At 38.3% G+C, this 288,358-nt stretch overlaps 3 protein-coding genes across 5 annotated transcripts; 2 read left to right on the plus strand and 1 right to left on the minus strand.

Annotated features, from left to right (window-relative positions):
- Nucleotides 1-13,644: 13,644 nt before the first annotated feature.
- Nucleotides 13,645-239,771, minus strand: LOC121633726 (MAM domain-containing glycosylphosphatidylinositol anchor protein 2-like). Of its 2 annotated transcripts, none has more exons than XM_041975923.1 (18): nt 238,891-239,771; nt 172,558-172,697; nt 161,953-162,127; nt 136,205-136,401; nt 129,511-129,643; nt 129,062-129,331; nt 91,800-91,891; nt 91,474-91,711; nt 79,009-79,302; nt 66,916-67,188; nt 53,658-53,806; nt 43,266-43,443; nt 34,553-34,573; nt 31,690-31,845; nt 28,235-28,396; nt 22,238-22,368; nt 21,667-21,763; nt 13,645-20,297 (listed from the first exon to the last, which is right to left on the minus strand). In XM_041975923.1, the coding sequence occupies exons 1-18, from the start codon at nt 238,961-238,963 to the stop codon at nt 20,209-20,211; spliced, it is 2,868 nt and encodes a 955-aa protein (XP_041831857.1). In that variant the 5' UTR covers nt 238,964-239,771; the 3' UTR covers nt 13,645-20,208. The 2 variants fall into 2 exon arrangements, with proteins under 2 accessions (XP_041831857.1, XP_041831855.1); XM_041975921.1 differs by having other exon boundaries at nt 129,511-129,646.
- On the plus strand, nt 106,551-121,375 carry LOC121633727. 2 transcript variants are annotated; one of them, XM_041975924.1, is made up of 7 exons: nt 106,559-106,894; nt 109,636-109,853; nt 109,984-110,999; nt 111,490-111,559; nt 115,032-115,209; nt 117,422-117,587; nt 119,921-121,375. In XM_041975924.1, the coding sequence occupies exons 2-6, from the start codon at nt 109,658-109,660 to the stop codon at nt 117,579-117,581; spliced, it is 1,620 nt and encodes a 539-aa protein (XP_041831858.1). In that variant the 5' UTR covers nt 106,559-106,894; nt 109,636-109,657; the 3' UTR covers nt 117,582-117,587; nt 119,921-121,375. The 2 variants fall into 2 exon arrangements, 1 of the variants encoding a protein (XP_041831858.1); XR_006009118.1 differs by lacking the exons at nt 117,422-117,587; nt 119,921-121,375 and adding an exon at nt 114,859-114,998 and having other exon boundaries at nt 106,551-106,894; nt 115,113-115,181.
- Nucleotides 192,063-194,585, plus strand: LOC121633728 (low choriolytic enzyme-like). The gene is given in 7 exon segments (XM_041975925.1): nt 192,063-192,185; nt 192,462-192,495; nt 192,672-192,818; nt 192,903-193,020; nt 194,018-194,196; nt 194,279-194,360; nt 194,459-194,585. Coding segments are annotated over 7 exon segments (810 nt in total).
- Nucleotides 239,772-288,358: the final 48,587 nt, after the last annotated feature.

Below are 288,358 nucleotides of genomic sequence, written 5' to 3' on the forward strand. Positions count from 1 at the left end.
CTATTTACAGTTCTTTCTTGATCAATAGATGCTCCAGGCAGTGAAAACTTCACTGAACCAGATCTACAACTCCACCTCTTACCCCCAGAGACCTAGAGATGGCTCTCAGCACACAATTAAAATTTCACACTTGATTGCATTTCACAGACTGTCAATATTAGGAAAATGAATAATACCAGAGTTTAAAAGTGATCATAAAGTCGGAGATAGCTAATATGCTATAAAAAGTGAGACAGTGCTTTCTTCTGGTTTTGCTTTCTGCATTTTCTAACAGGCTCGTATGTTTATAACTCTTTAAAATCCAGTGTTTACCATCTGTTCATGTGTGCAAGATATTAAAATTCATTACAAGGTAGTACACGCTTGAGATAACAAAGCAAACTGAGAATTCAGAAACAAAACTTTAATCCAAGGAGTATATAACATAAGTAAAGATATTGTGGAAAAAGAATGACAAAAGTCATCTTCCTTTAAGTAGAAATGCTGCAAATGGGTAGATTAAAATTAGTTGATATGATTCTTTTTACCCTGAAACACTACACTAACAACCATTTACCTCTGCAGTGGGGAAGTGTGTTGTTGACATTCAGTTCTGGATTAAATGACTGCATAGGAATGACTTCTGAACTTCTGCACTCCGATCAATAATTATAAACTCCTCTAACTTAGAAAGTGTTTATTATCAGAAATTGCATTCAAACCTATCCTGCAGCATACTGTACAATAGCTCCCTTAATTTTGTTTCTGGCTGTTTCTTAGTGAATAGATTGCTCATCCTTTAGTCAGAAGGTTACTAATTCAATCCTCAACTTCCCACACAATATTGAAGTACCCTCAGTTAAAATACAGAACCGCACAGTGAAATTCACCTCACCAACTGAATGAAGTAAAGTTTATTCCTAAGTAATACTGCACTTGTTAAAACACATTTCATTAATAGATCTGTGTTAGATCAGTGTTCTTCAATTCCCATCTTTGGGGGCCACTTTCCTGCGTGTTTTAGATGTTTCCTTGCTTCAACTTACCAGGCTCAAATTCACGGCTCATTCATGGACTTCTGCAGAACTTGAGGAGAGCCATTTAATTTTAATCAGGTATGCTGGAACAGAGAAACATGTAAAAACCTTGTGGAGAGTTAAAGGATTCTCTAAAATGTTGTAAGTTTAGCAGAGAGGCAAACCAAGAGATACATAATTCATTTTGTTTGAATTCAGTTTGATTATGAACTTCTCTGTGATGACAATATTAAAATATTATAAATTTCTTAGGCCAAAAATAAAACTGGGCAAAAAAATTAGGAGATAGCTCAGAGACAGTTTATTTGCATTTAAATTGCCAATTAACATAATTAGTAATAATATAATAAATATTATAAATAATTGAGCATGCTGTCTTTAGTCAGGTCTCACAGTTCCTTCACAGCAACAACCTGTGAGATCCATATCAGTCTGGCTTTAGACAGTGCCACCCTACTGAAACTGCTCTCCTGTCAGTTACTAATTCCCTACAGCTTGCCAGATCCGCTGGTCAATCCTCAAAATTTATACTGGTGGACCTGTCTGCTGCCTTTGACACTGTCAACCACCAGACCCTCTTCTCCACAGTCTCAGAGCTTGGCCTCTCAGGACCTGTCCTCTTTATGTTCTACCTCACAGGAGATCTTTCAGAGTATCTTGGTGAGGGGGAGTGTCCAGATCACATGAGCTAACAACAGGGGTGCCTCAGGGCTCGGTGCTTGGGCCTCTTCTTTTTTCACTTTACACCTCCTTACTCAGTGCAGTCATTAGCTCTCATGGCTTCTTCTACCGCTGCTATGCAGATGACACTCAGCTATTCCTTTCCTTTCCACATGATGACACAACCATCTCAAAACGAATGTCAGCCTTCAGCTAAATCTGTCCAAGACCAAGCTTATTGTCTGTCCAGCCAATTCTTCTATACTCCCACAGGTAAGGTTGCAGTTAGATTCTGCCACACTTGTGCCTACATCTTTTGCCAGGAATCTTGGTGTCATGGTAGACAGCCAGCTAAGGTCCATGTTGCCTCGGTTGCCCATGTAGCCAATTTGCTCTCTACAACATCAGGAGGATTAGGCCCTACCTGACAGAACACATAGCACAGCTCTTGGTTTAGGCTCTGGGGCCTTATTTATAAAACTGTGCGTAGCAAAGCAAACTACAGGTGGCATCTGCTGCGCAAAAAGCAAATCCTGCACACTTCTACTTTCAGATTTATAAAAGCGTGCACACGCACATTCTACACCTGCTCCCGTTCATAAATCAGAATCAACTCTAAAGCAGGCGCACGTGAGGGAACGCCTTCCCACGCCCACATGGTGGCTATAAATGGTGAGGTGGATGCCTGGAATAAATATTCATCACATTGTTTGCATAATTGCTCGGGAGGGAAAGAAGTTAAGAAGTCTAATTTTTTGGGGTGTGAGACAGAGATCCTGATGGACCACGTTGACAAACATAAAAATGTTTTATTGGTGGGCATTATTTGTGTCAGAATAGCAGAATAGTGGTAGTGGGTTGCAGATCCTGTCAACGCAGTGTCAGAACAAAAGACATTCCAGAGGAGTCAGAACACACAGCTGGGTATCTCGGTCGGGAGAGCATCCATCTCCCCACGCGGGAGGCCAAAGTTCGATTCCCAGACAGGTGAAAAGCGTCTGCTGAATTACAGCAATGATACCGGTGATTTGTTTTAATTTATAAAATAAATATATACAGACACATCTGAGATTGGTAGCAGTTTATTTAGTGTTAAATAATATATCGCTCTCGCTGGGCGCTCCAGCTGGGTGTGCAGAGGGTCACAATCACCGCTATTAACCAGGTGGACAAGGAGTTGCAGGAAAAAAAGACTGTCTGGACAGAAATTGGGATAACAATTTTAAAAAGCAATGTGTAAGAATAAAAAAATAAAAGCTGTCAGTGTAGCCTGAAGCTACTTTTCACACTGACTGCTACATGCTGGCAGCAGACTGTCCACCATATTTAGCTGGATGGATTTTATAACGTAAGTTTTGTTTCACAATGACAGAACATATTTTAGTGGTTTAGATTCTTATTAATATCATCTCCCTTTTTCCTGAACATCCTGTTTTTCCCCCCCGAGCGTGCGCTATTAGGAGAATTAATATCCAATGTGCGTCTTTATTCATTTCAGCGGCAAAAGCTTTAATATCTAATGTGGTGTGAAAGGTAATCGTGGATTGTGCACAAATGTCTCACATTTCACAGCATTTCCTCAATTTTATTCTGTACTGTTGGTGTTGCAGTTTCCCCTTTTCCCAGATTATGTGCGTACGCCTGGGTCAGAGTTGCCGTGGAGGTAGGAACATTTTCCCGGCAAGTTTAGTTTTTATAATTCGCAAAAGTTGACTATATTTGGCGCACGCCGGTTTTTGTTCCTATGCAAGCTTGATAAATAAGGCCCCTGGTCTTCAACCAGTCTAAAGGAGCTCATGTCACTCCGCTGCTAATCGCTCTTCACTAGCTTCCAGTTGCAGCACTCATCAAATTCAAAGCTCTGCTTCTGGCTTACAAAGCAATAACCCAAACTCCTTAATCCAGAGCTACACTCCCTCTTGACAGTTCGCTCTGCCCTTAAAAGATGCCTAGTGTTCCCACCACAACGTTGTGCGAAATCAGTAGCTAGATTTTTTTTCTCTCTGTCCAATCCACAGTGTCCTTATCTGCTTTTAAGGTCAAGCTAAAAACTCACCTGTTTAAGGAGCATTTCCGCACTTAGCTTAACTTTTCTACTTGTCGGAATGAGTTAGAAAGATTTGTCCAGCTCTTTGGCACAACTCAGCACTGAATAAGCTGCGTGCACTTACACTCAATGATATTATGTGATGAAATTGTGATCTTGTAATTAAGGAAAGGACTATTGTAGGGAAGGGAAGGAAAATAAAATACACTGCCTCTAGCACCTTTGTCCAACTGGACTAATAGCAGTCTGACCACTTAATTATGATGTCCCCTCCTTTTTGATTTCTTGCTTGTATTGTTCTCACTCTCAGATGTAAGTTGCTTTGGAGAAAAGCATCTGCTAAATGACTGTATAGAATAGAAATAGAAAAGAATACAAAATAACACCTCCTTTATTTCTTAAAAAAGCAAACTTTTGTGACTCAGGGGACAATTACTAGCATGCAAACATGTTACAACATGCTCAAATTCAAAGAATTATATTTACTACACTCTATTTGGCCAAGTTCTGCAGTAAATGTGATATCACACTTAGGTTCTGTTATTGGCTGGCATAAAATGCATCTGGATGGAAAACAGAATATACACCCTGCTCAGTCATGCAGTAATGAGTAAGCTCAGTCACAAAAGCTCAAGTCAGTTTTAGCAAAAAGCAAATTTACTAACTACATGATATGTATATGATGATTTTAACATGATAAAATACACTTTGAACACGAGTTCATGGCTTTCACTATACCAGTGGTTGTCAAACTTTTTCTACTCTGTCCCCGTTTGGAGGAGTAAACATTCCCAGACGGGTCTCATTTTCTTTTAAAGCAATTATATTTAGGGTGTGTCACATCACTCGGCATGCACAAATAATACTAGGGCAACTCTTTGTATTGGAGGATTAATTCATCTTCAGTATGGTTAATTTGAGCTAGCTTAAGAGCTTAGACTGGTGGCCTCAGCATTTCTAATTTCATATGCTTGCCAGTTGTTATAATCGCCCATGTTTGGGGGTGTCATTAATAACTTTTTTTTTTTTCAGAATAGCACACATTTATTTAAAGTTTTTAATAAATTTAATGTGATGGATGGACAGAACAGTGGGCAGACAGACAATATCCACCGTAGAGTCACATTGGCTTGGCAGAAAGAAAAAGAAAATTACATGAATACGGATACTGAGTATCAACTCTAGGTATGTCTTGGTACCAAAGAAATGTGACAGGCAGAGGTATGACAATGACAACCCACATGAATTCTGGGCACTTTATTCCTTGTTGTTTTCTTCCCGCCGTAAAAGGTTTTGTCCTCTGGGAAAAGGGCTGACACTAGGTAGCTTCTTTGTTCCTCACAGGCCATGACAAGATGAAAGCAGTTGAAGAGTACTAATCTGTGCCTTCCTGAATCCCCCCACCCCATAAGTAAAAGAAGGAAAAAAAAAACTGAGAGCTATCCTATACAATAAAAGGAATTTGACTGAATTCCTATAGTTCATAGTCTTAGGGTAAAAATTTGTTTACCTAAGGTACATTTTGTAGAAGCATCTAAGAATCAAAACTTGCAAAGCTGAAACTTGAATTTGCCAAACAAACTTGCCAAAGTCTTGGTACATTTTTCAAATGATTTCCAGCCAGATAGAAGGGGTTCAGACAAACAGTAGAAATATGTTAGCACTGCAAAGCTGTGATAGATGAAGGATTTCCATATCTACAGTATGTGTTTGTCTGACTGCTCTGGTAAAAACAGAAAGAAACAACTGCATGGTGTGAAGTTGTCATCTTAATGGTAGGAGGTGCTTTTTATTTCTTTATTTTTTTAGGGTCAATGCATATTAATAGACATTAGCTATCTATAAACTACTACACTCAAATAGAAGCTTTGGTTTCTATACCACTTATTCTGGATTTGAACTTGATGAATACGTTTAAGGATAGTGGAAAGAGTCTATGCAAAATCTTATAAATTGAACATGTCAGTTTAAATCTTTTTTAAATATTGTATTTCTGAGGTATTAAGCAATGATGAAAGGAAAACCTTTTCCTATCAAATATGTTTAATCTATTGCTCTATTTGAGTTTATTGGTTTTAAATTAGCTGTTTGTCAGTGACTAGTTAGTAATACAATATTCAATATGTAAAAAAAATCTTACAATGAAGAAACATTTTAGCAGCGTTTACTGGCAGTGATGATCTCATTTGTTTCAAATTACAGAGATCAAAATGGACTTTTTTACATGATTTTTAAAAGGTAATTTGTCGAGTCCAATGTAATACCAAGATATTTAAATTAATCTACGGTCTGTAGCTCCTCTCCTTTTAAAAATACATGTGGGCTTGACCTTTTTGTTGGACATTTTAAAAATATCCCCAACAGAAAGTTAAAAAGAAATGACTTACTGAGCCACTTACCAATACAGATCATTGCTGAAGTCAGTTTTTCTGAAACTTTCACATCAGAATTTGCCTTAGTAAAAATGACACCATCATCTGCATAAAGCTGGGTATTGATGTGTTGGCAAACATTTCATAATTTGTTCATATAAAATTAGAATAACATGGCTCCAAGTATGGAGCCTTGAGGAACTCCAACCTGGCAGCCTATGGTTTGACAAGTAGGATTTCATCCAGAAAAGTGCTTATCCTGAAAAATCTTATTAGGTTACCCTGGACAATAGAATTTGGTCGTCAACCATATCAATTGCCCTCTTTAAATCAAAAGGCCCCGACAACAGCACAGCTATTCAAATCATGTTTAACTTTTTTAAAAAACTAGGTTTATTGCAGTTTCTGATGAATGTTGGGCATGAAAACCAAACTGCATGGGATGCAGGGGCGTATGAGCCTTGCTTAAATGAGTTGTCAGTTGTTTAGAAAACCATTTTTTCAATCATTTTTAAAACAGTGGGCAATACACTGATTGGCCACTGTAAGTGCTGTGCCACTATTTTCTGTTCTTCACAGGAAACTTATATGAAACCAAAACTTTTGTTTCACATTAATTTCCACATAAGCAAGCAGATGAAACTCATCAACTGGAGTTTTAAGTACTTGTCCAGTTTGATCAATTAACTTTTTTTCTGTCTTGGAGTGAAATCATAATGGAAACAGAACAAACAAACTTAATTTTTTTGCTGTACATTTATCTTACAAACAAAATTTTGAATTTTGAGCTGTAGTTAGGATGATATTAACATAATATGGTCAACAAATAAAAAGAATAACTTTACAAGCAAATTTTATGTCAAGGGCATGCAGTTTTATCCTGCAAAATCAGTCAGTACTTTTTCAGCCTCTTCGCTTCCCATCTGGAAAAGACAGGGTACAACTAAAGGAGAAAAGAAATCCCAAATGTTTATCAGATCAAATCTGAGACAACTCGATGTGACTTTCCATGTAGGGCGCTTGAAGTAAATGTAAATAATAATTCTTGGTCTCATATTTATGGTACTGAGATGAGGCAGTGCTGGAGGAGGATCCTCATGGCACTGTGTAATCAGGACACGGTGATGAGAAAAGGTCATTTGTGCTAATGCAACATTTTTTATTCTGTGAGAAAGACGTCAGTGCTGATAGATGATCCAAAGGTCACCTGTGTCATCACGCCCAATCTGTCCTGTTGGGTGATGCAGAACAGATCTGATGAGTGCCCTCCACAGTTTGCGCTCCATCAGGGAACACGTTAGCAAACAGCTCATCTGGTGGGCGGGCCCGGGTGGAGCTCGCTCTTTCACATGATGAACAACCTTCGGGCAACCTTGCTCACAAGCTCAAACTGAGATGACAGCACAGCAGAGTTGAGGGAATCCTATGCATTTAACATTAATTTATTTCCTTACTGACATGGTAAACATATGGGAGTAGATTCATGTTCTTTTGATCTGTATCAGCAACTTTAACAGTAATGAAAAGCCTGTGCCCTCATCACTGAGACGCTGCTCAGATAAACACACAACTCACACTGAGCAAATGAATCACCTACTTGATATGCACAGGAGCAGTAATCATTATCTTGCAAGCTCATAAGCATTATACTCGAAGCATTCCAGTAAACAAAGCTTATGAAATCACTTTTTGTCAATTAGCTCTGTGAGAAATGATCTAGAGAAAAAAATACGAACACTACAGATGTGATTTGGGAAATAAAGAGCAGCATTGTCTTTATTTTTGCGCTTTGCTATGCCTGAATTAATCTGTAAATCGTTATACAGTTAGAGCTGATGAAATGACAAACAGAAGGCTCTGCCAATGAATGCTAAAGGGAATATTTACTCTGTGAAATCAGACTTAGATGTTTGATTTAAACACTCAACTGATTTTTCTAGTCTTCTCTGAAGAAGAGTGTTCAGAAACTCAGAGAAACTTTCTGTTCTTCAGAAACGGGTCACGCTGTCCCCATGAGGGAACTACATGAAAAACCACACCAGGAGGTAATCTATCTTATATGCGAGACAGTATTATACTACAACAAAACCCCCATAATTTGCTATACATGGTGGTGCTCATTGTCAACAAAGCTGAAACAGAAAAAAAAAAAAATCAGCTAAGATTAACTGTTTTTTCTTCTTCTGTAAAATCACCTGGCAGGATTAAAATGAAACAGTAAATCAGCTTGCGATGCTGAAGTACTCAGCACTGTCTTGTATTTAGCAAACTAGAATTCATTACTGTATCACAACAGCTGGAACCTCTTAGAGAAGAGATGTGGGATATGGTGACCACTGTTCTTTTTAGACTGTATTTAGTTTCCTTTCTATTTCTATCTAATGGCCACAATTCAAAATAAGATCTGATGACTTCCTCCTGTGACGTGCACTCTTATCACACAACGCAGATGTCTGAGTGGATGCCAGCAGGCTCAGGTCTGTGACGAGAACTTCAAGTTATGAGTGGTGGCACCCAGTGCGAGTGCTGGCTTCCGAAGGGCAGAGAGATAAATTATTCAGCCTGAAGTTTTGCATCATCACGGCTCAGATGGCAGCACATGAGAGGGATTCATTTATGCAACATCCATGAGGGCACACAGAGAGATGTCTTAAAGCCATGAGCTGAGGCAGAAGGGCTCATAATGTCTGTATGTGGAGAGTCAAATCACTGCTCATAATGGATGACTTACTAATGCAAAATGCAGTGTGATATCTCTGTATTAAAATTAATCAAAAAACAAAACAAAACAACACATCAAAGCCTACTGGAGTTTTTACTCTCTTTCACTTAATTTTGTTGCCAAAATGCATTGTCTTTAAGCCATTTTGGTCTTTTGTGAAATCATGTGTATCCTTATTTTAAAATCAATAACGTGCTTATTAAGATGGAAACAGATGCTTTGGAGTTCCAGTGAGTATCCCAGCAAATAAATTATATGCAATCCCAGTGGTGTGGCGCTTATAGGTCTGACGTTTTTTTTTTTTCTTTTGCAAATTGCCAACTTTGATTATCTCAGCTGAATATAAATTAGTTTTAAAGAAACACTTTTTGATGGTGAATAAGTAAGGTTTGTGAGTTTTCATTGATAATATACTAACACTGCACAGGCCTCAGATGTGGCTATCTCATGTGTGCCTGAATGACTTTGAGTGAATGGATATTGTTTGACTGACATGGGGAGCCATGTCAGAGGAGAATTAGTAGCTCATTAGCATTCCATGACATTTTCCCATCCGTCCAGAAACCAGTGGCAGCCTGTAAACAAAGGGCTGTTGTGCTGCATGGCAAGGAGAAAAGGGAATAGAATTTAATGTAAAATGGCATTGTTCAGTGGCTAAGATACCAGGTGCACATTTTAATGCGGCTCTACAGGGCAACCTCTGGCTGGCTGAAACAGAACAGAGAGATGATAAGGAAGTGAACGAATGGAACATGTAGTAAGGTAATTGAAAGTGCTTGGGAATTTAAAGGCCAAATGCTACCAGGGGTTATCAGTAGCAGAAACAATTTGATTTTTTATGGGACTAACTTATTATCCACACAGAAAAAGGGTTTTGTCACACTTTACAGAGAGTACCCGAGAAAGAAACAAGATCATAAAGGTTGCGATCAAACTTTAGTCTGCCTTTAAAATGCTGTTGAAAATGACTCTTAGCACAGTTTTTACAGGAACAATGTGTGGATTGCGTACTTGACAACCTTTTGAATAAATGTGCGCCACTTACCACCAGCCCTTCCCTGTATGGTAATTGTCTGTGTCCTGGCAAAAACTCTGTAATGTGGTGTTGATCTTATTTTCTGCATTATTCTGCACACATGGTGAGACTTCACTTAAATGTCAGTAAAAAGCCTTACATCATCACTTATGTTACCATTCAGGGCAGATCAAACCTGAAAATAAAGATAGGCGGTGGAAAGTGTGACATGCGTTTTCCTGATTTTATATCAGTCGCCAATTCCCACAACAACACCATTGAGGAAATGTACAAAAATTTCAATAGTTTTGCCATGTTAGAACAATGCACACACTCACACAAATGTATGCCTGCACATCCTAGACAAATACACACAGCCATAGCATTGTCTGCATCAGTGGGCAGCCTTAGGAAAGCCCTGTGGCAAAAAGGACACAGATGACAAAATCTGCATCTCATAAAACTCTTCCAGTGTCACACTGTTTCCCCAGGGTAGGATGCAGGCAAACATCACAACTGGCAGACGCCTCTACTTTGGCAAACGGAAAAGTTACCTTTCAGATGTACAGTATAGACACAGCTCAGCTTTGGGGAAAAGCTGCTATATTGGGGAGGTTGGGGAGTGGCAGTGCTGGTGGAAAAAGGCAAAAGACTGTAAAAAGATTATTCTGACCCAGATCTCTGAATTTTCAGCAATACATGCACTGCAGTATGCAGTATGTAAGTCAATATAGCTGAAATCACTGCATGGACACTCTCTTTAATTGGTGTTTACACATTCGAGGTTTTACTAAAACAGCCTTGAAAAGGTTTCGATAGTAACTGTGGGTTAACACATAGTCTGTGCACCTCTTCAGTTACACTGCAGACTCCTTTTGCCGTCTGACAAAAAAAAAAAAAACACAAAAGAAAAGGAATGAGAGAGCTGTAACAGGAATTTGGCTATTTTAATATACAGTACATTGGAGCAAAAGCAAACAAATGAAAAAAGTGGCACACTGGAAAAACTTGGCTCTGTGAGAGAATTTTAAAGAAAAATCAGTGCAGTAAAGAAAAATCTAGATTTTACTGGAGTTGAGCAGCAGCCTACTTTAAAAGTGGTTGTGGGCTAACTTGTAGCCTCAATGGCAAATTTTAGTCTGTTTTTTGTCCTTAGACAACAATAACAAAAAGGTAGACTTTGTGAATTAGCATAGCCTTACGTGGAATAAGAATTTATTAAATTATAGAGAAACAACCAGTTTTAAAAAGCTAATAGAGCAGAGTCCTGATTAGACATGACCTCGCTGATATGCTAATAACAACATTTAATTTTTCTGAACTTGCAGTTATTAAAAAAAAATAGTTTTTTGGTTTCCTGATATGATAAACATGTTAGGGAGTTAAACTGATCTGGAGACGAGACTAAAGTCACTTCCTGCCAGTGTACAGAAGCTTCTGTTCACGTTGACACTCCATAAGCTTCCCTCACTTGTCAGTCTCCTGCTGACTAACCTTTGGATGACTTTCAAGTCCCTCCACATGCATTGTTATTCCTCTGTCTTTCCTTCAGATGTGTTTTTCTCTCCACAATCAACTCTCATGCTCTCAACTCTGAGAGAAAAAGAGGCACTCCTCAGACGGACCGCAAACCGGGAAGTACTGTCAAAGGAACAATTTGCACAACACAAAAGCTTTTGTTTCCAGTCCTTCAAGAGGAAGACAGGTGGTCACTGTGGGAATAACTTGGCCTTCTGTCTAAAAACTACAGGGACAGAGTGTGTACAAGGCACAAAAATAAGAAAGGATTGGTATTTGTATTTTGCGTTTATGTCTTCAGCACTTTGGCTGTTTGTGTTGTTTTAAATGTGCTTTAATAATTTCACATTGATTTCTTTAAATACAAAGTACATTGGGTCTGCTAGTAAAGTTGACTTTACTCCTAATGCATTCAAAGACAAGTTGTTCCTCACTTTTTACAGTGCTATAAATAATAACTTAACATCTGTTTGCTAGTAACAGTAACAGTTGATATTTGCTGACAAATAACTTGAAAAGGTTATTTATGACTGTCTCTGACCAGCTGATTTCTGTTTTAAAAGTCAAATTCATAAAAACAAATCTAAGAAACTGAAATACTTTGTTTTCTTGCAGCTTTTAAAGCATTAACTTTAAAACACGTCCCACATCCAAACACAAAATGGAAAGAAAACAGACTAGATGCTACACCTCTGTCCTTTTCCTGCTTCATTAGTTTTCTCCAGAGACAAACACAATTCATCACATGAGCCACACAAGATACAGCTTTTGCTGACTTCAGCTTGATTTATGCTTCTATTTTAGTTTCTTCTTCTTTCCAGCTGTTCCCTTCAGCAGTCGCCACAGCAAATCACTCACCTACATCTAACCCTATCCTCTGCATTCTCTTCTCTTACACCAACTTCATGTCCTCTTTCTCTACATTCATAGACCTCCTCTTTGGTCTAAATAAGTCTCCTGCCTGGTAGTCCTAACCACAGCATCCTTCTACCATTATATTCACTCTCTCGCCTCTGTACATGCTTAACACCTTAGTCTAGCTTCTCTGACTTTGTCTCCAAAACATCTAACATGTGTTGTCCTTTTAATGGCCTTTTTTCCAATCCTACCTAGCAATATTTAATGGAATTTATTCCTCTGCATTGTTTTGGTCTGTAACAGTAGTGCTTCTGGGTTCACGACTTTCTTCAGAAAAAGCCACATGAGTTAATTTTTATTATTTTAACTCTGATCCTTTGAGTGCAGAGGGATTTTTAATACATTTAAAGTAAAAATTACTTCAGATGAAATGGAAGGACTACAGAGGAGATGGCATGCATGAGTGTATACATAGACTAGCAGACTCCTGAAAAAGACAAGATGGCATAGCTACAAAGGCAGAAAACAAGTTATTTTGTTAGCATTATGAGTCTGTCACAGCCTGTATTATTTCACATTTTTTTCTTCTATTGGGTTATTATATTAGAACAAAACAATTCTGTTAGCACCTTTCTAATGTGGTAGCATATGAGTGCTTTCAGATAGGAAAGAGCTCCACTTTACATCCACCACCCTGGTGGAACAAATACACATCCCCTGAGACTACAGGAAGCCTTTCAGGATCTTCAGTGAAGACACCATGTTCCATATTTCTAATCATATATTTCACAACACAGTATGTTAAATTGCTGGAATTTTAAATAAGAGGTTAGAAAAAAGCTCAACAAAACAAAAACTTATATATTTTGCCTCAGTTTGAAAGGCTGCCCAAGCAGCAAGTCTCTTGGGACTGAACCCATCCACTGTACCGGAACCCAACTTGCCCACCCAGCACCCCTGTCTGCCTGCTTCTCATTGAAAATGAGTTAAATGCTAGAAGGTGTCGCCTCCCATGAGTCACGCTTCACTGCCCACACCCCAGGACACACTTCATGTGCCACGCAATATAACAGACTCAGAATCTGTATGTTTTAACCTGATTTCATTTCTAATAGTCACTGTATAAACTGTTACAGTTTCATATAGTACAATGTACAACTGAACTGAGAAAAACACATAAAATATTCCTTTTCTTTATTTTTTTTTTTCATTAGTTGCAGGTATGGCACAAAAAATGAATGATAAATCCAAAGAAATGAAATGAAAAAAAAAGCCTGATCATTCAAACATAGATATAGAGCACAAAACAGAGAAGAGTGACAGGTCATCATTACAGGGTGTCTGCACAGAACAAGATAAATAACATCACTGAAACACAGCGTTTAACAGCCTTGATTTTACAGCATTAAATTTAATTATTTTAACTGTTTTTTTTCTTTTTAATTCAAATGGCAGGGGGTTGGGGGTGGGGGTGTTTCATCACTGACTACTTCTGTCACCCTGCATGGAGTCAACTGCACTGATGGGAAAGAACTGGAGTCTGTGAGAGCAAACATTTAGCTGCTGAAATGGCCTGTGGTTACTGACCAGAGCAGGTGAAAGATAAAGAGAGGACAGAGAGAAGGTGGAAATCCAAGGACAATGAGAAAGTTGTAACGCCAGAGAGAGACTGCACCAAGAGGTGGCAGGTTTGTCTCTTGTAAAGTTGTCACACTGAGCAGTCATGCCATCAAATAGTGACATCTTCATTCTTCTCTGACAGTGTAAAAAGAGATTTTTTTATTTTAGTGAGATGCAGCAACTTCTCAATGCTGTGTGGAAGTGAAACTCCCATTAAGGGTGCTATTTTGGTCTTGTGAAACTGCAACAATAGCTAGAGTTCTAGTTTAATATCAGAGAGGTTTTGACTCCTGACTGTGAGAAATTCACAGTTTTTCGTGGTTCACTGCAACGCTCTCCCACTTTGGCACTAGCTCTCTTAATGAATAAATATCAAGGAGGAAGGACAATAACAGGGCTGCTGTTTGATCACTTCAGTGGAACTAAATGTTCCTTTTTTTGTGGGGGATGCAAAAATAGCGTAATGAATGGCACAATGTGACAAAGCCCTTTTTAGGTTCAACAGAACATGAGAACATTTCCATTCAGAAAGGCATGTTCAGACTCTTCCTTTTAGAGACCCTTTAAGAATGAGATTTTAAGCTAACCCTAACACAAGGTATGGATAATATATCTCCAGTTAATTGTATTTATAACTATTTATAACAAATATGCAGAAAATTAAGTAGAATTTCTTTAAAAAATACATCTCTTGCTAAATCACAATGGAAACTTCTTGTGTTTAGCCTAATAACTGGGCACCATTCCACTCATTAAGTTTTTTTTTCAATGTATACTTTATAACATTTTCGAGGTATGCACTTTTGGGAATTAAGGCAAAACTTTCTTCTAAATTACATTTTGTCCGAGAGCAGTTGGTCATGGTTCTACTCACATGGATAAATTTAATCAAATTTACCAAAGAACTGGGAAATTGTTTCAAGATATTTCATGTTGCTGTAATTATTTTCAATCTATGGCCTGCAAAAACTCAGACAAACCTCATCCTTGAAACGCTACAGTACTTCTAATTTAATGGCATTAAGGTAAGCACTGGGTACATTCATGCACAACTGCATTATTCGTTCATGTATTCATCAAAGTCAAAATGAAGTAACTGAGTTTTTTTTAAATACATTTTTTATTCATTTTTTTTAGCTGAACCAACATTAAAGCTATGTATTTTTTTTATAGTCCAGGACATTATTATATCACGCAAGACATTTTCTTTCTTTTCCCAGAACCAGTGTGAAACTGCTGGAATCTGCTTCATTCCCATTATGAATCAAATGTTTGCTACCTTTTGAATGCAAAAAGATTAAAGATAGACATTTTATAGTTTGTGCTGTGGCCAATATGATGTAATGCAGTGCAATAGCTGACTTAAACACCTTATTTGTTTTAACGAGCAGTATTTGCAATGACTGCAAGCTTTATTTTTTTTGTTTTTTACTGTTTTAAATATTGCTTAAAGTCTTAGGTACATACTGCTGTACTTTCGAGTGATTTCATTTAATTTCTGCATATTTGGAGCCCTTATTATATTATATTATATGAGAGTGGGTGCAGGGCAAAACAACAGCATAATTAACAGTTTAATAAAGATTCCTAAATTTAAGCAAAAATTATAACAAATGTAATTGTACATCAGTAAAACACACAAATGGGGAAATATTTTGAATCCTGAATGCACATAATTTAAGAGGTGAGACGATCGTTGTTGTTGCAGCAAGGAATGATATGCTGCTTTCTAAACCACCTGCTTCACCAGCTGGATCGATCTGAACAAAATGTACCACAAAGAGACTAGTTAGCAGAAGAAAAGAAAAAAAACAAAACAAAACAAAACAAAACCACAAAAACTTAAACTAAAAATATCCAGATGCGGGACTCATTTTGGAAGACATCACCAGTATGCATCAGATCTGTCTGTATCTCAAACTGTGTCCTATAAATGGATGCATATGTAGTCATCTTAGGAAAATTTAAAGCTGAGTGAATTTGCATGCTACAAAAGAAGTAGTTTAAACTTTTTTTTTATAATAAATTGTACCTACTAGATATCACATTGTTTGCTAGGATGAACTACTTTAAGCAGAAAGCACATATAAGAAATTAAATAGAGTGCTGAGAAGATGTACAACGAAGAAAAGAAAGAAATTAGAGCCATTTTAGTCTTGTAATTGCAAAAGATTATATGTACCACTGCTGTAATGGTGAAAAAAAGAATCCCAATGTTGAGGCCCACTGATTAAAATTTAGCATTTAGGTCCCGCATCTACAATAATCGTAAATTAATTTTCTGGTTTTTGTTGCATGTTCCACAACTGCACAGGCCTGTCGTCATTAATGGTTTACATATTCAGTGACTGTTAATCTTCACAACTGCACTTTGAAGGAGGACTTCGGTCAAAAACAGAACAAGCTGAGAGTGTGAGCTACTCTTAAGGTTCACATTGCTCATATTGTTGACATTGAGGGAGTGAAATGCACATAATTGAAAAATCAGGGACATAAGAACTGCAGAAAATAAACAATTATCTTTTTTGTAGTTCAGTTTTAGCCCAAAAACATTTCTTAACCTCAATGTAAACTTCAAACTTGCACAAATTTACCAAGTATTTTATAATATAAATGATAAACCTGGGATAAATGGGAGGTCTGCTGTAGAGTTTGCAGGCTAATACTGATGTCTTTCCAATATACGCATAGTAGCTAAACAACAGCCCTATGTACCCTGGAAATCTGTTGTTTTAGGAAATATAATAACTTAAGTGTTAGACAAAAGCTTTTATTATCATATCGTTCAAAGAAGAATGATACCATTTTTGTTTATGTTTATTTATCATGAATATAACACCAACCAGTTAGCTTAGCATAGCAAAATGACTGGATGGACAGGGGGGACAGCTAGCATGGTACCAATCAAAGTTGCAAAATCAGGCTGTGAGCACTTGTAAAGCCTATAAATAAACAAATATTTCATGTGTTATCTATAGAATAATAATAGTAATAATAATAACAGAACAGCAGTTTGTGGTTTTTAGATGATTAATCAGGAGCGGTAACTTTATTTCTCTATATTGCAATTCCCCCTGAAAAGAGCAGCAACTCATTGTTTTAACTCTTTTTTTCCCCTCATTTATTAGGGATGAAACAGACAAGGTATAATGAGTTATTTAATGAGTTTTTGGAGTTGCTGGCAAACTTTGTAACTGCTGGACAAAGACAGCTAGCCTAGCTGTTCCCCTCTTCCTTTGAGTTTTAAACTATGCTAGGTGACTCCTGGCTGTAGCATCACAGTAATAATACATAAACATACACTTCAAGCAAGTTCCCCATAATGTTAAGTGCTTTGACAACAATACCAAATGTATCCTTTTATTTAAACTTTGCAGTAATTTAGATATTCGTGTACTAAAGAGCTATTGTCAGTAAGATGTGCAGATCTTTTGCTCTCAATCAAGTGATTTGATCAGGTGCTCAGGGATTTAAAAGAAACTGTTGCCAACAAATCTAGATGAATTCATGTTTGTACTTTGTTACAGTGATAACTGAAGGGTCACTTTGGCACTTTTTGTTACCCACTATACCACAGAAGGGTATAGCAGCTAGCTAATGGTGGAGCTAGCTAATGGATTTTATCTGAGCCTCTATTTTTGGAAAGTCTGCATCAAAATTTTCTTGATGTGTTTCAAACGACCCACGAAAGTCTGAAAGTCCTCATCAAACGCACACAGAGAAACATATGATTTAGTAAAACATTACATCTTTTAAGACTGTAAGATCAAGAACGCCCAAGAAGTCCACTTACATTCAGTGTGATCTAAAACTTGAAATGAAAATGACCAAAATTTGATAAAAAAAAAAAGAGGAGAAAAAAATAAAAAATAAAAAATAGAGAAGCTCATAACAGATTTTATCTGTAATGATTATATCTCAGTAACAAAATTATATAGACCAAAATATTATTGAAAGGATGCCCTGAAAATGCTCTTCATTCTGCTCTGTTTTGCGTAGCATATTTATCTTCTTTACATTGTATCAGTTTCTTTTCACTACTATTGTACACAGCTTTATGCATGCACAAATGTACAACCCACTCAGACTAATCCAGGCTTTAACTGAAGAGGCTACATATGCTGAACCACAACACCCAGTCTGCATTCATGGGATTTTTTTAATACCTCCCTTGCATCTGACTACAGATTCTCTTAATATTCCTTAGTGTTGTGGTTGCACTATAAATAACACTATAAGTAAAAAAAAGGGCAATTTGCTGTTAAATATAGATTTGAGTATTGAAAAAGCCTGAACTTGTGAGAGTAGGTCACACATGTGCAGAGAAATAATAAAAAAAGGACTTTAAATGTTGAGACCTTAAACTGTATGTTGTGCTTCCTGTACTCCAACATAAAACATTTATCATAAACCTTTGAATAGAGCTTCTTTAACATTTACAAGTTATACATTTACCAGATTGGCTTACTTCTTATGCTTCCATCAGCTTTGATATTTTAGCAATGCAAAGGGAGACAACAAGAAGAGAAAGTAAGTTAAGTCATCTTCAAAAAACAAAGAAACAAACAAAAAAATAAAATAAAAAAAAAAGAGAAACAAGACAAGTCCTCAAAACATTTCTCATAACCAACAATGAACGGAATTCTTCATTATCTTATTTTCTCTTTTTTACAATACATATATTTTTTTAAAAACCCCGCTGGTTAAGGTTATGGTCTCAGGTAGATCTTCCACAGTCAATCTTCACAGTTTGTGTAAAAGCAGAGAAACATTCTCGCTAGAGTAATAAAATATCATGACTATTATTGTGGTCATTATCATGTTTTATTTTCATATTGTTCCATATAAATGTTGGAGGATACGGATGAAGAGATTCATCCTAATAAAGAGCTTGCAGTCCCAAAGTTCCTGCTCTCCTCCCTGTACAACACAATGTTTTATTCCACAGTTGTTCTTCTCGCTTGTTAAAAAATGCTCTCCCACAGCGAGGGAGAATTATGAGAAGAGAGAGAGGGGTATTCATTTCATGAAATGTCTTTATCCCTCTGATTTGAAAAAAAAAAAGATCCTCAGCCTCACTTTCACCATTTCCGCTCACTGTTTTTATCCACGCTGATTCCAAACCTGTGCTCAGGGTCTGCCAGTGCTGCCTGGTTGGCTGCCTTTACGTGAAACTCGTGCGTAGGCCTAGGCGCATGCGCACACACAAACACTCACCCTTGCATGCGCACAAACACACGCAGTCACAGGCAGCCGCCCCTATGAGGAATGTAATCTGGGTTTAGCTAAGCCCCATACTCCCTCTGAACATGCATGCCTTCCTTTCAGCACTTGTGGGGCGAAAGAAACGTAGAAAATAGCCCATCAGAGGAAACATGAACAGAGACTTGTTCGATGTTGATTAACACATAGGCTCACGATTCGGTTTGTAATCTGAAGGCACTTTGTTTCATGGCAGAAAGTAAAGTGGCTTCTGTTCCACAGCCAGACTGACTGAATATTTGAGTCAGACTACAGTAATTGGACCTTTCGCTACAGTCTGCTTTTTCCGTCTTTTCCTCCACTCTTTTCTTCATTTCAACCTCTCTATATTATAGCTCCTAAACTTCAACTTCTTTCTTCCATCCATTCCAGCTGTCTACAACTGCGCTGACTTTTATGCATTTATTATTCTGCCATCATACCGTCGGTTGGCCACTTGGACTCGTGAGCACAGTGTTAAAAGATACATAGGCAGCTACAGGGGAGTAAGCAGACAGAACAAAATGTTGCCCGAGTCCGTGTTTTTCTACAGAACAGCACCAAGCAGATAAAGAAATGCCAGGGTGTGACGTGAGGCTGGGCTAGAGTGAAAAACAAGTGGCGGTGATTGGCATCTGGTGGAAGAAAATGAAGATAAAGATACACAGAGAAAGGTCGAATTCCATTTGTTTGTAAGCAGGGAAATGTTATTTAATATTCAAAAAGTCAGCAGTATCTGTTTTCGGCCACCGTCCAAAGATATTTCCATAGCTTCATAAAATTAGTCTTGTGCTTTACAAACTGCCCTCCCTCAAGGCTTGCAAACTCCTCTGCCAAAGTCCAGGCTCATTCATCGCCCACCTGTCTTTGTGCTCATAAAGACATCCCAAATCCTGTACCGGGGGGGATGTTTTCCATTAAAGAGCTCTTCTCAAAAGAAAAAATTAGTGTATCTTCTTTATTACTTTCTATTTTGTCTTTTGTTCTTTCAAAAAAGTTGCTCCTCCCCCCGCGGTCTGTGGTCCGTCTGGGGACCTTGCTGCTTTCAGGATGCATGAATCTTTGGTGATCGGATGCCGAGGGTATAGCTCACAGACGGCGGGTCTGAACATTCGCCTCTGAGATGACGGGGAGAAGGGTCACCTCTGACCCTCCAGGAGGGTCAGCACCAAGATAACACATAGCAGCCATATATGGGAGTATGTGGTCAGGCCCTTGGCGTTGTCATCTAAGTTGGAAAAGAAAAAAAAATGGTAGTAACAATCGATTTTCTGCACTTTTGAAGAAAGACACAATGATCATGTCCAGATACAAAACCATAATAGTACAAGTGATCAGCATTTGTGAAAGGATCACTTGGAAACTTAAACATGCTGAGTTTCTTGTAATTCAATTTCTTATTTGTCCATCAAATGTGAAGCGTTTGCAAAGGTTTTGCTGCATTGCATGTGTGCAGGATTGAGTGCTGTGTCAGAATGTGTTCAGATGGGAAGTGTGTTCAGTCTACTGCTGGCTAAAGCTTGAACAAGTAATGTTACAATATTACTAGCTCAAAACTGAATTTTGTATGACTCAATTCCTCATCGTCATGATTATGTCTTTCACTCCTTATAGTAAGCATTTAACAAGTAAACAATCTTTTAATCAATGAGGAGCTCCACCGCAAAAAGCTACTCAGTTACCAAAAAAACCCAGACTTAACAGTTACTTTGAGAAAAGCCTCCAATAAATGATTCCCCATAATGCTGTGCTATTCCCTTAATGCACAACTAACCTATGTGAGAAATCCCAAAATAGTCACAATGAACCATTCTCCGGTAAAATGAGCACCTTTGTAAGTAAGAAGTCACCTCTGATAGGTCTTCATGAGAGATTTCTCAATTTTCCATCTTACATCACCAAAAGCCATGCAAGATTCATCATGCAAGATTGAATTGCATTATTCATACTACTCTGTCCTCAGCCTGGGCAACTAGTCCTTTTTACTCCAAATTAATTTATGTAGTCGCTTTATACCGCAATGGCTCCAAATGTAAAATAACATGTAGAACAATAGTATTGAGGTAATAAAAAGAATACATCTTCCAGACCAGTTTACTGCTTCTGATTTTCCTTTGGAGTCATGGTTATAATCTGCTACTGACATAAATAATTAAAACAGATAGCCCTGATTTGTTTATGGTAGCTAATCGAGACGTCCAAGTTTGAGTGGCTTCTGGCTATGATTTTCTTTCCAATCATAAATAACATGAATTAAATCAAAGGAACAGGGTCTGTCTGGCTAACAGTATGACCTTGTCAACTGCAGGCCATTTTATGTGGCCCATTTTCTCCTTTTACCTTCTGTTTGTTCCTCTGGCACAATTACACTTCTCCACTCAGCCAGCAGCACGGCTATCTTTCATGTAATTACAACCTAGTTGCTATGACAACCATGTTTTCACCATGAGAGGGTTTTTCAGTGCTGCTGCCAACTGTCTGAGATTAGATCCCCTCCTGTAAATCTCAGCTTTGTCTGGCGATGCAAAGAGAACCTAGAGTTTAGATAAGAGGGACAGAAGAAGTAAAGGAGTAGGTGGATGTGTGGGGCCACTCACTGGGTGGTGGGTCTCGACACTCCCCTTCCTCCAGCGTGATATCATCGATGGCAATGTCCCCTTCAATTCCTGGACCCCGGATACCTTCAAGAACAACCTGCGGAGAATAAAACAGCTTATTGTATATCCAGCCCAGATAAACCACAAAAACAAGGAAATGAGCTTAATAAGATAAAATCTAAGTTGGTGCACAGCACAATTTAGCTTAATTGCCCTTTTGAAATTATTCCAACAGGTGGTTTTGAACAGTTAACCACAGGAGTAGGGAAAAAAGCCTCAGGAGTGCTGCGGAAACTAAAAAAAAATTATATGACTGAAAGAGCAACACCAATAAAAATGAACTCTACAGCCCTATATTTAATTATGAAGTTAAGGCTTCCTGGTAGCAAAGCATGAGGAATATTGTTTTCTCAGAAAAAATGGCCGAGTATGTTGTCCACTTGTGATGTGCTTCATCTGTGCGCAGCCCCAAAAGAAACAAATACCTCACAAACACAAAGGAGGAAAAAAAGATGGCAGGAAGGAGAGCTCCACTGCTCACTGGGTTGATTAATTATTTTTTTGGTCTCACCTGGAAGGACGATGTTGGATGGATGCTTACTTTGGCCTGCTTCCACCGTTCACCTTGGTTACCACTTTGCGACCACACAGGACTCTCTGAGGTCGTTTGGCCCTTCTGCTTCAGGAAGGCGTTAAGTGTTCCTGTGTGAAGAAAAGAGACTGTGACTTACACACTTCAGTGCACACATACCAGTGTGATTTCATTAAATATCTACATATTTTTGCAACACTGAACTCCATTTAACTCAGTGGTTCTCAACCGCAGGGTTGAGATCAGTCCAAGACACATGACATTATCTTAAGTCTTGGAGCTCAGTAAGGAAAAATACTGGAAATCAGTTTAAGTGGGCATCAACACTCACTCAAGGTAACCAAATCATCTTAACTACATTAATCCTTTAACTTTGCATGAAATCCATGTGAGGCCACTATCAGTCAGCCTGAAAAGTAGATTGAACTTCACATGTTGGTGGAGGAAGATTTGTGATGAAAACAAACAACCAAGAAATGGCAGATAATTCTTGACTAATTGAATAGTTTAGAAATTGGTCTGTTACCCGTGGCTTCAGAGGTGCCATGCACGATTTCCATCAAGCAGTTGGGAGCAATTAGTGTCTTTCCAAAGCACACGTCAACATGTGGCCACCCTGACTTTGCTTTCTTTGGAGTAGGATGGCCAACCAGGTTTAAGGAGCAGGTTGGAGAATGTGAATGGTTACCAAGTAATGCTCCGCTTGCCATCAGATAGCTCTGTCTGACAGATACCTGAAGCTTTTCTATGGCTCCTTTCAAAACTACCAGACATCTAGAAGGAAAACAGTAATTTTCCCAACAGAGTACAAAAGTTGCTGCCTCGACGTGTGTTTTAATGGGTTAGTTAATGTAAAAAGGTGAAAACCTAAGGGGTCTTCCTCTTCCTCCCTGTTACCCTCAACAGGTTTATTTTTGTGCTTCATACTCAGTTTCATCCACCTCTACTGCACATTGCTAAGAAAGAATGAGTTGTGTATCAAGGGACCCACAAATCACACTGCATGACATGTTAAAATCAAACCATGATCATGAGAAAATCTCTGTAGACCTAAAATATGACATTCTGGTGAAGCATGGAGTATAAAACTTTTTCTAATGGTTTGAGAGTTCCCAGAGGTCCACTGGCTTCAAACATTGTAAAAAGAAGGACCTTCGGACCTACCAGCTGTCTACCTGGAGCTGATTACCCAGCCACATTAAATTACAGAGTAAAAACCTGCTGTAAAAACAGAGCTACTTTAACAAAGCTTCAGATGTCCTCTGAAGATATGAGCGAACCTGTCAGAAGGATTACTTTTTCAGCAGCAACTCATCAGTCATCATGTCAAGGCTGGGACCACTGGGTTTTACAAACAGCGACCATGAGTGTGAAGATTCTCTAACAAAACAAAACTCTACAATTTGTTGCATCAGGTGTATAGTCTTCAGTGTAGCATCCATAGAGTGAAGCACGGTAGTGGCTGCATTATGTTGTGGGTTTGCTTAGCTTGTATTTGATCAGTGGTAAGATGGGAAAGTCAGGGAACAGTGACACTGTTGGGAGATTACAATTACAAAGAGATGCTAGGATTCACACGTAAAATTAAAGGGTCAAAATCATAACAACAATTAAAGTATCTGCTTTTTTTTTTTTTTTTTTTTTCAAGTAATTCTTCTCCTTAATACCACCCACAATGAAAGAGTCCATTATGAATTCAAGTCCCACTCCAAGATAAATTGGACTATAAGGTTAATATTCACGTCGTTTCCTGTATTTCAAATTTATATATTCTTCCACATGTGAATCACAGCCAAGCAGAGCCAAAGGTTAAACTTGAGTCATATGAATTGATACATTTATTAAGCCAAGGCTCCGCAAGCGATCATAAATTATTCTGTAGCTAAAGGTAACTGAAGTTAAGTATTACTAATGGGAAATGTGTGATGAGAATTTTTGTTGAATGTAAATAAGTTCCCTGTGGAAGACAGTTCTTAATTCATCATTAGTATACGATTCTTTTCACGCAGTTCACTTTCCTTTTCATCTCTGCTGGATTCACACTGATGCTACTCAGGACAAACTACTGAATGTCGCTAGTGAGGGCAAGGCCGCATCTAAGAATACTGCATGACAGATTCACTTGCAACTGAATTCACATTTAACCCCTAAAAAAATGCAAAAATGCTGTCTCTTATTGATATAGGATAGACTATGAGGTTTTAACTGAAAACTCCCCTCAGTGAGACCTCCTGTCAGGCCTTGGGCTTTGATATAAAACTGTAGGCTGATGACACTGAGTGCAATCATTTTATCTTCCCTACATCAATTGTGTTTTTTATTTATTTAATTTTTTATGTTCCAAGCAGAAAGCATGTGTGTGAGAGAGTGTAGTATTCTTTTGCAGGGGATCAGCAGGAGCAGTACCCAAAGACCCAAATCAGGTTCGCAATTTATTAACACAATTGCGAAGCTCAGCAAGACCGCTGCACTGAAGTCAAGTGAATTTCCCAACTATGCAAAGCAGCATCTCTGCGTTGACACAAATGCATGAAACAACTGGGACTGCAGCTTTGCTCTTGATACATCTTTGCCTCAGCGAGGTGTCTCATTACAGCTCAACCCCCTCAAACAAAACATCCGTGTGACCAGGGAAAGCTCCACTGTATGTCCCTGTTCATATTCTCTCATCAGCATAGCATACACTTTCCCCCATGACAGCACAATCTCCTATGAGAGATGAGCTCTTACACAGAACATGACCTGCGGTTTCATCTCCTGTTGAAGTGTTTAGACTGTAGGAAGATTCCTGCTGAGCTAGCTGGCTCACATTTTCTTTGAACTTATTGCAATGTAGGTGGTTGTGTCAGTGTCATCACATCCTGAGCAAAGGCATATGCTGTATATTCTTTGGAGAACCTGTGTTTAAATGAATACCTTTGGCAGACACTTGTGAGATTTAAAAAGGGATCTGAGAAGAGAAAGATGTGAGTGTGATGAAAAGTGAGAAATAGCTTGAGGAAATGTTCAATTATGTAGTAAGGATGAAAGAGGGGCATTGAGGTACAGTACCACCTTCCCTGCTAATAAAAAAATGACTATTGCTACTAAGAGGGTCAGATTTAAAAAGAAAAGACTTGGGTGGGACTTGGGGTGCTTGCCTGGAGATTTAATCCAATAAACAAATCCAAAGCGGGCTCCAAAGGCAAACTTTGATGTGTATACTATACTATAGAGGAGTTTCTTTGAGGGTGAGCCACTGTTTTCATCAGGGTGTAGGCGATACTCCTTATTGACTAATTCTGGCCTTCAGCGCTGCCACGTCAAAGCTTGACTCTGACTCACCTCAACAGCACAGTCCCAAAGAGTGTTAAACACCCAGAATATCAAGATGGAGCCACCTCTGATGGTTATGTGAGTCACATCTTGAAATACAAAAAAATCCTTCAGCTATTTAAAACAAAGTTGTTTATAAGAAAAAATATAACATTCACATTGGTAGAAGCTCAGGGTGAATTTCTCCCATGGCAGCAGAAGCAGCATACTAAATGGAGTGTAGCTATGGAGGATCTGAGCTAGGATTCAAGTCACTGACATTTAGTCCATTCATCATAACACACCACAGCCTGGGCTGGGTTTCACCATGGATGGGGAGGGGAGCAAAGACAGGGTCTGGCTGACGATCAATTTGAGCAAATTGGAAATGTCACAGCCTACTCAACCTCAGCAGTGAGCCAGAGGAGCTTTCATCTCCCTGCTGAGTCGCCCTCCAACACCTCTTCCCTTATATTGTCCTGACTGCCCTCGCTTCCGCTTCTCCAGATGTTTGGTCCAGCCCACCTGCCTGGACACTTCTTCTGAGGAAATTCCAAAAGAGGTGTGACTAAATTTCAAGCTTTAGGCAGTCAGACAAGCTAGTGTGCTGCTGGAAGGTTTAATTCTATTCTATTAATTTCATTGCAGATGATCTGAATTAATCATATTTATTGTTTTGTCCCATCACTTGTCAGTGCATACATGTTTTACATTTCAGGGTCTACAACAATTTCATAAAACAGCAGAGTAATAATAATAATAATAATAATAATAATAATAGCTTTACAAAGCAGCAGATGTTACATTTGAGTATAACCTGAACCAAAAATATTACAACAATATAAAACAGAAGTCTATAAACCAACCAAAAACCTAATAGACTGTGTGGGCTGCATGGTTCAACACACACACAGATAACCAACAAAGCTCTTCATTTTGATGGAAGTCAGATTATGCATATGCGCCTCTCTGTAAATTTAAAGGGCTCAAAAATATTCAGGGAAAGGCTGAATATTTTTGACTCCACTGAAATTAGCCTGCAGAACCTTAATACCATCTACGAAATTTATGGTCTCTCATAATAGTTCAGAAAAACTACCTTCAATAACATCTGCAAAGATCACTGTAGAGGTATGTAAATATTGATGTTGCATGAAAAGAGTCACTGATTTGATTGTGATACTCCATAAAAATAGACAAATCTGCAGTTTACCTTTAAAAAATATCTAATATTCAGAGCAATTTTCAAGGCTGTTTATACCAATAATGCAATTCATAAAAAAAAACTTCAAAGGGAGCAAAAAGGTTAGGTTAAGATCTATCATGCACAAAAGAGTGTGTTTAGGGTGAGGAAGAGAGTAGATAAGTGGTTGGGGGCTGTAGCAGCAGGTCCAGCAGAAGCTCAGGAATGCAAAGCAGGTGGATGGTGGAGATTGCTATGATCCAACGTCTCATCAGAATACTGCAAATGAAGCCAAATGTTCACTGTAAATGTCTTTCTAGAGGAGGGAGAAGCTGCCAACATCAACTTTATTTGTCACCACTGCTCTCTTCATTCTTTATCTTAATGCATTTTTTAAGTAAAATAAACATTTTAGCAAATATTCTGCTGCATATATGGTGTCACTGTATTTTCATTTTTAAAGGCCCACAAGACAAAGAGTACAGAGGGCTTTGTGCATGTTCTTATAAATTGATGTAAAGCACTCTACATGTATGTAAGGCTGCAGTGGTTTGGAAGACATTTCAGTGGTGCCCTTCACCTGCTTTATAAACCTGTGCAGCAGCTTATAATAGGAGGTAAACTTCAGACAAGATTTTACCACAACAGACCTTCAGCAAAGTGTAAGTGGCTGTTTTTGTGCTGCAGATCCATTTGTGCTCACAACTCCCAAATGCACAAACACTACAAACAGCATACACTCAGAGCAGGAGTGCTTGTGCCCGGCTGATTGGGTCCCTGGTGAAGACAGTCTGTCGTAAGCCACAGAGTGCTCCTTCAGTCGCTGCATTATCTTCAAATGGACCATACGAGGTTGTTATCTCCATTCAGAGATGAATGTAGGAGCTAATGCCCAGGATGTGCGTGCACACCTTTGAAAGGGTTTGTTCAAAAATAAGATATCTTTTGCTGGAAACATCTGTCAGCTGCCTTTGCAAAATTTTAGCATGAAAGCACCAAACTCCAAGGCTTAGCCACTGTGGGGACAAGCTCTGTGGAAATGATGGAAAATCTCTTCCTTAGAGGGAAAAGGTGCTGCAGCTCTTTCTTTTCTCTGAAACATGGCTGCTGTGCTTTCTCTCTCACAAAACAAGTAGTCTTTCATGTTATACACTAAACAAAAAGATAAAACCCCCACTGTAAGATGCAAAAATTAGTGGACCGAAACTAAGAAATTTCATCTACCAATCTACGTTTCAAAGGCAGAGTGGTTTCCCAAAGATTCTTGATGATGTGCTTCCTTTTGTAAATAAAATTGCTTGTAATGTTTCCTCGACTATGTTTAGTTCCACACACAGTGTGCAGAGCATAGCGACCAACGGCACAGAGCAGTGGCGCCGCTTTCTTTAATGTTTGGTAATGATTGAATCTTACCCACAGTCGATACATTCAGTTATTTTTCTGATAGGATCACAGATGTGTGTTGTACAGATAAAGTGCATATGAGGAATGCTTCTTACCTATGTGTTTTCCAAACATGTGGTAGAAGAAGCCAAAGCAGTAGGCAGGTGGGTTTGTGATGCCGTAAGGGTTTTTAGGTGCAATGTTGAAAAATGGACTTATAAGCCGTGCCTGGTCCCCTTCTTTGCGTGGTCTCGATGTTTCAATGTACATGTAGAAACCTTAAAATAGATAAATACACAATTATAATGAGGGAAACTTCAAGCAAATTATATTTATCAAAGCATATTATATGCATCAGCATCATGAATTTCCCTTTACAAGACATAAAACTGTACTGTAATCAGACAGTAAAGCAACAATTATAGAAAATACATGTATTATAAGTGCACCAAGGCTGAGTGCTGCGATAGTTGGTTTGGTTTATTTATTGCAGTGTCATGCAGAGAAAGTGCCCAGCCCGTTGGGCTTACAAGACACTATACATTATAAATCAAAACAATTCCAAGACGGCTAAACACAAAAGAAGAAAAAATAAACATAAAGCCAAAATCAAAGTACATATAACAATCCACTGAAACATCAATAACAACATGGATCAGGACACATAAGGGACAGTGGAGCCCAGGGGGAATTACCACATGATTTTTTCCCAGTTTTCCCAGCCATCTAGCTGTTAAAGCATGACAATGCAGAATCTAACCACCTGGACCAGTTTAATGCATGACTTTCAATGAGGACTCACCTAAAAGAGGGAAAGGTACAGATTTTTAGTGACCACACTACAGATGATGGAATTGGAAGTATTTGAAAAAAACTTTTTGAGCCAGTTTGCTGTGTGGGCTAGTGTTAACTCTTAGACCAGTGGTTTTCAAACTTTTTGTTCGAGACCCCCAGCCTCATGCGTTGACTTAGTGATTAATTGTGTAATTGTGTCAAATGGATCATCTTGTAGCCATCCTCTAAATGTAAGGCTGGAATACTGTCAGAATCTTCATAAATAAGGAGGATAAAGTGGTTTTTGGTGAATCACTCCTGTGACCTACATGCCCAAAATCTACTTATTTCGTAGAGATAATGTCAAATTCAGATTTTTAATTTGGCATGTTGTTAACGTTAACTTTGGCATGCACCAAGCAGACAAAGAAGATTTGTTTAAAAATAATATTAAAAACTGGAAGGATAGTGGGAAAAAAAATCCTGAATGATGGTGATATTTTGGTGAAATCAAAACAAAGAAAACCACCAGTAGGGTGGTAGGGGTAGTCTATGATCTGAGGTTGCTGCAGTTGGTTAGGTCTATATTCAGCAACATTATGTTCTCAAAGAATGAGGTCAGCTGATTACCTGAATATACTGAATGAGCAGGTTACTCCATCAATGGATTTTTTTCCCCCCTTGATGGCACTGGTATATTCCAAGATGACAAATTGTAAAAAGGTGGTTCAGGGTGCATGAGACATCATTTTTACACATGGATTGTCCACCACAGAGTCTAGACCCAAACCCCATTCAGAATCTTTAGGATTTTCTGGAGAAAGCTTTGTGCAAAGGTCAGACTATCCCATCATCAATGCAAGATTTTGGTAAAAAACGGCTCAAGTTTACACTGCTACACTGTTTTAAGAATAAACAGCACATTATCTCAACATGCTTTGTGGTTGGCACAGCACACAGGAGAAAGTCACCATGCATGGGTGGGACTCTTCTGAAAACAGTGAATGTTCTTCATATAAGGTTTAACACCACCATTTTTTTTCTGTTGATACTGCAACAGCCTGACAGAAATGAAACCTTCCATATCAGAGATAAGGCGCAAGTCTTTCTCTGAAGTTCCTCTTCCACTAGTCACAATAGCCTGGGGCCAATTGGGGTGATAAAAACAGGGTTAAATCTATGCTCCCTCAGTCTGACAGTCATGCTCAGCAGACAGTCCTCTGGTTGTGACTAAGGCAAATAATCTGAAGCTAATCTGTGCCCTGCCACAGGAAAAGGGACGGTAGCCGGTGTGCAGCTTTACACCCCTTCAGCCAAAAACCAAATGGAAAATCTCCCTCTGTTGAATCTCATATTGGATAATTATAGGCTAAGAGGAATGGGGCTGATAATGAAATGCTGGACATTCTGAAACCATTAGATGATTAAAGCCAATGTATTATTTACTGCTTCAGCTGCTCTTGGTGCCACAGCAGCATAATGGACATTTATATTCCATCACAGATAACTTCCATCAGAGCATCCATACAGAACCCTCTGATGGATTCATACATATCTGATTTTATTAATTCGTTATTTTTAAGCTACAGCTTTTGGGATGACTGTACATATGACCACTCTACTAAATACTAAAAATGTGTACTAACGAGGTTCATAACTTTGAAGGATATATGATAAAGACTGCTCACTGTTAGACTGTGTTGTGTTAAGCAATTGGTGACACAATGAGCACAGCAGTAACCATCTATTATGCAGATGGGAACAGAATCATTCAAACTTCTTTTAGCATTTGAGTAAATGCCAGTTTTAATGGCATGTTTACAAATGAGGGCACAACATAATCAAATTGCTATGTTACTGTATTTTTTATCTTACCACAGCATTTACCAATAACGAGGTAATCACAGTGTTTTCCTGTGTGCTGCGGAGATTTATGAATTCATGCATGGATTACATCAGAAATAAGAGTGGTGTCCATGTAAATGTTTGCCCACAACTAACTTCTTTCCAATCTAACAACCAGATAGAAGGTTTGCAGAGCCACAAAGATGGCATGAAAATAAACAAAGCAACAACAAAAAAAAAGACTAAGCCCTTTTTCATCTGTGTTTTTGTTTGATTTTATATTCTGTCGGTGGTGCTTTTAAGATATGACAGATACAGATAAACACAAAGCTGAGAAATGTTATTATGTTACTTGTGCATTATTTAGTTCGTGCAGAGATTATTGGTAATGTGTCTCCATAGTATTTTACTATTCTTTTTGATGTGCGTTATGGTCCAAATCTATTTCAAGCCTGCTTATAGTGCAGGGAAACACTATGAAGAGGACAAACACAGAGGTAAACATTTATATTTGTGTGAATTTCCAATTCAGTGCAGCCTGATTTAGCATAAACTATTAATCACCATGCTGTTATAAATGTAGAGCTAAGTAAAGGAATGATTTGAAATCGTTTCTGTTTCAGTGTTTAACACTGAAAACAGTGTGACACTGAATATTACAGGTGTATGTTGTGGTTTTCAAACACATGACTTTTAAGGCCATTCTGAGCTGTGTGGTCAATGTTGTTGTGAGAGGTTGTGATTTATTGATCAGGCTCATGGATAATTCATTTGCATTACTAAATATTATCCTGTGGTAAAATAATGACATAAAACTGATGTTGCTATGCTTGGCAAATTAGTGCACTTTTTGCTTTTGTGCTATTTTTGCAGATATAAAAAACAATGGTGACACACTCCAAATGCTTTGGAGAGTCAGTTTCTCAATGTTTAAACATTTGGATCTACTTACCCTGCTTTGAACCAGTGCGGTCAGCACTAGGACCAGTGTTGGGGGTGTACTTGGTGTCACGGGTGGCAGCGCTGTGCCTTGTCCAATCAAAATCATCGTTCTTGTCCTGGGTGAACATGCAGATAGGCTCTTCCTCAAAGCTGCAGTGGAACTCCCCTGATGAGCGGCAGAGCAGAAACAAGATCTTACATCTCCATCATCACAAAACAGTGAGAAGTTACTAACTGCCTGGAAGCTACTGCATGTGTGCAGCGTGACACCTACTATATATTTATACTGCTGCGTGTGTGTGTCTCAGGGGTCTATACAACAGCCTAATTCATAATTACATCATGCAATCTGGTGCACAGAATTTCTAAATTAAGATATGATCTCTCTCTGACTATGGTGGGGGTGTTATTGAATGATTTTAGATTTCCCGAACAAAAACATGTGGTTTAATTCATTTTATCGGCACTTAACAGATGTGTGTGTGTGTGTGTAATGGTATGTGTGTGTACAGCCCAGTGCTGAAACATTAAACATTCAGCCTTGGGAGAGAATATTAATACAAATCTCATGTGAGAACTTTTTAAAAAATATATACAAAGGTTTTGTTTGACATATTAGAAAATGATTTTGTGAATCTTTTGAGCTTTAATTTTGAATGATTCTCCTTGAACAAAAATGAGGGTAAAACTTGGACGATTGTCCTTGGGTGTTTTGTAAAGCCTCACTTGCAGCACTCAGTGTAATCAGCTTGTAAAACTGACACCATGTCCCTCCTTCTCTATCGAATTCCATCTTCTAGGTGGTGAGCAGATAGAAACAATGAGTGCCCCTGCTCTACCTTCTCGAGACTCGGTTCCTCTCCTCTGACTGCATTTTTTTTAAACAGTGGAGAGTGCAGCAAGAATGAAAATGTGTTTTAAAAAGCACTGAAACTGGGATTGTAAGCCTCACATGAGGTTATGATGGGTCACATTGAGGGGAATGTCTAACAGTGAATATGCTAATGAAGACTCAGATATCTCACACACGAGGATCTAACACATTCAGTTTAATGAGGGCGTAGCGGTAGGATCAGCAGTGTCAAAACCCCCATTTAATCTGTGTAACAAACAAAGCTAAACACATAACCAGAGGACGTAGTGCCGCTGAGCAATGTCCTTAAAGAGATAGCAAAAGAGGAGCATTTAGATTCACGATGTAGGCATCTAATAAATATTCATTGATTTATTAAAACGTAGCTAGGAGCAGTTTGGAGTGGTGACCTTGAGAGGAGGAGGATCTGCAGCTTTTACTCAGGTAATAGAGGTAACACAGGTTGAGGTAGCGTGTGGGTGGATGGACCGAAGGATGGAAGTGGGCAGTGAGATGGTGGCCGAATTATAGAAATTGAGGAAGGGGCTACGTTTCCAGGCACTCATGACGCTTCTCCTCATAGGCATACAAATTAAATGAAGGGCTTGTGCGAGACTTTAACGCCCCCATCCAATGTGAACTAAACTAAATGTTTTTGCCTTCTGCGCCTGGGAGAAATACAAGGATTTGGAGGATAGGTAGGGGAAGGAGGGAGGAAGAGGAGGCATTTAGGTAAGATAGTTTCCTGCAGGGATTTGGATAATGATGCTGGTGATTAGGATGTTTGTTATTATGTTGGCAATGTTTGTGTGAACACCCACCAAAATATTAATATATATAAATATATAAACTGCAGTACACAACAGCACACCGTAGCACAGTTAACAATGATTAAGTGTGGTTTCTTAAGGCATGAATAATGTGGACTTTGTAAAGTTTTAACAGTAAAATCCACAATAAATAAGACTAAACATTAAAGAATAATAAAAAAAAACATGGTGCAGGTGCATGCATGAACAGTGCTCACAGGTACAGAATCTGCAAATGTTCTGTAATTTCTTTAGTAGTCTTCAGAAATGGTTCTCCAGGCTTTTTGAAGGATTTTCCAGAGTAGATTGATGAATCTCTTAGGTCCTGTGTCCAGTTGTGTTCATTTGTTTTTCCCTTTTTCTTCTGCTGGAGACATATTTTTTTCTATTTTTTATGCCTGCTACTTCTTTTGTCCTCCTTTTGTCCAGTTTCCTTAAATGTTTTAAAGACACACTGTGCACGGTGCTGAGATATGTTTTCAGCTAATAGTGCTCTGGGAACCACTTTGTTGGTGGAAAAATACTATTCCACTCCTTTCACACTGTGCTATCTTTTTTGATATCTATTTTTATTTTATTTTTTTTTTTGTAGATACAGCTAAAGAAATAGTTCTTTGCTAAGTTGTCTTTTATGTGCAGATACACATAAAAGACAACTTAGGGAACAAATTGACTTAGTCTTTCCATCAGGCTGCTACTAACACAGCACTAAAAGATACTATTTCAAAATGGTTCTTTACTGTACTGTCTTTGAAAGACCTTTATGAAGTCTGGAGAACTATTGCTCGAGACCACTTTAAAAGATTGGAAAAAAGTTTGTCTGCTTGGAAGCAGAATATGAAGAAATGAGGGGTAGCTTTTTGCATAGTACTGCACCACTACACAAACAAACAAAATCTAGCAACGCTTTACTCTACCCTGCAGTAGAGGGCGGCATGCAGAACAGAGCAATAGGCCTGAATGGGCAATGGGAAGAAAGTAGGATGGGACCTTAAAGAGCCCAACATGTCAAAAAGCTAGATGCAGTTTTATTCTTAGCTATTAAGGGAAGGCCTTGCTATTCATAGTTTGCTCTACTTAACAATAATATAACATGCTGAGTGTCAGCTCTCAGTGGAAAGTAGTCCCCCCCTACACACACACCTCCGTTTTCACAGATTGTGTTAGAACAGAAGGGACAAGTTACGTAAAGTGAGGTGCAAGTTACTTACTCAGGTGAGGGTTGATGGGAGCTGTGAAGGAGAATTGCCAGAAACAGTTGTTAGTGCAGAATATCATTGCTGTCATTACATGACACACTTATGAAATAGAAATGTGCACAGAGGCACACACAGATGCAAAAGCACTCAAACTGACTTGTGTTATAAAAATAAATAATGAATAAATAAATAAATAAATAAAACTGACTGTTTTGTCTGCTCTATAGGCTACACAGAATGGTACACAAGCAAATACATCGTAGCTGATGCACTTTCATCCAGTCTTTCATCTCGTGGCATGTTGCAGAGCGAATAAAAACCTGCATATGTAAAACATTGCTCTGAGGAGGCTACAAAAGGAAGTGTGTAAGTGCTGCAGCAATCATCTGCCACACAATACAACAATTACTGAGCAGAGCAAAGGGGTGGCGTCTGGAATTTGAAGAGGGAAAGGTGACAGCAGCCATTCTCAGCCTGCTATCTGAAGTAAAAGACGGGATTAGGAAGACCTGCCTGATCACATTAATAACTTATAGCTGCTTATCATTATTGCCATTTACCATCAGCGCTGATGTTCTTGCCCAAGGTGACTTCCATTTAAAGCACTAAGCCTATTTTATACTTCCACTTAGAAGCCAACAAATCTTAGAAAATGAGTAATAATCGCAAGTGTCTGCCAATCACCTCTCTGCAGCCACATATTTGTGTTTTCACAACCATTGCTATGATAACTTAAAAAATTCCCCTCTTAAAACACTATTAAACACTATTAAAACACACACGAGACTTGTTTTACATTCAGTCCACCCGATTCATGGTTCAATGCCTCCCTCATTGACAATTTAAGAGGCTACAGCCACAGCAAACACATAAAGGTCAAGGGTACCGCGCCGAGTTGCAACAAGCCAGTTAGTTGGCACTTCACTTTTTGCAGAGTAAATACCATTTAACCTGTCAAGAAGATTCATGAGGGTTTTCATGATCGATTTCCAAACAGATGAGATACATCAGCTCTACTCCAAAACTACGTTGCTGCATGATTTATGAAACTTTCCTCTTCGTGGGGCGAATTGATTCTAATCCAGCCAATTAAAGTGAGTAATAACAAATCATTCCTACAAAGGAAAACATGTTCTGAAGAGGGGGAAGTACTGTGGCTCTGATGGAAAAGTGGGGGGAAGAGGGGGAAGTTCTCTGATGGAAAAGTGATTCCTGTTTATTGTTGTGCTGCTCATGAAAATGTGTGTCCACTGGCGGAGAAAAGAGAAATGACTACAACAGTGAACTCAAATACAGCAAGCAAAATTGCATTTCCAGTGTGTGCCCTCCTCCTAGTAATCTTTTATGTTAAGGACACCTGCATCCCAACAATGACAGCTTCTTACCAAGACCACAGTGGACTGAACAGAGGAGTACAATTTACAGAGGCAGAAAAATCATCCAGGCTGTTGCAGAGAAAACGTTTTAAATGACATCTTACAGCCTCAGGCTTGAAAAAAGGATGCTGAGTTTTCCGACAAAACTCTCAGCCTCCCTCCTGCTCGCTCGCTTCTTCCCTCTCAACCTCGTTTTTCCTTCAGCTCTCCTCACCCCCTCTCAAATCCTTCCTGTCCCCCATCCCCACCACTGCCTTCTTCCTTCCAACACTGCAGCTATGAAAGTGTATTTGTTTGTCATATTTCTTACCTGCAGCTTCTCCTGGCTGACTTACTGTATGTGTGATTATGTGTGTGTGTGCACTGGAGAAACGTCTCTAACCCCACCGAGGAAGTCAAGCTGAGCACTGAGCAGACCTGGAGGCTACTTTACTACTGTTGTGTATGCACACACACTCTTAAAAAAACACACATGCACTAACAGATAATTAAATTTGCAATATGAATAGCTGTGTTGAATATAAAAAGAAACAGGGAGCGTAATAAATCCAGACAAAGATCTACTCTAAACTCTAGAGTCAAGGATTCTTTTAAGAAAAAGTACTCCTGAAACAGGAGGGGGAACTTTGTTGCTCTACTCAAAATGCTCTGTGTTATTGAAGTATTGGTGTGAACAGCCCCCAAGCAAACTAAAAATGCTTTAACACTATTCCTGCCATTCAAAATAAGAAGAAAAAAAAACGAAATCAAAAACCAAAAGACAACACAAATAAAGAGCAAGGCTAAAATACTCCAAATACTCCCTGTCAATGTGGTATGGAGTGATGTAAGGATTTATTGTTACAAAACCTGAAGCTGCTAGTCTATCTGACCCATGGTTTTGTACCATCTGATGCAGAACTGACTTCCATCCAAAGTGCCTAATTTTGATATATACACAAAGCGAGCTCAGTGACCGCCAAAGGACATTGGTCCATTGAGGCTGTTCTGGATACAAGCGCTGACTTCATCTTGGCAGGAATCCCTGCCCACTGGCCTCCGGCTGTATAACAAAGCAGCAGACAATTCTACAGCTGCAGCCAACTGTCCACATAGACAACAACAGCCTTCTTCTCTTTTTACTAGACTCATATAATCCACACTTTGGAAAAATCACATCTATCATGTTCAGGGGGTCGGGTGGGTGCTCTGTGATGGTTTCACAGCTCAAACCATGAGTTGGTATAATTACAGTGTGGGTAAATGTAATCCCGTAATCTTGCTTTCCGATCTCCGTGACTGAAATAACAAGAACAACATCACTCTTTTGTGTCCTTCAACTAAAATCTTGCTCTGATGTAGAGCTCTGCACAAACCCTGCAGTTTCTCATAAATAGCTATGGACACACCCATACACAGCCAACCCAACAGTCTAATAACTGCCTGTGTGTTATTCTGCTCTTGCATCAGTGCTCGTGCCTAAAACACATTGATGCAAGCAAGAAAGTTCCTAATGGACTCCCACATGGATCAACTTTGTGCTGACTTCAAGTAGAAACTGAAGCCAAAAAGGGTGCACAAATCAAATACACAAAAAAAAGACAAAATCAAATCATATATGTCGCCTGACTTTGCACAGCAGCAATGAAAACAGCTCAAATGCTGGTGCCTGCTCCACAGGAGCTGATTTCAAAGGAATGTCAAACAGAGCACAACACAATTCACAATTCACACAAGAGTACCTGATACGAGGGCTGAACAGGCAAACAGGAAAAAATAAAACACTCTGTTGCAGCCTCGCACAGCTGGTAAGCTTAGATTAGCATTGAGAAACTAGAAAACGAGGAGTCTGTTACCTTAAATCCTTCAGGAGGTAACAAAGTCCAGCAAACCTCAGACGCTCACTAATGAATATATCTAATTTAATTTGAGAAAAAAAAGCATAAAAACAACTATAGCTCTGAGATGTTTCATGCTTCTGAGCAATTGCCAAGCAATAAGAAACTCCAGGGAGTTGCTGTTTCATTCTGTTTTCAGTCTTTGTTCAAATCTGGGCTAACTGTCTGAATGAAGAGCTTATATTTAATGGATACATATGAAGGCAGTACTGATCTTCTCATATAGGGCTTGTTAGAAAATTTTGATTGCATTTCTTTAAATAGAGCATTTCATGACAGTATTCATTTTAATATTTCAAAAGTATCAGCTGCACTACACTATATATTGCAGAAAACTAAGCCCTCAGAAGTGGTTTTTCATTTATAGTACAGTGTATTATCATATTTACATTATGAGCTCTAAGTCTTTGCAGTAGCTTTTGTTTTTTGTTTTCAGGCTTTTTCTTTGTATTCTTGAGATTTTCTGCTGAGAGGTTTTCTTTCCACTGGGTTCCAAGAGCTTTTTATGGCAAATTTTATTGTCTGTTACAATTGGCTGGCCAGGCCAGCAAGAGTTATTTAGATCTGGAAGCAGCTGATTGAGCTTTTCAAAGACCCTATATCCATCCCTGCTGAGGAGGAGATGTCTAAAATATCAGGCAGGAGCAAAATGGAGAGCAAGAAGAAGGAAGTTTAAATTGTGTCTTCTCTTGATCATCATGACTGGGACATGACTGACAACTAAAATGGACGAGATTAGACCAGGGATGTCCATTGTTGATCCTTGAGGGCCATTTTCCCTGGTAGACTGTGTGTGAGGACACAGACAGGAGATTTGACACTATCACAGGCAAATGCCACCACTGTTCATATAACAACATCTCAGAGAAAAGCATGTTACTGTAAATGCAACTTTCAGATGCATAAAAATAGAATATTAAGAAACAGCAGCATATTGTGCTGCTGCTGAGGCCGACAGGAAGCTTAAACATGAAATCCTGCATTGTGGACGAAAAACCAGCCAGAGAGAGGAAAAGAGAAGCAAGATGAGGGACACCAAACAGATGCTGAGTTTGTCACTGCAGCAGAATTTAAGAGAGCATCTTCAGTGCTTGGTGACACAACCATTCGTCATCTTACAGCTGGGGACAGCGTAACCGCTTTTGCATTTTCCTGCCAAGTCACAGAAAAGCTGCTGCCACTGGCTTCAAGTGCATCACAATACAGTAATTGCCCAGCCTACTGGGCAATGATGAGAAAAATTGCTCTTACAAACATTTTAGAGTCCTTAAAATAGGACAGCAGTGTTTAACAGAACATACATCAAACTGGCTAAGAGTCTATTTTTTCTGTAATTTTTAGAATCAGAGGGAGAGACTATTCCACTGTTTTGCATAAAAGGCGAACCATGCAACTCCAAACCTACAAACAGGTATATAAGAATACAAAAAGATAATCACACCTAAAGGAGACATTTAAATCTACACGTCTTTTTCATCACTGGCCAGAGGGTTTGTGTATTATAATAAAAAAGCAGAATAGTTTTTTCTTTCCTCTATAGAAATATAACTTCATATTTGAATAACCATTCATAGGATATAGAGACATATACAGATTAATTATAATTAGGCTGTAGCTGTAGCTCAGGAGGAAGAGCAGTTGTCTTTTGACCGGAAGGTAGGTAGGCGGATCGATTCCAGGCTTTCACTGACTACATGCCGAAGTGTCCTTGGGCAAGACACTTAACCCCACGTTGCCTCCCGATGTACCTATCGGGGTGTGAATGTGTGTGTGTGAATAGGTGAATGTGATAAGTAGTGTAAAGCGCTTTGAGTGGTCAATCTGACTGGAAAAGCGCCATTTTACCATTTACATTTTAAAAACTCTTTGAATTAATTTCAGTACAGCAAAACTTTTAAATGTGTTTAAATATTGTGCTACTTTGTCTAAATTGATACCCCACAGGTCCATCTTCTCCTATGAGAAGGTAGCAGAGGCCATAACAGACTACATTTCAGACGTCAGTTGGGACACTGAATGTGACACATTCTCAGATCGGAGTGGATTTGGCTGCGTCTCACATTAACCTGACATGGTGCATGGAAGAACAAAGCAGCCCTAGAGTCATAATTACTCCAGCGTCTCACTGGGCAGGCGATTTAAACACCAAACTTACTTTGTTTCTCTTTCTCTCCCTTTTCTCCTCAGTCCCGACTTGGCTGCCTTCATATCTCCTTCTTTGCGTCTCATTCTTAATTAGCCACAATTGTCATTAGTTCACTCTGCTGGAATCAATTTGATTCACTTTATCTGAATTATGTCCAAAGTTTAGCACAGACCATGTGACAGAACAAACCTCTACAGAAAAAATAACAGCAGGGGGAGTTTATCTGTCTCGCTGTCTTCTCTTTCTCTCCAATTCTCTTTACAGCAGCTATGATGAGCTGCAGTGAAACTGAATTATTCACAACTGCAGCAACACTATTCAGGAAGAACTCAGCAGTCAGTCATACACAAAAAACAGTTTATGAGAATAAACATCTCAAACACCTGTACATCTGTTCACTGGCACTGCTGGGCCAACTGTGGATACTTCAGTAAAACTTTCTTTGCGTTTCAGCCAGAATGCCATTCAACAGGCTGAAGAGTCTAACTTAATCTGCAATCCATTGTTCTATACTGTAGAGAATACAGTGCGTTTTACTGGTGTGATGTATCTTACAGAGCACGTATGATATTCTCCTGACTGCTGGTTTTGGCTGCTTCAGGCTATTCTTTTCTAACAGACGTTATTTGAGTTTAGCCTCACTTGTATCTTCTTTCTTTGAGCTTTTCTCCTACTATTTTCTCTCTTTAACCCCTTTTCACAGTGGATACACAAAAAAAAAAAAAAGAAAAAAAATACAGAGAAACGTCTTCCAACATCTAGCTTTTGTTTTCAGTTAGAAGAGGTGCAATCCTGTACCTCTTGTCAATCAGTGGTTCCAGTGCTGGTTAAGAGTTGGTTTAAAGTTGGCTTTGTAAAACACCAGCTAAGAATTGCTTTGGCTTTCTACAGCCAGAAAGCAATGGCAGAACCCCTTTGTTGTTTTAAATGTTTCTTACAATACACAACCTTTTATTATTCATAGGGTATTGTTGATAGTTTTATGAATTTCTGCAGAGATCCAGTTCAGAGACAGTTTATCTTCCCAGATCAGTGTTAGTCTGGATCTTCCTGTAAACTGATGTCTTTATATCACCAATCTAGTTTACATTTACCGTTTTAAACAACAGATGGTGTTTGTGAACACTTTTTGCAAAGCCAATTAGTGTTTTCAAATGCTGACAGATATTTATGAATGGTGCAGCAAGCAGGATTTATTCAGTTTTTTGGGGGTCAGGATGCATAAACACCAGCTGGTGATTTTAATACATCCAACATTTGTTAAAGTAACTGAGGTTTATTTATTCATTTCAAAAAAAGTGATTGTGAAAGACTTCAGATGCGTGTTTCAGCTCAGTTCGTTTTTCTTCTTTCTTAGTTTAAGCAGGCTAGATACCATGCTGGTCTAGTGGGTCTCCATAACCTCACCTCCATCCATGTTAACTTTTCTTTGCTCAGCAAAGAGCTTTTCAGTGCTTTTATAGATTAAACAGAAAGAAATGGTTTTAAGTTAGGCTCAAGTTCTGATCAGCAGTGATGGAAACACGAAAGAAAACCATGTAGACAGTAATTTGGCACTTTTCAGGCACACTCTTCAACAACATCATGAGGGCAATGAAGGCCTCTCATCACCATCTGTATCTACTTGTAACTACTTGTATATTTGTCCCAGTTTGGACAGCATCTTGGCTCTTTGCTTAGTCTGTGATTAATTGGAAAAAAAAATGTTGATAAAAATATCTAAAATAGCAACTTCACTAATAATATTATGTAGATTTCAAAGCATTCGTGATGTTGTATGCGACGAATGAAAGAGAGAAAATAAAGGCACAAAAGAAACTTTAACATAAGAATAAAAACCAAACACATGAATAAATGTACAAATTCTGGTTTAAAAGGGTATTTTTGTCCCTATTTGCAGGCACTTCTGGCTCCATGTTTCTCAGCTGTGGTTCCTGACCCCAACCTGCCTGGTGTCCTCTCCTCAGTCCACTTTCCTCTCCCCACAACCCTGAGATGCATTACATTTTCTCTGGGTCTCATTCTATTGCATATTTCTTTATATTAAAAGGTTAACTGGCCTGCAATTCCCTGCATCTGTTACTGTGTGAAAACGCCTTGGTTTGAATGGACTGATATTTTGTATACCCAAATAAGGACCCTGACACAATCAAATATCATAGAACTGAATTTTTCTACTTTGCTGTTTAAAGATTTTTGGTTTTTTAAATGCTAATGTTTAGTGTTTAGGTTGTTTTATTTTTCAAATGTTTCTTTTTTTCTTTTGCACTTGGGTCTAGACGATTCATGTTTTGAGCTCCTAAATAAGTGAAATCAGCTTTATTATTGAAATTACACAAGGGCAGCCATAAAAAGGGCTTCAAGGCTCTCTTTGATTTTACATTAGAATAGAAAATACTGGACTATACTTGAAAAAAAACTAAACAAAACATCAAAAAACCCACAATATTTTGTAGCATTGAAAGCACAACATATTTTAGTTTTGTAGCTGCTTCTTTTCTTTTTCAAATTACCAAACTTAATAAGAACTTCATTATATAATAGCCTCTGTGAAAGAACGTGACAAGAATACGATATGCAAACCTACAACTTAAAGTGAGTTTGGTCGGATTCTTGTTGAGTTTTTTTCTTTTTAGTTTCTTTTCCTACTTATAAATTATTCCAACCATGTTTCCTTAACATTGTTACCAAGCAAGAACAAAGAAATTTGTTTGCTTTCTTGAGGTGGCAAGAACAGTTCTGGCCAGACCATATCCTCTTGCAGGAAAGAAGAGATGGAATCACATCCAAAGATTATACATATTGTTTAGGGGCAAAACATGACTCATGTCTAACCAGTTCGACTAGGTCTTATGACCCAAATGGCATGTTCGAGTCATGCAATGCCTTAATGCCATAATGAACTCTTAAGAAAGCAAGCAAAAAGTCAGCCTTTACCCCAGTCCAGGATAGGTCTGACTCAAGTAATAAAGGTCACAGCAAGAGATTAGTCAGTTGATCAGCATTCATTTGGCTCAAACTGAAGGAGCAATGCATGCTGATTTTAGGCTATCCTCTGATGCCTGGATGTGTCCAATGAATTTCAAATCCTCATACACATCATTCACAATAAATAATCACCATGATCATCAAAATAGCTGCTGATACCACAGTGAACTTTTGATATTCATCCATGTATTGATGAACATGTTTTGTTAGACATCATCACAACTGGAGCTTAATTGAAGAGGATTACCAGCTGTAGCTGCACTTCTTCAACCAACAGCACCACATTTGTAAACAGAGCAGCAAACAGAAAGCAAAGTAACGCCATATGTAGAACTTACCACTGTAGGTGATAATTCGGATTTCAGAGTCCCCCTCTCCAAAACGGGTGATGGGGGTGAGGCGCACCTCGTAGGATTCGGGTTTTATCAGCTCAGTCAGGTTATGTGTCATGAGCTCTCCTTTGTTGATTGGTTCATCCATGGGGATCTCGTGCTCCCACCAGCGCTGCTGCCCCATCTGGAAGGAAGGATGAGCCACAAATGCGTTCGATTTTTAAAACTCATCATGATCTGTTTACACACACAAACATTTTATATATTATTGACCTGTAAAACAGACCTTAAGTTGTTACCAATTTGTGGTTGTGATAGTCAATATCAACAAAAAACTCAAACCTCCAAATCTTGGTTGTTTACATCATTTGAATTCTGGAATGCAACGTGCACAAATATACACTCTGATTACAGAAACCATCTTTTTCTCTACTTGCTTGGGTAAGTAGCAAAACAAAAGAGAGAAGTCTATTTTTTTTAATCTTAAGAAAAAATGTTTTTTTTGTATATTTACCGTTTATTACTGTGTGATTAATCAAAATGATTGAAGAGCATAATTTTATTATTATTGTATCCACTAGGGGGCAGCAGATGAGTATCAGGTTGCGTACAACAGGGTTTTATGCAAAGTTTTTACCATAAAATGACGCAAAAGTCTCAGAAACACGTACAACATTATAGGGTTAAAATCTTCAAGCTTTTAAAGAGTCAAACAAACAAAATGTTTTGCATGATCCTTTTCTCGCCTCAGTTTTTCAAAAGATCACTTTTGATTTGATGTATTCTGTGTATTCTTGCAAATAGAAACCACACAAAAAATACAAGAAAACCATTTTCCACAATCAAATCATCCCCCTTTCTGAAATTATTTAGAAAGGCGGTTATTTAAAAATATTATTTTCCTATATTATATTTTTCTTTTTCTTCAGTTTCCTTCTGGGATAAATAAAGTATTTTAATCTAATTATATATTCAGTCCAGCTTTATTTATAAAGCACTTCAAAACAAGCACATCGGACCAAAGTGCTGCAAAAAATTGAAATAAATAAATAAAATCGACTTGGAAGCACAGATTGTTGATTTATTTTATGCCATTTTAGACAATGACATAATCCAACGTCAACAGAGATAATTGCGAAAATATAAAAAAAAATTGTCAGTCGCTTTGGTGCATTTCTCACATCAGAATTAACATTCTCATAAATATTATTTTAAACTCCACAACAATTAGTCATGTGTGCACATCAGAGCAGCTTTTCTAATTGCATTGATCAAATTACAAATGCTTCTGGTCATCTACAGTCGCTTTCATACAATTCTCTGCTATTTCATGACATTATCATTTGTTGAGGTCATGTAAGTTAAAATTATAGTTATTTATATTTAATCATCCTCATTTAATTGCTTGAGTCATTACACACAAAATAGTTAAACTACTTATCAAAATCGGTCAAGCAGATTTTAAACATTTCTTTATAATATTTTCCTGGAAAGTCTCCTAAATTGAACAACTGCTCTGAACTCTAGAGGTGTTTTTCTCTGACTGGAGGTGGGATGTGTACAACCACCATCAGCATCCTCAGAGTGTTCTATGCTCTACAGTCACTTTTCTCCAATGCAACTTACAGCTGAAGGTGGTCAGCGTTAAGGTTAAGGGTCTTGCTTAAGACCCAACTGGATTAGAACTCAGGTCTCCCAGATGGAAGACGGACGCCCTACCATCTGAGCTATCCAGCCGCTAGGGTGTCCTAGCAACCATGGATGCAGGATGCAATGAGATCACAGCAGAGTCCTGCACAGAGTAGATTCGCCACACGTGGAGATACTTTCCCTGCTGCATCGCAAGGAATAATATCCGATGTGATGTCAATGAAAACATGTGGCCAGACGGACAGGAACGTCTTGATGCACAGAAGTGATTTAGTATGTTCAGTTATATGTATGTACTGTTAGAGTAGTAAATTGTTTACAGTTGTATGTTTGTTGTATATAAGTGACTGATAATGCTGTGAACAAATTGCTGTAAGATGGCAAAGAGTGTATAACAAGAAACAAATGTATTCTGTGTCATGTATTCAGTTATTCTACTAACAACAGTAACGTGTAACTTTATTGTAGTTTTCTAATGGCTGTACATCTAGTACTTAAAGCTTCTTGGGCATTTTTCAGGTAGCATCTCCGAGATCTGACTTTTTTGTATTTAGATACACGCACAGATTAGACTGTCATCATGAAAACTGTTGTGCAAATGTGAGAAATACACCAAAGCTACTGAGAAAAACTGTAAATTGGTTTTTACAACAGCACTTTTGGGTGCCATATCCAAAATTATCTTAATTTTTGTGGGATTTTGGGACTCAGTTATGAAGTTTGATTTTTCTACATTTTGCTGCACATATAGAAGCAGAAAAAAAAAAAAGATGAAAAGGGAGGATGGCCAGAACTATAAAAGATGCAACAGAGTTCCTTCTGCTTCACTGGTTACATTCCTAAAAAGTCATCTCAGATATATTTTGTATGGTATCTATTCAGTTTGATTTGTTTGTAGAATAGAACCGTGAAACTACTCAACTTGTCATTGCACAACAATGAAAAAAAAAAAAAAGAAAAAAAAAAAGAAAAGAAATCCTGAGGTTTGTTGCTGGGAAGATTTTACAGGTTGTAAAGTACATGTATGCATTCCTTCTCAAGCAGCCATTTGCATGATGCATCTTCATCAACAGCAATTCAAGAACAAATTTCTCTGCATAAGCTGCTGACAGCAAGTTGCTTGTTAGTATAATTATCTTCCAAAGCATCTCTAAGCCACTCAAATAAAGACTATCAATACCTTTTGTATCTGGGTTACACATGTTTTTACATATACAGTGTCTGATTGATTCCCTTTTTCCACAATGTTTTGCTGTTGCCTTTAAATGTAGACCTTGAAGTGGTCATACTTTTATTTTTAATATTTAAATATTTGCAGCAGATGAGTAAACCTGCTTTAGATCACTAAGCTCAGGTGAGATGCAAAAAATTTAACTGCTTTCCATGTGTTGTGATATAATACAACCCGGTCAAATCTCAAAAAGACAAAATAAAGGTTTGCTGTGGGCAAAAAATTAGAAGAGAAATAGGATATATTATCCTTAAGAATCGGTTTAAGAGAGAGACCTGCACAGAGATATGTTACTGCATGTGCATCACAATTAGTGGCTATAGAGCTCTTCTTAGCGCAGGGAAAATAAGAAGTGAGCTGCTAGCACAGAGAGACAGAGATGAAGTGAATGAAGGTGCGATAGCAGTGAGGCAGTCAGTGCATACGTGTGAGAACAATACCAATTAAGTAATTACTCAGAGTCTGCATGATCTGCAATTATACGGTGCAAGTTTTCATCACTATTAGCTTGCAGGTAAATAGATTGTTTTGTTTGTCACAGGTAATTACAGATGTTGCACAGATGTTGTCCCTACCTAACCTCTATTTTAGTTTTTGCCTTGATCTTAAGTACACAAAAACATGGCTGTTAATTACTATAAATTACACAGTACTGGTCTGATTGTGTGTCTCTGTGTCTGTTTGGACTTTGTGTTTTTTTTTTACAGATTTTTATCAGTAGGAATGGAAACAACGTTACTATACAAATGTTAAAAAGTAAACTGCATGTGTTTTCTCTGTAGAGATTAATCATTCTGACATATAGGTTTTGCTCTGTCTGCGAATACAGAAAGAAAAAGGGTGTCTGCGTCTTTATCTACTTACATTATCTATAACATATTGTCTATACTATATGGTATGCTGTGTGTTTACCATTTGTTGTAATGAAAATTCACATGTGCCAGGATAATGTTTTGCACTTGTGTCAATGTGTGATGCATTTTAATTCAAACATACGAATCAATGTTTGTAAAAAAAAGCTATATGTTGCTGCACAATTTCCAAAACATTAACTTTCATGGACCAAGAGAAAGAACTTAATGTGTTTTTAAAGTGTCTCTACATCTAACACACACAAGTTTTTATGGACATATTTTACTATCAAATCTTCCAGGCTGATAACAATTCAAGAATATCAAGAATGGGGATGCAGGTGATTTACAAAACTGTAAAAAGAAAAAAAAAGGAAAAAGGATAATAAAATATAGTTGGTCTGCTTTGTTTTAAAAGCTTTAGATGAGACCAATTTTATCATAATAAAATATTCACTCAGCAACTTCCATCTCCTCTGAAGCTGTTACTCCCAAAGTCCATGGAGACATCTTTATTCAATAAGATGGGGAAAAAAATACAACAGTTTTGGAATTAAATGTAAAAATGGAATTTTATTTTCATACATTTCATTGGGAAGCCAATCTGTATTCTACAGTATCAGCTATGTAACATTTTAAGCTTTTTCTCCTTATGCTGCCTGACTGCCTTGAATTTTCCTCTTGTTTGCAGCCATCCTGGCTCCTGACATGTTTTCCACTGTGATTTGAGAAGAAAAAGAATTACTTTTTGTTCACCAAGCAAAGGCACACAAACTTTAGACTTACTTTGAAGCCAGGGAGGAAGTTTGTAGCAGATTTTGAGGGTGTAGTTGCCCTTCAAGTCCCATTCACTGTGCACAGCATTAGTTAAGGCAGAACATTGCTGTTTAAATCTGCCTTTACAATGACTGGCTTTTCATCAGCTGTTTGTCTACCAGCTTGAATGACATAAGTAAGTGTGCTCATGTCATGCAAGCATAAATTGTGCCTCAAATACAGTAAAAAACTCCCTATATACTTTGGATTAATGCTTCAAGGATTTCTTGTAGAATTCAGATGTTTTCAGAACCCTCTTGTCAGTTTATATTAAATATAACAGCAAATGCTTTAAGAGTTTCATTATTAGGGAGTGCAGAGAAAGACCAAAATGAAGGCTCTGTAGGCAGCCAGGACAAATAAACCAATGTAACTTTAATAAAAATGGAAAATGAACAAAGGCTGACAGGTAAGGCAAACAAATGAAGAAAAAAAACTTTTCAGACAAGAGAATAACCCAACAAAAGAAACAAAGGGTAAAAGCATGCAAAAGCAAAGCAAAAAATGTGAACTACTAAGAAAGGTAAGGCAGACAAATGGATAAAAGGAAAAAATGGGGCTAAAACACATGAAGTTCTGCTGTATTTGACAGCTCCTGGTACCTTGAAACTTCTGAGCTCGAATCAAATAAATTGTCACAAGACATCAAATTTCCTAGTTGGAGAAATGGCTAAGGTTTCTCATCCCCAACATGTACACTATACATTGTTTTAGCAAACTATAGTAACATCGTTGAAGTATGATGGAAAACAAAGGAGAAAAAATCAATCTAGCACGAATAAGATCTGATGCTGATCAGAAGGATTTCATTAACTGATTTAAAGCTTTGATAAAGATTTGTGGGGCTATGTGTACTTTAAAGCAACACTACACAAGTTTCCAACCTTAACACTGAGGTTTCTGACTCATTTCGATGGCACACAGACATTTATGATGTATACTCTAGAGTTGTCAGAGCTGCACAGCATCCTTGGGGTGAGCAACCACTTGAGAACTGTTTGTTTTCTAGCTGGGAGCATCGTGTGACAGCTGTGCTTTGCTTTATGGCATTGTACCACATGCCAGCAACTGGATATCAAAACACTGGCCGTTTTGAATCCTCACCATGGCTGATTATTGAAGGAAGCAAGGGGGAAAAAAAATGAATAGAGAATGTCAGAGCATCAGCATTGGACTGACTTTTACTGATTGGAGAGCTGTAATGCTCATTAGCCCCTGGCCTCCCTCCTTCTACAGTCTTGGTGTGCTAGATTTCGGGTGAAACCTTTATTCATTACATTTCTTGTCTTGATATTAGTCACTTCTATCAACTCCTTTTTCCACATTATTATTACAGTGTGTTATCTGATAACTGTGGGCTGTTCGTGCTGTTAGCCTAAATTTTGCCTTACCTGTAAGCTGACTCATTAGCATCTGCTTTAGTCTTTGAAGGTACTTTGTTGTGGCAGATGTCCTTGCAGCCGGCAACCAAGCAAATTTGTAGTTGTAAATACCTGCTTTGCCATCAACTGGCAGTTCAGCCCCTCTAGTCACCTTGCCTCCAGTTAAAACCAGTCAACCAAACTTCTCACAACCAAATGAAATTCTGGTAACGTTGCTGTGTGTGTGTGTGTGTGTGTGTATTTGTGTTTGTTTCACAGCTCGTGGCAGATGAACGCCTTAAATCTTGGCAAAAGCTGCCTCAAACTCCAAACTCCAACTGAACAAATGGAGGCAAATTAGAAATTTTGTTAATTGTTATTATTATTATTTTTACATTTTTTTAAAGGGCAAAAATAAAAACTTCAGATTAAAGAAAATTATACTTTTCTTCCCATTTTTTCTTTGGTTGGACTTTAAAGAGTTAATTATGGTTTCTTTTTCCATCCCATAAGCTTTCATTCTTCATGTGTTTTACACAGAAGAAAAATGGCACGTGAATTTAATGTCGTTTGATCATGGCAGCATTTCTTGCGGGTTTTATGGCAACTTCAGCAAACAGTAAGATTGATCATAGTGACAGAAATCGCCAAAAGGAACACAGAATAATCAAACAGTGTAATATTAGACAAGACCTGGTCTACTGCTGGTTGCCTGCAGGTAATTAGCATGGCTCCTATTGATCTGCTTGCTCACCGTTTCTTATCAGTTCAACGGAAGATAGCAAAACAAAGGCTGAAGCAGTAGAAGCAGGAAGAGTAAAAAGAAGCTGTTTAAAAACTGCAACATGGTGGCATGAGACCACATACCAAACACATTTTTGGTCTAATTTGTTGATATTGTAGATGGTTGGATGAAGAGAAGATGGTCTGATTTCTAACAGACACAAAGTTAAAGATGAAACATTCTTTTCAACATTTTTAGCAAGATGATTAAATTACTGTGTCTGTTTTTTTCAATCTTATAGAAAAAAGAGGAGAAGATAGCAACATGAAAAAGTGTAGGCACTCATAGATTTAAGCCCTGAGATAAATTTTTCCAGGGCTTGTTAAAATATTGACTTGTACACAGTCAGGGGTAACATTTACATTATGACATTAATCTGATTAAGACCTTACTCTGCGATGTACAAAGCTATTTTTATCAACTATATCCAAACAAGATCATATTCAGAGTAAGCAATAATCAAATTAAGCTATGTGGAGAATGCATTTAGATTGCCAAGATGGCTGCTGGTAAAAAAGAAAGACACACTTTTGCAGAGTAGCAACCCAATTTAGGTTTGGTATTTTGAATGATGCAGATTGGTGCAAATATTGCAGTGGTGTCTTAGCAGTCTGATTTTTTTTTGTCTTAGCAGTTTTAAAGGGAAATTATTCTTAAATAAGGTGCTCCTTTTAGATCCAATAAAATAACGGACCTGTTGCAGATTAACCAAAACAGTTAAACATGTTCATCCATGTTAGAGTTGTGTTTGTATTTCCGATTTCTCAGTCCTTGCACACCTATCAGGACAGCCTAGCACTCACAAAAAGATTGCCTGATGCCACTAAAGCAGCAGGGGCTGTAAGTGGATAGTTTTGTGACTTCAAACAGCACTTTCCTTGGTTTGAAATGATGTAGAGAAATTGCAGTTGACAGGACCTGTAGAAGTGAAGCTCAGATCTGGAAAACCAAGAAAGCATTTGGCGAGAACTTCTTGCTAAATTACTACAAAGACTAATCAAAACCTTTTAACTGAAAAAAAAAAAAAACAACCTCAGAAAGATTTGTTTTTAAACTCTGGATTGGTGGTGCACTATTTTACAATAGAGATTACAACACAGGCAGACATCATGACAGCAAAAAACGAAAGAAAGCCCAAAGATCAAGTAGCCCTTTGCAGTAACAATAAGAGATAATTCCCCATACAAGAACTTAAAAGAGATTATTGTATTTGTTGTGGTTCTTATCAATAGGTGTTAAGCACTGATTATACAGGGTGTCCAAACATTTGTTTGACCATATCAGTGTATATGGGCTATAAAAACTAGACTGTTCTGTACAGAGTAGAGACAGACAATCAAGCTCCAGGAAATAGAAGAAGGTTTTGAAGGCTGGTTACAGTTTTAAAACAAGGGCAGATGTCACAGCTTTCAACTGCATCCTCAGGTGCAGTGATTTGTGTTTTGTGCTTCTCACTGCCTTTCAGCTACAGCTTCACTCCCATTTCGCCTTCAGTCAGATTGTCTCTCATGAGGGCACTGGACGAAAACATAAAGCAATCCATAACAAAGGCAAAAGGTCTACCAGTTCTGAGTATTTATTCAGAAGCAGTGGGAGAAAATGATAATAATTTTCAGAGAACAGCAGGGGAGCTGCTGCTGGATCTATAAATAGATTGAAGTGGTGAAGTCTGCATGTCAGAGCGTTTTTTTTCCCTGCACCACTCTCACTGTTTGTCTGCAGTTATCTACATTCTTTATTTTAAAATGATGCCTTCACTCCTACTCATTTATTCTTCTTTTCTCTTATTTCATCTTGCTTGCAGCCTTGCCACTATCTGGCCCAAAGTCTTTTTCACCAAAACACATTTAAAAAATCTTATTATCAATCTAAATCAATACTAAACACTGACAGATTCAATAACAGAGGGTATCATGATTGGTAAATATTGCAACTCTTCCTTGCAGAAAAGAATCCCTTTCATCTAAGACAGCAGAAGATTGGCTGTTATGCCTCAAAGTAGGGAAATAATGGTCATGCGCTGTAACCTCTTGAGCGTTTTAGTCAAGAAAACAAAGAAATGCATTTGCTCAAGCACTGCTAAAATGTACCACAACATTGATGGTGAAGAAAAAAAGGTTTGTTAGGATGCTTTCTGAACTTCAGTCTGTCTGATTTAGTACAGATGCAGACATAACAGAGATGGTACCAGTTGAAAATAGGACAAACAAATGCATATTTTTCTTCTGTTTTCAGATAAAGAGCACAAATTGGTGCTCAGGAAGTACACAAAACAGTTCCGACCAAGAGCAACTGAGATAGAAAATAAAAAGTCACTGCAGTGCATAACATCACAGGGTAAGACTGAGTTTTCAAGCTTGGACTTCTTAAGGGTGCAGTTCAAAACAAATAAGAAATTATACTATCATTAAAAACAAATCTCTCTCTAACAGTAATAGTAAACTATATGTGCTTTCATTTCAGTCCAATAACACAAGAAAAAGTTGCTAAATTTGTGGCTAGTCGTTTATTTGAAATGGAGTTGCTGAAGGGGTCTGAAAAATTGCTAAATATAGCACCAAAGGTGTTAGCCGAGCTCTGGCATGTGCACCAGTTGATTTGGTGTACCAGGAACTTGTGCACTGACAAAAGTTCCACGTATATATATATATATATATATATATATATACATATAGTTGCTAGTCAAGGTGCAGGTCTATCACAAGGCTAACGCAGAGGGACAAACTACTGCTTACAATCACTCTTAGGCAGAATTTAGAGGGAACAATTAACCTAACATGCATGTTTACCCAGAGAGAACCCACGCATACACAATAGAACATGTAAGCTCCACACAGAAAGGCCCCCCGCTCAGAGACTGGACAAAAATTCTATTCAAATTCAACGATGTCTTAATTTCTAATCAGCCTAGATAGAACTATGCTTATTTTCATATAATCAACACAATATTGATTTTCATTCTTTTGATATGGCATCTATCACCAATTTCAAGCCACCAGTAAAATGGAGCTAGTTCAGTTTCTCAATGCAGTGCCGTACTTGCTCCTGCAAATAAAAGCAGATTATGAAAAACAAGTTTGCTTTACGTTGGCACCGGAGAGAGAAAGAGAGAGAAAGAAGAGAGGAAAGGACACACTGATTGCTACAACAAAAAATACAACCATTCCATCCATCAATGCTGCCTGCCTGTCATCTGTGGAGTTTACTGGAGAAGCAGGGAAAACCAGAGATATGCTTGCTTATTCTTGCCACGGGGTTCCACCCTCTGATCGAAAGCAAAAATAGGAGCAGTTTGAAGAAAACCACAGGACATGTTCAACCAACAGCCCATAACAGGTCTTTAGAAATACTGCCTGACCCACAAAGCATCATTTACAGCCTAAAAAACTGCACTCTGAAAGCAACAATATTAAAATTGATTTAAAACAAAGTAGCTCTGCCAGTGAAATACAACAACTAAGCACAAGTAAACACTTAAAATCATGATTTTTACTTATATAGTGCAGAAAATAACCCTCACCTTTGAGGAATTTAAAAGAAACCAACCAATGGATGTGATTCGGTAATCAATGCGCCTTTGAAGCCAACATTTCAAGCTATAAAAACCCATGATAAAAGTCCCGGAGAGCAGGTGAGAATGAGTAAGAGCTTTAAAAGAGAGCAAATAAGGAGGCTAGGGGTTCTGTCAGCTCTTTGCTGTCCTACCTGTCTGATGCCTAATCTGTAGGCAACAATACGGTCCACGGCGTTGGGGTTCTTCTGGGTCCATTGCAGCTTGAATCCGTAGACTCTGGGCCTGTTCTGCCACAGAGGGCTGTAGGTATCATAGTAGAACTCAGGGGCATAGGCTTTACCTAAAGAGAACATATAATGAGATTAATCTGAGTCAAGCTTTATTCAAATATGACATGGTGGCATTGAAGAAGTTCAGGAGAAGTGTTTTCTGGGAGAAGGAAGGACTTCCTTCAGTGTGGGCTTTTGGCTTTTTACCTTTGCAAGCACAAAAAGGCATGTTTAAATTAAATTATTTTTCTTTTCTTTACCCAAGAAAGTCCCGTTGAGATTACAGAATTCTTGTGAGAGCGTCCTATAACATATAATGTAAGGGAAAATCCAAATAGTCTCTTTTAGGTCCCCATGAAAAAGGCCACTAACTGCAGTATGCTTCTTCGTATTTGCTTTTGTCCTGTAAAACAGAAGCTAGATGCTTTCTTCCCAGAAGGAAGTGTCCAGTGTGCTCTGGATGATTAGCTCTAGTGTCCTGATCAGACACCATCCAAAATTTTGCATCAGCTTTGTTGAAATTCAAATTTATACTGAGGCATTTAATTGGATGCAAACTAAATAGCCCTCAGACGGCCCCCAGGCAAAGTGAATAACCATAAAGAAATCTACTTTTCTGTCATTCAATACATTTATGGCTCTTTCCCACTAGTACCTACTTAGCCCAGCCTGACACCACCCCGATTTGTAGGTGTTCCCAACAGAATTTTCCCGGGGCGAGTACATACATTATTAGCACCTACTCCATTGAGGTTCTAAAGGTGCGGAGTTGGGCTGAAAATCATGACATGTCGAAATAGTAGGTCAGAATTTGACTTCATGGCATGAATCATGAGAGTGACTCCCAACCCTGCCATCTATAAAACCCCAAATCCACGACTGTAGATAAAAACATTGGCAGCAGTGGCAGCAGAAAAGGCGTTTAAAAAACAATCACCATGGTCCAATGCAGAGGTGAAGACCTTTTTGTGCTTGTTGGTTGATGAAAAAAATTGTGAATTGGGAATTGTACTGATTTATTGACAGAAGTGTGTCCCAGTCTGCTAGGATAGGTGGAAATATGCTCCATTTTAGCATTACTACTGAGCTATTTCCAGTTGACATCTACATCGCTGACCAAAACTGACACACAGTTCAGCTGGCTGCAATCTGCTACAATGCTGAGTCATGATTTGGACACCAAATCTTTACATGACTAAGTGTCAGACATCATGACTAGAACCGTATAGCTTATGCTGAGTTCCTTAGTCAAGTATATATACAAGTAATTTCAATTCAATTTTATTTATATCCATCTTAAAAGTCTCATTTCAGTTAAACTAAGACAATAATCCATTTTTTTCTAATGTCATTTAAATTTTTTGTGGGCCATTTCCTGGTATTTAGGTCACGTAAAGAGCAAGAATATTTAATATAAAATCACTCAAGCACCTAATTTGATTTAATAGCGATTTTAAGGATGCAAGAAAATAATGTCTGACTTCAAAGTCTGTACTAAAAGTGATTTCCCAGCAGGATGGTTTTGTGCCTACATGAAATTGGGCTTCTTAGACAGACAGGAGGCAAAAAGCAAAAACAGCTGATTTTTGCAAGGTTAACAGCCACATCTTTCAAACTCCATCTACCAAACAAAATGACATTTCTTTTAAAGTTTCCAAAGTCACTATTAGAGCTGTAGACTGTATGGCTTATACAGGCGTAGTAGCATTGAATGTAATGTTTTATATTAGTGGCGTTTCTATAAAAACTTAAATCACTAGAAGAATTTATCATGGCCTTCTGGGTTTTACCCTTCAGCTCTTTGTGGCAATAAATCAGTATGAACAAACCTATTATGTTTTATAATATTAATGTAATTAGGTCTGCATTGAGATAGCTGTAATATAATTCAATAGTTATGAGCTAAATTTAAGAATGCTGTTTTTTTTACTGAATCACTTATTTTAAAAATTGCTTCAGTGCCTCCTTATTTCTTTCAGCAGAAAGTAAAATTAAGAATGTGTAAATGTTCCTTTTTTTTGTAATATGAAATTACTTCTTTCAAGCCAAAGAGCCTGTTTAGTATGACAAAGATGTACAGAATCTTTTATCTTGTGTTTGTTCTGTTTCCATCATCTCCTTATCATTACTCCTTTTTGTTGCAGCACTGACCCACATTCTCCTCAATGGATCATTAAAACCTCAGCTTATGTTAAATTAAATAAACTGCCTTCATGATATTAAATCAAAGTCTGTACCATAAACGTACGTATATCCTAAGGGTCGGCGTCATGCAGGGGCAGATTTCATCTGTGCCCCACGTCCCTGTGCTCATGCTGCCTACCAGTGAAAATTAATTCATACAGCTAGATCTGGGGGTCCCGCACAAGCCTTTTCTTTTCACTGACATTGTTTACTTTGTTGGGATCTGTGAGGATTTATTTTCTACAGAATTGTGGCTTGAACTGAATAAATCCTTCACGTTTTTTGGCTTTCCAGTCACACTGTGAGAGCTGATTTCAGACAGCTGACGAAGGCGCTGCATTTTAATCAAGATCCAGAAACAAGCTTTACAGGATGACCTTCCGGGGAAAGAATGGTAATTCACCTCAATGACATTTTCTTGTGTTTGTCCCTCTGCTGTTTAGGCTTGTTTATTGAAGGATGACAATACCCAAAGCAGATGATTTTTAATGGCCATGGAAAGGACAGTAGAGAAGCCATTGTTAGCACAAACAAAAGCAGCGTTGGGACATGGCACACTATTAGATGAGTATTATCTGTGTTTTACACCGCTAACAAAATGACTATGATTTATGTCACTAATTATTTACCACATTTTTCCTGAAATTGCTAGCATAGTGCTCTTAACACAAGTTCCTTAACAGATATTTAAGGTGTATCCTAATCGACTCCTATATGTGTTGGAAATCCTTCCTTTCCTTCGATAGTGCACAAATAAATAAAGAAAATAAAATCAAAGTGTGTGTCAGGTTTGAATTTTTTATGTCCCTGCATACAGTAGACTACTAAAAATCAAGTTTTATTCTTCTGTGCCACAAACCAGTTTTATTGGGCCTATTAAAAGCTCCTAATGAGTCACACTTCTTGTGTTGTGTGGCATATTTACACCACCCACTTCTACACCACAGTGATCTGGTAGAATATTACTCTGAATATTTAAAATAATTAATAGCTGTTGAGTTGGAGATTGTTATAAGAGGATAGCAAATACTTTTAGGCAGCTTTTCCCTTAATGTGTAAGGCACATAAATAAAAATGAAATTCTGGATAATTTCTCATACTCTGCAGTGGTGGTAATGTTCTGCTGTACAGGCAGCTGCACAAATATGACCTTCATGGAAGAGTCATGAGACGAAATCCTTTCCTCCATTCTCACATTAATATTTATTTTCAGCAAATTGAAGTCATATGTTTTAAATCAAACCTTTTGTCTTGCAATATACGAAGACATGTAAAAACAATATTGCAGAATATAATGAAAAAAGGAGAAAAATAGCTTTATATCATGTTTACATTGCATTGGGGGTCACTACAGGGAAATGTGTCTTCAATTATTAACAGCAAATTCACAAAATAAATATTGTAATGTTGATTTAAAACATAAATAAATAAGAAAGCTTCAGGAGAATGAAGAGGGTGGTGAATATATTTACCTCAAAATCCACAAGATCAGAAAGTTTTGTCATAAGTTTCATAGTCCCTCACCTCAAATAAAACCAGCTGACTGACCTGCACTACAAGCACTACATGCAAGACAGACCAAAACTATACAGAAAAACAAGCTTTCTGAAAGAAGATTTAACAAGAATATGTCTGATATAAGAACTAATTGACTGTCACCTGAGTACTGATACGGGAAACCAACGTTTGTGAGCTTGGGGGCTTTTAATTTCTTAGAATTTTAAAACCTTAAACAATTGCTTTGAATGTAAAAGTATGTTTAATGTGTTAGTCAGTTATTACATTTACTGTTTATGTTTAGGGAACGTTAAACGCTGTTCTGTCTGTAGTTTCTTTCCTAAAGTAGAGTTTTTTCTGCACACTGTCTGTTTTTTATTTTTATTTTTATTTTCTTAAATTTATTTTAAAATGGGAAAATGCACATTAATGGGCATAAGTACAAATACACAAAGTAGATATGCCACAGAGTTAGCCTCGCAGCTAATTTGCATTGGACTGTCCCTTGGCAAGTCACAACAATAATGCAATGCACATAATGTCTGTGGTGCATGTCTGCTAACGGCAACACAAATAAACCTTTAAACCTAGCCTAGCTAAATGCAGGGAAAAAAGAAAATAATGGCACTATGAGATACATAATGTTCCAGAAAAAGTACGCATCATATGGAAACCCATTTTGTAAAAAGAAAGAAATAAAAAGTCATTTTCCAAGTCATTATTCTAACATTGTAAGTGAGAAAAATGAGATATTACATCAGAATTTTAAGATACTAATTAAGAAATTTGATACTAAATCAGAAAGGGTTTGAATTCTCTGATTTTAATTCAACTGTTTGTATGTTTTCTGGTATTTTGGTACATGCTATTCCAGTTTATTCAACTTGGTTTTTCCTGTCAGCCTTAAATCTTTATTGTTTTTAACAGTTTAATTATTATTTTTTTTAATTGTTTTGTGCTTTTATGTTATTTTTTTCCTCTTTTAAAGCATTTTGGGTTGCTTTAATGATTATAAGATGCTTTGTTGGAATTTTTAGATTTCTAAATCTTGTCTTAAAAATTCTGAGATAACATTTTTTTTTATTAAAAAATAAAAATAAATAAATAAAATAACTTAAAGATACAAAGTCAGAATTGAGACATATTCAGTTACAAGAAAATCTTGTATTTTGTTTTTCATCTAATTTGCTGTAATTAGCTTCCCTAATATATAATTCTTGAAAATACATTTTAAAATTAAAGGTTTCACACAGAGTTTGACGGGCCTGATTAATCCTCATAATTGTCCACAATAAGTCAAAATCAATCCTGCACAAACAATGTTTTGTTCTGCATTTAGATCATAAATCAGCTTAATGATGCTTCGGGCTTCTAACTGCAGATCACTTGGCCTTTATGTGGATAAATCTATTTAAAATACGATATTGTGGTGTGGTGGAAAAGAACTCCCATTCATCACCCTGATAAAAAATCATCCTGAGAGAAAAACAAACAAGTACTGGCAAGAAAAAAAAGTGCTGATGATTAAACTATGTAAATGATTTGAAAATGTTTCATCATTGGGTTGATGTTAGCAATGAATTCCAGGAGAATGTCAGCGGTCTATTGCTAGGTGAACAGTTCTGATATTAACTGATGGTGCTGTCACACAAGCTGTCTTACTGACGTGAACCAAAAAGAAAGAAAGAAAAAAAAAAAAAAAAAAAGGAGAAGAAAAACCATACAGGGATAATTACTGTCTGCACCTCGCTTGGCACTTCCTTGCTGTATAGAGCCAGCTGTGTTTACAGCCCACCGTACAGCTGGTGTTACATAAGCCTGCCTAGGAGATAGTGACAGATTTGCGCATGCAGTTTAAACAATGCAGAAAAAGAAAAGAAGATGCTGCAGTTTGCAGCAGAGCAAAGTCTGGAAAGGCTAATTAAGCAGACTCATACGTTCCTACACAGACTCAGGTTTAGGAGCATGGGTTATGATTCACTGTGTATTGCTTCTGAAATATCTTTTAACTAAAAACTAAAAAATATCCACCTGTTCTATCAAGGTGTCACATTTAAGGCAGAATATCTCTTGGAATGCACTCAGGCAAATTTCTTTGAAATTAATTTTAACTTCACAACCAAATCAGTGAAATAGTATTTCCTAATAATACGTTATGTGTGGTGAAAGACATTTTAACCCACTTATTCTGCTTGAAATGGATAACTCTGGGTGGGAGACATCAAACATAAAGCACAGAGGGCTTAATTGATTTCTTTAAAATCCTGTTTAAAATGGCATAACCAATGTCATGATTCATAAGAGCTCAGAAAAAGGTTGCAGGCAAGAAGATGACCTTATTTGCAGACTTTCTTTTTCTTTTTAAGGGTTTACAAACATATTTTCATCTTCAGGAAAACACTCGATCGAATGCAGAGCATTTTGTTTATGTAAGGCTAAACTGACAGAAGCTTTTGTGGCAGAAATTATGGCTACATGTGGACATACAGCTGGACAAGACAAACCCACAATGTCACAGCACAACAGGAAGACAATAAACAAACAAAAAAACATAATCTGCTCCTTTCCAGGTCTTAAAATGATGTAATTACAACTTGAGATGAATGAATAACAACACATTACATGTTACACCATGTTGTTATTTTACAACAACGAAGCCAAAATGCAGAAGTACAGCCCATGATTCATTAGGTAGAACCGGGTTTAACAGCAAGGTGCACATACTTTCAGGCAGTTTGTTTCTTTTCATTTGAAATGAAAAATAAAAAAAAATTAAATCAACCACCAGATCTTTTGTATTCAGTTCCTAAACCAAAACAAAATACAGGGAATCTTCATTGAATAAGGGTCAATTCAAATTTTCCCCCCCATTGCTGTGCAAGTACTTGTATATAGATTTGATATCTTTAGAAAAACCAGAACGAAATTCTAGTGTTCAGCTCTGACTTTAACAGAAATAACACCATCACAATTATGGATGACCCACACCCGGTCACTCATACAGGTGTGCGGGATTTGAGTTCCTGTACATGTTATTCACACTTATGGTGCCAATTTGAACACTATGTTCAGTTACGACAAGACTTTCAAACAACGCTTTCTAAAACAAAGATTTTTGCGTTGCTGTAAGTAACCATGGTAATGGCAGATCATGCCCACCAGGGGGCTACAGCGCTTTAGTCATGAGCTGTTGAAATGCATCAAGCAGACCCATCAGGATGTAATGTAATACCGTGTTATGAGATAAAGACACTTTCCAAGAAGAACAATTATCTCTGTCTGATAACTGATATCTCCAGGATAATAATATAATTATTGAGTTACTATTAAAACAGTTTTGTATGTATGGTCAGCATAGTGGAGCAGAAAGAACGTGGGCGATCAGGCCACTGCCTCAAAGTAAAAATCCAAATTCGGATCTGAGGGCTTGTTATTCAATTTTTCGTTTTGTGCACAAAATCAGAAAACAGATAACAGTTCATTAAATTTTTTATTTTGAATTAGGATTTGAAAATAGGAAAGACAAGTGGTATTTCGATTTTTCACTTTTTGTTTCAAATGAAGAAACAAACTGCCTAAATGTACATTAACCACCCAGTAATAGCATAAATAAATCCTTTTCTTTATGACTATTAGGCAGATGTAATTCCTTGAAGTTTGTTTGCAGACTTTTATTTATCCAAAGCCATTTTAAGGTCCCAGCACAAAATTTCAGTGAAGCAGAGATCTGGACTAGGAACACACCGACTCTTTTTTACATATTCTGTTTAAGATTTGTAGCTCTTCTTGGTGTCTTTGTCCTGTTGCCTGTCCAATTTTTCGTCAAGACGGTCGGCCACAAACTTGCCTCTGTACTTTGGCATACAGAGGAGTTAATGGTCTACTTAAATGACTTCAAGGTGTCCAGGTCATGTGGCCACAAAACAAGCCCAGATCTCCATAGCTGTGCTTGACATTTGGTGAAAGGACATGCTGTCATAAGGTCATAAGTGGTGGTGTACATTATGACCAAACATTGCCCCTTTGGTTTCATCTGTCAAAAGCCTTGTAGTTTGTTCAGATGCAACTTTGCTATGCTCTTCTAGAGAGAAAAGACTTCCCATCCAAACAAGTTGTACATTCATCCATCAATCCATTCTCCATTCCTGCTTAATCTAATTGAAGGGCTGCCGTCTATGGAGCCAGCTGGTATCAGGCGACAGGCCAACACAAGGATAAATGAGACAAACAACCACTCACACAACACCAATTAATCACTTATTCACCTAATCACTAATTCGACTAGCATGCGTGTTTTTGGATACTGGGAGAAAGCCAAAGTATCCAGTGAGATCTGGGGTTGAATATATTCTGACATCCAGTCGTGAAAATTTTCCAATTGTGAATAATATTTGTAGAATGATGGTCTTACAACCCCAAAACTTCTCATGTTGCTAGGCAGCAACAACTGCCTGCTGATGTCTTTCCTTCTTGGCATCATGTTAAAATACAGTATATCTTAATGCTGCAAACCAGTAAACTTCTTAAAGATGCTCACACTGCTGTTGATGAATTAATGATGTGATTAGACCTGTCTAACAACTGGCGCTGACTTACCTTATTGATACCTATGAAGGCACTGGGTTTACACCAGTGGCGGCTGATGACAATTTTTTTTAGGGGGGCGCAAATTTTCTTGGAAAGTTGACACTTAAAACTTAGCCACTTTAATTTCAATACAGTTACAGAGTTAGGAAGAAAAGAAAAACGAAGTCTGTGTATGGCTTGTCCACAACGTTTCGGTGGTGCCGACACTTTCAAACAGCAGACAAGGGAAGCAGAAAAAGGCGTTACTCACGGCGCAACCGGCAAGCCAACTCCGTTTTTCATAGTAAGAGCGGGAAAAAGCCCGGGTATAAGCTCTTCCGCGGTCGCCGCTTTGTTGCTGTGCTTGCAGATCAGGCTGGTCAGCCCCGAGCTCCTTTATCCTCTTTTTCTCCTCGAGAGAACATCTTGAAAATGGGTGCTCTTGTAAATATTTTACAGAATTAATTCGCTCGGGAATTCCGGTTCCACTTTCACATGCCATCTTTCTAATCGTACGCTACTACAGACTCGTCTCCAACTCACTCTGCTTGCTACTACGGATGTACGTCACACTGGCTTAAAATACAGGAGTGTATAATTGACCATGACATTGTCCAAACACACTGAAGCAACATAATTCAACTATTCTAATTGGCTGACGATGAAAAGTGGGCGTATCCGGGGTGCACCGAGCTGCGCCACAAGCAGATTTTTAACGAACCAATCAAAACGCAGCCTCCAGTGACGTTTTAGTCAAAAGTTTGAGGCTGACAATAGGGATTCATTTGACCGGCGCCCCCACAACCAGGAAGTGTTGTTCAATGAAAAATCATTAAAAAGAAACACTGTGTAATGCGCTTAACATGCACAAAAAGCTAAAAAAAAATACATTATTTTACACATATCTTCATCCGAAATTATTCCTAACAGTTTGTTTTTTTTAATTGTGTCGTAACCAGGAATATGGACTCTTTGTAGGTTTGGGCGGCGCCCCAGCGCCCCCTGCTGGCCAGCCGCCACTGGTTTACACTCTGCATTTAGTCTTACTTTTAGTTAAATAAATGATGACACAGTATAATATGTCATGTGTTGTTGTTGATCTGAGGTTTATTTACCACATTTTAAGACCTGGAACCACAACCAGATGAGTTTTTTTCAATTTTGACTGTATGAACAACTCAACACTCAATCCCACGTTGTGACATGAAGCTCATAATGATTCACTTTTACCTTTTTTGTAAAACTTCTTTCTTCCTCAAATAATTAATTAAAATACAAATATTAGATTTAAGAAATTTAAAGACTATCTTTAAAACCTTACAGTCTAGTCACAGGCAGCATTATTCATATGCTACCTTTTCACTTAGACCACAAAACATTATGTATGATAATGAGCTGGATCTCTCAATGTCAGAGTGTCTCTTTGAGGCACAAGTCTTCAGACTAAGCATGGTGAGGTTTATAAAAAGGGAAGGGAGGACATTAAAATCCATTCAGTTTTTGCTTTTATTAAAATAGCAAAATGCTATAGAAAAAAAAAATCATACAAAAAGGCCACAGAGGCTTATTTAGAATACCCCAAACCCAAAAGAGCTAACAATCACAATATGAATGCACTGAAATTTCATCTAAAGAGAGGACACAAAATATTTCTCTAAAAAGTGGAATTAAACCGGAAAGGTGAAGGAAAATGAGGAAAATTGTTTGCCATTTACTTTTAAATTTCTACACAAAAACAATACTTTGACATGGAAATGTGCACCGATTAAGGAATAAAATCAGAAATGAAACCTTTGAAATTACTACCACTTTCTGTAGCACTAAAAGCAGCTTTCAAGAGTCTAAAGAAAAACCAACTGGGGAAGACTCACACTTTGGGGTGAATATGAGAATATCTCCCCACGTTTGACTATTGTTCTGGGTTTTTTACTCCCTCGGTCATATCAAAATGTGATATAAATTGGTGGAATAAATCAAACTTTAAGTCTGTGTGCCACAAACTATGTCTCACGTAATCATCGCTTCATCAGAAAACATTTACAGTCCACTGACAGGGAGATGGGGGACTCGTGGGTATAAATCAATGGCTGAGTGGTAGAAACAAGAGATAATTCCAAGAAGGAGAGGCAGTTCTTTCTCCCCCATCTCGTCTCCACTGAGGAGAGAATTTGCTGAAAACTCAGGGTTTCAATGGCAGAGAGCCTTAGCCAAAGCTCAGTGGTATACATTACATCCCTGCAAGGGGTCTCTCTCATGGCATGATTTAATGGCCAACTTGGACATTATAGCCAACTCGCAGATGTCCCAATAGCTTGGCACACGAACTTTCATGCACATGCACACACTCTCCTATGGCAAAACGTACTTTTATAGCTGACAGCATTTATACAGGCCTGAGAATGGCTTTCTGCCCAATTTTGTTGAGTGTGCATGCATCTCTTGGCATGGAAAAATATTTTGGGCATACTATGTTGCCTTGATCTATGTGTTTAGTGGCTGCAGGCCAACCCCTGACTGATATGTTTATTACACACCGACACAGCCCAATAAGACATCATGGACAGAGGTTAATGGGATAGTCTCTAAAGCCAGTAAACCAAAACTCTACCAAACTACATGAGCCATAGGAAACATTTCAGAGTTAAAGCACCGGGCTCATGCACTTTCTCTCTCTCTCTCAAAGGCATATTAATCATTTCAGCCACACAGATTCGAAATTGTGCCTTTTGAGTTTTAGGATAAATTGAAAAATCTTGAAGACTATGAACTGGGGTTAAGGGAGCGGGGCATGGCAGATTTCATAGATGATGGAAGGAACCAAAGTAGATTTTCTGCACTATGCTCTTGGACTCAGGGGGTTACTAAAAGAGCCTCCATACCTTTGGCAACCACTGAGTCCAGATGGTTGGAATCTGGAGCATTGGGCGGGAGGAATGAAGCGGTGAGGGAAAGGGTGGGTGGGGGAGTGAGAGGGAAGGAGGAATGGAAGATTAAAGAGGAAAAAACAGAGTGGAAATGGAAAGAGGCATGGAGCAAGAGAAATTGCAGGCAGGACCCTAAGCCCTTCTGAGAAAAACAAATGGTTGGAGGGGACTATCTGCTCCTGTCTTTCTGCTCTACCTGGTTTACCAGGAAGGTCTGATTTATGACACACACACTGACTGATTGTCCACTCGCCTTTCAATAAGCAAGCTGGATGAGAGATTCTTTTCAAAAGGATGAAAAATGAGGACAAAAAACAGAGACAAAAAGACAGGGAAAGGAAGGACAAAATATCAAGAGCTGGCAAGGTAGGATTGTAGAGGAGATGAAGATATACCAATAGAGAATTAAAGAGGAAAGCAACCTGAGTGGCAAAAGATCAAAGTGACAAATACTCCTCCTGTGACCCTGCGGCTTGTGTCTCTAATGGGAGGTCTGGAAGATTGAAACCTTTGCCAAAGTTCCTGGGGTCACTTGATGTGGCCAAACTCATTTGGTCTTGTCATAACAACCAACAAGGAGATGGACATGTGGTGTAAAAAAAAAAAAAAAAAAAAAGATAAAACACTGTAGCTTTAGAACTGTCTTGTGGGTTGACCATTTATCACTTGTGGCATGTGAAAAGGAGCTATAAATTCTAGATGCCTTAGTTTCATCTTAAAGATCAAAACTCGCCACAGGTTAAATATGGACAGCCATGATTAGTGTGACCAACTTAGCATCCAAGCAAATGTAATATTTGGTCATTGCCGCTTGTTCAGGTCTCTGGATATGATGTCATATAATGACATTCAACATTTTGCAGAACATCTAAATGTCACCGTTCAGCAGACCTTTTGACCTTTTTGATATTAATATTAATAGTATTAGTGCTTTATATTTAAGTGGAAAAAAAATCCTGGTCACTAAATGAAAGTTGAACTGAATACTGTCAGAGTATTTTAAAGTTAGCAGCTTAGTCTATTTCTAGCAACACCAGTCAATTTTCTTTATTCTTTTTTTTCTTTCTTTTTATTCCATCCTTTTCTGGTATGTTCTTCTTTTGTTTAATCTTATCACAGACACAATGCACTGCAAATATTGTCACAAACTGCAATTAAAAAAAAGAAAAAACATCAGTCAAACCAGTCATCTAACCATTCTTGATTATACAAAGGTTTTCAGTTTGATGTGTAGCTGTCAAATGTTTTTATTAAGGACCTTTTATGGGTGTTGTGAGTCATCTTCATTGTCCTTTTCAGTCCAAGCACCTGAACCAGTGGGATAAAACTTGATTGTCCTCTGTGGTAGAGGAAAAAAGCAACATCATGGAGTAAACATAGCTTTTGCAAGAGTAGCCTGGCCTGTGGGTACAACAACTGGATGCACAATCAAGTCCTTCAAATGACAACTTGCACCAGTACTGGGGGAGAAGATTAATAACAATACCCAGTGTCCTTTAAACCCTGACTTGACAACGGTCCTCTCTGCAGAGACTTTGAGGTCATGTCAACTCCCAAGCTCCTGAGAGAGATGGGAGTCCGATGACAAGCCCTCCTGTGCTTTCAAGTTTTTTGGCAGAGCTGCTGAGCAGGGCAGCAACAGGTTTTGACTGAGAGGAAAAGATAAGAACTGGAAGGTGAGGTGAGCTTCAGCCAGCAAGGGGGAGTGCAACTAGAACATGAGGTTACACAGTTTAGCCCTCCAGAGAATTTAGCTCCAATCAACAAAAAACAAGAGAAGGAAGGTCCCTCCTGATGTACCTACTAAAGAATTTACCACAACCCAACACAAAAACTGCAGATTAGAACACAGAATTCCATGAACACATGCATTTTAGGACATTGTGGAGCCATATGTACCACTATAGATTCCAAGAAGCAAGAGCACAACATACTGAAAAGTCAATTCCTAGAAGCATATATATATTAAAAAAAAAAGTCTAAACACTTTCATAACAAGTATTCTTTACCTGTAACCTGGAAGGTGCATTTGCCAGCTCCAGCCTCATTGATGACGTTACAGGTGTACTCTCCCCAGCCTTCTCGATTCAGGCTGCGGATGGTGTACTCCGTCTCATCTCTTTGGGCATCAAAGGCTCCAGCATGGAGTAGCCGGTTTGAGAGTAGCCACTCGAATCGCAACACACGGGAGGGGTGGGCTCGAAGCACCCTGCAGGTCATCACCACCGGCCTCCCAAGGCCCTGACGCATCTCTCTGTAAACAGGCTCCACTGTCGGAGGGTCTGAATGGGAGACAGGAAGCCTCAGACAAACTCAGCTGACATTTGATATTGTAGTGACGATGTCAGTGCAGAGGAGATATCAAAAGATACAAAATACGTTATCTAAATTAAAAAAAAGAAAAGAGAATGTGGGAAGATGGCGTCTATTCATGATGGATGTTATTCAGGCGAAGGTTCTCTTGGACAAATAGGTAGTCTGACCTTAAAAGATATTTACAGAGGAAGAAACATTTAGCCAACATAAAAGGTGGTCAGAATCCGTCTGAGACTTACATGTGAGATGAATAACTAAATACATAAAAAATCTAAACAAGGACACCAAATGTTCTGGGCAATGTACTTGATGAGGCAGGAGATCTAAGGAGGACAGAATGTGAAGGAAACTCATTGTTTAATAAAAAAAACAGGAAATATTTAGTTCATTCACACACAGCGATAAACATTAAAAAGGGCAGAGTGACAATGCAACAAAGAGAGAACCTGGAAAAATAGAGGATTAAGCTTTAATGTAAGTAAACTAAAAATCAGTGCTGCAAAGTTAAAACATTTCAGACATAGATGAAGAATGAAAACAACTGTGAGGAGACAAGCAATGGCGTCAAGATCGATTTTCCCAAAAAAACCAGAACAATGACTTGAATAAAAATCAGTCATGCTTCACAGAAAATTGGTAACATAATGATGAAGTGCACCTCAAGTTTTCAAAATGGAAAATTAATAACTTATTTGAGTATCTGACAGCCTTCACTTCTTCCCACATAGGCAACCTGCTGGTGAATTATTCAACCAGTTGAATGGCCTTGATAGAACCCAGACTCTGCATTGCCAAAGTTTAAAACGTGTGAAGCTTATAATTTAGCACATGTTTAATGTTTGCCAGACTGTATGGTGATGCATGTGTGTAGATTTAATCATGTGTAAGTGCTTGTGTGGTGCTTGTGTGTGCAAGAAGTGGAACATTTATGCATAATTTCCCCATTTTAAGCATCTTTGCTCTTTGCATGCAAATGTAGATGCTGGCAAAAGTTGAGGAAATCTACATAAGAAACAATAGTGAACACAGAGGAGAAGAGAGGGAATGACACAGAGCCCCTTAATTGCTCTGAAATCTGCATAATTCTTAGTGAAGGAGAGCTAGTAGCTTTAACCAGGGCTTGAGATGCTATTTTTCAAAATGTAATCGGTTACAGATCATTGATTACCTGATTGAAATAGTTATCTTCAACATAATCTTCTACACTATTTCCACTCAGTAATATAATTTAATTACTGAGCCTTCAAAACGTGATATGATATGCAATTAAATGAGCAGTCTATTAAAATTTACAGCATATAATTTGTTTACACTTTGTAAATAGGTATATCACTTTCAAACATGTCACATGTCACTGCCTACATACTTAAGGCCCATTTATACTCGATACAGAAGATGGACAGTTTTGTCCATCTTCTGTGTCAGTTACAAATGTAATTTGGTCCGTTTTCGGGAGCTTAGCTTTCCATTGCTTGATGCAGAAGACGGAGCAATACCACTGGAAATCATGAGGGCGGTGTAAAGCTAACATGCAACCAGTGAAAAGAAAAAAACAGAGAAGAAGAAGAGGAACTGGAAGAAGATGACCCAGAAGAGCCAAATAAAAAGCACCCGAAGAAGAAGACGTAGAAGGTGAAGAAGTTGAAGAAAAACTGCTGCTTCTTCATAATTTTCTACTTCTATTTTTTTGGGGTTTTTGGACAGTTGTAAACAACTTTATAGCAGTGTATTATCACCACCAATAGCGGTCAAAATGCGGAAGTGAACTCTGAACTCGGCACTCCCCACTTGTGGATGGACAACCATTCCAGGTCTATTGTAAGAAGTGTGAATACACAAAAATACTTTCCAGCCTTTCATGTTTTGTTCTGTGCTTTATTTATGTTAGTTATCTCTTAACAAATCCACCATACATTTTGTTGGCAAATGCAAAGTAATTCACATAAAACAGTCAAAAATGGAATTTTGCATGTTTAGCCCTCAATTCTCATTATCACTTAACTCACAATATCCTGTAGCTCACTCAGGGACTACTATGCTTAATGACACACCATTAGGGGTTGGATAATAACTGTTAGAAATGTGAAAAATAATAAATCATTCTACCAGGGGTGAAAGAAAGAGTAAACAAAAAATCCTCTAAAAAGTTAGTTAGAAAAAAGTTTGCCTCCTTCACCTGATGCTTCTAAGGCTGAAAGCGGAGTGATTTTCATCCTCACTGAGTGAAACAGCAATCAGTTCCTCCTTCATCTAATAATTCTTTCCTTGGCTTTTACCATAACCCAAAGGCTTATCTTGGACTCTAAACGAGGGGTCTGAAACTCTACTTATCATATTAAAATTGTAGGTTTTTGAGCAGCAATGAGCCAGCTCCACAACCTCCCTGAGTGGCACTGCATCAAATTGCTGTAAGTGCAGCTGCATTTACACACAAAGACAAATGAAAAAAAAAGGGGGAGAAAAAATTCTCTTATATAACCAAAACATCCTTTAAACAAGGACGCATGCCTCATCTCCCTCCTGTGCATTTCCTGTGAAACAGCTGCCCAGCGAACGCGAACAGAAAGGAGCAGAAAGGTTCTGTGTGATATTCCCTGAGCACTGCTCGCCATGGTTAGTGTAGCAGCTAGGGCGATGAGTGCCCAGAGTTGTTGTAAGTCACCAAGGCTGGGGGGAAAAGAAAAAACTGATGTGTAATCCATCATCACTCACCAGTGGATAGCTTGACAGTAATATGGAGAAAAACATAATTTAGGGAGCACAGAAGCCTTTCCCCAATGGTTTGTATGTATTGACATCTGCAGTAAAAAGGCCTGGACGAAGACGTGGCAGCACATCTGGGAAATATACATGTGTTTTTGCATATGTGTAGGAAGCTGAGCTAAATTTCTCCTGCACTTCCAGAATGCAGCTAGACAACTTAAAAATAAACTTCAATCTCTCTCAAAATGGGTCTCATTTTACTTTTGTGGGCTTCAGCTAAGTGCGTAAGGAGAAGGACAAACAACTCCTGTGGCCAAGCCTGCGGGAGCAGATTGTGGTGTACAGTGTGCACACCTAAAGTGTGTACGAGTGCCAGCAATTCTTCTTTATGACTGAAGAAGTGTCAAGCATTTATTTGGTCCTTCTGGTTTGTCTTTAATCCTTATTGGTCTAAAAGTTTTCCTTTAGGGATCAGTATATGACAGCGGTGGATGGAGTCAATAAAAATACTCCATTATGAGTAAAAGTCCATTTAAAGTCCTTAATCAAAGCAACATGAGCTTTTAGTGGCAATATGTAGTCTAAAGAATGAAAGATAAAGGCACTTAGTGTGGTACACTGAGTGCTGCTGACATGGCTCTAATGGGCCTTTTCATGTTTTTACTCTAAATTTCCACATAAAGCCTGTATTTATAAAGTGACTCAAATAATACCAGGCCAGTACAAACAAATAAATGGCCGGTTGCTAAGACAAGCTGGTTAAAAAGAGCACTAAATTTCAACCTGGGACGAGTATAAGCTTCAACTCACAGTACTTACAATAGCTTTCAGAAGCCTTTGGACTGTTTGGGCATCAAGAAAACTATTGTTGCACAAACCCAAGACACTGCCACTACTGTGAAGCACAGTAGTGGCAGTATCATGTTGTGCAGCTTTTCATCAGTATTGAGAGAATGATGGATGATGTTAAATACAGGGACATTTTTAGTGAGATTCTTATAGAGATTTGAGACTGGGTCAGAGATTCACCTTCCAGTACATAAGCATACTGCTAAAGCAAAACTAAGTTTTAAGGGAAAACATTTACATGTGTTAGAATGGTTTAGTCTAAATCTAGAGTTATATCTAACTGAGAGTCTTGCTGCTGTTGTATACCAGCAGAATCCATTCAAGTTGAAGGAGTTAAAGCAGTTGTACCTTTAAGATTTTGGCAAAAAATCCTAGTGGGCAGATGTGCCAAGCTTAGAAAGAAGAGACCAGCAGCTGTAACTGCTGCAAAAGGAGCCTCTACTGGCCTGTTGGACCTATTGTGTTTTGTTGAGCGTTAATGGTTTTATCATTTGTTTGCCTCTATCAATGTATTTATGTCTCTCTTTAGACCCACCATCCACTCAAACTGGAATAATATTATTCTTGGTGTGAGCAGCCTTATATAAGTGGCATATAACTTACTCTCCTTCTGTATTTAAAATGAACATTTTTATGGTCTAATTTATTCTTTTATGATGTTAAATCTACCATCACTGAAACTCTTTTTTTTTCTTCCCACTGAGAAAAAATTAAATAACTCTTGATTTCATTTACGGTAGCTAAGCAACACTCAGGGAAAAACACCAAAGTGGACCACCTAATGTGACTCTTGTACTGATTGAATTTGTGTACTGGTGATGTATATTATCAAGACAGTATGTGGAAACAGTCTTGTGGAAGATGAAACTTGGGTTTGAGTAGGGACTGATGATGAAAGATGCAGGAATGCAAGCTTGGTGTTCTTTCACCTTGAGTTCAATAAACACACAAAGATAGCATATAATCATTAACACTGACATAAAATTGTGTCAAGTTAGGGTTGTAGTTGATCAGTTTGCAGCTAAATTTAATAATATCACCATGCATACTATATGTTAGTCCACCCAAAAGACCCTCTAATAAGAATAAATAATTAAATAAACTATGAAAATCATTTCACCGTACAGGAGGATCTGTGTGACATAGCAGTTGCTCACCTATTTGTCTTCCTATCTATTGTGGTTTAGATTATTATGCGCCATACCCAAGTATCATTTACAAAAATGTCAAATCTGTCTATGTAACATTTCCTTAGACATCTTTAATGTATGTGGGAGGATAAAACAAAAAACAAAGGCTGTGTATTTGAATGGAAGCTACAGCATTCTTGTGGGAGATTAACCTTTGTGGCATAACATGCTTCAACATCGATTCTTGATAGAGGAAAAAAAAAAAACATTCATCAGGAAGCAGAGCAGATATACACAGAATATGAAATGATAACCCTGATTCATGTGTTTTATAATGAGACTCTGTATTGAATAATGTAGGGAGATGCTGCTGCGCACCATCGCACCCTCCCTCATTCCGCAGTCGCTGCAATCAAACAGCAAACTTATGCACCATCTGCATTACCATATTGTTATTAACATGTAGGGATAATTTATGAAGCTAAATCTACAATTAATGATAATCAATGTGGATTCTCCGGTGCAAGGAGAAGCCCGGTGATCCGCTAATAGTTTTAGCTTGGTCATTGACCATGTTATGAATTATCCTGTCTCAGCCGTGTGCAGGCTTATGTCTATGCGCTACTTGCAGAATTCCCTGACCTTTTCTACTCTCGATGCGATGCTGATGATCAATTTAATATTGTTCCACAAAATAAAGGTTATTAAAATTTCATACTGAGATGCTGTGTGTAAGCCTTGCTGTAATGCTAAAGATTAATTTGCTGACATTAGGTTAAGCTAATGGGAATCACCATTATATAACAGTAAGCCTCAGGGACCGGCATTGCAGGCCCTCTTGATGTAAAATGGTAAAATGAATTAAAAACAATAATCGTGTAATTTTGCTCATTACATTTGCCCTGACAGTAGCTCTTTATCCTGTCTGTTTGATGTATGTCAGAAAGCGAGGCAGTTGCTTAAGGGGACAGCTGATTGGTTGCATTAAGCAGGTGTCATGGAGGTTGTGGAGAGGAACAGAAGGGGAAATCTGGTTAAAGATTCCTATGCATCTGAAGTAGAACTTCATAACTCCTCACTCTGATAGACAGTTTCTAGGATACAAGACCATTCTGTACCTCTTCTCTATCGCTCCCTATGTGTCTTCACTCCCTCTTTCAAGCCTCTGGACCATGCCAAGTCAGTTTGACTAAGAACATTAGGGTGTCACAGCTTGGGATTTGGCTTTTGCAATTCTATTAGAGCGACGACTCTAAAGGCAGGCGGCTTCCTCTCCCTCTACCTCTCCTCCTGGCGTTGCCTCTGCCAGCCAACAGATGCAGGTTTTTACATATCAAAGCTGTTGACTTGCCAGAGTCGCTCCTTCACGCCTCTAATGCTCTTTTCTTCAGAGGACTGTACCTCGGTCCCTTGATCAAGTTACTAAACGCGGCTTTGCACATGGCTCACCACCAAAGGCGGGTGTCTCACGCTGGGACCTGGAAATGCAGGCGAGAAAAGCACCTCAGAGGGATTGGCTTGTGCTTACACACCGTAAGACAGGCCAAGAGAGGGATTGGGGAGGGGGCATACTGATAGGCGTTTGGAGCAAACAACAAAAGAAGGGCCAGCTTGTGTTAATAAAGTAAATTCTCAAGCTGAGGAAAATGAACAAAGGTCTAGGTGTTTGGCAAACGTCGACAGCAGCATGTGCCGATGCAAGCATGTGGTGGATGCGTTTACTCAATATGCCCCAAGTGTGTTAAAGCGATCTAACGGCTCAAGTGCTTTTTAAACTCAGGCTTTGATGCCAGCTATTAATAAAAAAACAAGATTCTGACAAAGAAAACTGGCTCCAAAGCAAAGAACATGGCAGAATGATTGATTTATCAAAACCAAAGCCCTAATAAATCTCTTCATTATGTGTTCTGCTTTGAAGACGTTGAGCAGATGAAAATGTTGTATGATATGAAGAACCACAGCACGATAGAGGTGCTTTATTAAAATAATACTATATAATCCAAAATAATTGCATTTTGAGAACAAGTATGGTTGAAAGGAAGAGACAGAATTATTTGAGAAAATTGACGTGCATCACAGTGGGCCTCATACAGTGCCTGTGTCATCCTATGATGCAACTACATGCCAATGTAAACTGAAGAAAAAGAATAGATTAAATGTATGAATATTTCTCAGCTCAAGCCTTGAGCACTAAGACTCCTGCTTCTATTTTTTTGTGAGGCATGCTTTCTCTGTCTGGGTGTCACTAAAAAACAGACTTTTCCTTATACATGTTGCATGTTTGCTGCTGGCGACAGGGTGGTGGTTTTTCATGCCTCAATTTCAGAGAAGAGAGAACTCACCTGAAAGTAGTGTTAGCGTCAGCTCTGAGATGGGTCACACAAAGTTATAAAAAAATCTTCCGAATATTGATAAAGATTTGTTTTTCAACTTTTACTGTTTCATTGTTGATTCAGCTGAGCATAAAAGTTTGTAACTAAGCTAAAATCCATAGATTTTGGGGTTTTAGCATTCATTTTAAGTTTAATGGCTACTTTAATTTATTGTTTTTAAAGAACCTCTTCACTTCATCTGTTCCTTAGAGATCACCTGTCATGCTAAACTTCATCTTGCTTGCTCTCTCATCTTTATTAGTCTATATCAAGCCTGACATTTTAACCAGACTGAGGTGTAACTCTAGAAACGTTGTTTCACTCATTGTATGTATTTCACCATGACTTGTATACTGGATGCAAACACAATGTTTCCTGTAGATCATTTGCTTCCAAGCAGCCAGACTTTCTAATAATCATTAAAACTGGTCTTGAGCAGAGCTTAAGAATAGAACTTTATTGTCACTGCAACAAATGCAACAAAAATTATAACATTTAAAGTGACAGCTATTTTGATTTAACAAATTTGCTCTCACATTTCAGTATCTAATATCACTGAAATACAGCCAGATGATGCTTATTTTGAAGTTTTCGCTCATTTCTTCAATTTTTTCCAACGTATTTGGATTTATATTCGTCTCCCTTATCTCTCTCTCCGTTCCTTCTTTTATTTAATGTATGAGCCTAGTCTTTCAAGCTTGTGATTGGCCACACTGTGTGCTCATCAAACTAAAGTCCTGCCAGTGCGAGTCTGCTAATTAGCTGAAGACTTGGCATATCTCAGCATGCTGTGCAGTATATCCTTAAAAAAACCAAGTAAAACTGGATAAGTGGAGGACAAAAATCTTTTTTTTAAGCAATCTCTTTTAAGGTAAGAAATAACTATTTATCTTTTTAACCATGACTAAATGGCTTGATGTCAAAATCCAGTGAAGTTGTGTAAAAGCCAATCACAAGAAAGTGAAGGTGGACTGAAAGTTAAACCAAATAACTGTAATAAAGTTTTAAAAGGACTGATGCGAGGTGAACTGAGTGAAGGTTGTGGTAATTCCTATGAAGTTTTTCTTTTTACTTAACAGCCTTTCATGTAATTTGTATCCATGTACAGAAAAAAAAATGAAACGCGTTTCTAATTTTAAGCAGGTCGTTTTTAAATGTATAATGTGTGTTGTTGCTTTTTCAATATTACTGATAAACAGATGTGATGTGCAACATGTGTTTTGGCAGAAGGGGCTGAAAATAAAATCAGATTTTCATAATTGCTGTGTAATTACCTCTGTTGACCAAAAAGCTTCTGGATAGTGGTTATTTGTTTTTTCTTTTTCCTCTGCTGTAATTGTACTGAGACAAATGTTAGCCAGAATGCAGCGTATGTTCCCACTGCTCTCCAAATGGAAGTCGGGTTGTTGTGACCTACTGCTGCATGTGGCAGTAAACTGGTCTCTAGTGAAAGGAAGCAGGGGTGGAAACCACGTCATCCATTTTTCAGCTGTTATAGAAACATGGAATAAGAGGAAATGCTTTGCACCAGTAAAGTATGAAATCTGAATGTGCAGCAGCTGTTTGTTGAATCTACTGTGGGTATTGCTAAAAAAAAAAAAAAAAAGATATGTTTACTGAATTTTGCATTCAGCACTTTGTTCAATCCCACAACATCCACCTTGCATGACGCAGCACATCCACTGAGATCTGCTAATTAATGAAGAGCATCTTGGAGTCTAAATCCGCTGTTTACTTTTTGGGGTCAGCACTGGTGCACAGCAATGCCACTAACCTTTGATATTGGCTGTCATCACAGCATAATCACTATTAATTTAGCCAAAAATCCAACACAGTCTTCTTCAAAGCACATTGAAACTTCATTAATTCCCTCAGTATCACGATAGGGGTAACAGCAAAAGCTGAAAACGTGAGTGCCATAGCAAAGAGTACTTTAAAACTCTTGAAAAAAACAAGGGGGGAATTACGTGCTAATCCTTGTCAGTGAAAACAGAACAGGGGCTGCTCTTGTTCCTCATAATCAAAATATTTGTAGTGGCTGTGTCAAGTTTATCTCAAAACAAAACATTGATTAAGCTGTAGCCTTAAATTTGTTATATATTTTAGTCTCCAGAAACTCTTTTTCTCCAGTTCTGTTTGTTAAGTCCAATGACGAAAGCACAAAGCTATGGAGGACCTTGAGGGTCTTTGGAATGGCAATACAGCATTTTGATGATGATTAAATAATTGTGAAATAATCATTTAGGTAGGAAAAATCATTCTAAATTCAACTGGTAATTCATTCAAAGGGAAATTAAATTGTAAAGTGTTTATCACACATTTTGAAATTGAAATATTAAAAAAGACTTGCTTATTTAAAAAGTAATTCTTGATTAAATACGTGATTTGTGAATGTATTTTCAAATGCTTTTTCTATAATTTTCTAAAAAAAAAAAAAAAAAAAAAAAAACTAATGCTATTTCTAAAATGAGAAATAAATGACACAGTTCATAAATTTGGTTATGGTTGGTTGGATTTCCTTAACAGCTTACCCTCTCCATTTAGCTTATGTGTGACACTTTAGGGCCTTGTGCAGTTAAAACAATCACAGCTGCTCCTCAAATGTCACCAGCCCTCTCATTGGTTAGACAGCCACACTTGCATCATAACATGATGCAATTTTGTCTCTGGCGCATCTGTTCTTGGGTTGATTGGTTGTCACGTTTTATCTTATGTACGGACTATTTAAACTGTCCCAATTCAGGGTCTGCATACTTTGGAGAGTACAGTGTAACATTTCTAAGTGTAGTTAAAAAAAACTAACTTTTTTTTTATTTTTATCAAAACTTTATTGAAACCTAAAACGTACTCTCCTGAGCTCAGTTGCTCATTCACCACCGTCTTGTGTGCAATGAATTCAGGGAGAAAAGAGCCCGTGAAAGATGAATCACCAGCAGCCTTCGTGTTAGGCTAAACAAAGTGCAGATTTGTAGGGTGGATTCGGAGGCTCCTTCAAATTCTCCAAGTTGGGACAGTGCTTGGCGCACCACAATGACGTACGCAGCCGACGAATCCGCACTTCGAAGTGTGTAGACCCTGAATTGGGACACACCTTTAGTGTAAAGGAGATGAGTCCTAGATTCTAAAACTAAAAAATGTAGGACGAACGCAGCTGGCAACATCTGGAGCTGTACAAAAAATTACTTACCACTTTGGCTAACTACGCAGACACTACAGATGCCGATAATGCAAATTTAATGAAACTGCTGCAGATAAGGCGAAACTTCAAGCATTCAGAATATGAGTCTTTACTCAAATTCCAAAATGCAAGACAGAGGCACAGAGATGAAAGTGTGGCTGTCTAACCAGGAGCAGCTGTGATTGGTTTAACTTGGTTTTTAACTGCTAAAGGCCCCAAAGTATCATGCGAAAGCTAAATGAAGAGGGTAAACCATTATGGAAATTCGACTGCAAAAAGGATGTATGAAATGGAAAGGTATTGATAACCAAATTTCTGAATTGTGTCATTTGTTTCTCCTTTGAGAAATATAATTTGAAAATACATTTACAGATCACAGTATTTAATATCAAATTAATATTTTAATTTGCAATTCCTTTTCAATTATCAATATAAAATGTGCAATTACAAAACACTTTTAAATTTGTTTTTTTTTTTAAATAATTAATAGTTGAATTTGAAATTCTATTTTACAATCTATATGCTAAATGCTGTATTGCTATTACAAAGACCCTCAGGAGTTTCTATACAAAACACAGAGCATACTAATCCTCATATATTTTTTACAGTGTTTCATGACTGACATGCTGTTGCACAGGTTCTTTGCAGATTAGGAAGTAACTTTGAAACTGGAAATGAAAGAATGTATGGATTAACTACTTTAACTAGGCCAAGCAGAAACAATGCAAGCTATGAGATTCAGTTTTTCAAGTTCCTATAATCGCTTGCCAGAGAATGGTAAGCACCCTACATGAATCACTTTCATTTCCTTCCTCGCCATCTTCCGTTCTGTCTTTGGTGGAGAAAAAACATCCCTAGTGCTGTGAGAGAGTGACACCGCTTTGAATCCCTGGTGCTCATTCAAAATATTCCTTTCAAATGTCCACAAATGAACACAAAATGAATACCAGTGGGAATAAATTAGCAGCGCTCTAATTAGCCGTCAAGCCATCTTTGAATGTCAACGATTAAAGGAGAGGAAGGAGTTTCTCAATGAGTGGCAGAGGTGGGGGGTCTGAGGCCTGGGGATGTGGCATGCAGTCTTTGGGTCTTCCCACACAGAAGAACACATACACACACACTCACTAACAAATACACAAAGAAATCTTAACAAGTGTGGACATGAGTATCTCAAGCTTTGTGACTCTGTTAATATTAGTTCTGCTCCTTTCACACTCAGCAGATAAAGTCCTCCCCTTAGTGTAAGAGGTGGAGTTAGAGCTGTTTCCTTTCAGACCTGACTGGCAGTACCCGGGGAGTGGGCTCATTTCACAGCCTTCAGAATGAAATTGGATGTGTGTGAATAGAAAGACATGGTTGAATGTTCAATTTTAGTCACAGTGGACTATAATCCGTGAAGATTAATTATACTGCACACAAAGAAAATACATCACAGTAACAAATGATGCAACATCTGTACAAGTACACTTCATATCACTTTAACAAGTAGCAATAAAATGCATTCATACCTCAGTTTAGATACTTATAGAATATACCTACGGTCTGTCTACTCACATTGTACGATCAGCTCCACTATGGCCTCCCGAGGCTTCACGTTGAAACCGTTATATTGGCTGGTCTGGCACCGGTATGAACCCGTCATCTCCCTGGATACATTAATAATCCGCAGCACGCCATCATAGCTCTCCATCTGCATGCTGCCATCCGGCATGGGGGCTTCCTTATCTGCACGCGACCACAGTATGATGGGCTTGGGCTTCCCTGAAACAAGGCACTCCAGCTCCACTGTGTCACCCTCACGGGCCACCAGGGGGGACTTGCCCCGAGGGACTGTCAGGTTGGGGGGAACTAAGAAAGAGAAAAACAAAGGAGGGACTGATATGGGGCTCTAGAAAGTCTGCAGGCGGGATAAGAGGAAATGGTCAACGTAGGAGAGATGTGGCGGAAAATGTATGGGAGGGGAAGCGAATGAGCATCCAAGTTTTAATGGCAATGAAGCAGAGTCTCAGCAACATACACAGCTTGTATGAAAGAACCATGCGATTATTAGCAGCAGCAATGGCTAATAAATGTAAAAGCCAGGACCAAACAGTCTAAAAAAAAACATGTGTACGATGTTAAACCATCATGAAGGGTAGCAGTGAGTTAAATGTTATCAAGCAATGGCACACAGTGAACTATGCAATGGAGAGCTGACAAGCAAATGCAAATAATCAATAATCCCAACAAGCCTAATCTGAAAAAACAAGTTCAGATACTGGACAGCTAAAGGTATTCAACTCATACACTAAACTTGAGACTTAAAGTTCTATTTGCACATCTGAGCTTACATTTCCATCATATCTGAAGAAGCATGAAGATTAGGCAAATTAGTCCAACAGGGGATTACACCGAGTCTGGAACACAGTGTTCACAAACAAGGAGTCAGTTCAGTCATTGTACTTAAACAACTGTACTCATCCGTGACTGATGTTCAAGTGGATTTAATAACCAGATTAAAGCCAAACAAGCAGAGGTGAATAAGAAGACTAAAACCAGAAAGTCTCCAAAGTAGCAATCTGCTGCTTGTTCTGTTGCTACTCAGTTCAGCGTTGTGTAGCAGCAATAAATGTAAAAGCTTACATAGAAACCACAGGAATAGTTAAGAATTTTAGCGTATAACCGAGACCTCTGTTTTTGCCAGGTGTTAGATGACAAGGTAGATACCATAATCAAATTTAAACACTTAACTTCAAGCAACAATCAGGAAGGGCTATAAGTTTAGCTTGCCGGAGGGAAGGAACAAGCTGTGTCACAGGGAGACGACAATCTCATCTCATTTTACATTGACCTATTTAAAGGTTTACCATATAACAATGAAACAATGGAAGCCAGCATTACAAAAATAAACTGTACATTGTGAAAAAGTAGCTCCAACAAGCAGCAGGTCTTAATGGTAACTTCTAAATATGTCAGCATTTGTGTCTGTGGTCAGGTGCTTTATCAACCTGAACAGGTTCAACATATTTGTAACAAGACTGTGCCCAAAAGATTTCTACCGACAACTGCAAGTAGAGAAAATGAGAAAAAAAAAAAAAAAAAAGTCAGGTAAGGTAAGGTAGCCTGAGCATAAACTGTGTGAGCCTTATGCACATGTGGTTAGAACAAGCTTCAAGAGTTATCAGGCATAATTTGTGTTCGCACGATAGTTAAAAGTTGTAGGACAGATTTGCTTAAAAAGAGGCGTAGAAGGAAGCTGAGTGGGTCACTCCACACACTTGCAATGAAAAGAGCTGTAAAGTCATGGTGTAAAGGGGACCTGTTGTTCTGCCACAGACACTGGTATGTCTTGTATACCCACAAGCATTTCCTTAAAACACCTTAGCACCTAATGTATTTAATCAAGATCACTTACAATGTCACATTACCTGCACAGAAGCTTCTTCTCTGGAACTGTCAAGAACTCTCTGATTGAACCTGTATTATATGAAAGTAAAACTCCCAGAAAAGGAACATTTTTGTCACCAGATATTTCTAGCAAAGATCAACCCTCATTCTTGTAATTTACCATCAGCAGCAGCCATTACAATCAACAGCAAAACAGTTTTGTTATTTTCGTTGTCACATTTTCATCTTAACGCTCCTATTGATACTGCACTCTTATCACAAAACTACCTCTCAAGATGTTTTTTGCCATTTTTATCATTTCAACATTCATTGTTGCATTTTTACGATCACTTACCACTACATTTTACTTCCATCTCCCTGCCATCCTCCTTTCACCCTGCTCTCCATCCATTACCAGATAAATCAGTATTTTCATAACAGAAACCTCCAAACATGATAAAACATCAATGTAGACTTAGATAATGTGCAATTCATCTTGTGTGATAGACATTTTAGACCCAGATTGACCAACAGTCTTATTAAAAACAATAGTATCAAAAAAAAAAAAAAAAGATAAGAAAAAGAAGGACTAGAGTCTGATGTAGCACTTAAAGTTTTAAGTAATGGACACATTTGCTGATTTCCTTGTGTGTCCAGAGGTGTGTGCACATTCATCTATTCAGAGTTGGGGAGCAGGAAATCTACCAGGTTGGACCAGGCAGTCTGATTTCTCATCAAGCATGCTGGCCAAGTAAATTTGTTTAATTAGTGAACTTGGCAAATTGCACCGGCTCCTAGAGTGCCGTGTGCATGTATTTGTGTGTTCATGTGTTTTTGTGCAAGTCCAAACCATCAGCACACTCCAAGACTATTTTGTAGCTCTGCTCCCAAAAATAGTTTACAGCCAGCAATTCACGGTCTGATAATCTCCTCAGCAATGATGAAACCCTGGTGTGCTTCCCTGATGATTTTTGAATCACTGTCATTCTGTCCAAACAATGCTGCAGCTGGAATGGAATCAAGCCATATTGAACTTTCATGGTGATGAAATCACAAGCAATCTGAAGAAACAAGAGTCCAGCTATAATTCTTTTGAGCCAATTTTTGGTTTGGGGTGAAACAAAGAAAACCTGCCACCATCTTTTAGTGGTTCATCTGTTCTTATTCTTTTGTCAGAGAGGAGCTGAACATGCACTTGTGCTTCTATATTCTAAGATTATGCTAAATCACCAAACCATCATCACCAAAAAAGAAATACTAATACAACAGTAAAACGAGGTCACAGCAGTTCCTGCAAAAAGCTGTAAAATGAAACAAGAAATGCTAAAGAAGTAGGTCTGAAATCTGAGTGTAGTCCAAACTCCGCCCCAACTCATTCATAAGAGCAGTTGTCAAAGCTCAACACAAACATATCTGCAATGTTTGATGTTTTTAGCCACTTGGGGGTAGCAGCAGCAACATTCACTTGGAATTGTATCAAAGTTGCAAAACCAAAACACTGAGATGCTAAAATGCTGTTGAGTTATGCAAATTCATAGTCAGGTAATATTTATATATATATGTGTGTGTGTGTGTGTGCGTGTGTATAATACACTTTAAAGCACTGTAATGCAACATATAAAAGGTTACTAGTAGGACATCAAAAGAGCAGCAGTAATCATCTTCATTAAAGCTAATAGAGGATGCTCATTTGATTTTATTGCATTTGTCTGTTTTTACTCACACATAGTTTTAGCAACCAAGTATCAAGTACTGACATTTTTATTTCCACTGCAAATTTCCCCCACAATTCTTCCATACTTCCTCAGATCCAAACAGCAACATGACAGCAGGAGGGGAAGCAGCAAGCGGAGCAAGCATCCGTTAGCGTGTGGAGGAGAGGTGTATTCACTGACTTTCCATCATTACACCTGGCCTCACCACTGCCCAGATTAGACAGGCAATAACAGTTGTCTGCCTACTGGGTTTGGCAACACAAATGATGGTTATCAGCTGCCACTGTCTCTCACCTCACCATCATGGAAGAGCATACAGGCAGACATGCAGACTGACACTCATCCCACTCTGTTCCTAACTCTATATTTTATCCATCTTTTTGATTCTCTTTCCTAGTGATCACCCCGTCTTTTTATGTGAGACTGACCACTGAGATGCTTAGTGTGGCAGAGAGCCTACTGCTGGTCTTCACTGTGCTCTCATTGTGCCAAAGCTCTCCAAATGCCAGCGATGCCTGCAGGGCACGCCTGTTATGTGCGTACGCTTGTGCACTGTGCATTTGATTTTATGCCTCTGCATGTGCATGTGTATTTGCATTTGCATGTGCGTATTTGTGAGGGTTTCTCATCTTGCCCACGGGTGACACCACACTGTGATCCTGCCTCAGTTCCTCAATGGGCTGGATGTTGATGTTGTTGACTAAAACTACTGCATGTACTTGTCTGTGACTGTCTGTACTTGTGTATTTTGTTGGCCTAATTCAAGACAGGACCTCCTAGTCTGGCCTCAGTACTGCCACAGACCTCTAAGGTCTCAGCTGGATTAATCCTCCAAGTGTAGAGGCGGATAGCTGAAGGCTTTCAGCAGAAAATTGAAAAACAAGGACATATTTGGCAATTTGCATTTTCTGACAGTGAAAAGATCCAGTATGGTGTTTATAAATGTCTTTGAGAATAAGCATTCCCACTGCCCCCTTTTCTAGTAAGTAATATGACATCACTCCCTATCACCATGGCAACATAGCATTCTCAACTACTGCAAACCCTGCAGTGTGTGCCTGTATGTGTGAGACTATGTGCTCAGACAGCCTGAAAGCCAACGAGTTGGTCACAATGTGACAGGACTCTATGTTCCTCTGAGCTGTGGACCTCTGGGGACAGTCCCATGGGCCCCACTGTGGGCATGTTTATAAAAGTGTTTGTTTATGTGTGTGATGTGGGCTGCACCTGTAACCTGAGGTGCTGAAGTGTAATAAATATCCACAGATGTGTTAAAATTGGCTTTGTGCACCAATACACTGATGACCACAATAACAAACTACTGTTTGTCTGTGTGTGTTTTTAGTTCTGTTTCATTCTCCTGAGTTTTTTTTTTTTCTTTTTAGGTTTTCTTACAATCATTCTTTCAAACTCGTCATGATTTCATGAGGCTCAGAATGTAGAGCAGCAGGCTTTCAATACCAGTGCTCCCATGGATTTCAAGATTGATTTGTTGCTATAATGCTCACTGTAATGTTGCTTCTCTGTTTTTGAAAACATCCATCCAGCCAAGCAGAGTAAGAAATGTTCTGTTTAAAATGCATAAAAACACACCTCTGGTAATATAACCCTTTTCTTGTGTGAAGCAATGTGCAGCTCCCCTCAAAGGAACAGAGTTTATGTGCCTGACTCATGGGAGCTTGACAGTAGTTAATGAGGGAGGGGAGTCATTTCTTATTCAGGGTTCTCTCCCAGTTCTTCTCAGCTGGACACTGTGGTAATTTCCCAGATGGCCTCCTCCATAAAGTATAACTGCAGGTGGTGCAGTTGAGGCTATAGTGCCGTACAGAGGGCAAATGTGCAAACTTACCTCATCTGATTTAAATATGGATAAATGGGAACACACAGTACATATGCATAAACCCTAGGACTGCATTTCTCTGATTTCCCCAAAATGGCACAAATAACAGACTATAGTTATACTTTACATGGACAGTTTCAGAATGTGAAGTCTGCTTCACAAAAACATCACAGGTGCTGTGGTGACATATGCTGCCAGGCCGTTGTATACATCATCCTGAAAGTGGAATGACTGTCATCTACTGTTGCCATATGACCGATTTCTCAGGACAGCATCCCAGCTGTGGGACAGCTGTTAAGCCCCTTCATCCCAGTTCACAGCTCACTGGGCTTGTTTCCGGACCTTCACTGGCTTATTGCAGACATCTGTTCTTTGGGAGACACTCACAACTTCACTTTCAGTGATAGTTCATTTTGTGCTTTGTGTGTAATTACACACATACATTGTGTGTTGAAAGCCATACTTTTCTACTGTTTTTGTAATTATTGATGGAACTGATCATCATTTAAATATAGATGGATTTTGTGACTCTACAACAGACACAAGCACAGCTTAATACACAATTCACTAAGCCCCTCAACTAAAGATTAATAACAACTGGCCAATCTGACCACATATTGAAGGAGATTATGTGGTGCAGTTGAAGAATGAAGGGTGGTGGTTTGTTTACAAAATCAACTGCAAAAGTCTTCTTGTAAAATCGATAAGATTATTGCTGTTATTTCATCACTATTTTCTCAACTGAAGAACAACAGTGTTGTTGTGGTATTGAATAATGGCTGTCCAATCTTTCCACTGATCAGTGCATTTGGCTGATGTGAACTAATATACACAAATAAATAAATAAATAAATAAATAAATAAATAAAATTGTTGGAAAGCCCAATTTAAAAAAGCCCCTGCAATTTCCTATGTTGATATTCACTTTTGTTTTCAGTTTCTTGTTGGATTGGATGATTGCAATCTCCCACAGTAATAAGGAAAAAACAACACATATTTAATTTAATTTAATTTATTAATTTATTTTATTTATTTATTTAAATTTATTTTACAATGAATGGGGTACTCACTCATCAGTGACCACAGTTGTGTGAGGAAGATCCATATATAGCTACAACATCCTGGCACTTTCTGCCACATATTGCTATGGGATGTCATCCCATTCCTATTGACGATCAACTGGTGTGGTTGTGTTGGTCACTGTAGCACACACATCATCCCCAGCTGATCTCATAAGTGTTCAGTTGGGTTGACATCTGGATTCATTGCAGGGTATTCCACCCTCTCCACACCCAAATTCTGTGGGTATTCCATGATGATCCTGGCTCTGTGGGGCAAAGCCAGAATCATCATGGAGGTCTGTCCCAGATTCTGGAGATACGGGATCACGACTAGCTCCAGAATCTTATTCTAATAAATCATAAATCTGTCTATCAAATAAGTGCCAAACAGGTATCAGTCACACATCCATACCTGGCACACACCTGGCAGCTCTTGAATCTCACAACAAGAGTGAATTCATACAGGACATGTTTGGGAAATGTTTTGGAACACTACAAACCTACATGTCCACCTGTGTTGATCATTCCACAAACAATTCATTCAAGTTATACCTCATTGTAAGGTGACTAATCAGGCAATGTATAAAACAACACTAACTGGTACTACTGAAGGAGATAAACAACCAAACACAAATTCCCTTACTTTTTTTTGCTAAGTTTATCTTCTGACACTAAATTAGGTAAAGGTGTAGTTACATTTAAACCATTTAAAGGCATTAGGTGTTTTTTTCTAGACATAAAAGAACCAAAACAAACCACAGTATACACAGCGTTGTCTTAATCAGTTAGAACTTTACAGTTGGAAACTTCACTGTTACAAAATGATTCATTTCAAGGGAGATATTAATTATCATCACATGAAACTCAAGCAAAACTAAGCAAAACAAAAACAAAACACGCTTCAGTAATAAAATGCATCTGGTGCAGCACTGTGGTTTCACATAGCAATGAAAGAGAACCAACTTGACGCTAGCATGTTCATTCTGCTCCATGAAAAATCCACAAGGATGAAAAAAAGCAGCACATAACAAATTTTTCTTCACAGTGACCAAACTGCAGTTGAACCATTGCGTACTGTGGGTGAGTCAGGATGAAGACCAGGTTTCCTTCCTATTAGGGTCAGTGATTTTCTTGTTGTAACAAGTAAAATACTGGTTAAACACCAGTGGTCAAGCTGCCCCTGTTATAGTCACATGTATATTCACCTAAACGATGGCTGCTCATGATGAATCAGAGCCAAACAGACAGCAGAGCGGCTGAAAGGAGGCTAGACAGATGAGCAGGCCCGCCACGAGCTTCTGATGACTCACAGTCACGTCAGAGAAAAGGGCTGTGCATTGTTTATCAAAACAGCTTGTATTTTAATCAGCTGAGCAGTTAATTGATTTGCCTAATTAATTAACAGCACTTATTCTTAAGAGTGACAGAAGCGCTGGTGGTGCCAGGATTTCAGGTGTGAGCTGGATGCTAAAAGGGTTCATCAGAGGAATTTATCCATCACAAAAGGGAGGTGACTTTCAATTTTAACATTATGTGGTCATCTATCACACTGAGGATGAGCTACTGTCATCTACTGAAGCTTAAATCTATCAGAGACTTATCGCACCACAACGGTTTATAGGACTAATTTGGTTTAGACTCCAATGTTACAGCAATTATGATAAAGCCAGTGCAATAAGCAGCTATCAACTTATCAGCCATCAGCAAAGTCCATTTTGAAAACTAGTTTTAAATGTCAACTATATATCTGTAATAACTCAAACTTTATCTCTAAAATGTCCCCCAGTAAGATCCAATTTGAATCCAAATAACATTTCAGTCACAGCCGTTAAGTCCCAATAATAACATTCTAACAATAATTCAAGACAAACCCACTCAATGCACATTTAACGCACGTTAGAGATCATACTAATTGGCTGACTCTTATTAGAAGCTTATTGGCTGTTTTACTTTAATGCTTGCAACATATTTTTAAAATTTTTTTCATTTTTAAATCTTGTCAATCTCTAAGCCTCGCTCATAAAGAAGCTGTGATCTCTGTGACCCCGTCAAGTAAAGACGTGTGCACTCAGGAAACCACATTGTTCAATATTTGTGCTTTATTGTGAAAAACAGAAAAAAAGAGAAACCAGAGCTCCTTAAAATGAAAGAAATGGGTGATAATACATTTTTTTGATAGCGACCTGCTGTGGGCGGGGCTGGGCCTAAGCCCTGGTTTGGAATCTGGAACTTTAACCAATGCTGGAAGAGCCAGTGGGCTCCATGGTTTTCAGACGAGAGCCTCAAATGCCTTTCAGCCACTTCCCCAGCATGAAACCCTGGCAGACCTGCAATGTAATCTCCTCTAAACACTTTTATTAAGACTTCTAATTGCAGCTCGGGCTTTCTCCCTTCAGGAGAACAGGCAGAGGAACAAAAACAGGGCTTATTCACCCCATAACAAGCTGCAGGCGTATGGCAAGGCAGAGGAGCTCCAGTGCTGCTCAGCAGAGTCACTTCACTGATTCATGGCATCACTCTGACTGACAGAACACTGCACATAACAAGCATTTACCAGCAAACAGCCCACTCACAACCAGGTAAAGCATCAGGAATTGTAAAAAAAGACTAAACAAAATCCACTATATTATCCCTGATGACAGAAACATCACCATGCCAACACAACCCCCTTTCACACAATTTCATACCCCACATCCATCTGGTACAGTGAAAGCTTAAGAAGCAATCAAATCTAAGCCGTAAGGAAACCTTTCATTTCATATGCTCACAATAGAGTCAGTCATTTTCTTGGTTATTTCTTCAGTCAGACAGCAGCTTTTTATTTTTATTTCTTTTATTTTTTGCACATTTAAGGATGTGCGCTAATGCATTGGCATCGCTCAGGCACTCCAACAGAAGAGACTGCACTACTTAAAAGATAATGAGGAAACAATCTTGGCAGATGCGATTGATCCCACTGTTTTATAGCACAGGGATTATCAAAGGATTATCTAATGGTAATTATGCACCGAAGGTCGACACACTGCTTTCATGTTCACGCTGTGAGTGGCAGCAAAGGTGTGTGTATGCATGGTAGAAAGACAAGACAGCGAAAAAAGGTAAGAGTGCTTGAATGTGTATCAATGTGTTTGCATACTTCTACTCAGTGTGTGTGGAAGGGAAATAAAGCTCGCTAGGAAGCCTATCACTGCTTAGCTGCAAAGAATCATACAACCAAGAATTCACTTATCTGCCCCAAACAGGCACAAGTAAACTAAAGAAAAAGCAGATATCTACTTTGCCAGTGGCAACACTAACTCTGGGAATTCCCCAAATGGATAATCTGGAAATCTAGGAGGAGTTAGAAACAGGAGGCTCCCAGTCTTAGTGGATATGGAGCTTGAATTTGATCAAGAGACATCCCTCAGTGGAGTGAAGTGCATTGAAACACACATATGCTGCTCATTGGTTGACCTCACACTCGATGTTACAGATAAAGACTGCCATACCTGTCCCATTACATGTGTAATTGCTTTTCTCTATAACTGCTGCATTTCATTGCTGGTTTAAAGCCTGTTTTCAGTAAGTTAGCTTTAAATGTGCTAAATTGCAATCTTCCACAAGGTCCATCTGTTTGGTTGCCTGTCAAGCAGCTTTAGACTCATAAAATCTGACAGGAAGGCTTTTGATGGTTGTTAAAATCTAACAAGAGAAAAATAGATGTTTGACAGCAGTTTCTCCTTTAATCACTGTCTTTGAGATTGAATACTTGTTCTGTCATCTAGGCACCTACGCTTTGCCCTCTTTTGAAACGACTGATGTACAATAGCGCAGCAGAAAATTTAACAGGCAGCCAATGGCTGCTGGAAGACTCTCTTTGCGATTAGCAACAGCTCAACATGCCATGAAACTACAGTGATGTGGAGCAGAGGACGAGGTGGACTGGTTTGGTGTATAATTAACATGCTGTATACAAGTATAGAGATGTCAGTTGGAACGGTGGTGAAAGCAGCCATCTTGATGGAAGGACAATGGATGTTAAGAGTCTGATTAGTCGGACTGATGAAGTCAGTTCTGGTTCAAACATGCCCAACTTCACAGTCACTGTAAGACAGTGAAGACTGTTCAGCTGTTAAAACAATAGTAAGTCAGCAAAAGACAGTATTCATTACCCTTTTCCCAAATTACACTCAAAACTCTGCAGGCAGTTTTGTTTAATCTCTTGAGGATTTTGAGATATCTGCAATGCACAACCCAAATACAACAGCAGTGTATCTTTGCAGTGTTAAGTTCTTCATCAGAGAGGACAAGCTAAAGCACAAAAAGAGTAAGAACTGATTTAGCTTCTGTATCATTGTTCAATCACCATTTAAGGGATTTTAACTTATGCTTTACATTTAAAAAATGTGCAATTACTCACCAGTTTATTATTCTCCATTATTCTTTAGGAAGGTGCATTGTGGGCAATGTGGTTGTGAATTTTTCTTTGGAAGTTGGATGCAGATGATTAATCTGTCTAGATAGGATTGATTAAAGTGCTAATTTATTTAGTGCCCAATTGTCTCCAAGTTCCAGAAGTTGGCATATATATCTTCACAGTGTCTCAGAAGTGGAAATAAAAAAGTAGGATGATGCAAAATTACGACATCATCTCTGCGTTCTGCTCTCTGCTGGGGTGGAAATAAGTTGGAAGCTTCACATTGATTGGAACACATGCTGATTTGTTGGAGACTAACACATTTTTATTTTTAACCATGTAGTGCCAGTCATGTTTAACATTTTAACAGTTGCTGGTTCAAAGCGGCAATTGTCATAATGCACTACTGTTTTTGTGATGGCAATTAGGGGAACTTGTATTGATTGGTAAATAAATGCATACACTGTAGTCAGCTTCACATGTGTCTTTTCAAGCCAGGACTGATGCATCAGGACCCAGCAATAGTGGAGGTAAGAGACACAAAATGAGCTCCAACAGTGCTGCGTTTCCTCTTTATCATATGCATGAATTACCAGAGGATTAGCTGGTTAGCAGTGACGTAAAGGCTTTCAGCAGGACTCATTTCAACACATTTTAATCATATTGCAAAAATTTCACAATATATTGTTTATGTAGCAAAGAGGACTGACATGGGCAGCAAAGTTTTAGCTTGGTCTTTAGCACACTTGATATTTTTCATATGGGGTCTAAAGTATTTAAATTTCTTTCCCGTGCTTCTTTTGCTCATAAAAAATTTAGAACTGTTTTAAAACATAAATTTCTCTTAAACCTAATTGGTTTGTAGATCATTTATATTTTATCAAAGTATTGCATTACACTGTCAACAATTAAAAAACATTAAGCTGCAAAAATAACATGATTATGTCAGGCAGTGCTCCCATCGCTGGGTCATGGTGCACTTTACAGCAGTTATGTGAAAACCTCCGCAGATAAAACCAAAACTGTCTGCATTGTTAGAACCCACTAAAGGTGGAAGGGAAAATATATGTATTTGGAATTTGAGTTAATAGTTCCATAAATGGAACTAGAGCCTTTTCCAAAACTGTTCTTACTGTATCATTACAATCTCCACACCATTTCTGTCACAAGCCAACTTGGCTGATGGCAAAATGCTGCCAGGAACAGCTTTATGAGCAGCAACACTTGTCATCATGAAACATTGCCCTGGTTTAATTATACTCTGTGTTTATTACATATCAAGGCAAACTTTCCAGGCATTTTGAGCCTGCTTATTAGCAAATAAATTAGTATTTTCTCGTTTAATTTTGACCTAGTGGACTGAACATGCCTGTAACGACATGGGGTTTAATATGCAACCAAAGATTACTGTATATATCGCTGTGAAATTTCCAGTGTGTTATCTGCTATTATTACGACCAAAGAGAGAGTTGGGTCAGATAGAACTGATAGCAAAACTAAACAGCAAGAGATCTTTATTTTTTTATCAAAGCCTCTGGATGTGACTAAAGCTATGAGAGGTCTGCATTTGTATGTGTTAAATGAAATTGGGGGCGGGGGAGCGTGAAGATGCGACATTGACACAACGGGGTGTGAGGCTCACCAGTTGTGGAGGAGATGTTGACGTCAATGCTGATCTCTGGGATACCTCCTCCCTTCAGTGCTGCCACGCAGGTGTACGTGCCAAAGTCTGTAAACTTGAGGTCTATGATGTCCAGGTTGGTGGTTCCAGGTGAGATGTCAGGGTCCGTCTGGGTGATGACCATACGCTCTGAGCTCCGCAGGGCGCGGCCGTTCTTCAACCAGCTAAATGTCAGCTCCTCTGGAGGTGTTGCCTCCACCTAAACCATGCAACTCTTGGTTATTTCTGCTTTAAAGACAAGCAGTGCTGTTCAAAACATGCATGTGTGTGTTGTTCTGCAATCACACCTGACAAGAAATCTTGACTTCACGGCCAATCTGGATGTTGTCATCGTTGTGGTAGGGGTCAGGGGTGATCCAGAATCGTCCCTTTTTCAAGGCTGTAAAGGTAAAATAAATTAGTTAAGAACTCGTTTTATGTTTAAACACCAAACGTGTTGACTTTAAACATCTGCAGCTGAATAGACTAAGATATTTACAGCAGGTTATATTCGTTATATCGATGTGGTTTTTGTATGCAATGTAATCCAAGTTTTTTTCCAGCATTTTACACACACTTGCACTGTAGATTAGTGTGATGCATCTCCATCAAAAGTACAGTAAACTGTTCCCACGCAGCCTCTGCATATTTCACTATTAGCTTCAGTTTTATGTTCCTCGCAAAGAACAAACTCCTAGACAACTAAGTAGTTTCAAGTCAAGGTTAGAAACTTTTCTGTTTGCCATCTTTTATCAAAACAACTGTTGATTTCTCACACTAACATCCTTTAAATCTTATTTTGTTGTACTTTTTCTGTTTTTATTTCTTGCTTCCTCTGCACTCCGCTGTAATTCTTTTGATGTTTTATGTATTTTTTTTTTAATTGTCTTGTACATGAAATGTTTTATACAAATAAAGTTGCCTTGCCTATTAGACTCAGTGAAAGGCTGCATTGAGCTGAAGCTGTTAATTGCTCATGTAGATATTTCTTGTCAGTATCAGGGTCACAAAATCTTAAAAGGCCTTATCTATCAGATTATCTATAAAAATCTATAATAATCTATATATCTATAAAAAAAAATTTGCACAATCTGGTGTTATTTTTTTGCACAATCTTTAATCTTTTTTTTTAAAGATTAAAGCTTTGAACCAGCTTTAATATTGATAGCTGCAGACTAACGAAACAGTACTGAAGCTGTACACACACAGTGTGAAGTCAGAGAGGCACCTAACATAATATCCACCATTTATAATCCAATTTGGTTTGCAAACTCCTTTTTCAAAACATAGCTTCTGTGAACGGAAAATAGAAGATGATTTCATTATAATGCATGCTGTATTGGCTCCAAAACTCGCATCTACCATTCAATTCATCTCTCTCTCTCTCAAAAAAAAAAAAAAAAAAAGCTGACGGCACCATGGAAATCTTTTCATCTACCAATCGTCAAGTGACATTATCATATTCAGTTTGGTAAAGGCAAAGCAAAAACAAAACCTGCATGTCAGATTTAAACACAGGAAATTGAATGTGCAAAACAAATTGTGATGCCTGCCAAGCAGCATGCTGAAAGAGAGACGGATGACACACGCCTCCTTGACATGATCTTCCTCCTCACGTCTGAAATCAGTGTCGGCAGGCAGAGAAATCTATTCCTGACGCGTGTCAGATACAAAAACTACAATCATCTCAATGTTCTCCAAACACCCCTTTGCATTTGGATTCATTCTTGCATCACATATGCATTTATACTCCAAGGCAACGCCTATCAGACATGATGGCTATAATTTCATATGAGTCATTTGCTGGATTAGAATGTGGCACATATCTGGGACCTTTATTGATACAGAAATATAATCTATTATCAGCTACCTGTGTTGCATTTTCTTTAAAGGCATCAGACACAGCCTGAGGTTAATGAGACAAAACAAAGTTCATTGTGGAAACAGGTAAGCATGTCTGTAATCTGCAGATTTTTTGTTTTTCGCCATTGTGAACGTCAGGCAGTAAAAAAAAAAAAACCTGAGGCAGAGTTGCATGTCATGTTTTAAGGCAGAGTTCTCCATCTTGACAGTTTGAAAAGGCTTTTGTGCCCCAGTGACAACTTAAGAAGAGTTAGTAGCCACTTTATAAGGACACATTATGTTCACACACATATTTCTGCACATCTTTTTGAGTCACTGTGCTGTCACAGGTGACAGAGGATAAATATTTGGATTAAACTTCTTTTATAGATTCCTCCAGCTCTGACGTGTTCTCCCAGCTTTAAGAGACTGTGACACAGCTGGGCTTTAAACAATCACACATCCAGTTCTTAGCTGTATGACCAGACGTAGTCGCACTCATGGAGATGTCAGTCAGAAAAAGCAAACACAGCTCTTTCTCCTCACCTGATCAGATTATTTCTTTTTACTATACAGAATGATGAGTGAAACCACACCAGGAGCAAAACAAACAACTCTCTCTGCTCTTAAAAAGAAAAAAAGAAAAAAAAAGTTGACACTTCTTTTTTCCTTGACAGCTCTTAGACTTTTTATGTCTGTGATTGGACTATGCAATCATCTTATTACAGAATCATCATTAACACAATGCTTGGTTATGCTGGCTCCGTGTGTGCCGCTGGACACGTGACAACTCGGGACCCAATCAATTTCAAATAAAGCCATGAAGCTTTTTAAATGGTAATAAGTCCAGCAAGTGATGTCAAGGTGACATTAAACCAAGTCAGCAAACCTAACAAACTCTCTTACTGGCAGTTTTAGTTCTTTAAAATATGTGTTAGCCTAAACTTAGTCTGAACAACATAACATCTTTATTATCAAACCATTCTCCATAACAGGTACAGATAATTTAACCACCCTCATGCCTGACACGCCTGCTCATTAAATTTCAGGGTTTAAGATAGCTGCTTGCTATTTATATAACATTAAAATACGAATACCTGCAGACAATATAAAGCTAGGCTGGTGTATGCCATAACTTGATCTTTTGTGGAAACATATGTAAAAATTTATATTATTTCTTGTGCTCTTTGGATAGACTTAGCAAACAATATGGATTATCTAAGCCACTGATGGTTTGACTATATGACACATGACATACTCCATCAGACAGCAATACAATAAATAACTACATCCTGTGCATAATATCCAGCTTTGAATATCCAGGGTTGAACAACAGACAATCCAAAGGCTCTTTAGAGGGTTTGAGGTGCCATCTTGATAACATTCAAGAAGATGATTAACGAGTCTGCATGAGCTCTGCTGTCACCTGTATGAGCCAAGCTGAGGGCCATTTTCATTTTAACAGATTACCTGAGCTTTTTCCCCATCACATTATTAATATTATCACAAGCAATACTTAGGCAATGTCTAGCATATCTACCCCCCCTGGTTCTGAGCCAAAGCCAAACTCAGAACCAGTTCTTTCTACTCCAATCACAATCAATAGCTATGACTATTTTCTGGACCAGAACAAAGACCTGCTTGCATTGGGGTCTTATGAAGGCCAACTGTACCAGCTAACATATTCTGACCATTATCTTTAAAAATCCAGAGTTTTAATCTGAATAATTTGTGAAATCAAAAAGGAAGAACATGAGGTAAATGTTCCTCTCAATTTCCTGCTGTACATATGTTTTTAGGTAATTACTGTCAGTATGTTCTGACAGTACAATAAAGAGAGGTGTCATCAGTAGTTTTGCTACCTGATGGTTCATCTGATTCAGATGAGGGAAACAGTGAATAATTGTGTTATATTTTAGTTTGTATTGGTAATTGGGGGGGTGCTTTTAATTGACCACATCCTTGTAGTGAAGGGTTGAAGCAGGATTCATTAGACTGGACAGACCTCCGTAATGTGTCAGAAGTATAAAGTAAAGCTTTGCATTGTCACTGTTCAAAATCCTCACAACTTTCCCAAGTTTCCCCTGCCAATATTATAACACTGATGTAGCTACAGTGAGAAGATGTTTGCTTAAATACAGGAGTAAGATGTTTTATTTACATTACATTTAATATGTATGAACAACTGGTATTCAGTTTTCTCTGCACTTTTTTAAACTTTTAAACACCAAAATGGTAGCTGATATACTTACTTATATGTTTTAAAAGCTAAATGGATAACGTATCCTCACACACACACACACACACACACACACACACACACACACACACATATATATATATATATATATATATATATATATATATATATATATATATATATATTAAGTTGTGTTATTTTAGCCTAGAAACAAGGGTCAAGCATGGGAGAGATGCTTAAAGCAACCCTGACTGGTTCTTAGTTGGAACAAACTGAGAACTAACTCTAGCACCAGCCTTGTACTTATTATTTTTCATGTTTGGTTGTAACAGAGTTATTTTTCTTTTAGTCAAATCTGAAAAAAATATCAGCTTATTAACGTGTACATGGTTCATCTATCACATACGTGTGGCTTTACAATGCATTGATCCAGTATTTTCACTTGTGAATGTAACATCTGAGATAATATGGGGCTTTGCACCTTTGTTTTCTTTTTTCATTTTATTGGTAATGTGTGGCAACCACATTATTTCTCCTAAATTAATCAGTTGTCTATATTTCTACCACAGTAGAAAAGGTGCAGTAATTGGCTTCTTGCTGCATTTAAAATATACTGTGTGGTTCAGAGTTTTAAAACTTAATGGGGAAGGGAAAAGCTTTAATTTTTTCCACATTAATGGGCAATTTTGCATAGTCAAACATAACAGAATAAATACACTGACAGTTGAAATATAGGCAAGGCTACAGTGAATGGGTGTGAAGCTTAGTGGGCTGAAAGCTCAAGGTGATTTAACGGACCTTGCTGCTAGCTTCAGTTGGCTTTATTAAAATGGCCCTGCTGTTCACACATCTGAACTCAACATAATAATAAAAATACGATATAAAATAAACAACACCAAAGCTAAACATTGCAAAATGCATAGTTCCTATTTGTATTTGATTGAGCCGAAAAGGCATTAGCATGAATGCAAAACAGCTCATGTAGCCCTTTCTCTGCAACAAGTCCATTATCATATATATAGTGTTCTCCATCTTGATTAAGAAAGCCTTGACTGATCAGGCAGTGCAGACAGGTCCACTCTAACCTGTGTGTCATACTCCAATTTTTAATATCTATGATAATACCAGCAAAACAAGAGGAATTGCTATGTTATCATACAGATCAGAACATGTAAATAAATTTTATTTTAATTTAAAAACCTTTATTATTTAAATATCTGCAAGTACTTTTAGGTGAAAGACTGAGTGCATATTTTTCTTAAAGTAAAGGTGGTCCAGAAGTCCATTTTAAATTTGAGAATCCATTGTCTCGCATTGCATGCACAGAGGTTTGGATACATGTAGCTAAATTTGAAGCAGAAATGTCTGATTGTGTCCTTGTACTTGATATTTCATCCCCTACTTTTCACAGAATTTCCTGGTAGTGTCAGCCTTCCCTCATTTCTGCACGGTGTACTCATGCATTTTTCAGAAAAGGTTCCCTCCTCGCCCCCTTCACATTCAGAAATCCTTTCCTAACATTTTATCTAACCATAAATAATGAATAGCAAGTAGGCATTCCTGTAAATCGACTACATTTGTGTAGAAGACAGATAAGTGGACATTACTTCCCCCATGGTTGTTGTAAATATTGCTGGCCAGCTGCAGTGACTAAAATGGTGTCTGCTCCTTTATGCATGGAGGAGAACCTAAAACCTGAGATTTGTGTGTGTGTGAGAGAGAAGTGGGAAGTGCAGAATTGGGAGACTTAATCGGATGACGCTGCATTATCACCCCTCCACAATACAGCAAAAGTTGCATGAATAATTAAAGAGGGCTTCACTTGGAAACAGAACTTTCCCATTTGCTCTGAAGGCCAACTGTGTCTACTGTGACTACAGACACAATTTTCACAACATCATAAATAATATCTCATAAGAACACTATGTTGTGTTTATACAGTATAAATTTGTGAGTGCACTGATGTACACCTGTAATCAAGAACAGTCATGAAATATAAAAAGAAAATGATCTTGACTATTTCAAAATGTCAGAAGTGTGGTACTCTCTCCATCATCACAACTCAAGTAATCTTCTTATATGTTTATTGTGTTGTGCCACAGGTGGATTGTATTTTTCAACTGTGGCTTTCAAGGAATTGTAAATTTAGTATTGAGATCTTAGACAGCAGTGTAAAATAAGTTGATTATGTTTTATGGACATGGAGGGGATTGGCTGGACAGAGACACGTTGAATGAGGGACTTAGTGGGCCTAGCGCACACAGCCTAGCGCTTTAGATGTGGATCTCATTAGTTGTCCTATAAAAACTTTAACATCTTTAGCCTATGATGTGAACGTATGATAGGATTTCTTATCTGTGCCGTTACCAAGGTAATGACGGAGCTTCCATCCAATTTCTTTGAATCTGCCATAAATGTATCAAGACATCTACAGTAGATATTGGATTAGGGAGGTGGTTAAACAAAACTTTCACAAACTACTTTCTTTTGAATTATAACCCATTTCAGCATCCAATATCTTTTTCTTTCATGCAAAGTTGTAAACCTTAAAAAGCTCTTCTACGTCAAACCGATGTGAAGAACAGGTGGTCACACAAGGCCACCTGCTGTGTCTCTTCACACCACTGTAGCCTGGAAAAATTTGAGTACTTGAATGCATCGTAAAGATGATGCCCAGCTGCTGGTTAGGGCATACAGTCTATACCAGTGCCTAGAAGACATAACACACCAGTGTAGAAGAGGGCAGTTCATCATACATGAAAGAAAATGGGTAGACCTTACAAATTAAAAATGAATAAATATACAAACAAATGCTTGTTTTGCCATACCATAATAATGTTCTGCAGAGCAGCTCTCTCTTGAATCATAATTATTATTTGGTGTTTAGTTTCTTTATTTCATATGGAGGTTGTAATATGAATAGTCTTGCTTGTTTTCTAGAAATGAAGATGCCAATTAAAAGGTTTGTGTGATTTGTTAAGCTGGTCGTTCTGTTTTTTACCATCACTGCGGCTTTCCATTTGCTGACACACAACAAACACTGCAATGTCTCATCTTAAATTCAGGCATTTATTCTTGCTTTTGTCTACGTTATCATTAAGAACATGGGTATAACATCTATCTAGAATCTAATCTTGCACAAATTAGACATATCCAGTTGCAACGATTACACTATTTCTGACCAATCAGAGCAGATTTTTTTCAGAGATGTGACAAGACAAGATGCCAAGTTGGAGAAGAAAGAATGTGTTTATTTTAAATTTATAAGCTTCTATATCTCCTTTAGTACATTCCCAGCACATAACTAAGAAAGATAACTCTTTTGATTCAGCAAAAATGTGACCAAGTGAGACATCTAAAGACCAGAAAGTAAAGCTGGTTTTAACTATGTGGAATTTGCTTATTACTGAAGAAATAAAACAGCAAATAAAACTAGTTTGGGAAACATCTGGTGCAAGTACTTCATCACTGATTCTGAGACCTAAAACATAAGTCAACACATGCACAAACAAAATTTTCTTGCATTATTGATGACTTTTGGAAGCATCCCTTTTATCACCATGCAAGCTTCCTGTCATTGAACCCTGAGGGTGGCAGTATGCCAAAATGTGACATCCACCAAAACATCCACCACAGGAACTCCTGTCTTCACTGTAACATCAAGAGGCGAAATGGGGGTTCTGTTTGTTCTCAGATTTTCCTGCATGTCTCCTCTTTCCTCTTTTGCTTGTGAGGTTGCATACAGTTCAACTGTGACACAGTGAATGTTCAAGATATTCTTGTTGATCATTTATGTACACAAATATATATTCCCTTTATTGCTGCAAACTGAAATGTTTTTGCCTGTAGCATGCCTGTTTTTTGAATAATGGGTGGCCCTTACATGAAAAGCACAGATAACATAAAGAGAAAAAACCCTAGTTGAGGTCTTTTTCTATACGGCGCTTGTGTCACATGCAGGGCAGGATCACAATAGCCCCTCAGGGGAAGTTTTTAGCAGAGCATGTTCACAGCTCCGACACACTGGCTATTATGGGCACATGCTCATACACCAACAAATTTATTCAACAACACAGCAAGAAAAATAATTTTTAAACATGTTTTTTTTTTCACTTTTAGTTTCATTTATACTCTGGCTTTGTCTGATAGAGTGTCTCTGAATCATCATTCTCATGTCTACCCATCAACCCATCCCATATTTTCAATCAGGCATGTCAGCAAGCGTCATACTCTCCATTCAGCATCGTGTAGGGGTATTTCTCTGGGGTCTAATGGCTATGTCTCGATAAAAGAAAATGCTCCTCTCCTCTTCAGCTTATCTCAAGGTTGCAAAAAGGAACAGAACAACAGGCAGCAGAATGGTTCAAAACATGAGCTGTGCTGCCGTCCAAATACCTTTAATTTTCTCCTCAAGTGTCACTCCACACTCCTTACATTTGCACCCACGCCTTCCTCATGCATCAGCAGCTATGCAATATTCCAACTGCTCACACATGCTCAAAGCTCGGTGGAGGGGAGAAACTGAGTCCTACATGCTGCTATCAACCTTCATTCTGACCTCCACCTTTAAGTTGTGCTAAGAACCCAGAGGAAAGGAAAATCTGTGTAAAACCATAAATAAATCAATGGCTTGTTTCTCCACTTTTTTTTTTATCTTTTTCTTCAAAAGTGAAAGATGCTGAAATGATCAAATTAGTCTTGTTTAAGTTTCAAAAGAGCTGTCAGATAATTCTCAGATTTCCTTACACTGTAAGAAATCGCTGTGAAATACACAGTAATCTACTGTGTTCTTGCAAGGTAAGTTACTGTGAATGTTTTTAAGGTAAAATACTTTACAAAAAGCAGCAACTCTCTAATTACTTTAAAAATCACAGCAATTAAAACGATATTGTGAAAATCACAGTAAATCAAGTTCTATTGTGATAAGTCACAGTAAAATTGTCACTACTGTAAAAAGTATCTACAGTAATATATAACTGTGAAATATACAGTTATTTATTGTGTTTTTATAATGTTAGATACTGTGAATGATTTCAAAGTAAAATACTGTATAAAAAGCAGTAATTGGCAAAATGTTGTATGAATTATGGTACTAAAAACAATACTGTAAAAATCCACAGTAGACCAAGTTCTACTGTGGTAAGTCACAGTAATGTCATCATTACTGTAAAAAGCATTTACAGTGACATGTAACTGTGAAGTACACAGTGATTTACTGTGTTTATATGCAATTAGTTACTGTGATTGTTTAAAAAGTAAAATGCTGTATAAAAGGCAGTAATTTGTGAACTACTGTATAAATCACAGTACTAAACACAATACTGTATCCATTCACAGTAGACAAAATTCAACTGTGGTAAGTCACAGTAATATCATCACTACTGTTAAAAAATAAACAAACATTACAGTAGTGTGCAATTTCACAGTAACATCATGAGCACTGTAGGAAATCACAGCAACCCCAACAGTACTGTAGAAAATCACAATATGTTCCAAGTTGCAGTAACATATTTTTTACCATCAGAAATGGCAGTAGCCTGTATAGTACTGTAAATTTTCACAGTAACAGTTATAGTACTGTAGAAATTCACAATTATATATTTAACATTTACATAAATTTCACAGAAACTTACTGTGTAAATTTACAGCAACCAAAAAAAATGTTAGTGTAATATTGTGCACTTTGTAAAATCATAGTAACCAGCATGGTATTGTAGAAATTAACAGTGATATATCATAATTTACAATGACATGTACTTTTAAGAAATTACAGTAACCAGGATTGTACAGTAAAAATTCACAGTAACCTATTGTGTAGCCCACAGAGCAAGGAATTGCAGTAGCCTTTCCTGTACTGTAGAAATTCAAAATAATACAATAGAAATTTACAGTGACATACTTTAGGAAATTACAGCAATGGTCAGAAATGGCTTCCTCTGTGTCAGCCAAACATCAAGGAGACATGGATAAACAGTTTTTTTTTATACTGCTTAAAGGCTTTGAGCTATTGGGTTAAATTTTGAGTATGGTTATGGTGGGACAGGGCCATCCCCTGTGCTGTTTTTTGGGGTCAGTGGGGCGGTTGCAGCGTGGCAGCTGAAAAGGGTATTTTTATAATTTCAAATTACAAAATGGAGGGAAAATTAATAACTCCCAAACACTTTGACTTAGAAGGCTGAAATGTTAATGTCTTCATCGTGGGGATCAGCTATGCACTGTGCAAAATTTCAGAGCCACAGCAACTTGAGAAGTGTCAGGGTTAACGATCAGAGTGAATTTTGGACTTTTGACCTGCTTTTATCAAACAGCTCACACACTCTTTGAGCTATAAACATGAAATCTCCAGTATGTTGCTTATCAGAGAGTCCTCTACCTGAATATTTTGATCCTGTTGTGCTAGGACCCCCCGCGGGGCTACATCGCCTCTCAAAGATCCTTCAAAGTTGGGTCTTGGGTGATCGACAGGGGCCTCCTCACAAGTTCATGGGCACAGTTTTGAATGATTTGGTCTGGTTCCATGGAAACAGCTGCCACCCAGAGTCTGAGGAATGCAGCCGTTTGAAGCCCTGCCTCTCAAAAAGTAGGGGTCCAATCAGAGTCAAACACATGTCAAAATACTCATCCCCGACCCCTGAACAACATCAGAATGTGCGACTTTTGTTCATACAGGTTCTCCGACTGTAGGGATCTGAAGGGCCATAAGTCTGACAGCTTTAGGTTTTTGGATTTCAAATGGCCAATTACTGGAATTTGGGTTATGATTCCATGTGGTGTACCTACCATGGCGATGACGTCACTACCATGCGCCATGGCAAATGGGCAAATTCACTCCGTACTGTAGGACAGTAAACACACTGCACTGGGGTGTGTACCAATACCAATAATACAGCCAGAAGGATGAGAATGAGGCTCTGACTTAGGCCTTGTCCACACGTAGGCGGGTTTTTTTAAAGCCGAATATTCTCCCCCCCTCCCTGCAGAAAAAAACTGCGTCCACACAGCCTCGTTTTTGGAAAAAACTCCATCCACACGTAACCGCATAAATGCGTTGTGAAGCACGTACATTAGCATGCCAAACCTGTAGGTGGCAGTAATTCACCAAATCCTATCCAATCAGAAAGGTTCCGTCTCTCTGCGTCACTTCCACAACACATGAAACATGGCGCCAGGCCCGTTCGTATGGACCGAGAAGGAGACGGAACTCCTCTTGAGTGTGGTTTTAGAATACAAAGCAAACAAGACTCAAGATGATGTTGAAGCAAAAAGTGCCTGGACAATGGACAACGCTAGGAGAGTTTTTAGAGGATCCATACTGTTTCAAAATGTAAACACAGGTCGCACATGTGACGTCAGGGCATTTTGTCGTGGACAGTGACGTTTCGGAACATAAAACTCCGGTTATTAATGTCCACACGCAAACGCTTAAAACGGAGAATTCGCAAATCTTCACTTTGGCCGGAGTTTTTTCAAATCATCGTTTTTGAATCGCAAATCTGCGTTTACGTGTGGATGAGGCCAAACCGTAGGAAAATATCTTCGTTTTTACAGATACCCGGCTACGTGTGGACAAGGCCTAAGAGACGTGTAGCTCAAAATCTACAAGTCTCAGCTTCTTGATGACAACCATTGGTGAAAGCTGGAGTGATGCCGAGATCCTTTTGTGGTTGTGGCTGCAGCCATTCTTTGAAAGTGGTCACGTCCACTCCGGGACTGGTCGCTGTGGCTGTTATTACACTAATCTGATGACCCATAGTGGGCTAAAATAAATTTTTCATTTCTGTATACCTTTACGCTTGTTTCCTCTTGTACGGAATACATATTAACAGGCTGCACCCTCCATGTCTCTGCTCCAATCACTGTGTGGACGTCCTCAAACTCGCCTCCCCTGAGAGTATCCATGACAGATATACAAATTATATGTTCAGATTCCTCGTCAGAAGGGTCTGAAGGATGCATAGATGTGTCTTTTATTGCTGTAGTGTTACAGAAATTTAAACGGGAGCCATTTAAACACACTGCACTGGGGTGTGTACCAATACCAATAATACAGCCAGAAGGCTGAGAATGAGGCCCTGACTTGGAGACGTGTCGCTCAAAATCTACAAGTCTCCGCTTCTTGATGACAAAAATTGGTGAAAGCTGGAGTGATGCTGAGATCCTTTTGTGGTTGTGGCTGCAGCCATTCTTTGAAAGTGGTCGCGTCCACTCCGGGACTGGTCGCGTCCACTCCAGGTCTGGTCGCGTCCACTCTTGAAAGTGGTCGCAACCAGTCCCGGAGTGCTTGAGCCTTTGCTACCACATCTGGAGAGGCTTCAACCACCTTCAGACCATTTAATAAATACTTCCACTGCTTTGCTAATGATGAACACACATCGTTGAATGCTTTATAAAATAAACTACTCTGGGACTGCAGGTCTTCTTCACTCTGGCAGTGGTCGCGTCCACTACAGGACTGGTCTTGGCCACTCTCGGAGTGGTCGCGAACAATCTCGGACTGGTCTCGCCTTTGTGAACAGGACTTCCGAGAGGCTTCAACCACCTTCGGAACATTTAATAAATGTTTCCAAACAACAGAGTACGCTATAGTACTTGAGCAGCAGGATCTATACAGGGCTTCCACGTCTGCATAAAGACAGTGGGTGCGTTCCGATCGCACTGCAGTTCCCTTCTAAGTGGACTGCAAAGGGTGCACAGCCATCTTAACTGAGGTTCCAAACCGTAGGGAGAACGGATGTTCAGTTCGAAGGGAACTTAGTAGGGTGTAGGGAACAACTGAACAACTGATGTACACTTTGCCGGAAGTTGACAAGCAATGTTACCCATGATGCATTGCGCTCCCTCACTAGTGGACTTTACAGATTCGGCAAGCAGAGGAAGATGATGAAGTCCGAGTTCATATATGTTTCTAAGTTACATAACCTGCACAACAATGCCACAATAAGTTATAAACTATATTTAAAAAAACAAAGGTGGTACACCAGCAAGCTAAACTCGTGATGTTTTGCTAGTAGCCTGTTGTGTGACTTTGCTAAACTGAAGACTAATGTTAGCTGCACAAGTGAAGTCTGTGTTACGTTATTTTGTGATGCTATTAATATCTTCTTTTGGTGAAGACCAGGAAGTAAGGAATGCGCAGATGACGTGGCAGGGTGTTCCGAACGGAGGAACTTAAGCGTCGTAGGGTATTCCCTGTGTAGGGAGTAGGGAACAGGGAGTAGGGAGGTTGAAGTACACTGTGGATCGGAACGTAGCTAGTGACATACTACCAACACTTCCTGTTCTTCTGGCAATGCATTTCAGAATAAAAGTATTGCGCAAGTACCACTGCATAGTGGTTGTTCTCCCTTCCAATTTGGAAAAATTTGCTATCACAATTTTACGTTCCTGTCAAAGCATATGCTCCACATTGACAACAGTTACTACTGAACAGAATTGACTTGTACGAGCTGTTGATGTGTCAAACTGCGGCTGTGCTATAATGATTCACCAGTAAGAAGATGCCAAAGGCTGACGTATTGTCATTTTCTTTCATTCTTTCATCGATTTTTTAAGTAAAAAATAAACCAGTTGTTTATTTTATAATGCATTTGGCAAAGCAGCAAAGCAGTGGAAGCATATATTAAACGGTCTGAAGGTGGTTGAAGCCTCTGCAGACGTGGTATAAGGCGCGATCACTCCAGGACTGGTTGCGACCACTTTCGAGAGTGGACGCGAAAACTCCGAAGGTGGACGTGACCACTCTGAGTGGACGCGACCTGACCTGGACTGGACGCGACCATTGCCAGAGTGGACGTGACCTGCAGTCCCAAAGTAGTTTATTTTATAAAGCATTCAGCGATGTGTGTTCATCATTAGCAAAGCAGTGAAAGTATTTATTAAATGGTCTGAAGGTGGTTGAAGCCTCTGCAGACGTGGTAGCAAAGACGCGAGCACTCCAGGACTGGTTGCGACCACTTTCGAGAGTGGACGCGACCACTTTCAAAGAATGGCTGCAGTCACAACCACAAATAGATCTCGGCGCTGCTGGAAAGTTGAGGCACACAGCTACACTTTGGTGTATAATTTTTATCTGAAAACTAAAAGGTGTGTGTGTGTGTGTAATGAAGTTGTTTTGTGTCACAGTGACTGTCTGAAAACCGAGTATTTCATATGGAAATGTGCTGAGAAACAGCAGAGGAACAGACAGACACAGGATATGTGGCCTTGATTCATTAGGAGGACGAGACCTGGAGACAGGAGACAGCAAAGGGAGACAGGGACATAGCTTTGAGACAGGCCCAGAGGACAGGGACACACTCTTGCATTCATGATAAAAGGAAAACGTACAGAAGAAGTAACAGTGAAGAGATAATAAAGAGAAAGAGCCTTGTAGGGCATTCACACAATAAAAAGAAGAAGAAAAAGAAAGAACAGTATAACTATACTACAATTAAAACTACAATTAAAACAGCTTTTGGCTGCTTTACAGCTACTCAGAGGTGGAAAGAGTACTGAAAATTTGTACTCAAGTACAGGTACTGTTACATTGCTTAAATTGTTCTCAATTACAAGTAAAAGTACTGGTTTAAAAAAAAATACTTCAGTAAAAGTACAAAGTACACTTCTGAAAACCTAATCAAACCTACTTACATTTTTCCCAATAAACTGAACGGGCAAGTAAGTGTCATACTAGCCTACACACACTCGCTTTTCTGTCACACTTTACTTTCTGAACCTTTAGTTGAGATTCAGCAAGAACTGGTTTTAAGTTTACCAAATCTATCCTGTATTATTCTATATTCATTACGGTTAAGGTGTGGAAGGTGGAAATTATGGGTGTACACAGTATTATTTATTTTTATTTATTTTATTTTTTTTTTAGCTAATTTTAATTTATTCTATGGTTAGTGTTTATGTGGGGTAAAAAAAAAGGCTTAGGTTCCATTATCAAACTTGCGTACAGGCAAAAGAAAGCTTGCTGTTTAAATTGTAGTCATATTATTAGAGGAACTACGTGATCAGAGCGCGGATGCAGACAACTGCTGGTGCAGCTGCTCATGAACGGATCACGTGATCACTATCCATTCGCGATTCAGAAGCCGCTGTAGCTCACAGGTGCGCGGCACGAAAACCAGAGAGAGACGACTGGCACAAAACTGATTTTCAAGCGTTTTTTTTTTAAAGAAGAAAAAATAAGAAAAGATGCTTTGATTGTGGCTTTTCTTCTGTGCCAAACTCCATCGGACTACACAAGGACTTTGCAACCTTCTCCAGTTTGCTTCAGGAGGAGGTGAACTGTTTTCACAACTTGGTGGAAAAAACGCGACGGTTAAGGGAAACGCCCGGAGCAGCACACGGTGCATCATATTCCATATATTCCACGTAAGTGTCTTTTCTCTTGACTCTTTAGTCAAACTTCGTTTGGTCATTTATTCAAGACATTTTTGAAAAAGACAGTTGAACGTTCAGTTTGATTTAACGGCAGTTCTCGTTCAAAATGTCTTACACTTGTTCTGTTTGTAATTTCAAAGCCGTGTCAATTCCCGCTTTCATTAGGCATGTTAGAATTCACAGAAACCTTGCTAACATTAGATTTCAGTGTGGATATGCAGAGTGTCCCACAGCCTTTGTAACTGTAATTGCACTTCAAAAGCATATGTATAGAGTCCACACGTCCACAGCTAAACCAGGAGCGCAAACCCAAGGACAGACTTTAGCATGCAAATTTGAGGGATGTAGCTTTGTGTCCGAACGTGTAGCAGCTCTATGGGAGCATCTCCAGCTGCATTTTACAAGTGGGACGAAAGTACCTTGCCCTTTTGAAAACTGTTCAAAAAGTTTCTCTGTACGCTCCTCTTTCACGTCACACATCAGTCGGCAACATAAAAACAGAACTTGCATCTCTAGTGCTGAAGTTGCTGCCTGCACAACTTGCTCATTGGACACTGAAATTCCCAATACAGCTCTGACAGATTTAGGTGAAAATCTTGCAGCAGAAGTATTGGATGCTGGAAATGAAGTAGACGAGAAAGAGTTCATGAACAGTCTGGCCTTGTTTTACCTCCAGATGCAGGCTAAAATGCTGCTACCTGCCACTGTAATTCAAAAAATAATTGAAGAGTTCCAGCAGGTGCACAATTCGAGCATAGCCCATCTTTTGTCTAAATTGAATCAAGATTTAACACAGTTAAATGTGCCTGAAAATGAAATCAGGGATCTTATTGATAATCTGTCAAAAAATGACCTGATGAAAAGGTACAATGAAGGAATATTTAGAAGTGATCAGACACGGAGAACACTTTTCAAGAGTGAATTCAACTATGTTGAGCCAACAGATATTTACCTGGGGATTGATAGAAATGGAAAAGAGAGATTTTGCCAGTATGTGTCCGTTAAAGAAACAGTGAAGGCATTACTTAGCCAGGTATCAGTTCAAGAGCAATACCTCCAAGCAAAATCTTACACATCGACATGTCCTGATGTCCTTGAAGATCTGAGAGATGGTAAAGTCATTAAAAACAATACATTGTTAAATGAATCACCATCATCAGTTGGCATTATCTTATATCAAGATTCATTTGAGGTTGCTAACCCCCTTGGCTCTGGCAGAAAGAAGCATAAGATCTTAGCTGTTTATATGACACTAGCAGAGATCACTGCACACAACAGGTCTTCCATTGACCAAATGCAGCTAGTTCTGTTGTGCAGGGAAGAGGATTTCAAATTCTTTGGCCAAGAAAAGGTATTTTCTGCTGCAGTTAATGACCTGAAAGAAATCGAAGAGCATGGAATTCATGGTCCTGGAGGGAATATTGTGAGAGGTACTGTTTTGGCCATAACTGGAGATAATCTAGGGTCTCATGGCATTGGAGGTTTTACTGAAAACTTCAGTAAAAGCAGATACATCTGCAGGTATTGCCTCATAGACAGGGAAACCTGGGAGCAAACTCCCACAAAACCAGGTCCTGCTAGATCAGTAGAGACCTACAACAATTGTGTAGCAAATGAGGAAATGACATACGGGGTAAAGTTTGACTCTGTGTTCAATCAGCTGAGGTATTTTCATGTTTGTCAGCCAGGCCTCCCTCCATGTCTGGGTCATGACCTGTTCGAAGGGATTGTTTCTGTTGATCTCGCTTTGTATATAAAGCACTTGGTGAAGACTCAGAAACAGTTCACTTATAATCACCTAAACAGGATAATATCACACTTTCCATACAAAGGCAGTGACACTAATAACAAACCTTGCGAGGTAAAAGCTGATGGGGAAAAACTTGGTGGCCATGCTGCTCAGAACTGGTGCCTCTTACGTCTACTTCCACTAATGATTGGGGACAGAATAAAAAATCCCCTTGAAAATGATGTTTGGCAGTTGTGTCTCAAGTTGAGGGAAGTTGTTGAGTTAGTATGTGCACCAAAGATCCACAAAAACCAAGTTGCATATCTTCAGATGCTTATTGAGGAGTACCTTGAGATGAGAAGAAAAGAATTCCCTGGAAATTCACTGCAACCCAAACACCATTACCTTGTTCATTACCCTGAGCTCATCCTTCATTTTGGTCCTCTTATCCGATTATGGACATTGCGGTTTGAAAGCAAACACAGTTATTTCAAACAATGTGCAAGGAAACTTCATAATTTTAAAAATCTTTGCAGCACTTTAGCTGAAAGACACCAGTTGCTGCAAGCTTACTTGCATGCAGGCAGCTTATTTCCTCCATTGCTTCAAGTAGGGGAATCCACAAAGTTCCATGACCAACTTTACCAGATAGCCATACAGAGAGCTGCTAGTCTCAAGGGCCTTCGTCCAGAGGACACTTTTGAAACACCCTCTGTTACATTTAAAGGGACACTGTACCAAAGAGGCATGGCTATTGTTGTTAACAAAAATGACATGGGCTACCAATTTGGGAAAATTGTGCTTATACTGATTAATCAAGCATGTGTGCATTTTGTTGTTGAGATGTATCAGTCAGTACAAGTTTTGGACCTTGGTGTACACTGTCTACAAAACAGTCATAATGCTCATTATGAGTGTGTGTCTGTGGACAGTGTAGCAGACTACTATCCATTGGCCATATATAATCAGTTTGGCCTCAGCTTGATTGCCTTGCACCATTCAGTGTGTTACAGGTAAAGGACTTAATGGCCATCATTGAGAATGCTATACAGAGTGTGCTACCACAGCTACAGAGGGAGAAGGTGGAAGCAGTGGTTCACGAGTTGGAAACCACCTTGGGTGTGGAAGGGCCAGATGACCTTCAGTTTGTTAAAGAGGCAGACATCAGCCATCTGCTGTCGCCCGTTCAGTGCAGAAGATTGATTAATTCGTTCAGAAGTGGTAAGCTGTCTCATTTACCTGTTTATATTAATTGCAGTTGTATCCTGATAATAGCTCTATTAAGATGAGTAATGTATAAATGAGACATTAACTATTGTTTTTTTTGTGCTTATGTCAATTTGTTATGCAGAGCCAAGAAGTCCCCAGTCGGCCACTTCTTCACTTCTTTCTTCCCCAAGTACCATGTCTACTTCCTCTAGGTCACTCTCAGATGAGCCTTCCACCAGTCAATTAGCCACTACACGTGGACAGAGCAATTGGGTGGACAGATTTCAGGTGCAGTGGGACAAAATGAGGCCCTCTCTGAAAAGAGCTATTGATGCTGGTAATCGTCCAGAGCCAGGGGATCGCCGACACATGGTGAAAGTCATTGTCGATTCCATGAGAGAACACTGCTTAAACCCGACACGCAAAGACTGCACAACAGTAGCAAAAGCTATAACTCAGATGTATCCTGGCAGCTTTTTAGATAACACTGAGGAGGGGGAAACAATTGGATGTGGATACTTCACTTTACTGCAGCAGCTGAAGACCAGAGTTGAATATGTCAATAGAGACAACACTCTATCCCGCCTGAGGAGACCAAGAAGGTCACAGACCAGTGATGATGACCAGCCACCACCACCTGCCAAATGTGCTAGAATCGACAGTTATGGTTGTATTAATTGGCAGCCACAGGAGTACCCAGACGGGGAAACCCCTAATTCACTTGAAGAAAAGAGGAAAGAAATGGTAGATATATTTACTCAAGAGGGGCTAAGGGCAGCTGAGAGAGGAAGGGTAAAGGACCTTATGACAGTCACATATCTAAAACAACGAGAGGACATCAATGCAGACCCATCCCCCAGCATTCTTGACATAAGTCAACAGTGGCCGTTTCTCCTGTCTTGGAAGTTCTTACTTTCCCACTTCACCACCCTCACTGGTGTTGACCTGCACACCAGACTGAAAGATGACATGGATAAAAAAGGGAAGAGGCTCCTGGAATATTTCAGATCTCAGATGATGAGTTGGACCAAGGAAGTTAAAGTTCTTCTGAAAGATGCTTTGAAGGAAGACCGTGAGGGCACAGATGGTCTTGCAGCACTCCTGGTGATGATGACACATTTCAAAGAAGCAGAGGATGCCCTTCTCATCCTTGCTGATGTAAGTTATCATATTGGCCTTCAATAACTCTTATTGTAAATAGTTTTTTTTTTATTGTGAACACTTTGCTCTTGCAGTATTTCAACTCACATTTGATCTACATTTAATCTCGTTTTTCTTTACCATGTTGGTGCCTTGTTGGAGACATCAGATGAATGTACATTGGAATGCTAATTAATGTTTTAATGATTTATTTGCTCTATTGCAACTTTAAGTACATTTTGGATCTTTTCTGCAATATGAGGCAGTTAAAGTAGTTTAGTCTGCAGAGTTCCCACATCATCTTTTGGTATCACTTCCGTTGTCGCTGAACCTCAAAAACAGGTTATACCAGAAAGATACTAGGTACTAGCTACTGCTTTTGTCCATTATACAACTAAAAAGGCAAGATGGTTTGAGCTGATACTAGACAGTGAAAAGCACCCTGTTTACTGTGTACTGTAATAATTGTATAAAGTGGTTTTGTTTATCTAAATTTTAATACTCATAGGTGACAACAACTCCTGCCGACGCAGAGGAACACTTGGTCCTTCCCAGCACCCCAAGGCTCATTGCACTAGGTAAAACTGTTATTCATTAAAAGCAGAATTGGAGAAGAGTACAACTAAGTGGAAATACACTCTTGTCAACTCTTGTGGCAGTCAACTTAACAGTTGCTATTTCAGATGGCACAAGTTGAAAGAACTAGGGGCAGGATGAAGAAAGGAGACTCATTAGTAGGGTTGTCACGATACCAGAAATTCAGTAGTCTGTACCAATACCAGTGAATTTACACGATACTCGACACCTAAATCGATACCACGGCAAAAAGGTCCTTATTTCTTCCAGATATCCCCACCTTCATTAAAATATTGAACCCTTTACAATGTAAAAACTTAAACAGATAAATGAATAAAATGTATGCACTGGCACTTTGCCTTCAAGTATTTAAACAAACATTGTGCTTTTTTACTGTGATTAACATTTACTATAATCATAAATCATAAATAAGCATAAATAAAATAATAGGAATAGTTCTGTAATGTCATGTCCCTAAGTATTCTACAGAAATTAACAATATTGTCCTTAATTCTTCCATTCCATCAGCATTATAAATCCCAGCAGCCAGAGATGTAAACATGAACAAATTAACGTATAAATATAATAATAAAATAAGTCTGTAATGGTTTTAGACTATATGTTATTGATTCACGGACATATTGGATCAGCCTCCAAGAATATTATTACTTTTAAGTCACGTTATGCTTTGAGAACTCAGATATGTTGATACTGACGGTGCCGCGGAGAGACTACAGAAGCCGCGACAGAGCGGGGGGAACGCGTTCCCCGCATATTCTGCCTACTGGTTTGTCCGTTTACTGGTTTGTCTGTCCACTGTTTTGTCTGGCTACTGGTTTATCTGCGCACTGGTTTGTCTGGCTACTGGTTTGTCTGCCGCGGCTTCCTTAACGTCGTTGACGCGCATCAGGGAAATGCCATGTGCTATTGTTTAGGCTATAAACAATGTACTAAATGACGTGGTTTATAGTAGATTATAGATGCAGCACATTTGGATTACATTGGACGAGCAGTATGGATGAATATTACGTTTTTTCTGACTTTTATGGGCCTTACACGAGCTGAGGCGCTGCTCCCGCTTCACTCGATGGAGCATCTTCACCGAAATGTTTTGCTAGCAGGTGGCGGATGTACACATCTCGCGTCTGGTTTCTTCGGTACCATCGGTACTACCAGTATCATGAAAATACAGGTACCGACAGTAGCACTGGTACCGACTTGGTACCGAAGTACCGAGTACCGTGACAACCCTACTCATTAGTGACGCCATGAACTGTGTGGGTAACAGCAGCCACCAGCCACGCCGGTGTTATAGCAAAAACAGTGACCCATCAGAACGGCAGCACACACAAATGCTTCCCAGGCGGTCCATTTTTCCAAGCTCTGGACTGTTAATCCTGTAACGCTGTTACTACTTGACGGTTTACTGCAAGATCACTGTGCATATTTTGAGAAAGCAAGCTGCATGTGGAGCGAACTAACAATGGTCCATCTATAAACATTCAGCTGGTTAATTTATTTTTCCCCTTAGTGTCGCTTTTTATTAGCTTTCTGTGGTGCTAGGTTGTTTGCTAGCTGCAGAAGTATCCAGTAAATAGTAGTTGAATGAGTTTTTTGTTTGTTTTTTTAACCGCAAGTGTCTTCAGAGCTTTTGAGGATGCGAATGCAGCATCGATTGATATCCGATCCGTAGGACTGCAGTGCATTATGCAGCACACAGGCTGTTAGAGGCAATGGAGAGGTTCTTGGTGGGGGGGGCTTGTTTTTTTTTTTTTTTTTTTTTACTGTAACGCTTTATCACCCATTAGCATTAAAAAGCTGTATGTGCATGTTTTTTCTTTTCTAAATCCTGCCCCTAGTCCCAGTATATATCTCAATATCAATTTTTTGGGTCAAGTAAACAAGAGATGTTTTAAATTTATGGTTTACAGTGCTAACTGTACTTTTATTAAGGATTATAAGCACATGTGCATTAAAATAATTGACTGAAATTAAAGTAGATGTGTATTGAAATAAAAAAAATACTTTTCAATAATCAGAACAAAATATTCAATTGTTTAAAATGCAAAGATATATGTTTTTAGCTCAAAACAAGCAAACCTGATATAAACAATATTCTGTTATGCTGTATCTTGTGTGAAAAAGTCTTGATATATCTGAAAATCTTGATATATTGCTTAGCTTTATGCCCCTTTAGTTTGGTAAGTGTTTGTCATCAGGGCTTGACATTAACTTTTTTGCTCACCAGCCACTGTGGCTAGTGGTTTTCAAAACTTACTAGCCACTCAGCATTTTCACTAGCCACAACTTCGGTGTTGGAAAATTAGGTTCAATAAATATTTAGCTAACTATGGTGTGCTTTAGTTTACTAGAACTAGATTTACAACCTTTTTGAATCAGTGCTTCAAACGGAAAAAAAAAATAAGTGTCAGTACTCAGTCAAAGTCAATCTCACTGTTTTGTACATTTAAGTTTCATTCCCACATTTGTGGAAAAAATGCACAAACTTTTTGGGAAAATCTGTGACTAAACCATCATATCCTGATTATTTAAATCAGGAACTGAATCAGAGGCATAACTGGTTAGCAGGCCTCTGCAGAGCTGCATTTTAAGAGTATGTATGCTTTTTACTAAGATCTTTACAAATGTGCATGAGCACATTTAGCCATTAGATCCAGGTGTGATGGGGAAGGGATCATCAGAAGCTGCAGGATAGAAGCTCTGCAGGACTAGACTTGGGCTCCCCTAAATTATATTCTTACCTGGTTCTTCCTGACCTCCCTCTCTCTCCTCTCCTCATTTTTCCCTCTCTCCCTCTCTGGACTGATAATTATACACAAATAAATTGTATTCAACAAGATGAAAAATTACATAAATATGAAAAAAAAAACAATGAAAAATTATTATTACTAATAAAGTCATCTAATTTTATTGTCAACCAAAAAGGCAAATTACCAAAAACTGTGTTTTCTAATAAGATTACTGAGAGGAGCAGCTGCAGACACAGAGAAAGAAACGGAGCGACGCGGCTCACAAATGGACCGATAAGCAAACAGCAGCGCTCATGCCATTTGATAAAACTACAATTAAAATGTATAACCCGCCAAAGTGGCTAGTTGGAGTGGCTGTGTTACCCGCCACGTCCTAAATTCACCCGCATTTGGTGGGTTGGCGGGTGTTAATGTCAAGCCCTGTTTGTCATTGTACATTGTGCCCATAGTGTACATGTTGTATTTGACATTTGTCTTCTGTATTAACTATGCTAAGACTAGTCAGAAGGTGTCATTACTGCCGTCCCCAGGGAGAACATTCCAACAACATTGACTTGGTGGGCCAGGGATGAGCCAATGACTCTCTGATCACCAGACGAACTCCTGCCCACTCAAGCACTGCAGCACTGAGCCAGGGAAGAGGATCTGCATAGTCGTACATAACTTACTTGTAATTCAATTGTTGTTTGTCTGATTATTGCAGGAGACACTGTCTGGTCTGCCAACAAGTGGATGCTGTCCATAGAGGGCCATGTTGTAATCCCACATTCTCCTCCTATGCCAGATTTCACAACTGCCTTGGCTGTCTACTTTGCCAGTTTCTATGTATTCAACATTGAATATCAGGTGGAAGCAGTCACAACGCTGGAATTTGTCCAGAGGTATTAGCAATAACATTCTAACTTTCTAAATTTGAACTATAAATATTTCGAACCACAACATTTCATACTGGTTATGAATATTAATTTGTATTCCGAGATTAAAACAAAGAATCAGATCAAATCTAAAAGGATTTGTATGTACAATTCTGTTCATTCAGGGCAACACATCAAGGTTCACGTGTCGACTTTTTGTCGAATTGTCGGCTTTTTTTTTTTTTTTTTTTTTTTAAGGACAGCACCAATGCCGCGGGTGGAAAATATTCTATACTGTTGTAACCTACTAGTTCATTTTGGTCTCAAAACATGGTTGTAATGTCAGATATTGACCATTAAAACCATGCTTAATAAAACGAGAGAGAGAGCACTTTCAAATGTTTATTCAACATCCTTGTAAAAAAATAGCATGGGCTTCTTGCGACTTCAGTACTCTGTGAAATAGTCCTCTCTGAAAACTGAAACCATTGCATCCACCTGTTTCGCCCTTTTTCCGGGCCTGGACTTGTCATAAACGCGTGCACCATCACCTGAGACTGCATGGAGTCCTGACAGCAGATCTCTAACCTTTTCGTGCACAGCTTCCATAACTTTGTCGTTAACTTAAGGTGTTTGTGGCATGGATCCAAAAAGGATGTGACAAAGGCTACCCTATGCGCGGTGCCTTTATGTTCATGTTCCATTCAGCGGTGAGATATGACCCACCATCGCGAGTGAAGTTGAATGAGGGTCAGGTGGATACGGATAGGAAATGTGCTTTTGTTTTAATTAAAATATTTTAAAAATAGAATATTTTGTTTCCTCGACATGTCAACACATATTTTTTTCTCGAGTGGAGCATGTGTCGAATGTCGGTCGTTTTGTCGACATAAAGTCCCATCTAGAGATGTCCCGATAAGGTTTTTTTCCCCCGAGTCGAGTCCGAGTCATTTGATTTTGAGTCTAGATTTTGACCACTTCAGTGGTCCATCAATTATGAGGAAAAAAAAATAGAAAAATGGGACGTATCCAATCTGTTTTAATTATTGTTATAACTGTATCGAATAAGATACATTTTTATATGGAGAATGTTTGAAATTACTTATTATCCTCCTGGAGTGCGTCAGTGACGCTACACTGAGAAGGGAGACCCTCGTGCACGACTAGTTGAAGTGTGTGTGCTACACAGCCCGCTGATCTGAGTATTGGGCAAGGTGTTTGTTTTTCAAATGGCGTATATTTGTGGTTTTGAACGCAGCTTTGCTCTTTCCACCACGTGAAATGCCCAATATACACACATTACAGATGGCTAATGCACTGCCCTCGCTATCCAGTTTAGAGGGGGAAAAGGCGATTTTGACGGCGATTGAGACCAAAACAAACATGCGCCATGATTAACAGTTTCTTCTACCTATCCTCACCTACAGCTCCGAAGTAAAAAGCAGAACTATATCTGAATGCAAGCAGTATAAAGGCAAAGAGCAACAACTTTATCATTTTCCAAAGCAAGTCTGAAAGCAGCTTTCATTGCAGTAAGACTAGATCTAAATAATGACGGTTCCTACCTGCCCAGGAGAAGGAAGGAAAGCGAGCTCAGAGTCGAATCATAACTTCTCTCGTTCTCAGTGCTCTCCATCTTGAAAATGCAAGACCAATGTTTATCTTCGTTTTGTCCCGCTTTACCCAGTTTGTTACCTTTCCCTTCAGCGCGGTGAGGATGGCTGGCTGCGTGCCCCGTGTTAGCATTAACATGCTAACTACCAGCTGAGTCCCCCGCCTGCTGTAAATTGTGACGTGAAAGTGTTGTTTCCATCTGCTCAACATTAATACTGATGTAGTGGAGTGTATTAAACTTAAAAATAAACCATAATAGAATTTTACTATCACTTTGTACTCAGGGATGAATTTAAAGTGTGATTCATGTTCATAGCCTTGGTATTATGTGATATTAATCCGATCACTTCCACCCGATACCGATCCTTTGAAAACCACGTGATCTGCACCGATTTCCGATCACCTGATCGGATCGGGACATCCCTAGTCCCATCCCTAGTTCTCAATACTCAAATTAGCATCAAAGAAATTTGTTTGTTTTAACTGTTAGGGGGCACCTTGACAAAGGTATTTGACTCTTAAAGTTCATATCCCATGAGGTTCATTTTGTATAAACGTCTTGATTTGTTCTGTTAGACTTCTGTTTATGTTCCATTTCAAAATGTTCCATTTTTATTTCTGTTAGGTTCCTTGCCAGGATCAACCCAGATTCGACAAAGTGTACAGCCAAGGTCCAGACCAGCAAGAAATCTGGCAAAACCGTGAAGCGAAAGACATCGGATATAAATCCACGCGTTGTCTCCTTTATGAATGCCTTCTGTGCATTTGATTGGCAAACTGGCTAGATTAAGGTGAGGTTATGATCCTAGCAATTATATATATATATATATGATGATGGGTTTGGTATTATATTTGTCAAAGCAGTCTAAGATATTTAACTACTTTCCACTGAAGAGAGAGTCATTACACTTTTTCATTTTCTCTAATAATTTCAAACTGGAAATAGTGATCTTTGTAACATTTAGTCAAATCTTTTTTGTTTTTTTACTATTTCTCAAATTTCAAACACAAATCATACTATGCAACTTATCATTCTGTAGCTAATACACCCCTTAATTTCTGAAAAGGGTTATTTTTATTCCCTTCTAAAAAAAAAGCCTTAAAGGAAACGTGTCATGCTTTTAAATCCTTCCTTTTCACATGTAAATCATTAATTTATGGTTTATATAAAGTAAAACTGCAATACTTTTTACTTAAATCGTTGTTAGTATAGCTCCACACACCCCTTCTTAACCCCTGTTCTGAGGTGTTTCTTTACAGTCAGTGAGAGCAACTCATATAGACACTGTCTCTTTAAATTTTAGCAGACATTTCACCCTTCCTGGTTACAGCGTGGTTTTTTCTCGGTTCGACTCCGCCCCCTTAGCCTCTTAGCCGCTAACGATCGGCAGAGAATGTTTTTCAAAAATAACATGGCCATATTTAGTGGAACCACAGCAAATACAGCGACGTAATAGATAGGAAAACGTAATAAATAGCGAAGAAAACTAAACAGACTGAAAAATATGACCCAAAAAGAATAATAAGATTTATATGCTGCACCGGAAGTGAATAAATTACATTTTTCTGCACTCCGGAACGCTCGGAAAAGACAAAAACAGGTATTTAAGGGCTTAAAAAAGTGGATTTTGCATGATATGTTCCCTTAAACGTTTCATGAATTTTTTTTTCACCACTGTAGTTCTGATCATGACCTACACATTTTCAATTATAAAAAAAGAAAAATCATTTAGATTAACCAGTGTTTGAACCAGTGTATGTCTAGGTCCATGTATCATTTGTTCTGTAATATTTATTTCAAAATTCAATCTATAGATAACCAGATTACTTTTCATTATTCTATTATAACCCCCCCCTCAAAAAAAAAAAATTAAGGGACTAGGGGCAGAATGAATGAATGAGACTCGTGAGTGACACCAGCGGCGGTTTGGTTATCTGCAGCCATCAGCCAAGCTTGTGTTGCAGCAAAACCTGTGCACAAACACTTCCCAGACTGTCCTTATTCCCATCACTGCACTGGTGATGCTGGGACGCTGGTTACTACGTGATAGTTTACTGCAGACCCCTGCACATGTTTTATGAAAGCCAGCAGCATGTGGAGCAGCAACGTAAGAAACTAACAGTGGGCCGTCTGTAAACATTTAGCTACGCAGCAGCTGCTCATTGCAGCTGACGCTGCTGCACGTTTAGTCTGTCAAACTCCTCACTGATCTCATGTCATTTTCTCATAAAGCGGTAAACACATGTTCTCTCTTACCAGCTCACTAGGAAACTAAGAGCTTCCGTTTTCAGTCCCCAATAATGTTGACGCTGGCTCCATGAGCCAAAAACATAGCTGATGTATATTAAAGGCAAGGCAAGTTTATTTGTGTAGCAAATTTCATGTACATGACAATTCAAGGTGCTTTACATAAAAACATTAGAAAAAAAAGTGCAGAAAGCAATAAAGATAATTAAAAAGAAAAGTAAAATCACAAAATAGAGATCAAAGTAGAAAGCGTCCACACGGCAGGAAAACAGGAAGTCAGCATTGAAGTTCCAACCACCTCCTCAAAGGCTAATATAAAAGAAAGTGATCTTCAATTCAAAATAAAGAGATGATCACATCTTAAACTCTATCAATGATCTTTATTATGCCATTCTATTTTTTCTCTCTGGAAAATGACTGCTTAATGTTTTCTCCCCTGTTGCCCTAATGAATCACAATATTTGAGCCCCATTTGTGATACTTTTCTACTAGTTGGCACAAGCTCAACTCAGTCAACATATAGTCGACTTACCTAGCACAGATCAGCTGTTGTCTTGAATTGAAACTGTCTGAAGTGAGCAGTCTTGAACTGAAAACAGAGTTTCACTTTAGAGTAAGTCAGGTTCATGGGGAAATGCAGCGTTTGTTGAACTGCCTTTCTGGAATTTCTTTCTTGTGGGAATGAGAGGGCAACACCACTTCACTGTGCTTTAGCATCCAGTGTGAATCCTGGTGTTAAGTTCACAGCGCTATGATTCAAGATTTTTTCAAAGAAAATACTGCTGTAAAGCTACAGTACTGCTTTTTTTCTTTTACATTGTTGCAAAAATAAGGGTTGTTTCAAGACTTTTTATTCACAGATTATTTAATTTTCAGGATGTTGCTGTGGAACCGCGCTATGGAACGGTTGGACTGAGTGGCAAGGAGGCAAGGAGTCTGTACTTGTAGTACAAAGCATGTTCTATGCAATTGTGTTTTATGGAAATGTTATTGCCAATATTTTGGCAAGTTACTGTTTTTACTCTTTTTTTATGGATACTATGGTTAGTAATATTGTTATATCTTCTGGAAACGTCATGCGATTATGTTCTGTTGATGCTATCTGTGTATATGTGTCCATTGATTTATTGATTCTTAATATACTTGGAGTACACACATTTTCACAGCACGTCCTATACAAAAACAAAATTTGGTTGACAAGTTATTGGCACTCTTTTTATGGATGTTTTGGCTAATAATAATGTACTGTGGTTTACATGTTCTAAAAGCTTGATGGTGATTATATTTTGAGCCAATGTTATGTATGGATATTAATATCCATTATTTTGTGATTAAACACAAGAAATAAACAGCTAGGAAAATTTATTTTTTGTTGTCCCAATTTAATCATTAAGTTACATCATAGAAAGATTCATGGAAGAGTTAAGATATTTAACATTGTAACTTCCCAAGTTTGCAAGTTTGCAAATTTTAGTATATGTTTAGTTAAAATACTATTTCTGTTGCCTGAACTGCATTTTTAAGTTATGGTTATTTACACTTAAAACAGCTGATGTATTTACGTATGCAGCAATTGAAAAATCATTTTATTTAAAAGTGAAATTGTACAGTAATGCGAAATACATTTTGTATCATTTTTTGTTTAAAGCCAATAACAACTGATATATAAAAGTGCAGAAAATATTCAGTACTTTTGATTCACAACATTCCTACTGTAAAAAAGACTATATTGTTTTGATTTACAGTTACAATAACAGTATTGGTACATATAAGGTACTGTGCATAGTTACTGTATTTAGTTTAGCAGTTAAGGCAATATTACTGTAATAGAAAATCCAGTACCTAAAATTTACTGTTATATTTTACAGTACTACTATTTTAAATACAATAATAAAATACAGTACATTTTAATTACGGTTTGATTTTACAGCTACAAAACCTATTTTACAGTAACTAACTTCTGAATTGCTGCCAGTTAATTACTGTAAAAAAATTTTTTACAGTATCTTACTTGTCAATTGCTGCAAGTTAATTACTGTAAAAAATTCACAGTATCTTACCAGTTGATTACTGTAAAAAATTTCACAGTAACTTACTTATCAATTACTGCCAGTTAATTACTGTAAATTTTTTTACAGTAACTTACTTGTCAATTGCTGCCAGTTAATTACTGTAAAAAGAATTTACAGTAACTTACTTGTCAATTGCTGCCAGTTATTTACTGTAAAATCTTTTTACAGTAACTTACTTGTCAATTGCTGCCAGTTATTTACTGTAAATATTTTTACAGTAACTTACTTGTCAATTGCTGCCAGTTAATTACTGTGAATTTCACAGTTGGTTCGTTACAGTGTACCTTTTCCAGCTTTTTTTATCTCATGCATAGAAATCAAAGAGTTCTCCATATCAAAGTATTCTATTCTCCTTTCCACCTCTGTTTAAACTTAATTCACAAATCTCATGCTGAGCTCAGGCAGAGCAAATGAAAAGTTCTCCACAAATACTTACTTTTTTCCCACAAGATTGTTTTTTACCTAATTTTATTTTTACTTCAACAGATATTTATTTCTAATAATCCTGCATTGTAAATTGAAATTAAATGATTTAATGATGAATGCAGCATAAAAAAAGTTACTATTTCACTTACATATGAAACTAAATTTCTAAATTGTGCTACCAGCTTCACTGTACACTGTATTTCTGATTTGTGGCTCTTTAATTGCTCATTTTGTTCTCCAAGGGATATACATATATAAATATATATATATATATATATATATATATATATATATATATATATATATATATATATATATAAGAAATATATAAGAAGTATATGAGAAAATACTGAAACTAAAATAAGTTTGGAGTGACTCTTTTGACTGTTGCATGCACCAGTGAACAAGAATGTGCACACCTGCACACCTACAGGCCTCACATACACAAACAATTGGGACTTATGGACAATGGGTAAGGCTGCAGTACAAGAGATGGTTCTGCTTGCGCCAATCCTGGCCGTCCAGCCACTCAATTTGGCATTCATAAATGGAAATATATTCAGCTTTTGCCCTGAATTAAATCCAAAGCAAATGTGATAAGAGTCATTCATGTGTTGATTTACATGCTGACAGAAAGGTTTTTACCAGGCACTTCATGATTGTTTTCTCCCCAGCGAACTGTTTAAATATAAACAACAGGGAGCCCTCAACGCAAAAAAGATTGCATTTTTTTTGTTTTTCTATAAACAACAGCAAGCTTCCAATCAGAGCAACAAGCATGGATGGCAGCTGTTTGCCTGTGTCTGCCATGACACTCAAATGTGTGTACGCATGTGGGCGTGCGCAATTAGTCGTGTCTGCATTAGCAGACGAAAATGATGGCTGTGTTGGATGTTGAAGCAGCGTACCTGGATTTGTCAGCAAATCCTGGAGGAATTGTCGTGAAAATCTGATGACAACACTCCGCCGTTTGATTTAGCATCTTTGATAGCGACACGGCTGCTCATTTCTCTTCATCACACAGAGGGAAAATGCACTGCTTTGCAAAAAAAAAAAAGAAAAAAAAAAGAAAAAAAAAAAAACATGCATACAAAGTCGGCTTTGTGGGTGTGTGTGGGGGCACATGAAAACAAAATGCCAGGCCAGCTGCCCATTTCAACACCATCTACAGACAGTTCTGTCTCAATTTACCAATTCCCCATTTTTAAAGCTGTATATTTATGTCTAATATGCAACCCACACACACAAAACGAAAGAAACAGACAGTATTTTTGCAATTCTACACCAAATATTTTACAAACTAGTGTCTGTGCTACTGATAGAATAGAGTGACAAGGAGAAGCAGGGCATTGACCTGCATTTGAAGTCGTTTTACAGACTCTTAATCCATAAAAAGGATCTTGTCAGCAGGGCAATGTATTTGCCAGTGGCCTGCTGGGCTGGCTATAGAGATGGCCAAGCCCTGGAAGGCAGTCTGGCTGGTGGGACAGTATGGCCAGAGTAACTACCATCTGCTGGGGAGAGATGTGTGTTTTCACACACGCAGCCCCCTTTGGCCACAGCAGTTTGTTGGGGTTTCTGCACAACTAGACAGAAGGATGAACAAGCTGAGATAAGCAGTAGGGAGGCCACAGGATGACCCTGAGAAACATGTAAATTAAACTCTGTGGGGCACATCTGAATGATCACATATATCAAGTACAGATAAGGCTTGAACACATGAATTTTAATGCATGCACAAACACACACAAGAGGATGGCCTTTCATTCAAAAATCCATAGTAATACACTTACAACTTATATATTTGTAGATTTTCCATATTCTAAGCGAGCACTGGCATTCCTTCCTTCTTTGCCTTATAACATACACACACACACACTTACAAACAGCAACTCAAAGACTGACTGTCCCCTAACTCCTCTGAACTGGCAGCACTAAGAGCTGCTGCTCAGACTGAGACTACGTTTTCTGTTTTGTTCGAGGGGTGACGACTGGAGCTGGTGAGCATAGTGAAAGCAGAAAGAGGCAAATAGCTCTACAAAGAAGCATGGGTCTTGTAAATGAGTGCAAAAGCATTTAGTGGCAACAAAGCCAGTCAAGAAAGCTCACCAGAATGTGGGTTGACATGTTTCCTTGCCAACAAGGCAAAAGAAGACTTCAGGATGAAAACGTCAAGATTCACTAAAAGACTGAAACCCAGAGGAGCAAACATGTATGTATTAGAGTAATAGCTCATTGTTTGTTTAGGATTCTGCCCACAAGAAATTACCAAGTTCTAAAAAAAATATGCTTTTGACTTTTAATTGTAGATCTTTAAGAAATCTTCAATATCTGTGTTGGACTTGCAGATATTAATTTAAAAGAATCATAGGCTAAATCCACCATATGTAAACAGATGCACAATAAGAAGAACCCAAGTCAAATCAAATGCAAATCACTCATGCAGCTTTGCAAATGTCAATTTGTGTTGACAAAATTTAAAAAGAATGGGGTGAAAGGTCTTCTCTCGCTTGTGATAACATGCTAATCCCACCTCTCCACACCCCCACTCCTGCACATAACTCATCAACCTGTCGCATAAACAGAACAAAAGCAGCATCGTCTTTGTCATCAGTTCACAGAGCCAAGCCTAAATTCACTTCGACTTCTCCGACTTTGTGTAAAACAGTTTGATCATGTGACGCTCACACTACCTCCTTACATTAAGTGGCCATGTGTGATTATTAATCTTCTGACAAGAGTGACTATTCATTGATCTGATGAGAAAGTTCCAGATTTATTTCCTGTTTTTATCGATCCTTAATTTCCTTAGCCACATATTGATTTGTTGTGTCATTTGAGTATCCCCTCTCCTCCTGTCATCACTTTAGTTGGTTTCCCTTCTAATTTCTTCTAAGAGGCGGGTTGGCTCATTGATTGGATATTCTTTATTAGAATTGGTTAATTTATTTATCGACCTAGCCTCTGTGGGGGTGTTTTGTTTGACATTCTGTGGTAAGTCACTAAGTAAAAGTTGTGTCACTGTGGCTTTTAAGCTTGAAAGGAAAAATATAAACAATGATGGTCATTTAATATCTGTTGCAAGAAGGATCTGCTAGAAGTTATATAATTCAGTCAGATTTCAGCATCATCTTTATTTATTTCTTTTTTTAATGGATGATATTCAACAGGATCTCATAGGAGAGCTATTGTGAGCTCCAGGTGTATGACACATCAATGAGTGTGATATTTATAGAAGCAATCGCCTGCACTGAGCGTGCTCTGACTTATTTGCTCCCATGGGACACCTGACATCGTCTCTTTGATGTAAGCCTCTCAGTTCTTAAGTCCTCAGCTGTATGGGCATTTTCACAATACAGAAGATGGGTTTATCTGTCAAGGGGGCCATTAGAAATGATTTGTTGGTGATTTGATTTTCATCCCACAGAGTATAAGGCCGCTTAAATAAAAACTTCCAAACAGGCTGAATGGAGTATGGAGGCAACCTGATGATGGAGCTGTGGCATAATATCTGAGATGAAAGGAGAAAACTGTGGGGGATCTTGCATTTGTGAACTCTTCCGCTAAGTCGGATTTGAATATGCTCATTTGTGTGTGTGTGTGTGTGTGTGTGTGTGTGTGCGTGATGTTCTCTGGAAAGTTAAAATGCAAAGCAAAACATGTTTTCTGCATTAGGATTGTTGCTTGAATGCTGTTTTCTTTGTAGGGCTTTCACTAATTAATGAATCTTTTTTGGACACCTGCAAGAGGTTCCTGCAGCTTCACATTTAGGGCACTGGGATCTTTTATATCTCACACACATCAGTTGGTTTTCTCTTGTCTTATGCTGCATCTGCATAGGTTTACAATAAAACAGCAATTCTTTTTGGATGGTAAAGGCTTTAGGATCTCAGCATTTGAGTACATATAAAGAACCATATTCGTATCTAAAAGTGCTCATCCTCCACAAGGCATCTGCCGACAAACTGTCATTATGGCAAGCATGCTAAAAGTAGCGCTGAGAAAATGGTTGTTTCCTTAATGAGCTACAGCTAGATCAGATGCTCCTCTGCCTCCTGTGCCACTCAGGTGAACAGCAGCTTGGAAAATAATGTTCTCCTGATAATACCCAAGCAGCCACCAATGACCCTTGTCCTGCTGTTCTCGTTAAACTGCTGTTAACCACTCATGAAATCGGTGCATTTTAATTAAGGATCTCACACTCGTTTGCCTCTTGCACCATCTTTAATTGTCTATAAGTTATCACAGCTGGAATAGAAGTCTAACATCTTGTCGTTTTGAGGCGAGAACACATTTCACATAATATAAGGACATGTAAAAAAAAATGGAAGAAAAATTATATCATTGAAAAATAAATTATGTACAGACTTTAAAGAAAATCACATAATGCACAAATGCTGTTTCATATGTGAAGAAAAATAAATAAAACAGGACTTAAAGAGGTCATGTTATGCTTTGGGCTTTTTTTTTTTTTTTTTTTTTTTTTTTTCCTTCAGTGAGCTATTTTTGTGCATTTAAATGTCTATGAAGTTTCAATGCCCAAAGTCCACACCAAAAGGAGTTTTTCTCTACCACAGAAAATACACATCCTGAGGCCACATGCATAAAATTCTGTGTAGTTTCATGACTAAAACTGTCTGTATGCACAAAAGCAAAAGTAGGGATGAGATTTCTTTTTGCTACATTTATGAAGTTGGGTTTTATGGTTCTCCTTTAATAAAACATTCAGCCTTTTAATCAATGCATATACTTTCTAAATGAGTAACTTGCATTTAAAAGCACTGTTTGCACCACAACTAAACAGGCATGTCAGTGTAAGGAGCAACAAATAAGAGTTGCAGTTTTACGAAGACACAATCTGTTTCTGGTGGTGTTTGTAATGTGATGATGTTAACATTTGCCAAACCCCCAACCATCAAGTGATCTCTCGAGCAGCAGATTACAGGTTTATACATGGCTATTGTTACAATTCATGTAAATAAATGACATGTTTATATTGATTTTAGCTCAGCTTTTGACTCACACACCCTTCTTAAAAAAATTATTCAGCTGGATGTCAATGCATTTTTAATCAAGTGGTACCACTCCTTGTTCAACAGGCCACAGCAGGTGATATTCAACTCTGTTTTATCTAACATTACAATAATATACTTATATTGTACACAAATGACTGTGTCAGCTCCCTGTCGGGTCAATATGTGGTGAAGTTTTCAGACGACACTCTCAGTCTGTTAAAAATTTGTGGCAACTTATGCAGCCAGAGATCTGGTGTGGATAAGCTTGTGGATTGCTGTGATGCCCACCAGCTTCAAATAAACACAGAGAAGAGAGTGGAGATGCTAGTGGACAACAGGGCAGTGGGAGATCACAGTCCTGTGGCCATACGTGGACATAACATTGAGCATATCAACTCATACGGATACCTGGGGGTTTACACTGATAATAGCTTAAGCTGGCACTCACGGGTGGAGAAGGGCTGTGCACTAATCCATCAGTCTTCAGTATGTGTAAAAATATTATCTTATATTTTAACAGACAGTCTGTTTTAAAGTATGACATCGCCAGCTGGTTTGGGGACTTGACAACAGAGATGGGGACTAGAGTCTGGGACTTGGAGTCACACTTAAGTCACATTTCCAGTGGCTTGAGACATTAATTACTTTTAATGTATTTATTTATTTATTTTTAATGTTTTTTTTTAAATACATGGTCAGAAAACCCCATCAGAAAAGAATATTGCACAAGAAATTAAGGTTTTTCTTTAGTTAAGCTAACCTCAGTATGTTCATTTAAATGACAAGAAAATGACATTACTGCTTCTAGTCTTCATGAAGACAAACTCAATCTTGGTTTTGTTCCAAGTCATCAAAATTCTCTTTGTTCTTACGATGCATCAATCCAAGCCTTTCAGGTGGAAAAGACAATTTTACATCTTCACAGAGTGTTTCATAAATTTCGATGTTGCATAGATAAACACACAACTCCCCCTCCCACTTAACACCTGCTTCCTTTTGCCAGATTATTTGGCTTTACCTGAATTTCTTTTCTCTCCTGACATTTGTCAAATGTCAGCTGTTCTACTGTTCACAACATACACACATATTCAATCTTTTTTGGGGGTTTCACATTAGTTTTGGTAAATATTTACTCATTTCTGGGTTCCAGGTCACTTTGACTTGTTTGCAACAGAACCTTTGCTCAGTTATAACTCCCTATCTCTAAAGAAAGGACGCATCTGGTGTTAATGTTATTCCTCATGCAGAGGAGCAGTTTTGCAAGAGCCCTGGATTGCAAGACTTCACTGAGCCATTTTAGATTATATCAAATATGTATACATGCTTTAACATTTAAATGCAACCACATGCTCATTTTGTTGAGCCATACGGCACCGCACTGAATTGTCGATCATCATAAAGAGACAATAATATGAAATTAGAACATGATATGTTCTCTCTTCTTTCTTTTTAAACTACCCTTGAAATACTTAAGCACCAACTGTGGTCTAATGCCAGAAAAGTCAGAACAATATGTAAGTATTTGTTCTCTACTTTAAGTTGCACTAACAAGACTTTTTAACAACGCCAGCTCAGTCTGTTCCACACACTGTGCCAGTTTAAAGTACCTATAACCAGAGCCTAACAGGCTTTAAATTTAAAAATAAAATGGGCTCTTTAACATAGTCAAACCAGATGTGACTACGCTTCAGTACTCTTATTACAAAAACATAAGACCTTAACTGTTTAACCAGCTACACATCAACTTTGTGTTTGGGATAGGAATTTGGACTCTATTTTCCCAAGCTTTATTATTTAGTCCTATAAAGATTATATGGTTGAAAACATCAATTCGGTGAAGTTAACAGAGATGACCATGTAAAGAAGGGAAGTGAACCCAAAATCTTCGGTTTCTACCTCACTTTTTTTAAGATCACAGAAGTCAGCGCCTCACTAAAAGCAAGTTTTTTGGAAGTGCGTGTTACTTTCAAGCCCTTTTTATGTTCTCTCATTAGCTCTGTTGTTGTTCATAGACATTTAATTCTTCCTTTTAGGTGATTTGCGCTGCCTCTGGGACTGGAAGACCTGATGAGGAAGTCTGTCATCTTGATGTCATCATCTTTTTGGACAGTTCTTTGACTTTTATACCTTTTTGTTCAGCTCTTTCTTTTAGGTCAAGCTGACACAAAACTTTAAACACTGAAGATAAAATCATCTCATCTTTCCTTTTAGAAAGCCTTATGCAACTACAATTATAAATGATTGTGATTAAATCACAAGTCAGAAGGATGAAAAGCTAATTATTTTCCTAAATGATCTAAAGAAGTTTAAAGAGAAAACCTCTTTGCTGTGTTGCTAGCAGCAGGCATTCCCAGTCATAGATAATCTCCTGTTTAATCTTAAGCATACAGAATTACGTTATCTGATTTGTGTTAAGAACACATTCAGTTTTAATTGCTTAAACACTTGTAATCCTGAGAAATGTAGGATTTTGTGTATTTGTAAATGCAGTCATGCCTTCTCACCTCGCACCACAATGGTGGTGGACTTCTTGGCTGGGTTCCCCACATTGTTACTTGCCACGCAACTGTAGATTCCCGCCTCATCCGAGGAGATGGCTGGTAGCGTGAGAGTTCCCCCTTTTACCACGCTTCTCTGTGGCAGGCTTTCATTGGTGCTGACCCATGTGAGGATTGGGGGTGGTTCCCCCCCAGTGGTGATGCACACTAGGGATACCGTCTGACCTGGATTTACCACGATAGGATCCTCCACCAGCAGTTTGATGGATGGAGAGGCTGTGGAGAAAGACAGTGCAGGCGTCAAGATGCAAAACCATCTTCACACTGTTTAATTTGTTCTGCTGCACATTACGGGATTATGTAAATTACTATCTACTTTAAATATCATTTAAAAAAATGTGATTTTGGATGTAATGAACTGATTATGCTGGAAAATCAATATTCCTCTTGAGTACCTGTCTTATTTGTGAGCCTGAAGATAACACTCCGATCAGGAATCCCACACACATTTCTGACTGAGGAGATGCAGCTGTAGTTGGCATAGTCCTGAGGACGCAGGTTCTTCAGCTTCAGTATCTTTGTTTCCCCCTGCAGCTCAGACCAAACCAACAGTGGTATGCAAATATGTGCAGAAATATCAACATAATCAAGTAAAAGACATGCCAAAAACTAGATCCTGGGAAGGCGATGACAAAGGCCAAACAGCTCCCAAGAAAGGTCAAAGACATGAATATGTATACAGTTTTACCAAAGACAAAAGGGAGAGAAGAGGAGAATTGAATATATATATATATATATATATATATATATATATATATATATATATATAAACAAAATACAAATGATACTTTTATTTTTCTAAAAAAAAAAAAAAAGACAACTAGCTCAACACTGATGGGTGGATTACTCCACAGAAAAGGCCTGCAGTATTTTCGGTGCTGAGCTCCAGAAATATGGATGAGCTCAGTAGGGGATCTCTCCACAGAAATGGCTATCTCATGGAGAATTTGTGTTTGATTCCAACTGGGCCTGTCAGCCACAAGCCTCACCCAAAAGGTTATGATGAGGATGTAACCCTTTGATCTGGCTGACTCCGGGGTGTGGGCGTAGGGATGAGGAGGCGAGAAGGGAGGCAGATTAAAACATGAGTCAGACACATGCTGCAGCCGTCCAAAAAAAACATGGCAGCCACTGATGTCTTTCAAACCCTTTCATACCCACGGAGGCGCAAGGATAACTTAATTGTATCACATTAGCCACGGAACCCACATTCCACCTTCTTTATTTTCTGTCACCTCCTTTGCTTTGAAGCAGATACCAGGGGATATGGTTTGTAGTAATCTGAGTACAAACTTAAGTCAGCGCAGGGGGAAGGCAGCAAGTGGAAAGGAAATCCATTGGGAAAATCAAAAAGCCATGAAAGGAAAAAGAAAAGTCAAAATGCATTAAACCAGCCAGACTGAGGGGAATGGTGATCATACTAATGAGAATATTGACCACTAAAGTATACAAAAGCTTCAAGAAAACTCTGTCCAGCTTCATTTTCATGTTTTAATGTCATTTTTGGGAACAAAGAACCTAAACCTGAACTTGAAATCTTTGGCTGTTAAGACCAAATGAAAGCTACACTAATCTGTGACTTCAGAGAAAGTGACATAGGTATGTGAGGATAAAATAGATAGAATTTTTTCTATTAAATTCTGAAAAGAACCATTTTAGAAAATGATTTAAAGCTGTTATTATTTAATTAAGTAATACTTCATAGATTAGTGCTATTGATACATAGAACATTGAGTACTGTGAAATACTGTGAAAACAAAGATCCACTAACATGACATATTAGGTTTAAGTTATATTAGATGTTTTTTTTTAGCTTCTTTGGTTTATTATAGACCTTCCAGTACACAATTGGACTGTCCATGTGCAGGGATAGGCATTCACATCAGTTAACACCCTTCTTGTTACCATTTTCAACTTATTTAATTGCTTATAAATCTCTTTACAGAAAAAATAGCTAACTTCCTAATGGCTCATGGGACACAGGTAAATCAAGGCAGTGCAACACTATTATACCAACTTAATGGACATCAACTGCATTCAATAATATTGTTAAATTTAGAATATAAAGACCCAATTATGAGATTTTCTTGAAACATGGGACCAGTTAAGTTTTCAGACAAATTCAGACAAATCCTCTAAGAAAAAGTCACATCATCAAGAGAATGAAATAGACCTTACACAGTCGTGCTATTCTCTAGCACGTTGTGGGAAAATAAGGGCACGAGATGTGAGAGCAGCAGAAATGACAAGGTTTCTACATTAAAACTGCAGCTCTGAGCAGCGGTTTTATTGTCCAAACCAGTTCTCTGTACTGAGTTTGAAATGCTACCACTGCATTTTTGCAGCATCACTGGGAATATAAAACATTTGCAAGGCTGAAAAAAGGTGTAGAGGGTAGGAGGAAATGAAGAATAATGGAGGTAAGAAGGTATAAAGCTGAACCTAAAACAAATCTCTTCCACCAAAGCAGAAATCAGAGGAGAAAAAAGTGGACTCTCAGCTGTTGCTTTTATTGGGTCCTCTACGAATGAGCCCCTCTATTGACTGAGGAGGTTTTGGGCAAGTTTAGACATATTGTACAAAATAATAATGACATTTGCTATTTCTATAGGCAGGATTGTTTTAGGATTGTTAGAATCATGCAATCCTAATCTCTGGGAGTGGAGGAAGCCTGGTTTGCAACTCCATTCTCATTCACTCATGTCATTAGTAAATTATCTCTACCATGTTCTAGATCATAACTCAGAATTCATATATCATCATCTCAACAACCATCTCCATGGCGATAATTTCTGTCCTAAAACCAGCAGATGTGATGACTGAAGTTAAACAGTCAACATTGATGAAGAAACTGATAAAACTGATCTGGATAAAAACAGCTTTTTCCTTTTATCATTGAAGTGTGAGTGTTTGTGCCGCAGTGATAAAAGTCCTGCAGCAGCATCACCCAAAGTAAACACCTGCTGATAAAATACATCATTGGCTGTTTGTTTTACATATATATCTATTATATATATATATATATATATATATATATATATCTATATCTAAATCTTATTTCTATTTTTGACCTGGATATCTGTGAAGTGTGTTCTGTATATAATACATTTGCATCTTGTATTTTATTCCTAACATGGAAACTTGACATGTTTTGTTTCTTTCTGAGCCCTTCTGTACTTTTCTGATGTGATTGTGAACTTTACAGGTCTGTCTCCTAATGGGGGACTTATGCTGAAAGGCTGATGTGGTTAATGCTGAGTTGGGCTGTGCTGCACATCACTAGTGATGGGGGTTAAAGGTATTTTTCTTGTTATTGTGACAGGTCTTTGTTCAGCAGCATTATTTTCTGTGAACAATCTCATTTCGTGTCCAGTTACTTCTAGTGATCTTGAACTGAGAGGCGGGTGTAACTGCACATTATCTGTGATGGGCGGTAGACCTAAGATCTTTGTTGTGATCTTGGGTCTGTTTCTGCCTCAGCTTTTTTCTTTAAACAAACTAGTTTCTGGTCTAGGTTCAGCTGGGGGATGTGGCCTTAGAGGCGAATGTGGTGTAAGTTCATCTGGTGTGAGCGGCACATTATCTGTGATGGGCGGTAAAAGTTGATTCATTGTTGTGATTTTGGGTCTTGTTTCAGCACTAACTGGACCTGCACTACTTTTAGGTCCAACAGAGTCTTTGGCGTGACAGGCTAGGGGTTTATCTGCTTTGAATACTTTCTCTGATTATCTCTTTGACTAAACAACATCTAGATTCATTAAAACACAGTTTCTGATTTGTGAAACCTTTCTTCTATTTGTGAAAATGCAAATTAGGTTCATTTTATGACGTTTTTGGCATCTGGACTCCTTTAGACCAGGTCCTGTGAAAAAACTACAACTCTTAGACTCTTCAAACCTGCACTTGAAAAGTCCTAAACAACATCTATATTCATTAAAACACAGTTTCTGATTTGTGAAACCATTTATGATGCATATTTATAGCTCATTCATTCAAGGTTAGTGTCAAGTTATATTGTGACTTCATTGTTCAATCCCTGCTCTAAATTACTGATTCAAATTAAATGTGGTTTAAAATAAATTATTAAAGGTCCCATACTTTCTAAATGTTTTCTAAAAGTCATTTGACTCCCCGTAGCCAAAAAACAAGTCCCCAAACTGAAAAAATCCTGCTTCCTCTCTCACTTGCTTGCTCCACTTTATGGTGAATATACGTTTGAATGGGTGAGTCTGAAATCTCTCCCCGTGTGACGTCAAGACGGGAAATGAACACTCTCCTTAGTTGTGGATACCGCCATTTACCCGTCCCCAGCTGACTGAGCCTGCCCTCTAAAAAATCCCCGAGTGGGCGCCATTGTTTTTCCTGCTAATGCGAAAGAGCAGCGAAGCAGGCAATTGCTCTGTTGATGGCTGCATCAGAGAAAAACAGTTTTTTTTTTTTACTCCCTTCATCTGAGCTAGTGTTAGTTTTGTTAACAAAAACTAAATGAAAATATTCTTGTCAACGCACATTTTTCACTGGATGAAAACTAGACTAGATGAGACCAAAACCCATTAATAAACAATAACTGAGACTAAATCAGATGCATTTTAGTGGACTAATAAAGACAAGATGAAAATGTAATTCACTAAATAAAAACTGGACTAAAATCTATCGACATTTTAGTTCACGAACAAAGACGAGACGAAAATTATATTATATTATTATCGCCAAAATTCGTGATTTATTATTTTTTTTTCTTCATAAATCTGTACTACTGGTCACCCTTTATGTCTGTCTGTAGCTTTACAAATATTTAACCAAAGATATAAGATGTAAAACACCATACCAAGTTTGATGACGTTATGTCCAATTATACAAAAACCATGGAGTTATTCATTTCTTGAAAAATGCTGTTAAAATGTTTGTCTTCAGGCTACCATCACAAGAACATTTGATTTGAATTGGCATCAATATTAATATAAATAAATGCATGTAAACATAAAAATGCCTGCAATTATTTCTGCAGAAAATAGGATAGCTATGTTTTAAGTATGAGTTTTAAATGGATTGTTAATTAAGTTTAACAATGTTAACACTACTCGGCAGCCATCTTTCTCCATTTGGCCAAACGTCAATTTCTCTCTTTCTTTATTTCCTAAGCCTCTTTTCCACTCTCATGTCCCTCATTTCTCATATACTTTCATTCCCTCTGATGCCAAAGCTCCATGTACAAATAACATTCAACTCAATCAATTCAAAAACTACAATTCCTTCACAAGTGACTAAACAATCTCAATCAGTTCTTTGTTGAAGGCAAGAAATCCCTTTTAGGACAAAGCTTCTCAATTTTTAGACAGTAAAGAAAATCCACTTGCTAGACGGACTTACTTTCTACATCTGCAGTTTCTCAATATGCATGTAAACCGTGAAACTGGGTTAGAGAAATCTAGTTTAGCTATTCATTGGGTTAATGAGTACACGTTTCATTGTTCTACTGTCTCATTGTTGGGGAGAGTCAGCCTTGATGTAGGTTTGAACACAAACAGAACTCTTTTTTCTGGCATAGAAAGGTGAATGAAACTTATAATATTTTCTATAGCACAATGTTGTCTTTGAATGAAAATTTAGATTTTTTAATAAGAAGCTGAAGGGTTACTTAAATCTGTGGAGAAAATACACTTTGTTGATAACACTTCATGCTCTTTACTCATTGCCAAACAAAAAGGCTGAAAAAGGTTGTCATTTGCATATTTGCAGGATGAGATATACATTCTCAGTATATTCCATCAAAAGTGTATTTAATATTATTATGATTGATGCATACTCTCATAAATTTGTAACCACATTTGTTGGGGCACAAATAAAAAAGAAATACACAAAAAATTAACTCCTCAGCTATAATCATCCTCCCCCTATATACACCACTATGTCATAAGATTCTGAGCTGATCCAAACTGAGATGATTTACAAAATACTACTGGAACTATAATGAAAATGTTTGCTAGATTTCCCTTTATTCACTACTTTATTTTGCTTACGCAGCCTCAGCTGCAAGTTTTAGAGGATCCAACACTGGCTTCTGAATAGTAATGAGTTCTCTTTGAAAATGTTTTTCATGTTGTAAATATGTAAATTATTCCTGCATCTCTGGATTTTCTTTAACAATTATTCCTCTGTGCATTTTTTAACACTTATATTTAAAATATACTTATGATTTTGCTTGTTTTGTGTTTTTCTCTTTGTTTGTTTTCCAAGGTGGTCACAATTATAGGTAAACCTATGTACTAAGCACAGAGTCTTGAATATATTTAGAAAGAAATGCAAATAAATAGGTTTCATTAATTACAATTTAACAACCAATGTCATTGCTGTATGCTGACCTGGAGACTGAGTGTTAAAAAAAAACACCCCATTAAGTGAATACATGTTATCTTTAAAAAATGTTCCTAGATAGGATACTGTCTTTATGGGAAAATATAGACAGAGAAGAGACAAAGTAAAGCTTTTTAGTTGGGCAGTAAAAGATTTTGTTCTTTGCAACGCCCATAAGCTAAAGAACACTCTTCCAACCTACTGGCAAACATAGTGGAGGCTTCATCATAATGTGGGCCCCCTCTGTACTCCTCCTAGCATTGGAGGCATTTAATTTATTAAACGGAGATCAAGGCATTTTAGCCAAATAGTTTCTAATATTAGAAAACAATTTTTGAATCAATGGTCCAAAAAAAAAAAAAAAAAAAAAAACATTGCTCAAAAGATCTTAATTGTGTTTAAAGCTATTTTCTTTGTATATTTTTTATTAAAATATCTGAATAATAATAATATTTTGCCATTGTTCAATAACTGATACAACTATTTTGCAAATAGGAAAAAGGTATAAAATTCTTTATTCATAATTAAAAATTTCAATAACTGAACCAAACTCTGCTGTAACAGCAGTTTCTTGCAAAAAAAAAAAACACAAAAAAAACCAACTTTTTTTCTAGTTGTATGGCACACATCATGACCGCAGATTACATATCAAATAGTAATATTTTAAGGCATTTAGCTGTTCCTTTAGTTACCTAAGTTAAGACGCACATCAACATCACGTTGGCTCTGTCTTACCTGTGTGAAAAATGGTTCATAGATTTCAACGCCTTTGTCTGAGCCCTGCGTCAAGACCTCTCTCCCACGATGCCAGCTGTAGCGTACAGGCGGATTGGAATTGGCCACACAGCGAAGGAATACAGTCCTCTCATAGTAGAACTGCTCTTTAGCCTCTCCTATACTCTGGTGCACTGTAACCACCGGGTCATCTAGGTCTGTGGAAAGATCACAGAAGAAAACTTTCAGTAAAGACATTTTCCAAAAGTTGAGAAAGAGCAAGTCTGGACTCAGTCAATGACATTCTATAATAATTATTTGTATGGCAGAAATATATAGAATCTTAGTGCTTATCAGTTAACAGAAATGCAATCTCACAAAATCTGTGCTGTTTGCTTGAAGTTAAAGCTCTGGCTGAAAGGATCAGAATTCTCATTGCATTAGAAGAGCTGGTTATCGGCATGCACTTTGGGGTCGATATGATAAAGGAGGTGAGATGCCCACTACTTTAACTACTTAAGTCAATAGGATGCAGCCCAAGGGCACATTGACTTCCCAGTCAAATCGAGTTGCTGCGTATGCTCCAACCTGCACTCCATTGTGAGCTTTAAACAAGAGAAAAGATGACAACAGCTGCACACAAAATGATGTTTGATGTCCATCACTTCAAAGGATTCTGTTTAGCTGGCCTCTGCTCTGATTTAGACACTCTGTGATTTGACACATCTATCCATTTCCCAGCAGATTTGAGGGAAGTTTTACCCGAACGCTAGACAGCTGGTTATTTGAGAAAGCGCTTGTGGTTGATTAAATGGATTCAAAGTTAATCATCTTACTCGGCTATCGCATTAAGCCCTTGCAAATGGTGTTCATCATAGTGGTGGTGTCTTTTAGCATGCTAATACTCGCCTTTTAGATTATGTCCATTTGCACGCTCAAAGAACATGGGGAGCTAGCTGTTTCCCTTTCATCTCTGACCAAGATGCAATCAGTTTTTAACACAAGCAAAAAGGCAATTTAAGGAACAGGATAAGAGAAACTAATGCAAGTTATCCCTCCTGCTAAAATTCAAACCAATAAAGGCTGACCTTTCCTATATGAAGGGGAATGTGATTGAGTGTATTAATGAGCAAGTTAGTGTACCAGCAAGGGAGCAAAAAGGTGGATGACTGTGCTGGTGGGTAAATATGTGTGTGAAGCTTACAGTAAATGAATGCCCAAATCTTTAATGATTATAGGCCTCCAGAGAAAAACTACACACACACCTCAGGTTTTATTAATGGATGGATTTGTTGCTTTTAATTTGGGAGCTTTGGCCCACTGTGGATTTGCTGAGGATCAGGTCCTAATCAAGGTGCCTGCAGGCCACAGTGCACGGCATCCAGCTTGGACGCACCAGCTAGAGAATGCTGATTCCTCAGTTTCATTAAAGACGTGTTCTGCCCTACAGCCCCTTAATCAAAATCTAGCAGCGGTCAATACTTCATCCAGGATCCATTACAGTGTCTCAGGTAAGAGCAATTACCTTTGAGGAGGGGGTGGGGGAGACAAAACAGGGGTGGGTAGGGGGGGTGACAATGCTGCAGAGGAGACAGAGCAATTGCGGGGCCGTTTCAGAGGGGCAGATTGGTCTAAGTAAATACACTGATTCATTATGGAGAAGAGGGAGAGAGTATGAAACCTACATCTTATCTGTGACTCGGCCCAGTCTCATCTGTTTCCTGCTTCAAATAGTCAATTTACCAACTCTGGCAAAACGATGTGATTCATTGACAGCGCTATCTACCTTGGGATACACATGTCTTCGAATGCCAGTACCTGTTAAGACGCCATGGTGACAAAAATGAGATTGTGCTTGTGAATGTGTGCGTTAGGTGTGGACTGGTTTTAGCTATTAATAGGGCCAAAATGACATGCAGAGAGGAAGTGGATGCTAGAAGCGTAGAGATAAATATGGAAATATGGAAATGTACGCACTGGATTAAAATTTGATGAATTTCAAACAAAATTCCACCTCCACCATCACTCTTTCTCCCGTAAGGATGTTGTGTGTGTGTGTCACTCTTGTGCAATTAGCTTCTTAAGTCACGCTTGACTGATTGTGAAGCTTAAATCCTTGAGCCCAGAGGAAAACTGTGCTGTACAGGCAGCCTGCGCCAGAGTTGTTAGGGTTTGTAATTGTAGGTTTATGGCTTCACAGGCCGGTAAATCTTCCCATGTACAGCTAAACGCTCCAGTGCATTAACCATAGCATCACTACTGCTCACCTCTACCAACCAAGACAAGTCTCAAATCTCTGGGTTTCTCTGATATAAAAAACATTGGAGGGAGGGGGTGTAGCATGACATACAAATGTGCAAATGCTCCATGCAATGCCTGCGTGACTCAGAGGAGGTCTCACAAGTGCGGCATTATAAAAACAAAAAAAAAAAAACCTCTGACATCCAGTTTATCTGCAACCATTTCATTCTCTAAAGTCAGAAAACCTCAAACAAAACCTGAAGATGATGATATTCCCATGTAAATACCAGAAAGTTGACTACTACTTTAGAGGCCTACCAAAACATTTGTTGGACAAATAGGTGCAGCTGAGTGGTTTGAATAAAAGAAAAGATGAAAACTAAAGAAGACGCTTCATTATCACATCAAACCTTGGCTCATCCCTTTCATGTCCCATCAGTCTCTCTCTAAAAAAGCAAGAACCTGCATGAAAATATGTGCATTACTCCACTCCACTTATCCACACACACACACACACACACAAATATACCCACATTCAGACCTTTGGGGCTGTCCTTTAGCTGTTAATTCAATGCAAGTTGACTTTTTTTTTCTTGGCTTTGATCTATTTCAGCCAAAACACCTGATTTTCTGAAGTCACCGGAGAACGGTGTACCAGCCATCAGCCATGAGCGACACAGTATGCAAATAATTTCACCTAATGACTGTCCCAGCGGGAGCTGCTGACCCGAATGACGTTTGTGCCTGTCATGAGCAGGAAGAAGCCTCTTATGTCACAGACAAGCAATTTGCTTTATTTTGTCTCAAGACAGCAAGAGAGGCAGAGTAAGGTATGAAAAAAAACCAAAAAAAAAAACGGGATCTGAGAGCATGTGAAAACATTTTAAGTACTTCTCTCCAAATGATTGCAGCAAAACTCTATGTTCCTGCAAACCTCAATGAGCTTAAGCCTCGATTCCTCCATCACTTTCAAGCCTTCCTAAAGAAAGTTCTACAAGCTTTTTAATCATGGGGGCTAATTAGTTTTTCATTCACTGTTATTGCACTTTGCTTAGTTTTTGTTAAGACAATATGACATGGTGTGATATGTTGTGTCTAACTTTAAGATCTAGGAACAACAATATGATTTTATTAACAGTAGATCTGAAATACTTGCAGAACAAATGCCATCTGATACCAACAAGAAGCTTCCATGTGAAAAGAGCTGTAATTTTTTTTACATAGTGGAAATAAGGAATTACACTTACTGCTGTAATATGCATGCCGAAGTACGTAGTGGTTACATTTAACCTGGAGTAATAATGATTGCCCTAGCTCTTTTAAAGAAACTTATATAAATCTAAAGTGTCTTCTGTAGTACAACAAATAACTGCTTAGCTCCAAGACCAGCTGCAAGTTCATTATTTCAACATTACCGGCTTTGACCTCAGCTCATACCACAATCTCTCTTACTCCACCTCTCTAATTCTTGCTTGTGTACATAATTTTTGGTCCTTAATCAACAAAGGAATAATGTGCAAATATTCGAGTCTGTTGAACACTGGGCTGCACACGGTCTCGATCAGTCAGTAGCTGCACTCTCCATTTTCATGCATGTTCTGTATTTTAAATGCTCATTGAACATTCTTTCTTATTCTTCAAAGTTGATCTTCTCTTCAAAGTTTCTTCAAATGATGAAAGCCAGAATATCACTGAAGTGTCATTTACCTTGAAGAAAAACATGGTGCAACTTGGAGTGGGTAAATTTATATACAGTCAAAGAGTGGGTGTGACATGAAGAAGGATGCAGAAAGAAATCTTTGAAAGAACCTTACTTTCAGGCTTCTAATATGAAATCTGAAAACAAGTCCATATTTACATAATCAGGGAACAACAAGGAATTATTCTTGCTAGCTGTTGAAAATGTTTTTGTGTGAATACCTGAGTTTGTATATATAAAGAATCTCTAACTGGAAACTCCAGTTAAATAATACAGTGTAAAAACGCCATAAATAGCTTACAGCATCACAGTGTTATGTTCAACACACCACACTGAATAAGGCAGCACAATAAAACATGATGTATTGTTGATGGTGTGTAATTTCCATGAGCCAAACATTGCACTTTATGCATTTCTATTGTGCAGATCAAAAGGTTAATAAGCTACATTAGCGATATATGACATCTATCTCAGGCAGAGGCTTCTGATTGAACATGTGGATCCAACATGTAATTTACTGTCAGAACATTCGCTTTCCCTCCATCTCGCAGCTCTTTGGTAACAGTGACCTCCACCTCATGGATACACTGCATGATAACTGCCTCCTGCTAGCTGGATCTATTTAGTGTCAGCTGTTGCTTCATTCTAAAGTGTGATTGTGGTGGCGGATGGATGTGTTTGGAAGCTGGGTGAGGGCATGATGCATCTATTTCTGCAATAAGTCCACTCTGACGGTGGTGCCTGTGTAGCAGAGATATCTCAGTGAAGTGAATATCATTCTCAGAGCCATGAAATATGAGCGGCATCAGCTTTATGTGCAGCACTGCTCTTTCTCTCGCCCAAAAAGAAGGAGAAGAGAGAGAAACCAGAGAGCTTCATCACATTCATTGTGTGACATCCCAATGTGACAATGGAAATGATAAACAATGATCAGCCACAACATTAAAATCACTGACGTGTAACGTGAGTAACACTGCTTAACTTGTTAGCAGGTTCTGCTCGGAAAATCTGCATCCTAGCAGTACAGTTAATGTTACCCTAACACTTGATTTATTTTGCCAACCAATTATAATTCCCACATGGCAACAACACTTCCCTAGAATACTGGTCTTCCCTAGCAGGACACCAGTGGGCCCAAAATTAACCTGTTTGGACCACATAGAGTCCAAAGTGTTAACTGGCCTCAAAACTCCCAAGACACCAATCTCATGGGATCAGAACAACAGAACCAACAGGATGCAGTGCTATAGCCCTGACACGACAGACTCCGGGACTTTGTAAATACCACAGAGCTTTTTAGGTGGCATGAAAAAAACCTAATCATACATGGTAAAGCACAGCATCATAAAGTAAAATGCTTGTCCCTAATAAACATGCTCATTTATTATTGATAAGTCATGCACACAATATGCAATCTGTGTGCACAAATAAGTTATCTGTGTTTTATGATGTAAATTATTTGTTGGGCTTTCAAATAACTTTACAGAACAAGGAAGGTGATGATTCTCTTACTAATTGGTGCTCATCACCATATGGTATCTGCTTGGCTAGCTTCTCTTATCCTATCATTTAAACTGTACTAATCAACACATAAATAAATAAATAACAGGCTGTTATTTACTGAATAATACCATGTAGGTGCGATGGGTATAAGTGAAATTGGAGAAATTGGGAAACAATAGCATACCTTACTGGTTATTTGGAAAATACACATGGCAAAGAGCAATAGCTTATGATAATTTATGCCTATAAAACAGTCACCACCTATAAGATGGCCTATAAGAGTCCTCCTAAATCTAATCTATGTGCATGCAGGCAGTATGTTCACACATACTATAACCATGATCAAGGTATTAACCTCTATTCACAGCTGTTAGCTGTTTACATTGATCTATTTTCAATCTAAAATAGATTTTTTTTTTCACTTGTTAGATTTTTTTGGGTAAAATTTCCTTTACATCTGTGCCTTAGTTGACTACTCCTCCCTGTGTAAGCTCTATGTATTATACTTCTCTGTTGCTTGTTGAATTATATTCTGAGGCCAAATTTTACAGTGTTTTTTGTTATATTTTCCCAGGGATACAATACAAGTGGATTGCATGGTTCTGCAGAATAGCACCTTGTCCAAGTTGAATGAAATAACAATGATCTGTCTTTCCAAAATGGCTGCTGAGTAGTTAGACTTTCCTTAAAGAAATAACATTGTGACTGTTCACATGTTCAGTTGGTGTCCAGTCACATGTGATTCATGTATAACAAATCACAGCCAAAGAAAACCACATAGGGAGGAATCATATGTTAACACCATTATGTGAGTTAGCTGCTTGAAGATGACGTTTAACTAATAAGATGGAAGCTCTGGCTTAAAAAAGAGACTGAAAATCAAATCCCAAGGCTGTAATTCAAGTTTTATGTTTTCTGTACAGACATTAATACTTTTTTTCCCCTGTGGTTGCATGAATGTCCACATTGAAATAGTTTTTTTAATAAAGCTGTCCACTAATTAGGTTTGGTGGCTTCATGTGAGCAAATCCATTCTACTTATTACCCATGAACACTTTAATATCTGTAGCTTTGAACTGAATTCTAAGTATTGGATCATTTTCAGGGGGTCAAAATTACTATTTTCCAAACTGGAAACGGATAGACCTTTGCAATTTGAGCCTCATGATGATTACTCTTTTTTATTGAGACTCTACCAAGAATATTAACCCGATTGGGCAAGTTGGGTTAAGCCCTCTACAGACACTGCCATGGGTGCTGAATTATTCATTTCATATTTCCACATTCATGTATTTACTTGCTGTTATATCCCTACAGGGCGAGGGAGAAAAATATGTCTGTCTTTTACTAGAAGATCTTCTTTATTTGACTGCCTCTGTCTGACATTGGCACCCTCTTTTCTTCTAACTCTATCTGGAGCCATCATTGGATATGACGTTGATATAAGTATGAAGGAAATGGTTAATAACTCTCTCTGATGCCACAGTCATCAGACCTGGTTAGGTATAATTACTGCCAATTAAGTAGCTATGCAAAATGGATTCAATGGGGTGAAAGTGAAAGACAAAACCCTCCAGCTGCTGTGAAGCGGAATAACCTAAATGGACATAGAGGAGAATAGCCTTGTTAGTATTGTAAGAAGACACTCTAATGTCTGTAAATGAATGTATGATGGTTTCCTCTAACAGAATAGAGTCATCCTGTGCTTAAACTGTGCTATTGCTTTAAGAGCTGGAGCTGTGTTTAGGTTGTTAAAACACCTGCACCTTCATCTTCTTCAGGTTTTCCAATTATCCTGACTTTGGAGATACGAGGCATGTCTGTAGGTGTGTGTAAAACTGGACACCACCGTGTGTGTGCGTGCATGTACACACAGACATTACGTGTGATAAATGGAAGGGCAGACGTCAGCAGCATCACTTCTAAGGCTGCAACCCCTCACTTCCTCCTGGTGATGGAAATGGGGAAATAATGAGGCCCAGTTCGGCTCTGTGTGTGTTTTGTTTGTGTCTGTATGTGTGCTAGAGGTGACGAGTAATGAATCTCCTCTTCATCCTCTCCCTTAGACAGTTTTGTCTGCCTCTGCCCATCTCTTCTCTAATTCATCTCCCTAGAAAACAAGCAGGCCACAGAGCACTGGTCTAAACAACACCTAGAAACTCACCATTAGGGCTGGAGGAAAAGCACCAGTGACAAGATGGAGTTCTTTTCTGGATTCAGCCTAATGACCTTCTGCTTCACTTTGTCTGGACAAAATACACCCATGGATGTGAACTCATTCTTAACTATGGTATTTTAATCATAAATAACAGGTGATTCATTATGCTGATGTCGCAGGCTATTTTTTTCTTCCATTTTATGTCAGTAATTATGAGGAACCTTCAATATGCAATCAGCTTTTTAGGGAATTACTGGTATTTTTTCTCTTAAAAAAAGAAAACAATTTAAGCAAAAAGAAAGAAATTTAGAGGACCAGGATGGCTGTATTAAATGCAGTAGGCATATCTGTGAGGTATCATAGAAACAGTACAGAACAGAGATGCAAAAATCCATTTATTGTATAACAGTGTGAGAAAAAAAAAAGCCTCTGATGAACTGCCTTGTTATAAACAGCATGTTTGCCTCTACTTAGCCGATGGCAGTTTGACCACAGATTTAATATCAGATAAAACACTTTTTAAAGTCCTTTCAATTGTCATTGAAATACCATGCCAAACAGTGACTGTATCAGCAGGTATGCCCATCAAATATGAATGATAAAAGGTCTTTTTTTAAAATGGCACATACTGTCCATGGCATCAACTTGTTTCAACATTAAATTTCTGTAACTTAAGGATAGTATTTTATGTCATAATGAATGGCTCTAGGGTTAAATAACACATTTCATACTTATTAAAATAACATTCCTCAACAGGTTGTTGCCTTTGAACATCTGTCCTTGTCAGATTTTTTCATACAACCTAATATAATTCACAGAGAGACAGCAAATGATGTTTCGCTTAAAAATTCTCATTTTTAAGGGCATATTATGAAATGAGAAACTTTTTTTCAAAGCACATATTTGAGTGTCCTTTGTCATTACCAGCTCCTGATCCAGCATAAAAACCCAAACTCGGCACTTAGAGATATGTTAAGACTTAAGAAACACTGTCATAGATTTATACTTCACACTTCCAGGTCAGAGACAATTTTGATTAATGAAAAAAAAAAGTAATGCATCCATCTGCAAATTTCTTAACTCAATATTTGATTCAGAGGAGATGCAACGCAGTATCTATGACCTTGTCTCAATAATTTGAAGATGTTTTACTGCTATTGAATTAAAGAAGAACTAATATTTTTTGAGAACTTGTAAAATGTCTCATTGTCACTGCCTGTCCTGCTAAATCTCCGTCAGCACTCCCCTGATCCTCCACACCTGTTCCTAATCCTCACACTCCAATCAAGTCAACCTGCCACACCTGTTTCCCATTGACTCACCAGCCCTTATATTCCCCAGCACCACATTCACTCCCTGTCGGACCTTGATGGATCCCGCTCCTTTTCTGTACTTACTCCGTGAACCTCCATTCAGCCCTTCCATTGCCTGAGTAAGAGATTCCTTTCTGTTCTCCTGAATAATGAAGTTATGTTAACCTTTTCCCTGTCTCCGTGAGGTCCATGCTCAACACTCACGTTCAACATTTTACTGATTTTTCTGTGTCCTGTTGTAAATTAAATATTGGCTTATGTCTTCTGCAAATTATTGCATTCTGATTGTATTTACATTTTCCAGAACATCTTATCTTTTGTAAGAATATTGGTATTATTTTTTTATATCAGCTTGGTGCGTGGTAGTCATAGCTCAGTTTTGCTGTGTGTGCTGTTGGAGTTTTTACTGTATGCTCTTTTTAATTAGGACAGAACTTTGTGAAGAGAAATGGCATCGACTTGCTTGCTTTTGCACCTATAAGCTGTGGCTATGAGGAGCTTTAAATTCATGAATTCAAATGTAGCTGTTGTAGTGTTCTGTGGAAGGAATTTTTGTAATTACCAAGTATAGCCTTTGTGAATGAGTCCCAAGTCAAACAAAGTATCTCTCTGGGTTTTATTATAAAACTGATCAATCAGATCAGGGAGTGTATATACCGGAAGGAAGTGCAGCATTTCTGCTATACAGGTTCAAAGAATCTTCTCTCACATTATTTATAGCCCAAAGAAGCGAAGGTCTCATCATACACACAGACTGTTATCAGTAACCACGTCATCAGCTGTCCGTGCATTGTTCTTCTTCTATCTGGTACACACTGGCCTGGTTGTTATCCTGAGTCAGGGTGAGATAACTTTGCAATGATGACAACAGCACTATCTAAATGCATGTCTTATGTACAGAGTAGAAAGTATTGTTCAAAACAAATCTAAGCAATACTCAGAGTATGAACCAAGAAAAAAATCCACATCAACAGCCCTATTGTGTATTCTGACCAAAGCAGGTATGTCATGAAGACCTCAGTAGGATGTGTCAAAAGAGTATTACATCTTTCTTATAAGGTAAGTAGAATTCTAGAGAAATATCCTTTATTGTTTTTGCCCATATCCAGATACTGGCAACAAGATAAATAATAGTTTGCTGTCGATGTTGCCTTTCACACCTGGTGAAAAGGTGCTGGATTATAAAAAAACAGATTCAAATAGAAAATCTAGCACAAATTATCACATTAGCATACACAGCACAAACAGACTGCAGTATCTTTAAAGCTATTAATGGGGAGAAAAACAAGGCAAGAGGTTGACTCCACTCTGATTAAGAGGCCACTCCCTGGAGAAAGTCCTTGAAAGAGTAATGGGCAGTCATGAACTGGCTTTACTTCCATTAACCACACCGGCAAACATTTACATAATGTACACATAATGTGCTGATTCATTCTGGCCTGATTCAAACAAGGCTCAGATAACTGACCGTGGCTGTATCACACCATTTATCACACCCGGTCATTTACATCAAAAAGCACTTAACAGGAGGCAAACATATATCTATGTCTACATGTATTATGGGATCTTTTTAGGAAGTTCAACATCATATTAGAGGATCTCAGACCACATCATACAGAAATACAGAGATGGAGTCTGCGGTAAATAACTAGGAAATTCCAATAACAATGTAATGACATTTTGCATTGTATTTATTCACTGTACTATAAATAAATAAATGGAACCTGGGCAATAATATAGTTTCTGAATAACTGCCCAACACACTACATATCAAAGATGTAAAAACATGTGCTTGGTTGATCCCTCACCTAAGAACAAAAATCTATTTTATTTTATTATTTTCGTATATGTTGCAACAGTTGCAACAATGATGCATCTTCTGGTTACTCCTCATCCATTACTTTTGCAATAGACAGAGAAAAAAAAAGAAAAGAAAACTACAGGAGAAGATTAACTGAGACAGCGCTGCCAAATTTCACTTTCCAGCGTGAGCGAGATTGGCATATGTGTGCGTGTCTGACGAGGTTGGGGCTTCACATTTGTGCCAAGAGAGGATGAATTTTAAATGCTTCATTAAAATATGAGCATCCACATATGACTTTCAATTCAACTAAAAACCTACTAAATCTGGACACACATACACACACACAGAAGCTGTGCAGCAGACAAGGACAAAAAAGCCACAGAAAACGACAATTATTATTGTCCTCTCAATGATATTTGGGTGAACTGACACTTTTTCTTGTTACAGTACAGAAGGAAAAGAGATCTGGTTTCTTTCAGGATACATAAAATATACAAATGATTAATTCAAATCACCCAAATCTTTTCTGCTTTGCAGGCCAAGTTCTTGGAAAAAAAATCCAATGCCTCATGATAATTTTAGTGCATTAACTTACAGAAGAAGAAAATGCAGACAAAACTGTTTTAGTGTGTGAGACTTAATCAACAATTTGGAAAAACATACTCAAACATTTAAGATTTTACAGGGTAAAATCTGATTTTTACTTACAGAACTAAAAACTAAAACTGACAGCTCTAATAAAGTTTTAATAGAAGGTATCTGGACTTCATTACTTGGTTGTTTAAAATCTTTGACCTCTCTTCTTCAGTTCTAACTGGTTGCTTGTGAGTTTCAGACTTATACTCTGCTGCAGTATAAAAATGATGACAAGTCTGCATAACGACTTGTGGTGTAGCATCTCACAGCGTGATGTAAGGACAACTACCTGGTCCTAAACACCTCCAAGACCAAGAAGATTGTCAACATCAGAAAAGTCAAAAAGACAGAACATCTTTCTCTGTGTATTGGGACACAGTAGAGTGTGCGGACACAATAACCCTTCTTGGAGTCAACATGTCCAGCAATCTCATCTGGGCCACCAACACCTCGAGCCTGGTCAAAAAGGCCCAGCGAAGACTCTTCTTCCTCAGAAAGCTGTGAAAGGCCCACCTCCCACGTACTCTCATGGTGAACTTTACAGGTGCACCACAGAGAGCATCCTGTGCAGCTGCATTACATTCTGGTATGCTAGTTGTACAGCAGCTGCACAGAAGGGCTTGCAATGAGTGGTGAAAGCAGTCGAGCGGATCATAGGGACAAAGCTCCCAGATCTGGAATTGGTCTACATCAGTCGACTGAGAAATAGGGCCACCAGCATCACCAAAGACCCCGCCTACCCTGGTTTTTTCCTTTTCCAGCAACTGCCATCGGGAAGGAGCTTCAGAGCTCCAGCACCTCTCAAGTGAGGAACAGTTTTTTCCCCAGAGCTGTGCTCCTTTTTCATTGATGGGCAAAGTTCACAGAAATGTAGAAAAAACTTCTGGATTTCTCTTTCATATAATAAAAAACTGTACATTTGACTGGACCAAGAGTGATGCTCAGAAATTTAAGAGGTTGAAGGTTTAAGTTATAGTCTTACTGTCTGCAGCAACTAAATATGAATTCCAACACCAAGAGGCAAATCATATGCTGCATATTAAAATGTGCAATAGCTGCATTGTGGCAGTGTAATGGCTCTGGAACAGTTCCATTTCTCATATTATAAACCCCATTTCTGGAAAAGTTGGTCATTTTCTAAAAAGCAATACTGCATTATTTTCTGACCTTCCAACACAATGCTTCTGACTTGTTTTGATGGCACACTGACATTCATTATGGACATTCATGGAGATGTCATTATCCTGCAAGATCCCGAGGATGACAAACTGCATTTTACAACATTTTGTTTTTCTTTTTCCAGCCAGGGGCTTCATGACGTTTGAGTCACTCTAGCATCTGGATATCAACCAAGCGGCAACCTTGGCCGGTAAAATGTGAAGCCTATGCGGAAGTGCAAAAAATTGTAGTTCACCCCTCATCTGCTAGGGGCTGGCTCCAAAACAGAGCAAATCCCCACAGACTCCCATGTTGAAAAGGCCAACTTTACAGCAGAAATAAACATGTTTAAAGCCTGGTACAAAAAAACATTTTAGGATTAATAGGTCAAGTTTACCTTCATGACAACTGTGAGGGGGGTGAACTTTTATCTAACGCATCCGTTTGGATGTTTTTCAATCTTAAAAGTCGGCATAATTAGGGGTGTCTCCTTTTGATTGACATGTATCCAATATCCGCGGCAAGAAGGGAGAGTGTAGCACAACCACGGTTTTTAGCCAGTTAACATTGCGCCTTAGCTTTAGCACACCTACCTTCATTAGCCGGTTAGCTCACATTAGATCCAAGTTGGCTCAGTTAGCTCTTAGCTACAGGCAGGCCGGAGTTTGACAGACACCAATCATCCACCCCCACGCTCACAGCCCCCCTCTCAGCTCCTTTGCCCATTTTTGTATTTTCTGGGAGCGACGCAAGCGTGACACTGCTAAGATGATGACGGTAGGAACTGTCCAACGAGTTTCACTTTTGCTCTTCAGAAACCTAAGGGGGACGTCACAGAGGCTCCGTCCATCTTTTATATAGAGTCTATGATATCAACACAGTGACCACTCTTTGCGTGTACCATGGCAGATTCAGCAAAGAAACCCAAGGGGCCATTATCATAGGAAGCTAGGGAAAGAACAAGGGACAAAGCAAGAGAAAAGATGAGTCAACACTGGACTGACTTTTACTTGCTGGAGAGCACTCACAGAAGAGACAGAATGCAAGACAAATGCTGAATTACCTTTATTAGGCACAACCAAAATGCAAAAATCTGCCAAATCTTGCCGTTTTAAATATAATGAAGTTGGTCAGTAAAGACACTGAAATCATTTCTGAGGACTTGTGGTTATTGAGTGAAGATTCTGCCAAGTATATCAATTACAGATTTAATTTCTCATTACATTGTAGAAATGAGGTTTGTATCTTTGGGCCTACTTTCATTTCTGTCTTAAACTGTTTCATTTTCAGCCAGTGTTTGCTAAGGTTTAGGAAAAGATTATGGTTAAGGATTAACAACATAATACAAACATAAGTAAGCTCTATTTTCACTATTTATACGTTTTCCAGATCAAAAATATATTCAAAAACATGTAAGTATTTCAAAGTTTTATCATTTTATGTTATTTTTAGGAACTTTACCTATTTTAGCTGAATTTCGACTAAATGCATCAGTTAGCACTTCCCTGGAATCTCCTCTCCAGAGAAAGATGTAATTTAAAATATAAAAAGAAAAGTATAATTTATATTATATCGTTTGCTATGACAGTAATCAAAGCTGAGAATGTGCAGTACAATCAGGAAGTCTTTTTTCTCAACACTGTGGCTCATGATGGGGTGATGATGCTGACATTTTTCATGTGACATGCAGATAATCAGCAAGAAATGTTAATAATCTACTCTGGAAAAAGGGGGAAATAGGTAATCCATTCATCCATGTAAGAGTTAAAATAAATCCTTCACATGATTAGAAGAAGGTCCGCCGGTTAATAGGTGTATAGTCCTCCAATCTAAGCTATAACTCAACCTATTGAACTTGCCTCCAGCATCTGCCAAATGCAACTGAACCTACTAATCAATAGGCTCCCCTGAGATAACCATCTTACTCACTTTCTTGTGCATATACCCAAATATACTACCAAGTCTCGTCTTTAATAAAACTCTCTCCACGTTATATAAAGCAAGCAAAGAGTCCTGACACCAGTTATGAGAAGGAATATAGGTATTAATAGGTAGTGCATAAGCCTCAGTCAAATCAATTTTTTTTTTCTTTTCTTTCTTTATCTTCACACATATACTCCAGCACCTTCCAAACAGGGCACTGTGAATTGGACACCTGATGTGATCAGGAAGAGCCAAGTCTTGCTGACCAACTGGATAAAGCAAAGCCGGCACGTCTGCAAAACAAACACCATCAGCTCCAGCTTGGTCTCTGAGCTCCTTCATGAACTCCATCGAGGGCGGGCAAACATAAAGCAGACACACTTCCCCAAGTCACCCGGCTTGCTGCTGCACAGTGTTGCACAGCTAAGGAAGCGTATGCCAAGACAAGTTAAGCCTTTGACATGTTTGTGTGAGTCAAGACCTCACTGGTGGAGAGTGTGTTCATGCATAAGCATGTGCTTGAACCCAATGGGCAGCCTTCTATTTTTGTTTCCTTTCGCATGCATCAGCACACAAAGAAATGAACACACACATTCACACGTCTCCAATCTAGACGGACGCTGCTGTTGCCAAAAAAATAAAAAATAAAAAGAATGCTGGCTCCGTCTGGAGCCCTTGTGCTGACAAACACACAAAATCAACACACAATGTCTTCATTAAAATTCTCTGGCTTCTGCACCAGCAGTCTGAAGTAAGGCCTGTTCAAGTCCCTTCACTGATAACACAGAGAAGCGGGCTATTGTCTTATTTTAATCCTTTTGAAGGATTGTGGTGAGAAATATCAGGGAAGAGTGAAGATGTGTGTGGAGGCTTCAATGAAATATTTCAAGCCCAGTGAGTTGGTTTCCACAACATGTCCCACACCTGCTCCTTCATGTTCTACATCCAGTGACAAATGACTGTATCACCAGACAACATTGCCATCATCTAGCCATGGTTGGCACATGGTTGCACATGGAAACTTCCCTTGATGAACTGTGCCACTCTCACTACATCAGAAAGGCACGAAATATATTTAAGAGTGACCCCTCCCAACCTGGACATCACCTGTTTGAACTTCTGCCGTCGGGTAGATGTTATAGAGCATTGAAAACAAATAACAGACTCAGGAATAGTTTCTATGCATATGATATTTATGCATTAAACTATAGGGTTAAAAAAATACTAAAAATGTCTGATTCTAATATTGAGAAATGCATCAGAGGATCCTACAGATCCAACTGCCCTTCTTTATATTTGAAGAGGAAAGAAGCAAATATTTGGCTCCGTTCACAACCGCTATTATAATGATATGTGGATGATCTGATTACAAGTAGACGGATCTGAGCACTTGTGCTCACACTTTAAAATGTGTCATCATTTGCCTCCTGAGTGACCCGTTGTGATCAGATCCCAGTTACAGAAATAAATCCAAATAAACATGATCAACAACCAGGACATCAGGAGGTCTTCTGATATTTCTGTAAAATAATATCCAGTAATCTGAACTACATCACAACTCAGGGGTATAACAATAATTTAAACATTGATCAGACATTAGTATATTAGAATTTAAAAGAATTTGTGATATCAGCAAGCATTACATTACTGTCCATTGAATCAACATTATATTGTGATCAAACTGGTGATTTACACCACTACTTCAGACATTAACAAGTTCCAAATTTTCCTGAGTCCCATTTATTACAGAATTATTTATGAGGATGTCAGTAAATTCAGTAATGTAACAGAAGTGAGATAAGAGAAGAGCATGATCTCACAGAGCTCAGTGACAGCAGACCTGAGTAAGGTAGTGGTACTGATTCTATCTGGCCCTTAAAACATCCATGTCAGCCAGTTTTCTGTCTTGTTTTCTACACAACCTAGCTGTGAAAACGAGTGCTACGTCTCTGCAAACACAACATGGTTGTGACATTCAAAAAACAAAAAAATTTACATTTGAGCTATTTTGCCACTGTAAAGCTATAACACTCTAATTATTAACTAGTTGGTTATTCTACACAAAACTATTCTTTTACATCAGCAAGGATCACAGCAATCCAATTCAGATCAGTTAAAATACAATTTCTACTGTAAATTCCTAAAATTGGGTATTTAAAAATAGCCACATGCCGTGCAGTCCGGTTTGCATGAAGACATTCTTGACACATCATGCAGGGACAGACCAGGGCATACTGAGCATTTTCCCGGTGGACTGACACAGTTTATTTATTGGTCTGACTGATCCATAAAACTCAGTAGATCGGTGGTTCATCTGACACTCCCCATTTAGCTGTGGTCTCTGTGCCTGAATACCTAATTTGTCCAAATAGTCAGTACTGAACCTTCTTTCCAGAACACCTGCCAATGAAACACACTGACTGCCACCAATTGGTTCTCTTAACCAGGCTGACCCAGTCAAATAGTTTTAAACCCCTTTTGGTTCTGTACCAGTGGATGCAGCTACCTGTCAGAACCAAGGAGAAGAAATAGAGAAGATGCAGAGAAACTGTGCAAAAAAAAGAAAAAGAAAAAGACACTGTCAAATGTCCAAATTCATGTGCAACAGCAGGGCATTCATTAGCTGCCATGGATGATGATGATGATGGTAGAAGCTGTGGGAAACTACACTGCTTTTATGTCTGTTTCTGTTTTGAATAAAGAGACCCATTAAACCCAGTAAGTCTGATTCATATGAGACAGTTGGCAGTGAACACACTAGCTGTTTACAAAGTTATGATAAAGTGACGAAAACACGCTAATAAAACACCTGTTTTATTACCACGTTAGGTTGTTCACATACATTTATGAATTTAGGTGATGATGTCAGTGTTTCCGGCAAGAGAACAGCTGGTTAACTGGTTGTGTTCACTGGTTAAAACGGTAGATGTTAAATTTAGTTCTTCTATGTCTTCCTGGACAATAACATCTTACTGAAAGGGTGAACATTATTTTTAACCACCACTCATCAACATTAACAGTGAGTAAGCAGCTTCCTGAATTTCTTTATTAGCCTATTTGTTATTGGTTGTGGGCTGATGGTTGGATACTTCTGGCTCAGAATTTAGAGGAAGCTTCGGCATAGGTGTTTATGAACAAAATACAGAAATAAAACACATTTTAAGACTGTTTAGTTATTTACATTTTGGCCCACATGCATCTTTTTGCCTCTTTATCAGATAATCCAGTCATTCTGGCCTGACTGCATCATTATGTTAAAGAAAAAAAAATTAAATAAATCCACTCAGTCTTTTGTCAAATCTGGTTGAGATAACATCTCCAGAAGAGGAGAGGAGGCACGCTTCTTCACTTTGTCTATGAACAGTTTTCTTCAGATCCATCATTTCTCATGTCTGTTCTGTTTTCTTTCTGCATCAAACACAAAGCAGGATGAATTCTTCTCAAATATGCACCACTGTGCTGGAGTATAGACGTTTATTTTATTAACAAATGATACCTTTTGGAAGTATTTAACGTGTCCACTCACTGATTCCTGCTAACTCACTCCAGGTTTCTAGTAGTTTTAACGAATTGGGTGGTGACATATTTAAAAGAGTGCAGAGATTTGTCATGTGCATGACTGCAAGTGGACCAGTTGAGAGGAAAATGATGCTGTGTGGTGGCGCTCAGTTGCATGTTGTACGGATGGCCCCAGAATGCATCAGTACAGTGTGTTACAGAATGTAGATGAAAGTGTCCTGGACCACATTTAAATTAATCTGAGCAATCCGATCCAAATTTGTCTTCAGTCTGTCCTGAGTGCATTATCATCTGGCTTGAGTCCAAAAAAAAAAAAAAAAAAAAAAAAATCCCATGTGAATAGGAAGCAAGCATGATACATATTTCAAAATTTTCTTTTTTTTCTTTTCTTTTTTTTCTTTTGGGTGTTTATTTATTTGGGGGGTTGAGTTTTTTTTTTTTTTTCCCCTTTTGTTTTAAGTCTGTCACTTCGGTCCTTTTTACCTCTGGCCAAGTTTCTCGTAGATATATTGTGCTTGTGCTGGCCTGCAATAAGCAGCCCCTGCAGAACTCTTAAGCTCTCCTCGATCGGTCACTCACTGAAACATTAGATGCTGCAGCAAAATTAATGCAGCTGAAATTAAATGAGAACACTGAAAAGAGTCCCCTGTAGGAAAAAGAAGAAAGCATCTTAAGCTTAAAATCGATCAGTGAAGGAGCTGGGCAAGGTTCTTTATTAACTTTGTAGAGGACTTTCCCCACAGACCTAACTATGGACAAACACAACTGAGGTGTCAGCAGGTATACAATGTGCTTAGACAGACTTCTGAGCTTTGTAAATACGTTAAGTTTGAGTTTGCTATATAGCTAATATCAGCTCCTCTGGGCTGCCAGGATGAGTTATTACCATCAATTATTCCTTACTGGTTTTCTTGGCTGCTCCAGGAGAACTCTTAGAAAACTTTTAGTCTGTTTTTTTTCCTATAAGTATCTATTTATATTTCCACATATTTGGACATTGGCTGCAGTTGTTTCAGAGGAATGTGCAATTTGTTTAAGTCACTTAACACTGAGCTACGAATCATTCAAGATTAAAAAAGGCACCTAACTGAAGGTTTGAACCAGTGGTGTAGTCTACTTAATTCTAGTGGGTATACTCTGATAAGAATGGGTGGGCTGGTTCTTGGTGTGGTCGGATCCCCAATATATTGTTTCCTCACAGCGGCGTCAAGCCAGATGTTTATTACTTTTATTATTTTTCTACTAAGAAACAGAAACTGTGGAGTTCTTGTTTGTGTATAATGAAGGGAGGGGGGACGGCTCTGTTTGTGCATATATGTGGACGCATGTCTGACTGTGAGAGAGACAATGATGGGTGTGTTTTTAAATTGCATAAAGTGTGTGAAGGCTTGTTTTACTTTAATATGCATACATTTTTTTAATCATGTAAAGCATGTTGTGTTGCCTTTGGCAAGAAAAATGCTTTATAAATGAAGTTTGATATAAATTGATTAACAGCTGCACTTTAATTAACCACTGAACAGCCACTGACAAACAAGACAAATCCATTTTCAATAAATAAAAATTCATGAAAAAATATAGAGGCAAACATTCCACTCTTGGAATAGCTTGAATAATGAAACAACCACACATAACACACGTAAGTTATTTATTTGATGGTGTACAAGGTGTCCTTATTAATGGACATTTAAGATGACTATGATTTAACCATAGTAACATGCTAATATAGCGTTAACTTTGTACATTTAAATAGTTTCTACGAGTGTCTGAAACAGTGTGATTTGACTTTGTTTTCTTTTCATGTTTTTTCTCTGCGTTCCCTCTCCATTAACTACTCGTACCGCCCAAAAAAATCTTCTTCCTCTTCTTTTTCTGCTGCTGCTGCATCTTCTTCTTCTTCCTCTCATCCGCCACTCTTTAATTCGGGGTTGTCTAGCAACCAGCCACCAGCTGTTAAGGAACGCAGGTCAGGATCAGCACAGACGGCCAAGCTGCTTTCTCTCTGCGGTGGCTCAACGTCACTTTTGACGGAATTCCTCATGGTCTAAACGGGCCAGCTTCGTGGCTAATTTATGACTGGGAAAGTGAAAGTTATGTCACGAAACATGTTGACACGCATCTTTGAGCATTTTTTAGTGGTTATACGGAGATTTGTGACCTTTTCTAGTGGGTATACGGCGTATACCTGCGTATCACGTAGACTACACCACTGGCTTGAACCAGCCATGTGTTTACATATAATAGACAATTTAGCAAAGAACCAAGTTATATTGCATCTTAAAGCAGTTGATACAAACTAACTACAGTAGATGAACACTGTCAGAATTAAAAAAAAAAATCCAGCAAAGGCTTAACACGGGTCCTGAGAGATGCACCTGGACTTAAAATTGATCGATCTGACTTCCTTTCTGGCCCTATCTGAACTGCAGGACTTGACACGTTCTGGATGCACGCGTATGTTTAGGAGAAACGACAAACCCAGTGTGAACCACACCACTGACCGAAATGTCTGCAGCCTGCGTAGCTATTTGCAGCCATTTAAGTCAATGGTTTGGTTTGCACTGGGTGCGCCACAGTGCGTGTCAGAAGCTAATCAGAAGCGGCTCTCCGTTAAACATGCATGCCAAGTCTACGTTTGATGGAGTGCACATCCAGAACGCATCAAACTCAGCAGCTCAGATTGGGGCAAACAGGAAATCAGACACGGGAGTAGTGTAAACGCTTGTTAATGAATGGTAATTTTCTAAATTAAAGCCCACGTGAAGATTTGAGCTTGCTGAACTATGTAAACATTAAGTCATTAATTGGTCAGGGGGTCTCAGTGTTTTTTTTTCATCATGGACGACAAAACCTTTATCCTGGAAGTGGAGAATCACCAGACTCTCCAGTTCTCCGGTGATCTCGTGGATCCAGCTAGGCAAACTGCACTCGTGAGCGCTCCACACCTGACACACTCCTGGTGTGGATTGACCCATCACGGATGTCGTGCACAGCCAGAACATGGCACACATGCATCCGTTGTAAAGTGATGAGTCCTCCACAGAGTGTAAACTTTAACATTGTTGAAGCACCTTGGGCTCATCTTGACAGAGAACAAATCAAAACACAGCCAATATCCAGTGGAGAGTTTTAAAATTACCTTCAACAAACCTGGAGAACTTGAAAAAACTTGAACACTTGAAAATCTAAAGGCGAATATCTCTACCAAGCCATTGTAATTTACTTTTGCCAATGATTGTATACATTATTTGTTAATTAGAAGTTCTAATGGCAAAAGTATCCCTATCTCCTCATAGTGAAGAATCCTTAAAAACATTCCTAGGTCCAAGCAGTGATTCGGATCACCCCCAAAATCTAATCATTTGTTCCTTATTCAATTTTTGAGATTTCCTGAAAATTCCATCAAAATCTGTCTATAATGTTTTGAGTAATCTTACTATAAGACAGACAGACAAATCAATGCCACCAAATGCATAACCTATGCCTTGGCAGAGGTGATAAAGCTAAAATAACTTGGTATTATAAAGATTGACAAGTACTAACAGTAAAATTATAACTCTAACCCAGTCCATTCTCTGTAGAAAAACAGCAAACACACGTCCCTCAACATGGAATAACAAAGACCCTGGCACCAGTCGCAACAATACCCTGTAACTTATTAATGTTCTTAATGTTAATCCTTTAGGTGCCTAAATTGCAACAACTATCTAAATTAGATGAGAAATTTTACTGTCGTCTTCAGCTCGGGTTCATGTTTAACATTTTTTTCTTATTTATTCCTTAAAAACTTTAAAAACTATGATGCCTGAAGACGTAAATATTTCAAAATGGAATATGTTACCTCTGCAGAGAAAATTATGTCCCCATTCTACCTGCTAGTCTTTCTCTCACAACAAAGAACTACAAACAAAGGCATGCAAGTTAAACTTGAAAGAGACAGAAAACATAATGCAAGTTGTTGTTGTTGGGAGGGCCGGCACCAGGACACCAATTTGGAAACTAATTTAAATTTTGTATCTACAAACCACTAAAAATAGCATGTGCAGAAGAGGTCCATCAATTAAATTCATCCACGAGGGACAGCTGTAACGTTGCTTTGTGGAAATAAGGTGTTTTTGTCAGTTGTGAAACACAATTACTGTGAAGGACACACACACTGCGTGAAAAGGCCAGATGCAAGGACACGATAGGGAGAGTAATTTCAAATGCTACCATGTAGAAAATATGTATACAATATTCATCTCAGTATACACGTTTGAACACAAGAAACATAAAAGATTGAGTTGCTGCACTACGTCATTGATAAATAAATACTTCTTAGGGCGTTTTCACTGCTACTGTGATGTATATATTTCAGAACTTATGCAAAGTTCTGCAAGCAAAATTACATTTATGAGCGAGCTGCACAAATAATAGTTCTGCAGGGCATGACACCAAGCAAAGGGGCAGTAATTAGTTTGTCTATAATAGTATTAAAGCCACAAAAACTAGAATATGAAGCTTAGTGAGAAACCAAGCTTTCCGTCCTCATGTTCAGCCTTCGCTGTGTTATCTGGCTTCATTTCCATTTCTGCTCCCTGAGCTCTTTAGTGCAGCCAAGGTGAAATGGTGCACAAGAGGGAACAAGGCTCTGACTGTCAGCTGCTGAGATGCGTTCAGCCCCGATCTCCTGTACCGCTAAGGCCTTCCACAAGCTTTCCAAACCAGTTTCAATTCCACAACCTCTGCCCGCGTGTCAGACCAAATAAACAGGTACAAGACAGTAGCACACACACTGGGAGAAAATAAGACAGAGACATGAAAGAAAAGAGCCAAGAGCATGGAAAACCAGTGAGTAGTGTGCTCATGTGTCTGCGAGAGAGACATCTGAAGAGGAACTAAACCCTGGCTGCTCAGTCAAGTGTCATCACAGCACCATTTGCACTTTTAGATGTCTACGGCATGATGAGCTGCATCTTTCTCCATCAAACTGTTGGAGAGAATCTTTAAAATTTCTTGCCAGGGATGCTAATGTTGCAGAAGTTATGATTACCATTACAAACTCACATCACTGACATCTATTTCAGGATTTTTATACTTCAAGCTACTACTATACTTAAAACACAAGCTTCTCTTAGTTTGAAGAATCAGGAGGTTTTCTGATGGACAAGGTAAGGCTAAGACATATAAGGAGACAATAAGGATAATTTTGTTGTGTCTAACACAACTCAACCTCAAAACTTTAAGAGCAGTTTATTTATTTATTTAATTTGCTTTAGCTTGTTGTTTACCCTAGGAGTGAGTGGTGTTTGCCTCTGTTTGTAGGCGAACTAGCAACCTGTCCACAATGTACCCTGCTTCTCACCTGATGGCAGCTGGAAGAGGCTCCAGCTCCTCCATGACCCTATATTGAAATAACCACGTATAGCTAATATATGGATGGAAAAAAAAACAAAAAAAACTCTTTGAATATTAAGGGTGACTCTGCTGAGTCTGTTTTTTTCTTTTTTTTGTCTCAGCCTTTTAGTCATTTATGATAAATTAGTCCGTGATGAAGTTTGAACACGTGACTTCACAGCTAATTGTAGCTTTCACATGATGTTTATTTTAATTATGGAACCCACCTTGTGCCTCATGTTATTGGGGTGTTGAACCCGCTCACTGGGAAATGTTTGATGGAAAATGAGGAGCCAGAGTAACTCAGTTTTGCACAAAGACCCAGTTACTCTGTCTTCTCTGCACTTTGGCTGCCACATCTCCTCCTCCCTCTTACCGGCTGTGACATAGTGGATGATACTAACCGAGTGTGGGGAAATGAAACACAACATAAATCTAATGTAAACATTTGAGGTTCAATCAGGTAGAATCACGACCAGACGCATTTTCCTTGATCTCATAAACTCTTGCATATCTCTTGCACAAGAAAGATGACCGAAAATGCTTCTGAAGAGTGAGGAAAACTGTAGATGCTGCAGGTTTGAAACCTGGTTCAGGCTCCATGTAACACCAAATTAATCGCGCTCTTAGCAAACTTCTAATTGCTCTAATGGATAATTAAAATAAATGACAAACTGATGTACTAATTTAAATGAAAAGAGGATCTCTAGTAGTCTAAAAAAGTTCAAACTGACTAAACCAAGGAGACAAACATGAACTAATTATTATCTGATTACATATAAACATTCCTTCATGAAGAGTTTTAACTAGTAACAGCATAGTTGCGGTACGTCATGCTCGCGTAAATCTTACATCAGATGTTGAGGAGAAGTTTGACGTCATATCCGTGGTGCATTTAAATGTCTTTTTATTTTTTTTTGTTTTTGTCCAAACAGAGACACTATTGATGTGAGGAGACACAGCAGAGCCTTTTATTTCTTCTGCTTCTTGATGTCAGTGTGGTATACATGAACCTGAAGTGAGGACAGGCTGCAGCTGAATATTTATCTATTTTCTTGTTTTATTTTTTGTTTGTTTTTTGTGGGCTGAAAATTACAGTAGCTGAATATAACTTAACACCAGTAGCAGTAAGATTAAACCCTAATCAACACGCAAAAAGTATCACTTCTAAACACCTGTCCTAATCAAAGAGGAAACTGTAGGAATAAAAGATCATAACTCACAATGGAAATTAGTGTTCAACAACTCATCAGTGCATCAAATTAATTTAAGTTCATCTGGGAAAGAATCAAGGACATTGAAATTCAGTGCAGAAATGTTTTGCTCCACCACCTCTTCATTTCTTTTTTAAGAACTGAGTGGTCGTCAAAGATACATGAATTTTCTTTAAGAAGCCCCACATTAAAAAGAAAGCAGGGATCTCTGCTGAGGAATAGCAGCAGTGGTGAAAAATTCAGGAGGCAGCTCAGAGATCTTTCAAAGACACAAACGCACATGACCTTAAACATATCTCATTAGAATTTTCTTGTAGCTGCAGCATCAAGACCCGGGGTCTTACTTTCAATGCAATTTTACCTTTTAGCTCACTGACATGTTTCTTGTTGGATATAAACCCAGAATTTGGCTGTGTTTGCACAAACAGCCATAAAAAAGGTCAGCTGGCTGTCGGTGGAGATGAAGCAGCTGCTCTCATGTCTCCACTGTTGAGGTGAAATAGGTGAATCAATGCCAAATCAATAAAGCAATTTCAATAAATTGCTGTTTTCTTTGACAGATGCTAACAAACCCTCCCTGTTTGTTGTGCAAACATAAACTAGAGAGGCAGTGTCGGGATAATACAAGAGTCAATTAACATTAAAAGCGGAGGTATATATTGTTTGGCCAATAATTATGTGCATCATTTTTAAGTTAAAGGCTTTAATGACAAAATTATCCCCAAGAACCCTTTAAAAAATTCCTGGATCCACGTGGTGATTCAGATCACCTCCAAAATCTAATTACTTGTTCCTTATTCCATTTCTAACATTTTCATCAAATTTATATATTTATATTTTTATTTATATATTTCTAAAGGACACACAGACAAACCGAAAACATAGCCTATGCCTTGGTGGAGGTAATTACAGCAGGATCCTGGAACAAGGTTACATTATATTGGTACATCTGTGCTCCATTAAATTATATTTACATTTGGCTTTGTCTTGATTGATTAAAAGGAAAATAAATTAGAAATTAATAGGACAGCACCTGTTTAATTTTATGCTCCGATTCATTTGCAAAATGAATACTAAACTGCAACGAGTCAAACTCTTTTGGCTGAAGAATGTTTGGTATGTTAACCAGAAAAGAATAAAGCTCTCTGTAACAATAACATGCTTTAAAAAAAAATAATAATAAGATCCATAATCTTGATACATCCATACACATTATTACACTTACAGTAAACGTCCACTCTGATGGACTTGATAGCTGGAGATCCAAGGCCATTCTCAGCCTTGCAGTAGTAGCGACCCCCCTGTGTCCTGAGGATCTTTGCAATGTGCAACGTCTCGTTGAACACACTGGAGTCCTGGAAGCGGTCTGACACACTGCCAGCTGTCTTTGTCCATCGGATCTGGGGAGAAAAAAGAGGAGCGATGACTACATTTGCAAGTTTTACTTCAAGCCGTCATCTTCCATTGCAGAGGGTGTGCACTGGACTGTGCAAGCAAATACAGCTTTAGGTAAGACATCATAAAATGATATTAAATAAGAATATTTTACAATAAGAATGATTTTGAAACAACAGTCAGGAGCGCTACACCAAATTCAAGCAATACAACAAAGATGAAAGAGGAAGTAATCGAGACTTCAGTGTATAATTTTGAATAAACAGCTAATAACATCAACCCCCTTTGGTCAGGCAAAATATGTCTTGGAGTCACATGGTGTGAAGTTGCAAAACAAACAGCAAAATCCAACAATTTCCAGCACTAGGCCAATAAATCCTCTTCTAAAACCATTCTGTGCCATCACACAGATTTATAAACTGATGAAAACAAACAGAACGGCTGACATTGGTCTGCAAAGACTATGAGATGAGGGTACCTTTTCACGACTGTGTCAAACTAATGCCACCACATCTGGTCTTTATGCTAAGAAAAGGTAACTGCTAGCTATCTTTTGCCATGCATGACTCAACAGTGTTAGTTCTCATCAAACCCTGGTCCACAGATAGTCAGCGTGTTTCCTAAACCACAAAAAAAGAAGAAAAACCTTTTTGAAATGAAAGCACTTGAGGCCTAACAATGCATTGATCTACACTGATACATTTGTTCAACGATCAACAGTCCAACAGCGCTTTTAACAGCAGCTTGAGTTTCAGTCATTGTGCACATGCCACCTTTTCACTTGTTTGACATGTTTCATCCCCTCCATGAACATCCTGTTAAAAACCAAAATTGCTGCAATGCTCTCTTGCTAAATGTCACAGTACCAAATGTTGGTTTGACGGCTAGAAATCTTCTGTTCCACACAAGACTGACCTCAGCCCACCTGTCTCAGCATGAGTACCTCTAACTAACTGATGAGACCCAGTTAGCCCATGGCGTTGAGGTGTAATGAAAGGTGAAATAGTGTTACTCTCCAACATGAGGTTGTAATTGACTCGCCATCATCTCCCTCTCCTGTCCTCATTAAAGCATAAAGCATGAGCAGGTACTGTGACAACTCTGGCCCGGGGGCCACGCAGGCAGAACCACTGAGCAGAAAGCTCCGTTCAATCCCTCGCCCTAAGTAAGCCACAGATTGGACTGGCTTTTCCCACAGAGCCTCACATTTCTCTGTCTAGGCAGGGGAAGCTATGAATTAGAATCCAATATTGCCTCACTGGATGGTGATAGCATCATCTTGGATGCTGATAACATCCCATTTTACAGAGATAGCATCAGATGGAACAGGGATATCATGGCATGCAGGGATGGGGATTGGGTGCTATCACTGAGATTGCTGCTGTGTTGCTATTGCTGTGGGGTTTTAACCACAGCGGCTCCAGCCTGAGGTTACGACAGTTTAAAGTTTGCTCATTTTCCAATCAGACTGGGGAGAGGAAATGAAAGGCTGGGTGGCCAAAAATCTGATAATGACACCTAGTTTGTTTTTGGAGCTCTGGGGTAGAAGATGACAAGGAGAGGGATGCACACACAGCGATAGTCAAAGTTTATCAGAGTTTCGGATTTTCTGTCTTGCTTGCGGTGTGTCTGTTTGGTGCGGTAAAAATAAATTGGCTACCCCAAAATTCAAAGGCTGTATGTGTGTGTGTGTGTGTGCGTGTGTGTATATCACTCCTCCCGTCCATCAACTTCTTTCTCTAAAAAAAACTAACAAAGAACACAAAGTCTGTACCCACACTGACATTAAGTAGATATATTGCCATTAAAAATAAATGCCCCCCAATGAGTAGACTGCACAGACCGGGTCTTCACTGGGTCTGTATCAGATGACACACTGAGAGAAAGCACTCCATGAAAAAGCCTAAAGTCAGCAAGTGATCAACGCTAACTCTCCACTGCTGGGAAATCTGGATCCCTATTACTCTTTTTAGGGACATCTTGAGTTCATCAAAAAAAAGCCCTGAAGTTAAAGAAGTCATGAGCATAAATTAGACAGAGCAAGTTTTTGAATTCTGTGTCACTCTCCTGCTGTATGCTGGATTTTCTCATTCAAACACAAAGCAAGATCTTTTATATGGCAAACTCAGCAGAACCCAGTCTTCTCTCAGCTTATACACCCAGTCATTTTCTTTGCCTTTTGTGTAAAGAGCTTTGAGTTTTAGGAAAATGCTGCATCAATAAGTGCATTGTTAGAGTGACAGTAAGAAGAGGGTATTCAAACAAGTCTTTATATGCTGATAAAGGACTGGAGTATTCCTGTTTGTTTACAGAGGCAGTGGACCAATGTATTGGGCAGCTACCAGCCTTCCCTGCTCCTCAGGCTATTTTTTTATGCCTCAGCTCCTCTGACTTTTTACATCTAAGCATTTCTTCTCACTGGGGGAGTCATGAAGCATGCCTGGTGAGAATGGTTTGACCTGCTTCACTCTCCGTAGTACAATGCAAATACTTTTGATTCGAGAGGTGCTAGCAGTTTTGAACAATATGATAATATCTTCTCCTAACCCACAGACAGCATGGATGTGTTCTGGCCTATTTTCCTACTTAATTCATATACTGATGAAACAGTTTTGCAGCAGAATTATATTATTCTTGTCCCTCTCTTTTATTTCTGTGCTATTCCTATAAAATCCACATGAGGACTGGTTTTCTCCATTCACCTCACATATTCTACCTTTTTTTTTCTGACACCAATTAGTTCAATAGGCAAAAGTAAAGTCATAACCATAATACAACAAATTCTTCTTAAATCAAACATCCCCAACTGAAAGATCAACATTTGCTTGCACAGAAAGCAGGAGCTTGTCTAGATTAGCATCCAACCAAAAATCTCAGCCGTGTTTGAGACTGCACATGCTGCGTGGTCACGGCAAGCTCTAATTAAAATGCGTCCACTATCTGTTGTTATGCAGGGATCATATGCTGGAGCACGCGTCTTTGGTGAATGTGCCGCAACGCCTGCTGTGACGTTTCACTCTCTTCAACTATGGAACCGGCTTCTAATTGCTTGCCATCTTTCCTTTTAGGCGCTTATGGTGGTCTGTTCTGCTCAGTGGTGCAGACAAGTGTGGCTGAGCATGACAATCAAGTGATCAGAAGAAACAACGGGAGGTCCAGATCTCAAACTGTCAGCACATATTCTCTCCAGGTCTATAGAAGAAAATGCTGGCCCTCATAAAAGCTAGATAATCATATCAAACGTGCAGCCGTGGAAGCTTTTAAGTCAGAATCCGAATCAAAGAGGAAATGCACACTGACATACATAAAAACAAAAATTAATCACATTTTACTTGCCTGCTGGAGTTGAACTATGCTTGACTGCTGCTTTTTGGTTTATTTTTAAGACAACCGTGGGTGTCTTGGATTGTACTAAAGAAAACTTGAGGTGGTGCTCCTTCTGACATTGCAGTGTGTATGGCAAGCAGTGACCAAAATAGTAGGTTAAACCATGTTCAAATAAAAGTAAAACAAAACAAAACAAAATAAAGTACCATCTGCTGAAGACACCAGCACTGTCGGCCAACTGTCATGGGAGCATCCAAAACTGATCACATACTCCAGTTGGTCTGTCTGAAGTGAAATGTTCAAAAGCCTGAGGTCAGTCTAGTTGTATTTGCTGACCCATGGCGCTGTGAGCTGAATCTGGTGGGTCAATAACTGAAACAAAAAAAAAAAATAATAAAAATAAAGAGGTGTTTGCAATGTGGCGTTGCTGGCTACTGAAACATGGTACTCAAACAAAGTAGTGTGGACATAATGGACAGAGGCCAGGGCAGAGGAGACGACAGCAGATGGCTTTATCATCAGGGACTCTTTGATGTCTGTTCATAGCATCAAAGACAATGAATAAATATGGAGAAGAGTGAGCATGAAAGCATGAACAAATAAAGCTGTATATATTTAGTTCTTTTATGAAAGACGGTGGAAAGTAATACAGGCAAAATAAAAAAAAAAATGTTTTTTGAATTCATATTACATGGAGAGGACAGTCGTTTTCATTAATGATTTATCTTTTCATTAATATTCTTCCTGAAAGATTCATTCTTCAAGCTGTCAAATGATGAGAAAATAGTGGAAAAATCCCACCACACATTTTTAAATGGCATTCATTTGTTTATTTCAATTTTTTAAAGACAAAGAAAAACACAAAATTCATCATTTTACTCGAGAAGATGATTTTCAGTAGCAACAAAGTTTTCTGAATTTAAATGAGTATTAACTAATTCATTTGGGTAGTTGATTAACTGACTTATTATTGTAACAGATAGGCAAGCTAAGTGAGACTTATGCCTCTGTTTGTGACCAACGCTCATTTAATTGTGTCTGCATCGTTCTGCAGATACATTCACAGTGTTTGTATTGTTGCGTTTTCTGATAATGCTTTAATAAACAGCAAGTAAAATCAAAGGTTTCTTGTAAATTTGATTCTATGACTGTGGCTGCTCATAACTGCTGAACAAAGATGTTACAAGTGGACACATATAAGCACTTAAGTTAATTCTAGCAAAACCTTTAAAATGAGAAGATAACTGCTAGTAGAATTTGAGTTGCTAGCCTTATTAGCAATGATTATAAAATTAATTACAGCCTGCTTTATTTGCTATTTGTGTCCCACATGAGTATAATATTTGAACAAACCAGTGTGCATAATGAATATGAGGAAGCTAAGCTGTTTTCCTGTCCTTGCAGGACACACAGTTATTCCATGTAAGCAAACTCACGAGTAAACCATCTTAGTTCTGCAAAAGTTCTTTCCCACACTAGAAAAGAACAGCATTAAGATAGTTTACTAAATTAGGGTAACATTCGTAACTCACTAGCATAACATCCTAATTCTGTTTTGGTTCTCCTTACCTGAAGAATTAGCTGCTATTGGCGTCTTCTACGCATTTTATGCTCATAATGACAAGGTAGCTATATGTCAGGGGTTCGTGTATATATATATATATATATATATACTGTATATATATATGTATATATATATTGTGTCAAAACCTCTGTATGTATCCATGTTTTTCACTGTTTAACTTGCCTTTGCTATATCCCTTAAATCATAAAACATGACTACTGGTATATGTTTTCAAAAACCATACAATGCTTCATGCTGGATGTAATGCAAGTTGCTCTTTTAGTACAATATTTGATGTTTTAAAAATCATCGACTTACATACTGTTTAACTTCTCTCTTGATAGACAATAGAAGGAATCACCAAAGCCAGAAAATTGAATGTTTTTTTATTGTATCGACAGATGTGTTTCACTTCCACTAATCCTTCCAGTGACATCTACACTTCACATACACGGTGCAAAATTTGAAGTAATTGGCTCCTGTTCTCAGTCACAATCTTTTTTGCACAGCTTGTAGTTTCACCGTGAAATGCCAAACAAGCGAGGGAGCAGTGGAAAGCGCATATCAGTTGGTGTGTGGATGGTTAATCCTAAGACAGGCAACTCTTGCTGCCATAACTGTGTGTGTGTGTGTGTGTGTGTGTGTGTGTGTGTGTGTGTGTGTGTGTGTGTGTGTGTGTGTGTGTGTGTGTGTGTGTGTGTGTTTGGATGCCTATATGACTGTTAGAAAGCCTGTTTTTCCTCCAAGGTGGGCGGATGGGCATAGAGCATACAGAGAAGCCCATTGCAAAGAGTCTGCTGCCTGGTTGGACACAATCCAGATACTCCCACCAGTGGGAAGGCCTACGGGGGTGTGTATGTAATTTAAGAAGTGTGCATATTGATAGACAAGTGATGCATTAAAAAGTAGTGAAATTGCAAACCATGGCCCAAGTTACTTTGAAGTTAGTCCTTTGTGGCGCTACATCCTTCTATCTATGTGTGATTCCAGAAGCTGATGGCTGTCAAACACAGAGACTGAAATCTGGACATTAATGGTGTAAAAAAAAAAACTGCTTTGTGATTTTGTAATGCAGAACTAATTGACACTCTTTACAGTGACTGAGCTGAGTGACTTGAACCCTTTGAGATATTGTTGTCAAGATGGTGAGTGTCATTTAAAGAACTACATGGAGGCAGTTCAAGAAAAACATGGAGAATGACTCCACTGATAGAAGCTCTTCTTAGCATGTGTGGAAAACACGGACCTGTTAACGTTGCTGTGACCCCTAACAGTTCCAACCAAGGTTTTTTTTTTTTCTTTTTTACATTACACTTTAGAATAAAACTGATGATACTAAAACATCAGTTTTTAAAAGATATAGATTTTAAATAAAAAAAATAATGGTATGGATAAAGTATGGAGAAGTAGGTTAAATGGAAAAAAATCCAAAAAATGGTAAATATATATATCACAGTGTTATTATTGGTTTTAATCACAAGCTCCTTAAGTTCAGTTTTAGTCTCATCCCTGCTTCCATGACTCTCTTTGGCTACACTCATTCATTCCTGTGTTTATGCACAGTTTACTTCCTCAGTCTGTTAGCAGGTCATAGTCGTTTTTCCTCCTTTTGGGCTTTTTTTAATGGTTAGCAACCAGTTTAGAGTCATAACCATCAACTTGTGGACTAGAATGTGCCAAGGGAAATCCAGCTTTTCATGCTCATCACCATTTACTGGCAATTTAATTTTGTTTTATTGCCCAGCCTTAGAGCGAAGCCAAGATGTAGGTGCATGTGTGTGTGTGTGTTTCTTTTTAAGCCTCTTATATTCATAAAAAACAAGAGTGAGATGTGAGTGATACCTGACGTGATTATCAGGCAACCATTAGGACAACGCTACAAGACTGGCAGCTTTAACTGTGACGCCGCATAAGACTCGTGCTGGCCGTTATTGACGGTTCAATCATCTAAACATCACAGGTTTAAAAATAATGTCTTTGCTGGGAATGACAAAGATAAATCCGGTGTGAGCTCAAGTTGGCCGATTTGTGTTTATGACTCAGACATGCAGCTTTAAAGTCAACAAACTTAATTACAGTGGGTCAAAAAGCCAAAGAAAAAATCCTTCTTTTTTCAGAGAAACCAAAGTGTCTGCTACATTTTAGTAAATAGGAATGTTTTATAATCCCAGATTAGCAGTGAATTATTGCCTCTGTAACTTTGGTAGCATTGATATTTAAGATAAAATGGAACTATATAATTTGGTGCTGAAGAGGCTCAGTGAGTACAACAGATTTTATTTTTGCCAGGAGCTGTAGACATTTTAAATGACCATACTGTCTGAACCTTTTCTTTCTTTTTTTCTTGACATATTAATGCACCTACTTCCTATCATTAAATTAGTGTGTTCTCAGTCTTGTATTTAGTGTTTATTCCTCTCTCTGTGTCTGTATCCCCTTGCAGGGTTTGATTAATATGTCCTGAAATGCTTTTTAAAAAACTGTTAAAATGAAAGCTGGGGGAGAAATAAGGCAAAATTCCCCAAGCAGGGATCATACCTGTAGCCTTAACAATACTAACCCCACAACACACCCAATAGAAACTAATCACTCATTGCACACATAGAACAAAAGGAAGATTATTAAGAACTGTGACAGTTGAAAGTTCCTATCTATTAAGCCCACATGCATCCCATGATATAGATAAGGTATGCATCATACTGCATAATGTAAACAGATAAAGGGAGTTGCTTCTCCCTCTGGTCATCCTCCAACCTGTGTGTGCTCATGACTCCTGACTTAACACAGCATAACTTTTCATAAAACATTTGTTTTCTTCTTCCTCTTCAGTTTGTTTTGAAAATGCTCACCTGTTTTTCTACTATGTGACTTCCGTTTCAACTGAAATGACTTTCTTTTCAAGTGAAATTCGCTCTCCCACAGACTAGTAGGAGTACTTTCATACATCCTAGTGAAATGTGATTTCAGAAATTTCCCCATAGTGTGTTGATGATTTCAGTATTATATATGAGAGGTTTTAGTGTAATGTGTGAATGCCTTAAATATCACATGAGTCTGTGAGAGGGTAATTCTGAATAATGTCTCAAACGACCCCTCATATTATTTCTTTATCACATCTAACATATGTATTTTACAAGGTTGAACATTTTGACCATGAAACAATTCATTAAATACTGAAAGAATATACATACAATTGAATTGTTTTGATTAAATGTATTACATATTTAAGTTTAATAAATGAATGGCACTTTAATAAATTAAATTCATCTCACACAAGAAGCCAACACAAGAGGACAGAGGAGTAGGAAGTAGTGACTGGAAAAAAATCAGAAAGCATTTTCATTATTAAATGTTTTGTGTTTAAGTAATAAATGTTAAATTAATCTTAATAATCTTGGGTTGGTGATTAGCTCAACTGGTTGACAAGGTGCTTGGCCCCACCTGAGGCCCTTTGCTGCAGGTCTAACCCTGTCTCTGGCCCCCTTTTCTGTACACTAAACTGTGAAATAAAGACCACTGGAGCCAAGAAAATAAAAAAGAAAAAAATATATTTATAATTTCTAGCAGTCAAGACAGTGTTTAATTATTGTAATGGCTTAAATTCTAAGAGTTCTCGAGAGTTCATGCCCTTATTAAATTAAGAAAAATATAAGTTTTAATAGCATTTACCAAACATATTGTGCAATATTAGACGTTTTTCTACAAAAACTAGTGTTGTAAAATCTAAAAGGCACTATGAAGGCACAAAATATAAGTGTGGCCTTAGAGAATCTACATTTCTTCAGTGAATACAGATACCTGTCATTTAAACAACAGTTTGATTGATGAATGATGGCCAATATCTTTAAATTAGTTTTACATTAAAAAAAATGTTTCAAAAAGCCTTAATCTGTTAAAATACTGCCAACATAAGGATCTTTTTTTATTATTATTCTTTTTTTTCCCTCCCCTAATTAATATCCTGTACAAACTGTATGAGATAAATCCTGTATTGAGGGAATTACACTAAACCTTAATAGCAAGCATTTAGTGGAATCAGGTTGAGTGTTACATGTGCGTGAAATAATAAACCCACGCACTGAGAATGCTCTACAACCACTTAAAAGAACCAAAGGCTTATTCTGTGTTTTATTAAAGATGAGTAAAATCAATTAAAATGCAGAAATTTGAAAAAACAACTTTCAACTATTAACATTTAATTGTATGGAAAACATCAGCCGTTATTGCTGTATTATGTTTGATGCCAACCAGATCTGACACTGTTGAGGTTTATCCCCTCACGCTGGTCCACAGCCACCCCAGATATCCAGAACAAGCAAGTCCCCTGCCACTTCCAGAGGGGGACAAAGCTGACACATCCCAAAGTCCAGAGAAACACAGTTGAGGCCCACTGTGCCAGGGGATCTGTAAGAGTATCATAATGACTCCGTTTCAAAGGAGCCTGACTCTCTTACAACAGCCATGCAGAGCTTTTGATCTCCCACTCTGCAATCCTCTCTCCCTCTTCCCTTCCTTTCTCTTTCTCTCTGCTTAGTTTTTCAAAATTTCGTATTAAATAAAAAGATAGAAATGATGAGTGCAGAGTTGTCCCCCACCAACCCCTCCACCGCCAAAGAAGAACAGCGTGTTTGAGACTCGCTAATTTAAGAGGGCTCACCTTTTCAACTGAAATATAAAAAATCAATATGCTCTTTTGCTTTGACATCCAAAAGGGCAAGTGTATAAATTAACAGTGATGCCTATCAAAAGGTTGAATGGTATTATTTGATGCAAATGAGCTCAGTCCTTCCTGGATGTAAAGGTGAATTTTGTGTAACTTGTGTTATCAAGTAAATTGGAAACAAATGCTAGAAAGGTTAGCATGTGCAAACCCCACAGAGATTAATACAAGAACAAAGTGTGATGATCAGGGAGCACATGGAAAACCTGACACACATTATCTCCATGGATCAAGCTCTTTTTATATTCTCCTAACAAGATGGTAGGACCATGTTTCTGCTAGTTTCTTGTCTTATTAGTTCATTTCTGAGAAGTAGGAAAAATGAAAAAGTAGAAAACCTAGTTTCTCCAATAAAAAACGTATAAAGTTTTTATTTCTTTTTCTTTTTTTTTAAATAAAAACTAAAACTTCAGCTCACAACTGCAAACACAAATGAGAGAAAAGCTTTGTTCAGATGCCGAGCACCCCTGTGCATTCATATGACCCAGAGTCTTTTCAGTGTGGCCTGTTTCTCACTCATTATGATTTGTTTTGGCAGATGTTTCTGCTGTTTTCTTTCTGTGTTCTCATTAGGCTTTCATGATCAACATGCAGGTGCACAGTGCAACCTAAACCATCAATAATTAAAGGATTAATCTTTTAAGCTGATTTAGCACAGAGATATGTGGTGCACCTCTCTGATGCTTATACAGAATTAAAAGAGAGTTTGCTGAAAGAGTGGCAGATGGACAAAATTACCATCTTATTCTGTGATACCCTTGTGTAACAATTTTCAGTCCATGCTGTCATTTAAGGGAAAAATAACAAGTTGTTTGCTTCCTTACCTGTGGTCGAGGATGGCCTGTCACCAGACAGGTGAGTTCGAGGGTCTCTCCTTCTCTGATGGTGTAGACTCTCTCTGTGTGTCGCTCTTCTTCAACATTGCAGGCATGTCCCGAGTGTATAATGCGGACAGTCGGAGGTGCTAGGGAGGGAAACGGGATAAAGCATGTTAGCATTCCGGTCATTTCTGAGGGAATGAGTAGTTTAGCGCAGACCAATGTGTATTGATTAAAAGCTTGTCTCATTCAAAACTCAAGCTTTGTGCAAACATTATTAGTTCAACCAGTGAAGCACACAAATAAGGAGGTATTTGCACAATCATGAAAAGAAAATGAGAAAAATGTTCACATATTTTACATTATAACATTACCTTGGTGTGGTTTAAATAAGTGCTACTACTGCAAATTAATCCAAAAAAAATTTGGTTTCATGTAAATCATATCTGTCAATGTGCCTGTTAGTTATTTTTTTTTTCCTTAAATTCGTTTAGGATTTTAAGTATTTTTTGTTGATTTTCACAAATCTGTTTGAAAAGGATTCATTCAAAGCATTCCCTTTCCTTTTTGTTGCATGTTTGTTCTTTATTTGCATTCCTACAGATTTTTTATTTATTTTTTTATTCAACTTGACAACTTATCACAGTAATATAATGTTTCATGCTTCTGACTCCAGATTATTTGGTTATATAGAAGAGTTCATGGTTGACTCAGTGGTTGCAAAGCATCCAGTTCCTGTGACTGCACAAAAAGCCGTAATCATCAACCCCTCCACCTCCGCCACCCCCACGCCCTTAAAAGTAGATATGAGGTGTTTGTGCCAATAACTTGTGATGTGTTTTCACCAAATGTGGTGTTCAGCATTAGGAGCAAACATTTTAAATTTTGTACCATCTGCCCAAAGAACATCTTTTTTTTAGAAGTTTTCTAGTTTGCAAACTCTGTCCTGTCATTTCTGGAGAAAAAGCTTTCTTCTCCTGGTGACTTTTTCATTTAAAGCCTATTTGTTGACTGTTTTTACTAACTTTACTGTCATGAACTCAAACATTTAGCATGCAAACTGAGGCCTGCAGAGTCAGAGATGTACAACTGTAGCTTTGAATTTCTTGCAGCTTCTCTGAATATTGCACAGGCTGACATTAGGTTGAATTTACCTTAATGTCCACTACTATCTTTAATGTTTTCCACTTCTGAGTCATATTTCCCGCTATGGACTTCCCAGGATATTAGGCAGCAATGATGGCTTCTTCAAAATCATTGTAAATCATGACAGATGCCGCGGTTTTTTACCAACATAACTTAAAATGTTAGTCTACATATATTTTAATGTAAATGTAAGAATAATTCTACCTAAAAAAAATTCTTTATTTTTAATTCAGAAGTAATAAGTACGGCTTTAATTCATTTGATGCAACCTCTGATGTATTGACATCATGAGATGTGACAAGAAGCCCCAAGCAAGCTGTTTCCTTTCCAGATTTCTTTGTGTAATTCTAAACTAGTATTTGACCCTGCAACCCTCACCAAAGTATTTCTAGACTGTTGCTAAAGCACTTCAACTTGAGGAAAAATACAGCACTTTGCTGACCTGCCTTCAAAGGAAACTGGTGGAAGCAGATAAGGTATTGTGGCAGTATTACTCAAATAAAGCTCAGTGCAATTATTTGCCAGAATGGTATTAATATAAAATCACATATGAAGCATGTTTCCTTTAAAAAAAATAAATAAAAAAGGATATTTAATTAAAGAACAACTCAATAGATATTTTTATCCATTAACCTTGACACAGTCATTATGACATGGATAGGATTTTACCACAGTGTGTAACACTGGCACGCTGAACTTAATTTACAACATCGAACTGCACACAGCTGTTACACAGTTTTAAGTTACAGCACTGCTGCGAGACAATCAAGACATTTGAACATGTCCACACCCCGACAGACAGTGGGACACAAGTGGTCACGGTTAACCTGAGGAGAGAAAGGAGTCATCCCAAGTGAATCACTAAAAATGTTCATTTCCACTGAGCTGTGAAAACACAGCTGCATGTAACTGACCCCTGACAGTACCAGCACCTGTTAAGCATTTTCTTCTCTCCAACTTCATGATTAGTGAAGAGGTTTGGGATGGGAAAGAGTTAGAGAACAGATCTGATTAAGAGGAGGAGTACAAAATGGTGAGAAAAAAAAATAAAAATCAAGCAAGAACCACAAGGAGGTCCAGACTGCAGCTCAGCTTTCATGTTGGACGAGCAGCTTTCTGTGGGGGGCCTCTCTTGGCAGAGTCAGCCCCGCAAGCAGCCTCGGCTCCACCTCTTTCCAGGCTGCCATGCTAATGAGCTCAGCGACACTCCTCCCCAACGCTGCATTGGGAGTCTCAGCCAGAGTGTCTCCTTAGCCATGCACTAACCACTTGTCCCACCCTGATGCAAACCATGCTGTTTGTCTCCCTAATCATGTTAGCTTAATGCTCTGTCATACATGTCCTGCTTGTTTAAAGGCTAAACAGATCAATGAGCACTAATACAGATGCTAATCATAAAACCTTGTTGGATTGTTCATTCTCTTCCCCTTCATTGTTTCCCAATCGCCATTTGGAGATAAAAAACACTTGTGGTACATTCTTCTGGGAGGGTAAGGGCATGAGAAATAGGCTCAGTGTAAGGGGGCTTCATGCAAGGCTGCCACTTAAAACAAAAAAAGGCTTAGAAACAAGACCCCTGGGCATGAGCTAAACAAAGTGCTATGGCCATTTATGCCAATGAGCTTGTATCTCTTCAGAGTGCTATCAGTCCTAGAGGAAACACACATATTTAATGATCTTCAACTACTATCACAGTTACTGCAACAGCTCCGCACATAAACATACGCATATTTTTTTATGCAGACAACACAAGGCTTAAAGCCACAACAGCAAATAACCCTTTGTTGAGCATACATAATGAGGACACTTATGTTGTAATAGTCACACATATCCTTAAGTAGCTAAGACCTGCTCTTTCATATCACTTGGCCCAAAGCGTAAATTAAATTCACTGTCATTACTCTGTAATTTCCTGCTTGTTCAGTTTCCATGAAAGCCACTTGATACTCCACCGACAGTAACTACTCAAAATATACTGAGAAAATTTGTCTGAGAATGGGCAAAGAGACATACATGCTGCTGGATTTAAGACTTAGCCTTTACAGAGTGAGGTGTCAAAACATTGACACATCTGAGATAAAAGATTGAGGAGATAGAGGGAACGGGCAGTTTTCAGCACATATGGCCAGAGACAGCTGGTTATATCCCTTAACATCTTTACTACACCATACAAGTTCATTATGTGGACTATGATGGAGCTGTCTTAAATTGGCTAAGTCTCCTCTGACCTCTTGCAAGGTTCAGCTAAAGAATATAAATTATTTTCCTTGAATATGCAGCTTACAGTTTCTTAACTGAAACCCAACATGGTGAAAAACAACTTTGAGCATCATGTTGCATTACTATACTCAGTCTATTGTCATACTTTTTTCCCATATTTTTGTGTTTAATCCATGATTATGCCTGATATATCTGGATTATACCCAAAAAACAAAGTAGAGTACCTGCAGGCTATAACTAGGAGTGTCTGATGTGCCTCCATTTTGTTCATCACATAATCTCAGTCCAAAAGATACTGACACGAATTTCCTGTTGCAGAAATGGAGAAAACAAGACAGTGCTGAGCACATCCCAATGTGCATGTTATATGCTTAACTGTATGCTTTCTCTTCCTAATCCTACTACATACATGCATGCAGGCATGTGTGTTAAGTTGTGGTTGAGTGTGCATTATGTTATTGTGTGGAAAATGAGCGGCTCCCAGTCAACTGCCCAGCTTTCCTTGGCCTGAGTTGGAAAAGATGGAGACAGTTTTATCCACAACCGTCAATGGAGATTAAATTGGATTTGGCTAAAAGCAACCTCACCACAGTTCTGGAGTGGCTGTGTAGCAGAGGGGCTTCTTGGCAATGGCCAGAGAGACTAAATTTGACAAACAAATGAAGGTAAAAAAAAAAAAAAAAAAACTCCAACAGCTGGGGCTTGTTGTGGCTGTGGGTTTAATGTCCTCAGACCAACCCCTGAGGACCACTAACATTATCCTGCTAGTTTTCTGGCACCACAATCACCTTCTTGCAATTGGGGTGCCAAATAGGATAGAATTAGAAACAGAAGGAGAAAAACATGTGAATCGAGACATCATAAGTCAGGTTCAGCAAGGTAAAAATGCATGATAGCAAAAAAACAACTAGTAACACAGAAATAAATTTGCATTTAATTTGTTTGTGTGTCCAAACTGTTTATGGGTACTATATATGCCAAAAATACTTAATACTGAAAAGTGATTAGTAAAACAGATCAGTCACAATGTAGCCAACACCAGCTGTTAATTCAACATTCACCTTGAATCAATACATTTTATGAAGGCAATGACAAATACTGTGAATAATGGATGAGTTTGATGAAAATGATTTCACTTATTTATTTTTGAGCTGCTGCCTTTAAGCTTTGAGTTATTTAGCTGTTGGTAACTTATGTTTCTGCATCAATTTTATTGACATAAAATTTATAAATGTGATCAAGTAACCCCAGGACACCATCTACACTGGGCTCATTTTTCAACCTTGGGTAGGTAGCTTAATTCAATCCATGCTTGACCAATTTAAACTAAATTTCAGCAGTTTCCTGAGGGATTACCCTTCACAACAAACACAAGGCCTCCATGTGTACAATAACTAAACCACAGAATAATAACAGATGAGACAACAGTTAATATTATAGCTAAACCTGAAAGAGTAGTGGAATGACAAACATTTCCTGCTTGTATTACATACCTAAAACCAAGAGGTAGAGAGGGCTCACATAGGTTTAATTTCACAAATTTTTATTTAAGATTCATTGTAGCCACAGAATGTTTTGCTCGACCGAATGGTAGAGCAAGCAGTTAAACAGTTATGTGATTTATTGTCATTACAGCATAGCCTGATTTGGGACTAGCCAACTAGTTCTACTGGCATTACAGCTGTTACCAAACAAAATCTTCCCCAAAAAATGTTAAAGTGAATCAAACAGCCTGGAGATATCAAATTTGAAGTCATATACAAGTTCTCCCTGGTGATGCACAACATTTCCATTTGTCACATCAGTGGGAATGCAGTGAATTTTACCTTTAAGGATGGGTAAACATGGTCCATAGTCAAAGGTGTCACACACCGAATAGAATTATTTTTTGTGCTTCACCTTGTGCCTTTGGAAAGTGTGAGCTTACACTGCACCCAGCCCTTCCTACTGTATAATTGAGAAGCAACTCATCTACGGGGTCATCCATGTGTGTAAGGCCTTGAAATGGTTCGCCAGCAGCACATGCATATTATTACATCAGGAGTTGTCAGAGGGTATTGATTACACACTGTAATGCACTCACATGCTCTCCTCAGCCTACACTGTTATTGTAAATGAGACTGTGTATGGATCCGGCTTCGCCCTATCAGCATAGATCATCTATCAAACGGTACATATTGTGACTGAAAAATACAGATGTTCAGGGGGGTGCAAAAACTGAAGCATTACAGAAAACACTGAATGTTTGTGCAGATTAGCATACAAAGAAGACAGCCTAAAAAAATGAAGAGAGATTTGGCTGTTTTGGTGGTACAAGGAAAGTTGAGTTGAAATAATTTATTGATGCAGCAGAAGGGTGTGTTTGTCCACAGATTCAACAGACATGGATGAAAAACAAGAGCCCAAAACAAACTGTCCACAGCTGTGACCTTCACAAGTTCTGTTTGTAGTTAAAATCTTATAAACACAAGAGTTCAAACAAAGACACGTGGAGCCATATACTCCCAAACACACACGTGAAGCCACACACACCATTAAACTCTAAAAATTAGGCCATCTCTGCCAGAGCACCACAGAGATGGCAGAGAATAAAAAGCAAAAATGACTATAGGATGTAGATGTAAGGTGATTTATAAGATATATTCACGCTCATGTACATTATGGCACGACAGCATGGATTTTTAAGCTTGACTGCATATAACTACATCCATTATGTTCATGTAAGCCAGTGGTTCCCAAACACAGATATGACTGGGGGGCTAGGCTAAATAAAACTTAGAGTTTTTGCACTCCTAACAAAATAGGGACAAATTTGTGAAAGTACTAATAAGTAATAATGATGAATTAACAACCGACCTTTCAACTACCACAAAAAAAAAAAAAAAAAAAAAAAAAAAAAAATAGACAACAAACCATGATGAGGGATATCTTGCCCTAGGCATGACCAGGTAATGGTCAAGTAATTGTAATGGTAATGAAGATAGACCAGAGTGTGTTGTATGTAAAATATTAGCATGTGACAGTATGAAGCCAAACAACTTATAATGGCACTTGGGCCCTTCTCATCCTGAACACAAAGAAAATATTGTAGATTACTTTAGAAATAAATGACTTAACTGTTGTAAGTAGCAGAGGTGTTTTACTAAAGCCGTATCTGTGTCATCAAATACTCAACTCATCTGAAAAAGTTTGCAGTATCCTGGTTTAAAATGCCTCACACTATAGCAGATGAATAGATGATTCCTTCTGCCACTGATTTGGTTTTAACTGTAATTAGTGAAGTAGCAGCCAATAAATGGGCTCCATGTGAAGCGTGTGTCTTGTGTATGTCTTTAGCAGGCCACATCCTTACACTTCTATCTCAAAAGATGTTTACAAATCAAACCATCCAATCCAGATGGCTTCCTGTCCTTCCACACCGCTGTAGGCTCTTAAAGGGGAGTAGATAAATTTTAAAGACAGGTGGTGCGACCAGAGTGGTTTACAAATGGCACTGGGTGCAACAACATCTGTGACTAAATTAATGTGATTAAGTTTGTAACATTATCAGACAAAACAATGTCCAAGTCTGGAGCTGCAAAGTGAATGTGATAAACAGATATTACTCAGTCTGCGACTCCAGCTGTAGAGTGTCTTTCTGCAAACCGACACTTGCGCCTCCACTCGGCCAGTATTTCCTCACCTCGCTCTGCGGCTGGCCTCTGTGCTGCGCTGTTACTATTTCAAAAGTGCTTAGCTGCTGCTGCATTAGGTTCACTGTGGTTCTCCCCAGCTCCTTCACAACCAGGTGCTGCTTGTAGGTGGCTGTTGGCCCCCCGGGTAGACAGGTGGTGGGATGTACTAGAGCCCAGGAGATAATTCCATTCTTCAATGGACACCTCGTGCTATCCCCCACTGTTTAATCTCCGACCTCCAGCACAGATGAGCTGCTGTCAGGCAGAGCTGGACACTGCCGGCTGAAGTAGCGGCTACCCCAGAGTCAAAGCGCCATTAATACAAACTCTGAAATTATTTGCAAACATTTATTTACAACAGCAAAATCTTTGAGACTTTATACTGAGCCCATATCAGTAAACTAAAGACTATTTTGTTGCTCGTTTCTTTGTACATTTTAGCATTGTGGTACATGTGATAGTGGGATCGGGGGAGCTTGACATTATTTGTGTCAATTTTAAGAGGTCCCTGCAGAAATGAATTAGGAACCACTGATGTTTCAAGTTTCAAGTTGTTTATTTGTCACATGCACAAGATGGCACTAAAATGCAGTTGTACATGCATCCAAGGCTGTGCACACCCATTTATCTCTGGTAAAAATACAACATAGGAATAAACTAAAACGACATAATAAATATGTAATTAGCCACAGTTTTATGTGAGCTTTATGACATGCAAGCTGATGTGAGGACACAACACCAACATGCCTGCTGCCATGCATGAAATTATTGCATTGAAGTGATTATAGTTAAAAGCTTGACTTTAACCCTGGTGCAAATATGTGGAATTAATTCTTTAATGCTATTTGCTGTTGGGCTTGAAAGAGTGCTGCAGTGGTACATCCCCTGTCCATGGTGGTGAAACATGCAGCAGCTGATACTTTAGTCATGCAAGGAAACCCCACTAGGAAAAAAGAAATAAATAAATGCTATGCTTGCTGCCCACACACAGCAAGGTAATGTTACATAATGTAATGTTTTATTTAGCAATACTTAGCACATGCTAAAGTCCCACAGACCATCTTCAATTCAGTACTGCTGACTTTAGATAAATGCAGTATCGCCACTTTTAGCATTTCTTGCTTTTATCATTCCACAGCTGCACATATTCAGACATGAACTGAGCAATTAGAGGAAAGTAAATACATCAGGAATGTTTTGATGATAAAATATGCCTGAGGAAAAAGACTACTGTAGGCCCTCTGCTACTGGGAAGTGTTTGAGCTATTATATGCAAATCAAACAATTTTAAGATGTAGGTCTGAAATCTGTCAGTCAGTTAGTTAGGGTCACAAAATTTACATGAAGCCTAAAGTTCCAATAATTTCACAACTTTAAATAAAACATAACTGAACTTAATGCAGGATCAGTCAGAAATACAATCATACCATTTGTAGAGTCCTTTAACCTTCCTATACAACTGAGCGTATGCAACGTAGCATAAGAAGTAGGTACACCAACACAAACATTAGGCTGGCGCTGCTCCATTTTGGCAGCCTTTTTTCAGATTAGTATAAGATCAACATATTCATTTAATAAAAATAATAATTTAAAGGATTTATTCAAAATGGGAAAACAATATAGCTGCTCATCAAGTTTGAGCTGCAATGTATAGAGAACACACAATGTTCTCTCAATTCAAAACATTTGTTTCCCTGCAGCCTTGAAATATCTAAAATATGCTTGTATATATGTGACTTTATTGGTATGGTTACTTGTGTACATGTCCGTTTGTCTATGTAGATGTATAATTGTTTTAGTATGCTTTGTCTTTTGTGTTCAGCACAGAATATATAAAAATATGTTTTAATTAAATCTACACTTATTAATATTATAAATAATTATATCATATTACAGTTAAATACACTACCAGGCTTTTCAACAGAATCTTCTCCTAATGCCTGTGATTATTCACATTAAATATGTTTAAATCAAATGGTTAAGGAAGTCAAGCATCTGGTTAAATAAAGATTGGATTGTGTTGCGTTATGTTAATTGTCAAACACTGAAAGTTTAAACTTTGGTTTAATGAAAAGTTCAGACAGAGACACAAATATTACCTGTAACAATCTGCAGTGACAAGATTAGGCTTGAGCAGTACTAAAACCCCTGTCCTCTCGTTTGATCTAATGCCTGTCTCAACTTAAGATGCAGGTATGTGTTATAGCGTCATTAAAGTGGAAACGAGCAGAGTTCATTGAGTAAACACAGACGCCCTTGGTTTGTATAAGCCAGAACAGGTTTACAAGAACTAAAGATATAGGCCTTGACGAATACCTGCTGGTAAATCTAAAATCTTATCAACAGAGGACCTCGACAGTACAACAGCTATGAAACTGAGGCATTAAACTACATTTTGCCTGTAAACTATGCTAAGCGGTCAAAGAAAGAGTATCACTCTGCTACAGTTTAGTAAGCCTTTGTTGGTTTTCCCACCGCATTCTACTATCATCTCCATTCACAGTGCCATGTTGGCAAAGTGGGCCTGTTGTGGCAGTTTGATTTCCCTAAACAACACTAATCAGACATCTGTAGGGAAGGATAAAGCCCAGATTGGCTGTAACTGTGCAGCAGTTATCTGTTGATAGGCCTAACTCTGGCCAAGAGTTACACGATTGGCTGACGAAAGGCAACAGCTTTCTATATGGTAGGTTAGCACAGCGAGCCAGCAGCAGCTCACTGAGGACAGAGTATCTGGCAACCCTCTGAAGATTGGGTGCTGCCCGCCAAGAAACTGTCTGATGATTGGCTGCGGTGACTCCAGAGTGAACCGATTGTTTTATCAACACCCACAGCGCAGGCTGGCTGGCAGTGCTGCCTGCTGGCTGGTTTTACAGTATGCAGCTATCCATAACACTTTCAGGGGGCATATGTCCATGTCTTTTAGTGCAAACGTGTGGAATTGTGTATTGTGTGTGAGTGTGTGTATGTCTGTGTGTGTGGGTGTGTGTGTGTGTGTGTGTGTGTGTGTGTGTGTGTGTGTGTGTGGCTGTATACCATCTATAACTTTTCCATTGGGGAGTTGTGCTAAGCCCTGCCAGCAGGCTCTAACACCTCATTATTCTGAGCCAGGCATGGAATGGGTTTTAGAGATCTCTCACTGAAATGTGGAAATGTGGGGCTACAGGTCTTCCAATATCAGCAGCAGAGACCTGGGAAATGCCTCTTCAGCTCAAGTCAGCTACACTGCTGCACTTCATCAAAAATCCAACCACCGAAGAGGCACATAGTGCAAGATCACAAAACGTAACTGTTACGATGATACTGTCTTCTGAAAATTAATTTGGTTCTGAGAGTTTTTGAGCTTTAATGAATTTTTCCACTGAGCCTTGTTAACTGAAGGATGCTTACTCGACGTAGTGTTGAATACAGCTCAGCAAAATGATGAAGATGAAAGATAGCAGCGCCTAAAGGCTCTTCGGAGGATTTTCCACATCTGGGTGGGAAAACATAAGTAAGATACCTCATATGAACTTACCAAAGCTTTTAATGATGAAGCAGGCGGGAGGACAAGAAGGTTGCATGATAAAACATAACTTACTGAACAAAGATGTACAGACCAACAGACTTCTAAACATATTAAGTTTTGTCAAAAATAGTTGTACAAATCAAATTTTAGAGTTTAGCATTACAATAAAAATTTACAAAACTGTTTATAAAACACAGGTTCGTAAATACAGTAAAAAATTAACTGTATTTGCATGAGCTGTCCATTTTTAATCTATTTGGAAGATAGACTGATGTATGTAAACTCTTTATAGAAAACATGAAAACATACCTGCACATTTAACTAAAACAATCATACGGTGCTTATGCTACTGCACCCACAACACTAACACCATAACCTTAAAAGCTTAAACTAGCTTTGCTACAGCAAACAAGATGGCAGCTTATCTAAGCATCCTCGTGACCCTGGTTTAAGAGATAAGAGTCCTGCAGTGTGAAATCTGACACAAGTAAATGTTTACTAAGTGTGACCACTTCACATTGCAGGTTGTGACTGAAGTACACCACCCCTATGACACATACCAATACCCGTTAAGCACAGTTGATCCACATAATGTTGACACAAAGCAAACTAACAAGTGTGTACCAGGAACATTTTATTTTTTTAAATTATTCTTATTTCTGAAAGATTATTCGGAATATTGAGCTGTTTTTCTTGATTTTTTTTTCTCTCTTTTTTTAAGTGTGGTTGTGTGAAGTACTGACTGACAAAAACAGATAACGATTAGTCGTTGTCTTGCATGCTGTGAACTCCTGACAAGCAAGAGGAGCAGAATGACGCCACAAGAAGATAGACCTTACATTTGTCTACAACAACCTAAGACTCAAGTGATGTAGATGATTTCAGCAAAATCTGTAATACTGACACTTCCTCACTTTTGCATTTGTTTTTCTTTTAACCCTGACTTAACGTAGTCCATGTAACTGATGCAAAAGTGACACTATAAGTGCATACTGTATCATTTTCTCCAACAATTATTTTTTTTTTATTTTTGAGTAGTTTAAATTGATCCTCTTATTGTCCTGTTCTGAGTAGTTCTTACTTAGCTCGCCTATCAATATACCTGCCTAATTCTCCAAACTAAGAGTATTAGGACTCCTGTCTGCTGCAGGTGAGAAATCAGCTGCTCATTAGTGCTTCACACAGTCTTCCTTCTAAATCAAAATACCGCTTTAAAGCAGGTTACATCACAACCAGTGCAACTAATTGAAAAGTTTAAAAAAAGTACTGGTTGGTAGTTCATATGTTTGTATTATTCTTTCTCTTTCTTTAATAACCTCCAAGTTTACATGTTTTTTCCTCTGATGATTTCATACAAATCTATTCATGTACAAAATATTATAACAAAATATATTGTTATAGATTAAATTCCAACTTCTTCTATAATCTGTTGTGTACCTACATGATATGCACACCAGGGCATGACAAGGAGTTAAATTCTGACATATGAAGTTGTTTGAAAAATGCTCTAAAACTTTGAAATGATCTTGTTTTCTACAGAGAGAAAATGTGGCGACTACCTGCATCTCAGTCAGGACAGGTAGCTGCAGCATGCCAGGCTGGAAGTCTCAGCGCAGAGTGGTAAGGACGGCAGAAAAGATGATTGGGACATCTCTACCCTCCATCCAGAAATACTGCCTGACCAGAGAGCATCCTCAGGGGCCCCCCATACCCCATAATGGACTGTTTTTCTTCATGCCCTCGGGGAATAGGTTTGCAGTATCTGCACCAAAAAAGCCAGCTTCCACAACAATTTCTTCCCCCAAGCCATCAGGCTGATTTCCCAGTGTCTTAAATAACCTAATGCCCCATCAACCCCCCTCTGAATGACAATAGAGTCTACACTGAGGTGCTAATGAACAGGGTTTACATTAGTGACTGCAGCCTGCAGGGAGGGAAGTGGACTTGCAACTTCATGTAACATCATCAGTTCTAGGCAAGCTGGGAAAACATGGGTGCGCACAACAAATGACTCACAGTCTTCCCATCACTAATAATAAGATTTGATGTGCCTCTGAGCAAGGCACATAAAACCAATGCCAATAAAGACACCTAAGAGTGATTTTCTTTTCTTTTGTTTTTTTTTTTTTAGAAATCCAATCCCATCAAGATGATTAAAAATCAGCAGGTCATCATGTTTTAATAAATTTTGTATGTAAGTGGTTGTCGTATTTGTGGGTATTTCTCACAGTGCATAGACCTTTTAGTCCAACTTTCAAATACACATCTAAAAGAACCAGACATGCCATCTATCAAACATCATTATCCCCCGAACGGACTGTGCAACTGGATTGTGGCTTCATCAATTGAATTACAACAATAATGCAGTTGATTCAATTTGCATGGCTTTTACAAGTGTGGTAATTCAAACCAATTAAGATTGTGTTTGTATTCAGCATATTTGTCCCTGTTTGTCTGAATGTCAATTAGTGTGAACACAATGCTTACTCTCTCAGATTGGCTCCAGTATACAGATCAAAGAGGGAGTAAAATAAATCAATTACTCTGAGATATGAATGCTGTAAAAACAATTTGTCATATGTGAGAAAATAACAGGAGAAATATCTGATTAATTTGAGAACGTAACAAAACATAATGAAGTTGATGACGAGGGATGAATGCATTATGTGAAACTATTAATTTTTCGACATGCAGTGAAATGCTGTGCATGGAGTATAAAGGGCATATGTGTCCAGTCATGCAACTAACTATTGGAGGAGGGGCAAAAGTAAGTAGCAGCTAGTAGTAGAACAGGCTAGCTTTGTTTCATAGGGCAGTTATAATGGCAGTGAACCTTCTGGCACGTATTCTACTGAACACCACTGTAGCAACTCTAAATGTTAAGCACATTGTTTAATAGTCCATTACCTAAATTGATATTGCTCATTGACTGTTGTCCTTGGCTGCCCACGCAGTGTCAAAGGAAGAAGACAGAGCAGTACCATAGTGCAGTGGAAGGCTAACAGGGTAAGCCATCACTGTTTGATGTGCAGGCACAATGTGCCAGAACGTCCCATCTGCTCTACTTCTTGCCACATCCTAAATCCAATTCCCAATACTGGTGAAGTTGCTGTGAAATGAGACATCCAGCACTCATCCTGTTATATAGTGGCTTTCTTTCTATGGAATTGCAAGAAAATAGAATAAAATTGTTTATTAGATTTTTCCAGAGCCCAAAGTACCTTTAAATTATTATATCAATCAATATTCTACACTAAAAGAGAGTTGTTTCTTTTAGAAAGATATAAACATATAAAAGGCCAAATCATGATAAAAAAAAAAAAGTGTTGCTAATTGTCTGTCAAGCGTGACACCAGAAATGCAGAGCATAAAAAAATTTTGCGGCCTAAAACCTAAATCATTTTCTGAGAGAGAAAGGTAAGAATGAGAAGGCAGCGCAATCCAAGGGCCTGTGAGCAGATACGAGGCAAAAACAAACACAATCCAGCCTCCAAAGTCAAACATGGAAAGACCAGAAACAGGTACAACATACCCAGGTTATTTTTTGTTACCTGGTTTAATTAAAGTATGAAAATTGAGACTGAGATTGTTTCATGGTGTTAATTATTAACTCAGTAAGCATACTCTGAATATGTGTGCATTCCTGAAAAAAGACCTTTAGATGCATGATTCTCTAACAGAGTATCATTCTTAAAAAATGTCAGCAAAAATAAATAAATGAATAAATTAAAATAGAAAATGGCTGTGTGATTGTGTAACCAATTAAAGAAATCAATATTACTGTCCCAAAATTGAATATGACCTTAATTGGAATTTTATAATGTGTTACTGCTTTGCAGGTACATTCCTGAGCAATTTAAGACTTTTTAATCCCTGTTTCATTACTCCAACTCATATAAATGCTTTTGCTCCAAGTAAAAACGAATATAGAAACAAATCAAGCCAGTACATAGTTTTAATTGCAAATGTTTATTTTTTTCCAAGTCATCCAGGCTATTAAATGGTAAAGAAAATATTTCAGCTTTCCAATTTAATTTAATTTAATTTAATTTAATTTAATTTAATTTAATTTAATTTAATTTAATTTATTTTTGATTCAGTGCAAGCAAAAATATGTTTTGAAGCAATATAATAAATCAGCAAGTACATCTTTAATAGTGATTCAAAAGAAGTTATATTAACATTACTTTCAAATATTATACAATCAATGCAAAGAAACATGAAGGTTTCTGTTTTAGGTCCCTGTTTATTTTATCACGACGACGCACGTAAAGATGTTTACTAATGTTAGTAGATGTTAGTAAAATCCAAACAATCTTCAACTTTAGGAACAAATGACTGTAAGAAGCTCTTTGCTGTCTATACACTGATCATTTCTTAGAGAATTGACTGGTTGGGAAGAGCTGCTTTGGCTCTTGTGATCTCTTATCTTTAGCAAATTAGATTTCCAGCACAGAACACCTTATTTACACACCCTGATAAGAACCTGATGCATGAGTTTGGAAACCTCAGATAACAATGAGCCAAGTTAAATATCTCTTAATTAATAGCACAAAAAATAATAAGTGAGCAGCCACCGCAACCAGAAAAAAGGTCATGTTAACAGACTTAAAACAGCTTTGGAGTAATCAGATGACAGAAAACATCTGTGGAGGAAAACAAAGGCAGGAATCATGGTGCATAAGGTCAAAATATTTCAAAACCAAAATTGAAGCTGACAGAAAAATACACAAAAAACTAACCAGTGCTTTTCAATTTCTGCTTGCCAAATGGTTCAAACTGATTATTAAAACAGAAACGGGTTAAATCTACTGACTGGCGACAGCACAGAATTACACAGTAGAGAGAACAGGATATAAAGGATATATAATTAAGAAAATGATAAAGAAAGGAGAAAGATGTCAGAAGAGAAGTCAAGAAACAAACTATTTTCCCTAGACTACAGATTTTTTTTTTTCTGAAGCTTCTCCAGTTAAATTTTATAGTGGGAAGAAATAAACTTTTTGTTTGTTTGTTTTTAAATGGGGTGGACTTGTATCAAATTAAAAAGACCTACTTCTCCTTGCATTTATAACGTTTTACTGAATGGATGGGTCATACATCATTGAGCTCTATTGTGCTTTGCTGTGAGTATAAAACACAAATTGGATTACCTGTGCAGCCACCCGAACTGGACAGGCACAGGCATAATCACAACACGTATGCAGATATAAAAGGCTACACATACCCTCAAAGGTTCAATGTGCCTAATTTAAATCTTGTAAAATTTACCAATGAATATTGTTTTGCAGAGAGTTGAACTTGCAGTAAAGGTCCACACATGCAACACCTCTGAGACACAAACACACACACACACACACACTCACACACACACCGCAATTTTTGTTCCCTGACAATAAATGCCACATTATTGTGATGTACAGCGGAAGAGCACATCGTATAAAGGTCGACATGATGGAATCTCTCTGTGAAGCTGCCGGCCTTGACACGAGAAATCAGATCCTAAAACTGTTTATGGTGCTGTGAAGCCAGACAGCATCCCTCTTTTCCTGTAAACAATAACTGGAACCTCATGATTTATGAGTAAGGCAGCCAATAAATCTGAATAATCATCACTCTAAACAGTCCATTTTTAGACTCTCAGATTACAGAGGGCTGTTTTTTTTGTTTTTTTTTTTCGTCTTAGTCTGGTGGCTGAGGACTGGACTTGACATCGAGATCATCTCAATTATCAGCAACGAATCGTATATTTTTCCATGATCTGAAACAAAGACACTAGCACTAAATTCAATCCTGGCCACTTTCCCTGCATATCAAGTTTGATTTTTTTCAAAATGTTAACCAAACATCAGCCAGTTAAAGCAATAAAAGAAAAAAAAGGCAACAGGTGTGTAAAGAGGGAAAATAACTAATCATGTTACAGATACTTTCCTCCAAATGTTGCAGAATAGAGCTGTAATAGACAGAGACTTGTTTTCATATTGATTCACTTGCAAACTAAAGCACATTAAAGCACATTCACATCTTTGTTCACCTCAGCACAACATCTGTTGTTTCTTTTTTTCAAACAGATTCAGCTTCAGTAACTTGTCATTCAAACAGGGGAGATAGACGGCATTCTGACAGGTGGACAGAAAGACAGGGAGGAAAAATACGGAGTGATGACAGAATGCAAATAGCTGATATCCATCGGAAATATTGACTTTCCAATGCTATACTGTAACCTAAATGCAGGCTAAAAGCTGGTTTATGTCAGCAGTAGCTGAGTAGCTGACCTTAAATTCAACATAAACTATGAAGCAAGTCAGCTTCAAATTTCCTTGGTGGTTGTGCACATAGTGTAAGATAAAAGTTTACCCAACAGTCTTTTGCCTCTGAGGGGAAAAATATGCTTGAATTTATAGTTTTTTTTTTAATCTATCAAGTTTATTTTCAAATGTATATAAATGTATTACCTTTAGAATTGTAAGATTCAGACCTGCATGAAAAATGTGTCTGAAGAAAAAAAGAAGTCAGATTGTGTTCAACTCAAAGAAAGGTTGTCAAGATTGTGAGGAAGTAGTGAGGGAAGTTTTGTCACAGAATGCTCCTGAGACTTGAAATTGCATTTGCAGCCTGAACAGTTTGTAAAAGTGTGTGATATAAGTCAGTCAATCATATAACTCTCTGATAAAACTTGTCATTATTGCACACTGCCAGCTGGATCAAGAATGAATTGTTTTATTACTGATGTGCAGACAGGAGGACACCCACATGATGCACCACTGAACAAATCCCTGTTGAAGCTTTCTCTACACACCATTTGTCCATACAGTTACAGCCCAATACCCATCAAACCTCAGCAAAAAGAAATAACTAAAAGAATGTATACAAAGAGCTGTGTCTCTAGAGGAAAATTGACTCATTAGACATGACTTACAGAGATTACTTTTGTAAGCTTATATAAGCTATTTTTATTTATTTATTTAGCTTTTTCTTGTCTGTTTTAAGTCTTTAAGTACATCTGTAAGTCTGTAAATTATATGTTCAGTCAAATGTTTAGAGACACTATATACAAACTTTATATTCATACTATATTTATGCTGAGTGTTAGGGTTAGCTTTACTTTCTTTTCATTAATATAATTAAGTTAAAATATAACACTGACGTAAACTTTATTGAAATTCACAAGATACAAAAAGCTCATTCAAATAAGTTAAATAAGTTTCATAACTTTAACAGTATATTGGTATGCTAAATATATTGAATAGTACAATCTATTAACATTAACTATGTTGAATTATGATATATCCTGATAACAGAGACGGATCTAGATGATTTTTGACAGGGGGCAGACCGAGCACAGACCGGGAAAATGGTTGCCCATGTAAATGAGACCTCACCCCCTTTTATTAGTGTTTTTCAGCACTATTGACCATTTAAATTTTTAAAGCTATTGCATCTGGTGGTTTTATGGCTTCCACACCCTCTTCATAAAGACTGAACAGATTTATTATCACTGATATGCAGTTGGTAAGATGATAAATGCTGCATTATGATCAAGAACATGCTACTGCTGATGGAGAGCAACATATACGAGTGCATTACAGCTTGCATTCACTTGCATTTGGGCATCTGAGGTAAATGTTAGTTTACACTAAACAATTGTTAGAATTTTTCTATTCTTTGGGTAGCAGCTGGGAGACCAATCAGATTTTAGGGCTGGCCCATGCCGCCACCCCTCAGGACACCCCTGTGACCCCACCCTTACCTGAAGAATCCTTTTACTTTAGCCATTTTTGGTCAATTTTTACTATAGCACTGTAACATGTACCAGAGTATTTCTTAGTACATCTTCTATGTAAACCCAAAGCAGCGCTCGGTGGATAGCAACTCCCTGGGAAAGAAACTTCATGATTTTGACTTTCACTTTAAAATTAGTTATCTATAATCCTTTCAATTTATCTAATATTAATATTACTATATGGTATGCACAAGATCTTTTGGGAAACAGAGATGATGAAAAACATAGCCAGCAGATGAAATATGTTTCACAGGATACTAGCAACTGCAGCCGATGTTAATCAGCAATTCTTTGTATCAATGCTCTGTCTGCACGTCGCCTCCAGTTCTCTATTACCATTATCTGTCACTAAATGCTCACTTATATTTTGGTCAAATTAAGTTCTTGACTCTGTAATTGATCTACGTATTCTTTCTTCTTATTCTCACTTCATTCAAAACAGGAGTGCAGTTGTTATTTGTTCCTATTATTTCCTCAAATAATATATTGTTCCAAAGAAATCGGGAAATCAAAGCGTTTTTTATGATGTTATATAAGAAAAGTGGTAATATTTTATGCAGCCATATAGTTTTGCTTTTAAAAAAAAAAGAAATGACTGATGATGACTGTCTGACTGGCAAAACTGTTGTTGTTTTATTGCAGGTCAAGAATCAGAATCAGAAATACTTTATTAATCCCTTTGGAAATTCCTCAGGGAAATTTGTGTTTCCAGTACAACCCGTCCAAAGAGAAGGTGATTTTGGATTTAATTTAATGTATTAGTTATTTGTACAGTTAGGTTTGGTTAGGAAACTGCTTACCTGAAGTCGCTGCCTGTAAACACTTGTGTGTTTCAAGTGTTGCATGTGTTATCTTTGGGATAAAACATCAGGACAAGCCCAGATCTTACAAGTCAGCTCCCTGCTGGTTATAAATGCCACCTGAAATCTGATGCTAAGAGAGCCGACAACAGCCTGTGGTCACTGTAATCCTCCCAGAATGAGATTATCTCTGTGGAAAAAGTGAGGAAGGGGTGGCAAGGGCACTCCCATCAGCTGTGTGTCTAAGACTTGGCCTACTGAACCCCTCCCATAAATCCACAAAGACACACCTTGGCAGCTGGCATTAAAACTCTCCACTGGCTGGGCTTCAGGATCAGTTCATGTGAGAAGAGCAAAGGGTCAGAAGACTTGAAACAAAGATGGACATTACAAGAAGAGTTTCGCTTCTGCTGTTGCTGCTTCTGGGCTTCTGTAAAGCTCACCCTGTAGATGTAAGGCACGACTCGCTGAATGTAGAGAATAAGAACTCATAAAATTTGCATGTAATGAGAGACACGTCATTTTATGTCTGAATCAACAGCATTGCATATGAATTAAAATACTGTAAAATGAATGCAAATACAAAAGGGGTTATTTTTTTTTATTTGGTTTTCACAGGATCGTGATGCTGATAATAGTAAGTGACTGCACATCACTTCATCTATCCCCGTCTAATGGACTAATCCTTTTATGTATCAAACTGCATGGCATTGTAAAACAAATCTGTATGACTTCTGCTTTTCTTCTGTTCATCAGAAAACTCAGCAGGTGTTTATGAGGACATTAGCACAACTATCCTCAGGATGAACAATGGTGAGTCTTCAATGCTGCTGCATTAAAAGTTAGGGAACAACACTTTCATCATTAATCCAAAATCAAATCCAATAAAGAGGGGAGGGGACAGTGGTTCTCCTTCTCTAATTCCTTGGTGAACTTTTGTACATTCTTTAGATAATATTTATTTATTCCTAATTTTATCATTTGAACAGGATCTAATGAGATACTGCTGGAGGGGGACCTGCTCATTCCAAAAACCAGGAATGCGATGAAGTGCATGAGTAAAGATTACAGCTGCCGGTGGCCGAAGTCTAAAAATGGGAAAGTGGAAATCCCTTTTAGTATAAGTGATGAATATGGTAGGTTTGATGTTTAAACAGACTACATTCCAAACTGGATTAATGTATATTTACCTACTGAATCACTTTTGTCCATAACCATAGAGGACTCAGACAAGAGTATGATTCTAAGCGCCATGAAGGGATTTGAACCAACAACCTGCGTTCGCTTCATTCCTCGCACAGATGAGCGTGTATATCTGAGCATTGAACCAAAATATGGGTAAGTTAATACCTGAGGGTGAAAGTATATGTAGGAGGACAGATTATGTAAAACTGGTGGGACACTGTATGCAAATGTGCTTAAGCTTATGCATTGTGTATAGTAATGTAAATAGTAGTTTTTCCATCATTAAACAAATGAAAGAGTATATAGAAATATCACGTGTAGGTAATGTGATGATTCATTTTTCTAAGGGTTTTACCTTTAAAACTTTCAGTGTCTTATCTTATAAGATTTTCTTTGTTCTTGTCATGATGTCTATATTTATTTATTATTTCATGTTTAGAATATTTGGATTGTTGTGCTTAGTACTGTTGAGCAAAGCTGCTGCCTATCATAGCCAAGACACTCAAAAAATATTTAAAAAAGAATAATGGCTTAATCAGATAAAGTAATGGCACGTAGCAAGTCTAAAACATACTGATAACAGTTGTTACCAACTTAACATTTTTATAACTACATTCAGTTAAGAGACAGAAAGTAGGGATTGGAGTTCATGTTTGTGTGGAGAGGGCAGAGAGGAGGTGGGGGTGGACATAAATGTGCTTTTTTATAACTTCTTTTGTGTGTGTGTGTGTGTGTGTGTGAGAGAGAGAGCGAGAGAGAAGGAGACTATTATGAGGTTTTGATTGTGTTTAAATTGCTATGTTATATACTTTGATTTTATTTATACTTACTTTTTTATGTAACACACTTTGTGTTCCTGGTTGCAGGAAAAGAGCTTTATAAATAAAGTGTGATTTGATTTACATGATTTAGAACCTTCGAAAATATTTCACACAACAACATTCTATATTTCCACTGAATACAATCTCAGTTTTAAATCTCTAAAACATGCCAGCAGTGGATGCGAGCAGGCGATTGTATTGCTTTTTTTTAATACTGCCATGTACATAAGAAAAGAAGCTGCGCTTTATTAATCTAATTATGCATATAACATCAATATGGGATTCAAATGCCAATTATAACTTATTTTTTGTCTCTTTCACTGACTTAGCTGCTTTTCTATGATGGGTCGTATTGGAGATAAGCAGGTGGTGTCTCTGCAGAAGTATGGCTGCATAGATTACGGTATCATCCAGCACGAATTGCTGCACGCTTTGGGTTTCTACCATGAACACACTCGAAGCGACCGTGACCAATATGTCCGAATCAACTGGGAGAACATCAAGGAATGTAAGAATATTGCAGCATCATTCATTGACTGAATGACTCAAATTTACTTTTTAATTTGTAATTTATTGTGTTTTCACACCAGATTATGTGCAGAACTTCAAAACGATGGACACAGATAATCTCGGCACTCCCTATGACTATTCCTCTGTGATGCACTATGGAAGGTAAGGTGGACCAACAATGTGTTTAAATAAAATAAAATAGCTAATAAGTTGCTAATTTATTTCCAACCTCTGAGTTATTTCTTATTCATCATTTTTAGAACTGCCTTTGGGATTAATGGAAAGGAAACCATAACTCCCATCCCTGATACCTCTGTTCCGACTGGCCAGAGGAAAGGCTTGTCCAATATTGACATTCGCAGGATCAACATTCTCTACAAATGCTGATATAGTCATGAATGAAAGATTTGATTTTGGAGCTGATGATCTTTTATTAAATAACAGTAAAGCATTGAAATTTCAAGAATCTTCCTTGAGTGTTCTGTTATTTACAGCATGTTTATTTTTTAGTGTTCTGTCGCCATAGCAAAACATACACTTAAATGTACACCTTAAAGACTTCATTTGGAGACTTTAAATAAAAAATATGGCTTAGTGGTCATTTAGCCTCTATCCATTCGCCAGAATGTTTTGTTGACTCCTTAAGTTTCTGCAAAGTTTTGTACTTTTCCTAATTCTAACCCAATAGTTTAAATACTGTAAGGCATGGGCATTGAACTCCAGGCCCCAAGGGCCACTGTCCTTCAAGGTTTTGATCTGGTCAAGTTCTGAGTGGCTCTTTTCAAGTTCAAGTTAGATGTGTTGCAGCAGGGAAATATCTAAAACTTGCAGGACAGCTCTCCACTTGGATTGGAGATGGCCATCCATCCTATATAATATAAGAATTCATCTTGGTTCATTTCAGACTTTTTTATTTTTGGCTAGAATATAAGAGAACTTTACATGACACAGATGCAGTATATCATGTTGTTTTCACGCTATACTTTGCACTAATTAGTATGTGGGTGTCAATAACGTTACCATGTGGTCAGTGCAGTAGGTAAACCTATGCACTTAAAATTCTGTTGAAACTCCAAAAGAACTGCATATGTTATGATTTTATATTATTTCTTTAGCTTTGTTTAGTAAGAGAATGAAGTTGCAAAATATTAACAAAGAAGCTAATCTCATTAGATAGAAATGAAGACTGAGGGACAATAATTAATTTCTATTTTGGTTAATTAACTTCAGGATTTGTACACTTGTGAGGAGTACCTTGTTTTTCTTGAATAAATCAGTGCTCCAGTGTACTCACTGAGGCTAACTTTGCAAATCTGAGCCTCTGTGGAGAGCAATAGATGTATTAGGATGAGATAAGCCCCTCCCCTTTTTCTCTTTAACCCTGTAGACACATTTTTCCCCACTTGGCCACATCCTCACACTCTTAGAAATGTGTTTTTTTTTTTTTCCTGCTTTTTTGTTTTATTGGATTTTTTTTCTTGGATCACTCTTCCGTATTCAATCCAGTGAAACGAGAGCAGTGATGGGTATTGAGAAAAGTGTAGCGGGGGAGTTTCAGGGTGAGATAAGAGAAGGGGAAGCCTGGGAGAGAGGACAGATTCTTATTAAGCAAATTTCCTCTCCTCCTATGATGTATGAGTGCACTAACCATCATGACAGTACTGCATGTATTTCTCCAGAGTTCTGGCTTAAATACAACTAAAGAGGCCACGGCACCAGCAGCACTCCAAGGAAGCCTGCAAGTTGGAATAGTTCAGATGGACACAGGCCTTTAATGTTTCATAAAGTAGTTTCAGTTCATATCAATCGTTCTACCCATGAAAAATTCAAAATCTACTTGTTTATTGAAATATTTAATACTCTGACTCTGTTCATGCTCCAAGAATCTCTGGGAGAATTTCAGCCAGCTTTAAATTAAAGTATTTCTGCAAAGCTTGATTAAAATAAGATTACAGATGAGCCCAGAATCCCAAGACAGAAGTATAAACAGGCCACTACTGGAACATACTGTGGCTACGAATCACGTGTTCTTCAGTGAGACTGGAATCTAATGAAAATGATCTCAGAACTATGAGGCTGACATAAACGTAAATATGAATAAATATTTTACCTTTCCTTTAATTGTTAAGATATTTTGACCTTCTTAGTTTATCTTCAAGTACATCAGTTTATAAAACAGACATGTGAAAATTAAACCTGAATTACATTAACTAACATTTAGTGTTACTGACAGTTTTAATAAAAGCAATAAAGCATATTATGTGAGGGTGTTACAGATGCTCTTTGACTGTACTTTAAAGGGCAGTGTGTACATGACCAGCAGGGTCTCCTGTAGGATGTCTACTCTAATGAGAGCAAGATGAGTGGAGCCAAATGCATTGCGATGTGTGATGTCACCGGTAATATGCTGGCAGGCTATAACCGCTGGCTGGCTGAGCGGCTCTTACCACCATGTTATTAACACAGATCAGTGTACCTGCCTTTCTTCAAACATGATAAGCTTCAGCAGACAGCTTTCCTCAGTTCACTGCATGAGCTGCCTCTTCCAAACCAATAGGAAATGAAAGTGTTTGCTCAGGCTGATGCGACCACCCTAGCTAGGCAAACCCTGGAGACTTTTTCAGAGTTGAATGAATTCAGTCACTTGGGGGGCGATGGAAAAGTAAATTATTTTACACTTTCCAATGAGTCAGTTATTTTTATAGGTTCATTTGGTCATTCATTTGATCATTGGTCTAACTGTTTTGTAGGGTCTCATGATACTTTTCAGAATAAATGTAAAGATGTTTTTCTATCCCAGGCCTAGGAAGTTGCTTTGGTCTGATCTGTTGGAATTTGTACAAGCCAATGTGTCGCTCCAGTATGTGAAAGTGCTGTGGGGTAAAACCTATTTACAAGTAACCATTTGGGTTTAAATGTGGTTAATGATGGTGCTGTCAAAGCAAAATATTCATCCAGCCTGCAGACAAGGTCTAATATAATTAAAATTTGTTTTCTGTTGATTATTTTACCTGTTTAAAATACCAACTGGTGTTGTATTATACATCGTTAGAAAGCCTGATTAGTCACCTTCACAATTAGTAATGCACTTGTAAAGATGCATTTTGTGGTATGAGAGACACAGCTAAATGTGTAGGTGTGCAAAATTATCCTGTTGCTATTCACTCTTGTTGTGAGATTCAAGTGCTGCCAGATGTGTGTCTGTCACAGATGTAGTAATGGTACCTGATTGGAACCTAACTGATAGATGGACTAAATGTGACCAGGCTGGTGACCACCATGAGGAGGAGGTACATGTTGTTGAGGTCCCTGATAGTGTAAAATAAATAAAGTGTGAAAATGTTATATATTGTTCTTTGTTTATTACTGCAGGAGAATGCAATCCTCCAATCCATCAAGCAACCTAAACAAGTGTGAATACCAATAGGTGAATATTGCAGGGGTTTTAGTACATTTTTGGGGGGCAATACCCACATTTTTACTCTGTTGCTCATTCCACGTAAGACAATCTTTAAAAGTTATACCTTTTACAGATGTTAGACCTTTAGTAAATTTTAGGGCCTAGATTTTTATATGCAAACACTCAGATTTACCCTCAGATTCACTGAGTGTTCTTAATAAATAAGCCTGTTAACACATAATAATACTAACAGGTAAAGCAGAATTGTATATGTGTGGTGAAACAGAGGATGAAATACGACATAGATGTAAATAGATTTGAGCCCACTCAACGTTTTAGCTGTTGCAATAATAATACCCACTAACTAAATGAGCAGCGTTTTCTCACATGACAATGAGCATGAAATGAAAATCAGCTAAGAATTAAGCAAAATGCAGATGATTTTGGAGACGCAGAAGCATGATGGCAATGAACATCTGCTGCATAAAAAGCATCTAGGCTTTGTAAATCTATGCAGGGTAAGGAATAGGTGGCAAATCAGTTTGCTCTGGTGTTCAGGCAAGTCATAATTGAGCATGTGCTACTTACAACAGGCAGCAACACACTTTGGGTAGTGGCAGGTCTAATTACATTGGAAATGCACATTAAAATGTAGTTTCTTTAAGAAAATTAAAGAGAAGACGGTGTGTTTAGCTACTGAGTTCCACCGTTAAAGGATGGGTTTACACATACCCTGGGGTTCAGGTGTTGGTGAAAAGCTTGAAAGTGTCTGCAAACATCTTTTCCTGCTGTTCATAAAGAAATCTCTTTCAAGAAGTGCTCTGGTCTAAATGACTCTGGTTCAAATGACAATTCCCCACATCCTCTCCCTTGTACAAGGAGGCTTGTAAATGGTTTATAAACCAATGTGGGATGTCACAAAAAGCTAAATCATTCAACTGTATCATGTATAATGGTTGCAAATTTAAAGCAGGTATTGCAGAGATACCATAAAGGCATTGCATTTTCTGAGTATCCCTATTCATCTAGAAATCTAGCAATAACCTTTAATGTCATGTCAGTACATAAATTAAAAGAAAGTACTCAAATGAAAAAGGTTAAATCCACAGCTTCATAAAAATCTACAAGTAAACAATCTAAAACGTCAGACTCAGTTTGACTTTTTTAGGTTTGTTTGATTTTTGCAACCTGTTTCAAAACCTAACATGGGTCATATGCAAGTCAGCTGTTAAGTGGCTCCTGCGAGAGAGATTAAAGCAGACCTCACGAAAACAAGTAAATTTAGTTAAGCATGTTATCAAAAGAAATAACAGATTGGCATTAAAGTCTTTGTTGTTGTCTTGCAAGACCCAGTGGAAACGATTAGCAGGCTGAGAGCTGAAGACAAATTCTAACATCAGCTATTGTTGAAGCATTCATGAAGCTCTGCTTGGCTTTTATTCTGCACATCTGAGGAGCCTGATGAGCAAAATACAAACTTCTAAGATGACTGAACCCAGAATAACATGTTGACAAGTTACGATCTGTTGTCAGCGCATTCTCATCTCATAAGTATTTCATACTGTGTTGTTTACACTGAGATCATGGCTGACATGGCTTTAAATAAAAAAAAAGGCAGTGATTAAGAGACTCTGTAGATCGAAAGGAAAAAATGTATGCAAGTGAGTTGATTACATGTAAATTGTCTTTGCAGGTCATGTGGCTAAAGCCTGTGTCAAAGAGAAGGGATGTTTAAACAGGCCTTTGTAAATGTGTAAATGAGAATGAGGCGTTAATCTACAATCCCTTTGAGCTGTGTTCGCAGCGCTGCACCACATCTCTGTTTGTCAACGCTGAGGAATTGCAGCTGTCGAAAATGATGCGGTCCCATTAGTGACGGAATCCAAGCTGAGACGGAGCCAGACAGAAAGCCGCTGTGGGGACAAGATGATAACAAGGTACTCATTGGAGATGTGAGGGATGGTGTTTGCGCATCACTCTCTGTGTCTGTCTGATGGGACTGGGGCAGAGGAGGAGATGGAGGGGTTAAGATAAATACAGAGCAAGAAAGGCGTGGAGAATGAGAAAGTGAGAGAAACAGTTAAGAGAGAAAACGGATGGAGGGAGATAAGATGAGACAAATAGAGAGGGGAACAATGAGACTGGGGAGCAAGAAAGAGTGACTGGGAGAGTAATCACGGAAGGTAACACTGAAACACACAAATCAAAGCGGTGACTGGAATAAGTGAGCAAGTGAGTTCACCAGAGACAGAGAGAGAGGGAGCAAAACGCCCAATGGCTTGTTCCCTGAAAGATTGGCAGGTTTATTCACAGGGAGTTACTGATGGCTCATTCCGCAGATTGTTTCACCTCTGAGCTAAACTGTGTGTATAGCTGGATAAAGACAAAGACAACTGCAGCAAAGTAGGCTGCTGCATTTATGATGTCATGCAACAGAAGCAACTCTTTAGATTTGTCGTGTTTATTTGTGTTCCCTTCAGTTTTAGGACTTGTGAGAAAGTTTTGATGATTTGGGTTATACTGATGCAGAAATGTGAAATATTCTAGAGGTTTTACAAACTTTAATTCACCGATATGGGTAGAAAACAAAACAGATGAGTGTTTATAAGCCGATGCAAAAATGGAAAAAAAAATTTGTGTCATATCTGCGCCATCAGCAGCAACTGACCTTCTCACAGCAAAAGAAAGACATTAATAAGGTAACCGGATAAAACAATTGTCAAAATCATCTGGCATGCTAGCCAAGCATGGAAAGATGATTACTGCTACCAATGATGTTATGTTGTTGACTGATTGCGATTATTTGAGATTACCACAATTATTTTTCATAATGGTCTTAGTCTTTATTCCCCTGTGTAGAAACAGCTAAGTGTGAAAAAACAAACAAACATAAGCATCATATTTCCATGTAATTTTCTGTAGTTTGCAATATAACAGAAAGCTACAAAAAACAGCTCTGAATATGATACAAAATTTTCAATACTTTGCCAAGACCATCTTAATGTATATCATTCATATACAGCAATGTCCTGCTTTTACAACAAACAAACAGGCAAATTCCAGACAGAGAATTTGGGAGATAAACTCAACAGGAGCCACTGAACTGAGGGTTACAACCCTGTATAATAAATTGGTCATTCATTAGTGGAAAGCAACAAATGAGTACCACTTAAAGGTACACTGTATGGTTAACCTATAAAGAAACACATGCTATTCAGTCATATTCACCACCCACTGAATTTGCTTTGACAAATAAGTTTAATGCAGTTTTACAGAAATATAAATTAAAAAGATCTGTTTTTACGAACAGTTTAAATCCAGCATATGTTTACACTCATGTAAACAGCGTCGCCAACAGCCTTCTTCATCCCTTGATTTGCTTGTACATCACAGCAGTCTGTCTGCTTGCTCAGTCGAGTAGTTTATAAGCACTAGAAAAGTTTATAATATTTCACAAACAGAAACTGTTTAGTATCTTCCAAACAATGCTGCATCATACAGCTCAATAGTAATCCATCCGCATAGAAATGAGAGAAAAACCTAATTTATGTACCAAGAACGGCATAAACCAGGATACAATAGATATTTTTTTCCTGATTTGTGGGCTATTTTAATCCTGCTTAAGCACAATCTCTGGGTCATAGTCAACAATGGCTCTATTAAGCTTCAATCAAATAAGCACTATTGCACAACAACCTATAATAATCACACTTCCTTTGATTAAACAAGAAATGCACCATGCCCAAAGTTTCTGTTCTACATACACAAAGAAAGACATGACCAAAATAGTTGCTGCAAAGCTGGTTTCGCCCTCTTTATATAGGAATGTGATTTGAACATGCAGAATAAAGGTGGGATTTTATAATTACACCGATATGAATATAATTACTACCTTCAAATTTGGCAGTTACATGTGGTAATTACTCAGGTTGCATAAGTCTGAATCGATGACAGCTTCAGATACCCATAAAGTCGTCCAAGCCATTAAGCCCATGTTATTATTAATAGAACATCCCTTGATTTCAATGGCAGGAAAAGTAGATGATTATAGCTTTAGACTGCAATTTGTCACATTTTTGCTTGGGGGACTTGCATATATGTCAGTGTAGGTGCATTGTAGTCATCAGACATCTGTTTTTATATTTCTGGTTGATTGTATAACACCAGTTGATTTGGTTGAGTATTTGTTTTTGTCTTTTTTTTCCTTCTGAAAGTTATCTAAATTAGTCGTGAAAGCTAATAAATTGGAATGGACTATAATTTGCTGAAGAATCAAATAAAAAGGCCAAACAGACACTTATGAGCTGACAAAACGATGAAGCAGTCCCCAGCTGCATAAAAACTGATCCCTAAAGGTTGATCATTTACTTTTTCAAAGTGTTGAACATTTTCAGAATTTCAGTGCTCCCAGATATAACCAAAAGGAGGAATTATGTTCCTTTTTTTAATCTAAATGTTTCTTTTTTCTTTGTTTACAACATAATGTTCCTGGGAGGACATAATGTCCCTGCAGAGATTTGCTGCACATTTAAGATATTTTTAACTTTGTATACTTGTATACAGCCCAATTAAAACTGTAATTAATGCAGCCCTGATGTGCTTCCAGGAAAATGTGAAACGCAATGCATATGACAAACAACCAGAAATGGGCTGCTCGCAAAAGCAGCTGCACTTCCATAAACAAAACACAAAGGTCAAAAGTCTCTGATTGTGCTTTAAAAATGTTATTTCTATGAAATTCACTTTGATGGCAGGTTTGTGGGTTCTGCTCTTTGCTGATTGTATTTCTCCGCACATCCGTTTGCCCCCAATGTACTTCCATCATCCCCCTGCAGACAATTGAAAAATGTAATTTCTTCTCGTTGAACGAATGGGTTGGAGAGCAACTGAATGTCCACTTGGACGAGGTATGTCTCTGTCTTGGAGCAAAGCGCACAGTCCACAAGGACGCACTACATCAGCAGAAAGGTCAAACACTGTGTAGTGCACAGGGAGACTTTTATAAGGACATCTTGTCAGTTTCTTTGTTCAATCAGTGCTTTGGGGAACCAATGACAATTGAAGCAATAACATTTTCACAGACAGGGGAAATAGGTTTTATCCTTTTGTGTGAAGAGTACCTTCCTAGCTTTAGTTTGCAATGTGCACATGACTCCACTTATTCACAGCAAACTTGAATTACAGTCTGCATTCACCTGTAAGTTTCTATTCAAGAGAAAAAATAAGTTGCATCTTTCTCTGTCTACATACGTGTTGAGCAGCATGCAACTTAAACATTATGTCCATCCAAATAAGGTAGTTTTGGCAGATTTAAGAGCATCCTAGGAGGATGTATGCACAGGACACAAGTCAGAAAGCTACTCAAAGCATGAAAGGCAGAAGAGAGGAATACTTTCAGCAGCTGGAAGTAACATCATTATTTTGTGTTTATTTCAGACAAAGATCCAAAGCACATTGTCCGTTGTAACTCTGTGCCAGCAGCAAAAGGCTTTCAACCGCAAAAAAATACAACAGCGTAATTTACTGTAGCATCTGCCACAGAAGCACAACAGCGGCGTGAGATCTGTCGAAAACGGCAATGATAACGATGACAAAACTGTGCCAACAGGGAAAATTCTGCTGCAAGGGATGCATGCACTTCGTTTAAAACAACAAAAACTGGATATTTCCTGAATTTCAGAAACAAACAAGGTGGTGAAAGAATGTTAAGAAAACAAAATCTGAAGAGGCTTATTGCTGCCAGGTTTGAGAGACTGAGATGAGTGCAGTTATGCCAGCTTGTTGAGTGTTCAACTGTCTTGCCATGTTTAAAACTGTTCAAATGTAGAAATAAGTTCAAAAGAAGGCAACAAAACAAGTTAAACATATTTAAAAAAGAAAAAAAAAATGGAATTTCATGACTGTTTAAGGGCTCAATATCTCTGAAAGTGCAAATCATACAATCTAAGGCTAGGTTCACACTGCAGGCTGAAGTAACACAAGTCCAATTTTTTTCGCCTCTATGTGACCTGTATCTGATCTTTTCATAATATTCTGAACGGCACAGATCCGATTTTTCAAATGCAACCCAGGCCACTTGGATATATGGTCCTGAATCCGATATGTATTGGATCTTTTGCCACGCGACTTTAGTCTGAACGGCCAGGTCACATTAATCCGACCTACACATCATACACAACATTGTTTATAAACTCCTTATTTGTAAAGGCACTCACATCACTCTCTCACCACTCCTGGCTGCAACACCGTACCCACACATTTCTCTGTACAGACATTGCTACCACTGCTCCACAAAATGTCATGGCCAAAAATCTGTCTCTCCTCTTCTGTAATCTCCTCCTTAAAATGATGCCATTGAAAATGTGCTGGCTACGGTTGGACAATAACTTTAAAATTGCAACAAAACGCTCGCTGTTACTGCAAACACGAAGACATCACATGCACAGTGTCACATCGTTGTGTCTTTTACACATGCAGGACACTTTTGGTGCGCATAAGGTTTATACAGGAGATCACATACAAGTCACATTTAATTGGAAATGTGAACAGACTCTCAAAAGAATCGTATTTCACAAAAAAATCCAAATTGAGCATTATGCCCCGTAGTGTGAACCAAGCCTAAGTGATTAAACAGGTCATTTGTTAGTACTTAAGTAAGACCCAAAAGCATTTCCACTAAGGCAGTGTTTCCCAGTCCAGGTCCTCGGGACTCCCTGCCCTGCATGTTTTAGATGTAACCCTACTTTAACACCTGAATTAAATGAATGGCTGGTTAACAGGCTGCAAAGAACTGGATGAGGAAGTTCAATAATTTGAATCAGGTAAGTAGAAACACGTCTAAGACATGCAGGGCAGGGGGTTCCAAGGACCTGGATTGGGAAACACTGCACTAAGGGCATGAGCATACCTTTACAAGCTATCAGTGTTGGGGCTTCTGAAAGGCATATCAGCAGGTAATGGTGTTTTTCTGCCACTTGGGGGCAGTGTCATAATCATGTGGAATAATCTGACCAGTGGTCTGCTCTTTGTTATTTTGGTTCTGTTGGTGGCTCTTTAACGTTGCTCTACTGTGATAAACACACAGTGAAAGTGGACATATATTCTCTTTATGGTGGAGTTACACTCATTCAATAACATGACAAGTTATTATAAAACATTTGCTACTATGTAGTTGAGTTTGGGCAATAACTTCACTTTGTTAGAGGGTAGAAATCAAAATTATTTTGTGTAGGTTAGAAAATGATCATTGTTCATCTTCAAAATTCATTCACTTTACAGTGCCACTGTATCCTTATTGGACACTATTCTACTGGTTGCCTTGGTGACAAGTCAGCTAAACAACACATTATGACTGTCATTCCCTGGTTAGTTGGCGGTAGTAACATCACTCTACATGTTAGGCATAAGCCCTGTTTACAACACAATGCTGAGACATCCATCCATCCATTTTCTACCACTTATCCAGGGTTGGGTCATGGGGCAGTTAAGCAGTGAAGCCCAGACTTTCCTCTCCCCAGCCACATTCGTCAGCTCCTCCGGGGAGATTCCGAGATTTCCCAGGCCAGCCAAGAGATGAAGTCTTTCCAGCGTGTCCTAGGTGTTCCCCAGGATCTCACCTGTTATCTCACCAGGATGGCGTCCAGGAGCCATCCTGACCAGATGTCTGAGCCACAGCATCTGGCTCCCCTCGATGCGGAGGAGTAGCAATTCTACTTTGAAACCCTTCTCGGATCATCAAGCGTCTCCCCTTATCTCTAAGGGAGAGCCTGGCCAACCTACGGACAGCTCGTGAGGGTAGGAACGTAGATCAACTGGTTTTTCGAGACTTTGCTTTTTGGCTCAGCTCCTTCTTCACCGCAACATACCGATGCAGAGTCCGCATCACTGCAGATGCTGCACCGATCTGCCTGTCGGTCTCCTGCTCCATCCTCCCCTCACTCATGAACAAGAGCCAGAGATACTTGAACTCCTCCACGTAGGGCAAGGCCTCATTTCCAGCCTGGAGAAACACTCCACCCTTTTCAGGATGAGGACCATGGTCTTGGATTTAGAGGTGCTGATTCTCATCCCAGCCGCTTCAAACTTGGTTGCAAATTGCTCCAGCGAGAGCTGAAGATTACGGCCCGATAAAGCCAACAGAACCACATCATCTGCAAAAAGCAGAGACCCAGTCCTGAGACCACCAAACCGGATCCCCTCGACACCTCTGCTGCACCTAGAAATTCTGTTCATAAAAGTTATGAAAAGAATCTGTGACGAAGGGCAGCCTTGGCAGAGTCCAACCCTCACTGAAAACAAATCTGAGGAGGTCTTCAAAGTATTCCCTCCACCGACCCACAACGTCTCGAGTCGAGCTCAGCAGCCCCCATCCCCACTGTACACAGTGTTGATGGAGCACTTCTTCCCCCTCCTGAGCCATGGGATGGTGGACCAGAATCTCTTCAAAGCTGTCCAGAAGTCATTCTCCGTAGTCTATCCAAACTCCACACATTGCCCAAGCTTTAGCCTCAGCGACTGCCGAAGCCGCATTCCGCTTAGCCTGCCGATACCCATCAGCTGCCTCCGGAGTCCCACAGACCAAAAAGGCCCAACAGGATTCCTTCTTCAGCTTGACAGCATCCCTCACTACTTGTGTCCACCAACCCGTTTGAGGATTTCCGCCGTGACAGGCACAGACGGTTGCCTCAACAATAGAGGCACAGAACACAGCCCACTCAGACTAAATGTCCCCCACCTCACCTGGGGCATGGTTTAAGCTCGGCTGGAGATAGGAGTTGAAACTTTTTTGACAGGGGACTCTGCCAGACATTCCCAGCAGACACTCACAACACATTTGGGTCCCCCACACTCTGAGCCAACTAACCACTAGGTGGTGATCAGTTGACAGCTCTACTCCTCTTTTCACCCAAGTGTCTAAGACATGTGGACACTTGGGTGACAGGACTACAAAGTTGATTCGCCAGATAACTAGCAGTTGACCAGCAAAGCTTCTGTTGTTGTGTTTTGTGGTCTTTTGAGGATGCTGTGCACACCTAGGTGTGTCGTTGCAAAGTTTCACTGCCCGCTAGAGGCCTGGCATGCGCACTACATCGTTTCTGGTACTCTATGTGTTTTCTTGCATGGACATAGTTTTCATTCTGCTATTGTGTAAATGCTTTTTTATTTTTCAAAAATGCAAAGGAAACATTTTTTCCTTGTTTTGTGGAAACATTGTTATGTAAACATGCCCCAAAACACATTCTTTGTACATCGCCAGTATTAATTTAATCAAAGCCATTTTGATACTCAATGAGTAGGATGAAAAGAAAATTAAATAAAATGGAAATGTGTTGCCATCCCTTATGTGTATGGAACAACTGAAAAACTCAGGAGGAAATACTAATGCTTTTCAAACCCAGCCACACCATCAGATAGAAACTGGTTTATCCTAAGGACCTGACTCCACATTGTCAAAAATGCCACCTGGTGTATGCAGTTCTGTGCAGTGAGGACTGTAATGAGCTTCACTTTGGGGAAACCTAACAGCCACTCAACAGATGGATGGCTTTAACACACTACAGCCAACTCAAGTAGGCCAGGACTTAACTCCTTTCCTGGATCTCAGTGATGAAAGATATACGTCAGAGAACAACAATGTTAAATTCTTGGACAGAGAAGACAAGTGGTTTGAGCGGGAAGTGAAAGAGGCCTTTTATGTGAAAGTACAGAAACGTTCAGCAGAGGATTGAGACATCACTTCTCCCCCACCTACAATAGCATCCTTTAGGCTAGCTCAAGGAAAGTGACAGCAAGTTTTCAGACGTAGCCCTAAGTGAAATGGACAATGGTCATTCTAACTCGACCTTAGGTGAGTCATGGCTTGCAATGATGGTCATATGCTCTTAAACATCAGTGGTTTTACAGGCTACATAGGTAGAATCTCCCACTATCTCCATCAGAATTAAGAATACTTTTTAATAAGAGCAAAATGTCTTCAAGAAGGGTTGAGTCATTTAGCTTGACTCAACCCTGGACACCATGACGTGTAAAAATGTGAACCTAAACAGATATATTTACATGAGGTCCATCTCATGTTCATCTCAAGCAGCTGTTTTTTTTTAAATGAATATATGAACAAATAATCAATGGTTTTGTTTTTGGAAGAACATTTTTGAGAAATAACTTGTGACCCACTGTCATTTTTGTCAAAAACATGTACGCTCTATGTACTTTGTTTGAGTTCAGTTCAGGAGTTGGTAACAAACCCCCAACAGATCCAATACAAGAAAAATCCATGCCCAAGTAAAGAAAACAAGAACAATGCGAAGGGTTGTGGGTGTACCCTTCTGCTGTATTATATCTGACACAGAGTGGGGAAGTAGAGAACAAAAGATGCAGTAGTTCCTCTGACAGCCCTTGACATCAGTATTTAAAGATCTGCAATACTGCTCTTTCCAAGCTGTATTTAAAGGAAGACAAGCAGTCATCCTTGGTTTATTTAAAACAGAGAAGCTGATCTTTTTTGAAGGAAGCATGCTTGGGAAACATAGTGGTGCTGTATCATAGTGCATACACTCATTAGACTTAAATGTTTGCTAAAACAAGTTAAATGCTTCAACGGCGTTAAGATGTTCAAATAGCCAGTTCTAATCCAAACAACAATGCTAATCACAGAGAGCAGAATGTGTTTACAGATATTGGATTTAAGAATCTTTAAAATATCAGGTTGGGGTTCAGTTTCCATCTCAGTTTAATGCAGAAGAAGCACAATTTTCTTAGTAGCTCAGGGTTTCTTTCACTGAGTAGTTGTTTAGTGAGTGCAGTCTTCCACACCAGTTAACACAAGACACTAATTGAAATAAACTTTTTTTACTCCCTTTTCCACAACTAAGTTTACATGTTGTGTGCCAGTATGATACCTCCTGTGATGAGAGGCTCATTAGACCATGAAATTGGGCAGTGTTACCTTGTCTTGTATAAGAATTTCCAGGGAGAAAAATTAGAAAATACAGAAAAGTGGGGGAAGAAGGAGAAGGAAGTACTGCTGAAACATGGTGCTGCTTACATGTGTTTTTGTATACCTGTCAAAATGTAATCTCTGGAAAAAAAATAGATAAATATGTCCTCTCTTTATATTTTATAACTCATAACATCCTTGTTTCTAGCTGTTTTGTACCTTTTTTGTCATTAGTAGTTATAAGTGCATCTAGTTGAATCAAATCAAAAGGAGGAAGCAAGAGGAAGTGTCAGCATTATTAAAATGTTGTAGTCCATTATTAATTTCAAATTTATTTTAGTCAAGAGTCAATAGAAAGCTTACCCAAATGAAAGACATTCAACACATTAGCAGATGTAGTTATGGGGGAAGAGCAGTTGTCTACCAATCAGAAGGTTGGTGGTCAGTCTCTGGCTTTCAAAGTCGATGTCTAAGTGTTCGTAGGGAAGATGCTGAACCCTGCTTTGCTTGAGATGCATTTACTGGTGTGTCAGTGTATGGATAATTGAGAAAAAGAGCTGCATTGCCTATAAGAATATATAGACTAAGAGACTAAGAGTTACGAAGATTGCATTGTGGACAGCAGAATTGTGACACGGTTCGGTACTTTCACCATGAGGGACATCTATGATTCTGTGGTTGTCCTGTGGATATCAAAGCCTAGCCATCCCACCTCTTGATGTGGCCTGCTGTGGGGAAAGGGGGAAATGACTAGAAGCCCAGACAATAGTGAATATCCTTGCCCCTCAGGAGATGCCAACAAACACCCATTACTGTGTGCTGCCAGGCATTTTCAAGCAGTCAGTGATGTGTTTTCTGTGCAGATTGGTGTGAATTGTGAAAGGGTTGAGGTGGAATGCGGTGGGACAAAGTGATCCACATCTGATGCACCTGTGAGCTGGAACAAAAAGTAGCAACAAAGGCAGAACAGGCCCATCTGAAGGGAGTTTTCATACCTCAAGTCGGTATTGTGTCATCAAAGTGTGAGTTGTGATGTAACAGGTACGTAATAGACCTATTAAGTAACAGGTCTAAATATTTCAATATCATGAAGTCATTGCACCTGTACTTCTTAAGACAAAGTGGGGAGATTGTATGAGGGATTTATCGTACACAATACTGTTCCTACTTCGCTGACTTAACATCATTCGTCCTCTGATTTTGTTTGATTTGTGAAAGGCCACACCGATGTGGTATAAAGCCAGCTTGTTTAGTTAATTTGTGAACTGGGACAGGCGGCTTAAAGACAGTCTCACTGGTGTGGCCATATGACAAAACTGATCTGTGAAAGGGTCTATAGATTATTTAGAGTCCATCTTGCTGCTTGACATTCCTTGTCAAGACCTAATGCTATCAATCTTACTGAGCATTTATTTAACACTGGGAACATCCACATTGGAAAAAAAAAAACAAAAAACAAAAAACGCCATCATCTTTTTCTGACCTATCATTGGATTAACTTAGGTGCCAGAATAACTGTTAAATTTTGTTTTCTGTGTTTTGTATCTCAGAGATGGAAAAAAAGTCCCATCTGATGCATAGTTAGACCATTATCTCTGTCTCTCATCCTCACTGCAGTTTGTCTGCAGTTAAATTCATCACAGATTTGTGTTTCACATATCACCAGGACTTATATTGCTGCAGTCAGATGTATGCTTTGCTGCCATGTGATACTGTTAGTTAAATGTACTCTGGTGAAGACTAAACTCTCTGATTCAAACAGACAACAGTTTATTTTTTTACCCTTATTTACAGTATATGGCAACTGAAAAGCAGTGCTATGGTGCTGAGCTAGAGTGTGGGTCAGAAATCTAATTATAGAACTGCTTACATTAATGGCCCTTTTTATTTTGGGAAAATAGCACTAAAATAATCCTGGATCAGTATACAATTAATGTATTCATAATTAACTTTGACAGCCCAAGTGCTGTCATGTCATGCACTGAGCATTTACATAAAGCCAAAATACAAACAATAAGCAAGGACAGCAGCAGCAAAGATTATTTGAAGATTAATTGCTTCTTAAATTAAAGGAAGACAGCCTGCCAAATGAAAGAAGTCCATTAAAATGCAAACAAGGAGACTTTCCAAAACAGCTTCTGTTGTCACATTATGGTGTGACAATAACAATAGGAAAAAAAAAAAGAAGACAAGATGATACAAATTAGACAAAAAGTTTTAGTTTGTGTCCTTGTTACTACATCTATTAAGTGAAATTGCTCTAACTTATATTTAGATATGATAAAACCTCTAAAGGCTTTGAAGACTTGAGTATGAATGCAGCTGTAGATATGCATAAAAAACCATGAGTTTGGGCTGAAGCAAATTATAAAGTTGTATAAAGTTATATGAAGAATACACACCACACTTGCAATGATTTTACCTTGCTCATGGGTCACCTTCAATCTTCTGCTTCATCATATGTTTTATGTTGTGTTTTTAAATACAGGCAGCTTTTCCACAGTAATCATGCAGTTGCAGCTGCAGTCATTGAACTACAGACTGCTTACGCTGAGCCAGGACCACAGACATTGCTTCAAATTTGGATGTTGTAGTAAAGACTCTATAAGTAGAGACTTCCTGCAATTTTCTTGGCAGAATCTGAAAAAGGTCTTGGGTGCTGATAGAGCCATAAACATGCACACACAAAACCATTTTTGTAATTTTATGTTTTGATATAATCTTAAAATGCTTATTCATTTAGACAATATTGATTTTAAATTACTTTTTCATTGTCTTCAAACCTGCACCAGGTGCCTGGTCTTTCTCCAAGTGCTCCAATTTTCTGAACAGAAAACTAACAGCAGCTTTAGGTTTAAAGTCCTGGGGAAAACAGACAAAACTTGAAGTCAAAGTGGTCTATTACTACTTCTGGAAACTGAAATCTGATGCACAAGATGATCAATAGAGACGAAGGAATGTAAAAGATGTAGAGCCTTTGCAACAACCTAAACGTTGAGAGGTTACTGAGGAGTGATGCTAAGTAAAGGGTGCATTAACTGACAAGGGAAGAAATCATAAATCAGTGTTTTTTGCACACTTTATGGAAAACACATTTGAATTCTTGGTGCTGATGGGAAAAAAATAAAAATATAAACAGGATTTTTCAGAGCTAAGCACTTGGCTTGGCATACTTACTAACATGAAAATGGTAAATCATCTTGATGAGGACAACCAAATAAACAGTGACTACATGTTCAGACATATTTTCAACCTGCACAAAAGATCTGTAAAGTTACCACCGATTCATGGTGGGGTCCCAATATTAGTTTCACCAGTTTAGTATCCAGGCAACCGTAAAAAGTCACTCAGAGAAACTCTCCAGTCTTCTGTGTCTGGGTTATGGAATTGAAGAGTGACCTGAAAATTGCATAAGTAGATTATTATGGTGTCACAGTGCAGCTGGCCTTTGGATTAAGCATCATGAAAACATAATACCTCTGGCCAAGAGAGATGCTGACAAAGAGGCATAAAAATAACAGGAAATAACAGAGTGCTAAAATAGAACGCTGAACGGTACAGTGCATTATACAATGTGGTAAAAGCGGTAGCAGTGATGTTAAGTATGTCTGACTTGATGTGTTAATTGTCCTGTGACAGGGTCCTTCAATCAGAAGATCTCAAAGAGAAAGCTTAGTCACTTCCTTCTCCAGAGCTGAGCTCATGCACGAACATAGCAACAGTATCCAAGGCTTGAATGAGCCCTTAGTCACAAACAGTCAGCCTTTTCAACTTGAACATGAAGTGAAATTTTCAGTACACTAACATGCCGATGTGGGGGTTCTACCTGACCAGAGCTTAGTAATAAACTTTCACCCTGACATATAGCACGTTTAGCTCCCATCTAGAGTAAAAATTTTAGTATTTTGGAAGTAGTTGTATGAGAGGGGTTAGAAGGAAAAAAAAAAAAAAAGTGGTGCTCCATGGAGTGTAAAATGTGAGGTTTTGGCATTGTGCAGAAAGGGATGATAGCGGGGGAGACGAGAAGGAGCACAGGGGTAATTTGACTCTGATCCGAGTGCATTGTCGTGAAACCCACCGAGGGAAGCCCATGCATCACACTGTAGCAATGTCCAGAGAGCTCTGTTAAGATTGATCACCTCACAGTCTGTTTTAATTTAAAGTCAATGGCATCTATAGATACCTGTCAAAAGGGCGCAACGTGTAATGTCTCCTTACTGACTAAGACCCTCAGTTCTCCAACTGAGGAGCCACCAAATGCCAAGCAGAGCTTTGGCAGCCCAGTCAGTCCAGGAACAAAGGAAGCAGGAGGAGCGTGGACATGGCAATCACTCATCTAAGTGTATTATTTCTAGGAGAAAGTGACAGAAAGTGTTCCATTCATTGGTGATTTGTGTGGAAGATGGATTACAAAAGGTTTGAATAGTTGACTGAGTAGAGAAGGCAAGCATAACTTGAGGGGAAATCAATGTTTGATGTCCAGAATGTGGATCATGTTACACTTACCTTATGTAATTCATAGTTATATGAATAATAGTTAATAGGAGCAAAATGTATCACGTTTTTCACAGCAGCTGTGAACATTTAGTTTGTTGCTGAATTCTTTTCCCTTCGACCTTGTGTGTATGTTTGGAGCTCTAAATCAGTTTGTTCTTCACTTTTCACATTAATCTAAACACTGGGGAAAATCCACAGAGATTATTACAAATGAAAAGTGATCCAAGTGTAAAATGCAAGCAAGTATGAAGCTTTCTTTGCATGAATTACACCAGATCTCACAGGGATGCAAGATCACACCCTAGAAATGATTCATATCCTTCAGCAATTACGTGATATTTTTGGCAAAAAAGCATAAAACATTACTTAAGTGCCAGCTTGCGTCCAATAATTTGCACAATCATAACCTTTATGTGTTAATTTTAGGATTTGTTTGAGTAAAAAGCAAAAACTAAATAAATAAACATAGCACCTAGTGAAAAAATGGCTTAATTAATGCTAAACCTGCATAATTACAATACAGAAAAAGAAATAACCATATGCTGCAAAAAATTTTTAAAATTCCTGCCACTGAATAGTACCATCCTCAAACTGTTCCCCTCTACTAATAAACAGGAGCTGATTTCGTCTCCAACTAGGGCTGAGTTATCATTAAAGCAGACCCTCAGGGTCCCCGCTGGCGAGACTGTACCCTGATTTGTTGTCTCGACCTCTACTCTTGCATTTATAATACAGGACCTTGCCCTGAAGGCCACGGCAAGGACCCATAGGGCTTCAGGAAGCAAGTAGCCTGCAGGGAAGTTATGAATATTTCACAACTCCTTGGGTTAAAGGTCACATACTTCAGGCACTACACGTCCACACAGACATACATTTGGGAGAGTTATTTTAAATGTATTTGGAATGTGGATTTCTCTTTGTATGAATACATGCATTTATATTTAAACATACATGTATATAAAGTGATGAATACTAGAGTGAAAACTGCATGTTGCTGTGTGCTAGGGCTGGGTGATATGAACCAAATCTTATATCTCGATATTTTTTACCTGAATCACGATATACAATATCTCTCTCTCTCTCTCTCTCTCTTTATATATACATATATATTATCATTTACAGCCTTCAGTGCTAAAAACACTTTTATTAAGAATCAAAGGCACATGTGCATTAAAGCAGCTGGCTGAAATTAAAGTACCTTTATAATAAATTAAATACTCCTAAAACAAAATAAATGAAAAATACTTTTCAATGACCATAACAAAAATACAGCTGTGCAAAATGCAAAAAAAAAGATCCTTTTAACTTAAAACAAACTATCTCGATATAAACAATGTTCCCTCCTTCTATATTGCTTCTGATAAAGTCTCGATATATTTGAAAATCTCGATAGATTGCCCAGCCCTACTGTGTGCCTTTTTTTACATGCTGTGCCCATTTAGTACCCATTTTGTTTTTTTTATACATAGTGTGCATTTTTCCAGCAAAGATCAATTATGCCATAAATTCCAGCTGTAAATGTCCAAATTACATTTACTACTTTAAGTTTTTCAGACATTTTTTGTTTACTACCTTACCAAGACCTGCCAGTGCAGCCAAAATTGAAAATCTTTAAATTTTTGTAGTTTTAAGGCAGTGTGGTTGTGGTAAAGTTCATAACTTTAAGATGAATGCTTAATTTTTAAACTAGAATTGCAAGACATAAATACAAATACTAAGCAGAATAAATGGGGAGATGGGTTCATCGAGTGTGAGATGGAATGGAATCCAGAACCATGTGAGTCTAAAGAGCCACTTTGTGCCACATAAGACTGTATATGAAAAATGGACGGAGCCTCCGTGACATCACCCGTAGGTTTCTGAATCTATAAAATTCCGAGCTTCCTGTAGCTTCCTGTAAGAGCTAACTGAGCCAACTTGGATCTAATGGTAGCTAACCGGCTAATGAAGGTAGGCGGGCTAAAGCTAAGGCGCACTGTTAGCCAGCTAAAAGCTGTGTTTGTGCTGCACGCTCCCTTCTTGATATTGGATACATGTCAATCAAAAGGATACGCCCCTAAATATGCCAAATTTCAAGATTAAACAACATCCAAATGGATGAGTTAGAAAAAAGTTCACCCCCCTCACAGTTGTCATGAAGGTAAACTTGACCTATTAATCCTAAAATGGATTTTTGTACCAGGCTTTAAACATGTTTATTTCTGCTGTGAAGTTGGCCTTTTTAACATGAGAGTCTATGGTAATTTGCTCTGTTTTGGAGCCAGTCCCTAGTGGATGAGGGGTGAACTGCAATTTTTGCACTTCCGCATAGGCTTAACATTTCACTACAGGAGGTTGCCGCTTGCATCAGATGCAGTTCTGGGGTCAGTGGGTGCACTGGATGCAGATCACGGAGACTCATAAAAATAGGATCCTCGCATTGTCATACTGCTTTTCTTATAGTAGCTCAGTTATGAACAAGTCTTTTTAGTTATCAATTTTCTTCTCTAAATCCAATGTTTCTGATGCTGTATTACATACTATAGTTTTACAAAGCACAATGTACAATATCACTAATAACCTACCAGCACATCCTTGGGCATTAGGTTCAGTTTTAGGTAGGCATTAATGATAAAAAAAAAATAAAAAAAAAACATAGTTGTTTTTGTACTATGTATGCGGTAGGCTAACTTATTAGCAATAAAAAGTTAACATGGGTAACTCACATAGACAGCAATCCACATATCAACTTTCTCTTCACAACTTTATTATCTCTGGTTAATGATGGCCAAGCTCTTTCTTAATTACCATCTCTAATCCTTGATTGTTTTTGTCTCATTCATGGCTTTTCATGGTGATTCATTGGGAGGGGGTGGGTTTACTGCCATTAAATTGAGGAAGAGCTAATTTGTTTCGAGAACTTGTAAAATATCTCACTTTCAGCACTTTACTGGTTCTCTGTGTCCTATTGTGAATTTAATTTTGGCTTATGACTCCAAAAAGGAGTTAACAAAGAGAGGAAGAAATCAATTGTTTGCAACATATGCAGGGGCCATTATGAGGTATCCTTGAGCAAACAAAAAATCATGACACCCACTGCGAGGGAGGAGCATGTGTCTGGTTTGTTCATTTCACGCACAGTAAACTGTGCCTGATTGTGCCTTGTCACCCTGTTGCTCTAAATCTCTGTCTGCAAACACAGATCTGTGCATACGCAGGCATATTTTGCATGGACATGGGGCTATCTGCCATGCAGAATCACATTTTTGGATACACTCCATTTCACACTGTAAGTGAGATAAGTGCCTTTGCCCTGATCATCCATCCAGAAAACGCAGAGGGAGTAAATCAGTGTCCAGACACAGAGCATAAAGGTTCGCAGGGAAGGTCTGCTGTTATATGGTACAAGTCAGAGTATAAAAAGTCCAAGCAAAAGTGATTACCAGATAGCAAAGCAGATGTTTAAATGTGTACTTCAAGCAATATGGCTACTAAATTGTATGTGGTTTGGAAGTGGCCATATTTAATATTAATACTGTGGCTTTTACTCCACATTTAAACTAAACTGAACAAATGTCCAGCCAAAGTAATTGGATATAATCCAACTCTATTAGAGTAATCTAAATTGGATAGGTGTTTTATTTGTCTCAATAAAGTCCGGCCATTTCAATTGGTCTACTCTAATAAAATACCCTTAACTATATTGTGTCAGTGATGCTGGGCTCACCACCAGTCGACAGGGCCAACCAATCTATCAGGAAAGCTCCCAGTATGCCTGCAAGGCAAATTTCTGCTTCATCAGTTACAGTGATCACTACGAAAGTGACTCACAGTAGCTCCTGAATGCTAGTAAAATCACTGTGGAGCTGAAGTTGAACCAGATTATTAAGACCTTGACATGAACTGAATGTAACCAACTCTAGTGATGCAAAGAAATTACAGCTTTGCTTGCACTGCTGACAGAAAATTGCACATTATTCTTTACGCTGCAGTGGGCAGTCGCATGCCATGACACCCAAACGCGCAAAGCGTATCCATAAAATGACATCTCAAACATACGCCTAACACTGCTAGACATTCAAAGCTGCCACCTCACCACGAACACTTCCAGCAGACAAATTTGAAAAGCCAACTTAGTTTGCAGACCACGAAGGCTCTTTAAGCCTCATGCATTACATTTCATTGCCACGCACAGAACTAAATACGTGCCTATTTGCATGTACATTACACGTTAAGCTTGAGAGCGCTCAAATCAAACTGTTTCCTGCTCTGTACTTAACGGCCCACTCCATGACACGGCCATGACAGAGCTTCTCTAATAGGCGGTGCTTAGTGAAAGTAGGCATCCCTGAAATGTGAAAATCAATCATGGATGACAGCTCATTTGGGCTATCTACCAGGCAAAGGCAGAGAAAAGGAAGAAAAACGGTAGAAATTCCAATTACACAGTCGATGCCCATTTGCTTCATGGATATGTGTAACCTCTGGCGAACGCTCTTACTGCTTCTATCTACTTGTATAATGAGCATCCTGTGGGTGTAACTTATTCAGTGGTGTTAGTATCAGATGCATAAAGTGAAAGCTACATGGTAAAGTCGGTCCAGGTACTTTTATAAGGAAACCTTCAAACATTATAGTCAGGTGCTGTTTTGCTACCACAGAGTGGCAGGTAAATTATCCCATATAGTTAGATAAACTTGGCTATCTTTAGCTCATTAGACTAAATAAAGAGCAGCATGCTATACTGTCCAACAGCTGTCAAGAGCAATATGGTGTATAAAGTTCATTTTGGCACACAGTGCTTGAGACAAAAGTTCATCTTCAAATGCCACCAACAAATCAGAAGATGAGATCACTGTGCCCCAGACACGCAGCAGCTAACATGACCTATTTAACCTTCTCGCAAGCCATGCAAACCTCACAATCTGTTCACTGGCCTTCCTGTCATCTGCAGATAAAGTGCCACAGTGGCCGGCAGTAGAGTCAAACTGCTCAAAACTAATACAATCTAATAAAACACAAGAGTCATTTTCCCTCTTTTTTTGCCCGCCTTTGGTATATCCTGACGGAATCGCCATAATTCATATGAGCTGTGGTGGCGATTCTCAGTATGTGATGAGCGAAAGGCACCTTGGGGAATTTTATGATCCATGACGAAGCGTCCAGGATCATTTTGGATGTATGCATGTGTCACTGCATATTAATAATGGCCTCTGTCTCATGAAAGCGCCAGCACACCTTCAAAGGAGATAATTTAATCTTCTCCCTGCTGAGCCTCCTCTACGCTCCACGCCTGCTAATACTTTCCCTCAGAATCTCAGTCAAAAGAGCCATCTCTTACATTGTGCACCTTGGCTTTAGGAAGATAAAAAGAAGAAACAGGAAATGATAGAAGAAGTAAAGCCATCTAGGAGAAGGAAATAAGCCCCAGATTCTGAACACCGCTGAGACAGATAAACACAGAGGTGAAGGAAAAACTCTTTTCTTCTCTTTACATATGTAAATTGAGTGGTCATACAATGTTACCCAGGAGGTTGCTGGGGGGATTTTTTTTTTTTTTTTTTTTTTTTTTAGCTTGTTGACTTATCTATGAGCTGCTGAGAATCTGCCTCTTAAAAGTTTCTCATTAAAAATTCCCATCCTGCAGTCCTGTTTTCTCCTCTGTCCCCCCTCATGTACCGTGAGCCCACAAACAAGCAAAAGAACAAGGCAGGCTGCTCTTGAGTCAGTTCCATATGCCCTTTATCTCAAAGAAAGATTTTATTCTCTTTAAAGAGCTCACACCCTGCGGCGAAGCCAACAAATGAGGAAAGCATTGTTGGATCCTGGACTTGTTTATATGGGACAGCATGGGGAGTGCAGTCGAAGCTGCAGCTGAGTGGCTGCACAGCACCCTGTCAAGTTCAACTCAGCCACAATCCTTCACCCTTCGCTTTTGATAAATACAAGGTCTAGTAACTGCACGGAGGATAATGGTTCACAGTGAGATGCAAAATGTTTGGGCACTAAAATTTCTGTTGCTGCAAGTAGCTGATTAATGAATTAATTCATTAATTTTATGAACAGTTTTTTTAGCAGGATATAAAAACATCCACTGACTAAATTTAGCTGCAAACACTTAAAAATTCAGCTGCAAATGATGATTGTGAACGCAGCTCTATGCAACACATTGGGCAGATTTACAGACACCTGGCAAAATAAAATCTCAAACAGCAGGAAAATGATTTCACCTCCATGTTGTGGGTCAGTTTTTTACTGTTTTCAGTTGAATTAAGCAGAACAACGACACTGGTGTTGGATTTTGGACCATAACAGCTTTTACGTAAGTCTGCTCAGTAACCGAAGTAAGCAGTAAGCTCAGGTTCTAGTGTGTCACCAGGTTTTTGGTGCTGGAGTTAGATGAAACAGGAAGAGCTGGTTTCAGTATGGCTCTTGCTAAGAACTGGCACTGGTACTGGTTTGGTGGAAGAATTCCCAGAAGGACTACTGGACATGGTGGGGTGGTGGTGCTATACAAATAAAGCTTGTAGCCTTTCACTTCAATAAGGATTGAAGTTAAAGGGCACAATTTGGCTCTGCCCATGTTTTTTTATTTAAATTTTACAAGCAAACAGGGAATTTGATTGACCTTTTATTAACCCTACAAGGTTTACTTGCTCCTCGCACTCCATCTTGACCTCCGCCCTTGTTGTTTTGCATTATTTTTCCTCTTATGATGACATCAGGAAGTGTCAATGGCTGGAGGGCCTCAGCAAAAAAATAAAAAAATAAAATCTAAGACCTTGGAAAAATTTGGTCAAAATTTTAAAATAAGCCCATTTTGTTGAAGTTGTTTCATTTTACACTAACAAAAGTCCTGACATGCCCACATTTGTGCTGCAACACCCTTAAATGTCCTTGTGCTTTACTGTCATGTTAGAAGCAGACAGACATTTAACCCCTGTTCAGAGGGAGTTGTCTCTAATGAAACCTGCAATAAAGATCTTCCATTATGTAAACACATCCACTAACATTGTCCCTGTGCAGCAGTAAAATATTCACTGCATGTGAACAGCAGCCTTGCATTACAGCCCATGATAACAAGCGGCTTTTAACAATTACAGTAATGTCAGCTGATGGTGCAAATGCATTAAGACTCATAAACCTGAGAAAAGAACCATTAATAGTCCATCTACAAATTATTCATCCACAGAAGCTAAAAAGCTAAATCAACATCAAATCAATGCAAATCTGACCTAAGTCTATTAAAATGCCATAAAGGACATTTTCTGTAATAACACTCACGCTTGATCTCTCTATCTTGATTTGTGCTGCTTTGAAAAGCCTTGTAGTACAACATGTGAAACCTTTGCCTTTAGTGCACTGAATAAAAGCAGTTACACATGATATTTTTACCTTTTCCAGATGAAAATTAAGTCCATTATCTGGTTCTCTCCTTTGCCTTTTTATTGCAACACATATCAGCTGACAACAAAAACACAAAGACTATACAGATTGTCTTATATGTTAAGAATTTCTGGCTAAGGCATCTGCAGCTCTGCAGAAGCCTGAATTACAAGGCCAAAAAACTAGCTGACAAAATATGAAGAAAGCTTGGCAAATATTAGACAAAGACATACACCCTCTCACAAAGCTGTGCTAACATCATGAACGGGGCGTTAATCTATACATATTCAATGAACCCTTAAAAAAGGACTATACCTCCGTAAATCTGGTTTAGTCTTACCCTCGTTTGGCGGGAACTGCCTAATGGAGTGTCTTATCTCATGCACTTTATCAACCCTTGGTGTCACTACAGTGCAGGACCGGATCGGGCAAAGCAGACTGTTCCAGGAGTTCAGTGATGGATCTTTTTTGACATGCCAACTTTTTATATATCTTTAGGGCCAACTGCAGAGGTGACTATGAGCCAGAGCTGCATTCAAGGACGCTGTGTATTAGAAACATACAGCTACAAGATGAAAACTAACAATCTACGAGGAGCAGCCAAACTATTCAGTTGTAATGGGAAAGTTGAGGGTCCACTGGAGGGTTAACAGAGTCACAGGGAAAGCCATGCATGTCCACACAAACTAAAGGTGCATTTGGAGAAGAAGCTGAAAGGATTAAAAGATAGTTGCTTAAGATGCATGTGTAATGTTTGTTAATTAAATACATGTTTCGTGTTGCTCTTGTTAATTAGCCACATGGAACTACAGCATACTATCTGACCACAGCAGCAGCCATATGTACACTGAAATTGTGATCTTGTGGCAGCTATGCATTAAAGGATTATGTACTTTAGGGATTACAGTATATATATATATATGTATATATATATATATATATTTTTTTTTTATTTATTTATTTTTTTTTTTCATGAATGGCTTTGACAATATCTGATTTTCAACATGTGACCTACACTGTACATGGTCAAAACTATTTGCTATAATGACATGATTGATACTGATAAATGGTCTAAAAAAAATGAAAAGACAGAACAAATAAGCAAATAAACAGGAATATGCAAGTTATTTTAAACTGGTGATGTTCTAGGGTGCTTATAGATATATTTTTATAGCCTCCACACAACACGCTGTCATAGGTTGGTGTCTGTGCACTGTCTGTCTGAAGGTCAAAGCTCAAAAGTGTCCAGAACAGAGCAGAAAAATCAGAAACAAGCAAAAAGAAAAGGCTGTCTCCACACACACATACACCACCTCACAAATGTTGGGAGCATAAGACATGACTTGGTATAAGCCTATATGCTGTTTGCGGATTATTTTGCTTTGTATGCCTTTTCTACGCACGTAAAGGCAACCAGATAAACTGAAACCAGAATAAATAAAAACCCTACAAGGCCCAACAAAAGACTATCTAAAACATGTTTAAAAAATAATAATAATTATGTTAAAACTAATGTTGCAAATCCACAAACTAAGACATAAGTGAGCAGAAGATCAACAAATAGGATCCATACAAATTTCAAATAAGTAACTTAAACAAAAGCAAATTCCATACTTGCAAAAATTAACAAGTAATAAGTAAGTAAACATGCATGTGAAAATATAACTACAATTTGTTCAGCACAAAGCTTTTTAGTCGTGAAAGATATTTTCCAAGTTGCAAAGTCCAAAGCCAACAACAAAACATGTCCCCACAGTTTTCTCCCACAAAACACACAGCTTCAGAAGTCTCATTCCACTCGCTACCATGGAAGATATTCTCCAGTGTTGGTTAGCAAAAAATATTAAAATAATAAAAATAATAAAAAATAAGAGGCCGCTTCACACCTTAACATTTCTAACTCATCGGCTGACCAACTACAACTGATTAAGCCTTTCAGCAAAGTCTTGATGTGGCGTATCTGAGCACAATGTGCTGTAACTAAACAGCCTAAGAAAAACAACTAAAGAATCCTAAAGCAACATTATAAACATGTAAAGGAGCATAAAAGCTCTTTTAATGTCAGGGATTTTGCCAGTTTGATTTAACACCCCTTTTCAGATTTTATATTACTTTGTCTTCACTATTTGTTGACATGTCTCTCAACATACTAGTTGGCAAAGTATTACCAACAGATTCACAAGTTAGGACTTAGTGTTATGATCCCTGGAGTTTCAGCATGTTTCCTGCCAGATTTTGGAAGGTTTTAGGCTTCACGGTGGGACAGCCCATCGTCAGTTGTGTAACTTTCACCATTTGTCACAAGACACCCTTCATCCTCAACATGATCCACATTTGACTTTTCATGACTTGTCCCATATTTAATTTACTTGCTGTATTAGACTAAATTAAATATGTTTCAGTGAATTTCAAGATTTTTTTATCTACATGGTCCATTAAATCTAAATCTAATTTACCAGTTTTTAAAACCTAGCTCAGCTTCCTTAAAAGGAGTTTTTGGTTAAGTCGTTTTGTTTTGCTGGATGCTATCACACAATTTACAGCTGTTCTCCTCTTGGCGCTTTAATGGTGTTATCATCATGGCTTACTCCCAGCATTGCTACAGCAAATAACCTCATTACATGTAGAACAAGCTATCTAATGATAAAATAAATGAGTCGGAGGCCTTCTCCCTCTTATTTCCACTGCATGAGCATGTGCATTTGACAGAGCAAGAACAGGGCAGTAAAACATGCAAAAGCAAAAGGAAAAAGGAAAAGTGATTCTTTCCATGTCCAGTGAAGGAACTGCCCGTTTCAGACAGTGCTCTGGTTTCCTTCTTAGTAAACTGTGTTCATGGCATGGACAAAATCTCCCGCTGTCTTTAAGGTTACTTTCTGTCACCACACTCTCACCTCCCCCCAAGAGTACGGAGGAGGTGAGAGGGAGAAAGCCTAAGCCTGTCATCACAGTTTAGATCAGTGTCCTCCCTGCAGCCACTGCTGCCTTTTACACCCTTTGCCCTCCATCCAAACCCCTAGAGGAGTATTATGCAACTTCAGAAACAAGGTCACAAAAATATCCAGAGATAAATGAAGAAAAATAAACAGGAAGAGAAAGGTAATGAACCAAAGAAAGATCTCTCTCTTTCTGCCAGGGCCCATGTGATTCAACAAGAGGTCAGACCAGCTGAGTGAGAGAGGCCATTAGAATCCAAAGCATATAATTGTCCATATACGCACATTTACACATGGAGACGTGCACAAAAATGACATTCACACATACTCATGTCAGACCCTGGCAGCTGGAGACACCATGATAGTTTCAACAGGTCACGAGTCATCATGTTTGTTCATGAGTGTTTTTTCAGGCTGCATGCAGAGAGGTGGATCACGGTTTAGGTCTAATTTTTGCCCGCTTTAAAGATCAAATCTCCCGAACAAGGCATCCTCTTGGGTAATAAACCTTATTCTGACCCCTTCTTTGTCATGCATAATTAATGAAACCTCCAGTTAAAAAGATAACCTTGCCTATGGTGTGCAAAGAAACGTCACACATTCTGCAATACACAGGGGATTAACATTAAAATTACTGGAAAGAATAGTAAAAAAACTGGTTACTTAAAGAAGAAAGCAATAATGTAATGACTTATGTTTGGCACACGTTTTAGAAAATGCTTGACCTTTAATGTAGTTACATACTTTAAATCTCTTCTATTGCATCAGCATAACTACAGTGATCAAATCAATGCTTTAAGCAAAAGGCAGTTAATTTGCATAGTGTCAGGTACTTTTTTGAGGTTATTTAAACTAGATGCTTTGAAAATTTTCTCTTAAAAATGGTTCCCTCCATGGTTCTCTCTCTCTTCAAACTCTAATGTGGTTATATTGTATAAATTCTGAATCTAACCAGAACTCTGGAGGCAAATAAAGGCAAAATAAGCACAAATATAGTTTTGCTTCTTTATCATGTAACCCCACAGCTTGTAAAGAATCAGATGATAGATATTGGTTGAGAATTGTCACAGAGCATTATGTTGAGAAAATTCAGGGCAGGATCTATTTTTTATTCTGCTAAGAAGTTTCTTTTAATTTTTTTAGCTACCATGCTAGCCAGCTAATGCTAGCTTCTTGTTGGTAGTCTAGCAGCTTTTTTTTTTTTTTTATGTTTTTATTTCATTCAGTCGTACTTAAAGGGTTCTTAATTTCAGAGCATAAAAAATAATCCAATAATTTTATTTATTTGTTTTTTTTTTTAATTAATCAGTTTATTTTGTGACTGGGAGTTTATGAGATTAGCAGGATTATCAACTGGACATAGAAAGTACAAAATTCTTTGACATTTGATTATAGTAGACACTAAATTAATAAACTGATAAATAAATAAAAAAATGAAGATTATTTCAGCAATATGAAAATAATTTAGGATACAGCCTGAAAATATTGAAGTTGTATGAACTGCAATTTCATATCAATCTGCAATCAATGAATCTACATTCACAAACACAGCAGCTAATCTCTACAAGATGATACTTCCCCAGTCTTGTAAATCAACAAAGTCTAGAAAGACTCAACTTATATTTGGTTTACATAGACTTTATCTCCACCCATCTGGGATGATTTAACTCTCCTGATACTTTTGTCCCATATATAACAGAATTTGCATTGCACATCTATGATAGAAAAATAAACAATTATGCTCTTACAGAGCTGTAGTAATCATGGTGTGAATTCTCAGTTGTATGTTGCTGTATGCATGTGTAGGGCCATGTCATCACATGTTAATGGGCTCTCCTCTGATGCTACAGCGGAGCAGAGAGACGGAGGCTGTGATGAAGAGAACAGGGAACCATTTGATGTTTGCCAGTTGAAAGAATAAGCCTTCCTTTGGGTTGTGCTTTCCACACAAGCTTGCTGGGATTGAAAGAGTGCTTGCCTAGGGCTAAAGGGTTTTTTTGGTGGGCGTCACACATCCAATTACCTCGGTAGCATCACAAAAACCTATGGGGAATGCGCACGAACACAAATATATTCAGAATCACACAAGCTTACCCATGCATACATCAACATGTAGACACCCACAACAGGAGGCTCTCACCACGGAGGGCTAAAGCCAAATTTTTCTATTCTGCCTCTGCTGCATGAGTTGGCACAGAATTCATGAATATTATCAACATGTTTTGATATGTGGCTTATGATATAAATATGGATAGCAATATGGAAACACCACCCAGGTTCCACCTCTTTGGAAAGCATTGCTAATGCATTCAGAGATGCTATTACTGCATTTGCATGGGTTTGTCTGATGAGCAGGAGGATGTGCAGATCCACTGATACGCTGAGGTTTACTAGTGAATTTCAAAGCTGTTTTGAAGTTTTCCATTTTGTGGCAAAAGCTGTAATTTCAAGCTATTTAATATTCTCACAGAGAAACTTTAATAATAATATGGCCGGGTTATATGACCCAGGAAAAGTCAACTCATTCAAAGCTTGAAATGGTGGAATTAATACATTTAAGCCATTTTTTTTTTCACTTCTACTTACAGTGGGTAATAGTTTAAATATTTCCTCTTTTCTTAAAACAGTGAGTCCAAGGTCCACTGGGAAATCATCTTCTTCAGACTACTAGCATTTTGATTTTGCTATACACTTTTAATTATACTTATTTGTTATTTATTTTACCAATGCAATGAAATGGTCAAAAGTATCCTTTCTCATTTAATAAAATGGACAAATTTCCAATATATTACTAAATGAAATTACCCTCACACTGGTGCTCATGAATTAAACCAGTGCTTAGAAGTCTTGGGCCACAATAAAGTTCCTGTGTGTTTTATAAGGCAAACCGGAAAGAAGTGCAATGACTTATTGATATGTCTTCAGGAATAGCTCCCTAGGTTTCTTGTAGAACATTTCAATGCCATTTTTTATGTTTTCTGTCTTTTGTTTAGTTCAGTCAAGATTATCCTACACTGCTTCATTGATTCTGAGGTTGGGAATCTGGGAAGGATTCATCCCTCCATAGAACCTGCTGCCAGTCATTTTCAGTCTAGTTCTTGTGTCACTTTGCATACCTCAGCCTTTTCTCCTTGTATCCAACACAGGGTTGCAGGGAGCTGAAGCCTATCCCAGCTCCTCCTAGGTGAGAGGCAGGGTGCACCCTGGACAGGCCACCAGTCCATCGCAAAGCCAATACGGAGGGACAAACAACCACTCACACTCACTCCAGGGGAGAATTTAGAAACACAAATGAACCCAACATGAATGTTTTTGGACTGTGCAATGCTGAAGTATCCAGAGATACCACATGCAGAGGGAGAAAGGCCCCAGTCCTCCTGCTTTGAAGCAACGGTGCTAATCGCTGTGCAGCCCTAGCCACTATCCCATGGAGACTATTTCTGATTAGTTTTAAGCAAACAGTAGATTAACCAGCATGGGTTCTTTGTAAGGTTTTTTTTTCTAATTTTTAAGGACATTGCTGTTTATCTGCTGGTAGCTTTCATAAGCCTGACTTTTATCCTCAAATTCTCACTCTGCAAACCATGCGGATATATGATAAGTTGTCATTTTACATCATTCAAATTTTTTTAAATTCGATCTCTGTGGTCTAGATGCAACAAAATTACCATGAAAAACTGTTGTGTCTTTGTGAGAGGCTGCTGATAACAGTTTAGAATTGATTCTTTACTAATTTGTTAAAATAAGTGTGGACAAAACACTGGTTCTTTCCCTGAGTTAGCTGTCTCTGTTTTTGTAAATAAGTACTTGCTGTTGTATTACTGTTGTTAGGTTCTATTAACCTAAAAAGTACTGTCAAGCTCTATTAAAAAAAATTAATGTCAGAAGAAAGGAGTGACCCAAGTTGTCATTCTCCACCTAATTCAGGATTTATTACAACATACAAGCAGGAAAGTGTAAGAAATCTGTATAGTCTCACAGTCATGGCTTCTTATGCTCTTTTGATCATCCTCTTGTCCTAAAATCTATTTTTCCTCTTCAAAGAAACTGGTATTAAACTGAGGGTTTCCAAATAAAGAAATTATTCCATATTTATGGAAATATCAGTCAAACTTTATTTTGTTCCAACTTCTGAATTTAAACTTCACAATAACTGATACCCTCCTTTCATGTGACGTAGAGGAAAAGTCTGAGGTTACAGCCAGGAATTCTGCCCCATGCAGCCCCGAAGTCCTTTTAGCCATAAATAAGAGAAGATAAGAAAAGTAAAGAGTTACATTTCTGTCTCTAATTATACAGTATTAGCCTGAAATGGCAGAATACGAGGTCAGGACTGAAAATGGTAGAAAAAGCAGCCAAAGTCCAAAGAATAATTTTGAAAGACCTTCAAAAAAGTCTGCAGAACTATTGCTCGATATCACTAAAAAATATTTCATGAATGTCTGATTTTTTGGAAGCAAAATATGAAAGAAATGAGGGGTAAGGTAATTGTACTGTATGTGAATTCATATTTGCCAAATGTTCAGTGATATTTGATGTGTTTCTCAAATTATACCATAGAAATATAAATAATAATAATAATTCTGAAAATATGATGCATAAAATGTGGTATAAAAATACATAAAAAAACTGGTGTTGAAAAGCAGCCCCCAAAAAAATGACCCATAAATCAACTATTGACGTGCTATTTCACACGACCTTACAAACTCTTAGCAATTCTGAATTATAGACAAAGTTAAATTGGAAAGAAACTTCTCTGCTTATTACCAAGGTTTTTGATAGAATAGGTATTTTAATAGAAACAAATACAACAAATATTAAATTTTTTTAAGTAAAAAAACACAAATGAAGGGGTTATGGAGAGGTCAAAATAACATTCCTGTCCAGAGAAGATGCTACTTTCTGCAAACCAAAGCTGCAATTACACTGCATGTAATAGAAAAAGGCTGTTCAAGAACACAAGTGAATAAACTTTTCTTGTTTTATACATTGTGATCACACCTCAATGGATGATACATTAACTTCAAGTTGTTACTAGATATGAAAAGTGGAAAAATTAATTAAGGAACAGCATCTCATTTCCAACCTGAGCCAGTGCTGTACATAATACAATTTCACCACGCAAAAGCCATTCTGAATTAATCAGTGATTTGACTTGTGTTTACAATCTAAGCATTCAATTTGGTAAAAGCTTGTGTTTCTTCAAGTGAGTCCTTGTAATTATAGGACCTGCCTATCAAATAAAAACATCTGGGCTCAAAATATGAAAGTGAGTGGCTCAGGAAAACAGAAAAAAAAAAGAAATCTGTGTCATGAATACATGATGCAAGCCTTGTTGAAGCCAGGGGAGAATGAGCCAAATAAAGCACACCTCATGCTGAGCTGACACACATAGACTGGGTCAAGTGCCAAAATTGGACAGTTAATGACTGAGCTCCAAATGTTTAATTTCTCTTAAGATACACCAGACTGTGCTGAGACTCAGCAAGAGGTAAATAGTTGTTTTTTTTTTTTATTTTTTATTTTTTATTTTTTTCAGCTAACGAGTTCTCCCACATCCTCAATGGGTCAGTCAGACCATGTCTCTCTGTTAGCTAATTACAGCACCATGTTGCTTTGTTTTTTTAATGGTTTTCATCTAAATGAATCAACATACTAAGTCTTTATATTTATTTTTATTTTAATATATCCAATTATGAACAGATTCAATCTTCAGTCTTGTCGGCAGCAGATGTGTGGCTTTAAACATCCACAGGAAGCAAATATCCATCAAGGTAAAAACAAAAAAAAATGGATTCATCTGCAAAGATTTTGCTGCAGCAGCCAGAATAAAGATGAGGGAAGATGGCAGACATTCAGAGCCTGGGTGAGAACTCAGAGATCTGCATTAAATTTCTCTTTGAGACTTCTTTCTCCACTGACTTAAATCTCAGTGAAGTGCTTTGCTTTACTTCAGATAAGTCTGCTTGCTTTACCATAGGAAGCCATTAACTGACAGTACACGGCTTGAGGTTATCCCCATGGGTGTAACAGCCTCTAAGATGTGCTGTGTCTGCTGGGGATATGAAGAGAGCATAACACTGAAGAGATTAGTTATTACTGTGCAAGTTTCTGTTAGAAGAATAAGGTTTTTAGAGGCTATTGAGGGAGATGCAGAAAGCTAAATAATATAAAAAAGGGCTTAGCAGCCAGATGGAGAACCCTTTACAGAGAGGGTATGTGGTTGAGTGAATAAAGCAAGCACATATAATGACTGCATCATGCTCACAGGAGCTTTAAGGCACGTTTGCCATCCAGGATCAGTCCTGCTCAGATGGGCTGATGGTCATAAATCACATTGTTAAATGAATATCTCAGCAAAGTTTAGCCCTAGAAAGATGAAAAGCACACGTACACACTGTAAATGAGTACACATTCTCCCATTTGCACAAACTGCATGTTTTTGTTTGCCGAAATTTTCCCAGAGCTTCTGCAGAGCCACAGCACAATTCCACAGGCTCAGCCTCCTGCAGAGGAATGATTTGCAAGGAAAAACTAAAGCTGAAAACTTGGTGTTTTTGGTTGTTTTTTTTTATTGTCAGGTGGGGTAGAGAGGTGCAATGTGAATGTAGTCATAATGCCCCCCTCCCAAACCCTCTCATCCCCCTGCTGTCTCTCTGTCTGACACTGTTTTTTGATGCTTTATACTACTGAAGGCGTCACTGTCAACACGTTTACCTCGCCACTGTTCCCACTTGTCAGAAAAGCTTAAGCATTATTTGCTGCAACGATAAGTGGGCCCCTTCCTGCGGTTGCCTCACAGCAATGAAATGGTGGTGATTTTTGAAGAGACACATTCAGCCTGAACCTTTTCACACGTGCTGACACCCCAACCACCACCTCCCCTCCCCTGCCCTACGTCGTGATCTCATCTGCTCTCATGCGCAATCGTGAGGCTGCTGCGAGAACCGCTCGCTCCTGCAATCACTTCACATTTGTTTCAGCGATTGATTTGCTGGCATGCGAGTGGAAGGAGAGAATAAGCGAGTAGGTAGGCAGCGAAGCAGGGAACAGGGAAGTCAGAGGACGCGCAATACCAGGCTCACATAGTGTCACCATGACAACAGACATCACTTCACAGGAGAAGCACTTCGGATGCCTGTGTGGGCTGAAGTGACAGAGTTGAAGGTTGGCATTAGCCTCTTGTGTTTCCACAACGTACTATTCCTCTCCTCCTTTCCAGGGTTTTGATTTCCTTTTCTCTCTTTTTTTTTTCTTTTAGTCCATCCACAGTTCTGCTAAAAGGTGACCTGTTGCTCTTGACAGCTACGTATTGGGACCGCCAAATGATTTGTACTTGATGGGTTGTAAAAGTGGGTCCTGCCAGTTTGGCTTAACTAAGACAATTCAATCAACTGAAAAGATGGCGAGAAGACAGAAGGATACATTCATATTCAATGAGACCCTTTCATCGTTTGCGTCACTTTGAAGCCGGCTCACATGTATAATTCTCTGTGATCTGAAGCAATGCCAGTCATGGAAATGATAACTCAACATACAAAAATGCATCACACGCATTAAAACGGATCTACTTCAGTAGCCAAATCTGCCGTTCATTAAAACAAGTCTGATGAGGGTATAAAAACATATATTTCTTTAAAATTAAATGTCTAATCAACAGCTAAAGCAGGTTCTATGCATGCATGGATTATATAGTGCTATCTCTAAATGTACAAATTACTAAATTTATGTCATGATTTAACAAAAAACAAGAGAGAAAATTAATTTCTTAAATTCGCTATAAACCACATAAAACGACATGAAACTCATTTTGTCTCAGCTCCTCTAGAAGCATAAATGTATCTTTTTCTTCATTCTATGCAGAAATTATAAACCTGGCTAAAAGGATTTTCAGCTACTCTTATCAGCAGGCAGCACATACAGTAGTACTTGCTCGCTGCTTCTGCCCTTGTTTATCTATTTATGTACATAATAAATATAGAGTAAATGTAAATTATTTACAAGCTGGCCAAACTGTAATGCATATATAAAGAAATGATATAATGAATGCATACAAGAATGTAGCTACAGTATGTTGCATAAAAATAGAGGATCAAGGGGGAATGTGATAAACCAAAGTCATCCTGTGAGCAGGATTTTAGCAAACACACATACATAATGAGATGTTAATGATTCTTACTAGTGTGGGAAAATGTTGGGAGATTGTGGGGGGGATGTTAAAAATAAACCACAGGGCAGTTCTCTGCATCTTGTACCCTTTTTAACCAAACTCTAGTTGCAAGATGTGGAACAACCTAAAAGCATATTAATGCTACAAGATTTTCTCTGATCAGACATGGCGTGGCACAATAACAGCTACAGCTGCTTTCTTGGCATTTAAAATAGTCAGTCAATTTAAAATTCTGATTAAATGGACACATATAGGAAAGATGTGTGAATGATGGAAATTGGCATTTCTGTTAGTTAAATCCTGCTGTTTTCTACGTAGAGGAAATTAAACAATTCTAATGATTGCACCCAGCATAATTGCAATCAGACAAAATATGTGTAATTATGATAGGCCGATTGAAGATTGTGCAAAACACAGCCCTTCTCCAAACTATTCTTTTGTGAAGTGATTTTGTCGAACCCTAACTGAAAACAGAAAATTAAATAAATCTGTTAGACTATAATGACCTGAATCAAAGTAAATTGCATTTTCTAAACAGAAGGTATTTGAATTCATACTTTTTGCAGTAGTAGGAAATTACAAGATGCACTTGTTGCTTCCATTTAATCTTTATGCACTGTGTAACATAAGGGATATGATGATGAGGTGGAAGCTTTTCAGCAATGCAATTTCATCAGGGACAAACACAACAGAATATTTGTCAAAGCCCATCATCTCATGTGGTCAATATTGCAGCAGTTACTAGCAGAAATGAAATATTAACTTGCATCTGTCTAAATGACTGTGTGAAGTCCCTTTGCAAATGTTCCAGTTTTCTCATCAAACTTGCAACAAAGACTGAAAGTGAGATGCAAGAGTATCCTTCTGGAGCCTAGCAACTAATTACACCCCATTCACGTTAAGCAGGCAAACCCCTCCCGTGGAAGGGGAAGGAAGTACACCACAGTATCAAAGGGAGTCTTATCCGAGGGATCTACTGTCTGCCATGTGTCACAACACTACTGCACCGGCACTATTGACCCACTTGGCTTCTTACACCAAGATATCGCTGCTTTAATTAATTGGACTTTAACCATGTGTCAGTCAACATGAGGAAATTAACACTATTACAAGGAATGAAATTGTTGCTGATAAAAGCTTTCCTGCTGTGCCAAGGCTGGCATGTGAGATTGTCATCTTGTTTTAAATGATCCAGATGATAAATGGGTACTTGAGCAGAACGTCAGGTGACAAAGATGTGCCTCTGCCAACAACTTCAGTTGCTTTTCTGCCCATTGCTCAAAATTGTGAGTAACATTTTATTAGTCTAAATATGTCTCATCCTTCAGTCCAAGATGCTACTGAATTCTGGTTCAGTATAGGCCACTTATGCCCAGAAAAGGTTGTATGGGACTTCATTAAAAGTACAGAATTACTGAATAAAGAAAGAGAGATGGCTGCTTTAGTCTTTCCACTAAACAGGACTTAATGAATGAATGGCTACAAGATCATTAGTAGTAGCTTTATGTCCTCTGCACTGTGTATAGGGGAGACAAGTAGCTCTGGGTTTGGGGATGTGGGCTTAACAGTTCAAGCAGCCAGCCAGGTTACAATAAGCTTCTTTGGTCTGCTGTAGGAATTTGGCCTTGAGTGATCCAGAGGTAAACTGTCTTCCTGAACTCATCCAAATCCTCACAGTAGGGGGATGAATTGTATTACATCTGTTCAGGGTATGTGCAAAGTAGCCAGGATGACATTCTGCTTTTTTGTCAAGAGAAATTTACAAACACTACAAAAAAGTTTCCTTTTATTTATGCAGAATTAAAAAAGGACCACAACTGCTTACTTTTTATTACAAATAGTGAACAATGTTTTAGCTGACTACTGTTAAAACTGACGTCACTGTGCTACCCTAAAGCCTCCAGCCTCGTTTTGAACGTCGCCTGCTGCCAAACTTCACACAGCTGAATCTTTCAAAAATAGCCAAAAGGGGCAGAGAGGGGGCAAATCTGAGAGTAGCATCCTGTCAGTGCAACTGCCACACAGATGTATGTTATAGTAGCGTGACCTCCCGGTTCACGGCCGAGCAGATGCAAGAAGAGGGGGCAATCTGCAGATTTACATGAGAGATGTATGACTGTCTGAAATATTGACTGTCATATTGATGTCAGCGAGGTTATCTCAGCTCTGACGGCGCAGAGCGTTTACCGGTCAGCAGGGTCAGAGGGAATTATGTTGCATCATATTAGATATTTCAACCTCTCAGTTGTTGCTGCTCCATATTTGGACTTTGCCTGCAGGTTTCCCAATTTTATGGGTGTGCAGTAATGAGCTGATAGAATATGCCTTTACATATGACAAATGACAAAATCTGGTTTCAAACTTGCAGAACAGCACTATGAAAAACAGCTGCTTCACCTTAACTGTGCTGCATCAGTGTCAAAGAACAGAGTGATCATTAAGCACAGAGGAGTGTGTCAAACTTCAAGTTCAAACAGTGTCTCTGCAGTGTATATTTAGCATCAGTCTCAGAGGACTGCGTCCAAAGAGAACTGATATTTGTAATGATTAAGTTGATGCTGTCTGAAGCCCCACCCAGGGGTACGGAGTAATCCCTGACGTGCACAGTAAAATGTTCCACTGCAACAAATAGCTTGTTCTGTGCCGTAGCCAGCTGTACATTTTGATTTTGCTTCTTATTGAAGTGCATATACTGCAATCGCCCATCCTCTCTTCCCGCAGGGGAATGGGAGGAGAGACAGGCAAGGAAATGGGAACTTTGAGCAGGAGGAGAAGAGATAGAGTTATCCGTGGTCTCATTACGGTGGGAAATGTAAGGGTCCCGATCCAAGGGAATGATGAAGGACTCTGTGGAGGAGGCCTCTGAGAACCAACAAAGACGGCTTTAGTTTCACTGGCAGAATGCATTTGCATAGCTTAGAAGCCAAAGCGTCTGAACCGGGGCTCATGAAAAGAAACCTCGGCAATTGCTTGGACTTCAATGCAAACGAGAGGGAGCAGGAGACAGAAGGAGAAAGACAGCAAGAGCGAAGGAGAAGTGGGATGTGCGGAGGAGGGGGAGTAAGAACTTTTTCCTCTTCAGTAGCGTAACACAAATGAGATCAGGAACATCTGCACATCCCATGGAGGTTGTCTCTGGCTGACTTTGATGCAGATGGAACATAGTGAAGGCGGTACATCTTTGGATAAAGTAACAAGCACAAAAACATTTCCATGCTATCATAAGAGTCATGTTCCATTGTAGCTTTTCATATGATTTAGAGCATTTTAGTTGTCAGTAACATTACATGCAAATACTCTTTGAGAGTATTAAGCAGGTTTGTAAAGCTTGTCCTCCAATATGCTAAGATGAAGTAACAGCCAGCTAAGGGAATTCAGGTAAACAACACTGAGTCTTACAAAATAAAGTCCTGAGAAAGTTTAAAAAACTTTAAAGGCTAAAGAAGAAGGGAGGAAAAAAAGAGAGCTGTAGATGTTGTATTTTAGTGGCATCACTATCTCTCTTTGACTAGCCTTCATCAATTCTCTTTAATGACTGTGGCAGCACCACTTAACACACCAGTATGTGATTTCTTCATTGCTACATTATGATCTCACCATTTAGTTGATGGTGATGACGCACAGTGATGCTCAAGAATAAAAATAACAGATGAGAATCTCATTTTTGCTAAATGTTCCAGTCATCTCCTCTATGGTCAATTTAGAAATAAGAGGAGTAAAAGCTAGGAGAGTAACTGTAAAATAAGAATATTAAAGTGCAACTTGCAGATTTTTTGTTTGTTTAAATGTGGGTTTAAAAGGTTACTGATCGTCTTAATGGATTTTATGAGACGTGAGTGCAATAATCCAGAGAAAACATGAACCATTATGAACAGTGCTGCTGCAAATGTATCTTTAAAATTTCTATTTCACCAAAACAGCTTTAAATGCAACATTGAGAGTCTCTGCTCCAGCTGTGTATGATATAGTTTAAATTGAGATTTTCGTAGCTTCAATTAAATTAGTGGGTCAGTTTGTACTGCACTTTTTGTCATATTTAAATGGTTTATAACTAGTTTTGTTATTCTCTTCATAATGGCAAACATTACAGGATGGTGAAAATAATGTTAGCATATGCTAACTCATGTTAAGTCAGTTGCATGCTGGATTAGTTCTCCAGTTCTCCTTACACAGCAAATTAATTTCCTTCTAATGATGACATTGCTTCTGGGTTTCTAAATTCTCCCTATGGCTTAGCGTGGTGGTTTGTCTCTGTGTTGGCCCTGTGATGGACTGCTGACCTGTCTAGGGTGTACCCCATCTCTTTCCTGATAGCAGCTGGATTAAGCTCCAGTCTCCTGTGACCCTGAATTGGATTAAGTGGAATGGTTGTGTAAGGGTTAGGGTTTTCCCTTTTAGTTCAGACTAATAACGCAGTGGTCCCTTAAAGGTACATTGTTGAAAAATTACTGACATCTAGTGGTAAAGTTGGGGACAGAAATTACTTAAAATGCCAAGCACAGCAGTGAATGGATGGGGGCCACAATGGCCAACAATTCTTACAGACATAAACATGTTTCCATCTGCAGTAGCTTCAAATGCAGCAATGTCTGCACTGCAAGTAATTGCATAGATGTGTACTGTCTTCTTCTATGTGCCTTTTAAAGAGTTACTTATCTCAAATGGTATTCTAGCACCTAGCAAACATAGTCAGTACAGCAAGTTTAAGGCTCAGAGGGCTCTCACTTTGCACACTGAGTTGTTTCTTCACCATACACCATAGTAAATGTATTTGACAGATGAGGATAATTGACCACTGATCATTGATTTTTCTCACACTACATCTTTATGATTATGCAATGAAACTGCAGAGCATTCTTTTTTGAATGAAAAGTGTACAAAATTCTAGAGCTCTAAATGTTATAGTAGGGCATGTTCCTGCATTTTAAGCAACGGGGATTGTTAACGTGTACATTGCACTTTAAGCACTGTATGATCTAGTGTTTCAAAGATATGACCATTGTGGCAATGATGGATCTCTATTAAAACTATTTTCGAATGCTGATCACTAGTATTGCTTTGTTTCATTCTCTCTCATACTATTAAGTCACACAGTCACTGCTTTATACCTGTGCCTCAGAATTCCCACATCCACCAGATGTCAAAACCCTCTGCAAAGTCACTGGGAGGCAACACAACATGCATGCAAATGTTTTGCCACTATCAATAATAAATGTTGACTGAAGAATCTTGCAAATATTTTTTTATTCACACAGCCTCACTGGAGATGTGCAGTATGCTTTAAACATGAGATAAATATAGATCTTTCCTAACGGTTACTCACAATTTAAAGAATGCTTGAACATGTAAGCATTTGTCTGTGTATGTGTATCCTTCCTTCTGTTACATTACCCCCCACCCCAATATACGACGGAGGGCAAAAAGGTCCCCTTTCAGTAAAAATAATAAACATTTAAGGTCTGGTTAAGAGAGGAAGTGACTATGCTCTCAGGAATTTTCAAGCTGCACAGCGTACATGCAAACACAGACAGCTAAATGCCCAAACAGCTCCATCTGCTATGCCCCCACACCACCACCACCCCTCCCCATCCCCAGCTACAACCCTTCCATCCCTTCTGCTGCCACTGCTGCTGCAAGCCCACTAGTCCACACATACAGCTCTGACAACACCATATCAAGCATTACAGGATATGATACCTTCTAATCAGCTTGCATCTTCATCTGCACACACACACACTGTGGCATGGATGGTTGATAGGGACCAGCAGCTTTTACATAAGATTCATGTGGTCACTTCTGATGTTCAGTGTTGAACATAGAAAAACAGTTTAGTTGATATGGATATAGAGTTAAGTAAGGGCAATTATTTCTTGAGTTATTAATGGCTAATTAGAAACTCTGCCCTTTGGCTTAATGCATAACTGGTGGAATTTAATAGAAGCTCAACAACAATACCTACATATAAATCCTACTCTGCTTAATGAGTGTTTAGATATTTGACAATGGGGGAAATCAATAAATGTTGGCATTTTTTGATTTGATCCACTGTGAAATATCTTTGCAACAGGTGGAATAAATGGACACATGTAAGAGCAGTCATGCCACAGCATCCCTGGCATGTCTGTTCTCTTATTCATCTCCTTCCTCTAGAGATAAAATCCTGGCGCATCATTGGTCAGTCCGCAGCACCATGACTGTTCCTGTCATGCTCACAGTAACCTTTCTTGCTACTCACATTCTGTGGTGACAAGATCTTAGCGGTCAGCAACGGACTCTGTAACAGAAAAATCCCACGTCTCTATCCGTGAACTTGCCATCTCTCTGCTCTGTCTTTACTTTGGTCTGAACTGCTGAAAGATCAGGGCTGTGCAACCTCAAGGTCTCGTCTCTGTCCCAGCGTTGGTGCACATGAATCATTATGTCCGCACAATCCTGCTACCACTGCCACTGTGGGGGCTGCTGCTGCGAGGATGACGATACATTTCAGATATCATTTGTGCCACTGGTTGCACAGACAGAGACAGGAATTTATGATCGTTTTAGAGACAGTGGAAGGCAATGTGATGGAATTCAAACAGCATCAGAAAAAACCCTCCAGAAAAAAAAAGCTTATCTTATTACAAAGTAACATCTGAGCACACAAATAAATTCCAATTCTTTCAGTTTTATATGTGTAGCATGCAGCAGTTGTTATTAACTTGCAGCTTTTAGTTATTCCTTTTCCTTGTGACACTTTTGGGTTCATAACCGAATGTCCATGTTGGGCCTTTTCAAATACTTCCTTATAAAAACACATGCCAAGAAACATATTTATAACTGCTTCCAGTGATTCAGAGAGAATCAGACATGCAGACAGAAGCAGGAGGTGCCCAGATGGATCCACCACACAGGAAAATTACTCATGACTGGACATGAGTGCTTAACAGAATACAGTCTTTATAATGACATTTCAAAAATACGTCTAACCTCATGTAAGATTAAGTGCCATCCCTCTTTTGGATCATAATTAGACAAAAAAAAATGGACAAGTTAAGGCTTAAAGGCTTCAAAATAAACCATGTTCCACTGTAAAAATCCATGAATGTACTAAATTTAGCCCTCACACCTACCATGGAAAGGGATGGATTGGATGAGAAAAGGTGCTGTGCATGATTGCCTACACAAATTATTTGCTGTATAATCTGGAGGGTTACATTTAGAGTCCATCTTTTGAATCTGGCAATCAGATCTGGTATGTCACCCAACAGAGGCACTGGTGTTGCCTGACTTTCTTAAAAAAAAAAAAGGCAGATCATTAAAGGACCTTGTGATGCTACGGTGAGCGCAAGAAACTGCTGTTTTACAAGGTCATGATCACATGGTTAATGGAGTACATTGCATAGACTTACCATACACTCCTTGGCAACGTATGCTTTCAACGATCAGCGCCAGTAGCCCCAAAACTGCGATAATTACATCCATCCTTTTCACGTTAATCTCAGCATATCCAGCTTTCAACAGTGAGAAGTCCTTTCCGGGGCGGTGCGGCTGAGGTGCATAGACGCGGCACTTCTCCGATTCACGCGTCGATTAATTTAGTCCACTGTAAAGGCAAAACAGCCTATAATATAAAGTGGCAGGACGCAACGCACGCTCGGGCTATGATGTCTTTCAGGTGAAGTGCCATGTAGTGAAGATGCGGAGCGCTCGCGGCACACAGACGCCGTGGAGGATGTGAGGGAGTGATCTGCAGAGAGGCCGGCCTTTTTTTTTTTTTTTTTTTTTTTTAATGAAACCTCTCCTCGACTCCAGGCAGGTGCTCTCCTCTGACAGCCTAAAGTGTGTCCGAGAAGCTTAGCAACGACCCTTTAGGCACCAAACCGAGAGTAAGCGGGAGAAGGTTCTGTATCCACGGGCATAGCTTCTCAGTTGCAGCTGTGGTCAGGGCTCGCGCCGCGGATGCCGCGTTGACTGCATGCTGTCAGAGGAAGCCGTCATCACCATTCTCTTCACAAAACCGCCAATATCTCACCGTTTTCACCTTCTGAGCGATTAAGTCGTCAAGCCGCTGTTAAGAGGCTCGCGCGCTCACACAGTCACATCACAGCATCACACCGCGACTCATCTCTCCCGGCGGCAATGACAAGGGGAGGGTCCAGGGGCGGCGTGGATGGTTTCTGTCCTCCTCCGACGTCTCGGCGTTAGAGGACCTCTTTCTTTTAGGTCCACGCAACGGCGGGAGCTTGGATGTGTCAGCCGTGGGGCCAGTTGAGCATCAGTCACGTTGCGCAATACGTGCTACGGAAAACCGAGTGGCACCGCAGCCGGTCTGTGGCTACGTCAAGAGGTGCGTGGCTTCCAGCGCTCATCTGTATGGGAGGCTGCGCTCAGCGTCAGGAAAGGCATGAGAGGCGCAGCTGCTGGATGCTGAGAGGGAGGGAGGGGAGAAGAAGAGATGGAACCATTGGAATTCAGGAGCTTTGACAGACCTTTGCAATCTCCACCAAACACAGTCTTCAGAACTGTCTCTTCCTGTTTCACCATTCTGCCTTTATCAGACAGGGAGGAGGAGATGCTGTGTGTCGTGTAACATTCATCCGCTGCATGAGATGCCTTTGACTTGCAGTAGAGAGGTGTCTGTGTAAGTCTATTCAGAACTCACTTCGGCTGCTGCAAGCTTACCTTTCTCTTTGGTAACTGAGGCCTCCTTAGGCTTTAAAAAGATGCAGCTGAGTTCCCAAATTGGGTCTTAGAAGCGCCACAAGGGGCCCTGCAGGCAGAGAGCTCCAAGGGGCTATTCCAAAATGAGATAATTATATACCCTTTTTATATTTAATAATAAATAAATAAATAAATAAACAAATAAGTGTCCTGACCGCAGGTTTCTCTCTCACAGCTAGAACTCTGATCATAAAGACAATTTCAAAGAAACAATATAATTATACTTTAAATGGCTTCACTTTATTTTTCTTCTTCTTAAGAGGTACAGCTGACAGGTTCTAAAACTTGTTCTGTTTCCTAGCAACAACTTTTAATTGAATGATTTTAAATAGTGAAATGTTTTTCCCACTGAAGAGGAAAAGATCGTGTAATTCTAGCATAGACAAATGGGGATGAGTATCAAGGGTCCAACAGCATGATCCCAAATTAAACACAATAAAGATTCATGGCTGTGAATCAAAACTCAGTTAGGACACTGTAATTCATGGCAATAATAAATTCATGTAATTCATTTTTAAAAATCATAGCAAAAAGTGACACTCAGATTGCTATCGAGATTACACTTACTGTAGTCACTCAAGTTGAAGTGGGCAGCTTGATCAGCCCATTCTCAAAGCTGTAAATTTGTTTTGACAAGTAATTTATCTGGTATTGAGTGCAAGAGTGAAGGCTTTCCTTAAAGCAAATTAAAAATGTAACATTCTTCACTGATTGTGGCAGGAAGGAAATTCCACTTGAAGCACAGAGACTGTCCTCACAGTGCCTGGCTGGTTGGGGGGGGGGGGAGAGAGGGGGTGGTTTGGCGCCCTCTATAGGACAAATCTAAAATCAAATCTGTGGTCAGGCTATAATTTTGATTGCACATACTTACTTTCACGACAGAAATTAAGATGTGATGTTGGTTTCATTGCTTTATGACATGCCCGTTACTGACAGTCAGTTTCATGAAGAAAGAGAGAAGTAAAAGGAACTCGTTGGAGATAATCTCATCTGAATTTCCTTGCACACTAAAGAGACATTTTGGCAGTTTATTCCAGTGACCTGATTTAGTTAGTTTCAAGTTTTTTGTCCTTCCAATTTCTCTCTGTTAATGCATGTGTATCTGATTCTGAATGCTATAGAAATGTAGTTCTTCACGGTTTTATATGTAAAGTTTTACCATTTTCCCCCCATTTAGATATAAAAAAACAACATAGCTTGACCACAATTAGAGAGAAAAAAAGTTTCTTAGAATATCTTAATAAGTATGAAAAAGATGGTGTGTGTGCGCATGCTTTATTGCTTATCCTCCATCTGCTTGATGCTAATCATTCTGTGTATTACTGTACCTTTGCATCACCCATCCAATATGGACCAGCGTGAGCGACCACTGGGGGAAGCTTAGACTGTAATTCCCCATCTGTCTGTTGTGGATAAGTCTGCCCTCAGCTGCTGGTTTTCTCCTCCCCTTGTGGAATATAAAGCAACCTTTATACCCAAGATATCTAATGCTACTACAATACACTGAAATTGGAGGGAGTGCAATTATGGAGCCCATTGTGAGTCCAGTGACTACATATAGCATCACAGAGGGATTTATAACTATAATATGTTCTTGCTAGTGGCTGCAATAACATTATGCTAAATTTAGTCTGTTGTACAGTGCATGAGGTGTTGGATACTGTATGAAGCAAGATGATGTGACATTTTGGGAAAGCCTCTCCAGGCTTTGCATGCATCTTCAAACACAGTCTAAATGACATAAAGGTGAAATGCAAGGCCAGGGTCAGCCAGAGAGATGTGTGAATGTACGGGGAAAGAACAGCAGGGGGGTTATGGCTTTGGTATTCTGACAATATTCTGCTCTGGTTGGCATCACACATGAGCGAATCTCAAATGGAACAACATGTATTTTTCCATCTCAGTGGCATGAAAGTCACATAACAGCCAGCCACCTGTGGAAGCACTTTCACAGACTGCTGTAACTCAGACCTTGTGAAACAAATTTTATTTATTTATTTTGGATGATTATTGTTGCTTCGTTTGAATTGTCAGCATCACTGCTGGAATGTGACATCTGAAGTGAATCATTATTTTAAACTAAGAGAGATGTGTTTTGGTACACTCTGCTGGAACTGTAACACAGGCCTGAACATTTTGATTCCAAAGATATTTAAAGGCTGAATTGCCAGCAGATGCCCTTTTTTTCTGCACAACAAGAAGGATCATTTAACTAGCTGCTGAAACCTGCAACATCCAACCAAAGAACACATTTTCCACCATTGATTAAAATAACTGCATGACTGAATCTGTATAAACTGCATGACACTACAAACTTAGAGGACACAGCCAAGCATCCCTGCTGTGTGCCACTGCTGATGGAAATTTCACTTAGAAGTTCAGTCCGACATGCTCCCAGAAAGTTTTTTAGAAGAGAGTTTGCAAATGACCAAGCTTCTCTGTGCCACACTTTACTAACTGTATGTCAGTGTTGTGCATGTGATTTATCTATGAGATTAGACACATGCAAAATGTAAGTGAATTCTTTTTGGGAATAAAAATCTATGAACTGGATGATGTTAAGCTGTGTAAATCATTAAAGGAAAAAAGTAAACACAAACTCAAAATCACTACAACGAACTCACAGTTTATTATGATGTCATTGTGCAGCAAGTAATGAGTGAGTTTACGGTTGCAGGTTGTCATAGTAACACAACACTCTGACTCCGGACCTTTCTACTTAAGAGTTTACAGTAGCCAACAGAAAAAAATAATGATGGTCAGAACAAACTATGTACAGATGACACAGTCAACAGCTCACCTATAATCTGAATTTATGTTTACAGACTCTGTTTAAGTTTAATTTTCCAAATGAGTTTGGATGCTATGTGACAAGAGATTTAATGAAATGCAGTAAATTGCCAGTGGTTTATTTAACAGAGGGAAGGAATATATATATATATATATATATATATATATATATATATATGCATGAATAAAGTATTTAATAAAAGAATCAACAGAGTTTAAGCATGTTAAATATTATATGTGCTGATATATTGAACCAAAATGATCAAAGAGAAATGTGATCATGTTGAAGCAAGAAGCAAGTTTAACACAATGTTGTATCACCTCGTCTTTTAACAATTCTCAGCATGACAAAGTTCATTTTATTGACTTATAATTTTCAAGACTAATGCATGAGGACAAAAACTATGATGAAATCTATAGAAATTTCCATTGATAAATAAAAACTAGATAAAACATTCTGCAATGTTTTGACATGAGTCAGTCCTAATTTAGTTGTGTGGGCAGGTGGGGTGAATTTAGAAGATTAGCTAATCAGACTTTATCTGCCCATGTGGTAAAGAGGATGGCACATCTGATCTTCTCAAAGGAAGATGATACAGCTAGCTCCAAAGTATTATTCAACTAAAGGGACAAAATGTCAACAGCTTAGAGAAAAAGAAAAGCATAAATGGACGGATTTCATGCATGTCATAGTCTACGGGTTTTTTTGTTCTGTTCTGTCTTTTTTCTGTTCCGGTGGAATTCTCTAGTCTGTTATTGTTATTCCTCGTACTCCTATCATGGATTTGTCTGTCACACTTTTAGTTGGTGAACAGTTTTGTTATACAAGTTTGGTTTATGTAGTTCAGTGGTTCCCAGCTAGGGGTCCCTGGATGCCCAAGGGGGTCCCCAAGGCTTTCACTGTTCAGAGCCAGTGTGATTTGAATAACGTCATGTCCACAGAGAGGCAAGCTGAGGTGTAATCGCTTAGGATTTTTATCATTTGGATGTTTAATTTAAATGAAACCAGTGCTTCGAAAACACTTAACTTCGTACAGCTTTTTTGTAGTTGCATGAAGGCATTCCTCAGGTAAAAAAAAAGGTTGGGAACCACTGATATAATCGATGACTGCCATCTTCTGTTGCCTGGAAATAAATCCTAGTTCTTCTGTCTCTCTGCTTCATGCCTTGTTACATCTGTTCACCGTGACCCATGACAATATTTGATGAAAGCAGAACAAAATGCTTTGTTAACACTGTGTGTATCACAAGTGAAAACAACAAATTTGACACTACAATTACATGCCAGTTGTCCTGAAATCCATGCTAAGGCAAGCATGCCAAAGCTAATGTTAACATCAGAAGCTACAGGTGCTTTTGAAGATGCTGCAACTCTCATGTTAACATTTCTTAATTATAGAAGTAAATGACTCAATAAACTGGGATGACGATCAAGAATTGGCACATTTTAAGAAACACAATAGGTGTTATGAGAAAAAAAAAGAGATAAAAAGATTCCAGGTCCTATTATCACATTGATTTTATGTAATTTAAAGAATTCAGGTACACCCACAACATGCTGCCAGTCCATCACAGGACTAATACAGAGACAAGCAATCACACATAATTAAAGTCGTCTTTACCATCAATTCAAGATCCCACATTTATTTAAATTTATCTAACATATATTTTAGTGCTGCAGGACACGTTTGGGGTACTACAGAGAAATTCCAGTTGAGATTCCAACCAGGAATGTCACTGTGAGAAAACAGTACTAGCTACTACACCAGGCAGCTGTAATTTGCAGATAGAAATCTAAATTTTCTCACAGAAAGAAAACCTAAACTGCACAATAACACCTTAAAAATATTTGTTAACGTTGCAAAGTTAGATTGAAAAGTTAAATAAAATTGTGGGCATATAATAAAAACTTAAAAAGCAGCTCAAAAGAATGAACAATATCAGCTTTGTTCTTTTGGAGGCTTTACATCATACAGTCCCATTTCTACAGAGTTAGATAGTTTTTTTTTTAGAACATCATATAAATCTTAGCTTAACAGAAAACTGACTACTATATTTATTCATGTTAACTCCCACACAAGAGGATTTATACACTTTAAATCTAAATGAGAGTAAAAAGCCAAAACTAGCATTTATGAGGAGGATTGGCAGAACATGTGCAAAACCCAGCTGAGTATCTCAGGATGCTGGAAAGAATTTGCATGGAGAAATATGATGAAATGATTAGATTTTTAATCACCCTGAAGATAAAAACAAATTCAGACAGATCTGACAAGGAATCTTCTGAGGCTTCCCAGGTATTTGGCCTAACTAGTCTCCAGCTCTATAATAACAGCAAACCAGCAAATCTGTACAATATATGTGAGGAATATCTCACCCATGATTAATTCTAGTGATATGAAGGTACTTAAGTACAGACTCCTTCTAGTAAAAAAAACCATAACAAGAAAGTTGTTCACTGAAGACCAGATTAAAGAAATTTATCTGTGATCTGCAGAAATATTGGATATTGTATTTTCTGGGTTGCAGAGGAAATACTGATTGATTCATCGGCGCACAGTTAAAAAGTTAAGAGCTGGTCCATTTGCATTAAATGATGAGGAGGTTTTTGAACAACATATATCAGACCATTCAGGCCATATCTTGCTCAGAAAAGTTATTGCTTTTTTTCTGCATGTAACACAGCAGCATAGCTCTGCAGGAGAAAATTATTCTTGATTATAGTCTAAAGATGCCACATAAAGATACTTGGTAAATAATGAAACAAAAATATGATGAAAAATCTTTTTACTCTTTGCTATTAAATATATGTTCTAAATTATTTGAAAATCAATGCTTAATATTGTATTTTTCAGTCTGTTTTCAAGGCAAAACATGGAGTATACATGAAAGAGAAAACTGTGTTTTGCTGATGAACACTAAATTATGAAAACCAAAGGGGCAAACACTCAACTCTGCAAGAATTTTGATGTTGCAGTTTAACACAAACCTTGATCATTTCAAATCATGAAACCCTGACACAGTATTTGATAACACGTATAAAGCGTGATAACAAGTTCAAGAATATACTGACTGGATCCAAAAAAATGAGTTTTGAAGGAAAGTCACCTTAAAATATCAGAGCTTGAGCTGGAAATTGAACTGAATTGTGTGTGTGGCTTCACCACTAAACTCAACAATTAACTTAGACCTCTGTTAAATATGATTGCATGAAACGTAATGCTTGTTATCTGTATGCTGTTGTTTCGTTTTTGCCCAGTATAAAATGTCTAAAATATAGAAAGGGAAAATCATGACTGTGGATAATAATTGATAAATTATATGACTACATTCTACTTTGTTGTGAGACTGGGTTGATTTATTACATGCTGTGCTTTGTTTTGTATTGTTACTCTATTGTGGTCTTATTGTTCATTGCCCTTGAATGTTTTGAAATGTGCTTTCAAATTAAAGATATTACTATTATTATTATTATTATTTCTGCAGAAAATAATTGTAAAAATAAGAACTTGGCCAACATGGTCGTTTGTGGAAAATTGGCCCTCAACATTCTCTGTGGTTTGGCACATCTTGAAATGAGTGCAAGGACATATTGTGCAAGCACTGGCACAATCAACTTGGGTATAAAATGTAGGCTATACTCCAGTGGCTCCCAAAACTTTTTCTTAGGGACCCCCTTCATGCATATCCTAAAATGCCATGGACCCCTGCTACACCCTGTGCTGAAACCATGCTGGTTTTAGGCTTTCAAAAGTGAGATTCTCACCATAAATTATGTATTCTGGTTGAGTCCTGTCCTTTGATGAATCCAAAGTTAAATGAACAACATATAGCCTTACTTTTATTTATTAAAATAGGGACAATTTGTGGACATGAATCACGATCGCTCTGATGTTCAAAGCATTAGGGCCCTGTGCTCTCGTTGGGAACCACTGGTGTACACAACAGTGTCAGTGGAGTCAGACCAGCCGGTTCTGCTTTCTCTCTCTCTACAGCAAACCCACAATATCCCACTGAAATACCTGAATGTTTGTTTTATTGTCTTTTTTTCCTTGTATATAAGATAACTGAGAAGCTATGGAGAAATAAAAAGAAAATTCAATACATTGCATTATTAAGTTTATAGTTTAAACTTCTTTTGAGGACAGGCCAAAGTCTGAAAAGGTTTGGCCACCAATGATCTAAAAAGGCTACCAGCTAGTTCTATGCTAATTGGATCTGCTCCACATCTGATCTTGTATGCCACAAGCAGCCAACGTCATTAAGATGCAGTGATTTTTGCATTCTTTTAAAAAAATTCTCATCCTCTGCAATCATTTTACATGAATAAGCATACGATACCATGCTGAGAGGCAGGCCTTGGTCTGACTGTAAAAATAAAAGGCACTTCTGACAGGCATGGTGTGTGTTTCTATTGTACAAATGTTCTCTCAGACACCCCCATTTTCCCTGGGTAGAAGCACTCTGACACACTCAGTATTCACAGCACCAGGAAGCCTGTCAGCAGTATTTACACACATAACTGGGGTGAAAAGAGGTAGATTTCACAATGAGGTGCAGTGGTTCGTGGAAGCTGGCGTCAAGATGCCGTCAGAATCCAGAAACCGCGGACCTTTGTTGTGGCCCCCGGTGAGATTTCAGGGGTGGTCTCCACACCAGAACTGCCAATGAAAATGAAGTCAGAGTAGTGGTGCAAATTTCCGTGCACATCAGAAGCTTTGTAAAACATGCCAACAGTGTGTGAGGAGGGTATTCCAGACATGTCCATTTGTCACAGGGATGGATCCTTTCTTTATTTTCTTTACTCAGAAGATTTTTTTTATGACACCCTTCAAAATTACAATGGGAACAGAATCTCTGCAGATTAACAATTCATCTGTCTATATTGTGATTAAAGGAGGCTTTTATGTCTCCCTTCATTCAGCTGTACTGCAGCCATTCAGTTTAACACGGGAGAACTTCCTAATGACCTATTGATCAGACGAGCTCCCAGGTGATTCATTCCAACTCATCAGATTGATTCTGTCATGGCTGTTTTGGTGAGACAGCACAGAGTTAACATGGCATGTTAATTAAGCCGTATAAACTTACTTCTCTAATTAAATAGGCTGAAACCAATCATACAGAAACAATTAAAATTTGTTTTATTATAGAAGGCTATAAAGCTGTAATGGATGTTTATGGATAAATACAACCTGCTCAGTTGTTTAGAATTTGTTGACAAACACTATCTGGGATAATGCCTTCATTTAAAAATTCATATAAAAACTACTGCATTTAAACACACCTATATATCCCCAGATGTATGTGTAATTGGTGTGCTAACAGTTTATGAATTAATCTCTTTAAAACAAAACAAACTATAACATAGAAATAATAAAAATTAGAATTTTCTCCAACTAAATGAGGTGGTTGTTAATGAAGACCAAAATATTTTATAATTATTTTAGTACAATATGTGGCCAAGGGAGAAACTGCATGGGAATTCTGAACGGCATCGTCAAAAGAATGTATTTTAATTCTAACCATGAATGTTTTCTAACTCTAAGCAAGTGAAGTTATTGGCCAAACTAAACCCGGACAAGACAGTTGCCATATGAACTTGAACTCTAGAACTTGAGTCACAAATGTGTGAATAATTAAATGCACTTCGTGTTACTGCACAATTCAATATAAACATTTCCGTACATACGTTCCATTTTCCAATTAAAAGCCTAAAATATACTGTAAGGTCAAAATAGATGTGTAAGAATTAACTAACTAAATATTTTAAAAATATTTGAAAATAAGCTGGTACAGCAAATCTATACTACAACCAAAAGTAAACCATAAGCACCAAAGTATAATTAGCTCAGATTTGCTAAAAACCAAACAACAGTCTTGACTTGTAAAATCAAATATTATAACACAGACTCAAAATAAAGAAAATATTCTAAGTTTACATTTGGAATTAAATATAATTTTGTTTAACTGAATTAGATGATATCAGTCTTGATTATGACTTTTTTTTTTTACAGTATTTTCAACAATATTTAAATCCAGTTTAGTTTAATAAAGTCACTTTCAGTAAAACAAATAATATAATATAATAGTATTTATAAAACCCCTATTTGTACACACTTGGAACATCTAGGTGTAAATCACAATAGTCCACAATCATGCTGGGTGTGCACAGCTTTCACATTTAGCTTGGGTTAATACAGATGCACATATTATATAATGGGATTTATATAAAAAGAACTGATGAAAAAGTTTGTAACTGAACCCTTTCTAACCTTCTATACAAAGCTTGCAGTTTCAGCTGTAAATTGTATTGTATTGTAACAAGTACGGTGTGTATTTGCAACCAGCCGCACACCCTTCAAGCAGATAAAGTAGTGCCTAACAAGTTATTGGCACAACGGTTGTCAAGTTTAAGGCTACAATGTTACATATATTTCAAGAGTTTAATATGTCTCTCTAGTTAAATTTAACAGAAATCTCCACTGAATTACTAAAGCAGGATTTGTGTGGACACGATGGCTTCATGCCTGATGGTGGGAAGGTCTGATGCTCATTCTAATAGGATTATTCAGGCAATGTGATCGATTACCACCTTCATGCTGCTTTAAAAAAAAGAGTTCTTCACTTTTCACCAGAAGCCGAGCAAGGAAGGGCCTAGAATTATTTTGGCAAGGCAAAATATTATTCAAGTCAAAGTGAATGTGACAACCGCTGATTCCTGAAACTCGTGTGAAACCAACCTTAATTTGATTTGGAGGAAAAAGCTCATTTACGTTCTCTGAATCTCAGTTTTAGGATTAATATTCTGTTGCAACTACTAGTCACAACTTATAGATACTATAGAACCACTGATGAGTAAATGAAAACAGAAACATTCTCTTCATATTCTTTATACTGTGTGTACAGTTCAACTAGCTTGTATGTATTTTAGTATTTAAGTCATAAATTAACATTCAATGTATCTGTGTCAAACATTTAATTAAGAGCTCAGTTGGACAATTTAGTCTTAAAGCTAAGTAGCTATTTTATCTTATTCATATTAACCCTTAAATGGTTTCTGTATCCTGGGGGATGCAGACATTTGGCAGACTGTAGGGGGGGGGGGATGCTTTAAGTATCTACACGTCATGAGTCTTGAGGTGGGGTAGGAAAGGTACGCAAGTCACGTGACTTCATGTCAGTATCCAAGACTACTTTAATACATTGATATCAAACTCCAAAATTGAGGCCTATGAGGACAAAGATGATGATCATGGGGTAAACCCACTTTTTTTTTCATATTATTATGTTTTGGGGGATTTGTTTTTGAAAATATTGCTCTGTAAGGACAAGTCTATGTATTCTTTTTGAAAAATAACAAATTGCATATATAATATTACTAAACATAAATTGAATGGGTCACGTTGTCCAGAAAAAAGTATAAAAACAGGGATAATCAACTCTACAATAACATAAAGGTATTAAATACTCATTACACTTTTAAAATTATTTTAAAATGTGTATTACTGTTTCATTTACCAGCGTACATACATTTTTATGTATTTTTTGTATGTTCTGACAGTACAAGAAAGAGCAAGGTAGCTTCAGTAGTTTTGTTACCTGATGGTTCATCTGATTCAGATGAGGGAAACCGTGAATAATTGTATTGTATTAGTAATTGGGCTTCCACTAGGATAACACTGATGTAGCTCCAGAAAGAAGATGTTTGCCTAAACACAGGAGTAAAAAATTTTATTTATTCAAAACTACAATTGTTTCCATCGTCAATACCTTTGAATAATACATTTTTCTCTCCACTTTTTAAAACTTTGAATGCAAACACCAAAGAGAGAAGCTAATTCATTATTTGTATGTTTTAAAGCTTACACGTTACCCATTTAAGGGTTAAGTTCAAAGTAGATGAACATATGTTTGCTATTATAGATAGTTAATCAATATCAGATGAATTTTAACAACCCAGCCTTCAACAGAGCAATGTAAAGGTTTTATTTTAAATTTTTCATTGGTGAATATAATTTGAATACAATTAGATTTAGTAAAGCCAAACAATATTTTATAACAGGTTTGCTGGCTCTTACTCCACTTACTCATATTTCCTGGAACAATAATAATTATCATCCCTTGGTGCGTCTTTGTGTTCCCTTAAATAAAGAGTTCATCATCTGGTTCAGTGTTTTGTCAAATACACTTGAATTTCCTGTGCTGTACTAAGAAGTACACTCATATTCTAAATAAAGAGAAAACCTTCTCAACTCCACATTAAGTGCAATCCCCAGTTTAGTATGAAGGTTCTTGGCTCAGTATCTAAAAATGTAATTATCTCTCTGTAAAAAGGGTAAAATGAAGCCTATGTTAGCTGCACTGGGCCAAAAGCATAAATCTTCAGAATAAATTTCCTTCTTGGTACATTGATTACACTAAAAATTACACTTGACAGCAAATTATATTACCAACTTTACATAAAACTGAAGGTAAATAGTGACGGAGAAAATCTTCGTTAAAAAAATGCACTATTTGTTTGTTGGGTTTTTGACAGGCCTCAGATCAGCTAAATTATACACTAATCTAACCTTTACTACCCGAAAGGCCATTAGTAATCTCTGTGTTTGCACCTGTGTGAGAGATAATTGGGTGTTTCATGAGAAAGATTCAATTACATTGTAATTATTTTCTTTATCTAGAGCAGATCCGGTGCCTGACACTGTGAAAAAGCCTCATTGTGAGTTTGAGCTCTTTGAAACCACTGTAAAGTCAACAGCAGAAAGCAATGGAGTATGGGTAAAATGGTGAGCCTATGAATGAAATACAAATATCCCTCCATTCAGAAGGACAGGATATGCCATAGATATAAATGAAAAAGGGCCACAATCACTTTAGGCTGACTTGTAAGCAAACAAATTAATTATTTATGAACAATGAATATTGCATATTGCTCTCAAAATTGTTGTTGCTTCTACTTCATAAGCCGGCAGATTTGATTTACACGGCTGGATATTCACTTCCATGGAGGCTGAATTCTAATCACTTTTCTATGTTGGGACGTGGAGCAGAAAAAGCAAGTAATATTCACTTGACATCTGAAGTAGGAAAAGGGTTTTAAAAATGTATAATGTGTATATTTCATTAGAAGATTTTTACTCTAAAAAAAAAAAAAAAAAAGTAAAATGATTTGCATTTCATTTTCTTGACATGCAACATCAACACTGACCCATCATTGAAAACCAAAGAAAGGCCTTTTACCCAGAGTTTAGTTATGTTTATGTTTCCATCATCCATGACCAAAAGAACAATGTTTCTCCAGCGGTATCACATGATAGCGTATTGCTTATTTTCACCCAACATTGCTTTCTGATGTGCCCGCTTCAAAAAGTAATCAAGTGGTCAAACAAAGCTTGAAACAGCCGCTGTGTTACTATTGGTTTTTCTATTGTACACTGTGGTTCAGATGTGGGTAATAATGGCTCTGCCATCTGCTCACCTGCTTGTTCTTTACAACATCTTCTTTTGCAATTGGTTTAAAATAAAAACATGAATTCAGAGAGCACACTCCTGTTTATTCCTGGCATGCAGTCGCTCTGGTTCCAGAGGTACTACACTGCATATACAATGGCTTTTGATTTATTTATTTTTTAAAACATTGGGAGGTAATTAGCCTTATCTAAACCATTTAGATTTTTTAAATAAGAAATTAATCAACATGCAGCATCAAGCGGCAAAAGCAGAAATAGTCATATTACATTTAAATGAAAGTTACATTTATCTTCCAACTGCTGTACCTGATCAGGGTCACCGCCTGTGCCAGTGTGCATTTGACAAAATGTCAACTCTGAGCAGGTCACTAGTCTATAAAGACTGACAACTACAAGCAATTTAGAGTTTCCACATCACTTAACATGAGTATGTCTGGACTACAGGAGGAAGATTGCTCACACACTGCCAGCCCATGCAGATTGAACATGTGTACAAACAGAAAGGCTCAAACGTCCTGCAAAGAGCAGCATCTTACCAAAGATTATATATCAATATATGCTCATGTGAGATTCAAAGTTTGAATGCCTGAATTAGGTAAATATTTCTGGTGTCCTTAGAAAATTAAATAAATTTTGGTTTGAATATAGATTCAGTTGAACTGACTTCCATTTATACTTTGTCTGTGACTGTGTTGTCAAGGGTAGTTTTAATAACCACTTTAGTTTCTGTGGGCTGTATACTCACCAGGATTAAGACTGTTCGATGATGCTGGTGAAAGTCAAGCTGGGCTGAATAAAATGCACTAGCAAGATGTTAATATAACAACAATAAATCTGCAATATTTAACAATAAAAAAAAGTTTGTATATGTACACAATTTTATTTAGTTCACGATGCATAATTCAAATAATAAGATACTGAAGATTATTTTCTTAAGCAAATATATATTTAAGATTTCCCAGATAACTTTCTTGTGTACAGATGCACAACAAACAAACTTGTTTCAGTTACTCTATTCTGATTTTGCCCTGTGGGATGGTGTTACTCATTACGTGGCTCGCGAGCCTCATGCCGCTTGCCAAGCCTTAATTTGTGGCTCATGTGGCAGCTATTGATTTTCTGAAAGTGCTGCCAATATATACAAGAAATAAAGATATTCAAAACAACTATGCTACAGATGCAGGCTGATTACAAAAACTTTACTGCCCAGGTCAAATCTAGACAAACTTCAGAGTAAATTTCAGGTGCACTTCAATGATGATTCTATAAAAATTCTATTAGGCTCTATTGCTAAAAGAATGGAAATTATTACCAATTTGGTAACACAATAAGCAACGTCTGGCATAGTTGTAACGTTAGCTCGGCTGTTGCAGCATCACATGCTTGTTGTGTTGTTTGGGTGGTGTACTCCAAAAGTGGATTGATTTCTAATCAAATGAAAGAAAAAATAACAACAAACATGGAGATGTTAGTAGTGTCACTAATGTGGTGTTAGCTGAAGAATTGGATCCTGCAAAGGCCAAAACATGAAGTTGCAGAACAAAGGACAAGCAGACAGACAGGTGCTTCAAGTAAAAAAAGAAACATATGCAGATGAGCACAGAAAATTTCAAGACAAATGGACTGCCAAATTTTTGTCCTCTATGGATCCAGCCCTTTCTGTTTCCTTTGCAGAGTAACCTGCTCCAGTTTCAAAAGAAGCAACCATGCATCCAAAAGTTTGATGAGGTCTATCCTCCAGGGGGTGAGAAAAAAAAAAAACCAAGACCCCGAAATAGTAAAAGATTGTTTTTTGGCTACTACATTAACATTGTTCACAGACTTCAACAACAAAGACACAATTGTAAAGCAAATAAAGGGATTACAACTATCTGATTTAGCCATCATCAGGCAGATGGAGGACATTGGGAAAGACATAAGTGGGCAATTACTTGCCGATCTCTCGGCTGCTCTGTGTTTAGTTTAGTGAATGAAGGCACGCATGTGAGCGATGTTGCTTAGCTCTGTGTTTGGGTGAGGTAACTCTTTTTGAGAAGAAATATCGTGTTTACTTTCACTACGTGGCTAAACGAGAGGTGAAAAACGCACTCTTGGGCTGCGCTGATGGCATGCCAAATATGCGGTTATTGGCCTCATGACAAAAAGAGAAGAAAATCCAAACTTTTCACTGGATCATTCATCAACAATCACTGGTATCAAAACTCAGAAATGGTCAGTTTACAATGTGATAGAAACAGTTGTACGTTAACGAGATAAAATTCCAAGCAGCTTTCATCACTTGGAGCTGTCATCACAAACACTCAGTCTCTTCAGCAGATCTTAAACCACAGAGGATTTACTGAAGCTTTGGATGAGCTGAGGACAGAGTTATAATAGATCCTGGTTGGGCATTTGATGTTTAAGTTTTAATCTACTACAGGATACAAAGGCCTAATTTTTGCACACATTTCTTAGCGTAGGTTCAAAGTCCTTTCTTGTTTAAAATGGTGATTAACTTTGTTCAGCAGTACTTGCCATTTTACATAATGTGATTTGACCGCTGGTCAGGAGGGAGTCCGCAAGTCAAAGTTTAAGTCTTAAATTTGAATATCTAAAATTTAGCATTACATTTTATTTAAAAGAGGGAAGTATTTCTTAAATAATATAAATATCGACATGGCCTGACATGCCAGTGCAGTATCCTGTGAATCAAAATAAATGTTTTCACAAAACTATGTCAAATTAAGGCTTCCTATAAAAATTAAAAGAACGAAAGAAAGAAAGAAAGAAAGAAAGAAAGAAAGAAAGAAAAAGAAAGAAAGGTGTTTTGCTGGTTATTAAATTGCAGTGATACAGTGATCTCTTGAAGAAACAGTCTCTTTTTAATTTTTCAACAAAGCAAAACACCGTCGTATAAATCTGCCTCCACCAGTTCCTCTCCTACCGGAGAATTGTACAAAAGGGCAATGTTTGCTATGCTAAAGCAAGATAAATGCTTTTCATCTATTTTCATCTACACTTGCTTTCATCTATACATACCTGAGGACAAGAAAGCTAAAGAAAAACCACTGCGTAAATCTGCCCCCTCCAGTTCCTATACAAATGACACAGAACAAAATTTAAGCTAGGAACTATGAACCTTGGAATATCTCTCCACAATTGTCGGTAAGCTAGGATCGTTTTATCATCAGTTAGAGACACGTAATGTTTTGATGATAGAATTAAAAACTAATACAAAAAGTTTAAGAAACAATAGGATGGATTGGAATAAGGAAATGATTAAATGATAATGTTCTCTCCTAGAAGTTCAAGTTATCCAGGTTACATAAGTACAAAGATGAGAGAATAATTATGAAAAAAATAGTATATGAAGGTATGATAATAGCTTGTAGAGCTAGGTTGTGTCACTGCAACACTATCAAGCACTTAAAAATAATATTAGGCTGACACTAGTTGTGTTTCAGGCTGATCATGTCTTGTTTATTACAGTTTTAGAAACAACAATTTAATTTAGGGGAAGAGAAAAAAGTGTCTGTTTTTTTTGTTTTTTTTTTGTTTTTCCTGTCATCTCATTCCCCAAAGCTTTTCTGTTCTGCTCAAACTACTGGAGCCTGCAGTGTGCATTGTTATGAAACTGATTAAGTCTGGTAGGAGTGTCAATAAGGTGTATTCATGTCTACATAATGTGATTAATGATGGCATGCTCCACATTGGTTAATACAATTACGCTTTCTCCAAATATGGCATGATTTTGGTTTAGAATATCAAAAAAGTCATTTACATGGCAGTGTGTTCTTCAGACAATGTTAATGTTACAGTGCATGTATGCATTTTCATTTCCAGTGGAACTCTCAGGTGTGTTTCTCTGTAAGTTTGGCAAATGAAGCGTTGCCAAGATTAACAAAAGCAAAGAGCATGTCTCTTAACCACTCAGTGGAATGAAACACAGTTTATTTTAACAAGGCTGCATTTTCTTTGCTCTAATACCTCCCACTTCACCAGTAGGTAAGGTTATCCACAGTTAACATCCTAAAATTTCAATAAATTTTGAAGATGTTTGGTTTGTTACAAACAGCAAACATGTTAAAAAATATATGTATTATAGATGCCAAAACTAATACCAAAGAACTGGGACTAAGAAAAGTATTTTCAGTTTTGTTCCCCTCATGAAATCCCTTCTACACAGCACTGTTTACATTAACAAAGAAAAAAAAATCCCTGGCCACAGGAAAATGCACACACACACAATGTACATGCAACTGTTTTTTTTGACAGGAATGACAAGTAAGCTCATAAAATTCTTCTCCCCTTCTGTGTCTTGGTGAAGCAGCTCAATCAAATGCAAGGGCAAATTCTTTTACCACTCTTCAACTAAACCCGTTGTTCTCAAAGCTGTCTAAGCAATATGAAGTCTGACCGTGTCCAGTCCAAAACCAGTCATGTCGCCCATTTGGTTCTGTGTCAGTGTTGTTTTATTTTAGCAGCAAGTCACTGTACATTTACATGCGAACGTGTAAAAAGTCCCAATAGCAACACCTTAGGTACAACATTGCAATGTAAACAAAAGGCAGATCAGTACACACCACTGGAACCCTAGAATATGTAGCCAAGACATGTGTGTTCAAAATTTCATTTGCATGTACACAGTAGTTGCCTATACACTGAAAATCTGTTGTTATAAAAATACAAGCTGTTAAACAATTGTAGGTTTAACGCTTTGCCTGATGTCACCTCTGATAAATCTGTATGAATCCAACATCAACTTTTGTCTCTCTGGTTTCAGCCAATATTTGAGAGGAATTTCATCAGACTTATTCAGTTTTGTTGCTCAGTCCTTTGTTTTTAAGGTTGTATCCAAAACTCACAGGGCACATTCACGCCAGGATTTTCATGGGGAGTCAGTTTGATTGGGCAGCGAATACGAAAACAATTTGCACCTTCCTTTGATTTGGTTTGCTTTCACACTACACTTTATGTGAACATCATGCAGTTACAACAGCTGCACATGATCAGCGACATTGAATCGACCACAGACTAAGAGGAAAGACAAAGAAAATCTAGCTCATCAACTGACCAGGACTGAAAACAGCTCATTCACTGCAAGTAAACAATGCAACAATATAAGTTTATGCACCCTCTGAGTTTCTGTTTTTACTTTGGTGTTCAAACTTAATGCAAGTTTCACAAGAATCTGTCCACTATTAGCAGTAGAGGAGGCAGAGAGCTATCCAGGATGTTGGGCTACACTGGTTCTCAAACGTGTTACGAGTTTGCTTCTGTGGTCTACACCCAAGTGAATAAGGGTTCACACTTTTCCAAACAAACTGTGCTAGCCGTTTAAGTGGACCAGGGTTGAGGGTGCAAATGCATCCATAGTTATTGGAGACGAATCAAAGTTGCATTTATTGATTTATTTTTTAGGGGTCATACAAAGTAAACAGCTGTTTTGCTACACATAATATATCTTAACGTATCAGAAACTCATTCTGTGATTAGGAAGTAATATACACTAACATGTTTGACTGGAGGCTGGATTTGCCACCAGTCAAACACTGCAGCATGACTGGTTTGACAGCAGCAAAAAAACTTTGTCCATGAACACAGAGCCAGGGCGGAATGCTTTCTTTTGCTATGTGTCATGAACTGTTAGAAATAAGTCCCTGCATCATGACAGGTAGAAGATGATAAGATATAGATTTCACCAGGTCCCTTAGTTACATGGAAAGCTTTGTAGTCTGTTGACTTACGCAGTGCTGGAGAAACCTTTGTTCCCTGGATGTTATTGAGTAGAACACTGCTGAATATTGCAACTGTCAACTTAGTGAACAGGACATATTTGTCTACATTTGCTCATGTGAGAGTGATGCTGTACCAGACATTCTATGCTAATATTTTAAATATTGATACTCCACAGTAACATAAACAACAGTAACCAAGATTATTTAACCCTCATCACACAGCTTCATCTGTCGGACCTCATCTGAAAATTCAAATTTTCATCCCAACACCTGGGAAATTATTCACTCTGAGCTGGCAACAAAAGAAAGTATCATTTAATTAAGAAGCAAACTCACATCATTCTGCTTGTATTCCCTGTACTCTGCCTACAGCGGCTTTTGCTACAGCATCCAAACAACCGAGAAGTAATTTTTAGCTTGGTTTAAGCTCATCTGATGTACAGCATGTTGAGTAAAAGGTACATCCTAAATTCCCTGCAGATTTTCTTTGAGCTCTCACATTATAAATCTTCCTGCAGAGCTAATTATGAAATTAGATTTAATCTTTTCCGACATGCTGATGCAAAATGCATCAGGGATCAAGCTTGAATTATTTCTCATATTGTCTCATTTGGAAGTGCGTATTCTGCATTTGTGCAAATGCACCACACAATATGGATGTAAATGCATCAATGAACATTGCAGGTAGAAGTAGAAGATTATCTCTGGTAAATATGTACTTAATTTTGGTCGTCGTTCATCACATTTTCTAGCTGTCATTTATTTACTGGGCAAGCATCCAATACTTTAGACTTAAATACTAAATAAATGTAACATAAGTGTAAACACCACAGGCTTCAGAATGAAGTTTCAAATACATTAGCTCTAAGTTTATTTGATTTGTCAGTTTTACTGCCCACAATATAAAGGTAACTTTTCCAAAGCTGGTTACTTTGATTTGTTTTAAATTGGTTCATGTGTACCTTAAGCCCACTTTGAGCAAGATGGAAAATGCTGAAAATAATGAAAAATCTCTGCTTGATGGCTGAATAGTGCATGTGTGCGACATATAATCACCTCCATTTTTCTTCATATATATATACACATTATTTTGTAAGTGCTCATGCTTGTGCAGACACACAAGCTTCATTGTATTTTTCCCTGTGTCAGTGGGGTCAGGGTTGGCTGTACTCGCTACGTGTGTCAACATGATGGGTATGCCTCTGGAGAGCACAGCCCAGCAGAACTGTGATATGTGAAGGAAAGTATGTGGGGAGGGGGGTAATTATGGTGTGACACAGGTTCAGTGTGCTGCCCTCAGCACTGCTGACCGAACACTTCTAATGGGACACTCAGGTGCAAAAGAACATGGGAAAACGCAAAGAAGGCTACTTAACCCTTCCCCACTTTCCTCTCTAGCTGATTAAAGCCTGCTCAGGCTTGCATTCATTAATGAGCAAAAGCAGCACTACTCTCGCTACAGGAAGCTGATCACAGCGACACATAAATGTGTTTCACTCCTGCCAGAGTTCGTTGACTGTTCTGTTGCTTTCACAAATAGTTCTCAAAATATTGAAACACAGGAAATGCTGGAGAATATGAGTGCAGCTGTGGATGGGAGAAAATGTGAAGGGGGAGCCTGCAATGAATTATAGTACACTCACTGTCTGCATACAAATCTGCGATGAGAGACAGAGAGGACAACAACAGATTTTACAGCTCAGTGAGCTCTTGAGGATGCTGCAAGCTGGCAGCTCCAATCTTCTCCCTTTCTCCTTCTACATCCTGCCCTCACTGAGGTAGCCTCCCTAGTGATGACAGCGGCTGTGGTGAAGCGGCAGAAGCAGCAGCTGCAGGCAAGCTGTCATACCGTTGGAAGGAGAAGTTAGAAGGGTTGCCAGCACAAACTGTTAGAGGCCTGCCAGGGATGCTGAGGAACCTCTGAGGTGCTCTCCTTTCTGCTCAGTATCATGTTACGGGGAACATCACACAGAGCACATCTGTACCACCATGAAGATCATATGGGAATTTCACCTGGCTACATCATCTTTTCTGCTCAAGTTTCCTACATGCTCTGAAAACCAGTTCAGCTCAGCAGGATTGTGACGATCAGTAGATTCACATGTTTAGAGGAGTTCTGCAGGAAACAGTGAAAAGTCATAACACACTAAACTCTCGATGTAAATTGTAGAAAAGCCACAAAAATTGTGCTTTTAGAAAAACGTATTTCAGTGGGAGGCTTCTTTTAGGTGGAACAACTATCTATCACTAGATAGAAAAAATTTTTTAGTAACCTTTCTAAGATGATGGTCAAGGCAAGGCTTGACCAGATGTTTTTAATTGTTTAAATCTACCAAAACAGGAAGTAAAAATCAATTAACAAAGACAATGTACATAAAAACATGTAAAGAATTGCGATTTAAAGGAAACAAACTTCACTCTCTTGCATGAAGGTCAAGGGTAACTTTTCACCACATCCTCCAGCATCTATATACACACTTTTTCATTTTAAGATTGTCATATCCTGACGCTGGATCAACAACCTTTTCAGTTTTTACTATGAATTTATACACACAAGAAACTGCCACATATTGACAGTCATCTTCCTGCGTGATTCAGAGATGCAAAGGCTGAGCAAATAGCAAACAAGGATGCACGCAGAGCAAACAATCTCATGGAGTTACCTCTGCAGTATTTTTAATAGGCAGTTGTGCATTCCTCCCAAACAACGCAGGACCCTCAAAGCTGCTGCCATACATTGGTCGATTGCTCAGCTAAGACAAATTACACCAGATTTATAAGATAAAAGACTGAGTGCTAGACATCTCACACGCTTGAGCACAACAGTATCATTGATAATAACGTTCTCAGCACAAAAGACGATGAGCTCTTTCACATGTCATAGCAAAAACTAACAGGAAAAACAAGAAGGAGGCATGTATATTTCAAGCTGCTCCATATTTTGAGCCATTTGTCCTCATGGCTGTGAAAATCTAAAACGGGTAGGTTCACAGTTACAGGAGATGTTGAGAAGCACTACATGGATATGTGTTCAGCTTATTAGGAGTTAGGAGGGGCATAGGCATCCAATTCCCTAGTAAGGCACTCATGTTTGCTTCAACCTTGCCACTGCTGTTTTTTTATTCTTTATTCCTTTGACTTTCAGTTCACATTGACTTCCTTTGTTCCACTGTTGTCGAGCTTGGTTATGGTAAGATGGGAATAATGCTTAGAAAACATTGTGATGGTGTTCAACGCAATAAGAAACAGATTTGACAACATTATTCATGTTGCCATAGATACAAGTTGTGTTACTGTGAAGGTGAAGAAAACAAGAATCGGATGCTGCTGCACCTTGGTTGCCACTGTAAAAAAAAAACACATCTAAAGCTGATATTGCAGATATTTCACAACAGATGACCACATAACGGCTTTAGCACAGTTTTTATCTGTGTCGCCAGCCTTGGAGCTCTTTGCCTAGGCTGTCAGCCCAAGGAGTGGATGGGAACAAATGCTAGCCATTTGCCTATAAGCTGCTAGCACAATGTTAAAATACTCAGTCATCCAGCTGCTGGAGCTCAAAACTTCCAAAATCCCCTGCAGTTTTCCAGCCATTAAACAGCTGGGATTTCTTCATCGCCCCCAGACATCCATAGATGCTTCTGAAAAAGTTTGTTTTCTCCTGACCTGGAGATAACATTCCCTCTCAGCATGCATTGTTGCATGTCTGATGCTCTGGCACCACAGAAATCCTGCAACTCTTCTAAGTGGGCGAAACACTTCATTCCAGATTTATCAATCCCTTTATCTACATTTTGTCTCACATGTACTAACATTATGACACTCAGAGACCTGAACATTCAAACTGATTCACCTTCCTGCTGCTATGCAGCAGAATTACTCCATCTTTCCACGCCATACCCTAAATCTTCATTTACAAATGTTGTGTACACAAAACAAGGCCTGAAAGTGGTGTAAGTCACTTTCTGTGCAAAGGTTGTGTTTTATTAAAAGAAACTTGACGGGACAATGTGTGCACCAGTACGCAAACGCTGAACCTTGCGCACAAACATTTTGGAGACGGGGGAAACTGGCAGCACAGCTGGTGAGATCGTGAATTTTAAGCCACATTCATCTTGTGCATTTAACCATTCATATCAGACTTGTAGACCCTTGTAATCATAAACACCGAAGCCGGCAATATTATAAATGTGCCCCTGGATGAAGCCAAACAGTACAAAAGCACTCATTTAACAGTTACAGCACAATGCCTTCATACATACTATATAAATCTTCAAATTATATAGCGATGGCACTTATTGGTACATTAATTGTAACAAGGTGTGTAGTAATTAGTGTAATTACTCAGTAAATATATAAATGCTGCACTGACACTCATGCGTACTGGATGCTTCATACTGGATGCGCTGGCACTTTTCTGAAGATTATGCCAATGTCAGGATCAGGATGGAGAAAGTTTTTAGAGAGCACGAAGATCTCCTGGCCCATGATGACTGGCTGAAATACCGATTTAGATTCCCTGGAGCAGTGCTCTTCGGTTTATGTGCTGAACTGAGCCCAGGATTAGACCGACCAACCCGGCAGATCTGAGCAATCCAGATGCATCTGCACCTGTTAAACACTATCGGGTTTCTGGCAACCGGCTTTTTCCTGCCAGAATTAGCCGACAGGTAGGCTGATATGTGTTTGAAATGAGAAAAATTCTATCCTTATGTAATAGGTGTGTTAAAATACTGTACACTTCACTAAAAATCCCCCTTATATGTCTGTATATGCTTTGTTCAATATTATGTTCTTTATTTTTCTGTAACACACTTATTTTATTGGTGGGCTTTTATTTGTACGTATGTTTGATCCCGGTTTCCTTTGGTGATGTCACTTCCTGTTCGCGCTCTGCTCCTCAGTTTGCTAGCAGCCCCACTGAGGAGAGGTGAGTCAGAGAAGTGCTCCACCCTATATAATGTGGGAAATGTTGAAATATGATTTAAAACTCTTCCAGTCAGTCTCATACCTGGTTTCATGGTGTTACGTTCTGTTTCAGGGGTATGAGTGGGGTGCAACATAAAAGACAGTCGTGGACCGGTGTAAAGTGAGAACACAGCATTTTATTGTGAAGAGAATAAATAATGGGTAAAACAGGAAATCAAACCTAGCCAAGTGTTGGGGTTAGAGGAACTGCTGAAAGAAATAAACACATTAAACCTGAAACCATACACAAAGCCCACCCAGTAAACCATACCAAACTTATACAAACAAAAGTGTGCTCCTAACTCGGCGAGAACTAAAGAACAAAAGGTGCAGCAGTCACAATAAACTAAATGAACACAATAACCAACAAAAAGCCTAAACTAGCCGAACACGACAAACAAAAGTTTAACACCAAAAGAATAACTGAATGGTTAACGAAACAGCAGAATACACACACACTAATAAGGAGCGCTGCTCAACCCTAAACTGTGTGCGACTCAAAGGTATGCCCAACATAACAGGACTATAACAGCCCCAAGGGAAAACACGAACAGCTAGAATTAACCCGGCTTTAAACACAAAATAGTCCATCACACAAAAGACTACCATTTCTACACAGCAAGCACACAGAACAGCAACACCACCAAAACTCTGCCGAAGTGAGGGGAAGCTGCCTGTGCAGTCCAGCTTCTCCCTCTCGAATGATCCCTGCAGCAGCCCTTTATTTCAAGCTGCAACATGATTGGCTGGGCATTTAGCCAATCAGCGGGGAGGAGACCGGGGCGTGTCTGATCCAGCCACTCCGAACAGACGTCAAGGCCAGGCAATTACCTGCAGGATGAGCCACAGCTGCCTGCAATGAGCAGTGGCCGTAACACATGGTTATAATGTATGTTCTACTTATTGTGTTTGTTAGTTTGGAATATCTGGAATATATATCTGCTATCCCTGAGCTCAATAATATCAGCAGTTTTGGATGGCATTATTAAAAAGACTACTCGATACAGTAAGTTTCCTTACATTGTGGGAGAACAGAACATCAAATGGTAATTTGCAGCAATGTTCGGTTTGTAATGGGCGCGATTGACTGCACTCACATTGCTATGAGCTCTGAGTGAGAAAGAATTTGCCTATGTGAACCGTAAAAATGTACAATATCAATCAATGTACAAGTTATTTGTAGTTAAAACATGGTTCGGGCAAATTTAGTGGCACGGTGGCCTGGGTCATCACTTGACTCATTCATCCTGATGCACTGTAGTGTAGGGGATATACAGCAGGCAGGTGCTGCATGTGATGGCTGGCTCCTTTTCAAATACACATTGTACTAACAATTAAAACCTGATTCATTATAATTATTTTGGTATAACCTGCAGGTAACATTGACTACCCCTTGCGGCGCTTGCTCCTCACACCATGTTAGGAAAAAACTCTCAATGAACGACAGACACTCAAATCGGTGAGAAGACACAGCTGTTTACTGCAATTGCAGAAGTTCGTACAGTCAGCAGACACAGGTCAACAAACATGTTGAGCTGCCGAATTTGCTTAGGACAATCTTTATATACCCCGCCACAATCTGGTAACTGTTATCTCTCAGTCCTTGGTGTGGGAACCCTAGAGTGAGGTTTCACGTTGACGAACCATAGCAGGAGGGGAGTAAGGTTCCTTAATGTTTTTACAACTTTACTCACTCCCAGGCATTCTTAAGATACCAGAGGCTTGTGAAAACACTTCTGGTCACATCATGGCTAGCTGTGTCCCTCACAAAGAGTCACAATATCATCAATACAATCTACGGAAGAGGTGCGCTAATGTGATCCACCCTCGTGTGTGTGCTGTTGTGGAGCAAGCAATTGGCCTCCTCATAAACCAGTACCGGTGTGTGGATGCATTGGGGGGCAGACTGCTGTACCATCCCAAAAGGGTGTGCAAAATAATCATGCTGTGTAGTGTCCTGCACAGCGTCTCACTGAGGAATACCATTTCCCTTCCACCTGGCCTTCCTCCTCCTCATAGAATAGAAAAGAAATACTTTATTAATCCCTTTGGAGAGTCCTCAGGGAAATCCTGAGGACCCTGACGCACGGCCCCCTCCCCAACATAAAGAATTTCAACTGGAAGCAAGGCTGCATGAAGATGTCAAGCCGGTCCTTTATGAGTCAAAGATTTCAGGTAAAATGGCACACACATGGATTTATTGCAGGATTTATTGCAGTTTAACCCGGACCTCCTTCACTGTGGATGGTTTTGGGGGCAAGATCCTTCACTTCGAGGTAAACCATGCACCCGGGGTACACTTGTGCTCGGGCAGGCCATCCCTGCAGCCTTTTGTTTATTTGTAATTATTAATTGATTCCACTGGGTCACATAACATTTTCTTTAGGTGAAATTTAAAACCATCAAAATTTTTAATGGTGCATTTAACACAACAATTACAAATTTTTCGGGTTAACATTTAATGTCTTTTTTTACTCATTGGTAGTCATATGACTGTTAGGATCATTTAGTTGGTCAGACTGTTGTAGAAACAGAATGTTTGCATGTGCAAAAGGACTTTTACTGGTCATGCTTTGGCTGTACTTCACATTTTATCACACCTAAGCTACAGAAACGAATGTGCATGACTCTAGAAAACAATGAATTATTGTGTTAGTGGGACCTTAATGCATTCAATTTGATTTATTATTATGATGTTAGCCTGACTGAAATAACATGAAATTGAAGCCATTTAAACACCAGACTAACAGACCCTGATAATGTTGGGAACTTAATCACTCCTCCTTCAACTAGAAAGGGCAGAAAGAATTTTTTTAGTCTTTCCTTTTTCTTTCTTTCTTTCTTTCTTTTTGCATATTTTGTACAGTAAGGTTTAACTATCTCAATAAAGCCACTTTCATCCACATATTTTCATCCTTTTTTAACAGAAGAATAGATTTTCTCCTCAACACCTGAAAATGCTGTTGAGGAGTATTCTATTAAGTTATCAAGTTGCAGTTTTTTGAAGCTTTTCCTGACTGTCATTTTGCTTTCATAAAACTCTATTCAAAGTTTTTGAGGAAATCGAGTTTGAAAGACACCCTACTGAACTGATGAGGAAGCACACAAAGTCAGTGATGCAAAGAGCGAGCAAGCATTCAATGTGTCTAAATGCTTTTTCACTGTTTATGAAGTACTTTCTCAGCTATTTTCCGACTGATTCAATATGCAAATTAGATGAGTAAATTAACTGCCATATTAAACTGGTTTTTATTTAACATTTTCTCTTTTACAGTATGCCTTTATCTCTAGCCACTTCCAATCAACAGGCTTTTGAAGCCATGAAATCAAAATTTAACATTTTCTTAGGAACATTCTGGCTCCTAAAGGGTTAATATAAACTGGGACAAAAGCAAAGGTCCAATAACATGGCCAAGCTGAACTCTAACTGCAGCTTGACTTAACCGTGCATGTAACCGAATCTTTCTGCAATGGTTATATCTTGGCTTTAATTCTTATGCTGAGTCTAGTTTTAGCCAGGGTAACTGTTTTGCCATCTTTGGCATGGGTTAATGATTACCTGCGCTGTACTGTATCATCTTGTTTTTTGGAAAGTATTATGCTTTGGAGAAGATAATATTTTTTTGTAAATAAAAAAAGAAATGAGATATTGGTGGATTACATGTTCTTGTTTCACCTGTTGCTAGCACTAGTTTGCCTTCTGGTATCAAGCTAGAAGAAACTTTGTTAGACTAAATCAGAAGTGAAAGCCTGTCATTTAAATCAGTGGTCCCCAACCCTGGTCCTCAAGGTCCACTATCCTGAAGATCTTAGATATCTCCCTGTTGCAACACACCTGATTCAAATGAATGGCTCATTAGCAGACTTGTGCAGAGCTTAATTTGAATCAGGTGTGTTGCAGCAGGGAGACATCTAAGACCTTCAGGATAGTGGGCCTTGAGGACCAGGGTTAGGGACCTCTGGTTTAAATGAATCTAACTGACGTACTTTTTGAATGCAATTTTTTTCTTTCTTTTTTGAATGAATCTATTGTTCAATAGTTAGCTTTGGCTTCTCAAATTTTTCACTCCTTTTTTGTTTCATCCTTTTTATCAGTTTTGTTTACTTACACTCCTCTTCCTCCAGTCTGACCAATCTGTCTGTCACCTCACCAGTCTCCTCCTGTCCATCCACATGCCCGTCTTTCAGTCCATTTCTGCACTCATTAACAGGGTTGTGTGTACTGAGGCTCAGCGGACATTACATGCACCATCTATTTGCCAGATGTTATTGTTTACACGGTGGCAATTTCATAAGGTGCTGTGACAATTTCATTAACTTGTGGAGGGGGGTAATCTAACTTTTTTTTCTTTCTTTCTCAGAGAAGAGGAAAATGGAGAAGCAAAGGAGGTTATGTAGCTGAAATGCAGTTACATTTGCAAGGTGGGGGGAGGAATGCATCACCAAGGAATTACTGAGCACAATAGACATGGCAGAACCGTTCTCCTCTATTTTAATGAGATATGCTCAGCTTGTGCTACATTCAGTCCTTGGCTGCAGGTAAATGAAAATGCACCAGGATGACGAGCTGAATTGTTACTGACAAGAACCTTGATCTGTTAGCAGTGCGGCTGATTCTCCTTTTTCCTTAGCATGGTTTTAAATGTTCAAATTAAGAGTCACAGGATGATATCAGACATTTCCCATTTAAGGAACATACTGTGCTCCAAGAGTACACTTACTGTACGCGTTAGAGAGCAGGCAAATTTCAGGTGTGTGCTGCTGCTCCAAAGTCATACATGGTTAATGGAGCTCTATTGAAAGCAGAAGATGAGGGACTTTCCTGATCATATTAGTCACATATCAGTCTTACCCCTCAGTGTGACTGGTATAGGTAAATACAAAAGCCATTATCCTATAGCAGCCCTATCCACATGTACTCTCCCAGATGGAGGTATTTACATCTCAGGTTTCACTCCATGAGCTGTTTACAAGCTGTCTTTGCTCCTGAATCCTGGATTGAAACTGACACAATACTGTGTTTTATTTTTAATTGTTTGTTAGCCAAAGATCAAAAGGCATGAAAAAAAGAAGCTTTCTGTGTCTTTATCACTTTTGGGTGTTACATATCTTATCTATGCAAACCTATTGTGTGCTGATACTTCACAGTGGATATGCACACGTGCATTTATAAATATACATAAAGTCGGAGTTCCTGACAGCAGCATGCGATTGCTGAAACAGATAAAGAGATAAAGAGGATTCAAAAAGCATGCTTAAACTCAGTGGCCGGTGATGCATAATTCATTGCTGATCAAATTTGACAAGTTCTTATCTTCAAGTTTGGGGTTTGTTGTGAAGCAGCGCTGAGTCTCTTCTGGCTGCATTGTCTCTGAATGTTGCAAAAGTGCAAAGAGACTAATTTCCATCTTTGCCGACAGGCCACATTTGCATATATTTCTCTATGCATTGGGGGAGGGGACTAGGGTCCCAGTCAGAAAGGATTAAAGAGGAGAGAAATAGTAAGAACAGACAGAGGAGGTGTACAAAAAGACAGAAAGGAGAACAAGTTAGACTCTAAAACTACATAGTTTCTGTGCAGTACTCCTAAAACCAGTTACTGTATGGTATTTGAATTCTGCTGCAAATTGTTGCTCCATCATGCTGCTTAACTTTAAAGATTCTGCTCACGTAAGTTAACTTCATAGCTGTTCATATTGCACTGTTGTTTTGCCCTTGTAAGGTACATTAGTGAAATTGATGGCATTTTTCTTGCAAATGAAAAAAATGAATAGGTCATTTAAGTTGCACAAATACAATGAAAATATATCGTGAGACACATGCTGCAGAGCGATTAAGGCAATGGGCTGTACAGTGGCAGATAAATGAGTTTTCACATTCTGGATGACTGACTCAGACACTAGCAAATTACATTAGCTTGAATCTGAGACCTCAAGATAAATAGCCTCAAAATTAAAGGTCAATAAATTTGTTTGTTTTATTATTTTCTCAGTCCTGAGATTTATTCAGTTCAAGTCATATGAAAGAGTAATAGAGAAGTTGTACAAAAGATAATATCTTACCATCAAATGTGGCCAAGCATTTTATCTAGGCTGTAATCTCCTGTTCAAGTAGATCATGAGTTTTACTTCTATTCTCTTTATCCAGCTAAGTGAACACACTTTAAGCTGGTATTAAAACTTTGTGGCCTGATGAATTGTCCCTACAGCTGGTTGAGTGAAGACTATTTTATCCCCGCACAGAACACAGGAGTCACTATTCAGCTGTTGTTTCGACTTTACAAACCCTTTAAATAACCCTTTGCAACATTAAACATGGTCAAACAAGCAAACTACAGAGGGGCTAGCAGCTTTAATGATCTTTGATATCCGAAGTGTCGTCTAGGGGCACACTGAGAAACAAAAATCTGCCCTGGCATTTTGGCCCACGCTCATATATGATCATGCACACCATCCATCTTTGAGCTCCCTTCAACAAGTATATGAACCGTGTAAATCCTTAAAACTTAAGGCCAGTGAGTTAGCTGGAAACAGTGAGCATAAAGTACTTATCATTTATTAATAACATTAAAATCTATGCTCCAGTGATGAGTCCTACTCATGCTCAACTGCTTTTGTTTAAATTTTTTAACATAATGATTCAGTCAGATCCAAAATGGTTGGAATTTCTGATAAAGAGGCACATAGTGGCATAAAATATGGACAAAAATGTAAATAAAATATTTTAAAAACGTGTTTCATTTCTATATATTATCCATAAACACACAAAAACTGCTTCCATCACATTTTGCCCTAAAAGGAGCCACAGTCCACAACCAATAATGTGTTTACATGTGCACAATAAATCTGATCATTACCTGTTTTCTGGAATTACCAGATAATTAAAGTGATCATGTAGACAACATAATTTGATATTCTTTTTTCAGATAAAGGTAGGCAGCTGATGAAGAGAAATTAAATTAACACACCTAGATTTCTTTCCAATATATTGTGCATGTAGAGCTGGTTATCTGATTTAGGCTTTTACATCTGCACGTGTGCAAAAGACTGCATGACTTCCACTTTTTCAACATCCTCCATCAGAAAAAAATGGAAACAATGAAGTCAAAACATGAGCAGAACTCAAAAGAAAAAAATAGCATGCAGCAGCTGAGAATAGACAAAATAAAACATTCACATGAAGTCTATTACGTACGCTTATTAGCTCCCACGTTAGCAACTAGTAAGACTGTTTTGATGGCCATGTAAACAGGCTGTAAATATTAAAGAAAGTCAGAAAGCAGCCTGCTCACTCGCTGTTAATGTGTAGAAATGGGTTTAATGGGTCTCTTTACTTAAAACAGAATCTCAGGGTTGTGAAAGCTGTGCAGCTTACCACAGTTTTTATAATTATCATCATCATCTAAAGCTGATGAAGGTCCTGCTGTGGTAAACTTGTCAATTACTTTTGGACATTTGTGTGTCTGCCTGTCTCTTTTGTTTATTTACTTTAATCTCACAGTTAGGCAGCTGTATCCACTGGCACAGAGACAAACATAGATTAAAGATCTGATTGGGTCAGCACAGTTAAAGTTAGGAAATGAACCAATGGGCTGCAGACTAACATGTTTCCTGGGCTGGTGGTCGGGAAAGAAAATCCCGTGATGACTTTTTGGACAAATAAGTTTACTCAGGGACAGGGACCACAACGTGGGGTAGTGTGTAAAAATTTGATCAGGCCAGCCTAGTATCAGTTGTGCCGCCAATATACTGACTTTTATGGACTTGTCAGACCAATAAATAAAAATAAATAAACTGCGTCAAAATCGAAAAGCCCATTAGCCCACTGGGGGAATGCCCAGTGTGCCTGATGGCCAGTCGGTCCCTGGAGGCCTCCATCTCTGGCATGCACAAGCAAACTTTCATCTATGACTCTGGCAGCCAGAGAGGAAGACAACAGTATAATTGCTTGTATCTGACACTAAAAGGGAACCATTTAAACTGCTAAGTAATGTATTCAGCTGTGTTATATTTTATGCATTTGCAATAATTTCCACTTGGTGCAAGGAGCTGTTGGCTGTTAGCCAGATAACAACACTGTTCTGCCAGGGGAAAAACAACAAGAAAAGAGGTTTGATAGGCAGTGTGTTTGTGTTATTTTTAGTTATTAGCTTAAGTTATTCATGGTCAAGGTCAAGTTTATTTATAGAATACATTTAATGATAACAAAGGTGAACAAAGTGTTTCTACAGTCAAATAGAATTTACACTTCAAAACAACAGGTAAAAAATTAAATAAAAAATATATAATTAGAAATAAATAAACTAGCAAAGTAAATAAACTGGCAGAACAACCCCATATAAAATAATCCTTATGGTCTCACATACCACCATGTCAAAGCTTTGGGTCTTAAGAAGTGATTTGAATGTGTTTAACTGAGGTTACAAGACATTTAAAGGAAACTGGTTGATTGACTGCATTTCTTTTTCAGGGGTGTGAATGTGAAAAAAAGATCTGTTAAATAAGATGCCACCAATCTATTTAAAACTTTGAAATAAATCAAATCTTCAAAACCAATCCAACGAGGCAGAGGGAGCCAGTAAAAAGGATGCAGAGACTGATTTGTTTACGTGTTATCATGCCAGATAAAAGATGAGCTGCTGCAATCTGAACTATTTGCAAATAATGTGGTGGTGCCTAATTCTGCCTGACATACAGTAGTCTAATGAAGGTGCCAATAAAAAAAAGTAATAAATAAAAAAATATGAATAAGTTTTCCCAGATCTTTGTAGATCAGACAAGTCTTTACCTTTGCAATCACTTGTTGGAAAAGCTGGAATTGACAACTGCAAATTACCTCTCATCCAACTTGAAAGAGCTGTCAAAAATCACCCCTAGACTTTTGACAGCATAGCGGTCATGAAGCCAGGAATTCAGCAGAGAGCAAAGCTATTTTTATTTAGAGGAAAAAAAAAAATCATATCGGTATTTTTATTATTTAGACAGTTTAGTAAAGGTTGCAGCAGGTTTCTTCTTACTAACTTAATGTGATAATTAGCACCATATTATGGTAGAGGTGTTTATTCTTCAAGAGGCCTGTGTCTCTTTCTTTTTATTGCTAATTGATGAAAGGAACTAGATGCTAGATGTTAATGACTGAGTAGGTCAGTCAGACCAAGCACACAGGACGTGCTGGCAAGAGAAGATGGGAAAAAAAAGTTTTATCTGGAGTCAGAGTGTCTAGCCAGCTCACTCATCAGACATGAGGGACACAGCTTGATACTGCCAAGTATGGAGAAAACAGTTGGACTCAGAACTGATGCAAGAATGGGTACAAAAAGACTAGAGATGTCTAAATATGAATGCTTGCAACTGTATTTTTCTTTTTAATGAAATAAATGCATTGGTGGACATAAAAAGAGACTCTCTGGACCTCAGCCTGTCTGCTTCCTTTAGAGACTGTTTTAGTCATTAAGGACGTGCATTAGGTTGCAATGACAATAAGCAAAACAAATGTTAGGATTCTACAATTACACCTCAAATCCACACGTACAGTGAGAGTAACAACAAATCAAAGGTGCAAATAATTTACCAGCATTCACATTAGTGCCTTTAATAATCACTGTACTGTTATTTTGGGGCTTAAGTGGACTTTAGGTGCTGGACAAGAAAGAGAGTCAATATTCAACATAGAGGCCCAGATCCGGATTTGAACCTAGGCCAGCTGCATCGGGCATCTAACCTCTGTATGAGAATATAGATCGACCAGCTGAGTTAAACACCACCACCAAATGTAATTAATTAAGAAAAGCTGTATTCTTTTTCAGAATCATTATAGTCACATTTAGTCACCTGTGTAGTGGTTAGTGGTGCGAATACCACTAATAGTTTAAAAAAAAAATCATATGCACACCCACTACCCTACTGAATTCCTCAACTTGGAATAAAAACTGCAGCTGCAGGTCCCTCTTCGCAAAATGCAACTTCCAAAGCTTTTGAATTAGTAGTTCATTAACGAAACAACAGTATTTGATGCCACACTTTGACTGACAATAAGGAAAAGCAGCCACACACCATCGACATGTTTGGAAAAACAGTAATCCCCAACTTGTGCAGCTAAACGCAGGATGACATTCTCAAGGATTTGGAAGAAATTGACTTTCATACAGCCTTCACAGAGATTTACCTAGAAAGCCTTAAAAGGAAACAGGTGTAATCCTTATTTATGTTTGAGTTGTCTTTTTATTTTATATCATTCTTCATTTTATTCCCATGGTAATGTATACAGATATAATTAACATTAAATCATTAATCACAATTATTTGCATGAAAATCATGTATTAAAATGTCATTATAGTGACAGCTCTATCACTGCTATGTGCAGAGAAAATGAATGTAAGTAATCAGTACAATAGTTATATAGTCTACTAAAATTAATACAAACCTGACTAGCCAGAAGTTCAATGATGCTCCTGAATAAAATGTGTTTAATAGATAAGCTTTGCTTCTCAACTGTTAGAGAATCCAAGTTCTCCATGAAAAATATAGCCCCTTTGGCTGGTAGCAGGAGTTTCTCTTTCTGTGCTTCCTTGGGGCTTGTCTTGCATTTCCTCAGACTCCTTGAATCCTTTTACAATACCTTGTATTTTAGATGCTGAGAGACTAAAGTAGTTTGCAAACAACTATTAATGAATACTGTTTGGAGCATATTTATGATTCACTGACAAGAGTTTTTCACAATTTAGTGATCTATGAATAGTCCTTTCTTGGAAAAACTAAGCATTCAGTGGATGTTTCTTTTATACCCAATCCTGACAACCTCACCAGTCACTATCCTCTGACTGTAGAATCTTATAAAGTGTTACTTTGGCAAACATTTCTGTCTTTCTTTACCAAGCTTTCTTTAGAGGGTACTGGTGTCATATATATAATTCTTTATATTTTTAACTCTAGGACCATGAGAAGGATAAGGATAGAATGAAAAATGAATGAATGATATATTTTATTAATACAAAAAATGGTCAGTGAAGACAATGAAAAAGATATTTTGGGACTTCTGTCTGATAAAAATCATTAGAAATTAAGACATTACAGATTTCTGAAGCATTTCTGGAAAATTTCCCACCTTTCCAGAAATGAGATTTGTACTTGTTTGTAGTGGGATTACATGTGACTGATGACATTTACATAACCCTAACTGTCAAGCAGGCACAGGCTACAATGGTGACTGCAGCTTTGCTCAGGAATTACACAAGTGATGCCATGGTCGTTTGCGTGATGGTTTATTCAGAAAGCAGTGTAGCACAAACATGTGCAATGGTTCTCATTAAATTTGAAATCACACTCTGAATTCAACCTGCCTGCAAGGGCAGAAGATCATTTTGCAGTCAGCTCCTGAACTGAATCTGACCTCCAGACACAAGCTGCAAGTAAAGGAGAGCTCATTCACACAGCTCAGAGGTGTTTCTCTCTGACCAAATTTATAAAAAAAATTGTAATGTTGTGCTGCATATTACCAAACTATTGCTCACACAACAATAATATGTATGTCTAATTATATTACCATGATAATAAGAGTCAATGGAATCATATCGAAATGATAAAGAATTAGATATGTATAGCAGCCAACAGTGCAGGAGGAAAAGATGAAAGCATCAATAACATATCCAGCTGAAGATTTGCTGTAAATGTTACATTAAACTTTGAGATAAAGCCTGTAGTGATTTCACAGCTCAATTGCAGAAGGTTGCTGAATACACAACTGAACACAACAAATTGCAGCTCCAGCCTGGTGCACCTGCAGAAGCACCTGCAACCATTCAGAGCGTCTCAGATATTTTCATCTCCAAAGAATAGGTGGGAAAAAAAAGCCTTTGCATTCACACTAAAAGCAGCGCAGAGTAAGAACATATTATTCCTGCTGCACCTTGGGTGACATTTCTTGCAGAGGTTGCCTAACAAAGACTGAGGAGAAATACAAAACGAAGCAATCACTGAAGGCTTTGAGTTTGTAGTAATTGCACTCAAAATCTGGCAACACTCCGGCTCTCAGTTCTGAAAGTCCTTGAAAAAGGCACTTTTATTATGCTAGGAATTTCTTTTCATTTGAAACAAATACAAAACATGCAGAAATGTTTCACTGTTGAGCTGATCCCGGAGTCCCATAAGGTAAAGGTGGTCGTCTATTTCACCCACAACTACAAAGATTTAAAAGAAGTTGTTTGAGTATTTCTAGTTCTCAAATTAGACTTATTGCATATAATAGAAAAGCAAAAAAACACACAATAATGTGGCATTAAATGAATGTGGCTAACTTTAATGTTCAATATTGTATGCATGCTTTGGTTTTTCAAAGATTCATTGCTGTATTTTTGGGGTCAGCTTTTACAGCACACAGGCTGAGCTGTCATGTGGTTATACATGACGTTTTTGCTTAGCCTGTCCGATTCAGCACATTGGTTTCTTTTTCAGTCCTTCCTGCCTTCACCTTCATCATCACTCATCAGTAGGGATCCCAGTATTCTCCCTGTCCCTCTCAGTGAGAGATTTCGTCATGATTAATTCACCATTGCATTCCTTTTCTCCTGCTGGTAAAGCTGAGCACATCAATTATGGATCTAGTGTATAGAAGAGTGTGTGTGTGTGTGTGTGTGTGTGTGTGTGTGTGTGTGTGTGTGTGTGTGTGTGTGTGTGTGTGTGTGTGTGTGTGTGTGTGTGTGAGATGTTTTTGTTTGACATACCTGGATCAGACAAGGCATCAGTTCAAACAGGCATTTTTATGTGAAGATGAGTGTGGGAAGAGAGAATAAATGTTAACTGCAAAAATTATTATGGCAAAACAAAAAAAGAAAGAAAAGTGAAAAACATTTCTCAAAACACAGCAATTCATGGAGTAAGACTTTAAAAAATACATCAATTCAATGGAAATTTTTTCTCATTTTTCCACTGCACATAGCTCAAACATGCCTCTGTGTCAGCACAATGCTAAACTATATGCTTGTCATCTTGGTGGACAGAAGTATGCACACAACAGGATGACAAGCATGGAAATACGGCAAGCAAAGCAACATACATGTCAGCAGAAAAGAGCATGAAGCAGCAACTCATGTCAGCATGCACACACGCTCGCTGTAAATCTTTCGGAGTATACTGGCGTTCTTACTAAGGTATCTTAGCAGATTGTTGAGCTTAAAACTCTAAATTTGTTTAGACTGGAGTGATTACAGTTTTAAAGCTACAATACCTTCACTGAAGTTTACAGAATCTATAATGAAAGGTGCTGCTTGGAAATTTCTGGCATTTGGAACTGGGAACCATTGGAAGGCACTACTGTTGCTTCAGCTGTGTAAACTACAAGTAACAACTTAACTTGCAGCCATGTACTCCATCAGTGCGAGTCAAAATAATCTCATGGAGGATATTCACAGTGCTTTATATCACGGTAATTATTTTTCTTTTTCTGTTTTTTTATTTTTTTTATTGTGATTGAAAGTGTAAAAATACTGGACATGGGACCTTATACAAAGAGGAGAAAGGGTGAGAAAACAAAGGCAACAAATAAATGAAAACAAATGGGAGCAGGTAGATGTTTGGTTAGGAAATATCACATTATCATTAAAAACCCACCCACCAGACCCTCCCTAGTCTTTGTAACTTTTATCTTTTGTTGTCTCTCTTTCTCCCATTTTGATTCTTTAAATGATTGAATGTTAGAATGTATATGGTATGTTCATGCTAGTGAGATTAATTGAAACAAGTGTGGCATTGTAGGGCAGGTTGAGATCTGGGCACTGCCATCAGGGTATCTCTAACTAGGAACTTCAGCTCAGATTTGACCAGGGTTTAATGTGCAAAACAGACAGTAAAGTTATCAGCAAAGAAGGCCATTTTTCATTTGAGCCCTCAGGTGAAAACTTATTCCTTGCAGCATTTGGGCCTTAAAGCACTGTAGAAATTGTAGATGCTAATATGAAACTCTACTATAAACAAGGTTTCATCTTGGCAGAGTTTAGATTTAGTGACCAGTACTTTAAATGCAGTGACAGCAGCAATATAATGAGTCCTAAAGATTGCTGATTCCTCTTTATGTGCTTCTCAAAGGAAATCACCAAAACTCTAGCTGCTCATTATCCACATGGCTGGATATGAAATCCTTGACACTGATGAGAGTTTTAGGTGAACTTGAATATACACTGAAATGCATATGCATGCACAAATACAAATACACCTCGCTCCTCTACCCACTCTTTTCCATCTTATGCATTTCCAGCATGACTGAGCTTACCGCATTCCCCTAAAGAGCCCTTCTCCAAACTTGCAGAGTGCTTGAACAAACACTGTGTACTGGGCCAATTAAAACTCCTCTGGCGTGGGCGAGAGGGAATGGCAGCATGGGATGGATAGATGGGGCATAACGACCCATTTAGGTAATGACCATCTTTTGCCTCTCCTCCCCTTTCCCCATCTTTCTTACACGCAACCCAGCGCAAGCTTCTCCTCTCTATTGTACATCTCCCCTCTTCCTCCCCTCTCTATGTTGATCATCTGTCACTCCCTTGGGGCTCCTGGGAGCAGCTAATTGCACCTCTTGCACTCCCCCGCTTACCCCTTGTGTGATAGGATGCCGATTGTGGCAGATACTCTCTTTAAGCAATCAATGGCACGAGTTGCAAAACAGCTCTGTGTGGAGCTGACTGGCTGTGGTATAGGCAAGGCGCTTTTTGTGGGCCTGTTTGTGCATTTCAAATGGCTTATGCATCCCATGGCAAACATTATCTTTATGTGAGGTATATTTTTAGGAAAAATACACATTTGGCAACAGCCTTAAAATGAAAGCATTTAAACTTACATCATGATTAGAAACCATGTCAACCTGAGGCAAAGAACATTTTTGTTCTGTCTGTGCACATGGCATTTAAGTTGAAAGTTCATCACCTTTTTACTTGCATATAAGGATGTGGTGTTCTGCTGGGTGTCGCTGTCAGGTGTCATTACTGTTCCAGCTGACAGTATTGCTGAGCTCTTCAGAATAAACTGAGTTGGCATAAAAGAATAATGGCAGAATGTGACAAATTATCAGCCACAACTTGTCAGTCATGTGCACCCAGAGGTTATTTGTTGTAACACAAATAGCAGCAGTAAACTAAGTCTCATGGAACATGACATTTGCAAAGGCTTGGATTATATTTTCAGCATACAAAAGTGTTTTTTTTTTTTTCTTTTTTTAAGCGCTGGCTACACAAGCAGTCATCTGTGTATAAAAAATGGTGGACACACTCTTTCACAGGATTGTGGCCAGATCTCGCAGATTGGTGCTAATGATGTGTTGTTTTTATTCATTCACCCTCGCATGTGCAAACACATTTCCCTGTATGCAAACAAACACTGTCGATGATTACACTCACAATAATACAAGTGCATTCTGCTTGTTTCTTCCAAAGTCTTTTTTGTGCCTGAGTAATTGCTTGAAGACTCCTTCTGGCATGATGCTGAAACAGAAAATACCTTTTCAGAGCTAAACACATTGCATGTTGCAAAAGAGCTGTCAGAAGTGATCTTCTAATATGATTACAGAGTAATACCCTTCAGTGCTGACTGTGAATGCCAAAGGAGGAAGTGAGGAGGAAGAGCATTTTTAAATTGGTATTATGTGTGGCAAAAAGCTTTGACACTGCAAAAAAAAGATTAAACACACACTCACACAAATGAGATCAGGGTGAGCACAAACTGCTTTCAGTAAGGGATTTGCTACCATAATGATCATAAGAAAGTCATGTTCCTCCACTTCTCTCTCTGTTCTCTTTCACATTGTGATCTTGACTGGCATTATCAATGCCTAATTATGCTTTAAGATTCTCATCAGTTTTAAATCTAATCAAGCAGAAAATTAATATTTCAAAATCATATTTTCTGAGCAATATTCAGGTCTATTCATGTCTGCTAATGAGAGAGGCGTGGATACACCAGGCAGGTTGATATACTCTTTAATTATCCCCTTTTTGGCCTTTGTCTACATTACACGGGATCACTTAACAAGCTCTCCTTTTGACCACAGGATCAGCATATATATATATATATATATATATATATATATAAACTTGTTTTTATTTTATAATCTATTTTTTTTAAATGCTATCAGAACCAAGACTGCTCCAAATAACATGTAACTCAGTGAATGGACATATATAGCTCATCCTTTGATGATCATTTTTCACACCATTTCTAATTTGGAAAAAGTGAAAAAAAGTGATGAGGAAAGAAACTCAAAACTTTAAAACAGATTATGTTTAAGGAATAATTTCCCCTTTTTGAGAGGTCAGTTGTGGAGATGTCTCCTTTTCCTGAATATATCTGAACTAAATGCCACTCAGTTTTTGGTGATCAAAGCATCAAACACAAAAGAAAAACATGGATTAACATAATGTAACAATGTCTGTTTCAAGAGTGCATGACATGATTACTTGTATTTTTGAATCGTTTCATGTAGGAACTATTTTTTGTTGACTGAGACACATTCACTGAACACACCACACTATAAATGGATGAGGGACTCATGTTGAGAGGTTCGGGCTTGTGACAGAAAGGCTGAGTACAAGCTTTAAAGTTTTATTGGCTTGCTGAACTCTCGAGCTGCTGACATTTTGTCAGAAATAAAATGTTACACAAATTAATACTGATTCTAGGAGATGAAAAGGAAATCACCTCAGACACATAACAAGTACAGTCCAGCATCATTTGATATTAGTATACTACAGTATAATAGTCAGTATGTTTACATTCACATACAGTTGAGCTATGGCTGTACCTAGACTAGGCCATGTTACTGGACTTCTGTCCTTGTCCCTGTGCACAAAGACAGGGAACTGAAGGATGGAAATAGGTGGGATGCCCCTGTATATTGGGCTTTATTGGGTTGGCCTTTTATGTTACAGACTAAAACAATGATAAACAATTTAGCTTGTGGGAAATTGACACCATGTCAAGCAGTAAAGGTGAGAGCTTTGAAATTTAAAGTTTTGTCATTTTATTTATTTGTAAAAGAAATAATTGGGGCTGGGTTTTTCCATTAATGCCAAAGCTCAGCACATGAGCTGATGTAGCACATTCGCTAGTTTCAGTCCTATTTTAACATTTATATGCAAGGACAAACAAAATGGAATTAATACATGGAAATATTCAGAAAACCCTTGCATTTGTGTGTTGTTAATAACCATTACTCTAAATTGTGTTATACAAGTTTAAAAAAGCATATTGAGCAATCTTTTGAAAAGGCGTGTTGCCTTGCTGGCAAAGATTAATGTATAACATAACAACATAAATGCTTTCTTTAGTACTAGTTTATGTAAGTAACCATATTCTAAATTACATATTTAGGGATTATTTCCTCTTTCCTTGCCTACATGAACTTATAATATTGTTAATATTGTTGTTAATATTATTTTAATATAAGTTCTCAAAAGCGACCAATCCAACAAAATGCACTAAACAGGTCTACCATACTGTGCCCTTTTCACAGTATAAATTAGCTACATGGGCAAAAACTGCAGTCACCTTGTCAGGGTGACAGATGTGAACATTTGCATTCTTTTAATGGGCACAAGTGTTGAATATACTTTGGATCTTAAACTATTATTCTCAAAAACTTCTGTTTCTGCTTTGCCAGCATGATACTACTGACAACGACGTTTGTAAAATATTCTACTGGGTGTTTGAAGGTATTTTAGTTCAAATGTTCCATATATTTATTAAACTTTCTGCAAAAATCAGTAGAGAATCCATTGATTTTGAATTCCACACCTGGTGATGAGCACCTTTCTTTAAGGTGTGATTAGAAAGTATATTATGCTTAAGTGTCATAAAGAGCACGTGTCAGCTCAGTTTGATTGTGATGGCAAGTGATTTAGACCTGCTGTAATTCCTAGCCACTCTCTCCTCTCCTGTTAATTAGATAATGCTTCACTTCTGCTGGCATCACACACTTGATGAACGCAGTCCTGGGAGATTACTTCTCAGAGCAGCTGACAGGCAGGATTACCCAGACAAATTAATGGCTCCATAATTTGATTTTCTTGGGATTGCACTGTCTAAGCGACTCCAGCAGGGAGGAACGGTCTGATTCAGCCCTGCTGTGCGGTGACATTGGCTAATCACATTTGCATGCTAAAGAGACCAACAGGCCACGGGGAAACAAAAGGCTCCACAGAGGAAGAAAATGGGAATGATTTTCTCCAAGATCTAGGAAGCAACAGCAGGAATCTCAGCTCAGACAAAACAACACTGGGTTCAAACAAACAAGGGTGGCAATGAAGGATGTGAGGGCACAAGTTAATAGGTAAATCTGCTACAAATGGGGAAACGGTTGCGTAATCTGGGTAGGCACTTGTCCCCTATCAAAGTGCCTGCTGTGTCTGAGCTCAGCTTCCAAACACTTGTCAGGAGTTTCTGTCAGTGTCATCGACTCCATTAGAAAGCCAAGTATGTGCATGCAAAGCAGAACACCCCTTTGAAAACTGAATCCTCTGCGGTTTTGCAGACAATGAAGAATATGTATTGATTTAAAAAAATAATAAAGCCTCAACTCTACAAAATAAAATCCAAACAAATGTAATTTGTAGGACACACACTACTGTGAACACAATTGTAAATGCAATAACATAATAAAGAACCCATGTTCCATTTTGCTGGTTCATTGTCCTAATAAAAGTTGTAAAGGCAGTTCTACCACTTGCACAACTCTCTATGGCATTTAATTAAAGTGTCTCATCAGGGAACCCTTGGCCTAATGAGCCTCTCACATTTCAACAAGTAACCTGCTGCAGAACAGTTGTGAGCTCAGCCAACTGCTACCAATCCATTCTCAGGGGTAATTCTCTCTGAGTGAAAGTTTAGCAATTTACTTGCAAATAATTTGCTTTCTCCAAAGCACAATTCATTTCTTAGTATGCGTGTGTTCCGCATGACTGATAGTCAGGCTGCGAGTGACTGACTGACGCTGAGTGACAGCCAATCAGGAAGGCAACTCAGCATGTCCAGGAAATTCCATCTGCACTCACAGTGCAGATTCGATCAGCTCCTGGTGTACAGGTAGGTTAGCACACCACCCACGTACTGATGCATTCAAAGAAGATGGCATTTTAACACTAAAAATGTGTTAGCTTTGCAGACTGTTTGTATCTAATGTAATAACAATAGAATCTCATGTAAGCACAAGTGATGGTTCTTGATAAGATGTAGATGAAGCCTTAATTCCCATGGCAACGCAGATCATTTGGAAATAAGTGGTTGTATTCATATGTTGCAGAAAGTGTTGTTATGCATGTATTGAATATTTGCAGCTTCATACAGGCTTTAAACCACGAGAGGCTGGATTCCAAAATTCATGTCGCTGTTCTTTGTTCTTTTCTGGCTCATGTGTATTTATGACTAATTAAATGCAAATAGCTTCCTTTAGTTTCATCCTTCATGCGTGCACATTGCACTTTAAAGGATGACTCATTTTGCATGATTTTTTTTTTTTTTTTTTTAATTAACTTTATGTGTGACTTTATGAACACTGTTTACTTATGCATATTGGGTTTCATTTAAAAGTAAATTCACTTCCAGTGCAGTTCCACCAAATGTGTGTGCGTATATATATATATATATATATATATATATATGTATATATATATATACAGTATATATACATATATACATATATACATTTGGTATATACAGACAAAACAAAAAGCAAAGTTGTGCAACACTGAGAATGGTCACAATGTCAGGACAGAGGACAAGGAATGCCACTGCAAACCTAAAAGTTACAGATACAACAGAGAGAAATGAAAAAAAGACAGCAAGATGTCCACTGAATTCAAAAAGAAATGAAAAGAGTATCACTCAGTGAATTTAGTTGGAAACAGCCATATAAAGCAGCTTGTATATGTGTAGTAATGGGTACGTTGTCTCTTGCAAAAAAGTTGGTTTGAATGTATTAATTCTTTACTTGAATCAGATCAAAACTAAATCATTTAAGAATCAAGTGTATCATAGCGGTTTTGGCAGGAAATTTTTAATAATGTTTCTGTTTCATTTTTATTGTTTAGGGACGTGGAACATCACCTCTCTGGCGCGGAAGGAGCCTGAGCTGGTGTGCGAGGCTGAGCAGTTCCGGCTAGATATAGATGGACTCAACTCGACGCATGGCTTGGGCTCTGGAACCACAGTCCTTGAGAAAGGCAAGACCCTCTTCCATTCTGGAGTTGGTCCTTGTGAGAAGGCGTTTGACCGTGTCACCCAGGGGGAACCTGTGGGGGTGCTCTGGGAGTATGGAGTGCCTGACCCCCTTGTACGAGCTGTCCCGTCCCTGTACGATTGGCGCCAGAGCTTGGTCAGCATTGCCGACAGTAAATCAGATTCATTTCCAGTGAGGGCTGGACTCTACCAAGGCTGCCCTTTGTCACTGATTATGTTCATAACTTTTATGGCTAAGGAGAGGAAAGTCTGGGTTTTCCCTGATTGGGCAGCTTCCTCCGTGACTCGACCCCGGATAAGTGGCAGAAAATGGATGGATGAATAGATGCTGCTCGAGTCCTCAAAAAGACCAAGATAGTTGACCACATCAGTCCAGCTCTTGAGGCAGTAATGACCTACCAGACCTCTCAGGTCATCAGGATCCGGTCTCTTACCAGTTCCCAGACATGGAGAAGCTGCATTCAGCTTAAATGCACCACATGTCTGGAACAAACTCCCAGACAGCCTCAGATCAGCTAAAACAATTTATTTAAATCCAGGTTAAAGACCCACCTGTTCTCTGCTGCATTATAGTTTTAATTAATGACCAAATCTGCATCTGTTTCTTTTAAGCTTGAATTGTTAAACTTGATCAAGTTTATTAAATTGTTTTTATCTAATGTTCCTTTTTTTTCTGTAACTTTTGTTGTTAATTTAAAATTATGTTTCTTTTTTCTGATGTTTCAATGTCTCTGTAAAGCCCTTTGAATCACACTATCGTTGAATTGTGTTACACAAATAAACTTGCCTTGACTTACTCAAAACAGTTCCTCCACTTGAGACAGTATCTCCTTAATGTGAGTGAGATTAGACGTTTCTAATTGCACTTTTAGACACAGAGACAGTACACATAACTTCACTGTCTTCATTTGTGTGCATGCAAGAGTTGTCATTGCATGATTTACTTTCCGACATCATTTTAGTACAGAAAGATTTGAACATCTTTTTAAAGTGATCATAGCGCCATTAACAAACATGCTAACAGGCTTATAATCTGCATGCATCTGCTGAAGTATTACTAAAAATATTTTACCTTCAAAAGAGAAGAAGAGATGCAGCAAACTATCTTACACAGCAAATGGAAAAGCTCCTCTCTTTAGCATGGTCATATATTTCCTTCTGAGCCACCACATGATGAGAGTGAGAAGACAACTTCCATTTTAAAGCCCAACTACTGAACTTTGGTAGATTATGTCACTGAGGCACCCTCTAATGACTGCTAATTCAGGATCTGTCTTGCATCCTGTCTCTTCTGTGAGCTCTATCCAGCCAGTAAAAGTCAGTCCAGTGTTGCCCCTTTTCTCATGCTTTTTCTTTTCCTTGCTTCCTCTAAAAACTATCCTCTTCTGTTTCAACTTGATGCTATGGAACAAAAACAAACAAAAAGAAAAATGCTGTGAAGTCCAGTTCTCATTCACAGGATGCTGCAGTGCAACAATGGCTATAGGGATGTACATAAGAAATGTCATTGTGCCATCAAAATGAGTTAGAAACACAGAGTTTTGAGGTCAGAAAGTTCTGTAGTGTTTTTTTCTTAGACGACCTAATGTACAAGGCAGCAAAAGCACTCAGTTTGGAGAATCAGAAAGTGTTACTTACTGATGAGTGAACCTGAAACTTACTAGAAAATGGTGCCATGATGTCACATATATTCAAACCTCAAAGCAAGTCAGACCTAAAAAGTCTCATAGTTGTTCAAGCCAATTATATATTGTAAATTTCCACACCACATCGCCTCTGCATCACAGATTTACACAGAATAGGTCCATGTATTTTTCACAAGGTATGTACTGATTGATCTCTTATGATCTCTTATGTGTAAGTTCCCTAGGGAAAATCCTTTCCTTCACATCCACCCTCATTGTCTGGTGTTTGGGATTTTTCATCCTGCTACATTTAGTCACTTCTATTTTCTTATAATGCCAAACTCACTTTATTCTTCATTTCTGCCATCACCGCTCTGGTCCATTGGCTTTCATGCCTGCTATGTTTCAAACCAATCAGTCTCATTCTTGACCATTAAAACTCTTCTGTTATTCCTCCTCTATTAAAAACAACACTAAAAGCATTAGAATTAGTTTTAAATCAGTTTCATGTTTGGCAGATAAATGTCATTCATTACTCTCCTTTTCCAGCCGTCAAAATTTCCGCCACACAGCCATTTTATAATAATAACCCCACGTACATACATAACAGCTGATAGGATGTTCTTTTCATCAAAAGCTACACCTTTTGTTGTTGTTGTTGTTGTTTTAGCCTCCTGTTGAATTCCTGTGTGTACAATATGATTTTTTTCTCCAAAATGACCCACTTGGAAGTTGCTTTGCATACTTCAGTCGCTGGCTTTCCAAATGAGGTTGCGAGTAAAGTTTATTTCTGACAGCTCTTCCATTTAGACTGCTACTTTGGTTTGTGAAAATTGCAAGCTGCAAGCACTTCACTTTGATATTTTTTTAAAGATTTCCTGCTTCATAGGCATCAATCAGCATAATTTTCAGATCCACAGTAAGTTGCTTAGAGGACCACGCAGTTGTTGAGAGAAATTGGTAATAATTTATGTAGCCCAGTCCCTCTCAGTCAAACATATGGGTTGTGGAAGGCACTTGAAAAAAGTACAGAAGCAGCGTATTTTCTCCCCTCCTGTCTAAAACAGACAATAGACTATGTTAAAGTGTATTTATTAATGTTTTATGTAAAGTGCAGAAGTTACAGTAAATGTCTACTTTACCTTTGTAGTGTCTGATCCTCAGCATTTCATAATTAGAATTAATTAAAATTGCATAGGTTAGGATTATACTTGGTTGCAGCTGTAAGCAGACTGCCACTTAATAAGAGTCAATAAAGTTTGGACTCCGTATATGGACAGTATATGGAGTTTTTGATATAAGGGTCTGTGTCTCCAAGCAGACTGGACTTTCAACTGTAGATAAATTTATTTGGATACTAATCAAGGAATTACTCAAGTGCAATTGTGCTTCAGAAACAATGAGACTCTTCATATAGGGTGAGTGAGAAGAACACGTGAGGAGGTTCACTAATTATGTCTACCAGTAAACAACATGTGAGATGTTACACTTAAATTTCTAGGTCAACCGGAGTCCAGAGGAATTCCCTTGCTGATGGATTGTTGTCACAAGGAAGGCTGTATGTGGTCGACCTGTGACTGCAGCTGACCCTACTCCTGCAACTCCAGAATTAGTCAGCAAACTGTGTATAGACAGAGGAAGACCGTATACATATTTAAGGGTCCAAGGATCAAATAGAGGAGGGCTGACTGTAGCAGGCAGCAGACACCATTTCTGTATTAGTCGAGGGAGGTGGTAACAGGATCCAGAACGGTTTTAGTGTAAAGCAGTTGAACTTGTTTCTTCCTTGACAAGCGTTGACATTAGAATAACTTCATGTTCCAGCATTAGTAACATTACACTCAGTGTAATTGATTGGGCAGGAAGAACTCTGCACTGTATTTCATTAATATTACAAAATAGTGTCATATTTCCTGCCCAAAACTTAAGTGCTGATTTCTTTGAAAAAAAACAAACAAACTGTAATTTACAGAGAATACTATTTATACTCTGATCTCATTCACTGTCCACCAGCTTTAATCATTTGCTCCACTAAACTAAAGCTGCAGCTTCTTTTGGATTCATTTTCATTTCAAGATTGGCAGGGGACTCCTTTCTGGTGAAGAAAATTGTAATGATGTAATTTAAAGATACATGTACATTGTTTTTCTAAGTACTTCCCTTGATCTCTGTCAAAAAGAACATAAAGTTTCAAAAGTGGGAAAAGAAATTCACAAGGATGTAAAGAAAAGACAACTGCTCTCAGTGGGTAACGGACCACTCTTAACTATATAGGCCTATATATAGTTAAGAGTGGTCCGTTACCACTCTAGCTGCTAACATGGCTAACGTTATTAGCTAGCAGCTTCACAGATGGTTAGCTCTTACTGGGAGACTCAAAACGAAACCTTGTTGGTGTTTAGGAGGACATATATGGCTTAAATGTTTGGTATATGTCATTGAAAAGTTACATGGAGTATGACAATCTTCGTAAAACCTAAAAACCTGATGTTTGCTTACCTTGCATTGGCTGTAAAGCTGTTAATGGTGGTCCCGCAGATGGCTCAGAAGATTTGTAATGTTGCTGCCTTTCGCAGCAACTTTCTTTTTATAGTTGTCTTCGAGCAGCTGTTCCTTTGCATTTTTTAAAATATCCAAATTAGGCCCAGACTTCAGATTTATTTTTTTTTACTTGGGTGGAAAATGTCCAGTGTGCTACCACTTTCCGCCATGTTCTCATTCTGTGTTAAAGTGTCGTTACAAGTAAAGCGTCGTTACAAGCTACGCAGTCACGCTGAGCCTGCGTCGCCAAACCCGGACAAGGTTGTTTGTATAGTCTAATAATTCACTGTGATAATGAGATTAATTTAAAGATAAATGGTAAATCTTATCCTGTAAAACTCCACCGAGATTTACAGTAACATCGGTAATCGTTACATCCCTAATATATATGTATATATATATATATATATATATATAAACTATTGATTACAGTTTCTTTCCTCAAATAATGATTTTCAGGTGCTGTTAATGTTGCTGCCTCACTTAAAACTAGCACACCAACAACACAACGAAACCAGAACCCCACAGTGTTCACTGAACAGCATCTGTATTTGAAGCTCTCGGGAAAAAAGCTGCTCACAAAAGCAGAAATGCTGGCTGGTGTCAAGAGCAACAACATGTTTCGTAAGAAGTACACAAACAAATATGCAGACAGTCAGTCGACTAGTATATGTTATAGGGCAGACACATTCTTTTCATGTGGCACCATCCCTGAAAGCAAGATCAAAGCTCAGCTCTGATGTTTGGCAGGTGTTTCCACAATTAGAAACAAGTTATTCACATCTCTGCATCTGTAACATCAGTACAGAATATTACCACTGCTTTCACT

Source organism: Melanotaenia boesemani, chromosome 22 (assembly GCF_017639745.1).
Source record: "Melanotaenia boesemani isolate fMelBoe1 chromosome 22, fMelBoe1.pri, whole genome shotgun sequence".
In the NCBI taxonomy this organism is placed as follows: domain Eukaryota; kingdom Metazoa; phylum Chordata; class Actinopteri; order Atheriniformes; family Melanotaeniidae; genus Melanotaenia; species Melanotaenia boesemani.

Excerpts from the sequence above, each read along its gene's own strand:
- LOC121633727 (XM_041975924.1), top strand. The coding sequence starts at position 109,658 with ATGGCCATCATTGAGAATGCTATACAGAGTGTGCTACCACAGCTACAG. Across the intron at positions 109,854-109,983 it reads GATTAATTCGTTCAGAAGTG|AGCCAAGAAGTCCCCAGTCG; the intron begins GTAAGCTGTCTC and ends TTTGTTATGCAG. Across the intron at positions 111,000-111,489 it reads CCCTTCTCATCCTTGCTGAT|GTGACAACAACTCCTGCCGA; the intron begins GTAAGTTATCAT and ends TAATACTCATAG.
- LOC121633726 (XM_041975921.1), bottom strand. The coding sequence starts at position 238,963 with ATGGATGTAATTATCGCAGTTTTGGGGCTACTGGCGCTGATCGTTGAA. Across the intron at positions 91,712-91,799 it reads AAGTCAAGATTTCTTGTCAG|GTGGAGGCAACACCTCCAGA; the intron begins GTGTGATTGCAG and ends TGCATGGTTTAG. Across the intron at positions 43,444-53,657 it reads ACAGATTAGGCATCAGACAG|ATGGGGCAGCAGCGCTGGTG; the intron begins GTAGGACAGCAA and ends CCTTCCTTCCAG.